At 41.6% G+C, this 288,358-nt stretch overlaps 5 protein-coding genes, 2 long non-coding RNA genes and 1 pseudogene across 7 annotated transcripts; 5 read left to right on the top strand and 3 right to left on the bottom strand.

Annotated features, from left to right (window-relative positions):
• Positions 1–15,864: 15,864 nt before the first annotated feature.
• Positions 15,865–16,683, top strand: LOC145714908 (uncharacterized). The gene is made up of 3 exons (XR_014137043.1): positions 15,865–16,268; positions 16,413–16,524; positions 16,617–16,683. It is a non-coding gene; the product is annotated as an uncharacterized LOC145714908 (long non-coding RNA).
• On the top strand, positions 16,684–17,644 carry LOC145714907 (uncharacterized). The gene is made up of 3 exons (XR_014137042.1): positions 16,684–16,762; positions 16,856–16,940; positions 17,476–17,644. It is a non-coding gene; the product is annotated as an uncharacterized LOC145714907 (long non-coding RNA).
• A 6,009-nt stretch (positions 17,645–23,653) lies between these two features.
• On the top strand, positions 23,654–27,380 carry LOC145715053 (testis-specific Y-encoded protein 1-like). Its single transcript, XM_081794635.1, has 6 exons — positions 23,654–24,488; positions 25,707–25,784; positions 25,941–26,052; positions 26,191–26,336; positions 26,442–26,533; positions 27,227–27,380. The coding sequence occupies exons 1-5, from the start codon at positions 23,805–23,807 to the stop codon at positions 26,511–26,513; spliced, it is 1,092 nt and encodes a 363-aa protein (XP_081650761.1). The 5' UTR covers positions 23,654–23,804; the 3' UTR covers positions 26,514–26,533; positions 27,227–27,380.
• Positions 27,381–39,141: 11,761 nt separating this feature from the next.
• LOC145715054 (uncharacterized) lies at positions 39,142–42,410 on the top strand. Its single transcript, XM_081794636.1, is given in 7 exon segments — positions 39,142–39,973; positions 39,976–40,280; positions 40,974–41,051; positions 41,196–41,307; positions 41,400–41,545; positions 41,639–41,723; positions 42,241–42,410. Coding segments are annotated over 7 exon segments (1,587 nt in total). The 3' UTR covers positions 42,270–42,410.
• A 1,165-nt stretch (positions 42,411–43,575) lies between these two features.
• Positions 43,576–46,953, bottom strand: LOC145715052 (uncharacterized). The gene is made up of 5 exons (XM_081794634.1): positions 45,170–46,953; positions 44,400–44,477; positions 44,144–44,255; positions 43,906–44,051; positions 43,576–43,812 (listed from the first exon to the last, which is right to left on the bottom strand). The coding sequence occupies exons 1-5, from the start codon at positions 46,391–46,393 to the stop codon at positions 43,576–43,578; spliced, it is 1,797 nt and encodes a 598-aa protein (XP_081650760.1). The 5' UTR covers positions 46,394–46,953.
• A 58,101-nt stretch (positions 46,954–105,054) lies between these two features.
• On the bottom strand, positions 105,055–243,167 carry LOC145715074 (cullin-4B-like). The gene is given in 20 exon segments (XM_081794658.1): positions 105,055–105,570; positions 107,094–107,246; positions 139,632–139,804; positions 139,877–139,982; positions 160,782–160,895; positions 162,010–162,117; positions 162,696–162,781; positions 192,169–192,279; positions 192,750–192,854; positions 193,653–193,845; positions 218,717–218,835; positions 229,189–229,256; positions 230,015–230,120; positions 231,310–231,400; positions 231,501–231,663; positions 232,306–232,379; positions 235,001–235,070; positions 235,330–235,433; positions 239,172–239,287; positions 242,950–243,167. Coding segments are annotated over 20 exon segments (2,364 nt in total). The 5' UTR covers positions 243,158–243,167; the 3' UTR covers positions 105,055–105,474.
• LOC145714984 (cyclin-A2 pseudogene) lies at positions 224,143–225,395 on the bottom strand (annotated as a pseudogene).
• A 41,159-nt stretch (positions 243,168–284,326) lies between the features above and the next one.
• On the top strand, positions 284,327–288,205 carry LOC145714883 (uncharacterized). Its single transcript, XM_081794414.1, has 6 exons — positions 284,327–286,110; positions 286,803–286,880; positions 287,025–287,136; positions 287,229–287,374; positions 287,468–287,552; positions 288,080–288,205. The coding sequence occupies exons 1-6, from the start codon at positions 284,887–284,889 to the stop codon at positions 288,106–288,108; spliced, it is 1,674 nt and encodes a 557-aa protein (XP_081650540.1). The 5' UTR covers positions 284,327–284,886; the 3' UTR covers positions 288,109–288,205.
• The last annotated feature ends 153 nt before the right edge of the window (positions 288,206–288,358 follow it).

Genomic DNA, 288,358 nt, shown 5'->3' with positions numbered 1-288,358 from the left:
CAAGCAGTCTCTGCACTGCCAGCACAGAGCTCCACGTGGGGCTTGAACTCACAAACTGTGAGATCATGTATGACCTGAGATGAATCCAGAGTCAGACGCTTAAGGGATTGAGCTGTCTAGGCACCTGTATTTTTTATTCTCTTTGGATGTGAATAAATGCCATCTGGTATCAGGAGAGCCATGAATAACTCTGTCAACACCAAGAGCTCTAGAGTCTGGCTTTGCCATTTATGTCTGTGTGACCTAGAGTAAGTTACTCAACCTCTCGGAGCTCAAGCCCCTCGTTTCAAAAATGGGGGTCATAACTCTATATCTATCATTGGGCTGCTATGAGAATTGAAATGTGTTAATGTGAATTATCTGCAATAGGCAATGACCTTTACAAAATGCAAGCTATGTATAATAAACATTTGGTAAGAGGCAGGGTATGTTGGGCTTTCTTCGGAGCCCCAAACTCTACATTAATTGTGGCTTTTTTTTTTTTTACTATAGGTTGTTCGTCTCTCCTTGTGGATCTTTGAAGGTTGGCTTGACATTTTCCCCTTCCAGTTTAAAATTTCCTGCTGCTACGAAGAATATTTACCATTCTTTAAGCTTCTGCACACTGGAGTCCTTCTACATGGCATATGGGTAATATGTTAACATAAGATACAGGGAGTGTTTAAAATTTGATCATCAGGAAAAACATGTTCTCATTCCACTGGTTCCACACACAGATGCACCCAAACTTCCTTGAACTGGCATACTTTTCTGCATTTGTAACATGCTTCGTCCTGATTCTTCATGCTGTCAAAACTCCTTGGTCTTATGGACCATTCGCTCAGACCTCTATGGGCAAGGAAATATCATTCCTGGAGAGTGAGGTCATCAAACTGGCCGTCAGCTCCAAACTCATCTTTCTAATTTTACTAAAACTGCTGCTTTCATGCAATGAGGAAGTGCATTCCCCAGAAGATTATGGAACAGAGAGGATACAGTGTTGGGGATATCAGGCTTCATAGCAAGGAGATGTAGTTTGGAGGGTCCTAAAACTCTTCTACGTGGGTGGTTGTTTATGTTTCCCACTCAGCATTCCACTCTGAGCATTCCTCTCTGTCTCATTCTTTCTGCTAATCAGCAGAGGGAGAAGCCCTAGGAGTATCATTTTCTGATTATCCTTGCCACGAACTCCAAGGATTAAAACTGAAACAGATGCAAACAGGTTGGGCCACAATCTAGATTTTGCTTTGTAAGAGATATTTGCTTCATGCAAAACACACCAAGCTATTTTTAAGTTGTACCCTTAAAAGAAGCCAACGTCTAAAGGGAGAGTTTTAAGCAAGGGATGGATTAAGAAAAAGTAAATAGGCATGAATTTTTTTAAGTAGGCTCTGTGCCCAGTGGAGGAGCCATGCGGGGCTTCATCTCATGACCCTGAGATCAAGACCTAAGCTGGGATCACAAGTCCGACAACTGACTCTGCCACTCAGGCACCCTTAGCATGATTTGTTGTGTGCAACATGTTACAGATCATCAAGGTTATGTTTATTCTGTTTTCCATTTAAAACTATGCACCATACAGATTATAGAAAATATGAAAATAAGAAGGAAATTCTCTACTTCTGTCAGTTGATCAGGGTTCCTCTTTTTGTGTGCATCCTTCTAAACTTTCAAAAACGTATGCACATATCTATACTTGCAGATATATAAAGAAAGTTGTGTGTTTTCTTTTGACGCAGATTGTCATACCATATGGATTATTTTTCATTTTGCTTTCCCATGGAGGTTTCTTCAGGTCATTTACACGGATTCACTCCTTCTTAGTAATGGTCGTGTAATATTTCACTATAATCCTTGATGTACTATAATTTAGTTAATGATTCCTCTATTTGTAGACATTCACTTAATTCCAATTTTTCTCCCTGATAAACAGTGCTGGGAAAAAAAACCACATCTCTCTATGTATATTTTTGCAAACTCTTAGCAATAACTTGGCAAAAGTCCTGGAATTGGAGTTGCTAGACAAGAGATATTGAACAGTTTGGTGGTTGAGAGATATGTCACACTGTGTTCCCAGAATGGCATGTAAATTTATACCGTCACCGGGGTCATTTTATCCTTACATAAACATTTAGAACACTAATTGAAAGCGAATACGTATATGAGACTATTAAATATGACGCGTAGACCAGAAGGGCAAGACATAAATATTGAGCACTTTCGGAACTGTGACTCATTCATTCTGATTCTTTTTTCTCTTTGGTGTGTTCCTGCTTTGATTTCATGATGCCTCTACCCTGTCATCCATCAACTGGAATTGAAGCACCTGTACCTCAAACTGATGGGCCTGTTTTTCAGTTATCTGGCCTGGGCTTTTGGCATCAGTCTAGCCAACAGCAGATCCTGGCGCGTGTGGGAGTTTAACAGCAACATTGTTTCCATTGTGTACATTGGACTTTGGGAAGCTTTCTACTTTCAAAAATGTAGCATCTCTGGTGCAATTCTTGAGTGGCCTATGTATGGCAGGATCAATGGAAGCTGGGTCATTTCAGATGAAATCTGGCATGGGCAGGGCCTGATATTGTTGGCAAATTCTTTGAATTCCGTAGTCCTGACTTTTGGTTCAGTGGCACTTGTGGTCCGCTGGATCCATGCCCCATACCCAGATTTCCTTCGATTGTGTTACAACGTCTCTGCCTTCTTTCTCATCTGTAGCTGTAGTTGTACTGCAATTACAGCGAGCTGGAATTTTGCTGTGGATTTTTATGGCCAAACCACCCTTGATTTCCCACTTAGTTTTCCCATTGGAAAAGAAATGCTGATAAGGAAACGCTTCTCCTATGTATTCCCACTAGGAATCACAACTGCCACCCTCTCGCTAATAAGTGCTGCCATGTCTTCTGTGGAACATTTTCCACGAAACAGAGGAGTAAAGTGAAACCCATGACTGTACGCAAACATCCCCCAATGAAAGGTGTGAATGAAGGTCCTACTGTTTGCAATGGCTGCCAAAAAATTTCTTGAAGAAATGTCCTACATACATATAATATTGTTGTGATCATCTAAAATAAAACCTATTTGTTTTCAGGGTGTGTCTGACGTTTTATTCTCCTCTTCTACATTTTTCTGCAAACAACTTCCTTTCTTTGAAGCCTTTCAGTTTCTGAAATGTGTAGGCAAACATGTTGCGTGCATACACTTTCAAAAAATAAAGTTAGGAATAAAAAATATTTGAATGCTGCAAACACTCGGGTGCAAGCAACAATGCATGCAACAAACTCTAAGTTGAAACTTAGATTTTAAATAAGCCCACGTATACACACAGAAAAATAATCATGTCAAGAGCTTAGAGATCTTTAAGGCATTATAATTGGTTGGGATAGAACGGGATTTCTCAAAATCAGCGCCAATGACATTCTGGGCGAGATTTGTTGGGGGTGGGGGAGTATGTTGTGCCTTGTAAGAGGTGTATACCCATCTGTTGCCTCTACCCACTTGGTGCAAGGGGTGCTTCCTCTCCCCTTGTGTTGAGATAATAAATCTTCAGACATTTCCCAATATCCTTGGGGTAAAATTCCTCCCCATTGAGAACCTCGGGGTTTCAGGTTGCCAAAGGCCCTGGGTAATGAATGCTATGGCATGTTGGGAGGATTTTGAGGAAAATATTAAATAAAATTGCATTGGATCAGTATATGATAACATCCTGGGCCTTTCATTACCTTAAACTCAGGGGTCTACTGGGAGGGATTTTGTTCCCTCCACCATGGAACATTTGGCAATATCAAGAAATATGATTTTTGAAGTATAAAACTGTATAGTAGTGTTAGGTGGCTAGCTAGATAGGGGGTAAATATGAAGAAGTTTCCTGAAACAGAGCCTGGAAGATAAAGATAATTTGAAACATGGAAGCACTTACAAGGCCTTGAAAATAGAATGAGAAGGCTCTGTGTGTGTCTCCAGGCATTTCAGTGGAATACAGACTGTGAAAATCTTGACATTTGAAGTGACGTTGAAATTTTTCCAGGGTTGATGAAATAAGTGCGACCTCAGAATGAGAAAGTACACTGAGTCTTGAGTAGATTCACACCTACCCTAGTGAAAATGCAGCAACTTCAGACCCATGGAGAGATCCTTAAACGGCACTAGAAGAGAAAACAGAAATTAAATGATAAAACATCTACAATTAGACCAACAAATGCCATACTTCTCAACAAAGATCAAAAACAGTAAAATGTTCTCTTCAAGGTGCTGATAGACTATAATGGTCAATTGGTAACTCTGTGTCTACTAACCCACCACTTGACAATAAGGACAGAACAAAGACATTTTCAGATAAAGAACATAGAAAAGGAGCCCTTTGGGAAGACAGTAATTGCGTCCAGAATGAAGGAGTTGAATCAAAAGCAATCATAAACAAAGAAATTGGTGAACAGATGGGAATATCTAACCAGCACTGATTATAATTTTAACATACCAATGCCATGGAGGTCACATATGGCACGTTAGACAAGAGAGGAATAATTAGGACTAATGCTTTTTTAATTGCTCGTTTATTTTCAGTCATTGAGTAACTTGATATTTAATACAATTGAGTATATATGCTCAATGCTAAGGATAACCACTAGACAACTAGGAAGAGGATGAAAAGAAATTGAAGGCATAGGGACTGGAAAGATGGAAACAAAAGTGTAAGTTTTCCAAGACAGCATGATTATGTAGGAAATCCAAGAAAAGACTGCATAGTCATGATTTCATTCATGTGAACTCCCTAGGATGAGTTAAGTTGGCAGAGGGGCAGAGGGGCAGGGGGACCCTAAGCTCGTATGGTCCTTCAGCAGAGCTAGATAAATATCAAATCATTACGAACACCCAGGAAATCAACCTGGGAGCTAAGAGAACAAAACTGCAAGTCAACAAGTCGAAAAATGTCCACCTCATGGAAGATAGGAGCTGTGTAGAGCTGATTTGGAGCAGAGAAGAACTGTCGATGCTGTGGATGGAGCCCTGCTTATAAAGATTTCCACAAGTTCCTTTACGCAGCAAAGCACAAAATCTGAAAGTTTACAAGTCTGCCATCACCAGGGTTATGCCTGCCTGACTTTTTCACTGTGGGGAAGGAAGGCAGTGACCCAGGTGCAGACAGCGTGGCTTCACGGTCCCCTTTGTCGCACAGGTAGAAAAGGTTCCCCTTCTTTCAGTGCATTGGGGCATGGCAGCAAGGCCTCCCTCATGAGAAAAACTCATGGCTCCAACATGCCACACTGTTCCCAGATGTAGAAGCAGAGACAGTGGCTGAGGCCATCAAGCTTTGTTGTTGGCCTTCTGCTGCAATTTGCCACGAATTCCAAACTGTGTGGCCATCAATCACTTTCCTGGGATGAACTGGAAAATGGGAAAAGGGTGGTGAGATTAAGCAGTGTTCTTTGATGCGGGAGTCCCTACTATTTGGAGTTTAGGCATCCAGCGTGTCCCTGAGATAAAGCATGGGGATACTATGCTGCCTGGCAGGCAGAAGGACTCAGGCACAGAGTGAGGGAAAGGATCTTATGAAAGCCAGGTACACAGGAGTGGTGATTGTTTGCTTTACCGAGATAGCTTCCCAGAAAATGGCAAGGACAAACTCTCCATTCCAGGGATGACGAACCAGGGAGATGCCATTTCCTGCCCCACCGATCATCAGTGACTGACCTCGGTGAGCTAAACAGTGCCAATAAGTGGCTACTAAAGCCACCTACACCAGGACTCACCCCTGTGCACCTCACAGGTGCATCTCTACTAAGGCATGAGATTAAGCTCAACATAACCACCGTCCCCCAGAACACCAGCACAAAACCCTCACTCAAAACAAGTGTACTGATTAAGAAGCGGAATCCTGCAAGAAGCCTGAAAGAAAGAACAGAAAGAAGAAGTAATGTCCAGGGATTTAATCAATGCAGGTATAAGATGTCTTCACCAGAATTGGAAACAACAATCAGGGTGCCTGGGTAGCTCAGTTAGTTGAATGTCTGACCCTTGATTTTGGATCAGATAATGATCCTAGGGTCATAGAATCAAGCCCTATGTTGAACTCCACACTAAGTATTGAGGCTGCTAAAGATTCATTCCCTCTATCTCTGCCCCTTCACCCAATTGTTCATGCTCTCTCTCAAATCATTGTTATCGTCGTCACCCTCCTCCTCCTCCTCCTCCTCCTCCTCCTCCTCCTCCTCCTCATCGTCATCATCATCCATCATCATCCAAGATTTTTAAAAATAAAACAAACAATCATAATGATACTTGCTATCCTAAAAAAGCATAAAACACACCAGAGAATCCTTGCTGCAGATGTACAAGAACTAAAGTCGAGGCAGGCTGAAATTTTAAAAGCTATAACTGAGATGCAAGCATGAATGGATGCCATGACAATGGGGATGGATGAAGCAGGGGAAGGAATCAGTGATATAAAAGATAAAAAGTATGGAAAATAATGAATCTTAAAAGAAGAGGGAAGGAAATAATTGAATCACAAATGTAGACTTAAGGAACTCAGTGACTCATTAAAGTAATATAATTTATTTCATTGGAGTCTGAGAAGTTGAGCAGAGAGAAAAAAGTGCAGAACACTTATTTCAGCAAATTATAGCCCAACACACCCCTGATCTGGGGAAAGTCATAGACATTGAAAGGCAAGAAGCTCACAGATCTCCCATTAAATTAAACCAAAGCGAGCCATCACCAAGATATATCGGAGTCAGATTTATAAACTATAGAGAAAAGGAAGGAATCCTGAAAGTAGGAAGAAAAAAAAAACACACAAAAAAACCAAGAAACAGACAAAGAAACAAACAAACAAGAAAACAAACAAAAAAAACACCTAAACCTACAAAGGAAGACAAATCAAATTCACAGCAAATCTGTCCACAGAAAGTTAGTAGGCCATACATGAGCTGCAGGATATATTCAACTGCTAAATGGGAAAACTATTCAACCAAAAATACTCTATTCATAATGGAAGCACTGATAAGAGATAAGGAGTCCCCCTAATAAAAACTAAATGAAGGTGTGACCGCTAAACCAGACCTGCAGGAAATATTAAAGGAAACTCTTTGAGTGAGGAAGCAAAGAACACAAACAACAAAGTCTAGAAAGGAACAGAGAAAACCTCCAGAAATGACAAGTTTACAGGTAATTACAATGGCAGTAAAGTCATATCTACTGATAATCTGACTATAAATGCACTACTAAATGCTCCAAACAAAAGAACCAAAGTAACAGAATGGATTAAACAATAAGAACTATCCATATTCCGGTTACCAGAGACTCATTTTATATGTAAAGCCACATGCAGGTTGAAAGTGATGAGATAGAGAACAATCTATCAAGTTAATGCACCTCAAAAGAAATCTAGGGTAGACATACTTATATTGGACAAACTAGACTTTAAACCAAAGACTATAAGAAGAGGTGAAGTTGGGAAGCATATCATAATTAAAGGGTCTAACTGTCAAGAATATCTAACGATTGCTGTGTCTCTGACATCTTTCTTCCTTCTTTAGGAAAGCCTGGCTTGCTAGATAGTTTCCTCTTCTGACCGGCTTTGCTGCATCCCAGAGGTTTTGAGTTGTGGTGCTATCATTTTCATTGACTTCCGTATACGTTTCAATTTCCTCTTTAAACCGTTGGTTAGCCCACTCATTCTTTATGAGGATGTTCTTCATTCTCCAAGTATTTGTTCCCTTTCAGAATTGTTTCTTGTGGTGGATTTCGAGTTTCGTAGTGTTGTGGTCTGAAAATATGCACGGTATGATCTCGACCTTTTTGTACGTACTTAGGGCTGATTTGTGTCCCAGTATATGATCTATTCTGGAGAACGTTCCATGTGCACTGGAGAAGAAAGTATATTCTGCTGCTTTGGGTTGAAATATTCTGAATATATCTGTTAAGCACATCTGGTCCAATGTGTCATTCAAAGACATCGTTTCCTTGTTGATTTTTTCATTAGATGATCTACCTGTCCATTACTGTGAATGGGGTGTTGAAGTCTCCTCCTATTATGGTATCACTACCGATGAGTTAAAATGTTTGAGATTAATTGATTTATATATTTGGGTGCTCTCACATTTGGCACATAAATGTTTACAAGTGCGAGGTCTTCTTGGAGGGTAGACCCCTTGATTATGATATAAGCCTCTTCTGCATCTCTTGATGCAGTCTTTATTTTAATGTCTAGATTGTCTGACAGAAGTATGGCTACACTGGCTTTCTTTTGTTGACCGTTAGTATGTCGGATGGATCTCCATCCCCTTATTTTCACTCTGAAGGTGTCTTTACATGTAAACTGGGTCTCTTGTAAACAGCATATTGATGGATCTTGTTCTCTTATCCATTCTGTTAACCTATGTCTTTTGATTGGAGCATTGAGTCCATTGACATTTAGAGCGAGAACTGAAAGATATGAGTTTACTGCCATTATGTTGTTTGTAGAGTCGGAGTTTCTGGTGGTTATATGATTATGAATATATTGAATATATATTCATATTCATCATGTCTCCCCTCAGAGTGTCCCCCTAAAAATTGCATGCAGGACTGTTTTAGTGGCCACAAACTCCTTTAATTTTTGTTTGTCTGGGGACTTTTTCTCTCTCCTTCTATTTTGAATGACAGCCTTGCTAGATAAAGAATTCTTGGCTGCGTATTTCTCCTATTCAGCACTTTCAGTATGTCCTACCACTCCTTTGATGCCTGCCAAGTATCTGTGCATAGGTTTCCTGCAAACGTGGTCTGTCTTCCCTTGTAGTTTAGGGACTTGTTTCCCTTGCTGCCTTCATGATTCTCTTCTTGCCTGAGTATTTTGTGAATTTGACTGTGATATACCTTGCTGAGGGTTGTTTTTGTTGAATCCCATGGGGGGTCCTCTGTGATTCCTGGTTTTTGATGTCCGTGTCTTTCCCCAGGTTACCAAAGTTTTCTGCTACGATTTGCTCACATAACCCTTCTACCCCTATTTGTCTCCCTTCCTCTTCTGGTACCCCTAGGATTCAGATCTGGTTCCTTTGGCATGAGTCACTGATTTCTCTAATTCTTCAGTCGTGCTCTTTTCCTTAAGCTCCCTCGATTTTCCTGCTTCCATATTCTCCATAAGTTTGGCCTCTATATTGCTGATTCTCTGTTCTGTCTCATCCATCCTTGACGCCGCGGCATCCAGCCGTCACTGCAGCTCAGTTATATCATTTTTCATTTCATTCTGGCCAGTTTTTACTTCATTTTTTCTCTGCACAAAGGGACTCTAAACTCCTTTGGACTCCAGCTAGTATTCTTACAATCGTGATTCTAAATTCTGCGTCAGACACCTTGCTTGCATCTGTGTCGGTTAAATCTCTGGCTGTCGTTTCTTCATGCCCTTTCTTTTCAGCTGAATTCCTTCCTTTTGTCATTTTGAGGGGAGAAGAGGAATTCATGAGGTAGAAAAACTTAAATGAAAAAAATTCAAATTAAATATTAATATTAAAAAATTAAGCACGTGAATAGAAAAAGTAGAAAAATGATGCTAGAGTCTAGGCATGTTTTGTCTGGGTGTTGAAAATGGTTTGATACAGTTGAGGAAAAAAACAGGGGGAGGAAAAATAAGAAAAAAATAATAAAAATTTTAAGATGAGAAATCGTTTGAGAATTTGAAAAAAAAAATACACTGAAGTAGACTAAAATGAGATGATGGGAGTAAAACAGATTTTGTGAAATATACACAAAAATATACACAAAATATACACAAAAAATACAGAATAAAGTAGAAAAAGTTAAAGAAAATTAGTAAAAATTAAAAAATATGTATCTTTTGTCTTTCTGTATTCAAGAAAAAGAAAAGAAACGAATTAGAGAAAAAAGATTTAAACTAAGGAAAAAAAGGAAATAGTTTGAAAATCTGAAAAAGGGAATACACTGTAGTACACTAAAATACATTATGGAAGTAAATAGAATTTGGAAAAAATTACATAAAGCAAAACATATAGCAAAAAGTGAAAAAATTATTTTAAAGGAAAGTGAAAGTGAAAATGAAAATTTTCACCTTCTGCAATCAAGAACAAGAAAAGAAACGAAAAAGAGAAAAAAGAAAACAAAGAAAAATGGAAAACGTTTGAAACATTGAAAAGGTGAATAAACTGAAGTACACTAAAATACAATATTGGGAGTAAAATAGAATTTGAAAAAAAGTACGCAAAAGTACAAAACAGTAATATAAATTAAAGAAAACATATTTAATGAGAATTGAAAATAAAAATGAGTTTTCTCTCTTGCTGTATTCAAAAAACAGCGTAAAAGAGAAAAGGAAAAAAGGAATGAAAGAAAGAGAGGAAATTGAATCGATGGACCTGCTAACAGATTGAAGTAGGACTGAAATTATTTCTCTTTCTCCTAGAAGTCAGTCTATGTACCGCTTTATAGTCCATAAACTAAGCCGGGTGTGAGACTTGTGCTGCTGAGAGCGAAGGTGGCCCAGCTAGGCGGGGCTCCGTGTAACCGCTCTGTTGTCCACTAGATGGCGCTGCCAGCCCACTGGGGTGGATTGTTGCCACTCTCCTTGGTGCATATGCACATGCCCAAGAGCGGTGAAAATGGCGCCGTCCAGCTACCCAGTCTGTTCTCCTGGATCAGCAATCACACACCCGTCCTCTGTCTTCAGCTTCTGTCCACTGCGCGCTTTTGCATTCTCCGTGACCAGGCCCCAGGGAGTACCTCTCTCCTGAGTTGCGTCTCAGATGCGCTGGTTTTCCGGGCCCCTTACTTCTGAAGGACTGCGGCTTTGACCCGTCCCGTCCCTCTGCAGAAGGGTCTCACCGAGCAATGGCCGAATGAGCAATGGCTGAACGTAGGCTGCACCTAGGAACGCTTGCTGGGCCCTGCTGCTGCCAGTGCTCCGACACTATGGACCAATGCCAGCCCGCCCCACAAAAAGTTTGCAAGTCAGTGTAACCGCAGCATTTCAGGGATTATGGAAAACCACAACACACATCTGGCACCAGACTTCACGACACTTAACGACCTTGTTCCAGCACCAGCAAATGGGGTGTGCATGGACCAGGTGGCTTCAACAGTCCCTACCAAATGTCTTTCCAGCAGTGGAACCACCTTTTTCTGAGTGGCCTGAGAACCTCCTACACGACCCTGTTCCTGAGAATTAGCCCTTCCCACCACAGCACTGCCAGGCATAGAACTGCGGATTTGCAGACTTTGCGCACCCCGTTTACAGTCTGAATGGAATTTAAACCCTCCTATTTCTCCTTTCTCCCATTTCAGTTTAGTCCGTGCGGCCACGTCCAATTTTCCACATTCTCTCCACCTGCTTTGGGGATGGGTGGGTTCCCTGTATGCTCTGCCCCCGCTTCCACCTGCCCAGTCTCCTTCGCCTCTCCGCGCACAAAAGCACCTCCCTTCCCATGCCTCCTCGCTCTCCAAGTTCACTTCTGCATGCCACGTACCTGCTGAATTCGGTGGTTCAGGATATGCAGATTGCTGTGCTAATCCTCCAGTCAGTTTCCTGGGTGGGTAGGATGGTTTAGTGTTGGTCTGGCTGTATTTCATGCACGCGAGACACTTAAGAAGCTTCCATGCTGTCTGCCATCATCTTGGCTCCTCCCCAAAGGGGTGAGATCTGTAGTACCCGTTCTCCAACATCAGCTATCCCACAGGACAGACCTGGTCGGTGACAAACCTGAAAAGGACATGTAGCAAAAAGGGAGGCCACCCTGGAGGGGGAGGCAGAGAAGTGGCTCCGGACCTGGGAGGGGAGGCAGGGGCTCAATTGCCGGAGCCACGCCCACTGCCCTCCTGCTGATTGCTCCTGAACAGCAGCCCACTGCTCACCTAGGCAGAGCTCCTTCACCCCAAGGACACATGGTCACAAAGTTCACTGCCTCTGCCTCTGCCTCTGCCCCACCTGCACATCAGCCAGGGCCACTGCAGTGTCCGAAGGGCCACAGGGCCGTGGGCATGCTTCCCAAATGCTAGTGGGCTCCGGAAGGAGGCAGCAGGCATGTAAAAGCCTTGGGCCTGGACACTCCACCTGAGGGCCTAGTCTAGAGCCTCATGCCTCAAGTTCCCTTTCCTTGTGCTCTGTGTCCCTAGCCTGAGATTGGGCTAGGGCCCCAAACCGCATGAGTCATGGTCCGCAAAACACTGACATTCCTGACAATACCAGGCCTCCATTCTGCTGGAAGAGGGCGTTCAAGGGTCCAGGAATCACAGCAACACCCCTTCTCTCAGTCCCAGATACTGACGCTCATTCATAAATGAACACACACACACACACACACACACACACACACACACACACACACGTACAAACACGTACAAACACACTTCCTCCCTGTGGCTATCTCCAGTTGTGACTTACTCTCCTTCCTCTGCCTCCTTCGGTATCCCTCTGGTCTCTGTCTGTCTCTTTGTCTCTGTGATAGTTTTCTTTTCAGAACGCTTCCTCCCACCCCACCTCCGTCTCTCTTTCTCTTTCTCTGTCCAGTCCTTGTACCGTATGAGTTCATCTGGGCTCCCGTGTGCCGTGCATGTCCATATGGACATAGTAGGCTGCTGACGGCACAGGGCTTCGGGGGAACACGCAAAGAAACACACAAGTAACAGGGGTGAGAGCACATCCAGACCTCCCAAGCCGTGACTGCCTCCAGGCAGCCCACACAAGCTGGGTATACATGTGAACCGTGAAAGGTCAGTCCCTTGGCCCTTGCCCTGTAGGTTGCAGCCAGCTGGGAGGTACTGAAACCCAAGACACTCCCCAGGGTTGAGAGGGGCTGAGGTGAGCGCAGGGGTCGATAGGCTGGGAACCTAGTCGTGGCTGGTGTTTCTCCACCTGCCACATTCCAGTTTTGTCGGTACTGGAAGGTTGGTATCAGTTGTGGCTGTCTTTCCTTGGCGTCTCAGTGCAAGCTTCCTTGACCCAATGGAGATACTGAATCTGCCCTAGTTTTCAGCCAGCTTTGGCCGCCAGCACAAATGCATGTGTTGTGTGAGGGGGGAAAGCAAGTGTGAGTCGTGGGAAGGAGCTAGCCTCGCGAGCGGGATGTGACAGAGGGCACGTGTGAGTGCAGAGGTCCACTAGAGTGTCTGTGAGTGTATCGTGGCTGGCGCCTTTGAGTACTTTTGCGTGAGACCCGGCGTTTGCGCTGGCAGCGTGTGCGTGTCTGTGTCCACGTGCCGCGTGGCCGTGCATCTTTGTGCCTGAGTGAGTGTGCGTAGGCCGTTGGGGAGCAAAGGAAAGAGACTGGGGGCTTTCCTGATTTGGTGCGTACCGGGGTGGTTCAAGTGCCAAAGTTCAGAGAGTGCCATCCCTTTGCTCCTGGGATCGCGCATGATAGGCAGCCTCCCCTAGGGTGGTGTCCTCTCCATGTCACACACCTCTTGTCACCGAGTGACAAGAGTTTTCCCTAGCGGGAACAGTGTGCCCTAGCGGGTGCACTGCTAGCCTGCTGTCATGACATACATGTCTTCTTGGAGTAGGGATGGACGTAGGGCGTATGCAAAGGAGGCAGACCAGATGCAAACCAGGGTGCAGACAGCGGGCGCACAGCTGAAATGCGTTTCACGGACAGCTACGCTGACCCGCTCAGTGGATTTGCCAGACTATGGGCACGATGACCAAAGGTGGGGGTGTAAACGTGAAAAGCGTGGAGGTCCCCCTTTTCCCGTGTGTGTAGATAGCCTCGTGCCCAGGCCGTACGGGACGCCGAGGGGGGGGGGGGGGGGAATGTGAAAGTCCCCTTTTCATTGACAGAGGCCAAACAGGGCACGCAGAGGGCTAAGTTGGAGGCCCCTGGAGGCGCCGCACTACCGAAGCCCGGGGCTCACTGTGTGCCGTTACACGCTCGCAGCAGATTCCCACCGCCCTGAAAGGTGGGGCCGCCGACGCCACGCCCACTGCCGTCCTCATGATTGGTCCTGGAGCCAGGCTGGGAGTCTGGGCGTGGTTTGCAACGCCCTCAGCTTCAGAGCCGCATGCGCACTTCTCTCACCACAAAGGCCTCTGCGGCAGCATCACCACAGCGACAGCCACCGCCGTGGCTTCCTGGGTACAGCGCCTGTGCGCATGCGCCCCCTGGGCCCTTGGTCCACGGCAGAAGGCGGGAGGGCGTTGTCAGCCATTGTCGTCAGGGCTCCACTGACTGGGTCTGGTGAGGGAGGCCCGTGCTTTCACCTCCTGCCGCTTCGTTTGAATCTGCCCCACCTGCGGTCCTGGGCCAGCTCCACATGGCGAAGGATGTAGTGTCTGGAAAATGTGGCAGTGCCCCGTAAACTGCGGTCGCGTTCGTCATGGAAGGCGGTAGTCAAGAGACCCGGGCTCGAGGGCATACAGTATTCCTGGACGCGACTGAGGCGCCACACGACGATGGTGTCGGGGCCAGAATGCCCCGAAGTGCACAAGAATATCCGGTCCGACGTGAGACAGAGGTGTCCGGCCGAAGGGAGGATTTGAAGCTGCTGGTGGACAACATAATATCGGTGGCGGAGCTGTTGGGCCTGGTGGAGGAGGGAGTTGAGGCGGCGGCCACAGAAATACACGTTCTTGCAGATGAGAAGGATGACCAGAGGAAGCATGAGGAAGACGAGGGACAGGCGGGGGAGCAGGATAATTATGTAGAGGAGGGACAGGAGGAGGAAGAGGAGGTGGAGGATAAGGACCAAGAAGAGGGGGAGGAGGAGGAGCGGGAGGAGGACGAGGAGGAATGGGAGGAGGAGGAGGAGGAATGGGAGGAGGACGACGACGAGGATGAGGACGAGGATGAGGAAGATGATTTTCAAGAGGAGGAGGAGTGGGAGGAGGATGACGATGAGGATGAGGATGAGGATGTGGAAGATGATTTTCATGAGGAGGAGGAGGACGAGGAGGAGCAGGATCATAAGAGAAGTAGGAGGAGGAGAAGTAGGAGGAGGAACAGGAACAGAAGGATTAGGAGTAAGAGGAGAAGGAGGGGGAAGAAGGTCAAAAGCCGACGATCAGGGGGAGGAGGAGCAGGGGCAGGAGCAGCAGCAGGAGGAGCAGGAGGCCTTACAAAAGGAGCAGAAAGAGAAGGGGGAGGATCAGGAGCAGAGAGATTAGGAGGAGGATGGGGAAGAGTTAAGGGAAGTTGCGGAGCAGGAAGCGGGGGAGCAGGGGCAACAGGATTTACAAGAAGAGCTGCAGGAGGAAGAGGCAAAGCTGGGAAAGGAGGAGAAGGAAGAGATGGAGCTGGGGCACGAAGAGCAGGAGCTGAGGAGCAGGAGAAGGAGGAACCAAAGTGGAAGGAGCAAGGTGGCTGGTGCCTGGGGAACGCACAGGAGCTGCACGTGAAGCAGGAGGAAGAGACGCAGATGAGTGCAAGCCTACATCCTTTCCTGTCCTTGCTCGAGGCTCTTCAGACGGAGGTGCAGCCCTTGAATACACATGCCAGCCGGGAGGACTCTCAACTCAAACCCAGCATATGGCAGAGGCGGCAGCGTCATCTGCAGCAGAGAGGTGCCCTTATTCAGGGCATCCGTGGTTTCTGGGCCAAGGCTGTATCCTTCCTGCTGCTGGTGGAGGGTCCAGAGGGGGCTGGGCTTGCGCAAGAGGAAGGAAAGGGCGGTGACATTTAGAGGAACCCAGGACAGGGACTGGAGCTAAGCCGCGCTCCAGTGGCCGGGAACGTGCAAACGTGATCCCATCCGGTGGTCCTGGCTCTGCAATGAGTGTGGGAGGAGGGCAGTGCCGGGGTGGGGGAGGCATGTGTGCTTTACGTCGCACCTGGCACGGAAACAGAGCTGGGAGAGTGGGGCGTGGCGGTGGAGGTCCAGGCCAGGTCCGGGAAATGACCGAGGGCTTCCTCCCACACAAAGCCGCGTGGGGGCACGTTTCTGGGTCCCGCTAGGCATCTTGCTGCGGGGAAGGCGATGTGAATGCCCACTGGTCGGCGCGAGACCGGATGTGTGCTGTCTGGCTGTGTGGAAGTAAGCGTCCTCAGTGTCCTCACGAGCACACAAAGCTAGGCGTGGTTGCGGGCGTCTGGGCATGCACAGCCTCCTGTGCGTGTCTAGCAGAGCCCTGCGCGATCCTGAGACCCCGTGGGCCTGGACGCAGCCTGTGGGGAGGGCTTGAGACCCTGGGGGAGGACGCCAGTCCCGGGGGGAGGACGCCTGGATGCTGTCCACACTGGTTCTCTGGTTCGAGCTCTCTCACGCCCAGCACCTGAAGGCTCTTTGACCTGCGGCAGTTTGTGAACCACCCTCAGATGTCAGCCCTGAGTAGTAAGCCCGATGAAAGCATGCTTCGCCACATGACCAATTTGAAGGTCGGCCTGGGAGTGGGAGGTGGTGTGGGTGGCTGGCTGTGTGGGGAGGGGAGGTGGTGGGGAGAAGTGATGTGTTCCTTCCTCAGGGGAGGGCGGGTCTCCTGGAACAAGATTTCACATTTCTGCCCCACTGTACCACGGCAGGTGGAGGAACACAAGTTTCCCAGGGAATGCCGGAAGATCCTGCTGTTTTTTGGCAAGAACTCCTACTTCCAGAATGAAGTCGTTACGAAGGAGTATGTCCTAGGCCTTGATGGTAAGTGTCCACTGACTGCATGGGCGGCCGTGGGTGGAGGGTTGAATGTGATAAGTTCTCTGGCGCCTTCTCACATACGCGTCTTCCTGCAGGGTATAGGGCGTCTCATTCCAGTCCCATCCAGTGGCACCCAAGGTACAGACAGGAGGCCTACAGACACAGGCATGACAACAGCAGCCTCAACTTCTTCAACTGGTTCTCTGACCACAGCTTTGCCGGCTCTAGCAGGATTGCTGAGGTGGGGCCCTGTAACAAGGAAGGGAGGTGATTTTCATGGGTTCCCCCACTGCGTGGGATAGCTACCTGAGGCCTGGCCTGTCTCCCCTACCAGATAATCATAGAGGATCTTTGGCCCAACCCCCTGCCGTATTTCAAGATGAAGGAGGCCCCAGGAGAGAGAACTGAGAGGGAAAGAGGTGAGCAGCCAAGGGTGTGGGCACGGAAATGTGTGCCGTGGGGTCCAGGGCACAATTCTCTTCTGCATGGAGGCACCGAGAATGACAGCGGCCCAGGAGGTGACCCCAAGTCAAAAGGGCATCAGCCTGAGACAGGGAGTCTTAAGAAGTAACGTGTCCAAGAGGCTTTGCCCCTTTGGGGAGCCTGAAGGTGGGAAGGGGGCTAGACAAAAAGAATGAGCAAAGCGGGACAACCAAAGCTGGCTCATCACATAGCACGGTGACAACTGTCATTCCCGGACCTTGAACCCCACCCTCAGGCCTCCTACCACCATCCCACATGTTGTCTGGCTTCTGGATCCCCTTGTCAGCTTTGGCACAGCTTATCACACCCTCCCATCCTACTTTCCGTTTGGAAACATTCAAGCAACCTTACTCAGGGCCAAGATAAGACTCTCACCTGTCCTGTGTGTGTGTGTGTGTGTGTGTGTGTGTGTGTGTGTGTGTGTGTTTCTGTCTGTCTGTCTGTCTGTCTGTGTGTACCCATATATCCCAGGGATATGCACGATCTTGAGAAGAGTATGAAGGAGCGTCGCACTTCATCGACCCCAGTGGAAACCCTTCCGATGCTCACCGATGGTCCACAAGATTCTCCTGGCCATGAAATAAGGACAAGGGTGGTGGTGACACGTGGCGCAGGGCGGGGGTCCAATACATTTGAAGAAATATAGACTGGGAGATAAACAGCATGAAGTGTTTGTGTGTGTCTTCCTCTCAGGTTCGCTCTGGGGCGTGTCCATGTATACATGCGGCTGTCCAGAGGTGTAAGTGTTCTGTGCCTGCACACTGGAGTTCCAAGGAAGGGCGGGACGTAGGACATTGTCTGTAGGGATGGGTCACACATTGGGATTGCATGTGAGGTCAGTAAGATTGAAGCAATGGGGACTTGAGTGAGGGAGGCCAGGGCACAAACCTGAGAGAAAGGCCAGTGCCCAGGTTCATAGCTTTCCTGTGAAAATGAGGAAATTCAAGGAAACGGAGAGGCCAGCACAGGCCAGGGATGTCCAATATTCAGGGTTTGGGCATGTCCATGATGGTGCCCCCAGAATCGCGCATGGGGACACCCTCAGTCATGTTGACTGAACCGCCACACAGAGAGGAATTCCCAGGGTTGATTACCCTCTGGTTTTCAGACGTCTACCAATGCAGACTGTCTTGTGGACAAGGTCAGGATCTCAGGACCAGCCACACATATTTGAGGGATTGTGAGCAGGTTGTAAGATTGGTGTCCAGGGGAAGGAACCGAGGGACCAGAGGCAGAGTGGGTGGGTAAGACCGATGAAGTTCTGCTTCAGGCAGAGTTGACAGGGACAACATACACACTGCAGAGAAAACAGCCCACTACAGTCTCACGCAACTCCAAAATCACAGCCAACTTTTCTGGTTCCACTTCCTGAAGCTGAGCCTCCCAAACACCGCTTCACTTATTCTCACACACACACACACACACACACACAAGACTCCTGAAGGAGTCCTAGTGCTGATGCCCTTGTGTGAACTTTGCTGTTTCTGAAAAGACCTCTGGTTACGAATGGGTGGCCCAGATTGCAAGCCAACAGAGGGGAGGGTCGCGGGGAGGTGGGGCTCTTCAAGGGCACGAACACGCCAACCTCTCCCGTGTGCCCTCTGCCCTCTCATCATCAGCCGTGATGAGTCGGGAGATGCTCTTCCTCTGTGTCCACAGGCTTAAGCCGTGTGTCCAACACGCCATGTGAGACTTGTGAGAAGACTCCCAAGTGCAAACACCAGCAGGCGCTCAGGGAGGTCGCCTCGTCCCAGGCAGCCTGTGTTCCTTTGCCTGAGTGCCAGGACAAAGGCTGCCTCAGCCACATAGGGAACGATGGACTTGTGAGGCCTTAGCATTCTGTGCAGAGGTCCCCGGCAGGCCTGGAGCTTAGAAAGGACTGGGACGAGCCTCACCTGCGAAGACGTGAGTGCTGGGATACTCCTTACACAGCAGATGGCTGCTTGCCAGAGATGTCTGTGCTAGGGATGGGGCAAAAGCTCCACCGTGCGAGCAGTGCAGTAGACAGAGTTCAGCCTTGTCCATCGCAGGCTCTTCTGTATCCCCAAGTAACACGGCCCCCAGCACAGCGTGCCTGAGACTGACATCCCGACACTAATATTCCTGTCTCCCAAGCTGCCCAAGCTCCCCAGGATCCCCACTGCACAGCTCTGCAGTACAAGAGGCTTCTCTGCAGTGGCTCTATTCCAGAGAAGGCGTGGGCAGTCCCAGTGCATGGAGGCCTCTTGCCCCTATCATATGCAGACAACATGGTCAGCGGGGTGTCAGCACGCTGTGGAGTTGAGGATCTGTGCGACCAAGCCTTACCTCTTCCAGGGCAGAGGCTGTCGCACTCTCTAGAAGGGAAGGCAGGCCTTTCTCTCGCTGCTGTCTGCACACTGGCTGGAGAAGCACGTCTTCTCAGCTGCTTGATGGGTAAATGTCAGGGTACCCTGGAAAAGCTCCCAGTGCTGACCCGAGTCTTTGGGTGTGAACATCCAAAGAAAGTATGGCCAGTGATTGTGCAGTGGGAATACGGCCTCAGTGGTCATGAGGCTGGGCCCTTTGGGGCATCTTCCTGCACAAGCAGGCCGTTACTTGATAGGTCTTGCCGAGCAGGAACACTTTAGGGGACAGGTGAACACAGGGTCCCCCACATGTTAATATCTCCAGCCAATACCTCCTTAGGGGCCAGGGTGACGTTTCCGCCCGGCCTGTCCCAAAGACAAGGTACGGACAAGGTGTGGGTGTGGAATGCACTCACGGCACCCAGAGCCAAACCCTCGAGTGTGGACACTTGAGGTCCGTGGGCAGAGGCCTCGGTGCTCTGTGTCCGAGGGATTACAGCCCTCATGCTGCACACCCGGCATCCCCGGGTGTCCTCCCGTATCCGCAGCTCTCCCCGGGGAGCCCTAGGGTCCAGGAGCTGCTAAACCCCCTGCACAACTGTATCTGCTGCCCAGCGGCCTCTTCCACCCCAACATCAGCGTGTGTGGGCTCCAGAGTGCTGTCCCTCGAGAGAGGACACCCTCAGCAATTCAGGAGCCTTCTGACTTCCATGTCTCTGAACCACACGTGTCTCATTGGCCTGTCGGGATCGTCACATTGTTCTCTGTTCACAGGAAATGTCTCGCATTGCCTGTGCTCCTCTGTCTCCCTGAGTGAGCCCTGGCGTGTTTGTGTCTTTTCCTGGCTTTGCCTGTGCCGACACCTCTCTGGTGATGCCTCCTTGCCTGGCCTAAGTGGGCACAGCTGTACCCGTGTAACCGCCTTCGTCTCTGCACACCTGTGTGTTGGGTCAGCTGTGGCTCTGGTGGCCTGTCTTGTCTTTGGTGTATGCTTCTGCGCTTGAGTGTGCTTCCCTCTGCATTCAACCCCTTTCTTCCACTGACAGATCCAGTTGCTGTCCTGCTGTCAGGTGGAGGGGCTTCTGCGTGTTCTGTTCTATGTTCCAGGAGCCAGAAATCCTTCCGTGCCTGTAGGACCTTCGTCAGAGGATTGGCCATGCACTCACTGCCAGCCAGTGAATGTCCCCAAATGCAGCTGGCTTGCTGTGAGCATTCCGTCACACCTCTATTTTCTGTCCTTCTGTTTTCAAACCCTCTGCGCCCGAGGGGCTCAAACGTCACTGGCCTGCACGTTGCAGATGCAGGCGTAAATTGTGAAAAGCGGACCGGCAACGTTTTCCCACTTACTCTTTTGCCACGTGGCATGTTCCTGGCTGGGAGAGACTTCCCCCTGCCAGTGTGTGTCTCGTTTCCGTGTGCCTCCTGTGTGTTCTGGTCCCTAATTTGTCCATTACGTCCTACCTGGGAGTCTGATTCATGTTTGCAGGAACGAGGCTGACACCTTTGACTGCTGGGTTCTGAGCTCAGCTTAGTCCACCAGGACTAGTGCGTGCCTGAGGGACACAACGGGCAGTGACGGATGTGCCCGTATCCTTCACGTGCAAGCGCTCCGTCCAGCCACCTTCACCGGGACATTTCTCAGCGACCCCTCTTTGTTTGTGGTGAGAGCACTTGCCTCTGAGAAATCTGACGAGGCGGTGAAGCATTGCTTACGGCTGCCCTGTGCAAGTTAGATCTCCAGAACTCATGCACATGGCATGACTGCATCTTCACACCCGAGGCCCGACACCTCCTCATCGCACCCTCCCCTGATTAGCACCACTCTACTCTCTGGTGGACTGCATGCCTTTAACTCCTTTAGTCTCCTCAGGAATCCATCAGGCAGGGCTCACCACCACTGTGCTTCTGTCAGGGGCTGGCTTCTTTCAGTGAGCCCAGTGCTTTCTGCACTGATGCTCAATGCACCCGCAGAAGGGTGAGCCACACTAAGCCCGGCGGCAAACCCTTTGGCCCTACGTTTCCCACATGTGTGCCTGGTGGCAGAGGTGCACAAGGAGCCCGCCTGCATGCGTCTCCCAGGTCCTCCACAGGGTACAAAGTACCGCCTCAGGAGGCTGATCCGCATCACATGGGCATAGCTCTGCTTGCACGTGTTAGCCTTTCGTATCATACAGGCAGCCCAGACTTAGAAATCCTGCTACCTGCTTACAACTATCCAGCCCTCGTGCTTCTGCAGACGCTCTGTGTCTGTACAGACATTTGAGTCACGGTCTCGTGACCTTCCAATACAGCTTGATGGTCTGTCCTTAGCTTACAGCCTGGGATGCGGTTCTCACTCATTGTCCTCCCCTCGGGTGCGAGTTTCCTCCATCACTGTGGTGGAAGGTAACCTTTATCACCATACGTTGGCTTGAAATTACTGGGCGGATCACCTGTCTGCGTCCGGGGATCCGAAGGAGACCTTGGCTCTTTTGCTCACGGTCCACCCTTTCTCTGTGATGAGTCGCTTTGGATGAGAAGCTTGCCAGAGGCGAGGGGGCCTCAGAGTTGAGCACATTTCCTGGGCATCTGTGAGAACTTCGTTGGTTCCACTCGGAAAGCGTTCACATTCATGGATGTGCAGCCTCTGCTTTTGCTTGAATTTGCCGAGCTTTGGGACGTGATTTCTTCCCGCACGTGCTCTGCCTAAATCTCTGCTGTGTCTTTCCGGCAGTCCCGTTTCCTGTCTCCTGCTGGTAAGTACAGGGCTTCCAGCAGCCCTGTGGGGAACGGGTCCTTGTTTTCTTCCCTGCGGTGCCCTCTTCCTCACCCCGAATGACCTCATTGCAGCTTCCTTCTAGTTCAGCGATCGTTTCAGACTGCCCTTAAGGTCCAGGTGGGAGCGGTGCCTTTTGTGCTGAGGGCTGACCACTGTACAGCATTCGTCTCTGTGCAAATTGCACAGGTGAATTTCACCAGGTGAAAGTGCACACTGCAGTTGCCCTGTCTTCAGAGTCAGCCCACCTGTCTCCGCCTCGGCTGCCCCTGCTCTCCTTCCTCCTACCCTCTCCTTACCTCCCCCTCCCTTGTCTTCTTCCTGTCCCTCCCTCCCACTTTCCTTCCAGCTCTCTTTGTCTTCGTCTCCCTCCTCTCCATCACTAATGCCTCCCCCTGTCTCCGCCTGTCTTCCTTGTAATAGGTGCCCCTCTGTCTCTTCTTGTCTTGCTCCTCCTCCCTGTCTCTCCCGCCAATCTCCCCGGACTCTCCCTCTCCAGGCCGGTCTTCCCCTCCACTCGTCCTTCCTTCATCTGCTTGCATGTGTCTCTCTTTCTCTCCCTCTATAGCTCTGTCTCTCTGTGTGTCTCTTTCTCACTGTCTCTCTCAGTGGACCTTCTGTGTCTGGGTGCATGCTTCTTCAGAATTCTTGTTGGTGCCTGGGAAATGGGAAGGGAACTCGTCTGCTTTCGTGTGTACTAGTGAAAGCAGGCACGGGGCTTTCTCAGAGACAGACACAGACAAGTTTGCAATTCTCGGTGAAGGGCCCCTAAGTGCCCTGCTTGGTTGGGGTTGTCCTCCTTTTCGTGGAAGGTTAGATTTCCGGACCAGAGCAAACTACTAAATCCTACTACCCATCTCCCTGGCGCTCTGTACGGAGATCAGTAGGGCACCAGGGGCAGATGGTGCTCTGGGGGTTGTTCTTTGCTCTGAATTGCAGTGCAGTGAGTTCTACTGAGCTGCTTTCTTGCAAGGACACGGTGGTGGGGTGGGTCTAGGGTGGGTGTCACTGGTTCTGGGTGGGCACCCACCTTACCTCCGCCCTCAGCCTGACGGCCGAGGAGGAGAAACCGTGCAGACGGCCATGTGGCTCTGGTAGGCGCGACACCAAGGACTTCTCCAGGCCTTGCCCAGCTTCATGAAAAAGGGGCAAGGGACGGAGCATGCCGTGGCTCACGGCGTGGACATTCCTGTGCTGAATGCTCTGGTGCCCGCAGTGAGGCCTCTGGGGAAAGGGTGTACAAGCGACCACAGACTGTGTGATACCCGGGACCTCGCAAGTCAGGCCTGGAAGGTGACAGCGCTGAAGAGGACATGCAGCAAAACGGGGGTCACGCTGGCGGCTGGGCACTTGCTCCAGAGCCGGGACCGGCCGCTGGCGCGCGCTTGCTGGCGACCAGCACCCTGTCTTGCTGTCTTGCAACTGATTGCTCCCCGAACCTGGCTAGCGGGCCTGACCTGCCCTGGAACCACTTCTCTCCCAGGCCGCATGCGCACACTCTTCACTGCCTCTGTCTCGGCCCCTCCTCCACAGCAGCCACAGCCAATGCGGAGTCCTCAAATCCCAGAGGCTGTGCGCCTGCGCCCAACTTGGGCGGGCTGCAGCGAGAGGCAGCAGGGAGCTAACAGCCTTGAGGCCCAGGCTCCCTCCACCTGCTTCCACTTCCTTGTCCTTGTCCTGAGGCTGCCCTAGCTACACTGGGGCCGGGGCCGAGCGTCATGGCCAGCGTGTCGCGGTCCGGACAAAGCGGAGATTCCCGCCGACCCTGGGCCCTGATCGTCCCGGATGCGAAAGGTGGAGAGTCCCGGCCCCGCGGGAATGCAGGGGCGCTGGAGGGCGTGGGCTGGCCGCAGTCCCCAGGTTCAGGGGCGGCAAACGCCCATCCTGTGCAGGAAGCCCAGGCCGGGTGTGAGATACAGGTGGCAAGCCCAGCGGAGGAATTGGTGCTGATATTGGATGACGGAATGGTGGCGGCTGAGGTGGTGATCGGGGAGGAGGAAGAGGACGGCGAGGCGACCAAGGATGAGGTGGCTGGAGAGGAGAATTCTGAGGAAGCCAAGCCAGAAGCAGAGGACATGCACGAGGAGGAGGAGGTGGAAGTTGAGAGACAGCAGCAGGAGGAGTTTCAGGAGCAAGAGGAGAAGCGCGAGGCAGATGCAGAGGCGGAGGAGGGGCCCCAGCTCTCCCAGCCGCTGCAGCAGCAAGAGCCAGCGCTGCGTCCTGCCTCAGCCCAGGACCCGCTGGCAGCACTGGAGCGTCTTCAGCTGGAGATCAGCGCTGGGAATGCCCAGGATTCCAGGGCCTTATGGCGGCTGAAGCGCAGGATTCTTCGGAGGCAGATTTCTTACCTGGATCACAGAAGGGCCATCATCAAGCACATCCCTGGCTTCTGGGCCCAGGCGGTATCCTTCCTTGTGCTGGTGGGTGATGGCGGGGGCTGTTGTGCAGGAGGGCTGGGCACTGAGAGCAGGGTGCCTCAGGGCGATGGCCCCCAGAGAGGAGAGCTGGGGAATGGTCCCTGGCCCTGGGTTGGTGTGGTCTGGGATCCAGTGTAAGGCCTTGGACAGGGGCGGTTGTTGGGGATGGGGGGACTTGGTGACTGGGTCTGTTTCCTCTAGGTCTCCGCCAACGTTGGCCTGCAGGCTGGTCTCAAATATTACTTGCAGACACGAGCCATGTGTCCCCATGCTACCAGAGCTAGGGTAGCACAAAGCAGCCTTCACTCAGAGCAGATAAGGCAAGGAAATATTTCGCTGCAAAATGGGAGAGTTACACAGGCCGCACACCCACCTTCACATTCACAGGCTGTGCACGTTTCCTAGCAGTTCCTTCAAAAGAGAGCATTTCAGACACACACTCATGACCTTTAGTGGAACCACGCCACGCCCCTTTGCCTGACAGTAGGACGACTGAGACCCACTCCGAATGGGGTACAAGCTGCCTCCTCAGACCCTGACACACACACACACACACACACACACACACACACACACACACACAGAGGATTCTCTCCTGGTATCTCCACCCCTGCTTCCCTCTCTGTCCTCAGGCTCCGGCTCGGTCCCACCCATGTCTTTCTCTCCGGACTGGCCGTGTCACTGTGTCTAATCCTTTTCCCTCCTCGGCCCTCCTCGTCCGTGCTTCTCGATCTCTTTCTCCCTCCCACACCCTCTGCTTGCAGCGTAAGTGTGCAGTCGGGTTCCTGTAAGCCATGTTATTCCATCTGGACTCAGGAGGCTGGTGACAACATAGGTCTTCACGGGAATATGCCAAGAAACCCAGCCGTGAGGAGGGGTCAGAGCACATGCCGACATCACAAGCTATGATGGGCTGCTGGCAGCCCACACAGGTCAGATATAGGAAGGAACTGTGAGGCGTGCAGGCAGTGGAGTCTCTCCCTGCTGTGTGCAGACAGCGTGGGAGGTACAGGAAGCCAACGGACTGCCCAGTGTCGATGGGGTCTGATGCATCTGCAGAGGCTGAGGAGTGTGGGGACTAGTGTTTCCTGGTCTTTCTGCACATGCCGTGATCTAGTCCCTTGCTCTTAGCCTGGGAGGGTTGGAGGGGGGCTGTGTCTGTTTCCACAGCATCTGAAGGCACAGCTCCTTGACACAGCACAGATTCTGAATCACCCCCAGTTGTCGGCCATGATCGGTGCCCAGGACAAAGACGTGCTCAGCTACGTGGTCGACTTGGAGGTGAGACCGGGGAGGCTGTGGCTGGGGGCCATCCCGTCGGGGGTGGGATTTGGGCAGGAGAGGGTGGGGCAAAGGTGCTCACCCTCACAGCCAGGCAAGTAGCTCAGGACCCCGAGGGAGGACACTTGCCCCCTCCTGTCCCATTGCTCACGGCAGGTGGAAGAAGTGGGCCATCCCAAGTACCGCTGCAGAGTGATGTTTTTCTTTGGGGACAACCCGTACTTCTGGAACCCAGTGATCATTAAGGAGTATCAGCTTAGCTTTGCTGGTAGGGTGTGGGTCCCATGATGGTGCGGGGCAGGGGGATGAGGAGCATGAATCAGGGGCAGGAGGGAGGGGGAGGGGGAGGGGCAGGTGGGTGGGGAGGAGGCCATCAGCTTGCTCCTCAAATCCTCTCTTCCTGCAGGCTACAAGGCATCGCGTTCCACTCCAGTCCAGTGGTTCTGGGATTATGAACGTGGAGCTCCCAGTCGCAGGCATGACCCCACCAGGCTTAACTTGTTGAACTGGATGTGTGAGCACAGCTGCCCAGGGACAAACAGGATTGCCGAGGTGGGGCCCTTGAGGCCTTCGTCAGCAGTGGGGATGTGGGTGGCCCTGGGCCAGAGAGGTGAGGGGGCTATGCCCAATATGGCACCGGCCTGTGTCCCCTACCAGATCATCATCGAGGACCTGTGGCCCAATCCCCTGCAGTACTTCCTGATGGAGGAAGGGACCAGAAGACAGTGATCTGACATGCGCATGTGTCGGTGAGAACCCCAGTATACGGTGTGTTGACCTGTGTGTTGTATGGGCAAGGGAACGTGGGCCACACATTGGCTTGGAAATGGAAGGTCCGCCAAGACAGGGACACAGGTAGCATGGGGAGAGGGTGGGAGGATGACAGGGAACCTGCAGAGACTCAGCTGCAAACACACAGAGGGTCGAAGCCTGCAAACCAAATGCAGTTGTGCTGTGGGCTGGGGCTTTGGAGAGCAACTCGGGAGGAGCAGTGCTTCACCACAAATGCTCCCCGTGGATGTCCGCCCTGTCCCGGGCTTCCCCCTGCTCCTTCAGTCTGGATTTGCCTCCCAGTCTTTGGGTCAGGAGCTGCCGTGTCCCCAGGCGCCACTGTGGTGAGAATCTCTCACTTCCTTCCATGTGCCCCACCACGCCATGTCCTCCCGCAACCTGACAGCCATTCTTAGATCTGTTCCAAAGCCATTGGGGGCTGGAAACGACTCCCTGGGTGAGAAAGCAAGGGGGATCGCAAAAGGGTGAGGCACAAGAGTGACACCATCTGGGATGTATTTGCAAATATCCCATATCACTCTTGGTTTCTGTTGCATGGGGGTGTGTGTGTGTGCGTGTACGCAAATGTGTCTCTGTGTGCCCACATGTGTCAGGGGCTCTGCATCTGTGTGGGCATGAATGGCGCAGAGCTCCTATGTTTGCCCATGCAGAAACAATGGAGGACGTGACCAGCACTAGAAGAGATGGGTGGATGAGTCTCCTGTCTTCTATGAGCCCGGGAGAGAACTAAGGAAGAAATCACGTTTGGCAGTCTTGAAGAGTTTCCACGATGTTTATGTGGACACATACAGGAAGCTAAAAACCCTTCTGTTTTTGTGTATGTGTTTGTGTGTGTTTATGGGGGACGCAAGGAGGCTCGACGAGAACGGGACCTGAGTGTGACTGTCCTAGCCGCTGCCCGGGTGATTCTGTGTGTGCAGGAGAGGTGCAGTACTGGCGTGGGGCCGGTGTTGCCATGTGCACAGAGGCCTGCCTTCTTGGGCAGGAAGAGCCTGGAAGGAGGAGGAGGAAGAGACAGACCTGTTATTTGGAGATTTATTGTATAGGCCAGAGCCGAAAGGCAGGGAAGGGGATTGCACAGTGGGACCAAATTGGTCCATTGGGTCCTGGTACAGTGTGGCCAGGACTCGGGGGGTTTCAGCCAGGACCCTTGATCCCAGAGGGGTGCTGTGTCCTTGGTGAGATAGAATCCAGTCAGCAAAGCCTCCAGTCAGGATCAGAGCTAAGACCACATGTCCCCGGACAACTCAGGAGCAGGCAGGCTTCTCATAGTCGATGCCAGTATACCTTGCTGCTGCCTCCCACACCCGGGGCTCCTTTGATCCCGAGCCCTGTCCTCAGACAGTGGCTCAGGATGGGAGATGTGTGAGGGGGAGGGGCAGGTGTGGGTTGTGGGCAGCAGCGAGGCTTATGAGTGGGAATTCATGGAGAGAGTACGCCCGAGGGCAGAGATCCAGCGTGAGTTCGTGCGAGTGTGTGTGGGCGTCTGTGGCAAACTGGGCCTGAGATCCGTGGTGGTGCCGGCAGTGTGAGCGTGCATATGTTTGTGCGATTGCGTAGCGGTGTGTCTCTGTCTGTGCAGGAGTGGGTGGTTAGGCCACTGGAGAGACAAGGAGAGACACAGCGGTCTGTGTGAATGAGGTGCTTATGTGGGACGGTCAGGTGCCAGAATACAAGAGTGCAGTCCCTTCCCTCCTGAGTCCTGATGGTAATCGCTGGGATGGGTGCAATCGTTGCTGTGCCAGGGGGCTCAAGTCAGGATGCAAAAGGGAGATTGGTGCAAGGTCAAGAGGGGGGCCGAGGGGAGGAAAGCCTGTGTCCAGTGGCCAGTGGACCACTTGTGAGTAAGTGTGCTTGTGTGTGTGTTAGTGTGTGTCTATGTGGGAGTGAGTGTGTGTGTGTGTGTGTGTGTGTGTGTGTGTGTGTGTGTGTTGAGTGGCCCTGGTGGGCCGACAGTAGCAAATACGTAGGGGCTACATGGTGTGCCCAGGCTTTGTGCACAGGGTAGCTAGGGAACCCAACCTGTCAGGCTACGTGGTGTGCAGAGGGCGTAGGTATTTCCCTGGAGGGAGCCGTCCAGCAAGAATCTCTGCTCTTGGCAGATGAGCCATGTTTTGTCACCAGTCAGCTCTTCCTCGGGGCTCTCCTCTCTGCTTCCTGTGCACCAGGCCCAGGGAAAGGGAGGAGCTTGGACCCTAGACCTCAGGTGACTTGAGTCCCCCAGGGGTGCCATAGCAGGGTGGTGTGGGTGATCCATGTGTGGACGGGCAGGTGAGCAGCCTGCCAGCTGCTCTCTGAGGGGACAGTTCCTTGCCAGCAACACCTCTCCCCGCAGCACAAGATCACCACTGTCGCTGCAGCTGGGCTGGGGACATGTCAAGGTGTGTCCCAGAACTGTGTTCCCCTTGCATGTAAGTGGTGCCAGAATGCGCCTCTCAGTCCCTGTGCGGGTGACCCTGATTAGCCTCAGGCTTTGTCGACTCCTGGCCTCATGTAAATGGGGAACTGGGTTCCTTTCTCAGTGTCTCAGCGGTTGCATGTCGACAGAGGATGCTGTGGACATTGTGGTCAGGATTCTGACCGGGCTCCCCCCGCCCTGCCCCAAACCACAGTGGGCAGCACATGGCCCACTGTGTGTGCGCTTTGGGGAGTCTAAAGCCGTACAGCCCCTCCAGTATTCTTCTCAGGTGGTGGAGGGTCAAAGGGGCCTAGGGAGGAACACTGGTCCCAGTCTGCTGCCGGCTGTGCCCACAGGTGTGTGTGCCCAGCTCCTTGACGCTGAAGCTGCAAGGCTTCCGCACTGCCCCCAAAGCCCCATCCCTAGAATTTGCATGTGGGCCAGATGGAAGTGAAGTCCCAGTGACCCTGCGGGAGCACAGCGGGTGGTCTCGTCTGTGCTTGGCCACCCACCTACCTGCCTTCCCCGCAGCCCGTTGCCCCCATATAGGGCTTTCGGTAAACACGCGGCCACCGTCCAGCATGAGAGGAAAGGCTTGACGGTGTCCCAGTACCGCTGGTCATGTGTTGGCTGCTGCCAGCTGACAGCATGGAGACCCCATGGCCCAGTGGAGGATGTCCGACCTGTCCTACAAGGAACTGGGGACGACTGTACGGATGCATCAGGTCCCATGCAGTAACCTAGGCCTGACTTTATCCGCCTAGGGGGTGATCGAAGAGCCTTGGGGTCCCAGGCCTGGCATATGTGTCGGTGAGCTTCCTCCTGGATGGCGCTGCCGACACAAGGCTGGCTGGTCAGGGGTCGCGTGTGAGGCCCGTTGGGTCCCGGCCTCTAGGTCCGATACTGCTGTAGGTGTTGTTGAAAAGACAGAGCACGATATGACCATCCCTTGGGTGTCGCTGCACCGGGGATCCCGTCGCTGCTCCCAGGGTCCCACTACCGAGTCTCCCCGGGAGGCCTGGGAGGTTGCCAGGCTCCTTTTGCAGGGACACAAAGGCTTGTGAGAGCCCATCCGCAGGGTCCGGTGCTCATTGCGGATGACTTGGGGGCAGTGCGAGATCTATTGCTCCCGTCCTTAGAGGAGATTGTGGTAGTCTTAAGGGACAAAGATGTGCGTGGAGAATAGAAGGATGTCCAGAGGAAGCATTGGAGGAGGAAGAGGACGAGGAGGAGTAGGAGGATGAGGAGGAGTTGGAGGAAGAGGATTGGGAGGAGTTAGAGCTGGAAGAGAAGGGTGAATGATTGGGTGCAGGAGAGGGAACAAGTGGAGGAGGAGGATGTCCAGGATGAGGAGGAGCACGAGCCAAAGGAGCAGGAGCAGCTGGGGGAGGATGTTGAGGAGGACGAGAGCAGAGGGAAGAGGGTGGGGAGAAAAGATAGAGCCAGGGTTCCAGAGCATGAGTAGAAGTGTAGGAGCAGAAGGAGGAAGAGCCCGAGGAGGAAGAGGTGGAGGGAGAGGAGGAGCAGGAGGAGTTGGAGGAAGAGGATTGGGTGGGGTTAGAAGAAGAGGAGGAGGAGAAGGAGCAGTGAATGACTGGGTGCAGGAGAAGGACAAATGGAAGAGGATGATGTCCAGCACCAGGAAGAGGCGGATTACGGGCCAGAGGAGCAGGAGCAGCTGGAGGACGGAGTCGACTAGGACGAGAGCAGAGGGAAGAAGAGGTGAAAGGTCAGAGGTAGGGCAGGAAGGGCGGTAGCAGGAGAGGACCTGGAGAAGGAGGAAGAGTCCTAGGAGGAAGAGTTGGAGGAGGAGGAAGAGGTGAAGGACGAGGAGGATCAGATGGAGGAAGAGGACTGGGAGGAGTTACAGGAGGAGGAAGACGAGTGAATGATCGGGTGCAGGCGAGGGAAGAAGTGGAGGAGGAGGAAGTCCAGGACGAGCAAGAGGAGGAGCACGAGTCGAAGAGCAGTAGTAGCTGGGGAGGAAATTGAGGAGGACGTGAGCAGAGGGAAGAAGAGGAGGAGGAGGAAAGGTAGAGCCAGGGCTGGAAGAGCAGTAGCTGCAGAGGGGGAGCAGAAGGATGAAGAGGCCCGAGGCTAAGACTTCCAATACTGTGTTGAATAACAGTGGAGGCGGTGGACATTCCTGTCTCGTTCGTGACTTGAGCTGAGAGCTTTTGCTCCTTGAGATGATATTCACGTTGGGTCGTTCATACATGGCTTTATGATCTCGATGTGTGCTCCTTCTATCCCTACTTTCTTGAGGGGTTTTACCAGGAAAGGATGCTGTATTTTGTCCATCACTCTGTCTGCATCGATTGAGAGGATCCTGTGGTTCTCGTCCTTTCTTTTATTGATGTGAGGAATCCCGTTAATTGTTTTGCAGATGTTGAACCAGCCCTGCGTCCCAGATACAAATCCCACTGGGTCGTGGTGAATAACATTTTCATGTATTGTTGGATCCGAGGGTCTAATATCTTGTTGAGGAGTTTTGCATCCATGTGCATCAGGGAAATTGGCCTATAGTTCTCCTTTTCAGTGGGGTCTCTTTCCGGTTTTGGAATCAAGGTAACGCTGGCTTCATAGAAAGAGCTTGGAAGTTTTCCTTCCATTTCTATTGTGAGAACAGCTTCAAGAGAATAAGTGTTAACTCTTCCTTAAATGTTTGCTGGCACTCCCCTGGAAAGCCATCTGGCCCTGCAGTCTTCTTCCTTCGGCAGGTTTTGGATTACTAATTTGATTTCTTTACTGGTGATGGGTCTGTTCAAATTTTCCTTTTCTTCCTCTTTCAGCTTTGGTAGTGTATATGTTTCTAGGAATTTGTCCATTTCTTCCAGATTGCCCATTGTATTGGCAAATAATTGCTCCTAATATTCTCTTCTTATTGTTTGCCTTTCTGCTGTGTTGGTTGTGATGTCTCCTCTTTCATTCTTGCGTTTCTTTATTTGGGCCCTTTCCTTTTTCTTTTTCATCAAACTGATGACTGGCTTATCAATTTTGTTAATTCCTTCAAAGAAGCAGCTTCTGGGCTCATTGATCTGTTCTCCTATTTTGGTTTGTTTCTTTGTTTGTTTGTTTGTTTGAGGTTGTTTTTGTTTTTGTTTTGTTTGGTTTTTGGTTTCAATAGCATTAATTTCCGTTAATCATTGTTATTTTCTGTCTCCTGAATGTTTTGGGTTTCGTATGGTGTTCTTTTTACAGCCTCTTAAGGCGTAAGGTGAGGTTGTGTCTCTGAGATCTTTCTTTCTTCTTTAGGAAGACCTGACTTGCTAGATAGGTCCTCTTATAACCGACCCTGGTGCGTCCCAGAGGTTTTGGGTTGTGGTGTTATCACTGACTTCCATATACATTTTCATTGACTTCCGTATACTTTTTATATTCTCTTTCAACCCTTGCTTAGCCCATTCAATCTTTAGTAGGATGTTCTTCAGTCTCCCAGTATTTGTTACCTTTCCAAATTGTTTCTTGTAGTTGATTTCGAGTCTCTTAGTGTTGTGGTCTGAAAATATGCACGGTGTGACCTCGATCTCTTTGAACTTCCTTAGGGATGACTGTTTTCCCCAGCATATGATCTATAGAGGAGAATATTCCATGAGCACCGGAGAAGAATGTATATTCTGCTGCTTTATTATGAAATGTTCTGAACATATCTGTGAAGCCCATCTTGTCCAGTGTGTCATTCAAAGCCCCCGTTTGCTTGTTGATTTTTCGTTTACATGATCTGTCTATTGCAGTGAGTGAGTGCATAGAAGTCTCCTCCTATGATGGCATTACTAAGAATGAGGTTCCTTATGTTTGCGTTTAATTGGTTTGTATATTTGGTTGCTCTCAAATACGCCACATAAATGTATCCATTTGCTAGGTCTTCTTGGTGGATAGACCCCTGAATTATGACATCATGCCCTTGTGTATCACTTGACACAGTCTTAAATTAAAGTCTAGATTGTCTGATAGAAGTATGGCTACTTTGGCTTTGTTTTGTTGACGGGTAGCATGACAGATGATTCTCCATCCCCTTCTTTTCACTCTGAAGTTGTTTTCACATCTAAAGTGGGTCTCTGGTAAACAGCATATCGATGGAACTTGTTTTCTCATCCATTCTGTTCCCCTATGTTTTTTGATTGGAGCATTCAGTCCACTGACGTTTAAAGTAGTACTGAAAGACACGATTTTATGGCCATTATCTTGTTTGAAGAGTTGGAGGAAAACATATCTATATATCTTTATATCTATATCTACGTCTCCATCTCCATCTATATGTGTATGTGTATGTGTATGTGTATGTATATGTATATGTATATGTATATGTATATGTATATGTATATGTATTGTATTAACTGTATCTATATATCTATATCTATATCGATATGTATATGTCTATATACATCTATATATATAATTCTATATCTATTTGTATATATAAATATAATTATAAAGATAGATAGATAGATAGATAGATAGATAGATAGATAGATATCAATTTCCCTCTGAGTGTCCCCCCTTAAAATTGCGTGCAGGTGTGATTTAGCGGTCACAAACTCCTTTAAATTTTGTGTATCTGGGAACCTTTTTCCTCTGTTTCTATTTTGAATGACAGCCTTGCTGGATAAAGAATTCTTCACTGTGGATGTTTCTAATTCAGCACTTTGAACGTATCCTACCACTCCTTTCAGGCCTGCCAAGTTTCTCTGGATAGGTCTGCTGCAAACCTGATCTGTCTTCTCTTGTAGTTTAGGGACTTGTTTCCCTTGCTGCCTTCATGATTCTCTTTGCCTGAGTACTTTGTGAGTTTGAATATGATATGCCTTGCTGAGGGTCAGTTTTTGTTGAATCTGATGGGGTCCTCGGTGCTTCCCGGATTTTGATGGTGTGTCTTTCCCCAGGTTAGCAAAATTTCCCACTATGATTTGCTCACATAACCTTTCTACCCCTTTTTCTCTCTCTTCCTCTTCGGGACCCCTATGATTCTGATGTTGTTTTTCGTTCTGCATGAGTCACTGATTTCTCCAATTCTTCAATCGTGCTCTTTTCCTTAATCTCCCTCGATTTTGCTGCTTCCATAGTCTCCATAAGTTGGTCCTCTGAATCGCTGATTCTCTGTTCTGTCTCATCCATCCTTGACACCGCTGCATCCATCCGTCATTGCAGCTCAGTTATATCATTTTTAATTTCATTCTGGCCAGTTTTTACTGCATTTTGTCTCTGCACAAAGGGACTCTAATCTACATTGGACTGCAGCTAGTATTCTCATAATCGTGCTTCTAAATGCTGCTTCAGACATCTTGCTTGTGTCTGTGTTGGTTGAATCCCTGGCTCTCGTTTCTTCAGGCTCTTTCTTTCTGGGTGAATTCCTTCCCTTTGTCATTTTGAATGGAGAAAAGGAACTCATGAGGTAGAAAATTCAATGAAATATTCAAATTATAAAATGTTAAAAGTAAAAACTTAAAAACACACATGTGAATAATGGAATGAATGATGCTAGATTCTAGGCATGTTTCACGTGGGTGTTGAAAGTGGTTTTGACACAGGAGAGAAAAAAACGTGGGAGTGGAGAAAAATTTAGAAAATACTAATAAAAAATATTAAAAAGGGAAATGTTGTGAGAATTTGAAAAATCAATACACTGAAGTAGACTAAAAGGAGAAGATGGGAGTAAAATAGAATCTGTGAATATAGACACAAAAGGAAAGAATAATGTAGAAGAGTATTAAAGAAAGTTAGTAAAATTTCCACCTGCCCAGTCTCCTTCGCCTCTCCGCGCACAAAAGCACCTCCCTTCCCATGCCTCCTCGCTCTCCAAGTTCACTTCTGCATGCCACGTACCTGCTGAATTCGGTGGTTCAGGATATGCAGATTGCTGTGCTAATCCTCCAGTCAGCTTCCTGGGTGGGTAGGATGGTTTAGTGTTGGTCTGGCTGTATCTCATGCACGCGAGACACTTAAGAAGCTTCCATGCTGTCTGCCATCCGGGCTCCTCCCCAAAGAGGTGAGATCTGTAGCACCAGTTCTCCGATATGAGACATCCCACAGGAAAGTTGCGGTCAGTGACAAAGCGGAAAAGGGCATGTACCAAACAGGGAGGTCACCCTGGAGGGGGAGGCAGAGAACCTGCTCCAGACCTGGGAGGGGAGGCAGGGGCTCAAATGCTGGAGCCACGCCCACTGCCCTCCAGCTGATTGTTCCTGAACAGCAGCCAACTGTCTGGGTCTGGCCTGGAGCGCCTTCACCCCAAGGACCCATGGTCAAAAAGTTCACTGCCTCTGCCTCTGCCTCTCCCCCACCTCCACCGCAGCCACAGCCACAGCCACAGCCACAGCCACTTCAGTGTCCGAAGGGCCACGGGGCCGTGGGCGTGCTTCCCAAATGCTGGTGGGCTCCAGAAGGAGGCGGCAGGCATTTAAAAACCTTGGGCCTTGACACTCCACCTGCTGGGCCTAGTCTGGAGCCTCATGCCTCAAGTTCCCACTCCTTCTGCTCTATGGCCCTAGCCTGAGGATGGGCTAGGGCCCCAAAGCAAGGGAGTCCTGTTCCGGAAAACGCTGAGATTCCTGACAATACCGGGCCTCCATTCTGCTGGAAGAGGGCGTTCGAGAGTCCAGGAATCGTGGCAACACCCCTGTCTCAGTCCCAGACAATTTCACTCGTTCATACGCACTCACACGCACACGCACGGGCACACACACACACTCCCCCTCTGTGGCTGTCTCTAGTGGTGACTTACTCTCCTTCTTCGGCCTCCTTCCATGTCCCTCTGGCCTCTGTCTGTCTCTGAGTCCCTGTGATCATTTTCTTGAGGGAACGCTTCCTCCCTCCCGCACCTCCATCTCTCTTTCTCTGTCTCTGTGCTGTCCTTGCACAGTATCAGTGCATCTGGGTTTCCGTGAGCTGTGCGTGTCCATAGGGACGTAGTAGGCTGCTGATGGCACAGGGCTGCAGGGGAACACACAAAGGAACGCACAAGTACCAGGGGTCAGAGCACATCCAGACCTCCTAAGCCGTGACTGCCTCCAGGCAGCCCACACAAGCTGGGTATACATGTGAACTGAGAAAGGTCAGTCCCTTGGCCCTTGCCCTGTAGGTTGCAGCCAGCTGGGAGGTACTGAAACCCAAGGGACTGCCCAGTGTTGAGAGGGTCTGAAGAAAGGGCAGGAGCCGAGGAGGCAGGGAACCTAGTCATAGCTGGTGTTTCTCCACATGCCATGTTCCGGTGCCATTGGTACTGGAAGGTTGGTATCATTTGTGGCTCTCTTTCCTTGGCATCTCAATGCAAGCTTCCGTGACCCAATGGAGGTCCTGAATCTGCCCTAGTTTTCAGCCAGGTTGGGCCCCAGGACAAATGCACGTGCTGTGTGAGGGGGGAAAGCAAGTGTGAGTCGTGAGGAGGAGCTAGCCTCGTGAGTGGGATGTGGCAGAGGGCATGAGTGAGTGCACAGGTCCACTAGAGTGTGTCTGTGAATGTATTGTGGCTGGCGCCTGTGAGTACTTTTGCCTGAGACCTAGCGTTTGTGCTGGCAGCGTGCACGTGTCTGTGTCCACGTGCCGCGTGGCCGTGCATCTTTGTGCCCGAGTGAGTGTGTGTAGGCCGTTGGCAAGCGAAGGAAAGAGACTGGGGGCTTTCCTGACTTGGTGAGTAAGGGGGGGCTCCAGTGCCAAAGTGCAGCGAGTGCAATCCCTTCGCGCCTGGGATCGACACGGAGCTAGCTGATCACCTTTCATGACGGGAGGAAAGCCCGGACTTTGCCTGGGTCCGCTCGTTCTGTGTTGCCTTGGCCAGGGGCAAGTTGGGGTTGGGCCACCCATGGCGCAGTGGAGGAGGACCAAAGTTCCCTGCAAGGAAGTGGGCGTTAGTGGAGGGAGGCAGCAGAGAGCATGAGTAAGTCTGGCCCTGCTCCTGGAGCGGCCTAGGGGATCATCGCAAGGCCTTGTGGTCCCAGCCAGGGTATGTGTCTCGGTGAACATCCTCCTGGATGACCCTGCAGAGACAGGCCTGGCTGGTCTAGAGTCCCTTGCGAAGTTGGGGCCCGGCCCCTGGACCCCAATACTGTGGTAGGTGTTGTTCAAACTGAAAGGCATTGCCTGCTTGTCCCAGACAGTCCCTGCACCTGGGACCCAGATTTGTTCCCACGTTCCTGCCACGGGGTCTCCCGGCGATGCGTGGGAGTTTGACAGGCCCCATTTCTCTGGAGGGAGTGAGTTGCATAGGTCAGGTGCACCAGGGTCTGGGCCTGCTTTCCTGTCTTGCCCACCCGCTACGTCCTCTGCTGAGGGCAGCTTGAGGGCTCACCACTGGACCTGTTCCTCTCCCTTTCTGGGTAAGAGTTTGCCTCTCTGTCGGTCACACTGGCCACCCCCTCTCAGCCCCCTGCCACCTGTTCAGCCTCCCCCCATCCACCTGCGTTTCTATGCATTGCTGTCACCTGAAGCGGTGGTGTGCTGCCTCATATATCACAGCCACCCTGGAGCATTGCTGTACCCCGTTCGTATCCTGACATAGCCCAGCGAGTCTGGAGGAACCTCTTCTGTGTCACGGAAGCAACATGTTGGCCAGAGGGCCCGGCACACGAATTTGGAAATCCTAGAATCCCCCGCCTGCCTGGCAGCCTCCTGGTCCCATAAAGAGGTAGGGGAACACTGCATTCCACCAAAGGGAAAAGGCAATGCATGAGTGTGGTGCCTGGCCAGGCAATGCATCTCGAGCCTCCAATCCTGCAGTGGCTCTGTGTGGTGTGTGTGTGTGTAGCTTATGCTGTCTGACATAGACCGGCAGGGAGTCCACATCACCACTGCCCTGACAGGGAGGGAGACCACATCATCGCCCTCACTGCACACCGTCTGCAGCTTATTGCTTCCCCAAAGTGGTCATGTGGCTTCATGTAGACCCTGGGGCGTGTCCCTCACTTGGGTCCCAACACTGCATCCCCCAACCCCCCGATACCTCTCGGAGACCCTTGAAATCATGCTGCCTGTGGCACAGGGGGACAGTGTTTTGAGCCAGCGCCCACGCTCATGGCAGCCTGCCGCCTAAGTGAGTGGTAAAGGAAATGGGACCAGGATGAACAGACATACGGCCAACGAAGGCCTGGGGAGGGTCCCTGTGAGAAGATGGCCAAGCATTGTGGGAGGAAGGGGACCGCTGTCTGTGGGACAGACACAAGCTCCAGGAATCCCAGGGCCCACGGTCACGGGTCTTTCCTGTGCACTGCCACACACGGGAGCAATGGGCAGCCCATCACGAGAGGGGGGTGTGTGCTTGCCAGTGTCACTTTCCAGGCAACGGGGACAAACGGCAAGAGCGGCGCGCATGATACGCAGCCTCCCCTAGTGTGGCGTCCTCTCCACGTCACACACCTCTGGTCACCGACCTTCCCTAGCCGGTGCACTGCTAGACTGCTGTCATGACATACATGTCTTCTGGGAGCAAGGATGGACGTAGAGAGTATGCAAAGGAGGCTGAGCAGATGGAAAACCGGGGTGCACAGACAGCAGGCGCACAGCTGACATGCGTCTGCCGGACAGCCAAGGTGATCCGCTGAGTGGATTTGTCGGACTAGGGGCACAATGAACAAAGGTGGCGGTGTAAATGGGCAAAGCGGGGAGGTCCCCCTTTACCCGTGTGTGTAGATAGCCGCGTGCCCAGCGCAGCGTGGAATGCAAAGGTCGCTTTCGCATGGCCAGAAGCCAAACAGGGCACCCAGAGCGCACAGAGGGCCGGCTGCAAGCCCCCCGGAGGAGTTGCACTGCACGGGGCCCAGAGCCTTCCTGCCTATGCAACAGACGCGCCCCAGTTTCCGGGTGACCTAGGGGCGGGACCGCCGAAGCCACGCACGCCACCGTCCCTATGATTGGTCCTGAAGGCAGTGAAGCGGCCTGGGCGTGGCTTGGAGCTCCCTCAGCCTCAAAGCCGCAGGCGCACACCTCTCCCCACAAAGGCCTCCGAGGCAGCATCGGCATAGCGATAGCCACCGCCGAGGCATCCTGGGTACAGCACCATGCGCATGCGCATGCGCATGCGCCCCCTCGACCTTTGGGCTCTGGGAGGAAGGGGGAGCGAGTTGCCAGCCATTGCCCTCAGGGCTCCGCTCACTGGGTCTGGGGAGGGGCGCCGTGCTTTCACCTCCCGCTTCGTCGTCGGTAGGAGCCACAGTTGGTGTCTCGGGCCGGGGCCGCATGTTGCGCGACTCGTGTTTCCGAAACACTGGGGATGCCCGGAGGCCCCATGCCGCCTTCGACCGGGAACGGGGCGGTCGAGAGACGAGGGCCCGTGGGGACACTCGGTCTCCGGCAGGGCCAGAGGTGCCGCAGGCCGAAGGCTTGCAGGCCACAAGCGAACAGCCTGTGCAGGAAGGCCAGGCCCGACCCGAGAGGCAGGTGGGCGGCCCCAGCGAGATATCGGTGCCGCTGGTGCATGACATAGTGGCGGTGGAGGCGCTGTGGGGCCTGGCGGAGGAGGAGGTTGAGGTGGCGGCCGCGGAAGAGGACGCGCCTGGGGAAGAGGGGCATGAGCAGAGGAAGAAGGGGGAGGAGGACGAGGAGCAGGAGCCGGGGAAGGAGAAGGCCCAAGTTCACGAGGAGGAGGACCTGAAGGGCGAGGGGGAGCAGCAGGACCAGAAGAGCAGAAGGAGGAGGAGGAGGAGGAGGAAGAGGGGGAGAGGCAGCAGGAGTAAAAGATTAGAAGGAGGAGGAGCAGCAGAAGCCCAAGCAGAAGGAGGAAGAGCGGAAGGAGGAGGAGTTGGCGGAAATGAAAGGGGAGGAGCAGGAGCAGCAGGGTATACAAGCAGGCGCGGCGGCGGCCAAGGCGCCGGCCGCGGCGGTGGCGGTGGAGGCATTGGCGGCGGCAGTGGCAGGGGAAGGGGACCAGGAGGAGGAGCAGGAGGAGGAAGGGAAGGCGTGCGAGCCATTAAAGGGAGAGCAGAATTGCAAGCCGAGGAGGAAGAGGAGCAGGAGAAGGAAGCGCTGGAGGAGCAGCAGCAGGGCGAGGAGGAGGTGGAGGGCAAGAAGGACAGGAGAAGCGGGAGGAGGAGGAACAGAAGCCGAGTGAGCAGGAAGGCCGATGGGTGGAAGAAGCCCAGGAGCTGCAGGTGAAGTAGGATAAGAAGGAGCAGGTAGAGTCAGGCCTCCGTCCTTGCCCTTCCCCACTGGAGGCTCTGGAGGCTCTGGAGGCCCTTCAGATAGAGCTACAGCCGGTGAATAAACAAGCCAGCCGGGAGCACGCTCGACTCAAACTCAGGATGTGGCAGAGGCGGCAGCGACATCTGCAGCAGAGAGGTGCCCTTATCCAGGGCATCCGTGGTTTCTGGGCCAAGGCTGTATCCTTCCTGCTGCTGGTGGAGGGTCCAGAGGGGGCTGGGCTTGCGCAAGAGGAAGGAAAGGGAGGTGACATTTAGAGGAACCCAGGACAGGGACTGGAGCTACGCCACGCTCCAGTGGCCGGGAACGTGCAAACGTGATCCCATCCGGTGGTCCTGGCTCTGCAATGAGTGTGGGAGGAGGGCAGTGCCGGGGTGGGGGAGGCATGTGTGCTTTAAGTCGCACCTGGCACGGAAACAGCGCTGGGAGAGTGGGGAGTGGCGGTGGAGGTCAGGCCAGGTCGGGGAAATGACAGAGGGCTTCTTCCCACACAAAGCCGCGTGGGGGCACGTTTCTGGGTCCCGCTAAGCATCTTGCTGCGGGGAAGGCGATGTGAATGCCCACTGGTCGGCGCGAGACCGGATGTGTGCTGTCTGGCTGTGTGGAAGTAAGCGTCCTCAGTGTCCTCACGAGCACACAAAGCTAGGCGTGGTTGCGGGCGTCTGGGCATGCACAGCCTCCTGTGCGTGTCTAGCAGAGCCCTGCGCGATCCTGAGACCCCGTGGGCCTGGACGCAGCCTGTGGGGAGGGCTTGAGACCCTGGGGGAGGACGCCAGTCCCGGGGGGGGAGGACGCCTGGATGCTGTCCACACTGGTTCTCTGGTTCGAGCTCTCTCACGCCCAGCACCTGAAGGCTCTTTGACCTGCGGCAGTTTGTGAACCACCCTCAGATGTCAGCCCTGAGTAGTAAGCCCGATGAAAGCATGCTTCGCCACATGACCAATTTGAAGGTCGGCCTGGGAGTGGGAGGTGGTGTGGGTGGCTGGCTGTGTGGGGAGGGGAGGTGGTGGGGAGAAGTGATGTGTTCCTTCCTCAGGGGAGGGCAGGTCTCCTGGAACAAGATTTCACATTTCTGCCCCACTGTACCACGGCAGGTGGAGGAACACAAGTTTCCCAGGGAATGCCGGAAGATCCTGCTGTTTTTTGGCAAGAACTCCTACTTCCAGAATGAAGTCGTTACGAAGGAGTATGTCCTAGGCCTTGATGGTAAGTGTCCACTGACTGCATGGACGGCAGTGGGTGGAGGGTTGAATGTGATAAGTTCTCTGGCGCCTTCTCACATACGCGTCTTCCTGCAGGGTATAGGGCGTCTCATTCCAGTCCCATCCAGTGGTACCCAAGGTACAGACAGGAGGCCTACAGACGCAGGCATGACAACAGCAGCCTCAACTTCTTCAACTGGTTCTCTGACCACAGCTTTGCCGGCTCTAGCAGGATTGCTGAGGTGGGGCCCTGTAACAAGGAAGGGAGGTGATTTTCATGGATTCCCCCACTGCGTGGGATAGCTACCTGAGGCCTGGCCTGTCTCCCCTACCAGATAATCATAGAGGATCTTTGGCCCAACCCCCTGCCGTATTTCAAGATGAAGGAGGCCCCAGGAGAGAGAACTGAGAGGGAAAGAGGTGAGCAGCCAAGGGTGTGGGCACGGAAATGTGTGCCGTGGGGTCCAGGGCACAATTCTCTTCTGCATGGAGGCACCGAGAATCACAGCGGCACAGGAGGTGACCCCAGGTCAAAAGGGCATCAGCCTGAGACAGGGAGTCTTAAGAAGTAACGTGTCCCAGAGGCTTTGCCCCTTTGGGGAGCCTGAAGGTGGGAAGGGGGCTAGACAAAAAGAATGAGCAAAGCGGGACAACCAAAGCTGGCTCATCAGATAGCATGGTGACAACTGTCATTCCCGGACCTTGAACCCCACCCTCAGGCCTCCTACCACCATTCCACATGTTGTCTGGCTTCTGGATCCCCTTGTCAGCTTTGGCACAGCTTATCACACCTTCCCATCCTACTTTCCGTTTGGAAACATTCAAGCAACCTTACTCAGGGCCAAGATAAGACTCTCACCTGTCCTGTGTGTATGTGTGTGTGTGTGTGTGTTTCTGTCTGTCTGTCTGTCTGTCTGTGTGTACCCATATATCCCAGGGATATGCACGATCTTGAGAAGAGTATGAAGGAGCGTCGCACTTCATCGACCCCAGTGGAAACCCTTCCGATGCTCACGATGGTCCACAAGATTCTCCTGGCCACGAAATAAGGACAAGGGTGGTGGTGACACGTGGCACAGGGCGGGGGTCCAATACATTTGAAGAAATATAGAATGGGAGATAAACAGCATGAAGTGTTTGTGTGTGTCTTCCTCTCAGGTACGCTCTGGGGCGTGTCCATGTACACATGCTGAAGACGCTCCAGCGCTGCCAGCGGGTCCTGGGCTGAGGCAGGACGCAGCGCTGGCTCTTGCTGCTGCAGCGGCTGGGAGAGCTGGGGCCCCTCCTCCGCCTCTGCATCTGCCTGGCGCTTCTCCTCTTGCTCCTGAATCTCCTCCTGCTGCTGTCTCTCAACTTCCACCTCCTCCTCCTCGTGCATGTCCTCTGCTTCTGGCTTGGCTTCCTCAGAATTCTCCTCTCCAGCCACCTCATCCTTGGTCGCCTCGCCGTCCTCTTCCTCCTCCCCGATCACCACCTCAGCCGCCACCATTCCGTCATCCAATATCAGCACCAATTCCTCCGCTGGGCTTGCCACCTGTATCTCACACCCGGCCTGGGGTTCCTGCACAGGATGGGTGCTTGCCGCCCCTGAACCTGGGGACTGCGGCCAGCCCACGCCCTCCAGCGCCCCTGCATTCCCGCGGGGCCAGGACTCTCCACCTTTCGCATCCGGGACGATCAGGGCCCAGGGTCGGCGGGAATCTCCGCTTTGTCCGGACCGCGACACGCTGGCCATGACGCTCGGCCCCGGCCCAGTGTAGCTAGGGCAGCCTCAGGACAAGGACAGGAAACGGCAGCAGGTGGGGGGAGCCTTGGCCGCAAGACCATGAGCTCCCTGAAGCCTCCCGCCGCAGCCCGCCAAAGTTGAGCGCAGGCGCACAGGCTCTGGGATTTGAGGACTCCGCATTGGCTGTGGCTGCTGTGGAGGAGGGGCCGAGACAGAGGCAGTGAAGAGTGTGCGCATGCGGCCTGGGGGCGAAGTGGTTCCAGGGCAGGTCAGGCCAGCTGGCCAGGTTCGGGGAGCAGTCAGTTGCAAGACAGCAAGACAGGGTGCTGTGCCAAAGCTGTGCCAAAGCTGACAAGGGGATCCAGAAGCCAGACAACATGTGGGATGGTGGTAGGAGGCCTGAGGGTGGGGTTCAAGGTCCGGGAATGACAGTTGTCACCGTGCTATGTGATGAGCCAGCTTTGGTTGTCCCGCTTTGCTCATTCTTTTTGTCTAGCCCCCTTCCCACCTTCAGGCTCCCCAAAGGGGCAAAGCCTCTTGGACACGTTACTTCTTAAGACTCCCTGTCTCAGGCTGATGCCCTTTTGACCTGGGGTCACCTCCTGTGCCGCTGTGATTCTCGGTGCCTCCATGCAGAAGAGAATTGTGCCCTGGACCCCACGGCACACATTTCCGTGCCCACACCCTTGGCTGCTCACCTCTTTCCCTCTCAGTTCTCTCTCCTGGGGCCTCCTTCATCTTGAAATACGGCAGGGGGTTGGGCCAAAGATCCTCTATGATTATCTGGTAGGGGAGACAGGCCAGGCCTCAGGTAGCTATCCCACGCAGTGGGGGAACCCATGAAAATCACCTCCCTTCCTTGTTACAGGGCCCCACCTCAGCAATCCTGCTAGAGCCGGCAAAGCTGTGGTCAGAGAACCAGTTGAAGAAGTTGAGGCTGCTGTTGTCATGCCTGCGTCTGTAGGCCTCCTGTCTGTACCTTGGGTGCCACTGGATGGGACTGGAATGAGACGCCCTATACCCTGCAGGAAGATGCGTATGTGAGAAGGCGCCAGAGAACTTATCACATTCAACCCTCCACCCACGGCCGCCCATGCAGTCAGTGGACACTTACCATCAAGGCCTAGGACATACTCCTTCGTAACGACTTCATTCTGGAAGTAGGAGTTCTTGCCAAAAAACAGCAGGATCTTCCGGCATTCCCTGGGAAACTTGTGTTCCTCCACCTGCCGTGGTACAGTGGGGCAGAAATGTGAAATCTTGTTCCAGGAGACCCGCCCTCCCCTGAGGAAGGAACACATCACTTCTCCCCACCACCTCCCCTCCCCACACAGCCAGCCACCCACACCACCTCCCACTCCCAGGCCGACCTTCAAATTGGTCATGTGGCGAAGCATGCTTTCATCGGGCTTACTACTCAGGGCTGACATCTGAGGGTGGTTCACAAACTGCCGCAGGTCAAAGAGCCTTCAGGTGCTGGGCGTGAGAGAGCTCGAACCAGAGAACCAGTGTGGACAGCATCCAGGCGTCCTCCCCCCGGGACTGGCGTCCTCCCCCAGGGTCTCAAGCCCTCCCCACAGGCTGCGTCCAGGCCCACGGGGTCTCAGGATCGCGCAGGGCTCTGCTAGACACGCACAGGAGGCTGTGCATGCCCAGACGCCCGCAACCACGCCTAGCTTTGTGTGCTCGTGAGGACACTGAGGACGCTTACTTCCACACAGCCAGACAGCACACATCCGGTCTCGCGCCGACCAGTGGGCATTCACATCGCCTTCCCCGCAGCAAGATGCCTAGCGGGACCCAGAAACGTGCCCCCACGCGGCTTTGTGTGGGAGGAAGCCCTCGGTCATTTCCCCGACCTGGCCTGGACCTCCACCGCCACGCCCCACTCTCCCAGCGCTGTTTCCGTGCCAGGTGCGACGTAAAGCACACATGCCTCCCCCACCCCGGCACTGCCCTCCTCCCACACTCATTGCAGAGCCAGGACCACCGGATGGGATCACGTTTGCACGTTCCCGGCCACTGGAGCGCGGCTTAGCTCCAGTCCCTGTCCTGGGTTCCTCTAAATGTCACCGCCCTTTCCTTCCTCTTGCGCAAGCCCAGCCCCCTCTGGACCCTCCACCAGCAGCAGGAAGGATACAGCCTTGGCCCAGAAACCACGGATGCCCTGGATAAGGGCACCTCTCTGCTGTAGATGACGCTGCCGCCTCTCCCATATGCTGGGTTTGAGTTGAGAGTCCTCCCGGCTGGCATGTGTATTCAAGGGCTGCACCTCCGTCTGAAGAGCCTCGAGCAAGGACAGGAAAGGATGTAGGCTTGCACTCATCTGCGTCTCTTCCTCCTGCTTCACGTGTAGCTCCTGTGCGTTCCCCAGGCACCAGCCACCTTGCTCCTTCCACTTTGGTTCCTCCTTCTCCTGCTCCTCAGCTCCTGCTCTTCGTGCCCCAGCTCCATCTCTTCCTTCTCCTCCTTTCCCAGCTTTGCCTCTTCCTCCTGCAGCTCTTCTTGTAAATCCTGTTGCCCCTGCTCCCCCGCTTCCTGCTCCGCAACTTCCCTTAACTCTTCCCCATCCTCCTCCTAATCTCTCTGCTCCTGATCCTCCCCCTTCTCTTTCTGCTCCTTTTGTAAGGCCTCCTGCTCCTCCTGCTGCTGCTCCTGCCCCTGCTCCTCCTCCCCCTGATCGTCGGCTTTTGACCTTCTTCCCCCTCCTTCTCCTCTTACTCCTAATCCTTCTGTTCCTGTTCCTCCTCCTACTTCTCCTCCTCCTACTTCTCTTATGATCCTGCTCCTCCTCGTCCTCCTCCTCCTCATGAAAATCATCTTCCACATCCTCATCCTCATCCTCATCGTCATCCTCCTCCCACTCCTCCTCCTCTTGAAAATCATCTTCCTCATCCTCATCCTCATCCTCGTCGTCGTCCTCCTCCCATTCCTCCTCCTCCTCCTCCCATTCCTCCTCGTCCTCCTCCCGCTCCTCCTCCTCCCCCTCTTCTTGGTCCTTATCCTCCACCTCCTCTTCCTCCTCCTGTCCCTCCTCTACATAATTATCCTGCTCCCCCGCCTGTCCCTCGTCTTCCTCATGCTTCCTCTGGTCATCCTTCTCATCTGCAAGAACGTGTATTTCTGTGGCCGCCGCCTCAACTCCCTCCTCCACCAGGCCCAACAGCTCCGCCACCGATATTATGTTGTCCACCAGCAGCTTCAAATCCTCCCTTCGGCCGGACACCTCTGTCTCACGTCGGACCGGATATTCTTGTGCACTTCGGGGCATTCTGGCCCCGACACCATCGTCGTGTGGCGCCTCAGTCGCGTCCAGGAATACTGTATGCCCTCGAGCCCGGGTCTCTTGACTACCGCCTTCCATGACGAACGCGACCGCAGTTTACGGGGCACTGCCACATTTTCCAGACACTACATCCTTCGCCATGTGGAGCTGGCCCAGGACCGCAGGTGGGGCAGATTCAAACGAAGCGGCAGGAGGTGAAAGCACGGGCCTCCCTCACCAGACCCAGTCAGTGGAGCCCTGACGACAATGGCTGACAACGCCCTCCCGCCTTCTGCCGTGGACCAAGGGCCCAGGGGGCGCATGCGCACAGGCGCTGTACCCAGGAAGCCACGGCGGTGGCTGTCGCTGTGGTGATGCTGCCGCAGAGGCCTTTGTGGTGAGAGAAGTGCGCATGCGGCTCTGAAGCTGAGGGCGTTGCAAACCACGCCCAGACTCCCAGCCTGGCTCCAGGACCAATCATGAGGACGGCAGTGGGCGTGGCGTCGGCGGCCCCACCTTTCAGGGCGGTGGGAATCTGCTGCGAGCGTGTAACGGCACACAGTGAGCCCCGGGCTTCGGTAGTGCGGCGCCTCCAGGGGCCTCCAACTTAGCCCTCTGCGTGCCCTGTTTGGCCTCTGTCAATGAAAAGGGGACTTTCACATTCCCCCCCCCCCCCTCGGCGTCCCGTACGGCCTGGGCACGAGGCTATCTACACACACGGGAAAAGGGGGACCTCCACGCTTTTCACGTTTACACCCCCACCTTTGGTCATCGTGCCCATAGTCTGGCAAATCCACTGAGCGGGTCAGCGTAGCTGTCCGTGAAACGCATTTCAGCTGTGCGCCCGCTGTCTGCACCCTGGTTTGCATCTGGTCTGCCTCCTTTGCATACGCCCTACGTCCATCCCTACTCCAAGAAGACATGTATGTCATGACAGCAGGCTAGCAGTGCACCCGCTAGGGCACACTGTTCCCGCTAGGGAAAACTCTTGTCACTCGGTGACAAGAGGTGTGTGACATGGAGAGGACACCACCCTAGGGGAGGCTGCCTATCATGCGCGATCCCAGGAGCAAAGGGATGGCACTCTCTGAACTTTGGCACTTGAACCACCCCGGTACGCACCAAATCAGGAAAGCCCCCAGTCTCTTTCCTTTGCTCCCCAACGGCCTACGCACACTCACTCAGGCACAAAGATGCACGGCCACGCGGCACGTGGACACAGACACGCACACGCTGCCAGCGCAAACGCCGGGTCTCACGCAAAAGTACTCAAAGGCGCCAGCCACGATACACTCACAGACACTCTAGTGGACCTCTGCACTCACACGTGCCCTCTGTCACATCCCGCTCGCGAGGCTAGCTCCTTCCCACGACTCACACTTGCTTTCCCCCCTCACACAACACATGCATTTGTGCTGGCGGCCAAAGCTGGCTGAAAACTAGGGCAGATTCAGTATCTCCATTGGGTCAAGGAAGCTTGCACTGAGACGCCAAGGAAAGACAGCCACAACTGATACCAACCTTCCAGTACCGACAAAACTGGAATGTGGCAGGTGGAGAAACACCAGCCACGACTAGGTTCCCAGCCTATCGACCCCTGCGCTCACCTCAGCCCCTCTCAACCCTGGGGAGTGTCTTGGGTTTCAGTACCTCCCAGCTGGCTGCAACCTACAGGGCAAGGGCCAAGGGACTGACCTTTCACGGTTCACATGTATACCCAGCTTGTGTGGGCTGCCTGGAGGCAGTCACGGCTTGGGAGGTCTGGATGTGCTCTCACCCCTGTTACTTGTGTGTTTCTTTGCGTGTTCCCCCGAAGCCCTGTGCCGTCAGCAGCCTACTATGTCCATATGGACATGCACGGCACACGGGAGCCCAGATGAACTCATACGGTACAAGGACTGGACAGAGAAAGAGAAAGAGAGACGGAGGTGGGGTGGGAGGAAGCGTTCTGAAAAGAAAACTATCACAGAGACAAAGAGACAGACAGAGACCAGAGGGATACCGAAGGAGGCAGAGGAAGGAGAGTAAGTCACAACTGGAGATAGCCACAGGGAGGAAGTGTGTTTGTACGTGTTTGTACGTGTGTGTGTGTGTGTGTGTGTGTGTGTGTGTGTGTGTTCATTTATGAATGAGCGTCAGTATCTGGGACTGAGAGAAGGGGTGTTGCTGTGATTCCTGGACCCTTGAACGCCCTCTTCCAGCAGAATGGAGGCCTGGTATTGTCAGGAATGTCAGTGTTTTGCGGACCATGACTCATGCGGTTTGGGGCCCTAGCCCAATCTCAGGCTAGGGACACAGAGCACAAGGAAAGGGAACTTGAGGCATGAGGCTCCAGACTAGGCCCTCAGGTGGAGTGTCCAGGCCCAAGGCTTTTACATGCCTGCTGCCTCCTTCCGGAGCCCACTAGCATTTGGGAAGCATGCCCACGGCCCTGTGGCCCTTCGGACACTGCAGTGGCCCTGGCTGACGTGCAGGTGGGGCAGAGGCAGAGGCAGAGGCAGTGAACTTTGTGACCATGTGTCCTTGGGGTGAAGGAGCTCTGCCTAGGTGAGCAGTGGGCTGCTGTTCAGGAGCAATCAGCAGGAGGGCAGTGGGCGTGGCTCCGGCAATTGAGCCCCTGCCTCCCCTCCCAGGTCCGGAGCCACTTCTCTGCCTCCCCCTCCAGGGTGGCCTCCCTTTTTGCTACATGTCCTTTTCAGGTTTGTCACCGACCAGGTCTGTCCTGTGGGATAGCTGATGTTGGAGAACGGGTACTACAGATCTCACCCCTTTGGGGAGGAGCCAAGATGATGGCAGACAGCATGGAAGCTTCTTAAGTGTCTCGCGTGCATGAAATACAGCCAGACCAACACTAAACCATCCTACCCACCCAGGAAACTGACTGGAGGATTAGCACAGCAATCTGCATATCCTGAACCACCGAATTCAGCAGGTACGTGGCATGCAGAAGTGAACTTGGAGAGCGAGGAGGCATGGGAAGGGAGGTGCTTTTGTGCGCGGAGAGGCGAAGGAGACTGGGCAGGTGGAAGCGGGGGCAGAGCATACAGGGAACCCACCCATCCCCAAAGCAGGTGGAGAGAATGTGGAAAATTGGACGTGGCCGCACGGACTAAACTGAAATGGGAGAAAGGAGAAATAGGAGGGTTTAAATTCCATTCAGACTGTAAACGGGGTGCGCAAAGTCTGCAAATCCGCAGTTCTATGCCTGGCAGTGCTGTGGTGGGAAGGGCTAATTCTCAGGAACAGGGTCGTGTAGGAGGTTCTCAGGCCACTCAGAAAAAGGTGGTTCCACTGCTGGAAAGACATTTGGTAGGGACTGTTGAAGCCACCTGGTCCATGCACACCCCATTTGCTGGTGCTGGAACAAGGTCGTTAAGTGTCGTGAAGTCTGGTGCCAGATGTGTGTTGTGGTTTTCCATAATCCCTGAAATGCTGCGGTTACACTGACTTGCAAACTTTTTGTGGGGCGGGCTGGCATTGGTCCATAGTGTCGGAGCACTGGCAGCAGCAGGGCCCAGCAAGCGTTCCTAGGTGCAGCCTACGTTCAGCCATTGCTCATTCGGCCATTGCTCGGTGAGACCCTTCTGCAGAGGGACGGGACGGGTCAAAGCCGCAGTCCTTCAGAAGTAAGGGGCCCGGAAAACCAGCGCATCTGAGACGCAACTCAGGAGAGAGGTACTCCCTGGGGCCTGGTCACGGAGAATGCAAAAGCGCGCAGTGGACAGAAGCTGAAGACAGAGGACGGGTGTGTGATTGCTGATCCAGGAGAACAGACTGGGTAGCTGGACGGCGCCATTTTCACCGCTCTTGGGCATGTGCATATGCACCAAGGAGAGTGGCAACAATCCACCCCAGTGGGCTGGCAGCGCCATCTAGTGGACAACAGAGCGGTTACACGGAGCCCCGCCTAGCTGGGCCACCTTCGCTCTCAGCAGCACAAGTCTCACACCCGGCTTAGTTTATGGACTATAAAGCGGTACATAGACTGACTTCTAGGAGAAAGAGAAATAATTTCAGTCCTACTTCAATCTGTTAGCAGGTCCATCGACTCAATTTCCTCTCTTTCTTTCATTCCTTTTTTCCTTTTCTCTTTTACGCTGTTTTTTGAATACAGCAAGAGAGAAAACTCATTTTTATTTTCAATTCTCATTAAATATGTTTTCTTTAATTTATATTACTGTTTTGTACTTTTGCGTACTTTTTTTCAAATTCTATTTTACTCCCAATATTGTATTTTAGTGTACTTCAGTTTATTCACCTTTTCAATGTTTCAAACGTTTTCCATTTTTCTTTGTTTTCTTTTTTCTCTTTTTCGTTTCTTTTCTTGTTCTTGATTGCAGAAGGTGAAAATTTTCATTTTCACTTTCACTTTCCTTTAAAATAATTTTTTCACTTTTTGCTATATGTTTTGCTTTATGTAATTTTTTCCAAATTCTATTTACTTCCATAATGTATTTTAGTGTACTACAGTGTATTCCCTTTTTCAGATTTTCAAACTATTTCCTTTTTTTCCTTAGTTTAAATCTTTTTTCTCTAATTCGTTTCTTTTCTTTTTCTTGAATACAGAAAGACAAAAGATACATATTTTTTAATTTTTACTAATTTTCTTTAACTTTTTCTACTTTATTCTGTATTTTTTGTGTATATTTTGTGTATATTTTTGTGTATATTTCACAAAATCTGTTTTACTCCCATCATCTCATTTTAGTCTACTTCAGTGTATTTTTTTTTTCAAATTCTCAAATGATTTCTCATCTTAAAATTTTTATTATTTTTTTCTTATTTTTCCTCCCCCTGTTTTTTTCCTCAACTGTATCAAACCATTTTCAACACCCAGACAAAACATGCCTAGACTCTAGCATCATTTTTCTACTTTTTCTATTCACGTGCTTAATTTTTTAATATTAATATTTAATTTGAATTTTTTTCATTTAAGTTTTTCTACCTCATGAATTCCTCTTCTCCCCTCAAAATGACAAAAGGAAGGAATTCAGCTGAAAAGAAAGGGCATGAAGAAACGACAGCCAGAGATTTAACCGACACAGATGCAAGCAAGGTGTCTGACGCAGAATTTAGAATCACGATTGTAAGAATACTAGCTGGAGTCCAAAGGAGTTTAGAGTCCCTTTGTGCAGAGAAAAAATGAAGTAAAAACTGGCCAGAATGAAATGAAAAATGATATAACTGAGCTGCAGTGACGGCTGGATGCCGCGGCGTCAAGGATGGATGAGACAGAACAGAGAATCAGCAATATAGAGGCCAAACTTATGGAGAATATGGAAGCAGGAAAATCGAGGGAGCTTAAGGAAAAGAGCACGACTGAAGAATTAGAGAAATCAGTGACTCATGCCAAAGGAACCAGATCTGAATCCTAGGGGTACCAGAAGAGGAAGGGAGACAAATAGGGGTAGAAGGGTTATGTGAGCAAATCGTAGCAGAAAACTTTGGTAACCTGGGGAAAGACACGGACATCAAAAACCAGGAATCACAGAGGACCCCCCATGGGATTCAACAAAAACAACCCTCAGCAAGGTATATCACAGTCAAATTCACAAAATACTCAGGCAAGAAGAGAATCATGAAGGCAGCAAGGGAAACAAGTCCCTAAACTACAAGGGAAGACAGACCACGTTTGCAGGAAACCTATGCACAGATACTTGGCAGGCATCAAAGGAGTGGTAGGACATACTGAAAGTGCTGAATAGGAGAAATACGCAGCCAAGAATTCTTTATCTAGCAAGGCTGTCATTCAAAATAGAAGGAGAGAGAAAAAGTCCCCAGACAAACAAAAATTAAAGGAGTTTGTGGCCACTAAAACAGTCCTGCATGCAATTTTTAGGGGGACACTCTGAGGGGAGACATGATGAATATGAATATATATTCAATATATTCATAATCATATAACCACCAGAAACTCCGACTCTACAAACAACATAATGGCAGTAAACTCATATCTTTCAGTTCTCGCTCTAAATGTCAATGGACTCAATGCTCCAATCAAAAGACATAGGTTAACAGAATGGATAAGAGAACAAGATCCATCAATATGCTGTTTACAAGAGACCCAGTTTACATGTAAAGACACCTTCAGAGTGAAAATAAGGGGATGGAGATCCATCCGACATACTAACGGTCAACAAAAGAAAGCCAGTGTAGCCATACTTCTGTCAGACAATCTAGACATTAAAATAAAGACTGCATCAAGAGATGCAGAAGAGGCTTATATCATAATCAAGGGGTCTACCCTCCAAGAAGACCTCGCACTTGTAAACATTTATGTGCCAAATGTGAGAGCACCCAAATATATAAATCAATTAATCTCAAACATTTTAACTCATCGGTAGTGATACCATAATAGGAGGAGACTTCAACACCCCATTCACAGTAATGGACAGGTAGATCATCTAATGAAAAAATCAACAAGGAAACGATGTCTTTGAATGACACATTGGACCAGATGTGCTTAACAGATATATTCAGAATATTTCAACCCAAAGCAGCAGAATATACTTTCTTCTCCAGTGCACATGGAACGTTCTCCAGGATAGATCATATACTGGGACACAAATCAGCCCTAAGTACGTACAAAAAGGTCGAGATCATACCGTGCATATTTTCAGACCACAACACTACGAAACTCGAAATCCACCACAAGAAACAATTCTGAAAGGGAACAAATACTTGGAGAATGAAGAACATCCTCATAAAGAATGAGTGGGCTAACCAACGGTTTAAAGAGGAAATTGAAACGTATACGGAAGTCAATGAAAATGATAGCACCACAACTCAAAACCTCTGGGATGCAGCAAAGCCGGTCAGAAGAGGAAACTATCTAGCAAGCCAGGCTTTCCTAAAGAAGGAAGAAAGATGTCAGAGACACAGCAATCGTTAGATATTCTTGACAGTTAGACCCTTTAATTATGATATGCTTCCCAACTTCACCTCTTCTTATAGTCTTTGGTTTAAAGTCTAGTTTGTCCAATATAAGTATGTCTACCCTAGATTTCTTTTGAGGTGCATTAACTTGATAGATTGTTCTCTATCTCATCACTTTCAACCTGCATGTGGCTTTACATATAAAATGAGTCTCTGGTAACCGGAATATGGATAGTTCTTATTGTTTAATCCATTCTGTTACTTTGGTTCTTTTGTTTGGAGCATTTAGTAGTGCATTTATAGTCAGATTATCAGTAGATATGACTTTACTGCCATTGTAATTACCTGTAAACTTGTCATTTCTGGAGGTTTTCTCTGTTCCTTTCTAGACTTTGTTGTTTGTGTTCTTTGCTTCCTCACTCAAAGAGTTTCCTTTAATATTTCCTGCAGGTCTGGTTTAGCGGTCACACCTTCATTTAGTTTTTATTAGGGGGACTCCTTATCTCTTATCAGTGCTTCCATTATGAATAGAGTATTTTTGGTTGAATAGTTTTCCCATTTAGCAGTTGAATATATCCTGCAGCTCATGTATGGCCTACTAACTTTCTGTGGACAGATTTGCTGTGAATTTGATTTGTCTTCCTTTGTAGGTTTAGGTGTTTTTTTTGTTTGTTTTCTTGTTTGTTTGTTTCTTTGTCTGTTTCTTGGTTTTTTTGTGTGTTTTTTTTTTCTTCCTACTTTCAGGATTCCTTCCTTTTCTCTATAGTTTATAAATCTGACTCCGATATATCTTGGTGATGGCTCGCTTTGGTTTAATTTAATGGGAGATCTGTGAGCTTCTTGCCTTTCAATGTCTATGACTTTCCCCAGATCAGGGGTGTGTTGGGCTATAATTTGCTGAAATAAGTGTTCTGCACTTTTTTCTCTCTGCTCAACTTCTCAGACTCCAATGAAATAAATTATATTACTTTAATGAGTCACTGAGTTCCTTAAGTCTACATTTGTGATTCAATTATTTCCTTCCCTCTTCTTTTAAGATTCATTATTTTCCATACTTTTTATCTTTTATATCACTGATTCCTTCCCCTGCTTCATCCATCCCCATTGTCATGGCATCCATTCATGCTTGCATCTCAGTTATAGCTTTTAAAATTTCAGCCTGCCTCGACTTTAGTTCTTGTACATCTGCAGCAAGGATTCTCTGGTGTGTTTTATGCTTTTTTAGGATAGCAAGTATCATTATGATTGTTTGTTTTATTTTTAAAAATCTTGGATGATGATGGATGATGATGACGATGAGGAGGAGGAGGAGGAGGAGGAGGAGGAGGAGGAGGAGGAGGAGGGTGACGACGATAACAATGATTTGAGAGAGAGCATGAACAATTGGGTGAAGGGGCAGAGATAGAGGGAATGAATCTTTAGCAGCCTCAATACTTAGTGTGGAGTTCAACATAGGGCTTGATTCTATGACCCTAGGATCATTATCTGATCCAAAATCAAGGGTCAGACATTCAACTAACTGAGCTACCCAGGCACCCTGATTGTTGTTTCCAATTCTGGTGAAGACATCTTATACCTGCATTGATTAAATCCCTGGACATTACTTCTTCTTTCTGTTCTTTCTTTCAGGCTTCTTGCAGGATTCCGCTTCTTAATCAGTACACTTGTTTTGAGTGAGGGTTTTGTGCTGGTGTTCTGGGGGACGGTGGTTATGTTGAGCTTAATCTCATGCCTTAGTAGAGATGCACCTGTGAGGTGCACAGGGGTGAGTCCTGGTGTAGGTGGCTTTAGTAGCCACTTATTGGCACTGTTTAGCTCACCGAGGTCAGTCACTGATGATCGGTGGGGCAGGAAATGGCATCTCCCTGGTTCGTCATCCCTGGAATGGAGAGTTTGTCCTTGCCATTTTCTGGGAAGCTATCTCGGTAAAGCAAACAATCACCACTCCTGTGTACCTGGCTTTCATAAGATCCTTTCCCTCACTCTGTGCCTGAGTCCTTCTGCCTGCCAGGCAGCATAGTATCCCCATGCTTTATCTCAGGGACACGCTGGATGCCTAAACTCCAAATAGTAGGGACTCCCGCATCAAAGAACACTGCTTAATCTCACCACCCTTTTCCCATTTTCCAGTTCATCCCAGGAAAGTGATTGATGGCCACACAGTTTGGAATTCGTGGCAAATTGCAGCAGAAGGCCAACAACAAAGCTTGATGGCCTCAGCCACTGTCTCTGCTTCTACATCTGGGAACAGTGTGGCATGTTGGAGCCATGAGTTTTTCTCATGAGGGAGGCCTTGCTGCCATGCCCCAATGCACTGAAAGAAGGGGAACCTTTTCTACCTGTGCGACAAAGGGGACCGTGAAGCCACGCTGTCTGCACCTGGGTCACTGCCTTCCTTCCCCACAGTGAAAAAGTCAGGCAGGCATAACCCTGGTGATGGCAGACTTGTAAACTTTCAGATTTTGTGCTTTGCTGCGTAAAGGAACTTGTGGAAATCTTTATAAGCAGGGCTCCATCCACAGCATCGACAGTTCTTCTCTGCTCCAAATCAGCTCTACACAGCTCCTATCTTCCATGAGGTGGACATTTTTCGACTTGTTGACTTGCAGTTTTGTTCTCTTAGCTCCCAGGTTGATTTCCTGGGTGTTCGTAATGATTTGATATTTATCTAGCTCTGCTGAAGGACCATACGAGCTTAGGGTCCCCCTGCCCCTCTGCCCCTCTGCCAACTTAACTCATCCTAGGGAGTTCACATGAATGAAATCATGACTATGCAGTCTTTTCTTGGATTTCCTACATAATCATGCTGTCTTGGAAAACTTACACTTTTGTTTCCATCTTTCCAGTCCCTATGCCTTCAATTTCTTTTCATCCTCTTCCTAGTTGTCTAGTGGTTATCCTTAGCATTGAGCATATATACTCAATTGTATTAAATATCAAGTTACTCAATGACTGAAAATAAACGAGCAATTAAAAAAGCATTAGTCCTAATTATTCCTCTCTTGTCTAACGTGCCATATGTGACCTCCATGGCATTGGTATGTTAAAATTATAATCAGTGCTGGTTAGATATTCCCATCTGTTCACCAATTTCTTTGTTTATGATTGCTTTTGATTCAACTCCTTCATTCTGGACGCAATTACTGTCTTCCCAAAGGGCTCCTTTTCTATGTTCTTTATCTGAAAATGTCTTTGTTCTGTCCTTATTGTCAAGTGGTGGGTTAGTAGACACAGAGTTACCAATTGACCATTATAGTCTATCAGCACCTTGAAGAGAACATTTTACTGTTTTTGATCTTTGTTGAGAAGTATGGCATTTGTTGGTCTAATTGTAGATGTTTTATCATTTAATTTCTGTTTTCTCTTCTAGTGCCGTTTAAGGATCTCTCCATGGGTCTGAAGTTGCTGCATTTTCACTAGGGTAGGTGTGAATCTACTCAAGACTCAGTGTACTTTCGCATTCTGAGGTCGCACTTATTTCATCAACCCTGGAAAAATTTCAACGTCACTTCAAATGTCAAGATTTTCACAGTCTGTATTCCACTGAAATGCCTGGAGACACACACAGAGCCTTCTCATTCTATTTTCAAGGCCTTGTAAGTGCTTCCATGTTTCAAATTATCTTTATCTTCCAGGCTCTGTTTCAGGAAACTTCTTCATATTTACCCCCTATCTAGCTAGCCACCTAACACTACTATACAGTTTTATACTTCAAAAATCATATTTCTTGATATTGCCAAATGTTCCATGGTGGAGGGAACAAAATCCCTCCCAGTAGACCCCTGAGTTTAAGGTAATGAAAGGCCCAGGATGTTATCATATACTGATCCAATGCAATTTTATTTAATATTTTCCTCAAAATCCTCCCAACATGCCATAGCATTCATTACCCAGGGCCTTTGGCAACCTGAAACCCCGAGGTTCTCAATGGGGAGGAATTTTACCCCAAGGATATTGGGAAATGTCTGAAGATTTATTATCTCAACACAAGGGGAGAGGAAGCACCCCTTGCACCAAGTGGGTAGAGGCAACAGATGGGTATACACCTCTTACAAGGCACAACATACTCCCCCACCCCCAACAAATCTCGCCCAGAATGTCATTGGCGCTGATTTTGAGAAATCCCGTTCTATCCCAACCAATTATAATGCCTTAAAGATCTCTAAGCTCTTGACATGATTATTTTTCTGTGTGTATACGTGGGCTTATTTAAAATCTAAGTTTCAACTTAGAGTTTGTTGCATGCATTGTTGCTTGCACCCGAGTGTTTGCAGCATTCAAATATTTTTTATTCCTAACTTTATTTTTTGAAAGTGTATGCACGCAACATGTTTGCCTACACATTTCAGAAACTGAAAGGCTTCAAAGAAAGGAAGTTGTTTGCAGAAAAATGTAGAAGAGGAGAATAAAACGTCAGACACACCCTGAAAACAAATAGGTTTTATTTTAGATGATCACAACAATATTATATGTATGTAGGACATTTCTTCAAGAAATTTTTTGGCAGCCATTGCAAACAGTAGGACCTTCATTCACACCTTTCATTGGGGGATGTTTGCGTACAGTCATGGGTTTCACTTTACTCCTCTGTTTCGTGGAAAATGTTCCACAGAAGACATGGCAGCACTTATTAGCGAGAGGGTGGCAGTTGTGATTCCTAGTGGGAATACATAGGAGAAGCGTTTCCTTATCAGCATTTCTTTTCCAATGGGAAAACTAAGTGGGAAATCAAGGGTGGTTTGGCCATAAAAATCCACAGCAAAATTCCAGCTCGCTGTAATTGCAGTACAACTACAGCTACAGATGAGAAAGAAGGCAGAGACGTTGTAACACAATCGAAGGAAATCTGGGTATGGGGCATGGATCCAGCGGACCACAAGTGCCACTGAACCAAAAGTCAGGACTACGGAATTCAAAGAATTTGCCAACAATATCAGGCCCTGCCCATGCCAGATTTCATCTGAAATGACCCAGCTTCCATTGATCCTGCCATACATAGGCCACTCAAGAATTGCACCAGAGATGCTACATTTTTGAAAGTAGAAAGCTTCCCAAAGTCCAATGTACACAATGGAAACAATGTTGCTGTTAAACTCCCACACGCGCCAGGATCTGCTGTTGGCTAGACTGATGCCAAAAGCCCAGGCCAGATAACTGAAAAACAGGCCCATCAGTTTGAGGTACAGGTGCTTCAATTCCAGTTGATGGATGACAGGGTAGAGGCATCATGAAATCAAAGCAGGAACACACCAAAGAGAAAAAAGAATCAGAATGAATGAGTCACAGTTCCGAAAGTGCTCAATATTTATGTCTTGCCCTTCTGGTCTACGCGTCATATTTAATAGTCTCATATATGTATTCGCTTTCAATTAGTGTTCTAAATGTTTATGTAAGGATAAAATGACCCCGGTGACGGTATAAATTTACATGCCATTCTGGGAACACAGTGTGACATATCTCTCAACCACCAAACTGTTCAATATCTCTTGTCTAGCAACTCCAATTCCAGGACTTTTGCCAAGTTATTGCTAAGAGTTTGCAAAAATATACATAGAGAGATGTGGTTTTTTTTTCCCAGCACTGTTTATCAGGGAGAAAAATTGGAATTAAGTGAATGTCTACAAATAGAGGAATCATTAACTAAATTATAGTACATCAAGGATTATAGTGAAATATTACACGACCATTACTAAGAAGGAGTGAATCCGTGTAAATGACCTGAAGAAACCTCCATGGGAAAGCAAAATGAAAAATAATCCATATGGTATGACAATCTGCGTCAAAAGAAAACACACAACTTTCTTTATATATCTGCAAGTATAGATATGTGCATACGTTTTTGAAAGTTTAGAAGGATGCACACAAAAAGAGGAACCCTGATCAACTGACAGAAGTAGAGAATTTCCTTCTTATTTTCATATTTTCTATAATCTGTATGGTGCATAGTTTTAAATGGAAAACAGAATAAACATAACCTTGATGATCTGTAACATGTTGCACACAACAAATCATGCTAAGGGTGCCTGAGTGGCAGAGTCAGTTGTCGGACTTGTGATCCCAGCTTAGGTCTTGATCTCAGGGTCATGAGATGAAGCCCCGCATGGCTCCTCCACTGGGCACAGAGCCTACTTAAAAAAATTCATGCCTATTTACTTTTTCTTAATCCATCCCTTGCTTAAAACTCTCCCTTTAGACGTTGGCTTCTTTTAAGGGTACAACTTAAAAATAGCTTGGTGTGTTTTGCATGAAGCAAATATCTCTTACAAAGCAAAATCTAGATTGTGGCCCAACCTGTTTGCATCTGTTTCAGTTTTAATCCTTGGAGTTCGTGGCAAGGATAATCAGAAAATGATACTCCTAGGGCTTCTCCCTCTGCTGATTAGCAGAAAGAATGAGACAGAGAGGAATGCTCAGAGTGGAATGCTGAGTGGGAAACATAAACAACCACCCACGTAGAAGAGTTTTAGGACCCTCCAAACTACATCTCCTTGCTATGAAGCCTGATATCCCCAACACTGTATCCTCTCTGTTCCATAATCTTCTGGGGAATGCACTTCCTCATTGCATGAAAGCAGCAGTTTTAGTAAAATTAGAAAGATGAGTTTGGAGCTGACGGCCAGTTTGATGACCTCACTCTCCAGGAATGATATTTCCTTGCCCATAGAGGTCTGAGCGAATGGTCCATAAGACCAAGGAGTTTTGACAGCATGAAGAATCAGGACGAAGCATGTTACCAATGCAGAAAAGTATGCCAGTTCAAGGAAGTTTGGGTGCATCTGTGTGTGGAACCAGTGGAATGAGAACATGTTTTTCCTGATGATCAAATTTTAAACACTCCCTGTATCTTATGTTAACATATTACCCATATGCCATGTAGAAGGACTCCAGTGTGCAGAAGCTTAAAGAATGGTAAATATTCTTCGTAGCAGCAGGAAATTTTAAACTGGAAGGGGAAAATGTCAAGCCAACCTTCAAAGATCCACAAGGAGAGACGAACAACCTATAGTAAAAAAAAAAAAAGCCACAATTAATGTAGAGTTTGGGGCTCCGAAGAAAGCCCAACATACCCTGCCTCTTACCAAATGTTTATTATACATAGCTTGCATTTTGTAAAGGTCATTGCCTATTGCAGATAATTCACATTAACACATTTCAATTCTCATAGCAGCCCAATGATAGATATAGAGTTATGACCCCCATTTTTGAAACGAGGGGCTTGAGCTCCGAGAGGTTGAGTAACTTACTCTAGGTCACACAGACATAAATGGCAAAGCCAGACTCTAGAGCTCTTGGTGTTGACAGAGTTATTCATGGCTCTCCTGATACCAGATGGCATTTATTCACATCCAAAGAGAATAAAAAATACAGGTGCCTAGACAGCTCAATCCCTTAAGCGTCTGACTCTGGATTCATCTCAGGTCATACATGATCTCACAGTTTGTGAGTTCAAGCCCCACGTGGAGCTCTGTGCTGGCAGTGCAGAGACTGCTTGTGATTCCCTCTCTCTCCCTGTCTCTGCCTCTCCTCTGTTTTTTCTGTCTCAAAACAAATAAGTAAACTTAAAAAACATAGACAATTTCTATGTCAATTATAATAGTGGCCCATATTTTATGTCCCATAAAAAATGAAGCTGAATCTTGAAGGACAGCAACATATCGGAAAATAAATTACAAGCTTAGTCAACAATGTGCATTGCTGGTGGGAATGTTAAATAGCACAGCCACTGGGGAAAACAGTACAGAGATTCCTCAAAAATTGAAACTTAGGATTGCCATGTGGTGCAGCCCTTCCACTTCTGGATATGTATAACCAAAAGAAGAGAAAGCAGGAACTCAAATAGATATTTGCCCACTCATGTCCGTAGCAACATTATTCACAAGAGCTTGCGTGGAAACAACACAGATTCCCGTCAGTGGATGAACGGATAAGCTAATGTGGTCTATCCATATCCGGAATGATATTCAGGCTTCTACAAGAAGGACATTCTGACACCTGCTACAACACGGGTGAACCTCAAGGGCATTATAACGAGGGAAGTAAGTCAGACAAAAAGAACAAATACTCTATGGTTCTACTTCTATGAGTAACCTAATCAAACTCATAAAGACAGAAAGTTCAATAGTGGATGGCAAGGGGACTTAGTGTTCAATGGGTACCGAGTTTGTTTTGGAACATGAAAAAATTCTGGAGATGGATGGTTGTGAGGGTTGCACAACAACGTGAATGTCGCCAATGCTGCAGAACGCTTCAAAATGGTTAAATGAAAAATTCTTTGTGATAGATATTTTATTACCATAAAAAGTGACACAAAAAGCAGGTATTTTATAAAAAAACAAAGCAAAGTTGTGTTCAATCTATCGAAGAAATGACACCCCGTGGTTTGGCAACACCGTCCCTGCATTTCTAAGTTACAAGCAGTTAACGTTTACAAGTTTGCTTTCCCACAAACACACAGCCATATCACTGTGGCATGGAAAGACAGGTATGATGTCGGGGATGCCATTACCCCATATTGTGAGTTTTCATTCATAATCAAAGTGATACTGAAATAAACTCAGTTTTAAAAGCCGACGGCATAGACACTAGTAGGCCGTGGTAAAAATGTGAAGATGCTGGGTTATGTCAGAACAACAGGGGCCTGGACTTAACTTTCTTTGTTGGACCATCCAGTGAATGACATGTAAGCTCTTCACAGATGAGATGAAATGATTAAACTAAAATGACCCCCAAGATGTCTCAAGGCTCTCCTTGACCAGGGAAAAAGATAAAGCACGTTAGTTTCCCTACTGTGGCAAAAAAAAAAAAAAAAAAAAAAAAAAAGCCTTTCTAAGGACACACAGAGTAGTAGTAGCTGCCAAACTGTAAGGGAAATAAGTCAAATTATTCTTGGGGTGCCTGGGTTGCTCAGCTGTCAGAGCCTGTGACTCTTGATCTAGGCTTGTGAGTTCCAGCCCCACATTGGGCCTACAGGTGATTTACCAAACAAACAAATGTCCTTCTTTTTCCATGACTACAAGTGCGGATCTGTGAATTATGAGTGCCAGGTACATTCCAAGAGATGCTATAGAGCACCAGAGCAGTGAAACACCACTTGGAGAGGTGTTTCTAGAAGAGAAATTTATTTTTGGAGGACCTACATCAAAATAATCACTGTACTTCATGAGAGTCTTAAGTCGGAAAACTATAAGAAGGTTCATATTGAATTGGAAGAAAGATGTGTCATGACAGGAGCCAAAGTTAGGGCCAACAGGAATGCACCTTCCTTAAGCTTCCGGGGACAGGGATGCATGGATAGATATTGACGTAGGTCTCATATGTGGCCTCTTTCTGTTTTGTTTCAGTTGGAAAGATCGGTTCTATTCTCCCCCCTTTTGTTGCCAGCTATGCTTATAGTTGTAAACTTATATAATTTTAATCTAAGGCTATGATCAAAATTATCAAAACTCACACAGTAAGCATGATATTAAAGTGAACCAGAGCCAGAACTGTGCAGAGAAGAGACACAAGGGTAGAAAGATTTATAGCAAATAGGGAGAGTACAGAGAAACTTACACTATCATTTTTTTATTTCTTTTTGTTTCATACTTTACTTGCAGTGTAATTTACAAAGAGTAAAAAATACTCCCCTTCAATGTACAGCTCAGGGAAGATTTACCTATTTCCCACAGTAACTTCCATTTAAAGGAAAAGAATATTCCAGTCCCCCAAACCTCTTTCTTGACTCTTGCTAGTCAATAGTCAAGTCAATAGTAGGCCTGCCCCCCCCACCACCCATGTGTAAACAACTAATCTAGTTTCCTCTACCATAAATGTGTTTGCATATTATTTTTAAATTTTTAACGTATATTTATTTTCGAGAGAGAGACACACAGAGCGTGAGCAGGGGAGTGTCAGAGAGAGAGGGAGACACAGAATCCAAAGCAGGTTCCAGGCTCTGAGTCGTCAGCACAGACCCCAGTGTGGGCCTCCAAACCACCAACCATGATATCATGAGCTGAGCTGAAGTTGAACGCTTAACGGACTGAGCCACCCAAGTGCCCCTGTTTGCGTATTCTTAAACTTCACATATATGGAAACACACGGAATGTAACGTATCTTCGCTGTCAGCTTTCTTTTGTTTGGCATACCGTTTGTGAGATTCACCTGTGCTGTCGAATGCATCATCACTTTGTTCATTTTTATTGTTGCATAGTATTCCGTTGTTTGGCCACACCCAATTTGTGTACCCATTCTTCTGTAGATGAATATCTGGGTTGTCTCCAGTTTGGGGCTATTAGGGGGATGAGTTTATTAATATTTTAAAAATAAAGCATATATTTCCTTTATAAGTCAACTCATTTGCTCAAGCAGCAGTTAGGAAATCTGTGTTTTGTAGAATTAGATTTTTTTTTTGAGAGGGAGAGAGAGAGGGAGAGAGAGGGAGCTAGTGTGAGCTGTGGACGTGTAGAGAGTGAGTGGTAGAGGATCCAAAGCAGGGTCTGTGCTGACAGCAACAGGCCTGATGCAGGACTCAAACTCACGAACCTTGAGATCCGATCCTGAACTGAGACAAAGTCAGATGCTCAACCAACTGAATCAGCTAGCTAGCTGCCCCTGCCTGTAGAGTTAGTTTTCTAAAGAAATGTGGCAAGTCAGGAATCTAGACGGACTTTTAACACTTCACAGACAACCCACACACTATTTGCTGCTCCCCTGTTTGGGGGGAGGCTTTTAGAAGAGGAGAAAGCCAGGAAAGACAGGTGGATGGAAACTTGTATTCTCCACAAGACTTGTGTCATTCTTGCAGAGAAAAAGCATATATCCTAGAGAAATATGCAGAGGGCATTGAGTTGGGGTGTGGAGTCTCTGATAGCACCCTGAGTCATGTGAATAATAGCTTTTGGAGCATAAAAATAACTACCCCGCAGATAATTCTATTATTGTGTTGACTACTATGTTGGAGGACCGTCAAAAGACCTCAGATTTCATCCCAGCTCATCCTCTGACCAGTGACAAGCCACTTAGAATCTCTATATTTTGATCCCTCATGTGGAGGATGGGAGCCACCTGCCCCACATCCTTTCTGTGCCACAGGAACTCTGTGCTTCCCGGTGCTTAGGCAATCAAGCACATTCTCCAGGGCTACCAGACAGAGAAAGGTAAAAGTAATTCATGAACCATGAAACATCAAGTCACTGGGCATTATGATAACTGTCACCTCCTGGTGTTTCCTCGGAACCTGAGCTGGGACTACTGGAGAGGATGAGGAGTTGCCAGCACTAGCCTGTGCTACCTTCCCTGCCTTGGTCAGGGAGTGCTGTCACTCTTATGTGGCTCCCTATTTCCCAGTCTCAACAACAAATATTCTGGCACTTTCGATTTCGTCTCCAGCCCAAATGCCATATGGAATCCCTCTTGCTCCTGATTACCTTGGAAGGATATCCATGAGGGAGAAAGAATGTAAGAAATGCCCCCAGCCCTCATAGCATCCTCTGGTACCTAAGTCAGTGCTAGATACATTCCCATGTCTAATACACAGGATATATTCTTTTTGCTTATTCCTGTAAAAAATAATCGTTCCAAGAGGTAATTTGGGAGGTCTTGAAACTCATTTTTCTCCTTTTCTTCTTTTACCCATCTCCCCCAAGGCAAACCCAGCCATGGCGATCCCCTTGCTTTATGTATCTAAAGTCCTTATGATCCACTGGGTTGTTCTCTCTTGAGACTGCAGGCAAAAGAGCTTCAAACACCCACCAAACACCCACCAAAGGCAATTCAGCCACTCCCCTGTGACCAACAGGTGGCAGGTGTGTCACTCTGTTGGTGGTCACCGTCTCCTGTGAGAGAAGTGGGTTGAGGCAGCCTTTTCTCATAAGCATGTCTTCTACAACCTTATGTTTTCCAAGTAACCTGCGGCATGGATCCTCTTAATTTACACAACTCCGCTTTAGAAGCCCCTATCTGTGAAGTTGGCCTTAATTAGACTTATTACGGTGGAAGGTTTCGTTGGGGGAAACGTGATGTTTACCCGGAAGCCGCTGTACAAGCCATTACAGTTTCCTGGAGAATATGTGGGACTCAGGCCTAGGCCACCCTGAAAGTCTGAATGGGCCTCAGACTTGCCATCATGTCTTTTCAAAGACGTGGGAAGGGAGCCAGGAACTCTTTAACTAAAGGAAAAGGATGGGATTTTCTCCCATTGCCCACTACTTGAGAGCTAAGGGTGTCATGTAAGTAACGGTCAGCAGAAAAATATGAGAATGCTATTAGAATTTTACAAAATCTCAGGGGTGACTGCGTGGCTCAGTTGGTTAAGCATAAGTAAGTCTTTTGCTCAGGTCATGACCTTGTGGTTTGTGAGCTTGAGCCCCATGCCAGGCTCTGTGACATCTCAGGGCCTGGAGCCTACTTCAGATTCTGTGTCTTTCTCTCTCTCTCTCTGCCCCTCCTCAGCTTGAACTCTGTTTCTCTCTCTCTCTCTCTCTCTCTCTCTCTCTCTGTGTGTGTGTGTGTGTGTGTGTGTCTCTCTCTCTCTCTGTCTCTCTCTCTCTCTCTCCGTCTCTGCTAAACATTAAAAAAATGTTTTTGTTTTTTTTCCAAAATCTGCATCAAGAGGAAGAATTTGTTGCCCAGAAACCGTAATACAAAGCCTAAAGGCAAAGTGCCTGTTTAACATTCTACCAGAGCACTCAGCCCGCTTGGGTCTACAGGCAGTGTTTTTGGAAAATATATTTAAACAGCTGATAGACTTATGTTGCCACGGGGAAAAAAGTTCAAACACTATGCCGTCAAAGACTTAAATATTCTTTGGAAAGAAGGACATTCGATGTTAGCCCTCTGATTTCTCTTCTGTGAATTTTGCGTGGGCCATAGACTGTCGCTTTAGACTAAAGTGAGTATGTCACCTTCATTTTAATGTTTAACCTATTAAAACCTTGTTTTTTCAGTCATTCATTTAGTTTAATTGAGGTCATTTAAACATCTGAAGAGTGTGAATCCTATTAGCAACCAAGCAGCACAAGTAGAAGGTAGAAGTCTTATATACTCGGTATCATCAAGGCTCTTGGTTAAATGTTTTGGTGGCACTTTGCATGTGAAAGATACCCAATGAATTTTTGGTGAAAGAATTCATCAGTGGGTGAAGGACTGTCTTAAGCATGATTCTGGAATGCAATCCAATAGAAGGGATTAGAAGTTACCCTGGGAGCCGAAGCTGACTAGGCCACCTATAGAGTTTGGGAGAAGAAGTCCACAAAGGTCATACCTATTGGGGAGGGTTCTGGAAGAATATATTTAAATTTGTATAAACAAGACCTATACTCCTAATACAACTTAAAAATAATTACATTAACAGTTGTATTGATATCACCAAAAGAGAAGAGATATTTCCCGCCCCCCAAACCACACACACACACACACACACACACACACACACACACACACACACACAAATATAAGTGTTGAATAGAAAAAGTAAATATGAACTGAACTTCTAGGAATGAGTGAGACTTAGCATATGTCCCTTCTCCAAGTCCTACTCCAAGATATCTACTAAGAGAAATAAAAGTGCATTCGTTCATAAATCCAAATGCAAGTGTGTATAGTACCTTTCTCCGTAATTGCCTCATTCTGGAAACAACTCAGTGGGGGAGAAAAACTATCTTAAACAATCCTCAAGAAACAAAGTAGATGGATGTCTGGGTGGCTCAGTCAGTTGAGCACCCAACTCTTGATCCTGGATCAAGATCCCAGCATCCTGGAATCAAGCTATGCATCAGAGCTCTGCACTGGGTGTGAAGCCTGCTTGAGATTCTCCCTACCTTTGTCCCTCTCCTTCGTTCATGCTCTCTCTCGTGAAACTAAAAAAGTAAGTAAATATGGGTTCTGTGTGACTCAGTTGTTTAAAAATCCAGCCCTTGTTTTCAAATCATGGCTCATGAGTACAAGCCCCACGTCGGGTTCCACACTGACAGTGCAGAGCCTGTTTGGGACTATTTCTCTCCTCTTCTCTCTGCCCTCCACTGCTCATGCTCTCTTAAAATAAATACGACTTTCAAACAAAAATAACCTGAAAGAGAGGAAAAGACATACCATGTTCCTGAGTTTCAGTGCGGTGAGTTCTATTAAGCTGTTTTCTGGTAAGGACATGGCGGAGGAGAAACATGGCATGTGGAGAAACACCAGCTATGACTAGGTTCCCAGCCTCCTCAGTTCCTACCCTTTCTTCAGACCCTCTCAACACTGGGCAGTCCCTTGGGTTTCAGTACCTCCCAGCTGGCTGCAACCTACAGGGCAAAGGGAAAGGGACTGACCTTTCACAGTTCACATGTATACCGAGCCTATGTGGGCTGCCTGGAGGCGTTCACAGCTTGGGAGGTCTGGATGCGCTCTGACCCCTGTTACTTGTGTGTTTCTTTGGGTGTTCCCTTGCAGCCCTGTGCCATCAGCAACCTACTATGTCCATATGGAAACCCAGATGCACCGATACTGTCCAAGGACAAGACAGAGAAAGAGAAAGAGAGAGAGAGGTGGGGGAGGGAGGAGCGTTCCCTAAAGAAAATGACCCCAGGGACTCAGAGACAGAGAACAGAGGAATATTGAAGGAGGCAGAGGAAGGAGAGGAAGTCACAACTAGAGATAGCCACAGAGGGGAGTGTGTGTTGCTCTGTGTGTGTGTGTGTGTATGTGTGTGTGTGTGCGTGCGTGCGTGCGTGCGTGCGTGTGTGTGTGTGTGTGTATGGATGAGTGAAGGGTCTGAGAGAAGGGGTGTTGCCACGATTCCTGGACTCTCGAACGCCCTCTTCCAGCAAAATGGAGGCCTAGGATTCTCAGAAGTCTCAGCGTTTTCTGGAACATGACTCATTCGCTTTGGGGCCCTAGCCCATCCTCAGGCTAGGGCCATACAGCACAAGGAGTGGGAACGTGAGGCATGAGGCTCCAGACTAGGCCCAGCAGGTGGAGTGTCGAGGCCCAAGGCTTTTACATGCCTGCTGTCTCCTCTGAGCCCACCGGCATTTGGGTAGCATGCCCACAGCCCTGTGGCCCTTAGGACACTGCTGTGGCTGTGGCTGTGGCTGTGGCTGTGGTGGAGGTGGGGGAGAGGCAGAGGCAGAGGCAGTGAGCTTTTTGACCATGTGTCCTTGGGGCGAAGGAGCTCCGGGCCACACCCAGACAGTTGGCTACTGTTTAGGAACAATCAGCTGGAGGGCAGTGGTTGTAGCTCCCGCAATTGAGCCCCTGCCTCCCCTCCCAGGTCTGGAGCAGGTTCTCTGCCTCCCCCTCCAGGGTGGCCTCCCTTTTTGCTACATGTCCTTTTCAGCCTTGTCACTGACCAAGTCTGTCCTGTGGGATATCTCATATCGGAGAACCCGTGCTACAGATCTCACCTCTTTGGGGAGGAGCCAAGATGGCAGACAGCGTGGAAGCGTCTTAAGTGTGTCGTGTGCATGAAACACAGCCAGACCAACACTAAACCATCCTACATACTTAGGGAAGTGACTGGAGGATTAACACAGCAATCTGCATATCTTGAGCCACAGAATTCAGCAGGTATGTGGCATGGAGAAGTGAACTTGGAGAGTGAGGAGGGGCAGGAAGGGAGGTGCTTCTGTGTGTGGAGAGGCCAAGGAGACTGGGCAGGTGGAAGGGGGGCAGAGAATACGGGATACCACCCGTCCCAAAAGCAGGTGGAGAGAACGTGGAAAATGGAAATGGCAGCAGGGACTAAACTAAAAAGGGAGAAAGGAGAAAGGAGAGGGTTTGAATTCCATTAAGACTGTCAACATGGGGAGCGCAATATCCGCAAATCTGCAGTTCAAAACCTGGCGGTGTTGTGGTGGGAAGGGCACATTCTCAGGAGAGGGTTCGGTGCAGGAGGCTCTCAGTCCACACGGGGAAAAGTGGTTCCACTGCTGGAAGGACATCTGGTAGAGACGGTTGAAGCCACCTGCACCCAGCAGACCCCAGAACATGGCCACATTCGTTGGTGCTGGAAGAAGGTCATTAAGAGCGAAGCCTGTGTGTTGTGGTTTGCCATAATCCCTGAAATGCTGCTGCTACACTACCTCGTAAACTTTTCTGGGGTGGGCTGGCCTTGGGCCTTAGTCTCTGGGCACCAGCAGCAGCAGGGTCCAACTAGCATTCCTAGGGGCAGCCAATGTTCAGCCATTGCTCATTCGGCCATTGCTCAGTGAGACCCTCCCGCGGAGGGGCGGAGCAGGTCAAAGCCGCAGGCCTTCAGAAGAAAGGGGCCACGGAAAACAACCACATCTGAGACAAAACTCAGGAGAGAGGTACTCCCTGGGGCCTGGTCACGGAGAGTGCAAAAGCGGGCAGTGGACGGAAGCTGGAGACAGAGGACAGTGCACGATTGCTGACCCAGGAGAACAGACTAGGTACCTGGGTGACACCATTTTCACCACTCTCGTGCATGTGCATACACGGCAAGGAGAGCCTCAACCATCCACCCCAGTGGGCTGGCAGTGCCATCTAGTGGAGAACAGAGCGGTTACACTGAGTCCCTCCCAACTGGGCCACGTTTGCTCTCAAGACCACAAGTCTCACTGCCGCACTGGGGAGTCCTTAGGTGTTGCTACAACAGCGGCCACACCGCTGTCTACAGGGTTTCTCCTCTTTGCCTTCACGGTGGGGACCAGGATGCTGTGGGCGCCACCAGGATCCAGGGTCACTCGCCGCAGCCCCACCCCACCTCCATGGCCTTACATGAAAGGAGCTAATAGAAAATTTTGCGCTGACATGAGCAAAGAGCACAGCCCGGACAAGTTCCGGCACCTGGTGCCTGACTGGACTCCTTACGGAGCCCCAGTGAGGTTGGGAGGTAGTGTTTGGGGATACCAATGTTCTCTGGTCCAACACTCTAGCTTTCAACAAAAATGAGGATGCCCGCAAAGAGGAACTCTCGTGGAGAGACCAGAGCCTCCTATGGACAACGCAGAAGTATGTCTACTTCTCTGCTTGCACAATAGGGCTTTTGCCTCTCCCTAGGCAGAGGCATGTGTGGCAAGCTGCCTTCCGCTGTGGAAGGAGCACCCCAGCGCTCACCTTTTCCAGGGTGAGGTTTTCCCTGGTGCACTGTGAGTTCCTGGATTTCCCAGGACCTCTGCACAGAAGACGAAGGCCGCAGAAGTTTCTTGGTGTCTACATGAGGAACCAGCCTGTGTCTAGTCAAGTAAGCCGCGGGGACACAGGTTGCCTGGGACAATGCTAGATCAATGAGTTCCTCTTGTTGGTGTTTGCGCTTGGGAGTCTTCCCTCACATGGCGTGTTGGGCAAAGGGCTTAAGCCTGTATAACATAGAGGAACAGCAGCATCCAACTCATCATGAGAGCAGAGCCCCCCGTCCCCACGACCCTGCCCTGTGTCCACTTGCACTCTGGGCCACCAGTTCCTAACCTGAGACCATTGCAGACACAGCGGACCTCTCTCAAGGGCATCAGCACTACCACTCCTTCAAGAGTCCTCCTTGTGAGTGTGAGTGTGAGACGGAGTGACTGTTTGTCTCTGTGGTGTGGTTGTGTGTATGTGGGTAAGTACCTGACAGTCAGTGAAGCAGTGTGTGGGGGGCCCGAGTTGAGGAAGGGGGACTAGACATTTTGGGTGTGTTTTTGGAGGTGCGTGAGGCTCTAGTGGCTGTTTCCTCAGCAGCGTGTACTCTCTCCCTGTCACCTCTGCCTGAACCAGAACATCATCTGTCTTACCCACCCACTGTCCCTCTGGTCCCACGGTTCGTTCCCCGGGACACCAATCCGACAGCCTGCTCAGGCTCCCTCAAATATGGCTGGTCCTGAGATGCTGACCTTCTCTCCAAGACACTCTGCATTCACAGCTGCCTGAAGACCACAGTGGAATCAACCCTGGGAACTCCTCCCTCTGTGGCGGTTCAGCCAACGTGCCTGAGGACGTCACCACGCGGGATTCTGGGGGCACTCCCATCGTCCTCTCGAAACCCTCAGTCTTGGACATCCCTGGCCTGTGCTGGCTTCTCCCTTCCCTTGAAAAGGCGCACTTTCCCAGGAAAGATTTGAATCTGAAAACTGGCCTTTCTCTCAGGTTTTTGCCGTGTCCTCCCTCACTCAACTCCCTCTTGGTTAGATCTTGATGTCCTCACATGCGGTAGCAAAGTGCGACCCATGCCTATGGACAATGTCCTAGTCCTGCCATTCCTTGCAATTCCAATGTGCAGGCACAGAACTCATACACCTACAGACAGCTGCATGTATACGCCGACACACCCCAAACGCTACACAAGCAGGAAACCCACACAAACCCTTCATGCTGTTTATCTCCCATTCCATGTTTGTTCAAATGTATTGGAACCCCTCCCTGCCCCACGTTTCACTGCCACACTTGTCCTTATTTCATGAGCAGGAGAATCTTGCTGACCATCTGCGTGCATCGGAAGGGTTTCCACCGGGGGTGGGGAAGTGTGATGCTCCTTCATAGTCTTCGCAAGATCTGGCAGATCCCTGGAATATATCACACACACACACACACACACACACACACACACACACACACACACACACACTCACACACACACACACACACACACACACACACTCAACAGGTGAGTGTCCAATATTGGCTATATTGAACGCTGCTGGAGTGTGTCACACCAACAACGTGATGAGATGGGGTGGTAAACTGTGCCCACGGTGACAGGTGGCACCACAGGTCAGCCAGCATGTAAGACGGCGTTAGGAGTCCTGAGGGTGGGGTTCATGGTCCTGGAATCACAATTGTCACAGGGGTATGTGATGACCCAATTTTGATGTCCAACCTGCTCCTTCATGTTGCTTAGCCACTGCCCACCTTCAGCCTCCCCAGTGACACGAAACTTCGATGTCACTTCATGTCTGAAGACTCCGTGTCCCAGGCAGACGCTCTTTAACCTAGGGTCAATCCCATTCGTCCTGCGAGGCTCACATTCCCCATGTGGAACACAACCGTGCCATGGAACTTGCGGGACACATTTCAGTGCCCATTCGCTCCTCTGCTCACATGTCTCCCTCTCAGTTCCCAATCCTGGGGCCTTTGTCCTCTTGAATACTGCAGGGGTTTGGGCCAATGTTCCTCTATCGTGATCTGGCAGGGGAGACAGGCCAGGGCTCAGATCTGTATCCCAAGCAGCTGGAGAACCCATCAAAATCACCTCCCTTGTCACAAGGCCCCACCTCAGCACTCCTGCTAGGGCCGGCAATGCTGTGGGTCCTGAACCTGTTGAAGGAGGGGAGGCGGCTGTTGTCGTGCCTGTGTCCTTATTTGGGTAGCACTGGATGAGACGGAATGAGACGCCGAAAGCCCTGCAGGAAGACGCGTAGGTGAGGAGGCGCTGGAGGCCTCTTGCTAGAAAGGGTAAGGGCATCCTGCATAGCAACGACTTCATTGTGGAAGTAGGAGTTCCTGCCAAAGAAGAGTGGGATCCTGCAGCAATCCCAGGAAGCTTGAGTTCCTCCAACTGCTGGCATACAGTTCGGGCACAAGGTGAGATCTTGTTCCAGGAGACTTGCCCCCACCTGAATTCAGAAATACATCTCATGCCCTACCACCTTCAGTCCGCAGCCACCCATTCCCCAACACAGCTTCCAGCTCTCCAGCCAGCCTTTCAGGTTCCACAAGGAGCGAAGGACGTCCTCAGCTGTTTCCTGTTCCGTGCTGACATCTAGGGGGGTTCCCAGCCTGGCACTGCTCTCACCCGTCCTCCCCCAGGGACTCACGTCCTCCCCACAGGCTGCCCCTAGGCCCACGGGGTCTCAGATTTCTGCAGGGCTCTGCTACACACCCACGGGAGGCTGTGCATGCCCAGACACCCCCATCCACGCCTATCCTTGTGTGCTCATGAGTACACTGAGCACGCTTACTCACACACAGCCAGACAGCACACACCTGGGCTCACGCTGACCACTGGGCATTCACACCGCCTTCCCCGCAGCAAGATGCTTAGGGGACCCAGAAGCGTGCCCCCACGCTGTTTTGTGTGGGAAGAAGCCCTGGGTCTAGGCCCCAGTCTGGCCTGGACCTCCACACCCAGTCCCCACGGCCCCAGTGGTGCTTCAGTGCCAGGTGGGACCTAAAGCACACATGCTTACACCGCCCCTGCACTCCCCTCCCCCCACACTCATTCCAGAGCCAGCACCATTGGATGGGATCCCCTTGGCACGTTCCTGCCCACTGGAGCGGAGGTTTTCACCACTCGCTGTACTACATTCCTGTAAATGTCACCTACCTTTCCTTGCTCTTGCACAAGCCCAGTCCCATCTGGACCGTCCACCAGAAGCAAGAAGGACACAGGCTTGGCCCAGGAGCCATGGAAGCCTGGGTAAGGGCACTCATCTGTTCCCTATTTCGCTCATGCCTCTCCTCTCCCTACTCCTCCCCCTCCTCCTACTCCCCCTCCGCCCCTTCCGCCTTCTCCTCCACCTCTTCTGCTACTGCTCTTCCAGCCCTGGCTCTATTTATCTCCTCCTCTTCTCTCTGCTCTCCTCCTCCTCAACCTCTTCCCCCAGCTGCTCCTGCTCCTTTGCCTCAGGCTCTTCCTCCTCCTTGTCTTGGACTCCCTCCTCCTCCACTTGTTCCCTCTCCTGCACCCAATCAGTCATCTTCCTCCTCCTCCTGTAACTCCTTTCAATCCTCTTCCTCCATCTCATCCTCCTCATCCTTCTCCTTCACGTCTTCCTCCACCTCCTCCAAATCTTCCTCCTCGGCCTCTTCATCCTTCTGCTCCTCCTCTTCTGCTACTGCTCTTCCAGGCCTGGCTCTATTTATCTCCTCCTCTTCCCTCTTCTCTCGTCCTCCTCAACTTCTTCCCCCAGCTTCTCCTGCTACTTTGGCTCATGCTCTTCCTCCCCCTTGTCCTGGATTCCCTCCTCCTCCACTTGTTCCCTCTCCTGCACCCAGATATTCTCTCCCCCTCCTCCTCCTCCTCCTCCTCCTCCTCGTCCTTCTCCTTCTCTCCCCCCTCCTCCTCGTCCCCCTCCTCCTCCTGCTCCTCCTGTAACTCTTCCCTAACTCTTCCTCCAACTCCTCCACTGCCTCGTCATTCTGCTGCTCCTCTTCTGCTACTGCTCTTCCAGCCCTGCCTCTATATGTTCTCCTCCTCCTCTTCCCTCTGTTCTCATCCTCCTCAACATCCTCCCCCGATGCTCCTGCTCCTTTGGCTCCTGGCCTCTTGCTACTTGTCCTGGACTTCCTCCTCCTCCACTGTTCCTTCTCCTACACCTAGTCATTCACTCCTTCGTCTACTTTCTCCCCTCCTCCTCCTCCCCACACCACCTACTCTGTCCTCCTCCCCTCCTCCTCTCCTGTCATCCTCCTCTACCTCCTCCCCCTCCTCCTCCTGGTGCTCCTCCTCTAATTCCTCCCACCCCTCTTCCTTCAACGCCACCTCCTCGTCCTCCTCCTCACCTCTTCCTCCTCCCCCCTCCACCTCTTCCTCCTCGGCCTCTTCATCCTTCTGCTCATCCCCTTCTACTACTGCTCTTCCAGCCCTGGCTCTATCTTTTCTCCTCCTCGTCTTCCTTCTGCTCTCATCCTCCTCAACATCCTCCCCCAATGCTCCTGCTCCTTTGGTTCCAGACCTCTTCCCCCTTGTCCTGGACTTCCTCCTCCTCCACATTCCTTCTCCTACACCCAGTCATTCACTCCTTCTTCTCCTCTTCTCCCCTCCTCCTCCTCTCCTTTCTACCTCCTCTCTCCTCCTCCTCCTCTCCTCTCCTCCTCCTCTCCCTCCTCCCCCTCCTCCTCCTGATGCTCCTACTCTAATTCCTCCCACCCGTCTTCCTTCAACGCCACCTCCTCGTCCTCCTCCTCACCTCTTCCCCCTCCCCCTCCACCTCTTCCTCCTTGGCCTCTTCATCCTTCTGCTCCTCCTCTTCTGCTACTGCTCTTCCAGCCCTGGTTCTCTCTTTTCTCCTCCTCCTCCTCTTCCCTCTGCTCTCATCCTCCTCAACATCCTCCCCCAGTGCTCCTGATGCTCCTTCAGCTAGAACTAAGGGCCTGAAGAGTTCTCTCTGGTCAGGACATGGCATGGGCGGGACTTTGTGCTGGTCTTCTGGGGAAGGGGCATGCACATTCTGTGACTGAGGCTAGCATGACTTAAAAGGGCAGTTCCACCACAACGCAAGGTGTGGGACCTGTTGTATCATTCATTTAGCAGCTAGTTCAACTCTGCGCTTCTTCCCTCATACAGCTGTGTGTTTATGCTGCAGGGATAGGGAGGGAAATGATTCCAGCCAGTTACCTTGTTTCCAGAGAGGAATCTGCATGAATATTACCTCACAGTGATTCTATCCAAGAAGAGTGAATAATCCCCACTGTGTGCCCTAGGCATGCCTTAGATCACACTAACTGCCTACTCTAGTAGTAGGGCAGTGCCCTCAGGGCTCTATCCCAGCCCAGTATTCTGACCTATGAAACCCCAAGCTCCAAGCCCCACTGGTTGTAAGAACTCTTGAAAATCAGCCTTTCTTTTTTTTCCTACCAATGGCTTTGAGGAACCATCCTGCTTTTGAAATCCCCGATGTGCTCCTCTCCCCCTCTCCCTTCCTCCCTCCCTCGCTCCCTCCCTCCCTCCCTCTCTCCCTCCCTCCCTCTCTCTCTTTCTCTCCCTCCATCTCTCTCTTCCTCTCCTTCCATCTCTCTCTCTCTCTCTCTCTCTCTCTCTCTCTCTCTCTCTCTCTCTCTCTCTCATTCTTCTCTGTGACCAGGGATCCTTCCCCTCTGTAGCATCCACAATTCATTTCGCCCAAACCACATCTCTACACTTCCTACCTTCCTCGATGTGGCTTCTTCTGTCTCTAGGGGTGGAGTTTGTTTTGTCAGTCATCCAGCTGTTTTCTGGGGGTATTTAGGATGATATGATAATTATACAGTTGTGTTTGTGGGACAAAACTAGCCTAGGGTTTTCCTACACTGATGCCATCTTCTAACATTTTTGTGTTTTTAAAAGAAGTTTATTTATTTTGAGAGAGAGAGGCAGAGACAGTGGGGACGGGGAGAGAGAGAGAGAGAGAGAGAGAGAGAGAGAGAGAGAGAGAGAGAGAGAGAGAGAGAATCCCAAGCAGGCTCCGCACTGTCAGCCTGGAGCCCCATATGCGGCTCGATCTCATGAACCCAAGAGTCAGATGCTTAACGAACTGACCACCCAGGTGTCCCTGATATTTTTGTCTTTTAATCTTTACACTAGAATTGTGTTAGTAACCGTCGTGTTATATGCCACAGTTTTTGCACTTCAGTATAAACTTGCTTTTAGCTGTGTTTTTATATTACTTTTAGTCCCCTTAGTGAATAATGAATGTCCTTATATCTCTGCTTAAAGAACTCTTTTTAACATTTCTCCTAAGGCAAATCTAGTGGTGAATTCTCTCACATTTGTGTTACTAGGAAAGTTCTTATCTTTCCATTTCTGAAGAGTATATGTTCTAGATAGAATATTCTTGATTCTGCTGTTTATGCTCTTTATTGGATATTTATTTTATTCATTGAACTATTTAGTTCCAGAATTTGTTTGGTTCTTTTTTATGACACCTATCTCTTCACTCAATTTTCATTTTTGTTATGAGGTTTTTGATTTGTTGCCTTGTCCTTGTGGGGTTTTGGTAGCCTATTGACTTTCTTAACAAAGTGATTTTTGAATTCTTCTCGGTTAAAACCACGTGTCTCTTCTATGCCTTTAAGTTGGTTACAACAGTTTATTGTGCTCTTCTGGTTTGTCATGGGTCCTTATTTTTCATGTTCCTAGAAGTTTTGCATTGTTTTATTGCCATTGGAAATAGCAGCCACCCCTTCTACTGTTTACTAACTGTATTCAGTAGGGAGACACCGTCTTTGAGCCCTGCTAGAATTTCTGAAGTTTCCTTAGACCTTATGGATACACCTTCTCCGTTCTTGTTGCTCTCTCCTAAGGCAGACTTCTTTTTTTTTTTTTTAATATGAAATTTATTGTCATATTGGTTTCCATAAAACACCCTGTGCTCATCCCAACAGGTGCCCTCCTCAATACCCATCACCCACCCTCCCATCCCTCCCAGCCCCCATCAACCCTCAGTTTCATCTCAGTTTTTAAGTGTCTCTTATGGCTTGGCTCCCTCCCTCTCTAAACTTTTTTTTTTTTTCGTTCCCCTCCCCCATGGTTTTTTGTTAAGGTTCTCAGGATCCACATAAGAGTGAAAACCTATGGTATCTGTCTTTCTCTGTATGGCTTATTTCACTTAGCATAACACCCTCCAGTTGCATCCACGTTGCTACAAAAGACCATATTTCATTCTTTCTCATTGCCACGTAGTATTGCATTGTGTATGTAAACCACAATTTCTTTATCCATTCGTCAGTTGATGGACATTTGTGCTCTTTCCATAGTTTGGCTATTGTTGAAAGTGTTGCTGTAAACTTTGGGGTACAAGTGCCCCTATGCATCAGCACTCCTGTATCCCTTGGGTAATTTGCTAGCAGTGCTATTGCTGGCTCATAGGGTAGATCTATTTTTAGCTTTGTGAGGAACCTCCACACTGTTTTCCAGTGGCTGCACCACTTTGCATTCCCATCAACAGGGCAAGAGGGTTCCCGTTTCTCCACATCTTCTCCAGCATCTCTAGTCTCCTGGTTTGTTCATTTTAGCCACTCTGACTGGCGTGAGTTTGTATCTCAGTGTGGTTTTGATTTGTATTTCCCTGATGAGGAGCGATGTTGAGTGTCTTTTCATGTGCCTGTTGGCCATCTGGATGTCTTCTTTAGAGAAGTGTCTATTCACGTTTTCTGCCCATTTCTTCACTGGATTATTTGCTTTTCGCGTGTGGAGTTTGGTGAGTTCTTTACAGATTTTGGATACTAGCCCTTTGTCCGATATATCATTTGCAAATATCTTTTCCCGTTCTGTTGGTTGCCTTTTAGTTTTGTTTATTATTTCCTTTGCAGTGCAGAAGGAACTGTTTGTTTGTTTGTTTGTTTGTTTTTGTTTGTTTTTGTTTTGTTTTGTTGTTGTTGTTTTTAAAACTCATGAGGTCCCAACTGTTTATTTTTTATTTTAATTACCTGCCCTTTGGCGATGTGTCAAGTAAGAAATTGCTGCGGCTGAGGTCAGAGAGGTTTTTTCCCTCTTTCTCCTCTAGGGTTTTGATGGTTTCCTGTCTCACATTCAGGTCCTTTATCCATTTTGAGTTTATTTTTGTGAATGGTGTGAGAAAGTGGTCAAGTTTCATCCTTCTGTGTGATGCTGTCCAGTTCTCCCAGCACCATTTGTTAAGGAGACTGTCTTTTTTCCATTGGATGTTCTTTCCTGCTTTGTCAAAGATTAGTTGGTCATACATTTTAGGGTCCGATTCTGGAGTCTCTATTTTATTCCATTGGTCTATGTATCTGTTTTTGTGCCGATACCGTATGCTCTTGATGATTACAGCTTTGTAATAGAGGCTGAAGCCTGATATTGGGATGCCTCCCACTTTGGTTATTTTCTTTAATATTACTGTAATATTAGGGGTCATTTGTGGTGCCATACACATTTTAGGATTGCTTGTTCTAGCTTAGGGAAGAATGCTGGTGCAATTTTGATCGGGATTGCAGTGAATGTGTGGATAGCTTTGGGTAAGTGTTGACATTTTAACAATATTTGTTCTTCCAATCCATGACCACGGAATGTTTTTCCATCTCTTTGTATCTTCTTCATTTCCCTTCATAAGCTTTCTATAGTTTTCAGCATACAGATCTTTTACATCTTTGGTTACGTTTATTCCTAGGTATTTTATGACTCTTGGTGCAGTTGTGAATGGGATCAATTTCTTTATTTGCCTTTCTGTTGCTTCATTATTAGTGTATAAGAATGCAACTGATTTCTGTACGTTGATTTTCTATCCTGCAACTTTGCTGAATTCATGTACCAGTTCTAGCAGACTTTTGGTGGAGTGTACTGGCTCTTTTATGTAGAATATCATGCCATCTGCAAAAAGTGAAAGCTTGACTTCATCTTTGCAAATTCTGATTTGTGCCTTTGATTTCCTTTTTTGTCTGATTGCTGATGCTAGAACTTCTTACTATGTTAAACAACAACAGTGAGGGTGGACATCTCTGTCGTGTTCCTGATGTCAGGTGGAAAGCTCTCAGTTTTTCCCCACTGAGGATGATATTAGCTGTGGGATTTTAATAAATGGCTTTTATGATGTTTAAGTATGTTCCTTCTATGCCGACTTTTCTGAGGGTTTTTATTAAAAGGATGCTGTATTTTGTCAAATGCTTTTTTCTGCATCGATTGACAGGATCATATGGTTCTTATCTTTTCTTTTATTAATGTGATGTATCACATTGATTGATTTGCGAATGTTGAGCCAGCTCTGCAGCCCAGGAATGAATCCCACGTGATCACGGTGAATAATTCTTTTTAGATGCTGTCAAATTTGAGTTGCTAGTATCTTGTTGACAATTTTTGCATCCCTATTCATCGGGGATATTGGCCTGTAGTTCTCTTTTTTTGCTTGGTCTCTGTCTGGTTTAGGAATCAAAGTAATGCTGGCTTCATAGAATGAGTCTGGAATGTTTCCTTCCCTTTCTATTTTTTGGAAAAGCTTGAGAAGGATAGGTATTATCCCTGCTTTCAAAGTCTGGTAGAATCCCCCAGGGAAGCCATCTGGTCCTGGACTCTTATTTGTTGGGAGACATTTGATCACTGATTCCACTTCTTTGCTGGTTATGGGTCTTTTCAATTTCTTCCTGTTTGAGTTTTGCAAGTGTGTGGGTGCTTAGGAATACGTCCATTTCTTCCAGGTTGTCCAGTTTGTTGGCATATAATTTTTCATAGTATTCCCTGATAATGGCTTGTATTTCTGAGGGATTGGTTGTAATAATTCCATTTTCATTCATGATTGTATCTATTTGAGTCATCTCCCTTTTCTTTTTGAGAAGCCTGGCTAGAGCCTTATCAATTTGTTTATTTTTTTCAAAAACCAACTCTTGGTTGCATTGATCTGCCCTACCGTTTTTTGAGATTCTATATTGTTTATTTCTGCTCTGGTCTTTATTATTTCTCTTCTCCTGCTGGGTTTGGGGTGTCTTTGCTGTGCTGCTTCTAGTTCCTTTAGGTGTGCTGTTAGCTTTTTGTATTCGGGATTTTGTCTTGTTTCTTCAGATAGGCCTCGATAGCCATGTTTTTTTTTTCTTCTCAGGACTGCCTTTGTTTGCTGCATCCAAAGGGTTTGGATTGTTGTATTTTCATTTTCATTTATTTCCATATATTTTTTAATTCCTTCTCTAATTGCCTGGTTGACCGATTCATTCTTTAGTTGGGTGTTCTTTAACCTCCATGCTTTTGGAGGTTTTCCAGACCTTTTCCTGTGGTTGATGTCAAGTTTCACAGCCTTGTGGTCTGAAAGTGTGCATGGTATGATCCCATTTCTTTCATACTTAGTAAGAGCTGTTTTGTGACCCAGTATGGGATCTATCTGGGAGAATGTTCCATGTGCACTTGAGAAGAAAGTATATTCTGTTGCTTTGGGATGTAGAGTTCTAAATATATCTGTCAAGTATATCTGATCCAATGTATCATTCAGGGCTCTTGTTTCTTTATTCATCCTGTGTAGATGATCTGCCCATTGTTGTAAGTGGAATATTAAACTCTCCTGCAATTACCACATTCTTATCCTTAAGGTTGCTTATGTTTGTGATTCATTATTATATATACTTGCGGGCTCCTGTTTTGGGCACATAGACATGTGCAATTGTTAGCTCTTCCTGATGGATAGACCCTGTAATTACTATATAACGCCCTTCTTCATCTCTTGTTACAGCCTGTAATTTAAAGTCCAGTTTTTCTGACACAAATATGGGTACTCCAGCTTTCTTTTGTCTTCCTGTAGCATGATACATAGTTCTTCATCGCCTCACTTTCAATCTGAAGGTGTCCTCAGGCCTAAATGGGTCTCTTGTAGACAGCAAGTAGATGGGTCCTTTTTTTTTTTTTTTTAAATCCATTCTGGTACCCTATGACATTTGGTTGGAGCATTTAGTCCATTTAAATTCAGTGTTATTATTGAAAGATATGGGTTTAGACACATTGTGAAGTCTGTAGGCTTCATGCTTGTAGTGATGTCTCTGGTACTTTGTGGTCCTTGCAACATTTCACTCACAGAATCCCCCTTATGATCTCTTGTCGGGCTGGTTTAGTGGTGATAAATTCCTTCAGTTTTTGTTTGTTTGGGAAGACTTTTATCTTCCCTTCTATTCTGAAGGACAGACTTGCTGGATAAAGGATTCTCAGGAACATATTTTTTCTCTTCATCACATTGAAGACTTCCTGTCATTCCTTTCTGGCCGGCCAAGTTTCAGTAGCTAAGTCTGCCACTAGTATTATGGGTCTCTGATTATACGTTAAAGCATGTTTATCCCTAGCTGCTCTCAGAATTTCCTCTTTATCCTTGTGTTTTGCCAGTTTCACTATGATATGTCATGCAGAAGATCGATTCGTCATGTCTGAAGGGAGTTCTCTTGTGCCTCTTGGGTTTCAATGCATTTTTCTTTCCCCAGATCAGGGAAGTTCTCAGTTATGATTTGTTCAAGTATACCTTCAGCCCCTTTCTCTCTGTCTTCTTCTGAAATTCCTATGAAAGGGATATTGTTCCATTTGATTGCATCACTTGGTTCTCTAATTCTCCCCTCATATCCCTGGATTTTTTTATCTCTTTTTCTCAGCTTCCACTTTTTCCATAATCTTATCTTCTAACTCACCTATTCTCTCCTCTGTCTCTTGAATCCATTCTATGGCCGCCTTCAATTTATTTTGCACCTCAGTTGTAACAGTTTTTAGTTCCACATGACTATTTCTTAGTCCCTTTATCTCTGTAGCAGTAGATTCTCTGCTTCCCTCTATACTTTTTTCTAGCCCAGTGATTCATTTTATGACTATTATTCTAAATTCTTGTTCAGTTATTTGTTTAGTGAATTCTTGTTTAGTTAATTCTAAATCAGTTTTGATCAATTTTTATCTGTAGCTACTTCCTGGAGTTTCTTTTGAAGAGAGTTCTTCCATTTTGTCCTTTTGTGTAGTTCCTGCGGTAGCTCAAAACTTCATGAAACTTACCCTGTGCTGTCTGGAGTAACTTTTGGTGGGCGGGGCCACAGTCAGACCTGAAGTCTGCCCCCAGCCTACCGCTTGGGCCATGGTCAGACTGCTGTGTTCCTTATCTTCCCCTGTGCCAGGGATAATACTCACTGTGCAGTGGTGTGGCCTCTGTATGGCCTACTTGCACACTGCCAGGCTTGTGGTGCTGGTTCCATGGGATCTGGCCAAGGGCGTATTAATGGGGGTGGATCAACAAGATGCACAGGGGTGGGAGGGGTAGGCTTAGATCACTTTGCCATTGGTGGTGCCCTGAGGGAGGGGCCCTGAAGCACTGGGAGGGAGGCAGGCCTGTTGGAGGGATGGATCCACAGAAGCACAGTGTTGGGCTTTCTGCACGGTGCAAGCAAGTTCAGTGACGGGAACTGGTTTCCTTTGGAATTTCGGCTGGGGAATAGGAGAGGGAAAGGGCGCTGGCCAGCGCCTTTGTTTCCATGTTGAGCTGAGCTCTGTCTTCTGGAGCTCAACAACTCTCCCTCCCAGTGTCCCCGCTCTCCAAGAGCAGAGCTGTTGCCTTTTAACATTCCAGATGTAAGTCCCGCTGGCCGTCAGAACTCACAGAGTCCACCCCCTCTGCTTTTGCAAGCCAGACTCGGGGGGCTCTGCCTTGCTAGGTGGGCTGCCCTTCCACCGCACTGGCTCCCTCCCGCCAGTCCGTGTAGCGTGCAACACCTCTCCGCCCTTCATACCTTCTTGTCTATGCTCAGCTCTGGAGAGTCCATTCTGCTAGTCTTCTAGCAGTTTTCTGGGTTATTTAGGCAGATGTGGGTGGAATCTAAGCGATCAGCAGGATGAGGTGAGCTCAGTATCTTCCTATGTCGCCATCTTCCCCTCTGACCTTTTCAATTTATTTAATAAGCTTTCTATAATGTTCAGCATACAGATATTTTACAAGACTCTTTGGTAGGTTTATTTCTAGGTATCTTATGGTTTTTTTGGTGTAACTCTAAATGGGTTCCATTCCTTGATTTTTCTTCCCGCTTCTTCATTATTGGTATATAGAAATGCAGCCAAATTCTGTATGTTGATTTTATATCCTGAAACGTTGCTGAATGTATGAATTCTAACCAGTTTTTTTGGTTGAGTCCTTTGGGTTTCCATTCAGAGTATCTTTTCATCTCTGTAGACTGAAACCTGTACTTCTTCCTTGCCAGTTTGGATGCCTTTTATTTCTTTTTGATTTCTGACTGCTGAGGCCAGGATTCCAGCACTATGTTGAATACCAGTGGTGAGAGTGGACATTCCTTTCATGTTCCTGATTTTAGGAGGAAATCTCTCAGTTTTCCTCCATTGAGGATGATATTAGCTGTGTTTTTTTTCATATATGGTCTTTATAATTTGAGATACATACTATCTATACTCTCTTTAGGGTTTTTGTCAAGAAAGGATGTTGTATTTTGTCAAATGCTTTTTCTGCATTTATTGATAGGAACATGTGTTTCTTATCCTTTCTTTTATTAATGTGGTGCATTATGTTGATTGATTTACAGATGTTGGACCACGCTGCAGGCCGTGAATAAATCCCACTTGATCTTGGTAAATAACTTTTTAATGTATTGTTTCATTTGACTTGCTAGTACCTTGTTGGGAATTTTTGCATCCAGGTTCATGAGGGAAATTGGACTTAATTGTACTTTGTGGTTGGGACTTTGATTTTGAATTCAAGGTAAGTAATGCTGGTATCATGGAATGAATTTGGAAGGTGTACTTCCATTTTTATTTTTGTAGAACATCTTGAAAAGAATAGGCATTAAGTCTTCTTTAGATGTTTGGTAGAATTTTTCTGGGAAGCCATCTGGCTCTGGACTTTTTTGTGGGGGACATTTTTTAATGTTTATTTTTCAGAGAGTTAGAGAGAGAGAGAGAGAGAGAGAGAGAGAGAGAGAGAGAGAGAGAGAGAGGGAGAGAGGGAGGGAGGGAGACGGAGGGAGGGAAGGGAGAGGGAGAGGGCTATAGAGGAGGCACAAAGAGAGAGAGAGAGAGAGAGAGGCACAGAACCTGAAACAGACTACAGGCTCTTAACTTTCAGCACAGAGCCCAACGTGGGACATGAATCCATGAGCTATGAGCTCATAACCTGATTTGAAGTCAGACAGGCAACTGACTGAGTCACCCAGGGGCCCCTTGTTGGGAAATTTTTGGTTACTGATTCAATTTCTTTACTGGTATAGGTAGGTTCAAAATTTCTGTTTCTTCCTATTTTCTTTTTGGTAGTTTATATGTATCTAGGAATTATTTCTTCAAAATTGCCCATTTTGTTGGCACATAATTGCTCATAATATTCTATTATCATTTATCTTTCTGGGATGTTGGTTGTGATCTCTCCTCTTTCCATCGTTATGTTATAATTTGGGTTCTTTCCTTTTTCTTTTTGATAAATCTGGCTAGTTATCTGGCTGGTTATCAATTTTGTGAATCTAAGAACCACTTTGTTTCATTGATGTATTCTACTGATTTTTAAATTAAATTTCAAAATTTTTAATCGTTGCTCTAGTCTTTATTATTTCTTTTCTTCTGCTGATTTAGGGCTTTATTGTTCCTTTTCTAGTTCCTTTAGATTAAGTTATATATATTTGGGAACTTTCTTGCTTCTTGGGAAGCTTGCATTGCAACATATTTTCCTCTTAAGACTTCCTTTGCTGTAGCACAAAAGGTTTGGACTGGTGTGTTTTCATATTCATTGTCATCTTTTTTTTTGTTTAATTTCTTTTCAACTCCTTGGTTAACCCATTCATTCTTTAGTGCAATGTTCTGTATTCTCCAATTATTTGTGCTATTTCTAATTTTTGCTATGGCCAGTTATTGGACAGTATGAATTTAGTGTCATTGAGTTGTGTGTAGACTTGATTTTTTTTTGTTTTTGTTTTTTTTTTTTGTTTTTTAATGTTCTCTGGTCTTTTCTAGTCTTTGTTGCTTTTGTACATTTTGTTTTGCTTTGTTTCTCTAAATAATCCCCCTTCATATTTCTTGCTGGATTGGTTTAATGATCATGGATCTCTTTAGTTTCTGTCTGGGTATTTATCTTTTCATGTATTCCTTTTAAGAAAATTTTTAACGTTTATTTATTTTTGAGACAGAGAGAGACAGAACATGAACAGGGTGGGTCAGAGAGAGAGGGAGACACATAATCCGAAACAGGCTTTAGTCTCCAACCTGTCAGCACAGAGCCCGATGCAGGACATGAGATCATGCCCTGAGGCAATCTCAGATGCTTAACTAACTGAGCCACCCAAGCGCTCCATCTCTTCTTGTATTCCTAAGGAGAGCCTTGTTGGACAAAAAATCCTTGGTTGCAGAGTTTCTCCATTCAGCACATTGAATATTTACTGATACTCTTTTTTGGCTTGCCACATTTCTGTGGATAGATCTGCTGGTAACCTGATCTGATTTCCCTTGTAGGTTAAAGACACATCTCACCCTTGCTTTCATAATTCATTCCCCATCTGTGTATTTTGTGACTTTGACTATAACATGCCTTGGAGATGGTTGGTTTTTGTTAAATTTAACGGGAGTTTTCTGTGCTTCTTGCATTTTGATGTGTGTTTCTTCCCCCAGATTACCGAAGTATTTGCTATTATTTTCTCACACAAACCATCTGACCCTTGTCTCTCCATCGTCTAGACCTCTTTGATACAAATGTTATTCCTCTCTAATATGTCACTGAATGCTCTAAGTCTTGCATATATTTTGCCTTTTTTTCTCCTTTTTTTTTTTTTTTTTTTTGCTTCAGTGTTTCCCATGATTTTATCTTCTTATCACTGATTCACTGCCTTGCTTCATCTATCCTCGCTGTCATAGCATATATTCCAGATTGTATTTTCGTATTATTTTTAATTTTGGCCTGACTAGATTTTACTTTTTATCCCTAGGGATCCTCTAGTGTTCTAGGTTTTTTTTTTTCAACCCAAGCTAGTTATTTTTTAATCGTGGTTTTAAATTCCAGTTCAGACATCTTACTTACATCTGTGTTGATTAAATCCCTACCTGTCATTTCTTCCTCTTATTTCATTTGGGATGAATTCTTCCATGTTATCATTTTGGAGGAAGAAATAAACTCTACACATTAAAAGCAAACAAACAAACAAACAAACAAACAAACAAACACACAAGCAAATAAATATTAAAAATCAAACAAAGGATACTGGATTCTCAATTTGTTTTGGTCTCCTTACTTTGTTGAGAGAAGCTTGACAGAAAAGAGCGAAAAGAGAGAAAAGAGAAATTTAAAAAATAAAAATTAAAAAATTAAAACAATGGACTCTAAAATGAAGAAAATAAAATATAATAAAAATATTTGTTCTTTCAGTATCCCAGGAATAAAAAAAAAGTAATATACAGAAAAACAGAAGTAAATAAAATGAACAAATGGATAAGCAACAAAATTAAATCCATAGGAAGCTAGATCCAGTAATGAGAACTAAAACTTTGCAGCACACTCTCTATGGTCCATATACTAAGTAAGTGAAAGAGAAATGTGCTTGTCTTCTGGGGGATGTGCATGGAGGGCGCTGGTGGGTGTAAAAGTTCCATTCTTCACTTGGTGGTGACGCTTAGCTCCCTGGGGTAAATCAGTGTGGGTGTGCTAGATGTGAAGATGGCTTCGTCCTGCTCTCTATAGTTTCTGGTACAGGAAGTTTGTTCCCTCACAGATATGTGCTCAATCACCCTTTCTTTGTCTTAGGCTTCCATCTGCCTAAGTTGGCGGTAATTTAAACTAAATTCATTCTTTATTCCTGCATTCCTTACATTTTAGATACATGTTACGTTTTGCATGTTTTATTTTGTGAGTTCCTTGAGGGCTTTTTAAGAGAAATATTCAGTTTTTCTAATTCTGTGTTTCCTACATTGAGACTGTCACTTCTGGTCATTCCTGTTCTCCTCAGAGTCCCCTTTAATATTTCCGGAAGGTCTGGCTTAGTGGTCATAAATTCCTTTACTTTTGTCTGTGAAACTCTCTCTCACCTATTCTAAAAGTTAGCCTTGTGGATGGAATACTGTTGGCTGTAGATTTTTTTCCATTGAGCATTTAGAATATAACATGCCACTCCCTTATGTTTTGCCATATTTCTACTGAAAAACCCCAATAGCCTTGCTGGAATTGACTTCTACTTCTTTGGATTTTCTGATTTAAAATTTTTCTTTATCAATATATTTTGCCAACTTAATTGCACTATTCCTTGATGCAGGTCTGCTTTGCTGAATTTTGTTGGGCATTCTTGTGCCTGTTGGATATGGATATATTTCCTTACCCAGAATAAGGAAGTCTTAAGCTTTTGATTCCTTCAAATAAATTTTGTTCCACCTTGTCTATCTCTTCTTCTGGGACTCCTATAATGTGAATATTAATGAATATTATAATATTTTGTGGAGTCACTGAGTTCCCCAAGTCTATTCTAATTCTGCATAATTTTCTTTTCTCTTTTGTTCATATTGATGAAAGTTAGTAAGCTATGTCTCTATTTCCGGAGGGTTTTAACCTAATGAAGAACAGATCTTATAGTGCATTGTTGTGTAGTTCTCCCTATTCGCTAGGGCCTAGCACATTCAGAAGGTTCTCCAATGTGTGCTATATGTGTTGTATTGTTCTCTAGCCAGTCCATCCTTTATATAAGTCATATTTAGAGGCTGTCTTTGCTTCAACATCTGGTCCACGGCCTGAATGTGACACATTCTAAATAGTTCTGCTCTGGTCCACTTATACAATGATACCTGATAAATGATAAAATGAGGGCTTACAAGACTCTTGTGCCATGAGTCAGTTGTTGGCAGGGGTTTGAGACATCAGTCACAATGAGGTTTAATCAGGCTCAACCCACTAGGATTCAATGAAGAATGATTGGGAAGGTGTTGTTCCCTTGGAGTATGGGCGGGGGGGGGGGGCTAGTGTAAGGAAGTTAGCTAGCATATATTGATGCTGCACTAGTTACTGCAAGTGGCCCTTTGCTTATGCTGAAAGGTAGTGAAGGGAAATGATACCTGTTAGTCCTTTTGTTTGCAGGGGGGCCACTCTGTGAGCACCCCTTTTCTGGGGCACTCTCTAATACAAGCACCTAATCTCCCCACTGTGTGCTTCATGTGCTCTTCAGATCACTGCTTCCCTGCTGTATATTCCCAGGCTATTACCTTGCCTTTTTCCAAGAGCATCCCAATTTCCTTGGGGGCTCTACCACAGCCAAGCAAACTGGATTTTAAAACCCCAGTCTTTAGTTAGGGGGTTAGACGATGGCACCCTAGGCCCACCTCGTTCTATGAACACAGCTAGATAATTGAATTCATCTTAAGTATTTCAGAAATCGTCCTGAAGAACGACAGAAAAAATTCCCGGTGTAAGCGAGAGCAGAAGTCAAACTTCAGAAAGCAGGGCTTGTGGAGACATGGTGTAGGGAAGAAACAGGGCCCAGGTTCTGTGGAAGGGAGGAAGTTGTGGTCACTGAGAAGAGAGAGAAAGGGTAGGACACACAGGGAGAGCATTTCCCCAAAGTTTTTTTGATTCTATGTTTGTTTGCTTGTTTCTGTTCCCTTTCCTTTTCTGTTTTTATGGAATCAGGCTTCCCCACCCTTTGTTTTCAGGGTTATTTTCACTTCAATGAACACATGAAAGCACACCTAGTTGAATGTCGAAATACTACCCACTGCAACCAAGGAGCTCTGCAGAGCACGGACAAGTGGCAAAGAGCAGACAACACACTACAGCACAGTGCACACAGCAAACACCAGAAACACTTCCTGAAGTGCCAGGATCTGGACAGTGTATGTCACCTTCCAACATAGCAGTACTCTTAGATGAAGGAAACATAACAAGCTTTCAAAACATGCAAAAGACAGAAATTTAGTCAAAATGGCAACATGGAAAAATTCTCTCCAAAAGAAATGCCAGGAAGAAATCACAGAAGAGACTTGTTGCAAACATATGTAAACAATATATCTGAACAAGAATTTAGAACAACAATCATAAGACTACTAGCTGGACTTGAAAAAGCATAGAAGACACCAGAGAAACCCTTGCTGCAGAGAGCAAAGATCTAAAAACTAGTCAGGATGAATGAAAAAATAGTAGGATGGAGATGAAAAAACAACTGCATCAGTCACAATGAGAATTGAAGAAGCAGAGAATAGGTGAACTAGAAGATAAAATTATGGAAAGTAATGAAGCTAAAAAAAAAATCCATTAGATGTAAGGGAAGACTTAGGTAACTTAGTGATTCCATGACAAAAAACAATTTCCATACCATACTAATCCCAGAAGCAGCAGCAGCAGCAGCAGCAGCAGCAGCAGCAGCAGCAGCAAGAAATGGGGGCAGAAGGCTTATTTGAGGAAATCGCAGCTGAGATCTTCACTAATCTGTGAAGGAAAAGGGATTGAAGTCAAAGAGGCACAGTGACACAGACAATCCCCTTCACAATCAATAAAAACAGGTCAACACAATGACATATAGCGAGGTTTACAAAATACAAAAATAGAAAAATTTGAAAGCAGCTAGGGACAAAAGAAGGTTAACAGAAGACCTGTCCACTGAAGCTTGGCAGGCCAGAAGGGAGTGGCAGGAAGTATTCAATGTGCTGAATAGGAACAAAAAATATGAAACCAAGAATCCTTTATCCAGCAAAGCTGTCATTCAGAATAGGAGAGGTAAGGACTTTCCCAGACAAACGAAAACGAAAGAAGTTAATGACCACTAAAGCAGCCCTGCAAGAAATTTTAAGGGGGGCTCTCTGCATGAAGAAAAAAGACCAAAGGAACAAAGGCTACGAAGGACAGAAAACATCACCAGATACACCACAGCTACAGGTAATGCAACGGCACTGAATTCTACCTTTCGAAATCACTCAATGTAAATGGACTAAATGCTCCAATCAAAAGACACAATATATCAGAATGCATTAAAAAATATTCATCTATATGCTACCTATAGAAGACTCTATTTAGATCTTAAAACGTTCAGATTCAAAGTGAGAGGATGGAGAACCATCTTTCATGCCAATGGAGATCAAGAGAAAGCCAGAGTAGCCATACTTATATTAGACATGCTAGATTTTAAAACAAAGACTCTAATAAGAGATGAAGAAGGGTATTACATCATAATAAAGGAATCAATCCATCAAGAAGAGTTAAGCATTGTAACTATACTCCCAAAGTGGAAGCAGAAAAATATATAAATCAATTAATAACAGATATAAATGACAAACTGGACTGGATGGGCTTGACTGACACATTCAGAATATTTTATCCTAAAGTAGCAGAATACACATTCTTCTCAAGTGCACATAGAACATTTTCCAGAATAGACCACACGCTGGGTCATAAATCATCCCTCAACAAGTATAAAAAGATCTATATCATACCATGCACATTTATAAAAACTATGCTATGAAACTTGAAATCAACCACAAGAAAAATTATACATTTATCAAAATTCTAGAGGAGAAATCAGCAAGTGACCTCTTTTACCTTGGCCACAGCAAATTTTTATTAGATGTGTTTTCAAAGGAAAAGCAAATAGAAGCAAAAATGTACTAGTGAGATCTCATCAGGTAAAAATGCTTTGGCACAGCAAAGGAAACAATCAACAAAACTAAAAGGCAACTGATGGAATGGGAGACGATATTTGCAAATGAGATATCGGAAAATGGGTTAGTATCCAAAATCTGTAAGGAACTTATCAAACTCAACATTCAAAGAACAAAAACCCAATGAATAAATGGGCAGAAAACATGAATAGGTATTTATCCAAAGAAGACATCCAGATGGTTAACAGACACATGCAATGATGCTCAATATCACTCATCATCAAGGAAATACAAATCAAAACCACACTGAGATACAATGTCCCACCAGTCAGAATGGCTAAAATAACAACTGACGACACAACAAATGCTGGTGAAGATGTGAAATTGGTATGAACATACACTGGTGCATCCACTGTGAAGAACAAAGTAGGTAGGTTACTCAAAAATTTTTAAACAGGGGCACCTGGGTGGCTCAGTCGTTTGAGCTTCTCTTTTGATTCAGATCATGTTCTCGCTCACAATTTGTAAGTTTGAACCCTATGTCGGGCTCTGTGCTGGCAGCTCAGACCCTGAAACCTGCTTTATAATCTATGCCTTCCTCTCCTTCTGCCCCTCCCCTGCTTGTGCTCTGTGTCTGTCTCTCAAAAATGAATAAAACGTTAAAAATTTTGAAAATATAACCACCCTACAATACAGCCATTGCACTTCTAGGTATTTATCTGAGGGATCAAAACTGTTTATTTGAATCGATACATTGTGCCCCAATGTTTACAGCAACACTGTCCATAATGTCCAAAATATAGACAGAGCCCAAATGTCTATCAACTGCTGAATGGATCAAGAAGATGTTGAAAAAAAAAAAAATATATATATATATATAGTGTATGTGTTTACATATATATATACACATATATGTATGTGTGTGTGTGTATATAGTATGTGTGTGTATATACACACACACATACACAATGGTATATATATGGAAGGTGTGGAATATATACTGTCTCTCTATATATAGCATACACACAGTACACACACACACATGCATACATACACACACACACACACACACACACACACACACACACACACTCTACTCAGTGATGAAAAATAATGAAATCATGCCTCTTGCAACAACATTGATGGTTCTAGGTTGTATTATGCTAAGGGAAGTAAGAGACTGACAAATAGAATATGATATGATTTCACTCACATGTGGAATTTAAGAAAGAAAACAGATGAACATAGGGGAAGGGAAGGAAAAATAAGATAAAAACAGATAGGAAGGCAAATCATAAAAGACCCTTAAATGCAGAGAACAAAATGAGGATTGTGAATGGGAAGTGGGTGAGCGATGGTCTAGATGGGTGATGGTCATTAAAGAGAGCCTTTGTTGGTATGAGTACTGGGTGTCATATGCAAGAGATGAATTTCTGCTCCTGATATTCTGCTGCTGAAACCAATACTACACTGTATGTTAACTAACTTGAACTTAAATAAATTAAAAGAAAATAGAAAAAAAATGTCTACTCTTCCCAAAGCAATCTATACATTTCATGTAATTCCTCTCAAGTCAGCAAAAGAATTTTCACAGAGCTAGAACAATCAATCATAAAATTTGTATAGAACTATAAAAGACCCCGAATAGCCAAAGCAGGCTGGAAGCATCACAATTCCAGACTTCAAGTTATGTTAGAAAGCTGTCTTGATCAAGACAGAATGATGCTGGTGCAAAAACAGACACACAGATTAGTAGAAGAGAACCAAAATCCCAGAAATGAATCTACAACTATGTCGTTGTCAATTAATCTTCCACAAAGAATATCCAATAGGAAAAAGTCTCTTCAACAAATGGTGTTGGAAAACTACACAGCAACATGCAGGAGAATGAGACTGGACCAGTTTCTTATATCACACATAAAAATAAACTCAAATGGGTTAAAAGGCCGATATGTGAGGCTTGAAACCATAAGAAGCCTATAGGAGAACACAGGCAAATTTTGGAAATCCCTCAAAAACATGTAGATTAAAGAACATTCTACTAAAAATGAATGGGTTTACCAGGAAATTAAAGAAGCAATTAAACAGACACACACACACACACACACACACACACACACACACACACACACACACACACAAAAGCAAATGAAAATGAAAACACAACAGTCCAAACTCTTTGGATCTGGCGACATCACTCCTAAGAGAGAAGTATCTTGCAATTTAGTCCTATATCAAGATCAAGAAAGGTACTAAACACATAACCTTACACCCAAAGTAAATGAGGACCAAGACCAGCAGAAAAAGGAAAATAATAAAGGTTAGAGCAGAAATTGTAGGGGGAAAGCTTAGGAATCCCCTGGACTTACACCAATGGGTCAACAAGGCATAAGGAAGTACAAAGCCATAGGATGCTCACACTGGAGTTTGGGTAAACAAAGCTAGGACCCCAGAATAGGGAGGTGCAAAGGCAGAAAGAATAGAGAGGTGGAAAGGCACCCAGTGCATAGGTATATGAAATAAACAAGATTGGGTTTTCAGGGTGGAAGGGCCCCCCAATTAATACTATTGCATAAAGATGATTTCGCAGGAGGGAAGGACCAAGTTAGGTAAACAGGTAAATGGGGGTACAGACTGCTGCACTGTGGGTTAAGCTGACCAGAGTGGAGCTGACTAGCAAAAGAAAAGGTGGCTTGTTAACCCTGAGGTTGTGTCCTCTATCTTACCCCCTAAGCTAGCTAAGATAAACAGACATTGTGCTTCCTGTCTGCCGTTAACATCCATCTGCCCATCTGCCTGGTGCCAGGATTTTGTTTCTTATTGACCCAAACCACAAACACCATTTTGCCCTCAAGCCCATGAGTTCATGTTCACAGATTCATTGTCTTTCTGTGCACTCCCATCATGTTTGTAAGCATTTTGATCTTAATAAATATGGGCAAGGACCCTTATTTGGGGCAACTGTCTTTTCCTGGACATTAGCCATCTCTCATTTTTCATCCTGCATCCATTTCTTTTGCTGGTCAAAAGAGGACTTTAGACCCACAATCTATGACAAGAAATAAGTGATACAGATACAACACACAAAGAGTCAGCAGAACAGATCATTGACATTTAAAGCTGGTTTTTTGAAAGAATAAACAAAAGTTATAACTCCTTTGACAGACTTCTCAAAAAGAAAAAAGGGAGGACCCAACATGATAAAATCACAAATGAAAGACACATCACAAAAAACACTACAGAAATACAAGAAATTATAAAAGAATACTATGAAAAATTATATGCTACCAAACGGGACAATCTGGAAGAAATGTAGAAATTACTAGAAACTCACACTCTACCAAAATTGAAACCGGAAAAAATGGAAAATTTGAACAGGCCCATAAAACCAGCAAAGAAATGAATCAGTTATCAAAAATCTCCCAACAAAGAGTAGCCCTGCGTCAGATGGCTTCCAAGTGGAATTCTACTAGACATTTAAAGAATAATAAGTATTCTTCTTAAAGCGTTCCAAAAAATAGAAGTGGAAGGAAAGCTTCCAAACTCATTCTAGAACTTGATTCCTAAACCAAAGGCCTCATTAAAAAAGAGATATTACAGACCAATGTCCCTGATGAAACTGGATGCAAAAATGCTCAACAAGATACTTGCAAATAAAGTTCAACAATACATTAAAATAATAATTCATCATGATCAAGTGGGATTTATTCCTGGGCAGCAGGGCTCTTTCAATATTTGCAAATCAATCAATGCGATACACCCCATTAATAAGAGAAAGGACAAGAAACATATGACCCTGTCAATAGATGTAGAAAAAGCATTTTGTAAAATAAAGCATTGTTTTATATATATATAATATATATATATATATATATAATATTATATATATATTATATATATTAATATATATAATATATATTAATATATATATAACATATATAATATAAATTTGTATAGAATTTGTATATATATAAAACATATATAACATAAAATTTGTATAGAACTATAAAAGACCCTGAATAGCCAAAGCAGGCTGGAAGCATCATAATTCCAGACTTGAAGTTATGTTAGAAGTATCTTGATCAAGACAGAATCATGCTGGCACAAAAATAGACACATAGATCAGTGGAAGAGGACAAAAATCCCAGAAATGAACCTAGAACTATATTGCCAATTAATCTTACACAAACCAGTGAAGAATATACAATAGGAAAAAGTCTCTTCAACAAATGGTGTTTGGAAAACTGGACAGCAACATCAGAAGAATGAAACTGGACCACTTTATTATGCCGCACACAAAATAAATTCAAAATGGATTAAAAGGCCCAAATGTGAAGCCTAAAAACATAAAAATCCTACAGAGAACACAAGCAATAATCACTTAATGCAGGTTACAGCAACTTTTTTCTAAGTATGTCTCTTGGGGGAACGGAAACAAAGTAAAAATAAATTTTAGGATTACATCGAAGTAAAAACTCCAGAGCATATTAAATAATCAACTAAACTAAAAGGCAACCTACACAATAGGAGAAAATACTTGTAAATGACAAATCCAGTAAGGGATTTATATCCAAAATGTATAAAAACTTCTAAAACTCAACATCTAAAAACCTATTATCCATTTAAAAAGGGACATAAGTTTGGGCACACATTTCTCCCAGAAAGACATCCAGATGGTCAGACAAATGAAAAGATGCTCAACATCACTCATCATCAGGGAAATGTAAATCAAAAGTACAATGGTATACAACCTTACACCTGTCAGAATGGCTAAAATTAACAACACAGAAACAACAGGTTTTGGAAAGAATGTGGGGAGAGAGGAACACTCCTATACTGTTGGTGAAAATGCAACTGGGGTAGTCACTCTGGAAAATAGTATGAAGATTTCTCAAGTTAAAAAAATAGAACTGTCTTATGATTCAGCAATGTCACTAACTTACTACGCATTTACTACGTCCTACTTACTATGTATTTACCTGAAGAATACAGAAATACTAATTTAAGGGACACATACATTCTGGATGTTTACAGCAGCATTATCAACATAGCTAAATTATAGAAAAATTATAGAAAGAGACCAAGCATCCACTGACTGAAGTGGATATATGCGCACACACACACACACACACACACACACACACACACACCACACACTGATGCACAAACACATATAGAGACAATGGAATACTACTTGGGCATGAAAAAGAAATGTTGTCATTTGCAATGACACAGGTGGAGCTAGACACAATTCTAAGTGAAATAAGTCAGTCAGCGAATGACAAATACCACATGATTTCACTCATTCGTGTAATTTAAGAAAGAAACCAATTAGGAAAAGGAAAAAAAAAGATTGAGGCAAACCAAGAAAGTGACTCTTAACTATAGAGAACACACTGATGGTTAGAGGGGAGGTGGGTAGGGGGTGGGTAAATAGGTGATGGGGATTAAGGAGTGCACTTGTAATGAGCACCAGGTGTATGGAAGTGTTGAATCACTATATTGTACACCTGAAACTAATATTATAGTGTATGTTACCTAACTGGTATTTAAACAAAAACTTTAAGAATTGTCTGTATCCCTCCAACATGGGAAAAAATTGTGATATCAATATCAAAAATTATGCATTATTCACAATAGTCAAGAAATTGATACAACCTAAACACTGCCAATTCATTAATTAAAATATTTATTTTTAGAAAGTTTATTAATTATATAATGTATTAATTATATAGATATTGGGTACATATATGGGAATATTATTCATCCATGAGAAGGAAGGAAATCTGATATTTACAAAAATGTGGATAAAACATAAGTGTGTGCTGGTAAGTGAATAACTTAAAGACTGTATGATATCACTTATATATAGCTTCTAAGAACTCACAGAAACAGAGTAGAAACCATTTTGCTACTTATTGGGTGCTCAAGAATTGAGGAATTGAGAGTGTTGGTAAATGTTTGCAAAATTCCTGTTTATATGATGACTAAGATATGGGTGATACAAGAAGAGTACTGTGATTATAGCTGACACTAATGTATGATAATAATATTATATTATATGTATTATAATGTATATATTATATTATATTGTATTATATTATATATTATATTATTATATGTCAAGGTTGCTAAGTGTAGATACATTTTCACCAGAAAAAAAAAAAAGAAAAAAAAAGAATTATGTGATGAGTCGCAGCTTTAGCAAATGCTATACTGTTAATAATTTTGCAATATAGAAGTGAAACAAACACATTGTATATACCTTAAAGAGTGTTATATGTCAACTTTATTCACAAAAATCCCCAGGATATTAAAACATCATAAACATGATCAAGAAGAATTTATGTCTGGGATCTTTGCCAAATAAGGCACGAACTTTCACTTAAGGAGACACATGGGTTGGGTGTGAACAGATGAAAAAATATTAAAAAAAAATAAGCCAAAGAGGGCACAAGCAGCTATGTTTATATAGACAAAAAGACATCAGATAATTTTTTTGAGAGACAAAGGACACGGTTAAATAATTGAAAGAGCAATTCACCAGGAAATGCCAATTACAATATGTGTTACTCCAACACCCTCCCCACAGACAGGCTTGAGAAACCTGCCATGGCTGGCATCACTGGGCTGGTTTTTAAAGAAAAGAAAAACCCTAAAATTCATATGTCAGCACAAAAAACATATCACAAAGCTATAATAATCTAAACAATATGGAATAGAATAGAGTTGAGAACACAATTGAGAATCCAGACACACACCAAAACAATGGGTTCTACAAAGGAGGTAAGAATACACATTGGTGAAAGGACAGTCTCTTCAACACATGGTGTTGAGAAGTGGATGTGAGCCTACAAAATAATAAATTTGGCCCCATGCCATACATCAAACATAAAAATAAACTGCAAGTATATTAAATTGTGAAGTAACACTTACAACTGTGGAATTCATAAGAGGAAAATTGGGAAAGCCTCTGACAAATTATTGTTGGCAATGATTTCTTGGATTTGACACCAAATGCAGATTTGACACAAAACCAGATATAGACTGGTAGAACTACACTAATAGCATATGACGTAATGCCTTATTTTCATCAAGACATAAACCATTCTGACAGGAAATCAATAAAAAGAAAATATAAAATAAAATAAAAAATTAAACAACACATTAAACAAAATGGACTTAACAGATATATACGGAACACTATACCCAAAAGCATTCTACATATTATGCATTCTTCTCAAGTCCAACAGATCATTTCCCAGGATGAAGTGAAGTAAGGCCACTAAAGAATTCTTACAAATTTAATAATATTGACACTACATCAAGCATATACCCTGACAATAGTGGTATGCAATTAGAAATCAATTACAAAAAGAAAGTTCAAAAATTCTGAAATGTGATGACTGAGCACTATGCAACTGAGTATCTAGTGGGTCAAAGAAGGAAAAAAATAACTTGTTCAGGCAAATGGAAGTGTAAATACAAAATACCACAAATTATGGGATGAAGCAAAAGCAGTTCTAAGAGGAAAGTGATAAAGGCCTACATTAAGGCACAAGAAAAATCTCAAATAACCAGTCTAACTCAACCTAAAGCTCAAATAGTTAGAAAAAGAACAAAATAAGTCCCAAGTTATTAGAAGTCCGGAAATAGAGACCAGAATAGAAATGAAAGCTATAAATACTCACATACAATAGGCAGGAAACTAGGCATGAGTGGCAGAAGGATGGACCTTAGATGTTTTGGTAACAGGACCAAGCAAGGACAGCCCAGAAGTCACGCGTTCCACCCATCTGGCAGTGGGCCTTTGGATCCAACATCCCCACAGAGGAAGAGTTAAATTTGTTATGTTTGTTGTACTTGTGCACAAAAGCAGTCCACTTGTTCTTATTTGACTTGTTCTTGTATCACTTTTTCTAAATTAGAGAAAATTTGCGGTTTCCTACCCATGCAGGCATTTCAAATACAGCCCCCTAAAGGACATGCTTACCTGGCTAATTATTATATAACCCAGGCCTGTCAGTCATAAATGTTACAAACCTATGACCACCCCGCCCCCACGTCAAAATTGACATAAGCCCAAACCCTGGAGTTCTCTGGGCCAGTCTCTTTTGACTAGTGTGCTCCTACCCTGAAGTGTATTATAATAAAACTTTGCTCTGCTTTACTTGCATTTTGGTGTCCTGTAATTCCCGACTGTGGCAGCAATTAAGAACCAATGCTTCTTGGGGCGCCTGGGTGGCTCGGTCAGTTGAGCGTCCAACTTCGGCTGAGGTCATGATCTCACCGTTTGTGAGTTTCATCCCTGTGTCACGGCTGGAGCCTGGAGCCTGTTTCAGATTCTGTGTCTCCCTCTCTTTCAGACCCTCCCCCCGTTCATACTCTGTCTCCCTCTGTCTCCAAAATAAATAAAGGTTTAAAAAAAGATTAAAAAAAAAGAACCAATGCTTCCTTCCTTTCTCATCCCACTCTTAGCAACAGAAAGAATCAATATAATAAACTGAGCTCTGCTATTTTAAAGCCAAATCTTAAGTTTGATTCACAAAATCAAACAAATAAAAAACACAAAATAAATCGTAAATGAAAAAGGAGACACTATAACTGACATCACACAAAGAATCATAAAAGTCTATTCTGAACAATTACACATAACAATTTTGTGGACAGAAAAGAAATGATAAATACCTAAATTATACAATATACGAACAGTATCATGATAAAGCATAAAATATGAACACCGATGAGTAATCAAAAACTCCCTGAAAAGAAAAATCCAGAGCCAAACAGTATCACTGCTCAAGTCTACCAAACATTGAAAGAATTAACATGACTGCTTCTCAAACTTTTCCAAAAAATACAAAGGAAGAGAGTATTTTTAAAACATTTTATAAGGTCACCATTGCCCTAAAACCAGAACTATACATGGTTTCCACAAGATAAGAAAACTGAAGGACAACATCCCTAATGAATATAGATGCAAATATCCTGAACAAAACATTCACAAAATAAATTCAACAGCAATGAAAAAGATCATAATGTGGGATTTATTTTAGTGATACAAAAACTGTTCAACATCTGTGAATCACATAACATGACACACAACTTAAGAAAATGAACCATACAAGTTACATAATGTTGTCTAGTTCCAGAAAAAAATGATTTAAAAAAATTCAGTGATGATTCATGATAAACACTCTCAAAAAATGGCACAGAAGAAAGAGCCATAATAATGCCAAAGCCAACAGCTAAGATCATATTCACTGATGAAATACCGAAAATATTTCCTTAAAAACAGGAACAAGACAAGAATGCCCACTTTCACCATCTTTATTCTTGGAAATTCTAGCTACAGCAAAGATACAAAAGAAAGAAATAACCATGTCCAGATTGAAGTGAACTATCACCACTTTCAGATGACATGATACTATGTGTAGAAAGCCCTGAAGAGTCACACAAAAAAACTAACAGACAAAAAATGAATTCAGTTAAGTTGCAAAAATTAATATGCAGAAACCTCTTTGTTTCTATACACTAAAAACAAACTATCAGGAAGGAAAATTAAGAAAATAACCCCATTTACAACTGCATCCAGAAAAATACCTACAAATAAACTTATCTGACGTCAAAGACCTATATACTCTTAAAACTGTAAGACACTAATGAGTAAAACTGAAGCCACTACAAGCAGAATGGTATACCATCTCATAGCCTGGAGGAATAAGTATTGTAAAGTTGTTTACACTACCCAAAGAAATCTATGAATTCAGCTCAATTCCTATTAAAATGTCAGTGTCATTTTTCACTGAGCTAGAAATATTGTAAAATATATAAAATACACATTTCTGAGTTGCCAAAGCAATACTGAGGAAAACAAAGTTGGAGGCATCACCCTTTCCGATTTCAAATAATATGACAAAGTTACAGTAATCAAGTTAAGTATGATAGAATAGAAAGTCTGCAAAAATACCCACACACATTATCATCAACTGATTTACAACAAGGAATCAATAATGTGCAATGGGAACAAAATAATCTCTTCAATAAATGGTACTAAAAGAATGAAACAGTCACTTGCAAAATGATGAAACTGGACCACTGCCTAAACATCACACATAAATATCAATTCAAAATGGATTAGGACTTGAGCATAAGACCTGAAACCATAACATCTAGAAAAAAACAGGCAGTACGCACCTTGATGTCACTCTTGGTAATGAATATTTAGATGTGAACCAAAGCAGAGGCAAAAAAAAAAAAAAAAAAAAAAAAAAAGATAATTCTAAACAAGTGGTACTAAAGTAACAGGAAACAAAACCATCAACTATAAAAGGCAAATTAGTGAATGGCAGAAAATATTTGCAAGTCAGGTATCAGATGAGGGGTTAATATCTCCCCCAAATAATATACATATAATTTACATATGTATTTTAGGATATATTATACATATCATATGCATGCAGGTCCATACTGAAAACAAAAACTATTAACAAATGAGCATAGGATCTTAGTGGACATTTTTTCCAAGAAGACACATAGATGGCCAAGAGGTTCATGAAAAGATGTTCAACGTTACTCATCATGAGGGAAATGCAAATTAAAGCCACGAGGAGATAACACCTCAAGCCTATTAGATAAACTACTACCAAAAGTCAAAAGTAACATGTGTTGGTTAGAATGTGGAGAAAAGTAAACGCTGTGAGTGGTCATTGTGAATGTGGACTCTACAGTCTTTGGGAATCAATATAGAATTTCCCAGAATCAAAAATCTAACTCCCCCAACATGCAGCAATTCCCCTTCTGGCTCTGTATCTGAGGAAATAAAAGCTATATTTTATTTTATTTTCTATCTGCACCATATATTCACTGCAGCATGGTTTATACTAGGCAAACTATGGAAACAACCTAGAACCCATCGACAGAGAAAGAGACAGGGAAATTTGATATAAGTACAAACATAAACACATGCATGTATAAAAATAAATGTGCATATAAATGTACATTATATTTTACTGAGCCATAAAAAAGGAAGGAAATCCTGCTTTCTGTGACAGAATGGATCAGTAGACATAACCATGTTAAGTGAAAACAAAATGCCAATTTTTTTTATATTTTTGTTGTATTTTATATCTAAACTCTTAAAAAGATGAAGAAAGGGAAGAAAAAAACCCACAAACTCATACAGAAGACATTAGTGGTTGCCAAATAAAGTATTTGGGGTGGGGGACGAAATAGGTGGAGGTGGTGAAAAGGTGAAAACTTCCAGTTATAACATAAATAAGTCCTGTGGATATAATGCACACTATGGTGACTACAGTTAATTATAACATATTGTATATTTGAAAGTTGCTAATGGAATAAATATTAACAGTTCTTACCATAAGATAAAAAGTGCTCAACATGTGATGGTGAATGTCACCTACATACTGTGGTGATTTCTAACACATACATATACTGAGAAACAAAAATAAGCTCAAAGTAAAAACTTTTCTAATAACTTAGGCAGAGATACAAAAAAGAAAAAAGGAATGAAGAAAAGTGAGGGCACCTAGGTGGCTCAGACGGTTAAGCGTCTTATCATGATCTTGCAATTTGTGAGTTTGAGCCCTGCGCTGGGATCTGTGCTGAGAGTGCAGAGGCTGCTTGAGACTTTCTCTCCCCTCTGGGCTCTCTCTGCTCCCCCTCTATCAAAATAAATGAACAAACTTAAAAAAAAAAGAAAGAAAAGGGAAGTATATCCAAAGGACTAATGGGACACAATCAAGCAGAACAAAATATGTATTATGAAAGTCACAAAGAAGAATGTGGGTGTTGGAAGGTTTGAAGAAATGCCAAGAAATCCTCAAACATTAGAAAAATTAACGTAAAATTAAAAATTTCACTGAACTCCAACCAGGATAAATCCCTAACACCTATCTATACAAATATTTATCACAAGTCAACTGTCAAAAGACACAAGAAAAAAGAAAGATCGTATCTCCAAGGCTGAAGAGAAAGGCAACTTGTCATATACAAGTGTACTCTTTTTTTTTTTTTTTTTTTAATGTGTACAGAGAAGAGAGACAGAGCATGAGCAGGGAAGGGGCAGAGAGAGGGAAACACAGAATCTGAAGCACATCCAGACTCCAAACTGTCATCACAGAGCCCAATGTGAGGCTCGCATTCAAGAATCAGGAAATCATGACCTGAGCTGAATTTGGATTCTCAATGAACTGAGTCACCCAGGCGCCCCACAGGTGTACTACTGTTAAAGTATTCAGGGGCGCCTGGGTGGCGCAGTCGGTTAAGCGTCCGACTTCAGCCAGGTCATGATCTCGCGGTCCGTGAGTTCGAGCCCCGCGTCAGGCTCAGGGCTGATGGCTCGGAGCCTGGAGCCTGTTTCCGATTCTGTGTCTCCCTCTCTCTCTGCCCCTTCCCCCGTTCATGCTCTGTCTCTCTCTGTCCCAAAAATAAAAAATTAAAAAAAAAAAAAAAAAGTATTCATAGAATGTTCAACAGAGACCATGTAGTTTAGAGGGTGTGGGATGATATATTATGGTGTTGAAAGAAAAATGCTAACAACTAAGAACTTTATATCTGGCAAAATAATTCTCTGAAATTCAGGAGAAGTTAATACATTTCCAGATAAAAAGCTGACATCATTCACCGCCTGACATGAACTACAAAATGGTGATGGTAGTTCTTCAAATTTCTTCCAGGTTAAGTTAAACTTACAGAAAACACAGAACTCTGGAATATTACAATGTAAGGGTAAACCACGTTAGTGTAACACAGAACTTTAAAAAAACAAAAGCATAATGCAATTAAAAATTTAGATTAATGGATCTGTATTTATAATTTTTTTATTTATTTTTGAGAGAGACAGAGAAAGTAAGTGGGGGAAGTGCAGACAGAGAGAGGGAAAGAGACAGAATCCCAAGCAGGCTCCATACTGTCAGCATAGCGCCAGATGTGGGACTCAAAATCATGAACCATGAGGTTATGACTTGAGCCAAAATCAACAGTTGGATGCTTAACTGATGGAGCCACCCAGGTGACTCTAATGGATCCATGTAAAATACATAGTGAATACAGAAGTAATAAAAAGTATATAAGTCAGAAATGTGAAAGAGTATATTTTACATGTGTTTGAAAGGTAAACTTATATCAGTTAAAATAAACTAATTTTAAGATTTTTCATATAATTGCAACATTAACCAAAAAGGAAACCTCTAAAGAATATGAAAAAGAAATGAGAAGGGAATGAAATCACGTAACTACAAAAATATACGTGAAACATGAGGGAAGGCAAAAAAGGTGCGAAAGGACAACAAGCTGCAAGACAGAAAATAATTAAGAAAATAGCAATAGCAATTTTACACCTGTAATTAATTAAATGTATATTACTTAAATTTCCCTAAATAAAAGTCTCCAACTATATATTATCCATAAGAAACTCATGTTTCACCTTAGGACACACACAAGCTAAAATAAAAGGATACAACACATAGTACATGCAAACATGTACTAAAAACTGGCAGGGACACCAACCACTGTCAGACAAAACAGACTACAAGCCAAAAACTGTAAATGAAAGACAATGTCATTAAAATGACAAATTTAATATTAGATTTTAGTACAAATACACACACATGTATATATATGTAAAAATATATATACACACACACATATACCTACATATATATATATATATATATATATATATATATATATATATACGTTTATATATATGTTTATATGTATATGTTTATATATATATATTTAGTACATATATATGTACATTTATGTAAAAAAATATATATATATATTTAGTACAAATATAATTTAGTACAAGTTTAAATACATAGCTGACATTGGGGCATCTCAGTGGCTCAGGTGGTTAAGTGTCAGGCTTCACCTCAGGTCATGAACTCAGGGTTCATGGGTTTAAGCCCCTCATCATGGTTGTGCTGATAGCTCAGAGCCTGAAGCTTGCTTCTGATTCTGTGTCTCCCTCTCTCTCTGCTCATCCCCACTCACGCTCTGTTTCGGTCTCTCTCTCTCTCTCTCTCTCTCTCAAAAATAAACACGACAAAAATTTATATATTTTATATATATATATACACATACATATATAAATATATAAATATAAGCTGAACTAAATGTTTTAGAGATGTCTAAAATGATTGTTCTATTATAGGTTAAATTTTAACATGGTTTACATATGTTAATAGTAAATTGTTATATGATTAATTTCACACCGAAAAACCAACATAAGGACAAATACACAGAAAAACCAATATAAGGACAAATAAATGGCTTTAATACTTAATTTGAAATAGAGTTTAAATCATCCAGATGTATAATTCACAGTGCGATTTTACACTTAAATATTTATGGATATATGTTGCTTTTTATGAAACTTATTCTTTATTAAACTAATGCATACTACATGTAATCAATATATACTGAAATGAAGGACAGACAGTAAACATTACGAAATTTTCCAGGGAGTTTTAGATCATTATGTATAGTTTAATAGCAACATTAAAAATACATGTCATTCAGAAAACTGTATACTTTAACTGAGAATGTTGATGAAAATTTAATTCTGCATTTGTATTTTAATGCACCGCTTTTATTCATGTGTCAGTGGAATATTTTAATCAATTAACAGGACTATGAGTCAACTACTATAAGTAGAAATAGTAAGGCCAGAAGTTCATGCAATATACTTGTACTCATTTGGATTTTCTTTATCTCTTTCCATGTAGTCTCTGTCAATTAAAGATTCTATTCTCGTCTTCAGATCAGAAGGCTACAAAATAAATTATTAATGTTAATAAAAATGAAATCACAGCATTTTATTTTCTACTCTCATCCTAAATATATCACATTTTGTATCTCATATTTTTATTATTCATAATTTTCAGGAAACAATAAATTTCTTAACTAAAAAATTACTATAATCAAATCCGAAATACATTAGAAAGGTGCTAACTAGGAATAAAGTACAACTAATACATAAAGAATAGAATAAAATGCATCTGGGATGCATTTTGGTAAAAAATCATACTTTCAATTTCTTTAATAAAAAAGAAGTTATACTCATTAACTATTCCCCATAAGGAGGGCTCTAAAATATAGAAGACAGCCAATACCCTAGGCACTGATGTTTCTATTAGGCACATGGTTAGTTTTGGTGTACGGATTGCACTCACCAGAAATCACATTAAAGAAAGTAATTCTATAATTTACTAAATAATAAGCACCCCAGTTGAGCCATGTGTAGAGCACTGCAGAGAACTCGAAGAGTTTTTTTTTTTTTTTTTCCTCAAAGGAAAAAACGGCTTTTAAATTTTAAAAATCACAACATTGATAAAGTAGCAGCTACAGCTAATAATTCCTTAGCACTTACTATATGCTTCAGGAAACTCTTTTGTCTTAGTAACATTTGAGTGAGTTGTTAATATTATCACCCTCCGTGAGGAAGTGGAGGTACACGCGTTATGTAAAGAGTTTGGCAAGAGTCAGAAAATGAGAAAGATATGAGACGAAGCAGGATTGAAAAAAATCATAGCTGACAGGCTTTGTGAACCAAGCCATAAACACTAGACTAGAAATCGAAGTGTTTGTAGCAATTCTATTTTGATTACTTAGGATACACAAAACTACAATTTTCATTTTATTTTATGACGACATACGAACCAATAGCTTGACATTTTTAATAATTATGGCAGAAAAAAGTTATTAAAATGTCTAACCTATAAGAATCAGACAAATTAGCTACATATTGTGTTTAAAAAGACTTTTTGAAAATGGCTAAGTAAGCGGTAATTTGCCAAATATTGTTAACAATTTGTTAGGTTGTAGTATTTAATAATGTCACAAAGATCAACCGTTATAAGATGTAAAAATAGACAAAGGACTATCATAGTAAGACCAAAGGCCACTCTGCTAGGAACTGTGAAGTATTTGCTCATAAGCAGTGCAAATAAAGGCAACTTCTAACTGTACTTCATCAAGAAGATACATCAAGGAAGTGAATCTAAACCATGGAGGTACAGTGAAAATACTTAAAATAGATCATGAGACTAATTTCTTTTTCTATTTTTTTGTGTTACCTTTCAAAATGTTACAACTTTTTATTTATAAAACTGATAAAATTTAATAACCTAATCCAGTAAACCATAACACAAAAAGGGACCTAAGTCCTGTGATAATCACACTCACAAGTTTTACTCCATATCATAGATAAATTTTTACTTGAAATTACCGTATAAACCTATGGTTTTATTCAAAAGTACTCAATGCCACTGGATTTTTGGTAGATTTGTTTACCTGTAGTGTAAATTTTAGCTGGTTATACAATTCTGAGAGAAGTACACTGTGGGTAAGTGTTTTCCTTATCTTCATAATGCGAACAATTGCAGCATCAATCTGATATCGTCGATCTTGGAAAACTCTCTGTGTGGTGATGGTACGTTCCTCTATCTAATGAAAATAATTAAAAGTTAAAATGACAATACGTAAAATTTCAATAATAATTAAACTGTTATGAAAATTAAAGGTTTCAAAAGATCACTTTTTGTAAAACCAGTAACAGAAACGATATATAATTCACTTTTGCTTCTATCGCAAACCTTTTATATACTACACTTTTTGGATTTAAGTTTGTATTAAGTCATCCTCAATTTTAGACTCCTTTTAACCAGAAAAGCTATTAATAGGAAAGCATCGTGCTATGATTTGAGCAGTTCTTTTAAACAAGTTAGTTGTATGACTTCGGTGGTAATAAACACGCTCTTGCAATTCTATGTTATAGGTTTCAAGATACGATATTTAAATGTCATGTCATAGATACAAAGTAAAACTTATCTTGTACATATAAAATTACTCCATTAACAATTCTATTTATTCAAGCTAAAGCTTTATTTTCTATTTTACTTTACATTAAATCATATATTTCAGAGACTTTTCTTATTTTAACTTCTGGCAATTGGAAAAGGATATGTGTAACGAAGTTTGGTTTTTTTTTTTAATTTTCATATGTATATTATTTTTTTGAATTTTTTAAAATGCTTATTTATTTTTGAGACAATGCGAGAGACAGAGTGCAAGCGGTGGAGGGGCGGACAGAGGGAGACACACAGAATCTTAAGCAGGCTCCAGGCTCTGAGCTGTCAGCACAGAGCCCTACGGGGAGTTTGAACTCAGGAACCATGAGCTCATGACCTGAGCTGAAGTCAGACACTTAACGGACAGAGCCACTCAGGCACCCTATACGTATATTCTAAAAAAAAAAAAAATTTTTTTTGAACTTCTAACTGCAAATATTTTTTCATTCATATCCTAAACCTTCAACAGTGATCCTCCAAATCATCTGAGTTTCCAGGAATATAGAATCTTTTGAATTGCCTTCTGGGTTCCAAATTCCAAATAAAGCCTTCCAAATTCTCAAAGCAAGAGTTGCTTATTTTTAATTTGTCAGTATTTTCTTCATTTTTACTACTTCATTTTCTGTGTGTGCTTTCATCATTAGATTTTCTTAAATGCTCATTTTATACTTCTCATTTTTAAGATGATCTCAACTCCTGTTTTACCAGTAAAGCTTTAAATACACTATGTCTAATAAAACTATCTTACTTTATCTTCTACCATTCAGACATACATTTTTTATTGAAGTGGAATCACAAAATACAAAATTAACAATTTTAAAATGGTTTAAAAATTTTAAATATACAGTTGGAAGCATTTAAGCATACTCAAAATGTTGTGCAACCACTCTCTCTCTCTAGTTTCAAAACATTTTTGCCACTCAAGAAAACACCCTGTGCACATTAAGTAACCCTTCATCATTTCCCATTCACTCATGATGTGGTTACCACTACTCTTCTTAAATATGGATTTTATGACTTTTCAAATATAATGGAAAGAACTATACTATAACTGGCCTGTTATGTCTGCCTTCTGTCACTTAGCATAAGGTTTTATACACAAAATACTTCTATACACATAAATAATGCTTTTTATACATAATGAAGGGTAATTCTTACTGAAGGATGTATTGGTACTTTGTTTCTTTTGTATATATGAGTAATATTTCATTGTATGTGTACAATACAATTTACTTATCCATTTATCCAATGATGGACATCTGGGTTATTTCCATTTTGGCTACTATAGGTAATTCTGCAAGAAATTCTTGTGACAAGCTTCAGTGGACATATATTTTTTTCTCTTTAATGGTTAATGAGAATAGCTGAGTCAAATGGTCACTCTGAGTTTAACTGAGAAATCTCAAACTATTTTGCACAGATGCTGCAATACTACATATTCACACCAGAAATGCACAGGATTCATATTTCTTTTAAAAACCTCTTTGTATCTGATTTGTCGATTCAAGCCATCTGGGAGTAATGTGGAATCTCACTGTAATTTTGACTTAGGTATATGTGAAGACCAATGATGATGAGCATTCTCTCATGTGTCTGTGTACCATTTGAATAACTTCTCTCAAGAAATATCTACACAAGTTCTTTTTTTTAACGTTTATTTATTTTTGAGACAGAGAGAGACAGAGCATGAACAGGGGAGGGGCAGAGAGAGAGGGAGACACAGAATGTGAAACAGGCTCCAGGCTATGAGCTGTCAGCACAGAGCCCGATGCGGGGCTTGAACTCATGGACCATGAGATCATGACCTGAGCCGAAGTCGGATGCTTAACCGACTGAGCCACCCAGGCGCCCCATCAAGTTCTTTATTTGTTATCTAGATTACTCTTTATTTTTTATATTTTTTATGTTTTTATATTGTTAAGAGTCTGTGAACTGGAATATATATACAGTTATATACATACACATACATATGCATATATAATGTCTAGATATATATAAATACATAGATACACAAATATAAGTACATACACACATATATATGCATACACACATATATATTCAATTGTAAGTAAAAAACTTACAAGAGACCAAAGGATATTTACATTGATGAAATGCTCAATTCATCAGGAAAATAAAATAATCCTAAACATATATATACCAAAGGGCCACAAAATAAAATGAAACAAATGCTGAGAGAATTATGTGAGAAAATATTTGAAAATAATTATTCGAGACTTAATACCACACTTTCAATAATACACAGAACATCTAGATAAAAGATTAATATAGATATAGGAGATGTAAACAACACTATAAGCAAATAGATTTAACAGGCATATATAAAACACCCTAAGCAACAAAATAACCCAAATGTCCGTCAGTGGATTGCTGTAAAATTACTCATGTATAAAAAAGGGAACAAAGTTGAGGCCACCTAGGTGGCTCAGTTGGTTAGCCACTTGACACTTGATTTCAGTTCAGGTCATGATCTTGCCTTTCACCCCGAGACTGACATTTGCTTTTGGTTCCATGCTGGATGTGGAACCTGCTTAAAATTCTCTCTCTCTCTTTCTGTCTACCTTGCCCCTTCCTGCTGCTTGTGCTCTCTCTTTAAAAAAAAAAAAAAAAAAGAGGGGCGCCTGGGTGGCTCAGTCGGTTAAGTGGCGGGCTCTGGCTCAGGTCATGATCTCGCGGTCTGTGAGTTCGAGCCCTGCGTTGGGCTCTCTGCTGACAGCCCAGAGCCTGGAGCCTGTTTCAGATTCTGTGTCTCCCTCTCTCTGACCCTCCCACGTTCATGCTCTGTCTCTCTCGGTCTCAAAAATAAATAAACGTTAAAAAAATTTAGAAAAAAAAAGGAAAGAAGTACACCAGGTAACAAAGCAGTAATACAGTTTTGTGAGGTCACTTGGGATGTTTCCCAGAACAAACCATATGTTAGGACAAAAAATGTCACTTAAAATAAGTTTTAGGAGAGCAAAATCATTAAAAATATTTTCTACAATCAATCAATCAATCAAGAAAATGACAAGGATATAAATAGCAGACGCTTAAATATCCAATAGACTAAAAACTAAATCATCAGGGGAAACAGAAGATATTTAGAAAAGAATCAGAAAGAATAGGAAGTCAAAAATAAAACCATGGAATGCTGCATAGCAGTGCTCAGAGGGAAATTTAAGGCTATAAATGCACACCTAACAGAGAGAGGGGGATCTCAAATTGATAACGTAAGAAACCAGAAAAAGAAAAGTAAACTCAAGCCAGTGGAAGGAAAGAAATAATAAGATCAGACACAAACACAACAAAGAATAAAACAGACAATCAGTGAAACAAGCTGGTTATTTGAAAATACTTGCAAAATAGGTAAAACTTACTTTTACTAGGAAAAAAGATGGATTTCTTTACCAAAGTCTTGCACAACTAGGGAAGCTGGGCACCGTCTCATCTGGCTTCCTTTCTACCATGGTAGAGCTTTTCAGCTTTTTCTGCTTCTCATCTTGAGTGAAGAGGTGATGTTACCTGTCTTAGCCATTTCACTGCATCCGAACTTACTTTATCTTTGTTTTGCTCTACCATAGAGGTGGAATTAATGTCTCCTGTTAATCCTTGACTTCTACCAAGACTCTTCCATTCCTGGGTATCTCTCTCAATTCTTTTGTTTTCCCCCCAGCAGTTTGTTCTACCCCCAGCAGTAACACTGTCATTTGTCTTACTCTTTACTTGCTAAAGCACAGCGATGGAGAAGGAAGGGATCATTCTGTTTTTCTGACTCACCGTCAAACTTAAGTTAGCCTTTTGTGCCTGTGTCTTGAAGGTAGCCCCTTTTATTCCATTTTATCCCACTGCAATTGCTAAATGTCTTCAAAAGGCTTAAGTGTACAATACTTTTCTACTTCTTTATAGTTAAGAGAAGTTTTCTCTTACATTTTCCCTTTACTATGTCAAAAGTTAAATGTTTACTGTTTCCCCCTGGTGGTTTAGGATTTTATTTGTAAAAGAAGAGTCCAGGCATTTCTTGCAGTGAAACTTGCGTGGGGAGAGCTCTCTCTGGTTTCTGTGTAACCTTTCCTCTGAGTTCTCACTTACTGAGATCTGTAGGATAAATGTGAACTCCTACTGTGTCTTCATTTCCATGTATTTTATATCTCATAGTAATTTTATCAAGCCTTTAGCAGTATGTTAAAATATCATACCCACAGGTATAGAGGTTACTTCCTTTTAGGCTAACGTGAGTCTGTACTTGTGTTTTGCCTCTCTTTAGATTTAGCTCAACTCAATAAAAGTTGTATTTTGAAGACTATCCACTTGTTTTTTGCTGTAAAGTTAGAGGGATTATAGGCCAATATTCCTGATGAATACAGATATAAAAATCCTCAACAATATATTATCATATCAAATGCAACAATACATTAAAAGAATCGTAGAAAAAGATCAAGTGCGATTTATTTAAGAGATTCAGGATGGGTGGTTCAACATCTGCATATCAATCACTGTAACAAAACACACTGAAAATGCATGATGGGGCATGTGGGTGTCTCAGTTGGTTGAGGTTAAGATTCTCTCTCTCTTCTTATATCTTCTCCCCACTCTCTCTCTCTCTCTCTCTCTCTAAAATAAAGGCGAGGAAAAATATTTTTAAAATGGATGACAAAGAAAACAAGGAGTGGCAAAAATCATGATCATATCAACAGAGGCTGGAAAAGCATCTGATAAAATCCAAAACTTATTTGTGCCCAAAACTCTCAACAAGGTGGATAGAGAGAAATGTACCTCAACGTAATAAAGACCATGAATGACAAACACACAGCTAACATCACATTGAATGGTGAAACTTATTCCTGTAAGATCAGGAATAAGACAAGAATGGCTTCTCACTGCTTTTACTTAACACAGTACTGGAAATCCTAGCCATAGCAATAAGATAAGAAAAAGAAACACAGGCAATCAAATTATAAGAGAAGTAAACTATCACTATTTACATAAACCAACATGATACTATATGGAGAAAACCCTAAGGACTCCAGCAAAATATGATTAAAACTAAGTTATGAGTTCAGTCAATTTACAAGCCAGTTATGTGTTATGTTCTATACAATATTAGTTAACTATAAAAAATAGAAAACAATCCACTGACAATTGCACACAAAACACAAATAAAATAAATGTAAGCATTAAAAAAAAAGCAATCCAACTAAAAAGGGAGCAGAGGAAAGGAACTGTAAGATTGGTAAATGAAACTGATGATGACACAAATACATTGAAAGATACACCATGCACCTGGACCGAAAAAAAAATATTATTAAAATATCCTGGCCACCCAAAGCAGTCTAAAGATTCAATACAATCTCTATTGAAAACAATGGTATCTTCTAGAAAACTAGGGGGAAAAATCCTAAAATGTATATGGAACCACAAAGGACCTTGAATGATCAAAGAAATCTTGAGAAAGAAGTACAAGCTGGAGATATCAGGCTTTCTTATTTCCAACTATACTATAAGGATATGTTATCAAAGTAGGGTGGTACTAGCACAAAAACAGATACATGGAATACACAGTCCAGGGATAAACCCATGTTAACACAGGTAAATTAGTCTTTGGCAAAGGAGGCAAGAATAAACACTGGGGAAAGACCGGCTCTTCAACAAATGTTGTTGGGAAAACTCAACAGCTACTTGCAAATAAAGTTGAAACTGGACTCCTTGCTTACATCATATACAAGATAAACTAAAAGGGGATTAATGAGTTAAGTATAAGACTGGAAACTACTAGAAGAAAACCACTAGAAGAAATCCCTGACATCGGTCTTAGCAATGTGTGTGTATATACATATATTTGATCTGCCTCCTCAGAAAAGTGAACAAAAGCAAAAATAAACAAATGAAACTAAATCAAACTAAAACTCTTTTCCATGGCAAAAAAAAAAAAAAAGACAAAAAAAACTAAAAACACAAACAACAACCAAAACCCCACCAACAAAATAAAAAGACACTACTGACTCAGGGAATTTATATATTTGCAAGTGATACAACTGTAAGGGATTAATAGCTAAAATACATAAAGAACTCACACAACTCAGTATCCACAAACATGCAAACAATCAATCCAACTAAAAACAGGGTAGAGGGCATGAACAGATATCTCTTCAAAGAAGAAATTCAGATGGTTAAGAGACACAGGAAAAAAGGCTCAACATCAATCATCATCAGGGAAATGAAAATCAGAACCACAATGACGTATCTCCTCACACCTGTCAGAATTGCTATTATCAAAACCACCAGAAATGAAACTAGAAAAGTCCCCAGATAGCCAAAGCAATCCTGAAAAAGGAAAACAAAACTGGAGGTATCACAATTCCAGATTTCAAGATTACAAAGTTTTTGTCATCAAGAGAGTATGGTACTGGCGCAAAATACAGACATGTGTATCAACAAAATCGAACAGAAATCCCAGAAAGAGACCCACAATTATATGATTAACTCGTCTTTGACAAAACAGGAAAGAATATCCAATGGAAAAAAGACAGTCCCTTCAACAAATGGGGTTGGGAGAAGGGAAGGGAAGGGGGAAGGGAAGGGGGAAGGGAAGAGGGAAGGGAAGGGGGAAGGGAAGGGGGAAGGGAAGGGGGAAGGGAAGGGGGAAGGGAAGGGGGAAGGGAAGGGGGAAGGGAAGGGGGAAGGGAAGGGGGAAGGGAAGGGAAGGAAAAAGGGAAGGGAAGGGAAGGGAAGGGAAGGAAAAAGGGAAGGGAAGGGAAGGGAAGGAAAAAGGGAAGGGAAGGGAAGGGAAGGGAAGGAAAAAGGGAAGGGAAGGGAAGGGAAGGAAAAAGGGAAGGGAAGGGAAGGGAAGGAAAAAGGGAAGGGAAGGGAAGGAAAAAGGGAAGGGAAAAGGGAAGGGAGAAGGGAAGGGAAAAGGGGAGGGAAGGGAAGGGAAAAGGGAAGGGAAGGGAAAAGGGAAGGGAAGGGAAGGGAAAAGGGAAGGGAAGGGAAAAGGGAAGGGAAGGGAAAAGGGAAGGGAAGGGAAAAGGGAAGGGAAGGAAAAAGGGAAGGGAAGGGAAGGGAAGGGAAGGGAAGGGAAGGGAAGGAAAGGAAAGGAAAGGAAAGGAAAGGAAAGGAAAGGAAAGGAAAAAGGAAAGGAAAAAGGAAAGGAAAAAGGAAAGGAAAAAGGAAAGGAAAAAGGAAAGGAAAAAGGAAAGGAAAGGAAAGGGGAAAGGAAAGGAAAGGAAAGGGGAAAGGAAAGGAAAGGGGAAAGGAAAGGAAAGGGGAAAGGAAAGGGGAAAGGAAAGGGGAAAGGAAAGGGGAAAGGAAAGGAAAAAGGAAGGGAAACAGGAAGGGAAACAGGAAGGGAAACAGGAAGGGAAACAGGAAGGGAAAAAGGAAGGGAAGGGAAGGGAAGGGAAAGGGAAAGGGAAAGGGAAAGGGAAAGGGAAAGGGAAAGGGAAAGGGAAAGGGAAAGGGAAAGGGAAAGGGAAAGGGAAAGGGAAAGGGAAAGGAAGGGAAGGGAAGGGAAGGGAAGGGAAGGGAAGGGAAAACAAAAGCAAACCGGAACTAATTAATGGGAGTTCAACAAGATAAAAAGGTTGTGCAGAGCAAAAGGGAACAATCAACAAAACTAAAAGGAAGCTTATGGAACCTGGGGAATAAGCTCAGGATTTCCCTGGGCTTGCACTGATGGATTAACAAGGCATAAAGGACTATAAAGCTACAGGATGCTGACACCCAAGTCTGGGTAAATAAGATTAGGTAATTAGCATAAGGAGGGTGGGGCTAAGCCCCCTGTACAGAGAGGGTGAGGCAAAGGCCAAATATAGAACAAAGGTATATGAGGTAAACAAGATTAGGTATACAGGGCAGAAACGCCCCCCAATTTAGTACTATAGCACAAAGTTGTTTTCTCAGGAAGGAAGGACCACATTAGGTAAACTAGGTAAACAGGTAAATAGGGAGATAAATCACTGTGAGGTGAAGCTGCCCAGACCAGAGCTAAAGAGCAAAACAAAGGTGCCTTGTTGACCCTGACGTAGCATGCTCTTTCTTGTCCCCTCAACCAGTTTAGGTAAACAGAGGCCATGTCTCATGTTTGCTGTAAACAACCTTCTGCCTGGCCACTGGGCGCCAGGGTTTTGTTTTGTATTAGCCCAAACCCCTAACCCCACAGATCTTCAAAACCCTCTTTTCCTCATGTCCATGAGTTAATGTTAACAGTCTCATTGTCTCTTTGTGTATGTCCATTACAATGTTTGTAAGCCTTCAGATCCTAAAAAAATGGAGCAAGGACTCTTAATCAGGGCTCTTGTCTTCTCCCTGACATTAGCCATCTCTCATAGTTTAATCCTGCATCCCGCTTTCTTGCTAGACGAGAAAGAGCTCCAGACCCAGAGTCTACAACAATGGAATAGGAGAGGATATTTGCAAACAATGTATCTGATGAGGGTTAGTATCCAAACTCTGTAAGGAAATCATCAAACTCAACACCCAAAAAACAAACAACTCAATTAAGAAAAGGGAAGAAGACATCAATACAAACTATTCAAAGATCACATCCAGAAGGTGAACAGACTCATGCAAAGGTGTTCTACATCCCTCATCACCAGGGAAGTACAAATCAAAACCACAATGAGATACCACCTCACACCTGTCAGAGTGGCTACAATTAACACAAGAAACAACAGGGGTTGGTGAAGATGCAGAGAAAGGACTACCCTCCTGCACTTGGTAGGAGAGCAAACTTGTGTAGCCATTCTGGAGAACAGTATGGAAACTCCTCAGAAACCTAAAAATAGAACTACCCAAAGGATACAAAGGATACAAAAATAAAAATTCAAAGGGGTCCATGAAACCTTATGTTTATAGCCAAGCTTATTATAAAGCCAAACTAGGGAGAAAGCCCAAGTCAGTTTCACTGACTGATGAAAGAAAGGATAAAGAAAATGTGGTACAGATGTGCCTGGATGGCTCAGTTGGTTTAGCGTCAGACTTTGGCTCAGGTCATGATCTCACAACTCGTGAGTTCAAGCCCCATGTCAGGCTCTGTGCTGACAGCTTGCAGCCTGAAGATTCTGTGTCTCGTTCTGTCTCTGGCCTTCACCTGCTTGTGCGCGCTCTCTCTCTCTCTCTCTGAAAAATAAACATTTAAATTAAAAAAGAAAACAGATGTAGTATGTATGTACAATGGAACATTACTTAGAAGGTATTATGCTAAGTGAAATAATTCTGAGAAAGACAGACCATATGATTTCACTCATATGTAGATTTTAAGATAGAAAAGAAGACCAGATAGGAAGGTGGGGAGAAAGAGAAGAGAGGGAAACAAATCACGAGAAATGTAATCATAGAGAACAAACTGAGGGTTGATGGAGGGATGTGGGTGGGAGATGGGCTAGATGGGTGATGGGTATTAAAATGGAAGTTGTGATGAGCACTGGGTGTTGTTTATAAATCACTGAATTTTACTCCTGAAACCAATATTGCACTGCAAGTTAACTAAAATTTAAATTAAAAAAATAACTTCAGTGACTGTAATTTTGTAATAATTACCAATCAAATGAGTAATCTGTGACAGACGATGACAGTAAAGTAAGACAGATTAAACAGGTAGTGTTTTATGCTAATTTAAGTTACTGTCAATAGAATTATTTACTGTTACATCTACAAGACATTTTATATTAGCCCATTAACTACTAATCAAAAACCCACACTAGTTTCACAAAGAGAGAAAATCAGACAATGTAACTGTAAAAAATCACCCATTCTCAAAGGTAAGACAGTAATAGATGAAAAACGGACCAATGGTACTATAGCACTACCAGAAACAATTAGCAAGATGGCATTAGTTAGTATGTATCAATAAACAGCATATAGATGGATTGAATTTTCGAATCTACAAAGTGGAAGAGATTGAAAATAAGACCCAATTATTTTCTGCCTTCAAGAGATTCCATTCAATTTAAAGACTTAGATACAATATTAAGTGGAGTTATTCCATACACAGGAATCCAAAAGAAAGACAAAGTAGCTATATTAATATCAAGCAACACACACAGAATAAGCCAATATGGTAACAAGAAACCAATCAGTGTCAGATAATGATAAAGTAGACAAGTCATTAAGAAGATACAACATTGACAAATATATACACATTCAAGATTGATCAGATCATTTACATATATTAGGTAAATAGAGATCTGAAGGAAAAAATAGATACTAAAGGAAAACAGAGAATAAGATATAATAAATAATAATAGTGTGCACTTCAAAACCACTTCCAGCAGTGAATAAATCATACAAACAGAACACTGAGAGGAAAACACTGACCTTGAAAAATACATTCCATCCATAGTAGTATATTACACATTTCTTTCAAATACATATAGAATATTTTTCAGGACGATATGATAGACCACAAACACATTTTAGCAAATTTAGTAAGACTGACATATCAAGTACTTATTTGATCACAATGATTATTAACAATATATCAACAACTGTAAAGCTTGCAAACTTACAAATAGATGGGAATTAGCTACACATTCCTTAAGGAAAAAAAAACAAACTATGGACTAAAGAAGAAATCAAGGGGAATTTTTTTTTTAATGTTATCTGTAATTCTTTAAAATTCCAGTATAACTAACACAGTGTTAAATTAGTCTCAGGTGTATTGCATAATGATTCAACAATTCTATACACTATTCAGTGCTGATCACATTAAGTGTACTCCTTTATCCCCTTCACCAATTTCACCCATTCTTCCACTGAACTGTTCACTGGTGACCATCAGAATATTCTCTCTGATGAAGAATCTCTTTTTTTCTTTGTTCATTTGCTTTGTATCCTAAATTCCTCATATAACTTGTGGAAATCATATGGTATTTGTCTTTCTCTTATTTCACGTTTCTCTTATTTCACGTTAACATTTTACACTCTAGCTCCGTTTATATGGTTGCAATGGCAAGATTTCGTTCTTTTTTATGGCAGAATAACATTCACGTGTAGGTGTTTATGTGTGTCACATCATTACCCATTCATCTATTGATGGACCCTCCAGTTGCTTCTGTATCTTGACTGTTGTAAATAATGCAGAAATAAACATAAATAAACACAGAGGTGCATAAATCTTTCCAAATTTGTAGGGTAAAGACAACACTGGAATTCCTAGTTCATATAGTAATTTTATTTTATTTTGTTATTTTTAACATGAAATGTATTGTCAAATTGATTTCCATACAACACCCAGTGTTCATCCCAACAGGTGCCCTCCCCAATGCCCATCACCCACATTCCTCTCCCTTCCACCCTGATCAACCCTCAGTTTATTCTCAGTTTTTAAGAGTGTCTTATGGTTTGGCTCCCTCCCTCTCTAACTTTATTTTTCCTTCCCCTCCCCCATGGTCTTCTGTTAACTTTCTCTGGATCCACATAAGAGTGAAAACATATAGTATCTGTCTTTCCTGTATGACTTATTTCACTTAGCATAACACTTTCCAGTTCTATCTATGCTGCTACAAAAGGCCGTATTTTCATTCCTTCTCATTGCCATGTAGTATTCCATTGTATATATAAGCCACATATTCTTTAGCCATTCATCAGTTGATGGACATTTAGGCTCTTTCAAAAATCTGGCTATTGTTGAAAGTGCTGTTATATACATTGGGGTGCCAAGTGCCCCTATGCACCAGCACTCCTATATCCCTTCGGTAAATTCCTAGCAGTGCTATTGCTGGATCATAGCGTAGATCTATGTTTGATTTTATGAGGAACCTCCACACTGTTTCCAGAGTGGCTGCACCAGTTTGCATTCCCACCCACAGTGCAAGTGGGTTCCCGTTTCTCCACATCCTCTCCAGCATCTATAGTCTCTTGATTTGTTCATTTTAGCCACTCTGGTGTGAGGTGATATCTCAGTGTGGTTTGGATTTGTATTTCCCTGATGAGGAGTGATGTTAAGCATCTTTTCATGTGCCTGTTGGCCATCTGGATTTCTTCATTGGAAAAGTGTCTATTCACATTTTCTGCCCATTTCTTCACTGGATTATTTGTTTTTTTGGGTGTGGAGTTTGGTAAGTTCTTTACAGACTTAGATACTAACCCTTTATCCAATACACCATTTGCAAATATTTTCCCCATTCTCTCGGTTGCCTTTTAGTTTTGTTGATTGTTTTCTTTGCATTGCAGAACCTTGTTACTTTGATGAAGTCCCAATAGTTCATTGTTGCTTTTAATTCCCTTGTCTTTAGAGACATGTAGAGTAAGAAATTGCTGCAGCTGAGGTCAAAGAAGTTGTTTCCTGCTTTTTCCCCCAGGGTTATGATGGTGTCCTCTCTCACATTCAGGTCCTTCCTCCAATTTGAGTTTATTTTTGTGAATGGTGTAAGAAACTGTCCTAGTTTCATACTTCCGCATGCTGCTGTCGAGTTCTCCCAGCAACATTTGTTAAAAAAAACTGTCTTTTTTCCATTGGATATTCTTTCCTGCTTTGTCAAAGATTAGCTGGCCATACTTTTTTGGGTCTAATTCTGGAGTTTCTATTGTATTCCATTGGTCTATGCATGTTTTTGTGCCAATACCCTACTCTCTTGATGATTACAGCTCTGTAATAGAGGCTAAAGTCTGGGATTGTGATGGCTCCCACTTTGGTTACTTTCTTTAATATTACTATAATATTTGGGGTAATTTGCGGTTCCATACATTTTTAGGGTCCTTTGTTCTAGCTTTGAGAAGAATGCTGGTGCAATTTTGACTGGGATTGCATTGAATGTGTAGATCGCTTTGGGTAGTATTGACATTTTAATAATATTTATTATTCCAATCCATGAGCATGGAATGTTTTTCCATTTCTTTGTATCATCTTCAATTTCCTTCATAAGCTTTCTAAAGTTTTCAGCATACACATCTTTTACATCTTTGGTTAGGTTTATTCGTAGATATTTTATGCTTCTTGCTGCAATCATGAATGGGATAGTTTCTTTATTTGTCTTTCTGTTGCTTCATTATTACTGTATAAGAATGCAACTTATTTCTGTACATTAATTTTGTTTCCTGCGACTTTGCTGAATTCATTTATCAGTTCTAGGAGACTTTTGGTGGAGTCTATCAGGTTTTCCACATATAATATGTCATCTGTGGAAAGTGAAAGCTTGACTTCATCTTTGCCAATTTTGATGCCTTTCATTTCCTTTTGTTGTCTGATTGCTGATGCTAGCATTTCCAACACTATGTTAAACAACAGCGGTGAGACTGAACATCCGTGTTGTGTTCCTGATCTCAGGGGGAAAAGCTCTCAGTGTTTCCCCACTGAGGATGACAGTAGCTTAGGGCTTTTCATAAATGGCTTTTATGAAGTTTAAGTACGTTCCTTCTATCCCGACATTCTTGAGGGTTTGTATTAAGAAAGGATGCTGAATTTTGTCAAATGCTGCTTCTGCATCGATTGACAGGATCCTATGGTTCTTTTCTTTTCTTTTGTTAATGTGATGTATCACACTGACTTGCAAATGTTGAACCAGCCCTGAGGCCCAGTAATGAATCCCACTTGATCATGGTAAATAATTCTTTTCATATGCTGTTGAGTTCAACCTGCTGGTATCTTATTGAGAATTTTTGCATCCATATTCATCAGGGATACTGGTTTGTTGTTCTCTTTTTTTGCTGGGTCTCTGGTTTGGGAATCAACGTATTGGTGGCTTTATAGGATGAGTCTGGAAGTTTTCCTTCCTTAGTTTTTGGAAAAGCTTGAGAAGGGTAGGTATATTCTCTGCTTTAAATGTCTGGTTTAATTCCCCAGGGAAGCCATCTGCTCCTGGATTCTTCTTTGTTGGGAGATTTTTGATAACTGATTGAATTTCTTCACTGGTTATGGGTCTGTTCAAGTCTATTTCTTCCTGTTTGAGTTTTGGAATTGTGTGGGTGCTTAGGAGTTTGTCTGTTTCTTCCAGGTTATCCAGTTTGTTGTCATATAATTTTTCATAGTATTCCCAGATAACTGCTTGTATTTGAAGGATTGGTTGTAATGATTCCATTTTCATTCATGATTGTATCTATTTGGGTCATCTCCCTTTTCTTTTTGAGAAGCCTGGCTAGAGAATTAATAATTTTGTTTATTTTTTCAAAAACCAACTCTTGTTTGCATTGATCTGCTCTACAGTTTTTTGAGATTCTATATTGCTTATATCGACTCTGATCTTTATACTTTCTCTTCTGCTTCTGGGTTTGGGGTGTCTTTGTGCTATTCTGCTTCTATTTCCTTTAGGCGTGCTATTAGACATTGTATTGCGGATTTTTCTTGTTTCTTGAGATAGGCCTGGACTGCAATGTATTTTCCTCTCAGGACTGCCTTCACTGCATCCCAAAGCATTGGCCTGTTGTATTTTTATTTCATTTGTTTCCATATATTCTTCAATTCCTTCTCCAATTGCCTAGTTGACACATTCATTCTTTAGTAGGGTGTTCTTTAACCTCCATGCCTTTGGCAGTTTTCCAGACTTTTAACTGTGGTTGATGTCAGGTTGCATAGCCTTGTGGTCTGACAGTATGCATGGTATGATCTCAATTCTTTTATACTTATGAAGGGCTATTTTGTGACCCAGTTAAGTGATCTAACTTGGAGAATGTTCCATGTGCACTCGAGAAGAACGTATATTCTGTTGGTTTGGAATGCAGAGATCTAAATATTTCTGTCAAGTGTATCTGATCCAATGTATCATTCAGGACCCTTGTTTCTTTATCGATCCTGTGTCTAGATGATCTATCCATTGTTGTAAGTGGGTATTAAGGTCCCCTGAAATTACCACTTTCTTATCAATAAGTTTGCTTATGTTTGTGATTCACTGTTTTATGTATTTGGGGGCTTCCACATTCAGTCCGTAGACACTTCTAATTGTTAGCTCTTCCTGATGAATAGACCCTGTAATTATTATATAATGGCCTTCTTCATCTCTTGTTACAGCCTTTAATTTAAAGTCTCGTTTGTCTGATATACGTATGGCTATTCCAGCTTTATTTTGTCTTCCAGTAGCATGATAGATAGTTCTGCATCCCTCACTTTCAATCTGGAGGTGTCCTCAGGTCTAAAATGAGTCTCTTGTAGACAGCAAATAGATGAGTCTTGTTTCTTTATCCATTCTGATACTCTATGTCTTTTTGTCGGAGCATTTAGTCCATTTACATTCAGTGTTAATCTTGAAAGATACGGGTGTAGGGTCACTGTTATGTCTGTAGGTTTCATGCTTGTAGTGATGTCTCTGGAACTTTGTGGTCCTTGCAACATTTCACTCACAGAGTCCCGCTTAGGATCTCTTGCAGGGCTGGTTTAGTGAAGATGAGTTCCTTCAGTTTTTGTTTGTTTGGGAAAGCCTTTCTCTCTCCTTCTATTCTGAATGACAGACTTGCTGGATAACGGATTCTTGAGGGCATATTTTTTCTGTTCACCACATTGAAGATTTCCTGTCATTGCTTTCTGGCTGGCCAAGTTTCAGTAGACAGGTCTACTACTACTCTTATGTGTCTATCTTTGTATGTTTAAGGCCCGTTTATCCCTAGGTGCTCTCAGAATTTTCTCTTTATCCTTGTTTTTTGCCAGTTTCACTATATGTCATGCAGAAGATCAATTCAAGTTACATCTGAAGGGAGTTCTCTGTGCCTCTTGGATTTCAGTGCCTTTTTCCTTCCTCAGATCAGGGAAGTTCTCAGCTATGATTTGTTCAAGTACACCTTCAGCCCCTCTCTCTCTCTCTCTCTCTCTCTCTTCTTCTGGAATTCCTACGAAGGGATATTGTTCCATTTGACTGCATCACTTAGTTCTCTAATTCTCCCCTCATACTCCTGGATTTTTTTTTTTTCTCAGCTTCCTCTTTTTCCATATTTTTATCTTCTAATTCACCTATTGTCTCCTCTCCGGCTTGAATCCATGCTATGGCCGCCTCCATTTTATTTTGCACCTCATTTATAGCATTTTTTAGTTCCTCACAACTATTTCTTAGTCCCTTGATCTCTGTAGCCATAGATTCTCTGATGTACTCTATGCTTTTTTCAAGCCCAGTGATTAATTTTATGACTATTATTCTAAGTTCTTGTTCAGTTATATTGCTTAAATCAGTTTCTGATCAACTTGTTAGCTGTCGCTACTTCCTGAGTTTCTTTTGAAGAGAGTACTTCCGTTTTGTCATTTTGGGTAGTTCCCCTGGTAGTTCAAAATTTCATGGAACTTACCCTGTGCTGTCCGGAGTAACTTTTGGTGGGTGGGGCCACAGTCAGACCTGAAGTCGGCCCCCAGCCCACCACTTGGGCCACGGTCAGACTGGTGTGTTCTTTATCTTCCTCTGCCCCAGGGGTAGTATTCAGTGTGCAGTGGTGTGTCTTGCTGTTGTCTGGGCTACTTGTCCAGTGAGCTGTCCAGCTCCTGTCTGAGCTACTTGCACACTGCCAGGCTTGTGGTGCTGGTTCCATGGAATCTGGCCAAGGATGCATTAGCGGGGGTGGATCTGCAACGTTCACAACAGCAGGAGGGACAGGCTAAGCTAGTTTTGCCACTGGTGGTCCCAGGAGGGAGGGGCCCTGCAGCACTGGAATGGAGGCAGGCCCACCGGAGGGATGGATCCACAGAAGCACAGCGTTGGGCTTTCTGCGCGGTGCAATCAAGTTCAGTGACGCGAGCTGGTTTCCTCTGGAATTTCATCTGGGGGATGGGAATAGGGAAATGGTGCTGGCCACCACCTCTGTTCTCAGGCCGAGCTCAGCTCTGTCTTCTGGGCCTCAACAACTCTCCCTCCCAGCGTCCTCTCGTCCTCCCCGCTCTCCGAGAGCAGAGCTGTTGCGTTTTAACACTCCAGATGTTAAGTTCCACTGGCTGTCAGAAATCACAGATTCTGACCTTTCTGCTTTTGCATGGCAGACTTCGGGGGCTCTACCCCTCTGGGCGAGCTGCCCCTCTACCACCTCAGCTCCTTCCCGCCAGGCCCTGTGACGCGCACTGCCTCTCTGCCCTTCCTACCCTCTTCTGTGGGCCTCTTGTCTATGCTTGGCTCTGGCGAGTCCATTCTGATGGTCTTCTGGTGGTTTTCTGGGTTATTTAGGCAGAAATGGGTGGAATCTAAATGATCAGCAAGACGAGGTGAGCCCACCATCCTCCTACACCATCTTCCATGCCTCCTTGAGTAATTTTACTTTTAATTTTTTGAGGAAATTCCATAATGGATGTATGTTTGCATTTCTATCAACACTGCCTGAGCATTCTCTTTTTCCCACCTCGTTGTCAATATTTGTTGTTTCTTGTGTGTTTGATTTTACCCATTCTGACAGGTAAGAGGTGATCTCTAATTGATTTTTGGTTTTGATTTGCACTTCCCTGATGATGACTGATGTTCAGACTTTTTTCATGTGTTTGTTAATCATCTGTACGTCTCCTTTGGAAAAATGTTCTTCTGCTCATATTTTATTTGTATTCTTTGCTTTTTTGGTGTTGAGTTGTAGAGTTTGAGTTGTATAATTCCTTACATACTTTTATTTTACATACTTGAGATATTAACCCCTTACTGTACATATCATTAACAAACATATGAAGGTTTATAAATTACTTCTCCCACTCAGTAGCTTTGCAAAATCTTGTTAATTTGATGACGTCCCAATAGTTTATTTTTGCTTTTGTTCCCCCTGCCTCAAAAGACACATCTAGAAAAATGTTTCCAAGAAACGTAGATATAAAATTCTACCCCAAATTCACCATAAAAGAGAAGTTGACTTGTGAACTCAGTTCTCACTTTTCCATGCTGTGGCCATTACAAATAAGGCTTGTTCTCCTGAATACTAGGCTTTGATATTGTTTTTTGGCCTTGTAACACCAAACAGAGAAAGGACTCTCAAAGAGAGGCATGGGGTTTCTTCCCCATCATCCCTTGTTGGGGAAAGAAAAATTAAACAGAACCTCTTTGGGCACAGAACACAGCTGCAGTTTTAAACAACAACTAGTTTATAACAGAGACAGCCCTAGAACCCTGCCAAATGGCAGAGGACTTGCTAAAACTCCTTCTGGGTCAGAGAAACTGGACAGAAACATGGTTTACATCCCACTTTGAAAGTGCAAACCAGAGATGAGTAGGGATGCCATAACAAGCTTACTGCTTTAGCAAACTCCAGGTCTAAACTAGTCTATTTCCAGACATAGTCACACTTGGGTATATTAAAACACAAAAACAAAAACAAAATTAAAATCCAGTGGTTTAAAAGAGCAACTAGCACTAGAGAACCACCCTTAGAACTCCTCCAAATAGCAAGTGGACCTACTAGAATTTTCTCCGGGGAGGAGAGGTTGACAGATATGTCTATACTCCCCCTCCATCTTGAGAGCACATAACAGTGCTGCCAGGGTACCCTAACTAGTCTGTTGCCTGAGTGAGCCCCAGGGAAACAACCCATACCAGTCCCAGCCATCCTACAAAAGGAATATTGGAATATTCCTGGTTAATTCTTACTACACTTCTAGACTTCGTGAAAAGGTGAAACTGTAGCAAAGCACCACTGAATACTCCAGGACATGCACCACTTACACTTCAAGTGGATTTCAAGGGAATTACTGGTGGCGGGGGCACTCTGGGACCTCTCAGCTAATGTCTGCTACAGGTCCAGCTGTCCCATTAAGCACAAAGTGCCCCAGAACCTCAGCCTGTGCCAGCATCAGTTCCAGTCACCATAAGAGTACACCGTCTGTGTGGAAAAGTCCTGGCATACTCAAGTCTACATCCACTTCAGTGATCCTGCCAAAGTACTTTCTGTGTGTAGAAAATCCCCCACCCCAATTTACTTTCAGCAATCTAACTAGGGCACCCTCTGTGCTGAGAGCTCAAGAACATCATGGCCTGCCTGTACAATGCTTTAGCTACAGCAGAACTGCAAAGGCATCCCCTGCACAGAGTTCCCGAGGACGAATCTCAAATTCAGCTGTCTTGTGAGGGTGTATTTAATACAGAGGGTCCTGCTACATTCCAAATAACACCTACTTCATATTCAGCTATCATGCTAAGGAGCCCTCTGGTTGTAGAGCCATAGGACACCTGGCTTTGACCCACTTTAGTTTTTGCTGTTCTGTGAGGACACCCAGTGTGTGGAGAGCCTAGAGGCCACACGGATCTGTGACCAAATCAGCTATGGTAGTTCTTTTGGGGTGCCACTACAAATCATGCAAATTATAGCTCTAGCCAGCCAGCAAAAGTCAACAACTACACAGTCTACATGAGGGACAACTATACAGAAGACCATTTCTTCAAGATTAGAAGGAACTATTCAAAAGAAAAAAAATAAAAGAAGTGGTTGTTCCACCAAATACAAAAAACAAACACAGAAAGTCAAGCAGAATGCGAAGACAGAGAAACGTTATCCAACAGAATGAACAACAAAATTTCAGAAGAACAACCAAATGAAGCGGAGAAAAGCAATATGCCTGATAAAGAATTTAAAGTAATGATCATAAAGATTCTCATGGTGCTGCAAAAGAACAGTGAAAGATTTCAGTGAGACTCGGTAAGGAGACAGAAAATATTAAAGAGAGGCAATCAAAAATGAAGAATACAATAAATGAAACTAAAAAACAAAAACATGACAGGGAATCAACAGTAGATCAGAGGAGTTAGGAGAATGTACCAGTGATCTAAGAAAGTAATGGAAAACATTCAGGCTGAACAGCAAAAAGACAGAAGATTTTAAAAATGAGTATAGATTAAGATATATCTTGGATGGGCAATATCAAGGGAACAAACATTTACATTATTGGGGTTTCAGAGAAGAATGTGAGAGAGAGGTGTGTTAATCTTACTTGAACAAAATAATACCAGAAACATTTTCTCACATAAGGAATTAAACAGGTTCCAAATCCAAAAAGCTCACACAAAGATGAGCCAAAGAAGCTCTATACCACACACATAATAATTGACATATCAAAAAATAAAGATAAAGCGAAAATGTCAAAAGCAGCAATATAGAAATGAAAAGTTACCTGTAATATAGGGAAAACTAACAAGGCTAACCAGCAGATTTTTCAACAGGTTTTTCAGGCCATAAAGTAGTGGCATGATATATTCAAAGTGCTGAAGGGAAATCAAAACAAAACAACTACGATCAAGAATACTTTCCCCAGCAAGATTATAATTTGGATTTGAAGGAGAGACAGAATTTGCCAAACAAATGAGTTTATCACCACAAAGCCAGCCATAAGAGAAACGTTAAGCAGGCTTCTTTCAGTGAAAAAAAAAAAAAAACGGCTATAAGTAGACACTGAATTAAAACACATAACATATGACAATGTTGGAGAATGAATGGACAATGGTAAGAGACAGGTAAAAATAAAAAAAAATTAATGTGTTTCAACTTAAATGACTATAAAATTAATACAGACTTCTACTTACATAGGACCTTATAGTACACCTCTTTGTAACCACAAACTACAAACCTATGAGAGATACAAAAAAAATAAAGAGAAAAGAAAGGCAAATATATCACTACAAAAATTCGCCAATCACAAAGAGCACAAGACAAGAAAACAGAAACAGAGAAAAACTAAAAAAAAAAAAAAATCAAGAAACTAATAAAAATAGCAACAGATACAAAGGTATCAATAAACTTAGTTAGCTAGTAAGTAAAATAGGCTTCATGCCAAGCTCAGAGACCAATGCAGGGCTTGCACTCATGACTATGTCCAAAACCTGAGAGGAGATCAAGAATCAGATATTTAAATGATTAAGCCACCCAGGTATCTCTGTCAATAATTACTTTAAATGTAAACAGTGTAAGCACTCCAATCAAAAGACAAAGGGTTGCAAAATGAATTTAAAAAGGTTAGTCCATATGCTGCCTAGAAAAGAGTCATTTCAATCCTAAAGATACATACAGACTGTAAGTGAAGTGCTGGGAAAAAATAATTATACAAATAGAAGCAAAAATAAGCCTGGGTAGAAATACTAATATCAGATGAAATAGACTTTATTTTTTTTTATCGTTTTTACAGTTTTTTAATGTTTATTTATTTTTAAGAGACAAAGAGAGACAGAGCACAAGTCGGGGAGGGGCAGAGACAGAGAGGGCGGGGGGGGAGGGGAACACAGAATCCAAAGCCAGCTGCAGGCTCTGAGCTGTCAATACAGAGCCCAACGCGGGTCTCGAACCCCTGAACAGTGAGATCATGAACTGAGCCTAGGTTGAAAGATTAACTGACTGAGCCATCTGGGGTGCCCTAGACCAAACAGACTTTAAACAAAGACTACAGCAAAAGAAAAAAAGTGCATCGCATAATGATAAAGGGATCAACCTAATAAGAGCACGTAACAATTGAAAATATCTATGCACGCAACAATGAAGCACTTGAATACAAAAAGCAAATATTAACAGACATAAAGACAAACTGATGGCAATTCAATATAGTAGGTGACTTCAACACCCACTTACATCAATAGAAAGATCATCCAAGAAGAAAATCAGTAAGAAAACAATGTCAGACTGAATCAGATGGACTTTAAAAGATATATTAAGCACATTCCACCCCCAAATAACAGAGCACACCTTATTTCCAAGGGCACATTGAACATTCTCCAGAATACACAGATGTTAGAACACAAAACACATCTCAATAAATTTAAAATGACTGAAATTACATCATGCCACTTTTCCAACCACAAGATAAAACCAGAAAGCAATCACAAGAAAAAAAAACTGGCACAAGCACAAACACACAAAAGTTAAACAAGAGGATACTAAATGTGTCAACAGAGTAATCAAAGAAGATATACAAAAATATGTGACAACAAATGAAAATGAAACCAAAATGATCCAAAATCTTTTGAACACAGCAAAAGCTGTATTAAGAGGGAAATATATAGCAACACAAGACTACCTCAATAAATAAGAAAAAGCTCAAATAAACAAATAAAGCAGACCAGAATCAGTAAAATAAAGACTATGAAAACAGCAGAAAGTTTAAATAAGTAAATCCACGCCTGGATCCTTGAAAATATAAACAAAATTGATAAACCCTTACCCAGGCTCACCAAAAAGGGAAAGAGAGCATAGGAGAGAGAAAATGGACCCAATATATAACATGAGAAACAAAACAGAACTTATACGACACAAATATAAAGAATTATAAGAGAATGTTATGAAAAAATCCCAACAAAATGAACAACCTAGAGCAAATGGATACATTCCTAAAAACATCTTCCAAGACTGAATCAGGAAGAAACAGAAAATTTAACAGCCCAAGTAGTAGTAATGAAATTGAACTGTTAATTAAAAGTTACCAAAAATTAAAATCCCAGGATCAGATGGATTCACAGGGTAATTCTACCAGACATTTAAATAATAGTTAATATCTACTCTCAAACTATGCCCCCCCCCCCAAAAAAAAAAACCACGTACGATGAAGAAATGCTTCCAAATTCATCCTATGAGGCCAGGTTTACCCTGATGCAAACCAAAGACACTCCAAAAAAAGAAAACTACAGGCCAATATACCTGATAAACAGAGGCAAAAACCCTCAACAAAACATTAGCAAACTACCTTCAATAAAACATTAAAAACATCATTTACTACAATTAGGAAGGATTAACTCCAGAGATGCAAGTATAGTTCAATATTTGCAATCAGTCAATGTCATACCCAACACATCAAAAATTGATCGAAAAAAATCGTATGATTGCCTCAATAGATGCATAAAATTCTGACAAAATTCAATATGTATTTATGAAAAAAACTCCCAAGAAAGTCAGTTTAAAGAGAACATACTTCAATATAAAACATCATCTATGAGAAAACACAGCTATCAACACACTGAATAGGGAAAAACAAAGCTTTTCTTCTAGGCAGCTAGGAGCTCAACACTTTTAGTTAGCCTAACATAAGAAATTCTAGCTGCAGGGGCGCTTGGGTGGCTCAGTTGGTTAAGCATCCGACTTCAGCTCAGGTCATGATCTCAAGATTCATGAGTTCGAGCCCCGCATCGGGCTCTCTGCTGACAGCTCAGAGCCTGGAGCCTGTTTCGGATTCTGTGTCTCCCTCTTTCTCTGACCCTCCCCTGTTCATGCTCTCTCTCTCTCTGTCTCAAAAATAAATAAACGTTAAAAAAAATTAAAAAAAAAAAGAAGACATTCTAGCTGCAGCAATCACAAAAGAAAAGAAAATAAGAGGCATCCAAATTGGTAATGAAGAAAGAAAATCCTAAAGCCTCCACCAAAAATGATTAGAAGTAATTAGTGAATTAGGTAAGTGCCAAGACACAAAATCAATACCCATAAAATTGCACTGTTTGTAACTAATAACAAAGTAGAATATAAATTATGAAAATAATTCAATTTACAATTGCAACCCAAACCTATACAACACCTAAGAATAAACTTAGCCTGAAAGTCCTGAATTCTGAAAAACACAGAACAAAAAACACTAAACAGAGAACCCTAAAAAAGTTGAAGAGGAGACAAAGAAATGGAAAAACATTCCATACTCATAGGACTGGAAGAATAAATATGGTTAAAATACCTTCACTACCCAAAGCAATCTACAGATTTAAAGAAATATAATGAAATCAAAATATATTTTCACAGAGGTAGAACAAAATATCCTAAAATGTCTTCAAACCACAAAAGACCTCATATAGCTAAAGCAATCTTTAGAAAAAAAGGAAACAAAACAAAGCTATCACAATCCCAGGTTTTAAGATATGTAACAAATATGTAGTAATCAAAAGAGTACCATACTGGGTCAAAAACAGAAATACAGATCAAGAGAACAGAATAAATCCCAAAAATAAACCTATAATTATTTGGCCAATTAACATATGCCTCTAAAAGAGGCACGAACATGCGAATAGGGAAAAGACAAGTCTCTCCAATAAAACGTGCTCAAAAAACTGGGTAACTGCATGTAAAATAAAGAAACTGGACCGCTTTCTTACACTATACACAAAAATACACTCAAAATGAATTAAAGAGCTAAACATGAGACCTGAAAGCATAAACATCCTAGGATAGATAGAGCATAGGTGGTAACTTCCCTTGACATTGGCCAAAGCAACATTTTGCTAGATTTATCTCCTCTAGCAAGAGTAATATTATTATAAAGCCAAAACAAACTATTGGGACTACATGAAAAATTAAAATTTTTGCACACTGAAGGAAACCATCAACACAATGCAAAGGCAATGTACTGAACAGGAAAAGAGTCATGATATATCTGATAAGGTTTTAGTATCCAAAATATATGATGAAAACAGTAAAAAAGAAACGCAATTAAAAAATGGTCAAAGGAAATGAATAGGTATTTTTCCAAAGAAGACCTACAGAAGGCCAAGACTCATGAAAACATGCCCAAATCACCGATCATCTGGGAAATGCAAGCCAAAACCACCATAAAATATATTACACCTATCAGAAAAGACAGAAACAAAGACCAAAAATAAGTTATCAGTGAGATTATGTAGAAAAAGGAAATTTTGTACACTGTTGGTTGGAATATGATTTGGTACAGCCACTGTAAAAAAAAAAGCATGGACGTGCCTTTACAGGTTAAAATATTAATTCCGTATGATTTAGTATTTCTACTATAGGGTATTTATCCAAAGGAGGAAAAAAAAAAAAACCACTAATTCAAAAAGATACGTGCATTCCTATGTTTACTGCAGCATGATTTACAATAGCAAGATATGGAGGTAACTTAAGTGTCCACTGATAGATGAATGAATAAGAAATATGTGGTGTGTGTATGTATATAAACATGTATTCAGCCATATAAAAGGATGAGTTCTTGCCATTATCAACAGGGATGGAACTAGAGGATATTATGCTAAGTATCATAAGTCACACTGAGAAAGGCAAATGTCACATGATTTTACTCACAGGTGAAATCTAAAAATCAAATGCATTAAAAAGCAAAAAGCCAGAATCAAACCTATAAATTCCACAGAGAATTCAAGGTTGCAAGAGGGTGGAGAATGGGTAGGATGGGCAAACTGGGTGAAAGGGAGCAGGACACACAGGTGTCCAGTTGTGGAATGAATAATTCATAAGAATGAAAGACACAGCAGAAGTAACACAGTCAAAGCCACTGTAATGGCATTGTATGATGTCAAATAATACCTATACTTGTGGTGAACACAGCATAATATACGGAGTTGCAGAATTACTGAGTTGTAATTCTGAAACTAAAGTAATACTGTGTCAATTATATTCAAATTTAAAAGTAATTAAAGAATTAAATACTTACGATTAAATGGGAGATGAAAGACTTGTATACTAAGCACTAGAAAAACTCACAAAAGACATTTATAATAAATAGACATCCTGTGTCTCTGAAAAGTTAGACTTATTATTAAGATGTCCACACTACCCACAGCAACCTTCAGATTCAAAGCAATCTCTAGCAAAATCAAAATGTCACGTCTTACAGAAAGAGAAAAAAAGCCTATTAAAAGGTATTTGAAACCACAAAGACCCAGAATATTTAAGAAATATTAAGAACACCTAGGGGCTCCCGGGTGGCTCAGTTGGTTGGATGCTGGACTTCAGCTGAGGTCATGATCTTGCAGTTTGTGGGTTCTAGCCCTGTACTGGCCTCTGTGCTGACAGCTCAGAGCCAGAAGCCTGCTTCAGATTCTGTGTCCCCCTCTCTCTCTGCCCTACCCCTGCTCTGTCTCTCTCTGTCTTTCAAAAATGAATAAACATAAAAATTTTTAAAAATAAAAAGAACACCGAGATAACACTATGATTCTCCCTGATCAAAACATACTAAAAACTACTCTAATCAAAATAGTAGGATACTGGAATTTGAGGATTAAACTTAGGAACTCCCTGGGCTTGCACCATGGGTTAACAAGGCATAAAGAATTACAAAGCCATAACATGATCACACCCAACCTTGGGTAAACAAGATTAGGACCTGAGGATAGAGCAGGGGTGGGTAAAGGCCCCCAGAACAGAGAGGGGGCAAAGGCTCCCAATACAAAGTTATATGAGTTAAACAAGATTAAGCATTCAGGGTAAAAGTGTCCCCCAATTTAGTACTACAGCAGAGAGCTGCTTTCATAGGAAAGAAGGACCAAATTGGGTAAACAGGTATACGGGGCTACAGATTCCTGCTATGCTGGTTAAGCTGCCCAAAGTGGAGCTGGTTAGCAAAAGAAAAGGTGCCTTGTTAACCCTGAGGTTGCATGCTCTATCTGTCTTATCCCCTAGGCTAGCTAAGATAAACAGACATGGTACCTCCTGTCTGCCATTAACATCCATCTGCCTGGCGCCATGATTTTGTTTTATACTGACCCAAACCCAAACACCGATATCTTCAAAAACCCCTTCTCCTCATGCCATGAGTTTATGTTCACAGATTCACTCTCTCTTTCTGCGTGTCCATCACTTTTGTAAGCTTTCTGATAATAATAAATACGGGGCAAGGACCCTTATTCGGGGATCTTGTCATTTCCTGGACATTAGCCATCTCTACTTTTCATCCTGAATCTGCTCTACTGCTGGCCAAGAGAGAACTTCAGACTTACGAGTCTACAACACTGGAATAAAAAGAGATATATGCCAACAGAATAAAACTGACAGACCATTAAATACCCTAAAACACAAGACTATGCCAGGAGGCCAAGAAAACACAGTGGGGAAAAGGGATCTCTTCCATAACTGTTGGGAATACGGGACATCCATCTATAACAGAATAAAACTGGACCCTTAGCTCAAGTCATACACAAAATGAATTAAAATTAAAGATGTGACACACAAAACAATAAAATGTTGATAAGGACAGATGGGGTGGGGGATACCTGGGTAGTACAGGTGGTTGAAAGTCTGACTCGACTTCAGCTCAGGTCATGTTCCCATGAAATAAAAAAATAGTTTTAGTTATGCAAGATGAATGAGTCCTACATATTAAATATAGAGCAATGTTAAATATACTTAACAACTGTTGTATGACATGCTTGAGATTTACTGAGAGTGTAATTTAATATTCTTACCACTAAAATCACACACACAAAAAAGTTAACATATGAGAGAGATTTAAGGATATGTCAAATTAGCCTTATTATGGCAATTATTCCACAATGTCTATTTATGTCAAAACATCAAGTGTACAGCACGAATCATACAAGTTTTAACTGTCAACTGTACCTTAGTAAAAATGGAGAAACAAGAAATAAAGAAATGTACCACTTTCATAAGCATCAAAAGTAAAAACAACAGTTATGAGTTAAACTAGTGGAGTATTGGTAAAAGACACCCACTGAACTACAAAATATTGCTAAAAGAAATACATATGACAGACATAAATGGAAATCCATCCCATATTCATCAACTAGGTGAATATTGTTAAGGTATCAATAATACCTAATCCATCTCCAGATACTTTGTAATGCCTATCAAAATTCTAAATCAAATTTTTGCAGATGCAGAAATAAGAAACGATTTTAAAATCATGTGATTTTAAAAGTAAAATGAATAATGAAAAAAGAACAAAGAAGAAAAGAACAAGGAAGAAAACAATGGATGACCCCCATTGTGATTTTACACAATATTACAAAAGCTATAGTAATACAAATAGTATGGTAAAAGGGCAGAGAAATATAGACAATGAAATAGAAACAGAAGATGAAAGAAAACATACTTGCATATATGGTCAAATGATCTTGAACAATACTGAACACCCCTCAATGTATAAAGGATACAAGTGTGTTCAACAAGAAAAAAAAACAAACCGTTCAGTGAAACCAGGATCTTATTCTCTGAGAAGATAAACAAAATGGATCAATATCTAACCAGACCCATAAAAAAAAGCACTCAAATTAACAAAACCACAAACAACAAAGGAGAAATAATAACCAACACCACAGAAACAACTGGAAGACCATATTATGAAAAATCATATGCCAACAAATTAGACACTGTAGAAATAACTGATAAATTATGAGAAACGTAAAATGCCAAAACTGAAAATAGGATGAAATAGAAAATTTGATCAAACTGATTACTATCAATGAAATTACTCAATAATCTAAAAACTCTCAACAAACAAAATTCCAGAACAAGATGGTTTCATAAGTGAATTCTATCAAAACAGAAGGATAATACCACTTCTTCTCAAACTATTCCATAAAATAGAAATGGAAGGAAACTTTCCCAATTCACTCTATTAAGGCCAGCATTACCCTGAATCCAAAACCAAAGAAAGACAACACAAAGAGAACTACAGGCCAATATCCCTGGTGGACATGGATGCAACAATTCTCAACCAAATAACAGCAAACAAAATTCAATAATACATAAAAAATCATTCACTATGATCAAGTTAAATACATTCCCAGGATGAAGGATAGTTTGATATTCCCGTATCAATCAAGGGAATATGTTACACTAACAAGAGAAAATATAAAACCATACGATCATTTCAACAGATGAAGAAAAAGCATTCTCAAAGTACAACATTCATTCATGATAGAAACCCTCAACAACATAGCTTTAGAGAGAACATATAAAGGTCACCTATGAAACCTGTAACAAACTTCATACTCAATGGGGAAAAACTGAGAGTTGAGGAACAAGACAGGGATAACCCACTCTTACCACTTTTATTCAAATTAGTACTTAGAAGTCCTAGCCACATCAATCAGACAACAACAACAACAAAAACAAAAGGCATACAAATTGGTAAAGAAGGAAAACTTTCACTATTTGCATATGACATGAGGTACTGTATACAGAAAACCCTAAAATCTCCATGAAAAAAACTACTAAAACCGATAAATGAATTCAGTAAAGTTGCAGGATACAAAATCAACCTACAGAAAAGGCTGCATTTAAATACATTAAAAACGAAGTCACAGAAAGAGAAATTTAAGAAAATACTCCCACTTACAATTGCAGGAAAAATAATTAAGTCCCTAGGAATGAACCTGACCAAAGAGGTGAAGGACCTGTACTCTGAAAACACAAAACACTTATGAAAGAAACTGAAGAGGACACAAAGAAACGGAAAAACATCCCATACTCATAGATTGCAAGAAGAAATATTGTTAAAATCCTAAACAACCAAAACCAAAACCTAAACAATGTAAATGCATTACATTTAATGCAACCCTTATCAAAATACCAAGAGCATTTTTCATAGGACTGAAACCAATGATCCTAAAATCTATATGGAGCACAAAAGACCCCAAATACGTGAAGCAATCTCGAAAAAGAAGAACGAAGTTGGAGGTATCACAATTCCAGATTTTAAGTTATATTATAAAAGTGTAATAATCAATACAGCAAGGAAATTACATAAAAGTAGAAAGAACAGAACAAAAAGAAACAGAGCAAAAAGAACAGAAAACCCAGAAATAAAACCATACATACATTAATATTCAACAAAGGAAGCAAGAATATGTAAAGTCTCTTCAATACATACTGATGGAAAAACTGGTCAGGGACATGAAAAAGAATTAAAATGAACCACTTTCTTACCCAAGACACAAAAATACATTCAAAATGAATTAAAGACCTAAAAATGAGACTTGAAACCATAAAAATCATAGAGAGAGCATGGGCTTTCCAGAGAGGTTTCCTATGTCAAGGGAAAACAAACAACAAACAAACAAACAAACAAACAAACTATAGGGACTACATCAAAATAAAAACCTTCTGCATACCAAAGAAAACAATTAACAAATTACAAGACAATGTACTCAATGGCACAATAACATCACTGCAGATGACATAACTGATAATGGGTTAGTATTCACAACATGTAAAGAACTGATACAACTCAGCATCCAGAAAATAATCCAATTTAAAAATAGGCAGAAACCTTGGACAGATATTTCTCCTAAGAGGACATCCATATGGCCAACAGACACGTGAAAAGATGCTCAGTATCATAGATCATCAAGAGAAATACAAATCGAAACTACAATGATATATCACCTCAAAACAGTCAATGGCTAAAATAAAAAAAAAAAAAACAACAACAGAAGAAAAAGCAGGTGCTGATAAAGATGCAGAGAAAGGGGAATTCTCTTACACTGGTGTAGCTACTTTGGAACACAGTAAGGAGATACCTCAGAAAGTCAAAAGTAGAACTACCCTATAATGCACCAATTTGGTACTTACCCCAAAATGCCAAAACACTAGCTCAAAGGGATACGTGCAGCCCTGTTTTTTGAAGCATTATTTGCAAAAGCCAAATTAAGGAAGTCACCCAAGTGTCCAGGGAAGCATAAAGAAGATGTGATACACGCACACAACCAGAAATCCTAAAAAAGAATAAAATCTTGCCATTTGCAACATGGATGGAGCTAGACAAATCCTGTATGATTTCACTCATTTGTGAAATTTGAGAAATAAAACAAACAAGTTAAAGAAAAAAAGCAAGAAACAGACTCTTAACTCTAGAGAACACACTGATGGTTTCCAGAGGACGGGTGGGTGCCTGTGGGAATCGGATATATAGGTGTTGGGAATTAAGGAGGGCATCTGGAAGAGCACTGGGTGTTGTGTGGAAGGGCTGACTTACTATACCGTCTACGTGAAACTAATATTCTAACGTATGTCAGCTACAACGGGATTAAAAGTTAAAATTTAATAAAAAATGGTTCAATAGATATTCACATGCAAAAGAATGAAAGTGGACATTTAACTCACACAAAAATTAAATTTAATTAAAACCAGAAAACAAAACAAAACAAAGAAGACAAATACACAAACAGAAACTCCTCAAAGGAAACAGGAAAAAAGCTTCAAGAGACTGGATTTGACAAAAAGCACGGGTAAAAGCAAAACAGACAAATGTTACTACATTAAACTTTTTTGTGCATCACGGGATAAAATCAAGAGTTGAAAAGCATGCTACAGAATGAGAAAATATTTGTAAATCATATACATATAAGTCATTAATATCTCAGAGGTATAAATAATTCCCAAAATTAAACAACAAAAATATTAAATAACTCAAATTAAAAAAAAAGGCAAAGTGCTTGAATACACATTTTTTCCAATATTGATATACGAACGGCCATAATGCACATAAATAGTTGTTCAAACTTATAAATTCTCATAGAATGCAAATCAAAATGATAATATCACTTTTTTGTCCTAGCAGAATATCTACTATAAAAATATAAATACTAATACTAATACTAAGACGACGACTGCTACTACTACTAACAATAATAATAATATCAAGAGAGAAAATAACTTTTGCCAAATATGTGGAGAAACTGGTATTCTTCTGCACTGGTGGTGGACTGTAAAACTTAGAAAATTCTATGGAATACAGTATACTGGTTCCCCAAAAGAAAATTAAAATAAAATGACTCTATGATCCAGCACACCCACTTCTGGCCAAATGTCCAAACAATTAAGAGCGGAGCCTCAGAGATACTTGTATCTCTGTACAGGCATGTACACTCATATTCACAGCATCATTATTCACAACAGCCAAGAGGTGGAAGCAACCCAATGATCATCAGTGAATGAATGGATAAACAAAATGTGACATATTCATGTAATGGAATATTCAGCTGTAAATGAAAAAAAATCCTTTTACTTGCTCTGTAGCTACGTATTTTAATGAAATTTGAGGACATTATGCTAAGTGAATTACGCCAGTCACAAAAAGACACATACTTGAAATACTTATGGCTCTTCTTATATAAAGTACCAAAATTAGTCATATTCAACTAAAATAAAATAAAAATGTTATTTACCAAGGCTGGGGTATGAAGAAAACAGAGTCTTGTTAAAACAAATTTTCTATTTTTTGAAATGAAAAAGTTCTGCATATCTGTTGCACACAGTGTAGATATATTTAACATTACTGAACCATACACTTCAAAATGCTCATGATGGTAAAATTTTATGTTTTTTACCAAAACACAAAAAACATATTATTCTAACTACTGAACCAAAAAAAAAAAAAAAAAAAAAAAAAAAAAGACTTCTTAAAAGGCATCAGAAAATTAAAGTGACATTAAAGTGAGAAAAAAAGTACCGTTTCTTTCATCTGGATTTCACTGATCTTTATCTTGAAGAGTTTGTGTTTGAATTCCTCATTACAAAAAAATACATCACCATCTTCCACATCTCTGCCCTTGGGACTTTTGATAAGAACTCTAGCTCTGCCACAAGCTAATGATTGTAGAGTTCTTCTAAGTTCTCTATCCTCTGAATGAGAAAAAAAAAATGTTTAGCATTTTTATTACAGCACAGAGTTAAACAATTACAATCAATACTTACCTACTCCAGTAGCCACCTTAATTTCTTCTAAGCTGAACCGATTTCCTTCATTAAACATCAACAGCACCAATGTTTGGAAAAGGGTTACCTGGAGTTCTTTTTTGCCCTGTTAAAAGCAACATTCTATTAATTTCTTATAGAAAAATACCAATTTAATGATGATGTAGGTATGATTTTAGCTACCTAAAATCCTCGCTATTTATTATATTAAAATATTAATAGTAATTGAAACTTGAGTCCTGTTGAGGTCAAAATAGAGCTAAAAGTGGCAGACATTAACAGAAAAAAACAGCATTGGCTGTTTCCACAATAAATAAACATACTTTCCACTTTAGAACTAACAATACATTAGATATTTAAAACCCAGAAAAAATATTTGTGTTATCACCACTCATAATCAAGGTACTAAAAGTGGGTAAACAATTTCCCAGATGCTTCTTTCAGTCACTATTCACTGACAGTAACAATAAAGATTACAAAATTGTTCTCCTATTTGAGACCATTCCAAATATTAACTTTAAATTAATTAAATGTTAAAGGTGAAATCTGAAGTTTCAAGCATAAGGGGAAAACTCCATGACACTGGTCTTGACAACAACTTTTTGGATATGATACCAAAATATATGATTTGGCGTTTACGAACCCAAAGGATGAACACAGAGGAAGGGAAGGAAAAATAAGATCAAAACAGACAGGGAGACAAACCGTAAATACAGTTCTCTTAAATACACAGAACAAACTGAGGGTTTGTTTGTTGGGGGCAGTAGGGTGGGGGCATGGGCTAACTAGATGATGGATGGGCATTAAAGGTGGCAACTGTCAGGGTGAGCTATGGGTGTTATACGTAAGTGATCATTCACTGAATTCTACTCCTGAAACCAATACTATGCTATTTTAACTAACTTGAATTAAAATAAATTTCAGAAATAAATAAACAAAAAACAAACATATCATAGACCAGATCATAATGGAAGTTTTTGTGCAGGAAAGTAAATAAATTCATTCATTCTTCATTTCAAGAAAATAAAAGGTAACCTATAGAATGGCAGGAAATACTTGCAAACCCATCTATCTAATAAGGAGTAATATACAAATACATACAGTACTCATAACTACTCAACAGGAAAAAAAAATCCAAAATAAATCCAAATGAAAATAGGCATAGGGCCTGGATAGTCATTCTTCCAAAGAAGCTATGTGAATGACCAACTACATGAAAACTGTATAAAACATCATTAGTTAGGGAAATAGAAAATCCAAAAGGGAAGTTCCTCATAAAATTAAAAATGGAACTAACATGCAATTCAGCAATTTTACTTCTAAGGATATAGTTGAAAGAAAAAAATAAAATCACTACCTCAGAGAAATATGTGCACCTGCTGTTTTGCAGGACTGTTTACAGTAGCCATGACATGGAAACAACTTAAGTGTCAATGAACAGAAAAATGTATAGAGAAAATGTGATAGATTAGCTTACACAGACAGGTAAGATAGGTATGACAGACACACAGGTTAAGATCAGTATAGAGATATATAAATAGAGTTTAAAAAAATAATAATACAGAAACAATGGAATATTATTTATCAATAAAAAAGAGAGAATTACGCCATTTCTGACAACAAAGATGGATCTTGACAGCGTAACTGTAAGTGAAATAAGATACAGAAAAACAAACACCATCCCATGGAAAGGGAGAACTACAGACCAATTTCCCTGGTAAATATAAATGCAAAAATTCCCAAGATACTAGAAAACCAAATCCAACAACAGATTTAAAAAATTATTCACCACTAGCAAGTGAATTTATTCCTGGGCTGCAGGATTGGTTCCATACTCACAAATCAAGCAACGTGATAAAACATACTAATAAAAGGAATGACAGGAACAACATGATCCTTTAAGTAGGTGCAGAAAAAGCATCTGACAAAATACAGCACCCTTTTTTGACAAAAAAAAAAAAAACTCTTAAGAAAGTAAAAATAAAAGGAACACATATCAACATCATAAAAGACTAATATCCTCAATGGGGAAAACGAGACCTTTTCCCCTACAGTCAAGACCATGACAAGAATGTCCAGTCTCACTACTGCTGTTCAACACTGGGTTGGAAGTCCTAGCCTCATCAATCAGACAACAGAAAGAAATAAAAAGCATCAAAATCAGCAAGGAAGAACTCAAACCTTCACTCGTCTACTCTACATGGAAAAATCCAAAAGACTCCACCAAAAAACTGTTAGAAATGATACATGAATTCAGCAAAGCTGTAAGATATAAAATCAATGGACAGAAATCAATGGCATTACCACACACCGATAATGAAGCAGCAGAAAGAAAAATAAAGGAATGCCATTTATAATTGCACTAAAAACCATAAAATACCTAGGAATAAAATTAACTGAAGAGGTACAAGATCTGAATCTTTAAAACTATAGAAACTTTATGAAAGAAATTAAAGAAGACACAAAGAAATGGAAAAGGGTTCCATGCTCATGGATTGGAAGAAAAAATGCTATTAAAACATCAATTCTATCCAAAGCAATCTACATATTCATAGAAGTCCCTATTGAAGTAGTATCAGCACACTTCACAGAGCTATAACAAACAATTCTAAAATTTGTCTGGAACCAGGAAAGACTTCAAACAGCCAAAGTAATGTAAAAAAAATAAAGCTAAAGCTGGAGGCATCACAATTCTGGACATCAAGCTTTATTACAAAGTTGTAATTGTCAAGATAGTATGGTCCTGGCACAAAACCAGACACACAGATCAATGGAACAAAACAGAGAGCCCAGATGGAAGAACTGGAAGATGGTGATGTAGGAGGACACTGGGCTTACCTCGACCTGCTGATCACTTAGACTCCACCCACATCTGCTAAAATAACCCAGAAAACCACCAGAAGTCTAGCAGAATGGACTCTCTAGAGCCAAGTGTAGACAAGAGGCCCACGGAAAAGGGTAGGAAGGGCAGAGAGGAGGTGCGCGCTACACGGACTGGTGGGAAGGAGCCAGGGCAGTGGAGGGCAGCCCGCCTGGCAAGGTGAATCCACGAGTCTGGATTACAAAAGCGGAGGGGCTGGACTACGTGAGTTCTGACAGCCAGTGGCACTTAACATCTGGAATGTTAAAAGTCAACAGCTCTGCTCTCGGAGAGCAGGGAGGGTGAGAGGACACTGGGAGGGAGAGTTGTTGAGCCCCGGAAGACAGAGCTCAGCTCGGCCTGGGAACAAAGGGTGCTGGCAAGCGCCATCTGCCTCTCCCCCCCCCCCCCCGAGCTGAAATCCCAAAGGGAACCCAGTTCCTGTCACCGAACTTGCTTGCACCTGGCAAATGCCCAACACTGTGCTTTGGTGGATCCATCCCTCCAACGGGTCTGCCTGCCTGCCTCCCTCCCAGTGCTGCAAGGCCCCTCCCGCAGGAGACCACTGACAGCAAAGCGAGCTAAGCCTGCCCCTCCTGCCCCATGCACCTTGCGGATCCACCCCGGCTAATACACCAGATCCCACTGAAGCAGCACCACAAACCTGGCGTGTGCAAGTAGCCCCGACAGGGGCCACTCCACTCCACAGTGAGTCCTGCCCCTGGGAGAGGGGAAGATAAGGTACACACCAGTCTGACTGTGGCCCCTGGCGGTGGGCTGAGGTCAGACATCCGGTCTGACTGCGGCCCCGCCCACCAACACAAGTTACTCCACACAGCACACAGGGGAAGTGCCCTGCAGTTCTGTGCCAGTCCCGGGACTATCCAAAATGACAAAACGGAAGAACTCTCTTCAAAGGACTCCAGGAAGTAACGACAGCTAACGAATTTATCAAAACCAATTTAAGCTATATAAGTGAACAAGAATTTAGAGTAATAGTCATAAAATTAATCACTGGGCTTGAAAACAGCATAGACGACAGCAGAGAATCTATTGCTACAGAGATCAAGGGACTAAGAAATAGTCAGGAGGAGCTAAAAAATGCTCTAAATGAGGTGCAAAATACAATGGAGGCGACCACAGCTCGGATTGAAGAGGCAGAGGGGAGAATAGGTGCATTAGAAGATAAAATTATGGAAAAAGAGGAAGCTGAGAAAAAGAGAGAGAAAAAAACCCAGGAGTATGAGGGGAGACTTAGAGAACTAAGTGATGCTATCAAACGTACCAATATCCATATAATAGGAATTCCAGAAGAGGAAGAGAGAGGAAAGAGGCTGAAGATGTACTTGCACAAATCACAGCTGAGAACTTCCCTTATCTGGGGAAAGAAAAAGGCACTGAAATCCAAGAGGCACAGAGAACTCTCTCCAGATGTAGCTTGAATCGATCTTTTGCACAACCTACCATAGCGAAACTGGCAAATGCAAGGGTAAACAGAAAATTCTGAGTGCAGCTAGGGATAAACTCTCTCTAACATATAAAGGGAGACCCATAAGACTAGTAGCAGACTTAGCTACTGAAACTTGGAAGGTCAGAAAGGAATGACAGGAAATCTGCAATGTGATGCAGAGACAAAATATGCCCTCGAGAATCCGTTATCAAGCAAGTCTGTCATTCAGAATAGAAGGAGAGAGAAAGGCTTTCCCAAACAAACAAAAACTGAACGAATTCATCACCACTAAACCAGCCCTACAAGAGAGCCTAAGGGGGATTCTGTAAGTGAAATGTTGCAACGACCACAAAGTACCAGAGACATCACTACAAGCATGAGACTACAGACATCACAATGACTCTAAACCCCTATCTTTCTATAGTAACACTGAATGTAAATGGACTAAATGCTCCACACAAAAGTCATAGGGTATCAGAATGGATAAAAAAAAAAAAGACCCATCTATTTGCTGTCTACAAGAGACTCATTTTAGGCCTGAGGACACCTTCAGATTGAAATGAGACTGAAAGATGGAGAACTAGCCTAGTACCAGAAGTCAAAAGAAAGGTGGAGTAGCCACACTTATATCAGACAAACTAGACTTTAAATGAAAGGTTGTAACGAGAGATGAAGAAGGGCATTATATAATAATTATAGGGTCTATCCATCAGGAAGAGCTAACAATTATAAATGTCTATGCACCAAATTCTGGAGCCCCCAAACATGTAAAACAACGAATCACAAACATAAGCAACCTTATTGATAAGAATGCGGTAATGGCAGGGGGCTTTAATACTCCACTTACAACAATGGATAGATCATCTAGACACAGGATCAATAAAGAAAGAAGGGTCCTTGACAGATATAGTTAGAACTCTGCATTCCAAACCAACAGAATATACTTTCTTCTCGAGTGCACATGGAACATTCTCCAAGATAGAGCACATACTGGGTCACAAAACAGCCCTTCATAAGTATAAAAGAATTGAGATCATACCAAGCACACTTTCAGACCACAGGCTATGAAACTTGACATCAACCACAGGAAAAAGTCTGGAAAACCACCAAAAGCATGGAGGTTAAGGAACACCCTAGTAAAGAATGAATGGGTCAACCAGGCAATTAGAGAAGGAACTGAAAAATATATGGAAACAAATGAAAATGAAAATACAACAATCCAAGCGCTTTGGGACGCAGCAAAGGCAGTCCTGAGAGGAAAATACATTGCAATCCAGGCCTATGTCAAGAAACAAGAAAATCCCAAATACATAATCTAACAGCACACCTAAAGGAACTAGAAGCAGAACAGCAAAGTCACCCCAAACCCAGCAGGAGAAGAGAAATAATAAAGACCAGAGCAGAAATAAATAATATAGAATCTCAAAACACTGTAGAGCCGATCAAGGCAACCAAGAGTTGGTTTTTGAAAAAATAAAATTGATAAACCTCTAGCCAGGCTTCTCAAAAAGAAAAGGGAGATGACCCAAATAGATAAAATCATGCATGACAATGGAATTATTACAACCAATCCCTCAGAAATACAAGCAATTATCAGGGAATACTATGACAAATTATATGCCAACAAACTGAACAACCTGGAAGAAATGGACAAATTCCTAAGCACCCATACGCTTCCAAAACTCAAACAGGAAGAAACAGAAACAGACCAATAAACAGTGAAGAAATTGAATCAGTCATCAAAAATCTCCCAACACGTAAGAGTTCTGGACCAGATGGCTTCCCTGGGGAACTCTACCAGACATTTAAGGCAGAGAAAATACCTATCCTTCTCAAGCTTTTCCAAAAAATAGAAAGGGAAGGAAAACTTCCAGACTTATTCTAGGAAGCCAGCATTACTTTGTTTCCTAAACCAGACAGAGACCAAGCAAAAAAAGAGAACACTAGGCCAATATCCCTGATGACTATGGATACCAGCAATTCGAATTCAACAGCATTTAAAGGGATTATTCAACAAGATACCAGCACATTGAATTCAACAGCATTTAAAAGGATTATTCACCATGATCAAGTGGGATTCATTCCTGGGCTGCAGGGCTGGTTCAACGTTCTCAAGTCAATCAATGTGATACATGGGAGGGGGAGGGGGAGCGGGAGAGGGAGAGGGGGAGAGGGAGAGAGGAAGAGGGAGAGAGGGAGAGGGAGAGGGGGGAGAGGGAGAGGGAGAAGGAGAGGGAGAGGGAGAGGGAGAGAGGGAGAGGGAGAGGGAGAGGGAGAGAGGGAGAGGGAGAGAGGGAGAGGGAGAGAGGGAGAGGGACAGGGAGAGGGAGAGGCAGAGGGAGAGGGGGAGAGGGAGAGGGAGAGGGAAAAAGGGAGAGGGAGAGGGAAAAAGGGAGAGGGAGAGGGAGAGGGAAAAAGGGAGAGGGAGAGGCAGAGGGAGAGGGAGAGGGAGAGGGAGAGGGAGAGGGAAAAAGGGAGAGGGAGAGGGAGAGGGAGAGAGGGAGAGGGAGAGACGGAGAGGGAAAAAGGGAGACGGAGAGGGAAAAAGGGAGAGGGAGAGGGAAAAAGGGAGAGGGAGAGGGAAAAAGGGAGAGGGAGAGGGAAAAAGGGAGAGGGAGAGGGAAAAAGGGAGAGGGAGAGGGAGAGGGGAAAAAGGGAGAGGGAGAGGGAAAAAGGGAGAGGGAAAAAGGGAGAGGGAGAGGGAGAGGGAAAAAGGGAGAGGGAGAGGGAAAAAGGGAGAGGGAGAGGGAAAAAGGGAGAGGGAGAGGGAAAAAGGGAGAGGGAGAGGGAGAGGGAAAGGGAAAGGGAAAAAGGGAAAGGGAAAAAAGGGAAAGGGGGAAAGGGAAAGGGAAAAAGGGAAAGGGAAAGGAAAGGGAAAGGGAAAAGGGAAAGAGAGAAAGGGAAAGGGAGAAAGGGAAAGGGAGAGGGGAAAGGGAGAAAGGGAAAGGGAAAGGGAGAAAGGGAAAGGGAAAAGGAAAGGGAAAAGGGAAAGGGAGAAAGGGAAAGGGAGAAAGGGAAAGGGAAAGGGAGAAAGGGAAAGGGAAAAGGAAAGGGAAAGGGAAAGGGAAAGGGAAGAAAAAAGAAAAGAAAAGAGGGGAGGGGAGGGGAGGGGAGGGGAGGGGAGGGGAGAACCATATGATCCTGTCAATCGATGCAGAAAAAGCATTTGACAAAATTCAGCATCCTTTCTTAATACAAACCATCGGAAAAGTTGGGATAGAAGGAACATACTTAAACTTCATAAAAACCATTTATGAAAAGCCCTCAGCTAATATCATTCTCAGTGGGGAAACACTGAGAGCTCTCCCCCCTGGGAACAGGAACACAGATGTTCACTCTCACCGCTGTTGTTCAACATAGTGTTGGAAGCTGTAGCATCAGCAATCCGACAACAAAAGGAAATCAAAGGCATCAAAATTGGCAAAGATGAAGTCAAGCTTTCACTTTTTGCAGATGGCATGATATTCTACATGGAAAACCCGAGAGACTCCATCAAAAGTCTATTATAACTGATACATGAATTCAGCAAAGCTGCAGGATACATAATTAACGTGCAGAAATCAGTTGCATTCTAATACACTAGTAATGAAGCAACAGAACGACAAATAAAGAAACTGATCCCATTCACAATTGCACGAAGAAGCATAAAATACCTAGGAATAAACCTAACCAAAGATGTAAAAGATCTGTATGCTGAAAACTACAGAAAGCTTATGAAGGAAATTGAAGAAGATACAAAGAAATGGAAAAACATTCCGTGCTCATGGATTGGAATAATAAATACTGTCAAAATGTCAATACTACCCAAAGCAATCTACACATTCAATGCAATCCCAATCAAAATTGCCCCAGCATTCTTCTCAAAGCTAGAACAAAGGATCCTAAAAATGTATGGAACCACAGATGACCCCAAATAGCCAAAGTAATACTGAATAAGAAGACCAAAGTGGGAGGCATCACAATCCCAGACTTTAGCCTCTGCTACAAGGCTATAATCATCAAGACAGTATGGTAGTGGCACAAAAGCAGACACATGGACTAATGGAATAGGATGTAGATTTCAGAATTGGACTCACAAAAGTATGGCCAACTAATCTTTGACGAAGCAGGAAAGAAGATCCAATGGAAAAAAAGACAGTCTCTTTAACAAATGCTGCTGGGAGAACTGGACAGCAACACGCAGGAGAATGAAACTAGACCTGTTTCTTACTCCACTCACCAAAATAAACTCAAAATGGATAAAGGACCTGAATGTGAGACAGGAAACCATCAAAATCCTGGAGAAGAAAGCAGGAAAAAAAAAAAAAAAACAACCTCTCTGACCTCAGCCCCAGCAATTTCTTACTTGACACACCCCCAAAGGCAAGGGAATTAAAAGCAAAAATGAACTACTGGGACCTCATGAAGATAAAAAGCTTCTGCACAGCAAAGGAAACAATCAACAAAACTAAAAGGCAACCAACGGAATGGGAAAAGATTATTGGCAAATGATATATCGGACAAAGGGTCAGTATCCAAAATCTATAAAGAACTCCCCAAACTCCACACCCAAAAAGCAAATAATACAGCGAAGAAATGGGAAGAAAACATCAGTAAGACACCTCTCTAAAGAAGACATCCAGATGGCCAACAGGCACATGAAAAGATGCTCAACGTTGCTCCTCATCAAGGAAATACAAATCAAAACTACACTGAGATACCACCTCATGCCAGTCAGACTGGCCAAAATGAACACATCAGGATACTATAGATGCTGGAGAGGATGTGGAAAAACGGGAACCCCCTTGCGCTGTTGGCTACAAACTGGTGGCAGCCACTCTGGAAAACAGTGTGGAGGTTCCTCACAAAATGAAAAAATAGATCTACCCCATGACCCAGCAATAGCACTGCTAGGAATTTACCCAAGGGATACAGGAGTGCTGATGCATAGGGGCAATTGTACCCCAATGTTTATAGTAGCACTTTCAACAATAGTCAAATTATGGAAAGAGCCTAAACGTCCATCAACTTATGAATGGATAAAGAAGATGTGGTTTATATACACAATGGAATACTACATGGCAATGAGAAAGAATGAAATACGGCCTTTTGTAGCAACATGGATGGAACTGAAGAGTGTCATGGTAAGTGAAATAAGCCATACGGAGAAAGACAGATACCATATGTTTCCACTCTTATGTGGATCCTGAGAAACTTACAGAAGACCATGGGGGAGGGAAGGAAAAAAAAAGTAGAGAGAGAGAGGGAGCCAAACCATAAGAGACTCTTAACAACTGCGAACAAACTGATGGTTGATGGGGGATGGGAGGGAGGGAAGGGTAGGTGATGGGTATTGAGGAGTACACCTGTTGGGATGAACACCGGGTGTTGTATGGAAACCAATCTGACAATACATTTCATACTTAAAAAAAATAGAGAACCCATAAATCAACCTACAAATGTTATGGCCAACTGATCTTTGGAACAGCAGGAGAGAATATCCGAAGTAAAAAGACAGTGCCTTAAGCAAATGGTGACTGGAAAACTGGACAGTGACATGTAGAACAATGAGCCTACACCATGTTCTCATACCACACACAAAAATGAATTCAAACTGGATGAAACACCTAAATGTAAGACAGGAGACCCTCAAAATCCTAGAGGAGAAAATAGGAAACAACCCCTTTTTGTTTGGCTGCAGAAACTTCTTACTGGTCATCGCCAGAGGCAAGGGAAATAAAAGCAAAAATGAACTACTGGGACCTCATCAAGATAAAAGCCTTCTGCGCAGCAAAGTAAACAATCAACAAAATTAAAAGGCAACTAATGGCAGGGTGAACACCTGGGTGGCTCAGATGGTTAAGCATCCTCCTCCTGGTTTCAGCACAGGTCATGATCTTGCAATTGGTTTGTGAGATCAAGCCCCAAATTGGGCTCTGTGCTGACAGCATGGAGCCGGCTTGGGACCCTCTCCTCTCTTTCTCTGCCCCTTCTCTGCTCTTTCTCTCTCCGCCCTCTCTCAAGATACATAAATAATCAGTTTTAAAAGAGGCAACCAACAGAATTGGGGGATAGGTGCAGATGACGTATCAGATAAAGAGACAGTATCCAAAATCCATAAAGAAATTATCAAACTCAACCCCCAAAAAACACATAATCCAATAAAGAAATGGACAAAAGACATGAATGGACACTTTTTTAAAGAAAACACCCAGATGGATAACACACACATGAAAAAACATTCCACAATATGCATCATCAGGGAAATACAAATCAAAACCACACTGAGATACCATCTCACCTATCAGAATGGCTAAAATGAACAACTCAGGAAACAACAGATGTAGGTGAGGATGCAGAGAAAGGGGAACCTTTTTGCACTGATGGTGGGAATACAAACTGATGTAGCCACTGTGTAAAACAGTATGGAGGTTCCTCAAATAAATAAAAATAGAATTACCCTACAACCCAGCAACTTCACTACTGGGTATTTATCCAAAGGATACAAAAATGCTGATCTCAAGGAGCATGTGAGCCACAATGTTTATGACAAGTGCTATCAACAATAGCCAAATTATGGAAGGAGCCCAAATGTCCATCAAGTGACATTAACATTAAAACAGACGTTGTATATATGTATACATATGTATACACACACACACACGCGCGCGCGCGTGCGCGCGCGCACACACACACACACACAATGGAACACTCCTTTGTGATGCAGAAAAAAGAATGAAGTCTTGCCATTTGCCACAACTGGGATGCAACTGGTGTGTATTATGTTAAGCTAAATAAGTCAGTCAGAGAAAGATAAATACTGTATGATTTCACTTACATGTGAAACAAAACAAGGAAACATAGAGAAGGAAAAAGAAAAATAAGATAAAAACACGGAGGAAAACCGTAAGAGACTCTCAGATACAGAGAACAAAACTGAGGGTTGCTGCAGGGGTGTTGTTTGGGGGAATTATCTAAGTGGGTGATGGGAAATGAGGAGCACACTTGTTGGGATGGGCATTTACATTAATATTAATTGATGGATCACTAAATTCTACTCCTGAAATCATTATTACATTATAGGTTAACCTACTTAGATTTAAATAAAATTTAAAAATTAAAAAAAAATAATTAAAAAAATTTTAATTAAAAAAAGAAAAAATACTCTATGATCTCGTAATGTTTTCCATGGTACACACCATTCTCAGAGCACGGTCCGTGTCCTACTAATTTCCCAACACTGAGCCTTTTTGCCCATATATGCTAACAGCTGAAGTTTTCAGTACACCTAGCTGAGCTGCCTGGTGAGGGTCTCCCCATGCCAAAACAAACCAGTGGAGTCTGTAAGAGGAAACTGCTTAGTCTAATGTGTAGGTAGTAATTCAAGGAATCAAGAATTGTGACTAATACAGTGAACATTACACCATGAAAAGCTACTAAACAAAGCTCCAATAACTGATGTGAAAGAAATGAACTCTAAGACAAAGAATTCAGAATAATCCTGAACTATTAGAGAAGTTCACTGAACTACAAAAACATCCTGAAAGACAACAAAAGAAAATTAAGAAAACAATACATGAAACACGTATGTTCAACAAAAATACAGAAACCATTAAAGAGAAAAAACAAATTCTCCAGTGGCATAACACAATGACTGATTGAATTATTCAGATTAGAGCTTCAACAGCCATCTCATCACACAGAATAGAGAATCAATGATCTAGGATTATAGGAATCCCAGAAAGAGAGGAGAGAGACACTGGGACAGAAAGTATATTTAAGGAATACGAGCTGAAAACTTCCTACACTGTGCAAGAGATATGTACATCCAGACCCAAAGAATCCCAAATAGGTTGAACCTTTTCAGGACTATAGTAAGATTCATTGTAGTTACATTATCAAATTTCAAAAATAAAGAGAGTTTTGAAACCAACAAGAGAAAAATAACTCATAATATCTAAATGAGCCCAAAAAAGAATACGAGAATTCTCACCAAGATTTTGAAAGCCAGGAGAGAGTGGCATGATATACACAAAGTAGTGAAATAAACTTTCAACCAAAATGCTATTAGTAGCAAAGTTATTCCTTTTAATAAGGAGGACATAAAGATCTTCCTGAACAAAAGCAGAAGTGGTTCATCACCACTGGATCTACGTTATATGAAATTCTAAATGGTGTTCTTCAATCCCAAATAAAACATGCCAATTAATATCATGAAAACATAAGAATTTACGATATGTCCTGGTAATTGAAAATACTTTACCAAAGAAAATCCTCTAATATTGTAATGACAGTGCTTAATTCAGCATTCTAAAATAAAGTTCACAAACATGAATATTAAAAATAATCAAGATGTATTAATTTGTTATTGAATACACATGTAAATTGTAACTATTAATAATCCAAATGTGAGGGGAGAGAGCTAAAAGTATAAAATTACTATCAATATGTTATTGGGGCGCCTGGGTGGCGCAGTCGGTTAAGCGTCCGACTTCAGCCAGGTCACGATCTCGCGGTCCGTGAGTTCGAGCCCCGCGTCAGGCTCTGGGTTGATGGCTCGGAGCCTGGAGCCTGTTTCCGATTCTGTGTCTCCCTCTCTCTCTGACCCTCCCCTGTTCATGCTCTGTCTCTCTCTGTCCCAAAAATAAATAAAAAACGTTGAAAAAAAATAAAAAAAACAAAAAAAATTACTATCAATATGTTATCAATATGTTATCAGTTTAATACACAATGGTAAACACCACATGGTGACCACCAAGGAAAAACATGTAGCAGATAGATAAGGCATTAGGATAAGGAATGAAAGCACCACTAAAAGAATTTGTCAAACACAAAGGGCATGCAAGAAGGAAAGATCTGTAAAACATTTGGAAAACAATGAAATGGCAATACTAAGTCCTTATCAATCACTAATTACTTTACACTTACTTAAAAAACTAAGTCTCCAAACAAGCGATAATTATAATCAATATATAAACAATATAATCAATATAATGTATAATCAATAATAACAGAGAGGCGAAAAAATAAGATCCAATGATATGCTGGATACCAAAATACATTTTAGCTTTCACAGCATATACAGAATGAGAGATAAAAGACATAAAAAGATATTTCAAGCAAATGGTGACCAAAAGAAAGCAGGGTAGCTCTATTTATTTTAGACAAAATACACGTTAGGCCAAAAATGGACAGAGAGACAAAATGTTATACAACGATGGGCCAATCAATCAAGAATGTAACAGTTTAAAATATATATATGCAGTCAACATTGGAGCATCTAAGTCTATTAAGCAAACAGTGACAGAACTAAAAGGAGAAATAAGTACAACACAGTAATAGTTAAGAACTTTCTTTTCATACACTGTTTTCAAAACAGAGAGTTCATCCAGACAGAAAATCAATTAGGAGACAGATTTGAAAAACAAAACAAAACAAAACAAAAAACAAAACAAACGAAACTACTGAGTTAAGCATACAAAGAATCTTTTCTAGGACAGATCATGCATGCCATAAAAATAATTCTAAAACTGCAAAAAGACACAAATTACACCAAGTCTCTTTTCTGACCACAATGGTATCAAATTAGAAATCAGTGGCAAAAGAAAAATTCACAAATACATGGGAATTGAATGACACAACCCTGACTAACTAATGGATTAAAAACTAAAAAGGAGAGAGACATTTTTAAATTACTCGAGACAAATGATAGTGGAAACAAATGTAACAAAACTAAAAGGGCTGTACCTAAAACAGAAGTTAGAGGGAACTTAATGGCAATAAATGTCTACATTAAGTAGTATCTCAAGTTAACCTAATATTACACTGGAAGAAAGCAGAAAAACCAAAACTAAGACCAAGTTAGCAGGATATAATGGATATCAGAGCAGAAATACGTGAAAGAGAATGAAAAAAAAAATTAAGTAACATTAGCAAAACAAAAAGTTGGTCCTTTGAAAAAATAAAACTGACAAACCTCTTATACACTAACAAAGAAAGAGAGAGAACACAAAATTATAGAGAAGACATTGCAACAGATACCACAGAAATACAAAGAATCACAGAGACATCTACGAACAATCATACACCAAGACATTGGACGACCTGTAAGAATTAACTGAATTTCTAGAAATATACAGCTTACCACCAAAGAAACATAAAGCAACAAAAACTTGAACAGACCGAACTAGTGGTAAGGACATTGAATAGCTAACCAAAAACCTATCTACCAAGAAAATCCAAAACCTAACGACTTCACAAGAGGAAAACTATCCAAAGAATTAGTGCCAATTATTCTCAAACTTCTCAAACTCAAACTCTCATCTTCTCAAAAGAACTGAAGGTGAGGAAACATTACCAAACTCATTTCACTAGGCCAACGTTCTTACCTTTATAATAACAAGAAAGTTACAGGCCAATAGCCCTTGAATATGTGTGCAAAATTTCTCAGCTAAATACCAGGTAACTGAATTTTTAACAGCTTCTTAAAAAGATTTCCCATGATAAAATGGGATTCATCCCTGGATTGCAAAGAGGAGTCAACATATGGAAATCGATCAGTGTCACACATCACATTAACAGAATCAAAGATGCAAATCACATGATCACCTCTAACAGTTGGGAAAAAAAAAAGCACTTGAAAATAGTTAACATCCATTCCTGATAGAACTTTTAACAAAGTGGGCTGAGGGGGAACATACCTCAACATAATAAAAGCCACAAAGGAGAAGCCCATAGTCAACATTTAACTCTACAGTTAGATGTCAGACTATAAACTTTAACTGGTTTCAACGGCCAGCTTATTTATTATATCTTGATTCCCTCCAGTTTCCCCCACCAATTTTCTTTTCTTCCTGCTTCAAATTCAGATATTTCCATTCCTCCAACTTTAAGCCCTCTATGTTAAACAATTTTTTATGTTTTATAATTTTTGAGAGACAGCAAGTGCATGCGCAAGAGGGGGAGGGGCACAGACAGAGACAGAGAATCTGAAGCAGGCTCCAGGCTCTGTCTGAGCTGTCACCACAGAGCCCAACGTGGGGTTTGAACTCACAAACTGTGAGATCAGGACCTGAGCCAAAGTCAGGCGTTTAACCAACTGAGCCGCCCAGAAGCCCCAAAGGCCTTTACTTTTTGTTACCCCAGTCTTCTCCATTCCCTTTTATCCCCCATTCTCCAGTTATGTCTTTCTCTCTAATGTTTTTCCATGCTCTTCAGACTTTGGTCCAAAACAGGAATAGATCCAGCTTTTGTGGCATGTGAATCTTACACAATTTAGAAACCACTCTCAAAGAAAATGATGAAATTTCAAAGTTATACAGCTAAGTAAATATATATTGAAACAGGTAAATTATATTTATGGCTGAAAAAATAACATATGGTGATTATGTATCAGGATCATGATTGTAGCTGATTATAACTATAATTTGCATTTACTGCTAAATACTTTTTTATATTGTTTTTCTTTTCCATATATCAATACATCATCAAGCTTTCAAGAAAGGTACTATTTCCTTTCAAATGTATTCAAACAAACCAGAATGTAGAAACAATTTTTAACACCTACATTCATATTATTATATATTAATAATATCATGTATTATTCAGGTTATACTGAATGCAGATTTCCATAGATATGGATATACTAATTATGAGTTCCATCAAAAACTGCACTAGTTCCCTTTCCTCCCAACCCTTGCTTATCTTGGGATGAAACTTTGAAGAAGGTAATGTGACGACTTATATATGCAACAACCTCTGCCCTACACCAAGACAGGGAGAGAAGCAAATACTTTCCAATGAAAATTATTACTCCTTGATAACAGTCTCCAGGAGAACAGTAAGAGTCAGAAATCTTAAAATTCTGGAACATCTCCATAATCACAGTCTAAATCCTTGCTTCTGAAATATAAAAGGTAACTAATTCCACACAGGTAATACTCTAGGTATACAGACATCATTTAAGTCTTAAGACAGACTTATTCTTTGATCTAGTCTAAGCAAAATGTGTTTAAAAAGCTCTAACCATGCAGAAGGTTATTTACATTTTATCTACAGTGCCATAACTGAGTTTATTCAATCTTTTAGAAGGCAATCTTTCCAACACCCTCTGAACACACCGGCTCCCTATGGATTCCCTTTGTGTTTCCACAGATGGATGTCCATTCCCGTATTATGACATCTGTCTTATAATCGGTCATTTTGATGCAGTGCATTTCCTAAAGTTCCCAGAGACAGAATAGATGGAAATTATATTTTTATGACTTTGTGTGCCTGATATAGGACAATTTCATGTATATATCCGAATAATTATTTTCTTAAGCACATAAATTGCACCTGGACATCATTTTCCTTAGAGAACTGAAGACAATGTAATCATATTCAAGTTCCTGCTACTGAGCAATCAGATGCCTTGTAGCCTCCAGTCATACATTCTATGAGTTTTAGTTTCTCACTCTCTCAAGGCTTTACAAATTTTTCTGTGTCTCTTATCTAAGATTTCATGACAATATACTTTGATGGGGTCTAGTTTATCTTTTTTTTAAATTAAAATACCAGAGTAAATCTTTTGCAATGTATAAATCATATTCAATTCTCAACATTTTTATTCAACTGTTTCTTTGATTAATCTTTATTTCAAATACTTCATTTTCTCTATTCTTCTTTTCTCCTATCAAATATGGCTTCCTATTGAGAGCTTCTAATTTCTCATTGTTTTAAAAGAAAAAAAAAAGCTCAATCATAACTTGATTTAATCTTAGGAACCCAAATCAAAATGTTAGAGAAAGGCATCCTCAGAAATTTTTGGAAAAAAAAAAAAAAGGTACTTGGAGTCAACAGTGATATGGTGCAATGAATATTTCTATAGGAAATTTCTAGAAAAAATGAATATTATTTACTATATTCCAAGGGGCATCATTTATATCATGGTAATGAAAAATAGGCTCTAGAACTACTTTCCCTATTGCTCTTAGAATTTCGCTGTTTACTACTCATACATATTCTTTCAGATGAACTTAAAAAAAATGTTAAGGTTTTATTGATACCAATATAGTTCACAAATTTGGTTAAGATTACATGAACTTCCAAAGTAATTAAGAAGAGCTGATTCTTTTACATCATTAGAATATTGTGTCAAATGCTCTACAATGATGAACGGTATTTTCCTAGTAAAGAGTCAAATGTGTGTAATTTTCTATATAAGACAAAAACAAACACAGAACAAAACCATCATTTACATTTTTTTACTGGGAAAATGTAACTCTTCTGAAAAAAATAATGTATTCACAAAATTATAAAGTAAAAATACATGTGGAATTCAAGTGGAACACTGAGGAATTTTAGGGACTTGAAACTAGTCTACATAATACATGTCATAATACCTTGTCCAAACCCATAAAATGCCAACCTTGAACACTAAAATAATCTATGGGATTTCAGAAATAATTATGCATCAATGGAATACTAACAACTGTAATAAATGTACTGCTCTGGTTGGAGTTGTTCATAATGAGGGACCCTGTACCTTCTGTTCAATTTTGCTATGATTCTAACCCTGTTCAATTAAAGAGAATGTATGTGCTGTCTACGCTAGAATCTTTTTTAATAGGGGGTGAGGTGCACCTGGGTAGCTTAGTCAATTAGGAATCCGACTATTGATTTTGGGTCAGGTCATGATCACAAGGTTGGTTAGGAGATGAATCTCCACATAAGGCTCTTTGCTGGGCATGGAGCCTGCTTAAGATTCTTTCCCTCCTTCTCTGTCTGCCCTTCTCCTTCTTGCTCTTTCTCTTTCTCTTTCTCTGTCTCTGTCTTTGTCTCTCTCTCTCTCTCTCTCTCTCTCTCTCTCTCTCTCTCCCTCCCTCCCTCCCTCCCTCCCTCCCTCCCTCTCTGTCCTCTCTCTAAAAAAGAATCTTTCTTATGAAACGAGGAGCTGTTTTGAAAATATGCTTTCTCAGGATGGCCCGGGTAGCTCAGTTAGGCATCGGGTTTATGCTGAAGTCATCACCGTGGCACATCAGTGTGAGCCCAGCACTGGGCTCTCTGCTGTCACCACAGAACCCACTTTCGATCCTCTTCCCCCCTCTCCCTCTCCCTCACCCTCTCCCTCTGCCCCTCCCCTGCTTGTTCTCTCCTCCATCTCTCTCAAAATAAGTCAACTTAAAAACAGATAGAAAATATGCACTCTCAAAAATCAAAGCCAAAACATACGTGCCTAATCACAAGAAAACTGTTTCTGTGTGGTATTATCAGCATTTAACTACTCAGGAAAATATAGTCTTTCATGATTCCCTTTTCAATTGTATTACAAACAATGCTTACTGTTCTCTAATTGGGGATTTTTGCCCCTGAAGATCATTTGAAATATTAAGAAGAATTATAACAGAGAACAATTAAAAACGGTATCTTCATAGTTTAATTAGCATAGATGCTCATGATGAATCCATTAGAGGGATAAAAAGAAGTAGCAGTGTGACATGTACACTAGTAATCTCAGTAAATAATCAGTAAAATGAGACAAAACTAAGTGTTACATGTTTGCATCATCACATAAAACAACATGGTTGTATATAAACTTGTTTATTCATTTCAGGATTCTGAAGTGAAAGGACTGAGATTATTTTTTTTTTAATTTTTAACTACAGCTCTGTACTATTTCACTTGTTCTACTGGCATATACTGAGTTTTCCACGTGTGTTAAGGGCCAAAAGTAATAAAGAATTCACACATATACATGAAAAATTAGTTATGATTAGTTATTATCTTGCTTCAATTCCTCCAGTAACATTAAATACTCAGGTGTAGCCTGAGGATTTAAATCATTTCGGCCCAACTTTACCTTGGGGGAATCAAGTGAATCTCATGTTATTGTAGAGAACCATAAGCATCTAATTGTCATTACATAAACATAAACATGTGTTTCTTTCCCTCTGCTTGTATCAAACTTTAGTTATTACCTTTCAGCAAGGCCACCCCCAAACCGGCAGAGGCAGGATTAAAAACAAAACCTCTTTTCTCATCCATTAATACTTTGATCACGGAGGCGCCATACTGAAGTTCGACACTAAGGAACAGGTTCAGTCTCTTCTTTGAATGCTGACTAAAACATGTTGGACATACTTATGTATAGATTGTCAGTGCCTGGGCCATCTATGAAAAAACTAAGTCACACAGTAAAGTGCATATGAGGATGTATAACTTCTTGTGGCTGCTGTAACAACTTACCACACACATCGTGGTTTAAAAAGACACAAATAATGTATTTTCTCCAAGCCTGAAGGCCAGAAATTCACATCAGCATCCTTGGGTAAGAATCAAGGTGTAGCAGGACTTTAGTCTCTTCAGAGGGTTCAGAATATCTTCTAGCCTCAGGTTCTATCTTTACATCACCCTTCTCTTTCTGTTTCTTTTCTCTGTCTCTCTGTCTCGGGGGTGGGGGGGGGGCAAAGGGGCGGGCACCCTGTATGTGGATTTCTGTGTATAAGCTTGCCAAGCCTCTCTCTCATAAGGAAAGTTGATATGGATTTTAGGGCCCATCATATAGTCCAGGATGAGTTCCTCAGCTCAAGGTCTTTCACCACATCTGCAAAAACCTTCTTCAAAATATAGAAACGTTAGTTCCAAAGCATAGTAAGTTTACGGACTTATCTTTGGGGCCCAATTTTCAACCTACAACACAGGGTAAGAGTCAAAGCCGCTGGATACGAGGAGACATCCAGCCAATTCCTGTGTCATTATTTCAGAAGTTCCAACAATGGATGCCACTAGACACAAAGGGAGTTCATCGCCTATTATATCCCAACAGCTCCTTACACACTAGACATCAAGAAATGATCTCTGGGATATCAGTCTACATTTTTCTTCTGTGCTTCATTTATGCCATCGCATCAGAATGTTACTGTGTTTCTCTATTCCACACAATCCAGGAGCTTTTGTACTGGTCTTTTTTCTTTTTCAATCTTGAGAAATAGTTTTAATAAAACAGTTCACTCAACTATGTCATAACAACATCACACCATTGCCTCAAACTCAGTGCATGCGTCCATTAGCTATGTGAGTCCCGGGTGGTTAACATCCCAGGGCTCTAATGATGACTGATTGGGATTCTGAGACATCAGAGATCAAACAATGTGCACTGGTATCACAGAGATAAAAATGGCAAGTACTATGTTTTAAAAATTCACTTATACACAAATGATTGATCTGTCAGCATACTCATAATGCATAAACACACCATTATTCAACAAATGAGCTTTCTCCATAAAGTATGTATTAAAAATATATTTTATCAGGGACCATGGGTGGTTCTGTTGGTTAAGTGTCATCTGACTCCTGATCCCACTGTTTTTAGGACAGAGACCCACATCTAGCTCTGCATTGAAAGCAAAGAGCCTGCTTGGGATTCCCTCTCCTCCTCTTATCCTCTGCCCCTCTTCCCATTCGTGCTCTCTGTCTCTCTGTCTCTCTGTCTCTGTCTCTGTCTCTCTCTCTCTCTCTGTGTGTCTCTCTCTCTCTCTCAAAATAAATAAAATTTAAAGTAAATATTCTTTATCAAGGTAAAATTGTTATAACTTAGAAGTCTAAGTAAAATGCTATCTTAAAGATCATTTGCTTGCCTTTTTAAATTCAGCTCTAAGAACACAACGTCCAAGAGTTGACTGCCACTGAAGTTTCCGGCCACTGTGTCTGCTTAAGTAGAAATTCTTGAAATTTTTCTGAAGTCTTTCCATCTGGAGGAAAGAAATAAAGAAAAATTGATATACTGTATACCAATCAAAGTCCTACTTGCAGCCCTAGAATATTATATTTAAAAACATATGTCATGACCATGCATGGTTTCCCCAAGGGTATGTAACACATTTCTGTGGAGAAAAGACTGGGTGGGGGCCAAAAAGACTTCTGAAACAAGGAAACAACCTCTGTTGATTCTTCTAGTTCAACTGTAGTGCATTCAGTAACTTACAGGAAATCCACCAATATGGCAATACAATTATACAAATTAAATAAATCCATGGAGAAAGAAAGTAAAGATAATTGCAACTGAGGTGCCACCAGGTCCCGGTAAGAGGAACAACCAACAGGATGGGTAATTGATTTATGGAGAAGAGAAAGCTAAAACCAAAGCTGTATGGTAAGAAAGCTAAAAACCGGTAGCAGTTGGAGAGGGGTTTCCATGATTACTAAGTGGAGCAATCAATAGATACTGAGTGATTTGTTGATGACTTTTTCTATCATATGTTTATGTGGTACATGAGTAAATATTTTTACTGATACACAGTAAGAGAAATAGAAGTCAATACCAGTAAATGCAAAGCATAAAAGCAAAAGGAAGCCAGGCTGGTCGATTCAAAATCTACAACTGACTACATGAAAAAGACAGACTATTTAAACTATGAACTACTGAATTATTTAACACTGAACTATTTTACCTGTGTGCCCCCCTAAAAACTGTATGACTACATTTCAAAACAGAGAACATTAAGGAGACATTTATATGAACGTAAAGTATGGCCTAAAGACTTATTAAAGAGTAAAGGCTGGGGTGCCTGGGTGTCTGGGTGTCTGAGTCAGTGAAGTGTTGACTTTGGCCAGGGTCCTGATCTCATGGTTCGTGAGGTCGAGCCAAGCATTGGGCTCTGTGAGGACAGCTCAGCGCCTGGAGCCTGCTTCAGATTCTGTGTCTCTCTTTCTGCCCCTCCCCTACTCATGCTCTGTCTGTGTCTCTGTCTCTGTCTCAAAAATAATAAACATTAAAAACTTTTACAAAAAAATTAAAAAAGATTAAAAGGTACTTGAAAATTAATCTACTATATAATATAATAATGTAAACAGTGAATTTCTTACATCTGGGGGTAACTGGATCTCCTTAGGGATATAGGTTGGCCAAAAACTCATCGTCAGAATATTCACAGTTAAATCAATGTTTCCTGGTATATTTTGGTTCTTCGTATACTGCAAAAACGTAGTGATGTAATGAATGTAAGAATTTTGAAACTCTTACATAGCTATAACTCTATATTAGAAATGCATTACTAAAATTAATCTGAGTAATAAATTACTCATTGAAAATACAACCTGCATTTAAATGAAACAGACATTTTCATTTTAATAAAATGCTTGAAAAGAACCAAGAACGTGCAGTCTGGTTGCCTCAATTAATTAAACATAGAATTAAGCTTCCACTGTATTTTCTAAAAAATCCATCTTACCTCAAATGATCTGAAGAAAATTATGAAAAAGATACACACAGAGTCAAAAATACTGAAACTAAAATGTACATAGCAAAGCAATGGAAAGCCAAGTAAGAGTAAAAAAAAAATAAAAATGGTTACTCAAAATATGTTGTAATCAGTTCTTTAAATATGCGGTGGGAAGGTTATAAAAGTATGAACTTTCTTTCAAAAAACACAAAAAGTGGAGTCTTATTTAAACTTCCTTTAATATGTCTCTAATGTAAGTATAAATCTTAAGGGAACCAAACCATTCAAGAACTTTATACTACATTAAAAAATCTCTTAGGCTAGGAATACCTGTTTTAACTGAATCATGATATCTTTGGAAAGCTCCATATCTTTAAACATTCCTTGAAGTTTATTAGTGAAAGCAGTTCCACATTCTGTAAAATATTTAAAACAACCAATTATAGGTGGCATTGGAGAACACCACCAAGCAGGGAACTACAAGAGTCCTTTTCCCTGAAATAAACACTGATAAATCTTGGGAAAGTGTCAAGAATATGCCTCATCAAAGTTCTAAGAGATAGCCAAAGGTTCTTATCAACCAAGTGAATATTTAACCAGAATATAGTACATATGGTATTTTACCTCAGTCAAATTCTACCCATTTTCCTGTTCAAAAAAAATCCTGTACATGACTGTTTGTGCTTCTACTGTGAGTTCCTGGTTCCCAACGAATCATGTTTGGACTGGATTTAGGTAACCTAGAGTAACTGACTCAACTCTTATCTGTGTGAGCATCCATACAAAGCAAGCTTGCCAAAAACATTCACAGACAAATAAGTACACTTTTCCTCTCTGAAACACAAATAACCATTGGGGAAAAAATTATACATGCCGACAGACTAGGAGGTAAAGCCAGAAAGTGGAATATTCAGGAATAATAAATATGAAAAGCACAGGCAAGTTAAGGAAATCTAGTAGGCTCACTTGTATGGCCTAGTAAGGCCACTCATAAGCCCAAGTCAGAAGGCACGTTAAGAAAAAATTGTGTCAAATTATTACCTCTTTAAATTCATTATTTTACCTCTTTAAATTCAGGCTCGGTGAAAGCAGAACAGAAAAGCTACTAAGAAAACATTATCATAACTGAGAGTAAAAAAAAAAAATTACCTAACACAGAACCAATTTTAAAAGACCAATATAAGCTTTTCTTTTTCCTTCTTTTTTCTTTTCCCTTATCCTATCTGTGTCTGTCTGTGTGTGTTTTTTTCTCTTTTCAAGGGTTTCAGAAAATCTGTCCGTTACCAGTACCTACTGAGATAATTCAAAGGAGCCTTCATTACCACACACCAGAGAAAATATACTCTGAAAAAATGGTAGGAAAATCACAAAACAAGTGGACAACTTCAGCTCACAAGAGGCAACAACAAAGGCTGGACAGGGAGAATATCTTCTTTCTAGAGTTACCATTTATTAGTAAAACATAAAATAACTAGCACTGGTCTAAACTACAGTAATAGATACTTCAGAGATATCCCAAAAAAGGAATACTATTTTTATTTAGATGGAAAATTGCCATTTTTAACAAAAGCTGTAAGACATACAGAAAGTACGGAAATATGGCAATTTATAAGAAAAAGAAATTAACAGAAACTCTTTGGGAGGGAGTGTAGACATTAGACTTACAAAAATGACTATAAATCCACTATCTTATACATAATCATGAAAACCAATCAAATAAAAGCATCCAATGTGACAGTCACAAAGAAAAACAATGAAGAAAAATAAGCAGAAACTATAATACCTCCGGACATGGGTTAAGTGTGCCAATGTATAATTAGCGAAGCTCAGAGATAAAATAGTGACAAATGGGAAGAAATAATACTTGCTACATTAAATGGCAGACAATAACCTACACATGCAAGAAGCTGAATTAACTCCAAATAGGTTAAATTCAAGCAGTTCTACACTGCACCACATTATAATAAAAATGTCTAAAGACAATTTTCAAAACACCTAGATAAACATGATTTGTTCATAAAAGAACACTCAATAATATGACTGATATCTCCAAAAAACAGGGACAGTGGGACAATATAACTAATAAAAGGGAAAAACCTCAAATACAAAATCTATATTCCTAAAAAGTAATTCAAAAATGAAAGAGACAGTAAGACCAAAAATGGTGAGGGGCTGGATTCAGTTAGCTCTGTCCTACAAGAAATGATAAAGGAAGACTTTTCAAGCTTAACAGATGGTATATCAAAGGTCTAAGAAGAAATAAGGAACGCTGATAAAGGAGGCTACATAGGTAAATATAAACCCAGCAGTATTATATTTTTGGCTTGGAACTCCTCTATTTCCTACATGATTCATTGAAGAAAGCAATATTTATCATAATATACATTACAAGTATATCCACAACTGTACATAATGTACTATATATAGCATAAACACATGCATAACATACACACAGAGTTACATTTATTACACATACACATATTTCACATACATTACATATACATTTCTATATTATTATATATTACATGGTACATTATATATGCTTTTTGCAATAATTTTCATACTATATATTTATTAAATTTACATAGAGTCTTATAAATATATCATGAAATATATAAATATATCATAAAAGTACATATTACAAATACTACATTTATATTTATATATTATGTATATACATACATATTCTATATATGATATTGGCCACGCAATATATGAAGATAACTTTTGTAATAACATAAATACAGGACTAAAATACAGGACTAAAATTTTGGGGTAATATCAGATCTCAGTTCCTGTTAATTTGAACTACTGCACTTTGTAAGTTTAAGATACTAATTTCTTATAAAGTTTATTTATTTATTTTAAGACAGGGACCATGCAAGAGAGGGGACAGACAGAAAGAAAGGGAGAGACAGAATCTCTGGCAGGCTCTACAGACAGCCACACAGGACTCAATGTGTGAACTGTTGAGAGTGCATGACTTTAGGCGCAAAAAAGACTTGTACACTTAACTGACCGAGCCACCCAGGTGCCCCTAAGATACTCATTTCTATTTCCAAAGGAACACTTAGGAAAATAAAAGATGTAGATAAAACGTTGTGTGAGAAAGAATTCAAAGCACAAAATGAATTCAGTTAAACACAAAATGAAACAATAAGGGAGAAACTGTGAAACAGAAGACACAAAATGCACAGAAAGTAAACATCAAATTGGCAAGATTCCTTAACAAGCAATAATTAAATTTCTCTGTGTGGTCAATTTTATTTATTTTTTTCTTTTCTCCTGCCCCTGTCACTTCTCTCTTTGTATGGGATAAGGCCTACGCCATCAACACTGCCCATTTAGTTTAGCTAGTGTTATTTCGTTGTAGCTAGTGTTTATAGTTTTTTGATTTTGTTTATGTTTTGTTTTCATGCTTTTGCTTTGTTTCTTTTTTGTTTTTCTTTGTTTGTTATTGCTTTATGTTTCTTTTTGTTTGTTTTCCTTTCCAGGGCTACTTCAAGGAACAAATCAAAGAAAACCTGGTGGAAGGTCCAAAACATCACTATGAGAAGGGAGACAAAGCAACTAAAGTCACCACAACAGACAGCAAGTAACACTCTCCAAAAAACATGTCATGTAGGGCCAGGCTCTCGACACGGTATAATCCTTCTATAATATCGTAGCGCTCACAAGTGCAGAGCACGTAACAAGTTTTTCAACCACATAAGAGACAGAAAACTAGCCGAATGATGAAACGGAAGAATTCTCCTCAAAAGAAATTCCAAGAAGAAGTGATAGCTAAACACTTTATCAAAACAGATAGAAACAATGTAACTGAACAAGAATTTACAGTAACAATTGTAAGGTTAATCGCCGGGCTTCAAAAACGCGCAGAAGACATTAGACATCCACTGCTGCAGAGATGAAGGCACTAAAAAATGGACATAATGAATTAAAAATGCTGTAAATAAGGTGCAAAATAATCTAGAGGTAGTGACTAAGAGACAAAGGGAGAATAAGTGAAATGGAAGAGAAAATTATGGAAAAAGATGAAACTGAGAAATACAGAGATAAAAAAAATTCTCAACCACCAGGGAAGAATTAAGAGAACTAAGTGATTCAATGAAACATAATGATATCCGCATCACAGGAGTTCCAGAAGAAGAGAGAGAGAAAGGGGCCGAAGAAGGTGTGCTTGCACAAATCATTACTGAGAAACTCCCCAATACAGGGAAGGAGACACACACTGGAATGCAGGAGGCGCAGAAAACTCCCCTCGGATAGAGTAAGAATCAATTTTCTGTATGACATATTATAGTGAAACTGTCAAAATTCAATACAAAGAGAGAAAACTGAAAGCAGCTAGGAACAAATGGGCCCTAACCTACAAGGATAAACACAAGGTAGCAACAGACCTACCTATTAAAACTTTCTAGCCCAGAAGGGAGTGGCACGAAACAGTCAATGTGATGAACAAGAAAACTATGCAGCCAAAAATCCTTTATCCAGCAAACCTGTCATTCAGAATAGAGGGAGATATAAAGGTTTTCCCAGACAAACAAAAACTGAAGGAGTTCATCACCAACTAACCAGCCCTGCAAAAGGACTGTGAGTGCAAAGGTGCAAAGACCACAAAGGAATAGAGACATCACTACAAGCATGAAACCTACAAATTACAGTGATTTTAAATCCATATCTTTCAAAAACAACACTTAATGTAAATGGACTAAATGCTCCAAACAGAAGACATAAAGTATCAGAATGGATAAAAAAAGAAGACCCATCTATTTGCGGTCTACAAGACCCATCTATTTGCGGTCTACAAGAGACCCATTTTAAACCTGAGGACACCTTCAGATTGAAAGTGGGGGATGGAGAACCATCTGTCATGCTACTGGAAGTCAAAAGAAAGCTGGAGTAACCATACTTATATCAGAAAAACTAGATTTTAACTAAAGATTGTAACAAGAAATGAGGAAACACATTATATTACAATTAAGGGGTCAAGAACTGACAATTATAAATGTTTAAGCACTGAATTCAGAAGCACACGAATACATAAAACAACTAATCACAAACTTAAGCAATCGTATTGGTAACAGTGTGGTAACTGCAGGGGATTTTAACACTCCACTTACAACAAGGGACAGATCATCTAGGCAGACAATCCATAAAGAAACAGTGGCCCTGAAGGATACACTGGACCAGATGTACTTCACAGATATAGTCAGAACTTTTCATCCCAAAGCAGCAGAATATACGTTCTTCTCAAGTGCACAGGGAACATTCTCCAAGATAGTTCACATAATGCGTCACAAACAGCCCACAATAAATATAAGAGAATTGATATCATACCAGCACATTTCAGGTCACAATGCTATGAAACTTGGAATCAACCACAGGATGAAGTTTGGAAAACCCCCCAAGTGCATGGAGATGAAAGAACATCCTACTAAAGAATGAATGGGTCAAATGGACATTGAAAGAAGAAATATTTTTAAATATGGAAACAAATGAAAATGAAAAGTAACGGTTCAAATGCTTTGGGATGTAGCAGTGCAGTCCTAAGAGGAAAATACACTGCAATCCAGACCTATTTCAAGAAATAATAAAAACCCAAATACAAAATCTAACAGCACACATACGGGAACTAGAAGCAGAACAACAAAGAAACCCTAAATCCAACAGAAGAAGAGAAATAATAAAGATCAGAGCAGAAGTAAACAATATAGAACTCAAAAACAAAAACAAAAATCCAGATCATCTTAATTTCTTAATCAAATTAAGAGCAGATTAAAAACAAAATAAAACAAAACAAAACAAAATTGATAAACCGCTAGCCAGACCTCTCAAAAAGAGAGAGGATCCAAATAGATAAAATCATGAAAGCAAATGGATTTATCCCAACCAACCCGTCAGAAATACAAGCAATTATCAGAGAATACTATAAAAAATTATATGCCAAAAAAACTGGACACTCTGGAAGAAATGGACAAGTTCCTAGACACCCACATACTACAAAAACTCAAATGGGAAGAAGTAGAAAATGTGAACAGTGAAGAAATTGAATCAGTTATCAAAAATCTCCCAACAAATACAAAGCCTGGACCAGATGGTTTCCCTGGAGAAATCTAGCAGATATTTAAAGCACATTTAATACCTATTCTTCTCAAGCTATCCAAAAAACAGAAACAGGAGGAAAATTTCTGGACTCATTCTCTGAAGCCAGCATTACCTTATTCCCCAACCCAACAGAGACCCTACAAAAAAAGGAAAACTACAGGCTAATATCCCTGATGAACACAGATGCAAAAATTCTCAACAAGATACCAGCAAATCAAATTCAACAGCATATAAAAAGAATCATTTGCCATGATCAAGTGGAATTCATTCCTGGGCTACACGACTCATTCAACATTTGACAATCTATCAATGTGACACATGACATTAATAAAAGAAACGATAATAACCGTATGATCTTATCAATAGATGCAAAAAAGCATTTGACCAAATGCAGCATACTTTCTTAACAAAAACCCCCAAGAACGTCGGGATAGAAAGAACATACCTTAACATCATAAAAGCCATATATGAAACCCCATAACTAGTATCATCCTCACAGTGGGGAAAAACTGACAGCTTCCCCCCTGAGCTCAGGAGTACATGGATGTACACTCTCACTACTGTTGTTTAACATAGTTTTGGAAGTCCTAGCATCAGCAATCAGACAACAAAATGAAATAAAAGGCATCAAAATTGGAGAAAAAGGAGTCAAAGTTTCACTTTTGCAGATGACATGATTACTCGACATGGAAAACCTGGAAGACTCTACCAAAAAGCTGCTAGAACTGATACATGAATTCAGAAAAATCGCAGGGTATAAAAATGTACAGAAATCATTTGCACTTCTATACAATGCCAGTAAGGAAGCGACAGAATAAATTAAAAAAAAAAATGATCCCATTTACAATTGTACCAAGATCCGTAAGACACATAAAAATAAGTCTAACCAAAGATGTAAAAAATATGTATGCTGAAAACTATTGAAAACCTATAAAGGAAACTGAAAAAGACACAAAGAGATGGAAAAATATTCCATGCTCGTGGATTGGAAGAAAACAATATTGTTAAAATTTTAATACTGCCCATAGCAATCTACACATTCAATGAAATCTCAATCAAAATTGCACTGGCATTCTTATCAAAGCTAGGACAAACAATCCTGAAACTTTTACGGAACCACAAAAACTCCAAATACCCAAAGTAATGTTAAAAAAGAAAACCAAAGGGGGAGGCACAAAAATCCCAAACTTTAGCCTCTACTACAAAGCTGTAATCATCAACATAGTACAGTACTGGCACAAAAACAGACACATCGATCGATGGAGTAGAATAGAGACTCCAGAATTGGACCTACAAATGTAGGACCAACTATCCTTTGACAAAGCAGGGAAGAGTATCCAATGGAAAAAAGACAGTTCTTTAGCAAACGGTGCTCGGAGAACTAGACACCAATATGCAGAAGAATGAAACTGGACCACTTTCTTACATCATACACAAAAATAAACTCAAAATGGTTGAAAGACCCAAATATGAGAAATAAAACCATCAAAACCTTAGAGAGTTTGCCTTAGAGACAACAAGCTCTTTGACCTCAGCCACAGACGGCAATTTTTTGCTCCATACATTTCCAAAGGCAAGGGAATTAAAAGCAAAAAGGACTACCGGGATATCATCAAGATAAAAAGTTTCTGCACCGAAAAGGAAACAATTAACAAAACCAAAAGGCAACTAACGGAATGGGAAAAGATACTTGCAAATGATGTACAGGATAAAAGATTAGTATCCAAAATCTATGAAGAACTTTACCAAACTCAACACATGAAAAACAAATAATCCAGTGCAGAAGCTGGCAGTAGACATGAACAGACACTTTTTCAAAGAAGACACCAAGATGGCCAACAGAAGCATGAAAAGATGCTTAGTGTCCCCCCATCATCAGGGAAATGCAAATCAAACCCACACAGAGATACCACCTCACGCTGGTCAGAGTGGCTAAAATGAACAAATTAGGAAACTATAAATGCTGGTGAGGATGTGGAGAAACAGGAACCCTCTTGCACTGTTGGTGGTAATGCAAATTGGTGCAGCTGCTCTGGAAAACAGTGTGGAGGTTCCTCAAATAATTAAAAATAGAACTAACACGACCCAACAATAGCACTACTAGGAATTAATCCAGAGGATACAGACGTGTTGATTCATAGGGGCACATGTACTCCAATGTTTACAGCAGTTCTTTCAACAATAGCCAAATTATGGAAAGGGCCTAAATGTCCACCGACTGATGAATGGATAAAGAAGATTTGGTTTATATATACAATGGCACACTACTTGGCAATGACAAAGAATGAAATCCTGCCTTTTGCAGCAACAAGGATGGAACTGAAGGGTATCATGCTAAGTGTAATGTGTCAGTCAGAGAAAGACAGATATCAGATGTTTTCACTCATATGTGGAACTTGAAAGGGGGAAGGCGGGCAAGGGGGGAAGGGAAGAGCAAAAATAGTTATAAACAGAAAGGGAGGGAGGCAAACCATAAGAAACTCTTAAATACAGAGAAGAAACTAAGAGTTACTGGGCAGGGGGGAATGGGTGATGGGCACTGAGGAGGGCACTTGTTGCGATGAGTACTGGGTGTTATATGTAAGTGATGAACCAAGGGAATCTATCCCCCAAAACCAAGACCACACTCTACACACTGTATGTTAGCCAACTTGACAACAATATATATTTTCAAAACCATGCTATAAATAATGTATATGTAAGTATAATAAACTCTTCAACAGACAGCAGAGACTGACAGATGCATTTAAGAAATCATCCATCCATGATGTATATAAAACACCCTTTTTAAAGAAGTGTAGGTTGAAGGAAATAATGGAAAAATGTATTTCATGCTGATAATATAGGCAAACTTGGGTGACTAACTACACTACATCCTACAGAACGGCGTTTACATAAAAAATTATAACTAGCAACAGAGAACATTATATATTAATAACAGGCAAAGCCATTAAAACTATATAAAAATGAAAATACACACATAACCAAGAGCCACAAAGTACATAATCCTAAAATTACAAAGGAAGCCATCAATATTCTGCTTTCAATAATACATAGAACAATTAGATAAAGGACTACTAAAGAAGTAGAACACACACACATACACAACAACAACAAAAAAAGAATGCAATATATCAACAAACCCAAAAGATGCAGAGATGAGTCATCAAGGAGTAGATGACAGATTCTTTCCAATGGCACTGGAATATTTTCCAGCACAGAGCACACAGTAGGTCAAAAATTAAATCTAAATACAACTTGAAATATTAAAGATGCATCAGAAAGATGACAGACTAGGGATATTCAGACCACCAATTAGACACATGGACATAACAACATTCAAAACAAGATACCTTTGTAAGAACTATACAGTACAGAAGATACAACACATGAGTTAGTGGAGAATAAACAGACCAGAAAAACGGGTAGGAAAACTCATGACATTTTGCAAATTCCTCTGCTACTAGCCAGCATACCATGATGCAACTTCTGTGGGAACAGAGCTCCTTCTGTGGGATAAAAACAAAAGTGTAAGCCATACATCTAGTATTGTGGCTGTCTGGAGGGTACATGAGGGAGTGGTGAAGTTTCATCTGAATTAGAGTACCAAAAAGACCGTCAGTGTGGAAGTACAGTTTGGAAGGTACTAAAAAGAGGCAAACACCACAGCTTATGTATTAGTATGCTGCAGGCATACTCTGGGGGTAACAGGAAATCACAGTCTTGCAAGCAGAAAATCAACTAGGAAACAACAGCGCTGAATGACACACTGGACCAAATGGACTTAACAAATATATTCAGAACATTTCTCCCTAAAGCATCAAAACGCCCATTTTTTAAGGCACATACGAACATTCTCCTGAATGGATCACATGTTGGGTCACAAATCAGCCCCCAACAAGTACCAAAACATTAAGATCTTAGATGCAGTATCATATTTTCAAACCACAACATTATAAAACTCAAAATCAACCAAAATAAAAACTTTGGAAAAGTCCTCAACTATCTGGACCTTAAGTTATCATCCTACTAAGGAATGACTCGGCTAACCAGGAAATTAAAGAGGAAATCAAAAAGGAAACAGAAGTGAAAATGAAAAAACAAACAAACAAAAAAAAACAATCCAAAATTTGGGATGCAGCCAAGGCAGTCGTAACAGGGAAGCACACTGCAATTCATTCAGGTCTATCTCAAGAAGCAAGAAAGGTCCCATGTATACAACCTAACCTTTTCTAAAGTTGCTAGAAAAGGAGCAGCAAATAAAGCCTAAAGCCAACAGAAGGTGGGAAATAATAAATATCTGAGCAGACATAAACAATATAGAAACGAACAAAAAGAATCACAGAACAGATGAAGGACACTAAGAGCTGGTTTTCTGAAAGAATTAACGGAATCCATAAGTCCCTAGCCACTTAAATAGAAAAGACATAGGACCCAAATAAATAAAATCATGAATGGAAAGAGAGAAATCGCAACCAACACCACAAAACTACAATTACAAGAGAATATTATGAAACATTATATGCCATTGCACTGGGCAATCTGGAACACATGGAAAAATTCCTAGAAACATATAAACTATCAAAACCGAAACAGGAAGAGATAGAAACTTTTAACAGACCCAAAATCAACAAATAAAGTGAATTAGTGATCAAAAATCTCTCAATAAACAAGAGTCCTGGGCCAAATGCCGTCCCAGGGAAACTCTACCAGACATTTAAAGAAGAGTTAATACCAACTCTTGTCAAACTGTTCCAGAAAACCAAAAACAAAAAACAAAAACAAAAATGGAAGGGAAACTTTTAAACTCATTCTCTGAAGCCAGCATTACCTTGGTTCCAAAAATGACAAAGACCCCACCATCAAGGAGAATTACAGGCCAGTACCCCTGATGAACATGGATGCAACAATTCTCAACAGGATGTTAGCAAATAAAATCCAACAGCACATTAGAAGAGTTATTTAACACGAATTATGGGGCTGGTTCAATATCTGCAAATCAATGAACGTGATACACCACATTAACAGAAGAAAGGAGAAGAACCCTATTATCCTGTCAACAGAGGCAGAAAAACCATTAGACAAAATACAGCATTCTTTTGTGACAAAAACCCTCAACAAAGTAGTGACAGGTGGAACATACTTCAACATCATAAAGGCTGTATACAAAGGACCCACAGTTAATATCATCCTCAATGGGGAAAAACTGCCAACTTTTGCTGTACAGTTAGGAAAAAGACAACGATATCCCTCCCATCATTACTATTTCACATAGTACAGAAATCTTAGCTTCAGCAACAAGACAACAGAAAGCAATAAAAGGCATCCAAATTGGCAAGGAAGAATTCAAATTTTCACTATATGAAGACAACATGATATTTTATGTTGAAAACCCAAAGGTCTCCACCAAATGGCAGAGCTAATATATGATTCAGCAAAGTCACAGGATATAAAATAAACATGCAGAAGTCTGTTGCATTCCTCCATACCATCAATGAAGGAGCTGAAAAAGAAATCCAAGAATTGATCCCATTTCAATGCACCAAAACCATACATAACACACCTAAGAATAATTGTACCTAAGGAGGTAAAAGACCAGTACTCTGAAAACTATACAGCTCTGGTGAAAAAAATTGAGGATGACACAAAGAATTTGAAAAACATTCCATGCTCATGAACTGGAGAACAAACATGGTTAAAATTTCAAAGCAATCTATACAGTTAATGTAACCCCTACTAAAATATAACCAGGAATGGGGACAGCATGGAAGTTTTTTGTGTATCTCGAGTCCATGAAATACAATCAGACCAACACTAAACCATTCTGCACACCTAGAAAACGGATTGGAGGATTAACACATCAATCTGAAAAACCTGAACCACAGAATTCAGCAGGAATTCACCCCAAAAGAAAGAGCACGAAGAAACAACAGCCAGGGATTTAACCAACAGATACAAGCAAGATGTCTGAACCAGAATTTAGAATCACGGTAATAAGAATACTGGCTGGAGTCAAAAATAGATTAGAAATCCTTTCTGCAGAGATAAAAGCAGCAAAAAATAGAATGAAATTAAAAATGCTATAACGGAGCTGCAATCACAGATGGATGCTGTGGCGTCAAGGATGGACAACGCAAAACACAGAATCACGGATATAGATGACAAACTTATGGAGAATAATGAAGCAGAAAAAAAGGGAGATCAGGGCAAAAGAGCACGACTGAAGAATTAGAGAAATTGGTGACTCATTAAAAAGGAACAACATCAGAACCATAGGCGTCCCAGAAGAGGAAGAGAGAGAAATAGGTGTAGAAGGGTTAGGTGAGCAAATCATAGCAGAAAACTTTCCTAACCTGGGGAAAGACACAGACATCAAAATCCAGAAAGCACAGAGGACCCCCATTAGATTCAACAAAAAATGACCCTCAACAAGGCATATCATAGTCAAATTCACAAGGAGAGACAAAGGAGGACATTCTCTCTCAGGCAAGGAGAGACTCATGAAAGCACCAAGGGAAAAAAAAGTCCCTAAACTACAAGGGAAGACAGATCAGGTTTGCAGCAAACCTATCCACAGAAACTTGGCAGGCCAGAAAGGAGTGGCAGGATATATTCAATGTGCTGAATCAGAAAAATATGCAGCCAAGAATTCTTTATCCAGCAAGGCTGTCCTTCAAAATAGAAGGAGAGAGAAAAAGTTTCCCAGGCAAACAAAAATTACAGTTTCTGACCACTAAAACATCCCTGCAATAAATTTTAAGGGGGACTCTCTGAGGGGAGAAAAGATGAAAAAAAAAAAAAAAAAGACCAAAACCAACAAAGACTAGAATGGACCAGAGAACACCACCAGAAACTCCAACTCTACAAGAAACACAATGACAATAATTTCGTATCTTTCAGTAGTCACTCTAAACATCAACGCACTCAATGCTCCAATCAAAAGACACGGGGTAAAAGAATGGATAAGAAAAAAAGATCCATCTATGTGCTGTTTACAAGAGACCCACTTTAGACCTAAAGACACCTTCAGAATGAAAATAAGGGGATGGAGAACCATCTATCATGCTAATGTTCAACAAAAGAAAGCCGGAGTAGCCACACTTCTCAGACAATCTAGACTTTAAAATAAATCCTGTATCAAGAGATGCAGAAGGGCATTATAGCATAATCAAGGGGCCTATCCACCAAGAAGGCCTAGCAATTCTAAACATTTATGCACCAAATGTGGCAACACACAAATACATAAATTAATTGATCACAAGCATAAAGACACTCATCATAATAATACCAAAACAGGAGGAGACTTCAATACTGCAATCAGAGGAATGGACAAATCATCTAATCAAAAAATCAATGAGGAAACAATGGCTTTGAATGACACACTGGACCAGATGGACTTCAGAACATTTCATCCTAAAGAACAGAATATACATTCTTCTCCAGTGCACTTGGAACGTTCTCCAGGATAGAGCATATATTGGGACAAAAATCAACCCTAAGTAAGTACAAAAAGATCGAGATCATGCCATGCATATTTTCAGACCACAATGCTATGAAACTCTAAATCAGCCACAAGAAAAAAATTTGGAAAGGTAACAAATACTTGGAGACTGAAGAACATCCTACTAAAGAATGAATGGGCTAACCCAGCGGTTAAAGAGGCAATTAAAAAGTATATGGAAGTCAATGAAAATGATAATACCACAACCCAAAACCTCTGGGATGCAGCAAAGGCTGTCATCAGGAGAAAGTATACAGCAATCCAGGCCTCCCTAAAGAAAGAAGAGAGATCTCAGAGACACAACCTAACCTTACGCCTTAAGGAGCTGGAAAAAGAACAGCAAATAAAACCCAAAACCAGCAGAAGACAGGAAATAATAAAGATCAGAGCAGAAATCAATGCTATCGAAACCAAAAAAAACCAAACAAAAAAAAAAGAAACAAAACAAAACAGAAAAAAAAAAAAAACACCCAGTAGAACAGATCAATGAAACCAGAAGCTATTTCTATGACATAATTAACAAAATTGATAAACAACTAGAGTGATTGATCAAGAAGAAAAAGAAAAGGACCCAAATAAATAAAATCAAGAATGAAAGAAGAGTGATCACAACAAACACAGCAGAAATAAAAACCATAATAAGCGAACATTACGAGCAATTACATGCCAATAAAAGGGGCAATCTGGAAGAAGTGGACATATTCCTAGAAACATATACACTGCCAAAACTGAAACAGGAAGAAATAGAAAATTTGAACACACCCATTACCAGTAAGGAAATTGAATCAGTAATAAAAAACCTGTCAAAACCAAGAGTCCAGGGCCAGAGGGCTTTCCGGGGGAATTCAACCAAACATTTAACGAAGAGTGAACACCTATTCTCTTGAAGCTGTTCCAAAACACAGAAATGGAAGGAAAACTTCCAAACTCTTCCTATGAAGTCAGCATTACCTTGATTCCAACACCAGAGACCCCACTAAAAAGGAGAACTATAGACCAATTTCCCTGATGAACATGGACGCAAAATTCCTCACCGAGATATTAGCCAACCATACATTAAAAATACATTAAATACATTAAAAGAATACATTTAAAAGTATGAACATGGATGCAAAAATCCTCAACAAGCTAGTAGGCAACTGGATTCAACAATACATTTAAAAAAAGTATTCACCACAACCAAGTGGGATTTATACCTGGGATGCAGAGCTGGTTCAATATCCACAAAACAAATAATGTGAATCATCACATCAATAAAAGAAAGGACAAGAACCACACGATCCTCTCAAGAGACTAAGAAAAAAACATCTGACAAAATACAGCATCCTTTCTTGATAAAAACCCTCAAGAAAGTAGGGATAGAAGGAGCATACCTCGAGATCGAAAAAATCCATGGATAAATGACCCAGCGCTAATATCATCCTCAATGGGGAAAAACTGAGAGCTTTCCCCCTAAGGTCAGGAACAAGACAGGGATGCCCACTCTCACCACTGTTCCTCAACATAGTAGTGGAAGTCTTAGCCTCTGCCATCAGACAACACAAAGAAATAAAAGGCTTCCAAATCAGCCAGGAGGAGGTCAAAAATTCACTCTTCACAGACGACATGATACTCTATATGGAAAACCCAAAAGATTCCACCAAAAACCTGCTAGAATTGATTCATAAATTCAGCAAAGTTGCAGGATATAAAGTCAATGTACAGAAATCGGTTCCATTCCTATCCACCAAGCATGAAGCGACAGGAAGAGGCATGACGGAATCGATCCCATTGACAGTTGCGCAAAAACCCATAAAATACCTACGAATAAATCTAACCAAAGAGGTAGAAAATCTATACACTGAAAACAATAGAAAGCTTATGGAAGAAATTGAAAAGACACACACACACACACACACACACACACACACACACACACACACACACACACAAATGGAAAAGATTCCATGCTCCATAGGAAGAACAAATATTGTTAAAATGTCAATACTACCCAAAGCAATCTATATAATCAATGCAATCTTTATCAAAATAACACCAGCATTCTTCACAGAGCTAGAACAAACAATCCTAAAATTTGTATGGAACCAGAAAATACCCCAAATGGCCAAAGCAATCTTGAAAAAGAAAACCAAAGCGGGAGGCCTCACAATCCCAGACTTCAGGCTACACTACAAAGCTCTAATCATCAAGACAGTATGGTACTGGCACAAGAACAGACACTCAGATCAATGGCACAGAAAAGAGAACCCAGAAATGGACCCACAAATGAACGGCCAACTAATCTTTGACAAAGCAGCAAAGAATATCCAATGGAATAAAGAGCGTCTCTTCAGCAAGTGGTGCTGGGAAGACGGGACAGCGACACGCAGCAGAATGAACCTGGACCATTTTGTTACCCCATACACAAAAATAAACTCAAAATGGATGAAAGACCTCAATGGAAGAAAGGAAGCCATCAAAATCCTCGAGGAGAAAGCAGGAAAAAACCTCTTTGATCTTGCCCGCAGCAACTTCTAACTCAATGCATCTCCAGAGGCAAGGGAAACAAAAGCAAAAATGAACCACGGGCACCTCATCAAAATTAAAAGCTTCTGCAAAGCGAAGGATACCATCAGCAAAACTAAAAGGCAACCCACAGAATGTGAGAAGATATCTGCAAATGACATATCAGATAAAGGGTTAGTATCCAAAATCTACAAAGACCTTATCAAACTCAACACCCAAAAATCAAATAATCCACTGAAGAAATGGGCAAAAGACATGAGTAGACACTTCTCCAAAGAAGACATCCAGACGGCCAACCAACACATGAAAAAATGCTCAACATCACTCATCATCAGGGAAATACAAATCAAAACCACAATGAGATACCACCTTACACCTGTCAGTATAGTCACGTTACCAACTCAGGCAAAAACCGATGTTGGTGAGGTAGCAGAGAAAGAGAATCACTTTTGCATTGTTGGTAGGAATGCAAGCTGGTGCAGCCACTCTGGAAAACAGTATGGAGGCTCCTCAAAAGACTAAAAATAGAACTACTGTATGACCCAGCAATTGCACTGCTAAGCATTTATCCAAGGGATACGGTGTGCTGTTTCGAAGGGACACATGCACCCCCATGTTTATAGCCGCACTGTAAGCAACAGCCAAAGTATGGAAAGAGCCCAAATGCCCATCGATGGATGGATGGATAAAGAAGATGTGGTATATACATACAACGGGGTATGACTCGGCCATCAGAAAGAATGAAATCTTGCCATTTGCAACTATGTGGCTAGAACTGGAGGGTATTATGCTAAGTGAAATTAGTCAGAGAAAGACAAAAATCATATGCCTTCACTCGTATGAGGGCTGTTAAGACATAAAACAGATGAACATAAGGAAAGGGGAACAAAAATAATATAAAAACAAGGAGCGGGAGTAAACATAAGGGATTCATAAATAAGGAGAACAAACTGAGGGTTATGGGAGGGGCTTGGGGAGGGGGGATGGGCTAAATAGGTAAGGGGAACTAAGGAATCTACTCCTGAAATCATTGTTGCACTATACACTAACGAATTTGGATGAAAATTTAAAAAATGAAAAGGAAAGAGAACCAAAAATACTGTTAAGATGTTAAATATAGATATATTTAAAATATATATACATATATTTATAATATATATTTATTTATATATATTGTAAATATATGTATGTATATATTTGTATATATGTAACATATATGTGTGTGTGTGTGTGTGTGTGTGTGTATATACACACATACATACATATATATATATATATATATATATAAATAACCAGGACTTTTCACAGAGCTAGAGCAAATATTCCTAAAATGTGTACAGTACCAGAGAAGACCCCAAACAGTCATAGATCCGGAATAAGAAAAGAAAAGAAAAGAAAAGAAAAGAAAAGAAAAGAAAAAAGAAAAGAAAAGAAAAGAAAAGAAAAGAAAAGAAAAGAAAAGAAAAGAAAAGAAAAGAAAAGAAAAGAAAAGAAAAGAAAAGAAAAGAAAAGAAAAGAAAAGAAAAGGTGGAGGCATCACAACTAGACTTCAACTTGTATTACAAACCTTTCGTCATCAAAACAGTTAAGGTCCGGGCACAAACACACACACAGATAAATGAAACACAATAGAAAACCGAGAAACAGACCCACAACCATAGTATGGTTAACTAATTTTTGACAAAGCAGGAAAGATATCCAAAGGAAAAAGTCCCTTTATCACATGGTGTTGGCAAATGGGAAAGCAAGATGCAGAAGAATGAGAGTGTACCACTTTCTTACACTGTACACAAATATAATTTCAAATGGATAAAAGAGCTAAATGTGAAACATGAAACCATAAAAATTCTAGAGGAGAACATAGGCAGCCACCTCTTTGACCTCAGCTGTAGCAACTTGTTTCTAGGCACATTTCTGGAGGCAAGGGAGACAAAAGCAATACGGAACCACCGGGACTTCATCAAGATAGAAAACTGCATAGTGTAGGAAACAATCAACAAAACTAAAACGCAGCCTACAGAATGGGAGGATATTTGCAAATGACATATCAGATAAAGGGTTATCTATAAAGAACTTATCGAGCTCAACATCCAAAAAGAATATAACCTATTAAGAAATGGGTAGAGGACAAGAAGACTAAGTGTCTTCTTTGGAAGAAGATATCTGGTTATCTTTTTTGGATAAAGATGGCTAACCGACACATGAAAAGATGCTCAATGGCACTCATCACAAGGGAAATACAAATCAAACCCCAAAATGAGACACCTTCTAACACCTGTCAGAATGGCTAAGATGAACAATTCGGGAAACGGATACTGTTGATGATGTGGACAAAGGGGAACCCTCTTGCACTGAAGGTGGATATGCAACCTGGTGCAGCCACTCTGGAAGCAATATGGAAGCTCTTCAAAAAATTAAAATTAGGGACACCTGTGTAGCTCAGCTGGTACATCTGGCTTCAGCTCAGGCCATGATCTCACTGCTCATGGGTTCAATCCCCACACTGGGTTCTGTGATGACAGCTCAGAGCTTGGAGCCTGCCTGGGATTCTGTGTCTCCCTCTTTCCCTGCCCCTCCCCCACTCACTTTCTGTCTTTCTCTCAAAAATAAACAAACACTAAAAAAATTAAAAATAGAACTATACCACCATCTAACAATGCAAAGGATACAAAAATTCTGATTCAAAGGGGTACATGCACCACAATTTTATAGCAGTAGCATCACCAGTACCCAAACAATGGAAATAGCTCTCGAGCTATGTCCATGAATGAAGAATATAGAAGATGTGGGATATATATACAATGAAATACTACTCAGTGATAAAAAATAATTAAGTCTTGTCATTTGCAAGTGACATGGATGGAGGTAGATCATACTATGTTAAATGAAAGACAGAAATATTAAAACCACATAATTGCATTCATATATGAAATTTAAGAAAGAAAACAGATGACCCTACCGAAGTGGAAGAAAGAAAACAAAAGGAGGGGAAAAACAATGAAAGACTCTTAAAAATAGTACAGACTGCAATTTGATGGAGGGAGGTGGTGGGGGGAATGGGTTAGATGGGTGATGGGTATTGAGAAGGACACTTGTGTGATGAGCACCATGTTGATGAGCTCATGGTGTGATGAGCACCATGTTGTGGTGAATCACTGAATTCTATTCCTGAAACCAATAATGCACTGTATGTTAACTACCTGGAATTTAAATAATAATTTGGGGAAAAAAAGAAGTAATAATCTGAAAAAAAAAAAGAATAACTAAAAAAAGAGCAATCCCCCAAAACAAAACTGAAAGGAATAAAACCTACTTAGCAAAGAATTTAAAATAAGTGCGATGAGCATTGTCAATGAGTTAAAAATGTAAAAACTAAACAAAAACAAAAAAAAAAGGAATGCATGAAGAAAAGAAGACAATCACCGCAGAGATAGAAAAGCTAAAAATGAACTAAGAATAAACTCCCATTTCAAACATTCAGTAACTGAATTGAAAAATTCCTGGGTGGCTCATTGGTTAAGCATCTGACTGTGCTCACGTCAGGATCTCGCAGTCTGTTAAGTTCAAGCCCTGCATCAGTCTCTGTGCTGACAGCTCACAGCCTGGACCTTACAAATTGAACAGCATTAAGAGAAACAATCTGCTCATCAATGCAATGGAGTTCCAGAAGAAGAAGAGACGCAGAGAGGGTGCAAAGCATAAAGAAGCAATGGCCGAGGACTTCCCAAACTTTCGGAGACATCTGAATATCCAGTTAATGAAGCTGATATGCAACCCCATAATTTTAATCCAAAATGATGTCAACCAATTAATTATATAGTATACTAATATAAATAACATCAACAGTTTTATGTATGTGATAATGGAATCTAAAGTCAAAGAAAGGAAATAATTTTAAATAAAAGAAAAATATAAAAATATACATCTACATGTATACTTACATATATATAATAAATAACTGTAAGTAAAATAAAAATATAAAAATATAAAAATACGTATTTACATGTATACCAACATGTATATAATAATTAAAGTTTAAGCCAATTTCCATATATTGCAAAATTTGTCAACAAAATCCTGGCAAATTGAATTCACCAACACATTTAAGGGATCAGTCACCATGACCAGTGAGATTTATCCTTGGAATGTGAAGACAGTTCCAAATAAGGAAACAATAAATGTGACAGACAAATAGAATGACAAATTAAAATCATGTGTGATCATTTCAGCAGATGCGGAGAAAGCATCTGACGTATTAAGTACAGTTTATCGTGGTAAGAACCCTCAACAAATTGAGTGTAGAAAGAATATGCCTCAATCTCATTAAGGCCATCTAGAAGAAATCAGAGCTCACATTCAACTTTAAAATTCCTCCAAGTTTCTTTCTCTGTGCTCAGGAGCAAGAAAATGGTGCCCACACTCAGCACTCTTTCAATACAGTACTGGAAGACCTAGCCAGAGCAATTACTTAAGAGACATTTTAGAAAGGCATCAAAATAGGAAGAAGGAAGCAAAACTGTCATTTTAAGTATATGATGTGATCTTACATACAGAAAATCCCAAACACTTCAGCAAAAAACTGTTCTAGGGAGGAGCATTAAAGATGGCAGAGTAGGAGGACCCTATAGGAGGACTCATAACTCACTTCATCCCACATTTACAACTAGATGCCATCCACATCCAAGTCGATAAAGCAGACAGTGACCTGAAGACTGGACAACAAACTCCACAGCTAACTACAGACACAAAACTGCATCTGAAAGCACAGGAAGGTCAGAAAGATGGAAGGAGGCTGCCTGCAGGTAGGATGGTGCTGCATGTGCAGAGGGTAGAGAAATAGGCCTTCACACCAGGGAGCTGACATGGGGAGGACTTACCCCATAACATTTGGCTTTAAACACCAGACAGGCTGAATTCTGTCAACTTATACAAGTGGGACTTAGAGCCTGGACCTATAGAGGTCAGATGACTCAGCAGCACTGGGTGAACTGAGAGGATGAGTGATAGCTGGTCAATGCCCTTAAGGACAATGCCCTTGGAGAGATAACATAAAATGGCAGTTTATACAATACTAGGGAAGCAGAAAGATCTGTTGATAGTGATTTTGGAACATGCTGGGGAATACTGAAGACAAAGGACCTGGTAGGTCCCATTTTTCTTCCATGCTCTCCAGCACAGGCACAGAGACAGGAGGCAGGGATCCACAGATACTTGTCACCTAATCCGCTAGCATTGTCATTCCAGGAGTTTACTAAAGCCAAGTTGCGAGAACCCAAATGTTAAAAAATAATAACATAACTGAATACACTGATAACAAGACAACAATAGTAAGAGACTTTAGCAGCCCACATCAATGGACAGATCATCTAAGCAGATAATTAACAAAGAAACAATGGCTTTGAATGACACGCTGGACCAGATGGACTTAACATGTATATTTTTAGAACATTTCAATCTAAAACAGCACAATGCACATTCTTTTCAAGTGCCCGTGAAACACTCCCCAGAATAAATTGCATATTAGGACACAAATCAAGTCTCAATAAACACAAAAAGGTTAAATGATTCTATGCAACTTTTCATGAAACTTAAAGTCAACCACAAAACAAAAATCCAGGAAGACCACAAATACATGGAGATTAAAGGGCCCTCTACTAAACAATGAATTAGTCAGCCATGAAATCAAAGGAGACATTTTAAAAAATACATGGGAACAAATGAAAATGAAAACATGACAGTTCAAAACCTCTGGGATGTAGAAAAGGCAGTCCCAAGAGGGAATTATATTATACAACAGATCTACCTCAAGAAGAAATAAAAAGCTCAAATACACAAATTAACCTTACAACTAAAGGGACGAGGGGGGGAAATGTAAAGCCTGAAGCCAGCTAAAATAATAAACATGAGACAATTAAAGTATTCAGAAATGAAAAAAAAAACGTACATCAGATCAATTAAATGAGTTGTTGGTTCTCTGAAAAAACTAGCAAGTCTTTAGCCAGACTTTACCAAACAGAGAAAGCAAGAACTCCCACAAAGAAAATAAAAAAAATTACAAACGAGAAACAAGAAACACCACCACAGAAATCACACGCAATTATGAAAGAACTATTATGAAAAACTAAAGGCCAACAAATTGTACAACCTAGATAATATGGATAAATTCCTACAGACATAAACTACCCACACTTCTATAGTAAGAAAAGTTGAACAGTAAGACATAGAAAACTTGCAAGGAAACTGAATCAGCAATAAAAGATCTCCCAACAAATAAAAGTGCAGGACCAAATGGCTTCACTGGCAAATTCTAGCAAAAACTGAGTGAAGAGTACAAACCTATTCCCAAACTATGCCAAAAAACATAGAAGAAAGGAAAACTTCCAAATCCATTCTATGAAGCCAGTATTTTCCTGAAAACATAACCAGATAAAGACGCCACTGAAAAAGAGAACTATAGACCAATATCCCTTACGGACACAGATGCAAAAATCTTCATTAAAATACTAGGTAACCAAATACAACAACACATTTAAAAAAATCATTTACCACAGTCAAGGGGGATTTATTCCTGGCACTGCAAGGGTGATTCAATATTTGCAAAACAATGTGCTACATCACATCAATAAGAGAATGGATAAGAACCATATGACTGACTCCTTTCAAAAACTACAGCATTCACTAGTGATAAAAACCCTCAACAAAGTAGATTTAGAGGAGACATACCCCAACATAATAAAGACCAATATGAAAAACCCACAGCTGCTATCTATCTCAACTGGGAAAATATCACAGCTTTTCCCATAACTTCAGGAACAGGACAAGGATATCTACTCTATCCATTTTTATTCAGCATAGTACTGAAAGTTCTAGTGAGACCAATCAAATAAAAAAAAAAGAAATAAAGTTATTCCATAAGTAAGTAATAAGTAAAACTTTCACCATTTACAGATAACGTGATACACTATATGAAAAAAAAAAAAAAAAACCCAAAATGCTCCAGACCTGATTTACAAATACAGTAACGCTGCAGGATACAAAATCAACACACAGAAATCAGTTGCTTTTCAAAACACCAATAATGAAAGCAACACAGAGGGAAATTAAGAAATAACTCCCATTACAATTACATCCAAAGTCGTAAGATACCCAGGAATAAACCGAACCAAGGGGGTGAAAGACCTGTACCCTGAAAAAACTGTAAAACACTGTTGAAAGAAACTAAAACTGACACAAAGAAATGACACATTACATGCCCACGGACCGGAAAACTAATACTGTTAAAATGTCTATACCACCACAGTAATCTATACTTAATGCAATTCTTATCAAAATACCAACAGCATTATTCACAGGGCTACACTAAACAATCCCAAAATATGTATGGAACCACATAAGACCACAAACAGTAAAAGCAGTCTTGAAAAAGAAAAGCAAAGCTGGAAGAACTGAAATTCCTGATTTACAGTCATATTACCAAGGTGTGGCAATAAAGACTGTATGGTGATGGCACAAAAACATACACTAAGATCAAGGGAACAGAAAACTCATAGATGAAGCCACAACTATAAGGTCAACTAATCTTTGACAAGGCAGGAAATACTACCCAATGGGGAAAAAATACCTGTCTCTTCAATAACTAGTGTTGTCAAAAATGAAATTAGACCACTTTCTTACACCATCCATAAAAATAAATTCAAAATGGATGAAAGGTCTGAACATGAGACTGGAAGCCATGGAAATCCAAGAAGATAACACAGACTGTAGCCTCTCTGACCTTCGCCATAGCAACTTCTAACTAAATATATCTCTGAGACAAGAGAAACAAAAGGAAAAAGAAACTATCTGGACTTCATGAAGACAAAAGGCTCTGCACAGCAAAGGGAATAATCAACAAAATGAAAAGGCAATTTATGGATTAGAAGAAGATACTTGCAAATGACATATCTGCTCAAGGGTTAATTTTCAAAATCTGTGAAGAATTTATAAAACTCAAAACCAAAATTAACAAACCAATTAAAAAATCAGAAAACATGAAAAGACATTTTCCCAAAGCAGACATATAAATGGCCAACAGACAGAAGTAAAGATGCTCAACATCACTCATCATCAGAGCAATAAAAATCAAAACCACAATGAGATACCACCTCACATCTGTCACAATGGCTAAAATCAACAATACAAGATACAGCAGGTATTGGCAAGGATGTGGAGAAAGGGAAACCCTCTCCCATTGTTGGTGGTAATACAAACTTGGGCAGCCACTACAGAGACCAAAATAGAGGTTCCCCGAAAAAATTAAAAACAGAACTACCCTATGATCCAACAATCGCAGTACTGGGTATTGACCCAAAGGAAGCAAAAGTACTGATAGAAGGGATACATGCACTCCTATCTTTGCAGCAGCACTGTCAACAGTAGTCAAGTTATACAGAGAGCCCAAATGTCCATTCACTGATGAATCAATAAAGGCACAATGGTATATAAATACAATGGTATAATACTCGCTCATGAAAAAGAATCACTCATTTCAGACATAAAGACACCTGCAGACTGAAAATGAAGGAATGGAGGAAAGTTTCTCATGGAAATGGATATCAAAAGAAAGTTGGAGCAGCAATACTTATGTCAGAAAAACTAGGTATTTTTTTAAATGTTTTCATGTTTATTTGTTTTTGAGAGAGAGAGAGAGAGAGAGAGAGAGAGAGAGAGAGAGAGAGAACAAGCAAGGGAGGGGCAGAGAGAGGGAGACAGAAGATCCAAAACAGGTTCTGCATGAGATCATGACCTGAGCTGAAATCAAGAGTTGGACGCACAACCAACTGAGCCACCCAGGTGCCCCTGAAAAACTAGATTTTAAACCACAGATTGTTAACAAGCAATGAAAACACAGTATCATATAGACGGGCCTATTCAACAATACGATCTAACAACTGTCAATGTTTATGCCCTAAACTGGCTCCCCCAAATATATACTCCACCTAACAGCAAACATACAGGAACTCACTGACAAAAATACAATAGTACCAAGGGACTTTAACATCCCACTTTTACAGCAATGGAAAGATCATCTATCCAGAAAATCAACAGGGAAACAATGGTTTTAAATGACACACTGAACCAGAGGAACTTAACAGATATATTCACAACATTTCATCCTAAAACAGCAGAACACACGTTCCTTTTGAGTGCATATGGAACATTCTCCAGAAAAGATTCCATACTGGGTCACAAGTCAGGTCTCAACACATACAAAAAGAATGACATCATATAATGCATATTTTCTGACCATAATGCTATGACACATGAAGCCAAACATAAGAAAATATTTGGAGAGACAACAAATACATGGAGGCTAAAGAACATCCTACTAAAGAATGAATGGATTAAATAGGCAAAGTAAGGAATAAAAAAATACATGGAAGCAAATGAAAATGAAACTAGGGCAGTTTAGAACGTTAAAAGGAGCAAAAGCAGTCCTAACAGAACAATACTGCAATGCAGGCCTATGTCAAACAGCAAAAAAAGTCTCAAATATAAAACCTAAGTTTACACCTAAAGGAGCAAGAAAAGGAACAGCAAATAAAGGTTGAAGAATGAAGGAAATAACAAAGATTAAAGCAGAAATAACTTATATGCAAATGAAAAAAAAAAAAAACAATAAAAACAGTAGAACAAACCGATCAATGAAACCAGGATCTGGTTCTTCTAAAAAACAATATTGATAAACCCCTAGCCAGACTTATCAAAAAGAAAAGAGAGGGGCGCCTGGGTGGCTCAGTCGGTTAAGTGTCCGACTTCAGCTCAGGTCACGATCTCGCGGTCCGTGAGTTCGAGCCCCGCGTCGGGCTCTGGGCTGATGGCTCGGAGCCTGGAGCCTGCTTCCGATTCTGTGTCTCCCTCTCTCTCTGCCCCTTCCCCGTTCATGCTCTGTCTCTCTCTGTCTCAAAAATAAATAAACGTTAAAAAAAAAAAAGTTAAAAAAAAAAGAAAAGAGAAAGGACACAAATAAATGAAATAATCAGTGAGAGAGGAGAGATCACAAATAACACAGAAATGAAATTATAAAAAAGAGTATTATGAAAAATTAAATTCCAACCAGTTGGACAATCTGGAAGAAATGGATACAGTCCTAGAAACATAAAAACTATCAAAACTGAAACATAAATGAAAAAAAAAAACAAAAAAACTGAAGAGACCAATAGCCAGTGAAGAAACTGAGTAATAAAAAATCTTCCAAAACATAAAAGTCCAGAGGCACATGGCTTTGTAAGGGAATTTTACCAAACACAGAAAGAGGAGTTAGTAACTATTTTGCTCAAACTATTAAAAAAAATAGAAATGGAAGAAAACTCCTAAACTCATTGTATGAAGCCAGTGTTACCTTACTCAAAAACCAGATAAAAACTCCACTAAAAAGAGACCTATAGGCCAGTGTCCTGATGAATATAATGCAAAAAATCTCAATAAAATACTAGCAAATGGAGTATCACAATATATTTAAAAATCCATTCAACTTGATCAAGGAGGATTTATTCGTGGGCTGCAACGGTAAGCTCATTATTCACAAATCAATCAATGTGATACACCACATTAATAAAAGAAAGTAAGAGAAGTATATGAGCTTCCCAGAAATGCATAAAAAGCATTTGACAAAATACAATACCCATTCATGTTAAAAACCCTCAACAAAGTAGGGATACATGGAACATGCCTCAATATAATAAAGGTCATACCAGAAAGACCCACAGCTAGTATCATCTCAATGGGGAAAAACTGAGAGCTTTTCCTCTATAATCAGGAACGAGGCATGTCCACTGTCACCATATTTATTTAACATAGTACTGGAAGCCCTAGCGTCAGCAGTCAGACAATTCACAGAAACAAAATGAATCCAAATTGGCAAGGAAGAAGTCAAACACTCACTATTTGCACATGACATGATTCCCTACGTAGGAAAACGCAAAGACTCTATCTACCAAAACAATTGTTAGAACTGATAAATGAATTCAGTAGTGTCATAGGACACAAAATCAAAGTACAGAAATCTGTTGCGTTTCTATACACGAATAACGAAGCTGCAAAAAGAGAGACAAAGGAATTGATCCCATTTATAACTGCACCACATACCTAGGAGTAAAGGTAACCAAAAACATAAAAGATCTGTACTCTGAAAACTATACAGCTCTGATATAAGAAATTGAAAAAGACACAAACGTACGGAAAGGCATACCATGCTCATGGATTAGAAGAACAAACATTGTTATAATGTGTATACTACCCAAAGCAATATACATATTTAATGCAATCCCAATCAAAATACCACCAGCATTTTTCAGAGCCTAAACAAACAATACCAAAATTTATATGTAATCACAAAGATCCCCAAAGCCAAAGAAATCCTGACAAAGAAAAGCAAAGCTGTAGGCATCACAATTCTGGCTTCAAACTGTATTGCAAAGCCTGTAGTAATCAAGACAGCATGGTGCTGGCAACAAAACAAAACAAAACAACACAACAACAACAAAAAAACCCCGACACATGTATTAATGAAACACCACAGAAAACCCAGAAATATACCCCACAAGTACATGGTCAACTGTCTTTGACACAGCAGGAAATACTATCCAATGGGGAAAAAACAATCTCTTCCACAAGTAGTGTTGTTAAAACTGGACAGCATCAAGTAAATGAGTGAGACTGGACTACTTTATTACACCATGCACAAAAATAAGTTCAAAATGGATGAAAGATCTACATGAGACATGAAACCATCAAAATCCTAGAGAAAAAAAAAAACACAAGCAGCAAACCCTTTGACCTCAGCCATAGCAACTTCTTACTAGATATGTCTCCAGAAATAAAGGAAACAAAAGCAAAATAAATTATTGGACCTTCATACAGAAAAAAAACATTCTGAACAGTGAAGGGAATAATCAGCATTTCCAATGGGAAATCAGAATTTCCCATTTCCATTCTATGGAACGGGAAAAATGTTAGCAAAAATACATGCATGCTAAACAGTGAGTATTCAAAATACATAAAGAACTTATACAACCCAACACCAGAAAAACAGCTCAGTTAAAAAACAGGTAAAAGACAGGAATCTACATTTTTCCAAAGATGACATCCTTATGTCTAACATACACAGGAAAAGATGCTCAACATCACTCATCATCAGGTAAATACAAAGCAAGACCACAATGAGATACCACCTCACACCAGTCATAATAGCTAAAACTAACAACTAAAAAAAAAAAACAAAACCCAGCAGGTATCGGTGAGGATGCAGAGAAAAGGGAACCCTCTCGCACTGCTCATGGGAATGCAAACTTGTGCAGTCTATCTGGAGACTAGTGTGGAAGTTCTCAAAAACTTCAAAACTGAACTGCCTTGATCCAGCAAGTGTACTAATAGGTTTTACCCAAAGGATACAAAACTACTGATTTGAATGGATACCTGAACCCCTATATTTATAGCATCACTATCAACAATAGCCAAATTATGGAAAGCATCCAAATGTCCACTGACAGATAAATGGATAAAGATCTCTCTCTCTCTCTCTCTCTCTCTCTCTCTCTCTCTCTCTCCCCCCCCCCCCACCCCCTTCACGTGTGTGTGTGGGGGGGGTGGTCTGCAATCAAAATGAATGAAATTTTGCCATTTGCAGCAACATGTATGGAGCTAGAGTGGATTATGAAGTCAGAGAATGACAAATACTGTATAATTTCACTAGTGTGTGGAATTTAAGAAACACAACAGATAAACATAGAAGACGAAAAAAAAGACGGATGGCAAATCAGACTCTTCACTATAGAGAACACAATGATGGTTACCGGAAGGGGAGGTGGGTGCGAGATGGCTTAAATGGGTAATGGGGATTAAAAAGGACACTTATTTTGATGAGCCGTGGGTGTTGTATGGAAATTATGACTCACTAAATTGTACACCTGAAACTATTATTACACTGTATTTGAACTAACTGAAATTTAAATAAAAACCTGAAAAAAAATACAAAGAAAAAAACAAAGAAATTAGTACTTCTACAACTTATTTCAAATTGTTTAAATAATCCTGCTTCCAGGGTACAAAACAGTTATCACAGACAAGGTCTCCAAGGTCACGCAAAATCTTACACCTATTAACTTTTCAGTTTAGCCTTTATGACAGCTCTTGTGTGTTCTTCTCTGATTATTCTGATTCCCCAGCGTTTCAAATTGCTAAACTCTTTCTAGCACGGACTAACTTCTGCTATCATCGTCAACATTTCTGTATCTCCACATTGTATTTCAATCATGCTTCCTTAAAGAAACTGTCCTCAATTTTCTGACTAGGTTAAATTGCCTTTTTATACATCTTCATGCTTCTCTTACTTTTTACTTATGTTTGTGAGATGATCCCACCTTATCCAGAGTTTAGCCAATATCCTAAATTTATAAATACAAATCTTAAAATAACCTGCCTGTGGGAACACATAAGGATGATGACAGAGCTGCCAAATGAGTGCATACACTTTTGGATAACCACATTAAATTAGTAGTTTGTAAAATGATGTGTAGAACAAGCTCTTACCAAATGAGAGGTAAACACTGAAATGAAATCATAGTTCTCCACCCAGATTCATGAAGCACAAAAGCCCCCCCCCTCAAAAAATATGACTGAAACAAACAATATACCTGTCAAGACACACACCTTGTTTAAGTTTGCACAGCATTGACTTTTCTGCATCAACTGAAGCACTCTTATCAAGTAAGAGACGTTTTGCTAAATCTTTTTTGTAGAAGGCTTCAGAAACATCTTTCTCTGTGACATTTAAGGAAAAACACCTTAATGCCAAAGATGGAAAATGCAAAATGGCAGAAAATTAAATGAGACACTATATTCAATACATCTGAAAACAGCAAGTGAAACAGATGGTTACGTATTATCTGAATGCACTTATATAAAGTATCTCGGAACACTTAAGTTCATATAGAGAGCAGTCAAATTTTTGGTTTCCAGAAGCTGAAGGCAAGAAGGAAATGACAAATGACTGCTTAATGTGTATGGAGTTTATACTGAAATTTTTGAGATTAAGTAATTGTGATGGCTGCACAATCATGTGAACGTACTTATTGCCACTGAATTGTTAGCTTTTTAAAGTTATCAGTTTTACCACCAGAAAACATTATTTGAATTCAATTTAGGTTGGGATTTGCACTTAGTGCTTTATACTTCCCCAATGTTACCATTTTTTAAAACTTTTAAATAGACATTTAAACCAAATTACTCACCATGAATAAACCTAAATAAAATTACCACTTTAGCTAATAATTCTTCAAGTTCTTCATCCGTAGCTTCTTTGTTACCTGTACGGAGCTTTGAATCCACATACTTTGCTAAAATGTAAAAAAATAATTTTCTAAGTAATGCTATATTTTCAAATATGTATATGAACAAAAACCATTTATTCAAGCAAATACTTTCCCCCAGAGTGAGGTGCATTAATTTTCATGAAACAAAAAATGAATAAATGAGTTAACGGACAGATGAGTGGCAGAAAAAGATAAATTACTTCCTGTAAGTTCTACACTGATATTTTTATATTTCTATAACCTCAATGATCAAATATTACAATATAGTCATTTCCTCACTACCATGCCCCTAATCTATTTTTAAAAACAAAATATTGCGAGATATTGCATGAAACTGAGATTATATTAACCCCAAAGTCTTAAGGACTTATTAAATGTTGATTGTACTCATCTAAATAATTTATTGTTCTTGAAAAATCAAATTGATAATGTGTTTCAGGTTTCTTGAACAATCAAATTGATACTGTGTTTCAAGTTTTTATGTCAGCAAAAAGATATCCCTTATAATATAAAATCATTAGGTTTCATGAGAGTAAGGAAAGCTTTCATTTATTTTAAAATGAGTCTTATCTACTGATAAGAGAAACTGATAATTTTATAGGACGCTAAAGACACATGAGCTTCCAAAGGGCTGGGTTACTATTAAACAAAGGAACAAAGTCTTGTGAACGCTAAAGTTGAGAGAAATAGTTTATTACAAACATTGGTAGTCAATCTGGCAACATTATGACCAATCAGGAGGTCAAACTGAACTCTTGTTACATAATTTAAAACAACAAAATAAAAAATAAAATACATATTGCGTAAAATTGAAAACCATACCTAGAAGCTCAGCTGGTTTGTTAGGTCTTTTATTAATAAACGTTTCAAAAGCACCTTTCATAGCAACAATAATTTTCTCATTTTTCAGAAAAGACGCTTCAATAATAAAATCTATCTTATCTTTAAAATCCAGAAGCTCTTGCACCATTGTCTTATCTTTCGTAGGGTTAATAACTATGCTGCTACCAAATTTCTGGAAAATAAAAGTAAGTCAGGTTATTGTATTTACACAGCAAGTAAAACACCTTTAATAGAAAATTTTACATCATTTACAAGGAAATCTCAGAAATGCAAATATTCAGTAAATCTCAAAAGAAAAATTCATTTCTAGATAAAGACAAGATAATCTGGAAACGAAGCCAACATAAATACATGTAAATCAAAAGTTCATCTGAGTGGAGAATTATTTAGAAACATATCAGAAATGCAAGTCTATGGTGCCTAATAAATCAAAAAGGAGGGTGAGTGTATAGAGTAACAGGGACATATAGCAGAAGAAAAGTATCTGAAAATACACAAAACAAAAACCAAAAAAAAAAAAAAAAAAAAAGAGGTAGAAAGGGAAGTGAAAGGGATCACCAAAAATGGATTGCATTAAAAGAATCATAAAGCTATCAAAACTTGTCAGTATCAAATTTTCCAAATTCTGGAATAAAATCAGGAACTTAAAACTAGGGAAAACACTTAATGAAGAAAGAAACTATGAAATAACACAACTTCTTGACATCTCACCTTCAACATCTAAATGTTCTTAGAGGCAGTTAAGAGAAGCAATTCAATGGATCCTCAATAGTAATAAACCCCATTATATGTGTGAAAGTCAAGAGGCAACAGGATAACCTCTTTAAAGTGCTGGGCGGAAAAACTGTCACCAAAAATTCTATATCTAGAAAAAACATTCTTTAATAGTGAAGAAAAATTAGGAAATAAGAAGATAAACAAATGCTGAGATAGTTCTTTGCTAGTAGACCTGCCCTCTAAGAAAAACTAATGGGATTTCTTAGTGTTGAAATAAAAGAACAACAGGTAATAGTTTGAAGACATATTAAAAATGAACAAAAACATTTGTAAATGTATTAGCACACATAAATATAAAGGCCAGTTTCTTCTAAGTATAGATTATAATTCCTTGTTACTATATATGATTTAGGAGACAAATGTATTAAGCAACGAACGTAAACCTATTTTCATAAACATGGATGTGTAGAGATTCAATGTGAGACAAAAGCATAAACATGAAGGAATGGAACTGTATACAGCAGAGTTTTTGCATACTACTGCACCTAAGTCATTATTATTTCAAACTATATATTTTTTTAGAGATTTTGATTATTTTTAATTTTTTTAACGTTTATTTATTTTTGAGACAGAGAGAGACAGAGCATGAACAGGGGAGGGGCAGAGAGAGAGGGAGACACAGAATCTGAAACAGGCTCCAGGCTCTGAGCTGTCAGCACAGAGCCCGATGCGGGGCTCGAACTCACGGACCGCGAGATCGTGACCTGAGCCGAAGTCGGCCGCTTAACCACGACTGAGCCACCCAGGCGCCCCAATTTCAAACTATATTTAATAAAAAAGATTCTCCTTACAATCCCCAAATCAATCAATAACAAAAGAATTTTAAAATACACAGACAATTAAATCAGAGATGAATCTAAGGAGTGCACTAGAAAAAGTCAGCAGTAAAGTCAGGCTGTAATTTTATACAGCCTTTATAAAAGCCTATAAAAAGGCCTTTATAAAAGAACTTTTATATACACATAAGACACATAAAAAGCAAACATTATAATGGCAGAAGGCCTTTCTTGTCAATAATTAAGTGTACATGGAATAAACTCCCCAGTTGAAAGGTAGATACTGGCGAAACAAATTTTGAAAACCTAATCTACTACTTGGACTCCCTTTTGATCCAAAGACACAAATAATATTCAAAGAAAAAGGAAGGAACAAGTCGTAATATCACACAAGTCGTAATAAAAGAGAGCTGCAGTGGCTATACCCCTATTAGACAAACTTGCCTTTGTTACAGTAGAAAAAGAAAAATATTATATTTTAAAAAGGGTCAGTTTAGAGGTGCCTGGCTGGCTTAGTCTGTAGAATACCTGACTCTTGACCTCAGGCTTTTAGTTCAAGCCCCACAATGAGTATAGAGATTACTTTTAAAAAAGAGTCAATTTGTCAAGAAATAGAACAATTTCTAAGATAGAGCTTTAAACCTTCTGAAGCAAAAATTCACACAAACGGGGGAGGAAGTTGTACAATAGTGGGATACTTTACTGGCCCGCTTTAATAAACTGATATAACAAGTGGACAAACATAAAGAAAAAATAGACAACAAAACAACATTTAAACTAGACCTAACAGATATATTAATAATCCACAGAACATCAGAATGTACATTTTTCTTAAATTCACCCAGAACACTCTCAGGATTTTAGGCCACACAACTATCTGCAATAAAATGTAAAAGATTAAAATCACACAAAGTATATTATCTCACCACAATGGGACAAAACCAGAAATGATTTTCAGAAAGAAAAAGTGGAAAATTGCAATTATGTGCAAATTAAACACATTCTTTAACAGCCAAACAAGTCACGTAGGAAATCAGAAAACAGACACAAATGAAAATTACAACACCATATACCAAAATTTATAAAACGATGCAAGAGAGAGAAATTTACATCCATATATGCTTACATGAGAAAGACCTCAAATCAAATCGCTAGCTTTACGGTTCAAGGAACCAGAAAAAGGAGAGAAAACTAAACAAAACTAGCATGGGAAGTACAGAAGAAACAAATCAAAAGATAAAATCAAGAAAATGAAAGGAAATGAAAACTGAAATGAAAAGTCAGGATCATAAAACCGAATGCTTCACAGCAAATATAAACAAAACTGATAAATGATAATGAAATCAGCAACACTCTGGAATAGGTGGTCCTGGACCCCGGTCTCTCCACATAAAAACATGGATTAACAAGCAACAGTCTAGTCTATTCTATAGAAAATTTTGAGAAGAAAACTTGGCAACACAAGAACACACTTTTGAAAACCCTAGAACCTCCTGGGTGAGTCTGAAGTGCTCCTTTCTAGAAGCACAAAAACTGGGAAAAGCTGCATCAAACAGTAATGTCAGCAATTTCACACTGACTATACATACATACTGTCCTCCCCCAGGCCGGAATAGTACCACACTGAGAGATGTACTCTGGACCTAGTTTTTCCAGTGGTAAAAAGATAGTTTAAGGCTGACACTTAGCTTTGCCAGTATTCATGGGTGGCCCCAGGAAGAAAACTACTGTGTAGGGAACACTGACAGACCACCTATGGTAAAGGCTGGACCATGTGTAAGCTAGTCACAAAGAAGGACACAGAGCTCACAATAATCAAAGGTCAGATTATGGCAGAGGCATTGCATCCCAGACAGCACCCACACAAGCAAATGCAACTGAGTAAGGAGTACAGCTGAGGTCACCAACCAGTGATTTGGTTTGGCTTGGAGCTGGGTCTGTGACCCTTCTGGGCAGAAAACCAGGCAAGCTGCCCACTGACCCACAGACTATAACTTGAAGCCCCAGTCATCCCGGAAACTTGACCATGTGGCACAGACTTTGACTCCGCCCAATCACAAAGCTAGCCACCAACCTAAATCTAACTATCTTATCTGGGAGACTGGTCAGCCACTCTGCTGAAAAACAACACACAGTGGCTCTGGTCTAATACTCCTCTCACCTAATGCAGTGCACAATCTGAAACACCACTTCAGCCAGGTAAAAGAGCTGGTGGTCCCACTCAACCAGTGGCAAAGGTAGAGAGCCCAGCGAATGGTCTTGCCTGACAATGGATTCCCACTTGGTGGCCTCTCCTGATCATGAAGCCCAGCATACAACGCTACGTAGCCGCACAGTAAATCCAATCCTGGCAAAGGAGCACATCCTGTCTTTCGCCTAACCACAGAGGCATCTCAGCAGCCCTCGGAATAGTCAATGGATGTGCCCTGATGCAAGTCCAGCCTGTCCTCAGTGTTGGTGGTAACCCTGCCTGAGCAGACACACCAGAAGTAGCCCTAATCACCCATCGATGTTCTACGCTGGCCTGTTCAGAAACCTCATATAGATGGACTGGTAAAAATCTTCCCACCAAAGTACACTTGTTAACCTTGTATGAGCTCATCACTTTCAAATACGCAGGTCTCACACACGACAATAAAAGAACAAGGAACAAGGGGCATGTGACAACACCACAGGAAGTTTTTAATGAAGTTGAATGAAAACAGGAAAAATTACATAAATGGGAGAATCAACACAAATAGAGAAATGATTTTAAAACCAAACTAGAACACCTAGAGCTAAGGAATGCAATTACTGCTTTGAAAAATTCAGCAGAGAGTTTAAACAACACATTCAATCAAGCATAAGAAACAATCTGTGAGAGTCCTGGGAAGATGGTGGAGTAGGAGGATCCCCAGCTCACCTCACCCCAAAGACACACCAAGAAAACAGCCACATCAGTGGAACTAATCTGAAAATTACACAAAGACTGGCATAAATATTTTCCAGTTTATCACAGATGAGGCCAAAGCAGAAAACATAGGAGAACGAAGACTTTATTAGGACCAAACCTCTGGTGAGACTAACCAAAAAATGGAAGAACACCATAAGCATGGAGAAGGAAGAAGAGCAGGCACATACTAGGCACCCACAGCACAGGAGACCTGCACTAGAAGATAACTCACTATAACTTGTAGCTTTGAAAGCCACTGGATCTCAACTTTTAGCTACTATGTACATGGGCTTAACTCCAGGTATTTTTAAAAATCAGTCGTCTCAGTTACAGGAGAGCCAGAAAGTAGCAATAAATTGAGTCTGCTGTGCCTTTGTGACTCAGCTGGTTGGGCATCTGACTCTTGATTTTGGCTTAGGCCATGATCTCTGAGGTCATGAGACTGAGTCCTGTGTCAGGCTCAGCACTAACTGTGGAGCCTGCTTAAATTCTCTCTCTTCCTCTGCTTCTCACCTCACTCATGCTCTCTTTTTCTCTAAGAAAGAAAGAAACTGAGTCTCTATCTTGAAGAGCAAGTATAAACAATAACCTGGATAAGATATAGCACAGAAGCAGGACTTCTGAAAGAGCCTGAGGTATATGTGAAGGAGATTTATTTACTAACCTCAGAATACGTCCTGGGAGTGGAGCAGAAATTTTAGGATGCTATGCCAGGAACGTAAGTGTTAACAGATGCCATTTCTTTCCCATTCCCCGGTCGAGATACACAGACATTTATAGGAACTAGTGTGAACACTCTGCACCTATCTTTCTATCAGAAAGAGTTCCCCTGCCTCCGAGGGAAAGAGTTCCCCTGCCATCTGGTTCCCCTGCTTCCAAGTTCCACTGTAGATCCACTCCATCCAACCTTCCTCACGTAGCAGGCATTCCTCCAAAGCAGCTCCTACACCAACACACCCTGTCTCATCCATGCAATGCAGCTAGATGAGCATCAAAGATGAGCATCAAACCATTTTGAACACCTACGGCATTGATCTGAGGATTAATGCAATAGTCTGCATAATTTGAGACAGAGGACTTAGCAGGTACATTGTATGGAGAGATTAACCAGCGGAGAGATGCCACAGAGTCTCCTATGTGGAAGGAAGGGAGAAAAGAGAAAAGGGGACAGCGTAGCATATCAGGATCATGCAAGAAAACCACCCCCACCCCCCCGCCCGAAAGTAGCTGAAGAGAAAAAAATGAGTGAAAAAACTCAGAGAGGACTGGACCAATATTCTGTTTCCCAAAACCACTGATGGAGAGAAATGAGAGGGTTTCAATACCACAGGATTCTATAAACAGTGGAGCACAGTGTCTGAGGTTTGAAGCTTAATACCTGGCAGTGCTCTGGTGAGAAAGTACCTGGCAGTGCTCTGGTGAGAACGTCCACGAGTAGACAGAGGGGTCTGATGGGTCCACGTGCCACACGGGGAAAAGTGGCACCCCTGCTTGGAGGACATTTGGTAGAAGCCATACAGCCTCCCCATAAGCAAAAGTCCCAGCAGACCCTGGAGAGCAGCCACATTTGCTGGTATTGGAACAAAGATACCAGAGTGCGGTGAAAACGGGCACCAGCTGTATGTTGTGAATATGCCATTAACTCTAAATATCCACTGCTGCACAATCACATGAGTGTCTTGTCATTGAGCCAGGGTACTGGCCATTGCTCAAAGGGAACTGCCCCAGAGAATCAGTACAAACAGACCCCAGAGCCACCAGGGTCTCTGAACTGTGGGGTTTTCAACACAGCCCCATCTGAGATAGAAGTCTGGAAGGAGACACCACCTGGCAGGCAGGTATCTTGGACCCAGAGTAGAGGTGGGGAGTGGACAAAAGCACCAGACAGAGGAAGGATGCTTGACTGTGGGATGTGAGAGCGTGAAGTTTGCCTTCCAGAGACTAGGCAACTGAATAAAGCCATTTTTCTCCTCTAGAGCATGTGAAAACTCACACACAGATCAAGCCCAGTAGGCTAAGCAGTGCCATCAAGTGGAGAACAGAGCTGTTATACCAAGCCCTGCTAACTGCTCTCCATATACATCCTCAAGAAGACCAGCACAAATTCCTTCTACCTTCTTATTAGACTACGGACTATAGTGTTCTGCACCAGGGAAACTAGATGTAACTTCATTCAGGTTTCTTGCTGTTTGCTGTTTCATTTATTTGTTGATTTTCTTTCCTTCTGTTTTTGTTTGTGTTATTTTTCTATTTCTATATCAGAAACAAGTTATTTTTTATTTTTAAAATTTTTATTCTACTCTATTATTTAATTTTTTTTTTAGTTTTTAATTTTTTAACTTTTTCCCTTTCTTTTTTTACTCTATCCTATTAAGCTTTCCTCAACAAGAAGACCAAAACACACCTAGGATCTAGATTCCTTTATTTATTTCGTGTTTAAATTTTTAATTTAAATTTTTTATTTTATTAAATTTTTTCTTCCTCTAAAATGACAAGACGCAGGAATTCACCCCCAAAAAAGAACAGGAAAAAAATGGTGGCAGGGATTTAATCAATACACGTATAAGTAAAATGTCTGAACTAGATTTTAAAATCATGATAATATGAATACGAGCTGAGTCGAAAAAAAAAACAAAAACAAACGCATAGAACACAGGACAATCCCTTAATGCAGAAATAAAAGAACTAAAACCTAGGCAGCCCAAAACTAAAAATTCGCTAACCAAGATGCAATCTCAAATGAATGCCGTGACAGCCGAGAATGGATGAAGCAAAACAGCATACAAAAGATAAAATTATGGAAAATAATTAAGCAGGGAAAAAAGGTAAACAAAACCAAAAGATCGCTACAAAGACTTGGAGAAACCAATAACTTATTAAGAAAGGAATGACATCTGAATCATAGGAGTCCCAGAAGATGAAGAGACAGGAAAATGGGCAGAAGGTTTATAGGAGCAAATTGTATCTGAACACTTCCCTAATCTGGAGGACAGACATAAAAATCCAAGAAGCACCAAGAACTCCCATTACATTCAAGGAAAACTGACCATTACAAATGCATATCATAGTCAAAATCACAAAATATAAGACAACAATTTGAAAGCAGCAAGGGGAAAAGTGTTTAACCTACATGGGAAGACATATCAGGTTCCCAGCAGGTATGTCACAGAAACATGGAAGACGAGAAACGAGTAAAAGGATACATTAAATGTGCTGAATACCAGATATTCTTTATACAGCAAAACTGTCATTCAGAATAGGAGAGATACAGAGTTTCCCATAAAAACAAAAACTTAAATGAGTTTGTGAACCACTAAATCAGCCCTGCAAGAAATTTTAAGGGGGACTCTGAATGGAGAAAAAACAAATCAAAACAAAATAAAAAGACCAAATCAACAAAGACTACAAAGGAACAGAGATCATCACAAAAATAACACTTCTATGAGTAACACAATGACACTAAATTGATACCTTTCAATAATTATTCTAGATGTAAATGGACCAAAATGCTCCAATAAAAACACGTATGCTATCAGAATGGATAAAAAAACAAGACCCATCTGTATACTGCCTACAAGAGACTCATTTTGCTCCTGAAGACACCTACACACTGAAAGAAGGGGACTGGAGAACCACGTATCAAGCTAATGGTCATTAAAAGAAAGCTGGAGTAGGCGTACTTATGTCAAACTAGATCTTAAAACAAAAACTATAAAAAGAGATGAAGTGAATTATAATTAAGGTACCATTCATCAAGAAGACCTAACAATTGTAAATATTTATGCCACCAGTGTGACAGCACCCAAATATGTAAATTTTAATTACAAATATAAGAAACTCGTTGAGAAAAGCACCGTAATTGGAGGGGATTTTAACACTCAACCTACATCAATGGACAGATGATCCAAGCAGAAAATGAAGGAAACAATGGCTTTGAATAACACACTGGGCTAGATGGACTTAACAGATACATTCAGAATATTTCATCCTAAAGGAGCAAAGTACACATTCTTTTCAAGTGCACATGGAACATTCTGTAGAACAGATTACATAATGGGTTACAAATCAGCCTTCATGAGATACAAAAAAAAAAAAAATACCGAGTTAAGACCATGCATATTTTTCAGATCCCAACAGTATGAAACACAAAATCCACCACAAGGAAAATTTGGTGCAACCACAAAACTTGGAGATTAAAGAACATCCTAAAGAATCAATGGCTTAGGGGAGGAGGGGACAACATGGTGGAGAAGTAGGCAGATCCATACTTCCTGCGACTCTCAAACAAAGAAGTGCACAAGCCGAGGGACTTTGAACACCAAAGCCTGGAGGAAAAGAGGCTGAATCTACCAGGAAGAAAATTTGAAAGTTGGAGAAAAACATGTGGGTGACTGTGAACTGAGGGAGATAAAAAAAAAAGCCCACGTGGGCATGGAGGGGAGGGACCCCCTTCTGCGGAGAGACAAAGGGAAAGGAAAGAGCAGCTAGGGAAGTGTAGGACCATATCCAGACAGGAGAAAGACCTCAGACTGAGATGGAGAGGGATCTGATCTCTAAATGTGGGGTTTTCTTCGGACTGGGTCTGGCTCCCTGTTCCCGGACAGGGGGAGGAGGGCAGCCAAGGCCTGGGTGTGGTGGTTAATCAGGGGCTCAGTCCCCAGCTGGGACCAAGTGGTTCCCTCCCTGGAGGGCTGAGCGATAGTACAAAGCCTGCCTGCAGCTGCCACCCCCAGGCTCAGTGGCTAGGCTGAGGACACAGTCTGCAGTAGGAAAAGGCGGCTGTCTCCCTGGAGTGCTGTGGTAAAGACAAAGCCTGCCTGTGTCTGCCTGAGTCTGCAAGGGCGGTGGCTCAGTCCGCAGTAGGAAAAAGCAGTCCTCCCTGAAGCGTGGCGGCACAAACCCAGCTGGAGCCACATATTGGAGCACACTGAGAGGCGCTTCCCCAGTGCCAGAGCGCAGGGAAGCAGGACTTTGAATCCTAGCCAAGCACAGGGTCGGGGGAGTTAGTGGAGCAAGAAGGACTGCCCCATCTATGCCAGCGGCACAGTAAGGAGGACTCAAACAAAGTCCACTGAGTCTGGTCCCTGGAGAAGAGACTGGGGGATTGCCATTCCCCACCCCCCCCCCCCGCCCCGCCACCACCACCATCAAGGCAGGGCCTCAAGGATCACCCCTGGGGCCCACAGTGGAGGGAGCTGGGTCCCGATTATACCAAACCACACTCCTCAGCACTGGGTAACCACCAGAGCGGCACAGACCCGGTGGAAAACTCCCCCCGACAAGCACTTCAACACTGCCTGGATTAACTCTAGATCAATTCTGGGTATTTAAGATATATTCTCCCCCCACCTCCATTTCTCCTCCTTATCTCTTCCCTCCCCTAGGCTGGTTACTCTGTTTATTGGTTTGTCTAAACAGACATATTTAATCCATTGTCTTGATACATGTTCTACACCTCCTTCTTTACATTTCTTTCTCTCTCTCTGGAATAATCAAGCCATATAGTTTCTCTGTCTGGGTAACTATCTTCGTTTCGTTTCCCTGCCTCCTCCTTTATTTTCCTTTCTCTCTATGGATTAAGCCTTTTAGTCTCTCTGCCTAGTCAACGTTTAGTTTTTCTTCTTCCCACACTCCTATCATTTCTCTTCTTGTATGTGCTCTTCCATCATCAACGCCTCCACTCTCTAATTTAATTCTAGTGGGTCATTTTCAGTTTGTTTTTTCAGTCTTTAGTTTTTTGTTCTTATTTGTTTCTTTGTGCTGTTTGTTTGTTTCTTCTGTGCTTGAGTGGTTTTGTCTCCTGTTTGTCTGTTTTCCTTTATAGGTTACTCAAAGGAACAAATCAAAGCACGCCTGGTGTAGGGTTTAAAATATCACTATCAGTAGGGTAATAAAATAACCAAAGTCACAACAACACAGAGCGAGTAACAATCTCCAGAAAACACCTCCTGAAGGGCCAGACCCTGGACAGTGTATGACCCTCCTTTAACATAGCAGTGCTCGCAGGTGCAGAGCACACAACAAGCTTTTAAAATGCATAAGGGACAGTAAAATACCCCAAATGAGGAAACAGAAGAATTCTCCTAAAAAGATATTCCTGGAGGTAGAGACGGCTAATGAATTGATCAAAACCGACTTAAGCAACATAACTGAACAAGAATTTAGAATAACAGTCATAAATATTGCTAGCTTGAAAAGAGCAGAGAAGACAGCAGAGAATCTATTGTTACAGAGATCAAGGGACTAAAATATAGTCATGAGGAATTAAAAATGCTCTAAATGAAGTGTAAAACACAAGGGAGGCAGCCACAGAGCAGACTGAAGACAGAGGGGAGAAAAGGGGAAGTAGAAGATAAAATTATGGAAAAGGAGAAAGTTGAGAAAAAGAGAGAGAGAGAAAAAATCCAGGATTATGAGGGGAGAATTAGAGAACTAAGTGATGCAATCAAATGGAACAATAGCCATATCATAGGAATTCCAGAAGAAGAAGAAGAGAGAGAAAGGGGCTGAAGGTGTCCTTGAACAAATCATAGCTGAGGCTTCCTTGATCGGGGGAAGGAAACAGGCATTGAAATCCAACAGGCACAGAGAACCCACTTCAGACATAACTTAAATTGATCTTCTGCGCAACATATCACAGTAAAACTGGCAAAATACAAGGATAAAGAGAAAATTCTGAAAGCAGCTAGGAATAAACATGCTCTAACATATAAAGAGAGACCGATAAAACTCGTGACTGATCTGTCTACCGAAACTTGGCAGGCCAGAAAGGAATGGCAGGAAATCTTCAATGTGATGAACAGAAAAAAATATGCAGCCAAGAATCTTTATCCAGAAAGTCTGTCACTCAGAATAGAAGGAGATATAAAGGTTTTCCCAAACAAACAAACAAAAAATGAAGGAATGCATCACCACTAAACCAGCCCTACAAGAGATCCTAAGGGGGAGTCGGTAAGTGAAATGTGGCAAGGACCACAAAGGACCAGAGACTCCACCACAAGCATGAAACCTACCAGTAACACAATGACTCTAAACCCGTATCTTTCAAAAATAACACTGAATGTATGGAAAAACACAGGGTATCAGAATGGATAAAAAAAAAACAAAAACCAACAAGACCCATCTATTTGCTATCTACAAGAGACTCATTTTAGGCCTGAGGACACCTTCAGATTGAAGTGACATTGAAAGATGGAGAACTATCATGCTACTGGAAGTCAAAAGAAAGCATGAGTAGCCATACTTATATCAGAAAAACTAGACATTAAATTGAAACCTGCAAGAAGAGATGAAGAAGGGCATTATATAATAATTACAGGGTCTATACATAAGGAAGACCTAACAATTGTAAATGTCTATGCACCAAATTCTGGAGCCCCCAAGTATCTAAAACAATGAATCACAAACATAAGCAAGCTTATTGATAAGAATGTGATAATGGCAGGGGGATTTTAATACCCCACATACAACAATGGATTGATCATCTACACAGGATCAGAAAGAAAAAAGGGCCCTGAATGATACATTGAATCAGATGGACTTGACAGATATATTTAGAACTCTGCATTCCAAAGCAACAGAATATACTTTTTTCTCGAGTGCACATGGAACTTTCTCCAAGATACATCACATACTGGGTCACAACACAGTCCTTAGTAAGTATAAAGATCATACCATGCACACTTTCAGATCATAATGCTAGGAAACTTGAAATCAACCATAAGAAAAAGTCTGGAAAACCTGCAAAAGCATGGAGGTTAAAGAACACCCTACTAAAGAATGAATGGGTCAACCAGGCAATTAGAGAAGGAACTGAAAAATATACGGAAACAAATGAAAATGAAAATACAACAATCAAAATGCTTTGGGATGCAGTGAAGGCAGTCCTGAGAGGAAAATACATTGCAATCCAGGCCTCTCGCAAGAAACAGGAAAAATCCCAAATACAAAATCTAACAGCATACCTCAAGAAACAAGAAGCAGAACAGCAAAGGCACTCCAAACCCCGCAGAAGAGGAGACATAATAAATATCAGAGCAGAAATAAACAATATAGAATCTAAAAAAACTGTAGAGCAGATCAATGCAAACAAGAGTTGGTTTTTTTTGGAAAAATAAACAAAATTGATAAACCTCTAGCCAGGCTTCTCAAAAAGAAAAGGGAGACGACCCAAATAGATAAAAATTTCATTCATTCCATGAAAGAAAATGGAATTATTACAAGCAGTCCCTCAGAAACACATGAAGTTATCAGGGAATACTATGAAAAATGTTATGCCAACAAACTGGATACCCTGGAAGAAATGGACATATTCCTAAGCACCCACACACTTCCAAAACTGAAACAGGAAGAAATAGAAAACTTGAACAGACCCGTAACCAGCAAAGAAATTGAATCAGTTATCAAAAATCTCCCAACAAATAAGAGTCCAGGACCAGATGGCTTCCCAGGGGAATTCTACAAGACATTTAAAGAGAGATAATACATACCCTTCTCAAGCTGTTCAAAAAAAATAGAAAGGGAAGGAAAACTTCCAGACTCATTCCATGAAGCCAGCATTACTTTGATTCCCAAATGAGACAGAGATCCAGCAAAAACAAAACAAAACAAAACAAAACAAAACAAAACAAAACAAAACTACAGGCTAATACCCCTGATGAATACGGATGCACAAATTCTCAACAAGATACTAGCAAATCAAATTCTACCGTATATAAAAATAATTATTCACCATGATCAAGTGGAATTCATTTCTGGGCTGCAGGGCTGGTTGACATTCGCATATCAATCAATGGGATACATCACATTAACAAAAGAAAAGAAAAGAACCATATGATCCTGCCAATCGATGCAGAAAAAGCATTTGACAAAATTCAGCATCCTTTCTAAATAAAAACCCTCGGAAATGTCAGGATAGAAGGAACATACTTAAACATCATAAAAGCCATTTATGAAAAGCCAACAGCTAATATCATCCTCAATGGGGAAACACTGAGAGGTTTCCCCCTGAGATCAGTAACAGGACAGGGGTGTTCACTCTCACCGCTGTTATTTAACGTAATGTTGGAAGTTGTAGCATCAGCAATCACACAACAAAAGGAAGCCAAAGGCAACAAAAGTGGCAAAGTTAAAGTCAAGCTTTCACTTTTGCAGATGACATAATACTCTACAAGGAAAACCCAAGAGACTCCACCAAAGGCTGCTAGAATGGATACATGAATTCAGCAAAGTCGCAGGATACAAAATCGATGTACAGACATCACGTGCATTTTTATACACCAATAATTAACCAACATAAAGAGAAATAAAGAAACTGAACCCATTCACAATTGCACCCAGAATCATAAAATACCTAGGAATAAACCCAACCAAAGATGTAAAAGACGTGTATGCTGAAAACTATTGAAAGCTGATGAAGGAAACTGAAGAAGATACAAAGAAATGGAAACCATTCCGAGCTCATGGATTCGCAGAATAAATATTGTTGGAATGTCGATACTACCCAAAGCAATACTACCCAAAGCAATCTACGCATTCAATGCAATCCCAATCCCAATCTAAATTCTTCTCAAAGCTAGAATAAGGAATCCTAAAATCTGTATGGAACCATAAAAGACCCCGAACAGCCAAAGTAATATTGAAGAAGAAGACTGAAGTGGGAGGCATCACAATCCCAGACTTTAGCCTCTACAAAGCTGTCATCAACAAGACAGTATGGTATTGGCACAAAAACAGACACATAGACCAAGGAAATAGAATAGAAATCCCAGAACTGGACCTACAAATGCATGCTCAACTAATCTTTGACAAAGCAGGAAAGAATATCCAATGAAAAACAGACGGTCTCTTTAACAAATCGTGCTGGGAGAACTGGACAGAAACATGCAGAAGAATTAAACTAGACCATTTTCTTACACCATTCACAAAAATAAACTCAAAATGGGTGGAGGACCTGACTGTGAGACAGAAAACCATCAAAACCTTAGAGGAGAAAGCAGGAAAAAAACCTCTCTGACCTCAGCTGCAACAATTTCTTGCTCAATGCATCTCAAAAGGAAGGGAATTAAAAGCAAAAATGAACTATTGGGACCTCGTGTAGACAAAGAGCTTCTGCACTTCAAAGGAAACAATCAACAAAAATAGAAGGCAACCAACGGAATGGGAAAAGATATTTATAATGACGTATGGGACAAAGGGCTAGTACCCAAAATCTATAATGAACTCACCAGACTCCATACCTGGAAAACAAATAATCCAGTGAAGAAATGAGCAGAAGACATGAATAGACACTTTTCTAAAGAAGACATCCATATGGCCAACAGGCACATGAAAAGATGCTCTATGTCACTCCTCATCAGGGAAATACAAATCAAAACCAGGCTCAGATACCACCTCTCTCCAGTCAGAGTGGCTAAAATGAGCAAATCAGGAGACTACAGATGCTGGAGAGGATGTGGAGAAATGGGAATCTCTTGCACTGTCGGTGGGAATGCAAACTGGTGTAGCTGCTGTGGAAAACAGTGTGGAGGTTCCTCAAAAAATGAAAACTAGAACTACCCTATGACCCAACAAAAGCACTGCTAGGAATTTACCCAAGCGTTACAGGAGTAATGATGCATAAGGGCACTTGGACCCCAATGTTTATAGCAGCACCTTCAACAACAGCCGCATTATGGAAAGAGCCTAAGTGTCCGTCAACTGACAAATGGATAAAGAAGATGTGGTTTACATATACAATGGGATACTACTTGGCAATGAGAAAAAATGAAATCTGGCCATTTGTGGCAAGGTGGATGGAGCTGGAGAGTATTATGCTAAGTGAAATAAAGTCAGGCAGAGAAAGACAAATACCATTATGTTTCACTCATATGTGGATCCTGAGAAACTTAACAGAAGACCATGGGTGATGAGAAGGGGCAAAAAAAGTTACAGGGACGGAAGTAGGTAAACCATGAGACTCTTAAATACTGAGAACAATCTGAGGGTTGATTGGGGGTGGGGGAGAGGGGAAAGTGGGTCATGGGCATTGATGAGGGCACCTGTTGGGATGAGCACTGGTATTGTACAGATATCAATTTAAAAATACATTGTATACATATATGTATAAATAATGTACGTACATATATATGTATGTATATGTATATAAATACAATTATATACGTATGTATAAATAAATATAAATGTGTAAAAATATATATTTATTTTTTATATAAACATATAAATACAAATACATAAGATATAAAGAGAATTCATAAATTATATTTTTATAAAAAGAATTCAAGTTATATATATAACTTGAGAGAGAGGGAGAGAATCAAAGGGTTAACCTAGAAATTAACGACCAAATTAAAAAGCAAATTAAAAAGTATATGGAAGCCTAAGTATATGAAAACACAACAGTTCAAAATTCTGGGATGCAGGAAGCACATAGCAATTCAAAGATTCCTAAAGAAGGAAGAAACATCTCAAAAACACCTTACACCTAAAGGAGTTGGGTAAAAGAAATAATGCTCAAAATCCAGCAGAGGAAGAGACATAATAAAGATTAGAGCAGAAATCCATGGTACTGAAATAACAAAAAAAGTACAACAGATCAACAAAACCAGGATCTGGTTCTTTGAAAGAATTAACACAATTGATAAAGCCCAGAAAGAAAACAGAAAGGACCCAAATACATAAAGTCACAAATAAAAGAGGAGAGATCAAAACCACAAATGAAAGAGGAGGTATCACAACCAACACCACAGACACACAAATAATAATTAGTGACTATTATAAGAAATTATATGCCAACAAACTGGGCAATGTGGAAAAAAATGGACAAATTCCAATAAAGACACAAACTAACAACACTGAAAGAGCAATAGAAAATTTGAACAAAATCACAGCCAGTAAAGACACTGAGTAAGTAATAAAATATTTCCCAAAAAACCAAAAGTCCAAAGACAGATGGCTTCTCAAGGGCATTCTACCAACATTTCAAGAAGAGTTAATAAGGAAAACGTCCATATTCATTCTATGAATCCAGCATCACCTAGATTTTAAAACCCTAAAAAACAAAAAACACTAAAAAGGAAAACTACAGACCAATTTCCCTGACGAACACGGATGCAAAAACTCTCAACGAGACACTAGAAAAACAAATGCAATAATATATTAAAAGAATTATTCACCATGATCAAGTGGAATTTATTCCTGGACTGCAAGACTGGCTCACTATCTGCAATTATCTCAATGTGATACACTCCATCAAAAAGAGAAAGGATAAGAACTATATGATCCTCTCAACAGATGCAGAAAAAGCGTTTGACAAAATACAACATCTTTTCTTAATGAAAACTCAAAAGCAGAGATAGAATTAACATTCCTCAACAATATAAAGGCCATAAACAAAATATCCACACCTATTATCATCCTCAATGGGGAAGAACTTAGGGTATTCCCCCTATAGTCAGGAACATGACAGGGATGTCCGCTCTCACCACTGTTGTTCAATATAGTGTTGGAAGTGCATGCCTCAGCAATCAGACAACAAAAAAGAATAGACGGCATACAAACTGGCAAGAACGAAGTCAAAATTCACTTTCACAGATTACATGATACCCTATGTGGAACTCTTGAAAATCTCCACCAAAAACTGTTAAAACTGACTGGAATAAGCATAGATGCCAGATATAAGTCAATGCAAAGAAACTGGCTGTATTTCTATACACCAATAATAAAGCAGAAGAGAAATCAAGGAATCAGTCCCGTATACAATTGCTCCAAAAACCATAAAATACCTAGGAATAAACCAAACCAAATAGGTAAAATATCCAATATGATGAAACGTATAGGAAGTTTATGAAAAGAAATACAAAACACAAAGAAATGGAAAAATATTCCATGCTCCTGAACTGAGAAAACAAATATTGTTAAAATGTCGATTCTACCCAAAGCAATCCACACAGTCAATTCAATCCCTATCAAACTAACCCCAGAAACATTCAGAGAGCTAGAACAGACAATTCTAAAATGTTTACAGGACCAGAAAAGACCCCAAATAATCAAAGTAATGTTAAAATAAAAAAGAAAACCAAAACTAGAGGTATCACAACTCTGGACTTCAAGGTATACTGCCAAGCTGTAATCATCAATACAGTATGGTACTGCACAAACACAGACACATGGATCAATGGATTAGGAAAGAAAACCCATAAGCGGACCCATAAATGTATGGCTAACTAGTCTTTTACAAACATGAAATTGTATCCAGTGGAAAAAAGACAGTCTTTTCAGCAAATGGTGTTGGGAAAACTGGACAGCAGCAACATTCAGAAGCATGAACCTGGACCTCTCTCTTACAACATACATGAAAATGAACTCAAGTGGATGAAAGACCCAAATGTAAGACAGGAAGCCATCAAATCCTAGAAGGAAACACAGGCAACAACCATTTTGACCTTGGCTGCACCAACTTCTTAGATATTGTTCCAGAGGCAAGGGAAACAAAAACAAAACTGAACTACTGGACCTCACGAAGATAAAAATCTTCTCCACAGCAAAGGAAACAATCAACAAAACTGTAAGGAACACAGTGGAATGGAAGAAGGTATTTGCAAAGGACATAAAGGGTAATATCTAAAATGTATAAACAACATCAAACTCAACACCAAAAAAACAAATAATCCAGTGAAGAAATGGGCAAAAGACATGACAAAAGACACTTTCCCAAAGAGGTCATCCAGATGGCCCCTCTGTTTGGGAGGGGTTTGTTCTGGGAGTTTTCTGGTCAATGTCTGGGATATTTAGGATTATTTGATAATTATTTAGTTGTGTTCCTGTGTTGATGGGAGCCTGAAATAAGTAAGTAAGTAAGTAAGTAAGTAAATAAATAAATAAATAAATAAATAAATAAATAAATAAATATTTAAATATATATTAATATAAATATAAATATAAATATAAATATAAATATAAATAATAAATTAAATAAATAACTTAAAAATGAATAAGTAACTTAAACAAAAGAAGAAAATCCTGCCATTTGCAAAAAACGGATGAACCTGGAAGATATATGCTAAGTTAAATAAGCCAGAGACATAAAGAAAAATACTTTACGGTATCATGTATATGTGGAACCTAACTAAAAAATAGAGCTCAAAGAAATACAGAGTAGAACGGTGATTTCCAGAAGTTGGGAGTTGGAGGAAATGTAGAGATGTTGGTCAAAGAGTAAACAATTTCACAACAACAAATTAGATAACCTAGATGGACAGGGAACCATTTTGAGAAGCACAAAATCTACCAATGTGGAAAAAAGAAATAAGCTAAATAGACCTAAAGTAAGAGATTAGTCAAGTTAAAAAAAAAAAAAACTGTAATCAAAGGAAAGCACAGGATGCAGATGCCTTTTTCCTCCAAATACAACAAAGACATAAAAAAAAAATGAATTCCAGTACATCTTCAACCTTTTCAACAAATGGAAGAAAATGGAAAACAGCACCATGGCAATAAAATATGTTACACCTCCGTGGAAAACAGTCTAATGATTATTCAATTACAATGTAACATAGCAATTCCACTTTTTAGAATATGACAGAACAATTCCATTTCCAGGTATGCACTGAAAACACCATTTATTCAAACAATATCAAGGGATATTTGTATATCTCATGTAAATACAAAAGTTCCTAAGAACCTATTCCCAATCTTGGAGGGAGACAGAAGCAGAGCAGGAGGACCTCAGGCTCCCATCAACACAGGAACACAACTAGATAGTTATCAAGTAATCCTAAATATCCCAGACATTGACCTGAAAACTCACAGAACAAACTCCACAACTAGAGGGAGAGAAGAGGCCACACTGAGTAAGGAGGAAAGTGCAGAGATGTGGTTTAGGGTAGAAATGGAAAGAGGGTGCTACAGAGGTCCTGGTCCCAGAGAAGAATGAGAGAATGGAGCTACAGAGGAAGACTCCCAAAACCACTGTGTGGGAAAATGAGGGTCTGAATTTTCTGAGTTCTTGCAACCAATGGGGCTCAAATATTAAAGGTCGGAGCAGCTGGCTGAGATGGGGCCCAGGGGTACTGCACTGCTCCTGGAGAAAATACAGGCAAACAACTTGCAGGTAGATGGCATGGAAACAATGATTAGAAGGTCACCTGAGGCATGGGGAGGGAGGGGCGCGGGCATTATTCAGTCACTCTTATTGGAGTTTATCCCTGAGAGGCAGCATTCAGCATTCACACAGATACCTCTCTAGGAACAAAGGATCTGGCTAGCCTCATTTCCTTTCCCCAGTCCTCACCATAAACCCAGAACCAACTGGAACCTACAATGACTGCCTAACTTGCTACACCAAGTTGCACACCCCTACACTATGACAAGACCACCTTTCTCAGTCAAGCATGCCTCAGTCCCAGTGTGGCATGCCAGGTCCTCCCACAGAAAATCAGCATAAACCCCTGCCCACACCACATCTCCCAACCAGAGAGTCCTGCAAGGCTTCAGCTCTGGTAAAAGTGGCGTCGGCCCTCACGTCACAAGCATACCAGAGCACACACCACATTCTTTCCAAAGACCAAAAGCAGCCTCTGGAGATATGTCAGAAAGACAGAGGAGTACTACACAATGGCAAAGTACTCACAGCACAGTGGAGACCCTCCCTAAAGTGGCAGGCCCTGGGTACTACATGACCTCTTCTTCATAAAGCCACGACTCTCAGGATAGGGAGCCATAAGTGTGTTTTATAACACAGAGAAGGAGGCAGAAATGAAGACAAAATGTGAACATGGAAGAATTTATTCCAAATGAAAGAACAAGATAAGGCAAGTAGAGATCTAAGTGAAACAGATATAAATGACATACTTGATGGAGAATTTAGAACATCTGTAAGGAAACAAGCTGGGATTCAAAACAACAGAAGACCTCAGGGACATCCTTACCACAGAGATAAAAGTGTTAAAAATGAATCCATCAAAAATGAAAGATGCAACAGATGAGATTAAAAACCCACTTCATATAATGAACAGTGCACTGGAATGAGGAAATAAATAACTTAGTGACCTAGAGAAGAAAAATGGAAAATAATAAAGCTGAACAAAAGAAAGAATAATTACGGAACATGAGAATAGATTTCAAGAACTCAGTGACTCCATCAAATGTAGTAACACCCATATTATAGGAGTTCCAGAAAAAGGAGAGAGAGAAAAGGGGGAAGAAAATTTATTTGAGGAATAATAGCTCAAAACTTCCCTAATGTGGGGAAGGAAACAGACATGCAAATCCAGGATTCAGGAAACACAGAGAATCCCCATCAAAACCAACAAGATCAGGACAACGCCAAGGTATGTTGCAATTAAACTTGCAAAATATAGCATTAAAAAATCCTGAAAGCAGCAAGACAACAAAGTCCCTACTATACAAGGAAAGACCCAGAAGGCTAGCTGCAGATCTCTCAACAGAAAGTTAGCAAGCCAGAAGGCCATGGAATGATGATATATACAATATACTGAATGGGAAAAACCTACAGGCAAGAATAGTCTATCCAGGAAGGTATCATTCAGAAGAGAGGGGCAGATAAAGAGTTTCCCAAATAAAACTAAAGGAATTTGACAAATTAGTTTCCCAGACAAATAAAACTAAACCAGCCCTAAAAGAAATATTAAAGGGGACTCCTTGAGAGCAAAGGAGATATCAAAAGTGACAGAGACACAATGTCCAGAAACAAAAAAAGCAACAAAATGTTACTAAGTACATATTTATCAATAATTACTTTGGATGTAAGTTGACTAAATTCTCCAATAAAAGGAAATTAAGGAAGAAATAAAAAAAAAATACATGGAAACAAATGAAAATGAAAACACAACAGTACAAAACCTTTGGGATACTACGAAAGCAGTTTTAAAGCCAACAGAAGGAAGCAAATAATAAAGACCAGAGCAGAAATAAATGATATAGAAAAAAATCAGACAACTCCATGAAACCAGGCGCTAGTTCTTCGAAAAAAAAAGAAGATACACCGCTAGCCAAGCTTATCAAAATGAAAAAAGAATGGACCCAAATAAATAAAATCACAAATAAAAGTAGAGAAATAACAACCAACGCCACAAAATTATTTAAAAAAAAAAGAATATTAGAAAAACTATAGGCCAAAAAATTGGAAAACTAGAAGAAATAGATAAATTCTTTGAAACATAAGCTGCGAAAATGAAAAACAAACACAAAAAAGTGAAAACCTGAGCAGGTCAATAACCAAAAAGAAACTGAATCCGTCATCAAAAACTTTCCAAATAAACTAAGTCTAGGGACAGACGGTTTCACAGATGAATTATACTAAACATTTAAAACAGTTAATACCAAGGGATACAGGAGTGCTGGATGCATAGGGGCACTTTTACCCCAATGTTTATACTAGCACTTTCAACAATAGCCAAATTATGGAAAGAGCACAAATGTCTATCAACTGACGAATGGATAAAGAAGTTGTGTTTGTATACACAATGGAATACTACGTGGCAATGAGAAAGAAAGAAATATGGCCTTTTGTAGCATTGTGGATGGAAGTGGAGAGTGTTATGCTAAGTGAAATAAGTCATACAGAGAAAGACAGATACCATATGTTTTCACTCTTATGTGGATCCTGAGAAAGTTAACAAAAGACCACGGGGGAGGGGACGAAATAAAAAAGAGGTTAGAGAGGGAGGGAGCCAAAATATGAGAGGCTCTTAAAAACTGCGAACAAACTGAGGGTTGATGGGGGATGGGAGGGAGGGGTGGTGGGAGGGAGGGAAGGGTGGGTGATGGGTACTGAGTATGAGTCCTGGGTGTTGTATGGAAACCAATTTGACAACAAATTTCATATTAAAAACATAAAAAAATAAAAGAGTTAATACCTATTCTTCTCAAACTATTCCAAAACAAAGAAAAGGAAGGATATCTTCCAAACTCATACTATGAGACCAGCTTTATCTTGATTCCAAATAAGAGGAAGACTACACTGAGAAAGAGAACTACAGGCCACATCCCTGATGGACATGGATGCAAAACTTCGCAATAAAATACTAGCAAATATAATCCAACAATTTATTAAAATAATCATTCACCAGATTATTCCTGGGTTTCAAGGTTGGCTCAATATTCACAAATCTACATGACACTCCACATTAATAAAGAAAAGGATAAGAACCATATAATCATCTCAACAGATACAGAAAAGCATTTGCCAAAAAAAAAAAAACAAACCATCCACTCATGATAAAAATCCTTAATAAAGAATATTTACAGGGAATATACTTCAACATAAAAAAAGGACAATTATGAAAAACACATAGCTAGAATCATCCTCAATGAAGAAAAACTGATAGTTTTCCCTTTACAAGAAAGGGATGTCCACTCTCCACTAATGTCATTCAGCACGGTAGTAAAAGTCATACCCTCAGCAATCAAAACGAAAGAAAAAGCAGAAAAGAAAGAGAAAGGAAAAGAAGGAAAGAAATAAAGAAAAGGAAGGAAGGAAGGGAGGGAGGGAGGGAGGGAAAGAAAGAGAGAGAGAGAGACAGAGAGAAAGAGAGAAAAAGAGAGAAAGAAAGAGAGAAAGAGAAAAAACTGGTGAAGGCACTCTAGGAAACAGTATGCAGATTCTCAAAAAGGTAAAAATAGACTATATAATCCGGCAACTGCACTGCTGGGTACTTACCCAAACAATACAAAAACACTAATTCAAAGTGATGCATGCACCCCAATGTTTACAGCATTTATTATTACTATTATTATTATTATTATCATTATTATTATTATTATTATTATTATTTATAACAGGCAAAATATGGAAACTGTCCATATGTTCACCAACTTTGAGTAAAAAAGTAGTTATATATGTAGGGAAGCATGGGTGGCTCAGTCGGTTACACATCTGACTTTGTCTCAGGTCATGATTTCGCAATTTGTGAGTTCAAGCCCTGCATCAGGCTCTGTGCTGACAGCTCAGAGGCTGGAGCCTGCTTCAGATTCTGTCTCCCCCTCTCTCTGCCCCTCCCCAACTTGTGTTCTGTCTCTCAAAAATAAACATTAAAAAATTAAAAGAATTTAATTTAATTTAATTTTTTAAAAAATTTAAATTTAAATTTAAAATTTTAAATTTAAAAAGAACTTAAAAAATTAAAAGAATGTAGTGATCTACATACAAAATGGAATATAAGCCATAAAAAAGAATAAAATCTTGCCATTTGTAATGACATGTTTGGAGCTAGAAGCAACATAAGTTAGTCAGAGAAAGGGAAATACCATATGATTTCAACCACGTGTAGAACTTAACAAACTAAACAAATGAGCAAAGGCAGAAATGAAAGAGAAACAGACTGGAAATAGATTTCTAACTCTAGAGAATAGAAGAGAGGTGGTAAGGGAGGTAGTTATGGCTTAAATAGGTGATGGGCATTAGATAGGTACTTGTGATGAGCACATGTATTGTACAGAAGGACTGAATCTCTATACTGTACACCTGACACTAATATTATAGTGTATGCTAACTAACTGGAAGTTATATAAAACTTTAAATTAAGAACAATTCCCAATACCTGTCCCCCCCCCCCATAGTAAAGGTGGGAATCAAAAGGTGGAAACAATCCAAGTGTGCATCCAGTTACAAACTGATGAACGAAATGCAGTACAGATATACAGTGGAATATTATTTTGACACCAAAAATGATAAAAGACTCCTATAACATTGATGACAGATCATCCTGTGTAAAGGAATGCAGAAACAAAAACCCACGTATCATACGATTTAATTGCTAGGCAATAACCAAAACAGAAAAATCAGTATTCACAGAAAGTTGATTAGTAATTGCCAAAGCCTCCAGGGAGAAGGTAAGTAAAGTGACTGCTCAATGCGTACTAGGATTCTGTAAAAAGTCATGAACATATTCCAGAATTAAATAGGGAGGATGCTTGTGGAAACCAGCAACACTTACGCAGCTGCTCCTTTCATTTCCCCTCTTAGCCTCTGGCATCTATTAAGCTACTTTCTGTCCGTCTCTACGTCTATTGTTTGTATCTAAGAATTAACTAAATTTCACCCAATTTCCTATCTCTAAATGGTTAAAATAATAAATTTCATGTTAGTCTACCACTTACAAAACATTAGTTAATTACTCACTGAAAAACATTGAACTTACGAGGACACTCGGCTGGTGAGGACTCTCTCCCCGCTGTTTCTCTGAGACAATTTATGCTTACAGACTTTTTCAATAACAAATTCTTGTTATTAAACAGAAGAGTAGAAATTTAAGGTGGTAAAAGAAATGTGAGGCACTAAAAGAAAATGTTACACCAGTAAATAATGTCCCCACTCTTCCCCTTCAAAATGCAAGTATTATTTGGGGGAGCAAGACTTTACATATACAGAGAAATAAGAGTTTCAAGAAGGCTTAGAGCATAGATTCTTCATCAATTTCAAGTTAAACATTTCTTAAAGATAGAAAGTTCTAAATTAAAAACAATACATTATTAAAGGGGGAAAAATTAGCCGTAAATAATCTAAATTACTTAATGCAGCATCTTCTTTAAATAAATACCTTGATATACTCAATCCAATGCTGGAGAAGAACTTGAAAGCCACATTCTATCTTACTGAATACTTGGTAGACTAAAGACAAATCCTCAATTCTATTTTCATCAAGAAGAAAGCTTAAGCCTGAATATTAGAAACATGAAAGCAAAATTAGCAATACAAATACCCACCTCAGATATACGTTAAATGATACATTAATTTGAGATTGTTACATTCAAGACATTTACTCTGGATTAAAAATGCTACAGTCCTAAACTTTGCAAGTAAGTGTCGTATCAGTAAGTGTTTATTAAGAAATAATTAGATGGATGGCAGAAAAAAGAGTGTAATCTATTCCTCTGGACTATTTGTTTTTCCACTGTCATAAATGCTGTCTTGTAAACCACTGTGTATTTCGTATTATTGCCGCAAAACATACATCACATAAATTTATAGTAAATAAGTTTGTAATATAGATATTACTGTGCATGAATTAGAAAATTACAGATTTTAAATAGAACTTTAACTAGACACATTAAATATCTGATTAAGTGCCAGATACTGATTTTTACATAAGAACAGGAAGGTATACAATATACCCAAATACATGGACAAATATAATCATTCTATAAATAAATAAACAAGCATAAAAACCCCAGAATGCAAAAGACATATAGCAATATATTTGCTTCTAAAAAGCCACGTGTTCAGCATCAGAATACATCACTATCGACACGTTGCTTTTCTCTATTCGACATTACCTGAAGAACCCTCACCGTCCAAAGAAACTTTCTGCCAACTCTATCCTAGAAATATATATACCATACTGAACATATAAAATAAAGAAACTAAGGTTAATAAAATATCATAATTTGCTAGTATCTGCCAATTTATAAATTAATAACTTTTCAGCATTCGTCAACTTTGGAGATCTAAAAACTATGCTATTTTAGTTCACCTCTCACTTCCCAGTAACTGTGTTGATAAATTCCTACCTTTTTAATCAATCCATACTACCAGTTTACCATTTATTATTATGGTTTATGTGAAGTATAAATCGTTTTCTGTTCAAATTTAAATTCGTTATAAAAACAGAAAATGAAAAAAGCTATAACAGATGACATATTCGGTTGTAGATTTTTTACTGGCATTTCTAAGCATTAAAACTGTCACGGTAAACTGAAAACTGTCAATCATTAAAAAGTTGTTCTAAACTGCACAGGGGCAATGACTGCACATTGTCATTAATATACTAAAAACCAATCAAATATGTGTGTTAAAACAGACTGATTTTATGACATGTAAATTATATATCAATGTTTTAAAGACAAGTAGGACTTTGGTAGTGAAACATTTCTTAAATCCAAAGATAGGACTTGAATAGAAAAATATCTTAGTTTTCCACATTTGGGGCCTCATTATTTACAAATCTCTATTTTCAATTTACATTATAAAATATTATTGTTGAGATGAACACTGAACCATCCTACACACCTACAAAACTGATTGGAGGATTAACACAACACTCTGCACAACCTGAACCACAGAATTCATCAGGAATTCACCCCAAAAGAAAGAGCACGAAGAAACGACAGCCAGGGATTTAACCAACACAGATACAAGCAAGACGTCTGAACCAGAATTTAGAATCACGATAATATGAATACTGGCTGGAGTCCAAAATAGACTACAGTCCCTTTGTGCAGAGATAAAAGAAGTAAAAAAATACCCAGAGTTAAATTAAAAATGCTATAACTGAGCTGTGATCACGGATGGATGCACGGGCAGCAAGCATGGATGAGGCAGAAAAGAGAATCAGCGATATAGACGACAAATTTACAGAGAATAAAAAAGCAGAGAAAAAGAGGGAGATTAAGGCAAAAAAGCACGATTTAAGAATTCGAGAAATCAGTGACTCATTAAAAAGTAACGACATCAGAATCATAGGGGTCCCAGAGGAGGAAGAGAGAGAAATAGGGGTAGAAGGGTTAAGTGAGCAAATCACAGCAGAAAACTTTGCTAACCTGGGGAAAGACCCAGACATCAAAATCCAGGAAGCACAGAGGACCCTCATTAGATTCAATAAAAACTGACCCTCAACAAGGCATATCATAGTCAAATTCACAAAACAGTCAGGCAAGGAGAGACTCATCAAAGCAGCAAGGGAAAAAAGTCCCTAAACTGTAAGGGAAGACAGAACAGGTTTGCAGCAGACCTATCCACAGAAACTTGGCAGGCCAGAAAGGAGTGGCAGGATATTTTAATGTGCTGAATCAGAAAAATAGACAGCCAAGAATTCTTTATCCAGCAAGATGGTCATTCAAAATAAAAGGAAAGATACAGATTCCCAGACAAACAAAAATTAAAGGAGTTTGTGTCCACTAAACCAGCCCTGCAAAAAATTTTAAGGGGGACTCTCCGAGGGGAGAAAAGATGAAAAAAAAAATGTATGTATAACACACACATACATATATACATACACACACACGTATATGTATACATATATACAAATATATATACACACGCACACACACATATATATGCACACACACACACATGCATACGTACATATGTACGTACATACATACATACCAAAATCAAGAAAGAAAGAACCAGAGAAGATCATCAGAAACTCCAATTCTACAAGCTTTATAATGGCAATAAATTAGTATCTGTCAGTACTCACTCTAAATGTCAATGTACTCAATGCTCCCATCAAAAGACATACGGTAACAGAATGGGTAAGAAAACAATTACCATATATATGCTGTTTACAAGAGACACACTTGAGACCTAAAGACACCTTTAGATTGAAAAGGGGATGGGGAACCATCTATCGTGCTAATGGTCAAGAAAAGAAAGCCAGAATAGCCACACTTCTATCAGGCAATCTAGACTTTAAAATAAATAATGTATCGAGAGATGCAGAAAAGGCATTATGTCATAACCAAGGGGTCTACCCACCAGGAAGACCTAACAATTGTAAACACTGATGCGCCAAATGAGGCAGCACCCAAATATTTAATTCAATTAATCACAAACATAAAGAAACTCATTGATAGTAATACCGTTATAGTAGGAGACTTCAACACCCCAATCACAGCAATGGACAGATCGTCTAATCAAAATATCAAGGAGGACACAATGGCTTTGAATGACACACTGGACCAGATGGACTTCACAGATATATTCAGAACATTTCATCCTACAGCAATAGAATATACATTCTTCACAGGTGCACATGGAACGTTCTCCAGAATTGACCATATACTGGGACACAAATCAGCCCTAAGTAAGTACAAAAGTATAGAGATCACACCGTGCATATTTTCAGACCACAACACTATGAAACTCAAAATCAACCACAAGAAAAAAAACATTGGAAAGGTAACAAACACTTGGAGACTGAAGAACATCCTACTAAAGAATGAATGCGCTAACCCAGCAGTTAAGAAGGAAATTAAAAAGCATATCGAAGTCAATGAAAATGATAATACCACATCCCAAAACCTCTGAGATGCAACAAAGGAGGTCATAAGAGGAAAGTACACAGCAATCCAGGCCTTCCTAAAGAAGGAAGAAAGATCGCAGAGACACAACCTAACCTTACGCCTTATGGAGCTGGAAAAAGAACAGCAAATAAAACCTAAAACCAGCAGAAGACAGGAAATAATAAAGATTAGAGCAGAAATTAATGTTATCGAAAACAACCAACCAACCAACCAACCAACCAACCAACCAAACAGTAGAACAGAACAATGAAACCAGAAGCTTCTTCTTTGAAAGAATTAACAAAATTGATAAACTAGAGTGATTGATCAAGAAGAAAAAGAAAAGGACCCAAATAAATAAAATCAAGAATGAAAGAAGAGTGATCACAACAAACACAGCAGAAATAAAAACCATAATAAGCGAACATTACGAGCAATTATATGCCAATAAAAGGGGCAATCTGGAAGAAGTGGGCATATTCCTAGAAACATGTACACTACCAAAACTGAAACAGGAAGAAATAGAAAATTTGAACACACCCATTACCAGTAAGGAAATCGAATTAGTAATCAAAAATCTGCCAAAACACAAGAGTCCAGAGCCAGATGGCTTTCCAGGGGAATTCTACCAAACATTTAAGGAAGACTGAACACCTATTCTCTTGAAGCTGTTCCAAAACATAGAAATGGAAGGAAAACTTCCAAACTCTTTCTATGAAGTCAGCATTACCTTGATTCCAAAACCAGAGACCCTACTAAAAAGGAGAACTATAGACCAATTTCCCTGATGAACATGGATGTCAAAATCCTCAACAAGGTATTAACCAACAATACATGAAAAAATACATTAAATACACTAAAACAATACATTAAAAAAATTATGAACATGGATGCAAAATCCTCAACAAGATAGTAGGCAACTGGATTCAACAATACATTAAGAAAGTTATTTACCATGACCAAGTGGGATTTATACCGGGGATTGCAGGGCTGGTTCAATATCCACAACACAACATGATTCACCATATCAATAAAAGAAAGGACAAGAATAATACGATCCTCTCAATAAATGCAGAGAAAGCATTTGACAAAATACAGCATCCTTTCTTGATAAAAACCCTCAAGAAAGTAGGGATAGAAGGAGCATACCTCGAAATCATAAAAGCCATATATGAACGACCCAATGGGGAAAAATTGAGAGAATGGGGAAAAAATTCCTGACCCTAAGGTCAGGAACAAGACAGGGATGTCCTTTCTCACCACTGTTACTCGACATAGTATTGGAAGTCTTAGCCTCTGCCATCAGACAACACAAAGAAATAAAAGGCTTCCAAATCAGCCAGGAGGAGGTCAAACATTCACTCTTCACAGATGACATGATACTCTACATGGAACACCCAAAAGATTCCACCAAAAACTACAAAAATTAATTCATGAATTCAACAAAGTTGCAGGATATAAACTCAACGCACAGAAATCAACTGCATTCCTATACACCAACAGTGAAGCGACAGAAATACAAATCAAGGAATTGATCCCCTCTTCAGTTGCACCAAAAACCCATAAAATACCTAGAAATACATCTAACCAAAGAGGTAGAAAATCTATACACTGAAAACAATAGAAAGCTTATGAGACAAATTGCAGAAGACACAAAAAAAAAAAAAAATGGAAAAAGATTCCATGCTCCATAGGAAGAACAAATATTGTTAAAATGTCAATACTACCTAAAGCAATCTACATACATATTCAATGCAATCTCTATCAAAATAACACCAGCGTTCTTCACGGAGCTAGAACAAACAATCCTAAAATTTGTATGGAACCAGAAAATACCCTGAATGGCCAAAGCAATCTTGAAAAAGAAAACCAAAGCAGGAGGCCTCACAATCCCAGACTTCAGGCTATACTAAAAGCTCTAATCATCAAGACAGTATGGCACTGGCACAAGAACAGACACTCAGATCAACAGAACAGAAGAGAGAACCCAGACATGGACCCACAGACGTATCACCAACTCCAGGATATTAGTTCCAGTCTTTTGAACTCATTATCTAGGGCAGCTTTGTCCTGTGGCTGTGTGCAGTGTGAAATGAAAGGCTGCTCTAGTAATGGCAAATACTTTAGGTATGGTATCTATCAAACTTAATTCTCACAGAAACATTGCTAAACTTTCAACTTTGCAGTTTGCAGACTGCTGGTGGACAAGTTATGGTGGAGAACTGATTTACTGTTGGTGCAAGTAGGTATATTTCTTCTAACTTTGAGGCTAACAGCATAGAAGTGTGCCCAGAAGGTGAAGATTTCCTGCACAAAGACACTGATGAAAGAAATCTATCAATGTAGTTCACAGCCAAATGCAGGGTCTCATTCTGTGCTTTGTACTATTCTCCTATTTAAACCAGTCCACAAGCACAGAAAACTGTTTATTAGGTCTTACAGATTTCTCCATGTAACCCACTTGAGGCCTGCATTTAAAAAAAAAAATGTTAACACTGAATTCATTTTTGAGATACAGAGAGACCGAGCACAGGTGCAGGAGGGGCAGAGAGAGAGGGAGACACAGAATCCGAAGTAGGCTCCAGGCTCTGCTCTGTCAGGACAGAGACCTAAGCGGGTCTCGAACTAATGAACTGCAAGATTATGACCTGAGCCCAAAGTGGACACTTAACGCTTCACTGACAGAGCCACCCAGGTGCCCCTTTAGGTTTACATTTAATCTCCATTTCCCTAAGGTATGTGTCAATATCCTCATGATAATCCAGGACTTCTTTAACATTCATTGGGTTTCCATCTTCTAGTACAATTGATATGTCCGTAATGCGTGGTGACTCAAAACTATTATCCATTGGATAATCAAGAGATACCAGTGGTTCTCTTGGTCTAGGTAAAGTAAAAGCTAAATTGAAAGCCAGCACATTTTCATGATTTTTTTTTTTTTTTAGATTCATCTGGCCTTTTTCAGTCTATTCTTGTGTTTTATCCGCCTGGTAAATGGAGGATGCTTACTGTTTGCTTCCCAGGGAGGTACAGCAGCATGTTCATCATGCATAGGAAGATCCTTAAGAGGCGCAATCTGTTGTGTCTTGGGCCTTTGCTGTGACACCGCAAAGCATGGTTCCTGGCCTTCAGTACAGCCACGCCTTCCCAAGTTTATTGAGCAGGCACCACCTTCTCTTGGTTGATGTTCTTCTGGTCCTCTTGGATTGCCATGTGCTACAGTTATCAGCAGCCCCTCTGGTTCTAGGCCTGGGCATGGAGCTGCCCAACATCACAGCTTCTGGGATCTTGGTGGGATAAGTCTGTGGCGCAAAGCAGTGTGTACTCCTTCCCAGGCCAAGAAACACTCCAGCCACATCCAGCTGCCCCATCTCTAGGCAGCTTGCCCGCTAAGGATAACGCAGTACCAAGGAGGTTGCAAAAGGCATATGCAAGCAGTGTGCAGGGATAAAGATGCTTCCAAGACGCAGCAAGCAGCCCACTGGAGTGGCAGCTGGCTGTTCCTGCAGTTCAGGTAGTTAATACACCAAATAACTCAATAAGGCATTTTCAGAGACACTTGCCATATCTTCTGCACTGTAACTACATCTATACTGAAAATAGTTAACAAGTTAAAATGCAAGCATCAAAATATTTAGAGTGCACTGTTTAGCTCATACAGGATTCCTATTCCTAAAAGGTTCCGCAGGTGGATGGTACTGATGGCTCCAAATATTGTGAATGAAATTACTGCCACTGAAATGTATGCTTAAAAGTAGTTAAAACGGTGAAGTTTAAGTTATGTATATTTATCAAAAGAGGAAACTTACAATCGGAAGTAATGGTATTTCACTGTTGGCTTATAAATGTATACTTCCTATATCTCTCAGACATAATTTTAGATTAATAAAACAAGGCTGCATCTTGTAGACTTTCTGGTTTGGAAAACAATTTTCTTCAGAATGTTGAAAGATTGTGCTCATTTCAGCAGCACATATCCTAGAATCTTGAAAGACTTTTATCTTTTAATTTTTGCCATTATTGTGGCCTCTGTGTAGATGAACTCATGGGATGGGTGTTTTGTTTTGTTGTTTTGTTTTGTTTTGTTTTCTCTGGATCCAACCATTTCTCTGAACCTTCACTTTGCAGTAAATTGTACCCTAAATATCTTCAGTCAGTATTTAGTGAATACTGAAGGTAGGGGAAGATATGGGACTTCATTTTAGCTAGAAAAAGTTACTAAAAATGCATTTATTTAATATAAATGTGAGGATCTACATAAGACTGCACATAATTACAAATGCTTCAACTGAAAGCCTGAGATACAATGGACCTATAACATTTCTAAGGAGAAATTTAATTTTAAATAAGGAAATCCTATAAATAAGCCAAGATTTGTAAGAATATTTGTATTAAGATGATCCAGAAATCACCCCTAGTTCGTAACTTCTCGGGGATACCTAATGTTCTAATGGGTGATTTGTCTTCTGAAATGTCTGCCTAACATCCATGTTAGAATCAGTCTTCGTTCCCTGACCATCGGCTTAATTATTGCGAGGACTGCAAGCCCAGAAGAGATGTAGGTATGAAAGGATACAGATAATGTACACGATGGTTAACCCATAAATAGGCATCCGTGAAGTTTACTACTATCTGGAATCCTAATAAACAAGAATTTTTCTTTCCACTAATAAGCAAGAGTTCACAAATTTTCTCCAATCCAATATATGTCCATCTGTCCATTCAGCAGTGAAAAAACTAAAACATTTCCTCATTCTTACTGAGAATCCTCTCCTTAATTCAGGTGTTTCACAAACTATGTGGAAAGCCTTGTAGATATGCACATTTTTCTGTTACCACAGAAACAATAATCTATTTAGTAAGTCAAACAAACAAACAAACAAACAAACAAACAAAACCCACTGGTTTTCAAGGACAAACACCTGTTGTACCTGTAGAAACCCATTCCAAAGATGTTTCCTAGAAGAGTGAAAATGTCCGTAAGTCATATGGGGGGCTTACAGTATCACTCTATTCTAAGACCAAGATTAGAAACACAATTATTTTAATTTTATCTAATTCCATTCTATTATTGTGCAGTAAAGGATATCTCTTGCTTAAAGAAAAGTCTGGCCTTTATACAGCTTCTGGAAGGTAATCAGTAAACTCTCTGAATACCACGCAGGATAAAATTTTATTTACTGGGGGGCAATGGGCCATGCTACACAGTTCATGGTAAAATGTGACTCATGGTGGGGGGTTTGGGCCAGGAAATACCAGCCTGATCTCTGAAGGGACTGGACACTAAGATCAGTCATGCTGAAAGTCATCCATGTGATGTGAGTTTCCCTACTTGGCAACACTATATGCATGCTTTCAATCACAATTTCTAGGAGAGTTAAGCTCTGTCCGTACAACCCTAGTGGGAGAAGACCACTGAAAGTTCATGCCTGGACTTTGTTCTATGATCCTCTTCTCTTTGATGATTTCAACTTACATGGTTCATCATTATCTTTTCTGAATTCTTGGGAGTACTTTTTAGCAAATTGCTGAACTTGAGGGTGGTCCTGGACACCTCACCCAGCTGCATTCATATTCCAAAAATAAAAAAAAAAATAAGATGATAGAAAAATTTTAAATTATGAGTTCTTCTGACTCTATTTCATTTTAATTTCAAATATCTGAAATACCTTTCTGATGATATGAATTTCCTTCTAATAGAAAAATTCACAGTACTGGTGCTCTCCCCACTCTATATTTCTGTTGTCAAATAAATAGTTAGGGGTGCCTGGTTGGGTCAGTCAGCTGAACATCCAACTCTGGGTTTCACTGGCTCAGGTCATGATCCCAGGTTCATGAGACTGAGCCTGTGTCAGGTTCAACAACAAGTGTAGAGCCTTCTTAGGATTCTCTCTCTCTCCCTTTGGCCCTCTCATCAGGGTCACTCTCTCTTCAAGTGAAATGAAATGAGATTAAATGATATGGAATGAAATGAGATGGAAAGAGATGAAATAAGATAAATTAAAATATAGTTAAATTTTATGTATTTAATTTATTTACAAGGCACTTCAAGTGATAAGGAAAAATAATAACCAAATGTATACTGTGGACAGGAATAAAACTTAAAATTATAGAATACTCTGGATTAACATACGAAAAAGTCCTTTCCCAAGAATAAAATTACCTTAATTAATATGACATTCTCCCTTCTTCAACCATAAAATCAAGGCTCCATCTGTCTAAAAAGTTACTACAATATTCTCCTACATGCTCTTTGTGCTCAAGAAGATTTTAATCATATCTAGAATATAATCCAATTTTTCAAAAGGCCAATGTGATCAACTACACTTACTCTCTCCAGTTTAAACTAACATTCACTATTCCCTAAAGCCTTGTTAAGTATACTTCAGCAACACCAGGATTCCCTGTTTATGATCATGCCTAAATCTTTTCCTCGTGGGAGGTCACTAGACACAGACTCTCCTTTCAATAATGTACTTCTTTTCAACGTTAGGTTTTAGTTTACATGCACTCATTTAATAAGGTTTTCTAAAAAATTATGTCCTGTATTGAATCCATTTATTTTGCACCAAGAAGCAAAAGCTCATCACAAATTTGTTGAACAAATGTTGCCTTTACGTGAAGAAAAGGGAAAATACCAGAAGCAAAACATGTGCTCAACAGCCCTAACCTACAATCTAAAATTTTAAAACACCAGAAAAAAAGGTAACAATACAGACTATTTTTAAAACATCAGCCAAAAATAAAGCTTGAGCACATTACTATCTCAAGGTATATGTGTAACTCTCATTTAGTATTCTTATAAAAAAACCCTGAATATACTACATGACACAAACTGCTTTGGCAAATGAGAGAATGAGAAAAAAATTGTATCTGGTTTTATCAATCATTTTAAAGGAAGACTTACACACAGAATGCATTAATAATTAAAATCATTTAAAAATGTAAAAAAATAAAATTATTTTCTTTAATAATGCCTTCTCAAAACATACATATTCTCATTTACCTTTCTGAAGAACTGCTGATAAGTGTTCACCTAGAAGCTGCTTTTCTAGCATAGTGACCAGTTGTTTCCTGTTTAAAAAAACGAGTTTAGAATCACTGCAAGATTCTCCTAATGGAGAGTTAAAACGGTTTTCCAAAACCCTGCTGCATATATTATTGTCATCTGTCCTGATTTCTGTTTTACATTGTTATGCATGTATGAGTGCCATAAGATTTGTAGTCTGGTCTTCAGGAGACTGAATTTCATTGCATGAACTTCTGATTTCAGAGTTATAATTATCATTACATAACTACAGAAAATTATGTGATAATAATAAACATCTAGTTTACATAAAAATTACTATTTTACCTCTAATTAAACAAGACCAACAACAAATTTTCTAAAGTTTCCCACTCATCCAAAAAACTAAAAAATAAACTTACGAAGAAATTTTTATTTGTCAGGCTTTCCCATCTTTTTGATACAAATGAAGAAAGGAGAAAGGCAGGAACTAAGCAAAAAAGGTGAAGAACTATATTATTTAATCCTATCATACGACAACTTAAAAGTTTTTTAACATTTATTTTTGAGATACAGTGAGAGAGAGAAAGCATGCACACGATCAGGGTAGGGGCAGAGAAAGAGGGAGACACAGAATCCAAAGCAGGCTCCATGCTCTGAGCTATCAGCACAGACATGAACTGAGGCAAGGTGAAGTCAGATGCTTAACTGACTAAGCCGCCCAGGTGTCCCTGATAATTTCTGATCTAAGTAAAGCAAAATCAAAGTGTATATAAATATGGTATATAGAAATTACATATACAAATACAAAATATGTAATTCTTACTGTGTGTTAAGGCATAGGTAGGTTCTAACTCTGTCTACTTCTCCTTCTAGGAGCTTCTTGATGTGGTAAAGACACCCAGGAATCTGAAAATAAAATTTTTACCTTCCTATTTTAAGAATCATGGGACTTAAAGAACGAAAGTTACAAAGTTTTTGTAGCAAGCAAACAAAAACATTCCTCTTTTAAATCAATTTAGTGTCATAACCTTGAAAGGCACAGCTATATGGTCATTTTGTTTCTATCAAGTCAGAATGTCAAGAATTATTAAACTGGTTACAGCTTGTAACTGGAATCCATGGTTTGAAAATTTAATATAACCAAACAAAAATATAAAATACATGAAGCAAAGGGCTGTTATAAATGAAGAGAAACACTGAAAATTCAACAAAAGCTGATGACTTGACTACATACAGATCTATGATGCACAGTACATACAGAATGTACATGATATATAAAAGGACATATATTATATCCAAAATAATGGATAGAGTACTCAGACAGAAACCAGCAAGTTAACACAATACTTTAACAACACTAAACACGAAAAAGTATTTATAGAACACTCCACTCAACAACAGAATACACTTCTGCTCAAAGTGCACACAGAATATTCTGCAAGACAGACCTCATCAATTCACAAAACAAGCAAATAAATTTTAAATGAATGAAATTATAAAAACTGTGCTCATTCATCAAAATGGAGTGAAACATGGGAAAATAAGAAAATTTGAGAAAGTCACAAATATGTGGAAATTAGACAACACATTTCTCAATAATCAAGGTGTCAATGAAGAAATCAAAGAGAAACTACAAAGTACCTTAAAATAGGTGAAAACGGGGCTAGAACATACCTAAACTTAATATGGCAGCTAACACATTATTTAGAAGAAAATTTATGGTTATAAATAATTACATCAGAAAAACAAAGACCTCAAAACAAAATAAACTTTAAAAAAAAACCTACTTCCTATCTAAAGACACTGGAAAAAGACAAAGTAAAACGAAAGCAAATGAAGAAACAATATTTAGCATAGAATTTAATGAGAGAGAAATGAAAAAAAAAAACAATAGAAAAAAAATTAACCATACCAAGAGTTGCTTCTTTGAAAAGATCAACAAAGTAGACAAATCTTTAGCATAACTGACCAAAAAAGAAAAAAAAGAATAAAAAATTGTCAGGAAGAAAGGTTTGTCAAAATTTATAGGAATTATAAAGAAACATGGTTCTTTACATTTTAATAATCTTTTCTATGGATATTGAAAGAATTTATAATTATCATCTTGATCTCAAATACCTCTTTTTTTTTGCACTAGCTTCCTTTCCTCTGCTGCATAGAACCTGCTTGTTTCTTCTAAGAATTTACTCTCAAAAGATTCTTGGTAAATCTAATAATGGAATATATAAAAGAAACTTAGTTAAAAGTTATCTTTAAGATATGACATTAGAAATCAGTTTCAATTTAATGAAAGTTAAGGAATTACTTACCCGCAAATCAGAAAGCATAGTTACAAGCCTTTGAATAAGACATCGATCAACCGTTTCGCCATTTCTTTCTTTCGCAATCAACACAAGAATTCCATCTATGGTCCTGCTACGAACATTCTGATCACAAATTATATATGATTTAAATAATTCAAGGCCCATATCCCTAAAACAAACAAAAAATCTGCCTAAATTTTGGCTTATATTTTCCCCATCAGTTACACTTCTGTGTATATAATGCATTTCCCAGTCGAAACAAAATATAACTTGATGTTAAATTCACTGTATCTACAGTTGGATAAATATTTCTATTTTGTTTTTTGATGGTCTGAAATCACTAAATAAGATTTCAGTGTAAATAAGGCACAGTGGATGACATGTATAATTCAGTAATTTCTTAAAAATTAAGCAAAATTTAGGACGCTAAAGCTTCTAAACTGGCCCTAGATTTTTAGCCTTCATAATAAGCACAATGGTATGAATAATATCGACATTAATATCAACTTAGTGACCTTCTAGTGTTTTATAACGAAGTATTTCAAATGGGATTCAGTGTCCTAGATTAGATTCTAGAACTAGTATGTTTCCTAATTAAGACATGTTTTTAAATTGAGGTAAATTATAAAGTAACACTTAAAACTGTGTTACCATGTACTCAAATATCATTTTAAAAAAGTCAAAGTTTTAGGATACAAAGAAATACACATTTTGAAAATGATTTTTCTCTTATTGTGTTGTCTCTCAGAAGATAAAGGAGGTGATTATAAATCACATGTAACAGTGTTTTAAGTAATTATTTGTATCTTACCAAATTGAAGACAACATCAAAATTTGAAACGCATAAGTTCTATCTAGGAACAGAAAAATGTTCCTAATCATGCTCTGTTAGAAATAAAAAAATAAAGGTAAAACACTACGTCTCAAAGATTTTTTGGTTAAATTATCATCCCATCAAATAAAAACTTAACTCTTAAGAAAAGCACATAATTTATAACATTCTTATCAATCAAACATGGGCAATAATGTATTTATTTCTCTGGTAAAGATAACCTTTCAAATTTTTCACTCTTTTCTACGCTGCTAGTTCTTAAATAATAAAGATTAATAGAAATATATAAAGAAAATTTATTAATGGGTTATTTTATGTAAAAACTGCCGATATATGAATATTAGTGGTAAGTATAGTCTGCTCAACACATCTTTGAAAAACACCTACATATACATTTTCAGCAGACTGAAAATATAAGACAGAGCTGTACCATAAAAGAAGAGGAAATATGGAAAATTAACAGCAATACTTATGAAGACCAAGGCCGGGTACAAATATAACATTTCACCGCTTTTATTTAAAAACACACACAGCAGGAAGAGAATTCTTTATAATGAATATACTGGTTATGTACAAACTTCTTTATTATGAATATACTGGCTATGTACAAATTAACTGCGATGTGAGCATATATAAGAAGAGCAGTTCTCACACATTATTGTCTCAAGTCCCCTTCATATTTTTAAAAAGTACTGATGAAAGCAAAGAATTATCACCAGTGTAAGTATCTGCTAATACTTACCGTACTAAAAAATTAAACTGACAAAACTTTAGGTATTAAATTCAAGTTATACTAATATATTAATGAAAATGTAATTAATTTGTAAAGAAATAAGGTTTTAATCATTTAAATTTTAAAATAAATTACCAAAGGGCATGAACTTTCACTTGTAATATGAATAAATTTTGGAGATCCAATGTAAGCATGGTGATGAAGTTAATCACCATATGTGCTGGAAAGATACTTGGCAGTTGCTAATAGAACAGATACTTAACTGTTATCACCACAAAAAGTTAATGGTAATGATGAAAAGTGGTAATTGAGGTATTAGCTAATTCTACCGTAGTAATCATTTTGCAGTATACAGACGTTACCAAATCATCACACTGTACATCTTAAACTTGCACAATGTGATGACTCTATTATACCAAAAAACTTGGTAAAGAATTCATAATCTACAAAAGGAAATAGAGCATTAATGCTTTAAACACACCTTTTAAGTGCTATATTACAAACATGCTTTTAAGTGCTATAATACAAAGAGATGGGAGAAAGCAAATGAGAAGCAAAAGAAAACTAGGGTGGAATAAAAGCCAGAGTGGAATAGCCTAGAAAGCATGAAAGAAATGATAACCTTTGAACTACATCTTAAAAGAGTAAGAATTTTCCAGGAAATATTTTTCAGAATGATTTTTACATATTGCATGGAATAATCAACATGCATGGCATATTATTTCACACACACTTAATTTTGTGGCAAGTTCACCATCATTATAAATGGTGTAATCAACTGTGTAGGATTTAAAATATGCTTGTACAATTAACATCAGCAACAACTGTAGCCATAAATACACTGTTTTTAGAAAATGTCTACTTTTTTTGCTTCTAACTTAAAACATTTATGGCACCTCTTTTGCTGATTCCTCTTTTAACACTACAGAGGACATCTGGAAATGTTGTGGGAAGGGGTTATTATGCTGTTGAGAGAATTTTGCCATGTTAACACTTTTGGGGAGGTTAAAAGAAATTGGTATTTGTATGGATTACAGCCCTCATTTTTAACCAAGACCCACAATTACTTTTTTAAACAAAGAAAACTAGAAAGATGGGATGTGGGAGCCATCAATGACTTAGGACACATCTTATGGTCCGAATGAGTGAGAATAACAACTCCAAATACAAAGAACTAAATCAGCCAATATGCTTGGCAATTCATTAAAACCAATTAGATAAATACTTTCATGTCATGATTCATGTGGGGACCTCCTTTTATATTTTAAAAATATAAACTCTTCAGTATCACCATTTTATTGAACTGTTTAGTCTATTCTAGTTTTTATTCTTTACATATGAAACTGAGAGAAATGTTTTCCATTAGTGAAGATTTAAACTCACTGCAGTTTTGTTTTTATACCTTAAATAAACTTTTAAATCTAATAATAGTATCAACATATCATATTACCTTATGCTTTATTCTGCCAAATAGAAAAGCAAACACAATTTACATATTTTCATTTTCAAAATATAGACATATTTTGTGTTGAAGTATTTACAGGTTTATCTATCTTATTTAGTATAGCTTTGTTATAGCTCTACTACACATTCCTCCATATATTCAAAACTCAGATGATAAATTACTAATTTCACACACTATTTAGTAAGACTAAATCTGACATACACTTTGTGCCTCTTGTTTAAGCTCCTATTAATGTTAAACTCAATTACATCTAAAGTATAATTATCTGTTTGGAAAAAAACACCTAATTGTAAGCGAATAAATAAATTAAAATTAAAACGTTAAAGAACTGAAAATTTTGGTCTACCATAAAAGTACTTCCAGAAGCTTTTAAATAAAGTATGGGCTAACTACAGTTTGAAGTTTTTCATTTACAGAACCATTTAACACATTCCATGATAATTCTCTGAACTAAAAATATAATTTCTATACTCTACTATTTGTCTGCTATGATTTTGCCAGCATTTATCCATTTTCTTTAGAAAAGGGCCATTATCCACAGAATCCATGAGGTAATGTTAAGAAAAACTTTATATTCTAACATTAACACACATTCTGCAAACGGAAGATATGACTTCTAAAAGACAGTATTTAAAACTGCTTAATGATAACCTCAGGTCCAAGGATGTCTGTCTTAAACAGAACACAAAGAGAACAAAAATAACATTAATCCCATATACCAAGTAAATTATTCCACTTGATAGATACTGACATGGAAAATTTGACAAAAGACAGGAAACAACTCAAAGAGGAAAAAAAAGGATACTCTCTGAATTGATGAATTTGTGCTTTGAGGTGGTGTTCACAAAGCTGCTTCAACTGTTTATACAAGTTTGCAGATAAATTGTAGGAGCAAAGGTTTTCAACACTCTGAAAAAATGAAATTTTTGTGCTTAAGTTGAAAAAATGCAAAATAAAGTTACTTTGTCTACAACTGTTGATTATATACGGACCACTGATTGTGAACTTATTTTATATGAATTAATAAGTGAATAGGAATGTCATGAATATATTCATGACTATTAAATGATGAAAAGCTATTTCAAAATTTGCAGTATCTGAACCCTAAGAAAATGAATTTAAAGTCTTCCATCTCAATCAGTATGTACAAACCCATTCTTTATGAGTAATTCTAAGCACCAAGACATTCATAGTAATCAGCTTTCTTTAATTTAAAAATAATTCTCTGAAATTAGCTGTTCAAACCATACGTTAAACCACGTCTTAATTTTCAGAATTTTTAAAAGATTACAATCTTTCTTTAAAATTTTAAAATTAGAAAATACATTTTAAAAATGTGTACAATACAATGAAACACAATCTTATTAAGTGTGACTTTCAATTCCTATAACAAACAATAAAACAAACCATTTGTTTATATTAAAATACACCCTACTGACCACTGCAGTGAAGTCACCAATAGTGCAAAGCTCTCACTCCTCATAAAACAAAGAATTCATCTGGCAAGAATGTTCAGAATCAACATTATAAGAGTTCTAGAGTCTAACCAAAACTTTATGACCAAAGGCACATTTAATAAAGAAAAAGTATGCTACATTTCAGTAATAGAGCCTTTTGGAGGCTTAATTGTCAGAGCTACATAAGCATGCCTAGGTTCTTTTTAAACTAAGAAAAAACATGTACAGGACCAGGCTAAATTACATTTAACTAAAATAACTTGAACAATGGAACATCATAAAAGCCATATAAGAAAACCTCACAGCCAGTACCATCCTCAGTGGGGAAAAACATAGCTTTCCCCCTGAGATCAGGAACATGACAGGGATGTCCACTCTCACCACTGTTGTTTAACATTGTGCTGAAAGTGCTAGCATCAGCAATCAGACAACAAAATGAAATGAAAGGCATAAAAATTGTCAAAGAGTCAGTCAAACTCACTTTTCACAGATGGCATAATACTCTAACATGGAAAACCTGAAAGTCTCCACCAAAAAGTTGCTTGAACTGATACATTAATCCAGCAAAGTCACAGGACACAAAATCAATGTACAGAAATCAGTTGCATTTCTATACACCAATCGTGAAGCAAAAGAAAGAGAAATCAAGAAATCAATCCCATTTACAATTGCACCAAGAATCATAAAATAGCCAGGAATAAACCTAACCAAAGACGTAGTCTACTCAAAGATAGTCTATACAAAGATGTAGTCTACAAAGATGTGTATGCTGAAAACTATAGAAGACTTGTGAAGGAAAGTGAAGAAGACACAAAGAAATGGAAAAACATTTCACGCTTATGGACTGGAAGAATAAATATTGTCAAAATGTCAATACTACCCTAATCAATCTACATGTTTAATGTAACCTCATCCAAAATTGCACTGGCATTCTTCTCAAAGCTAGCACAGCCAATCCCAACATGTGTATGGAACCACAAAAGACCCCAAACAGCCAGAGTAATGTTGAAAAAGAAAACCAAAGCAGGAGGCATCACAATCCTAGACTTCAGCATTTACTACATCAAGACAGTATGGTACTGGCACAAAAACACACACACAGACCACTGGAATAGAACAGAGAACCTAGAATTGGACCCAGAAATGTATAGCCAACTAATTTCTGACAAAACAGGAAAGGGTATCCCCTGGAAAAAAGACAGTCTCTTTAGCAAATGGCGGTGGAAGAACTGGCCAGCAACATGCAGAAGAATGAAACTGGACCACTTTCTTACACCATACATTAAAAAAAACAACAACAACAACTCAGAATGGATGAAAAACCCAACTGTGAGACAGGAAACCATCAAAATCCTAGAGGAGAAAACAGGCAACAACCTCGTTGACCTCAGATGCTCAACAGGTCTCCAAAGCCAAGGGAGGAACAACAAGCCAAGAGGAGCAACACTCTCCAGTTGCATCCACGTTGCTACAAAAGGCCATATTCCATTCTTTCTCATTGCCATGTAGTATTGCATTGTGTATATAAACCAAAATTTCTTTATCCAGTCATCAATTGATGGACATTTAGGCTCTTTCCATAATTTGGCTATTGTTGAAAGTCCTGCTATAAACATTGGGGTACAAGTGCCCCTATGTCTCAGCACTCCTGTATCTCTTGGCAAGGGAATTAAAAGCAAAACTGAACTATCAAGACCTCATGAAGATAAAAAGTTTCTGCACTGCAAAGGAAACAACAAAACTAAAAGGCAACCAACAGAAAGGGAAAAGATATTTGCAAACGACATACTGGATAAAGCGTTAGTAACCAAAACCTATAAAGAACTTAGCAAACTCAACATGTGAAAAACAAGTAATCTGGAGAATTGAGTAGAATGAATGAATAGACGCTTTTCCAAAGAAGACATCCAGGTGGCCAACAGACACATGAAAAGATGCTCAACATCGCTCATCATCAGCTAGATACAAATCAAAACCACAGTGAGATACCACCTCATACCAGTCACAGAGGCTAAAATCAGCAACTCAGGAAACTACAGATGCTGGCGAGGATGTGGAGAAACAAGAACCCTCTTGCACTGTTGGTGGGAATGCAAACTGGTGCAGCTGCTCTGGAAAACAACGTGGTGGTTTCTCAAAGAATTAAAAATACAACTACACTATGACCCACCAATAGCACGATTAGGAGTTTATTCAAAGGATACAGGAGTGCTGATTCACAGGGGCACATGTACCCCAATGTTTGTAGCACCAATTTCAACAATAGCCAAACTATGGAAAGGGCCTAAACGTCCATCAACTGATAAATGGATAATATAATATAATACAAATTATATATAAAAGGTTATATTATATAGTAATATAATAATATGTAATATAATAATAAAATTAGTATTATTAATATATTAATAACATATATAATATACATAACACATGCACGTGTGCGCGCGTGTGCGCACGCGCGCACACACACACACACACACACACACGTATATTTGTTGGCAATGAGAAAGAATGAAATCCTTCCATTTGCAGCAATGTGGATGGGGCTGGAGGGTACTATGCAAAGTGCAGCAAGTCAAACTGGAGGGTATTATGCCAAATGAAGCAAGTCAATAAGAGAAAGAGACATATATATATGTTTTCACTCATGTGTGGATCTTGAGAAACTAAACAGAAGACCATGGGGTAAGGGTAGGGGAAAAAATAGTTACACACTCTCTTAAATACAGAGAACAAACCTAGGGTTTATTGGGGCACTAGGGGAGAGGGGAAAATGGGTTATTGGGCACTGAGGAGGGCACTTTTTGGGATGAGCACTGGGTGCTGTACGTAAGCAATGAATCACAGGAACCTACCCCCAAAACCAAGAGCACACTGCATCCACTGTGGGTTAGCCAACTTAATCATAAATTATATTTAAAATTTAAAAATTAATAAAATAAAATAAAATACCCTGAACAATAAGAATATATGCATAAAAGTACAAAATTATACACAACATAATTGTAACTAAGTAAATCAATCAAACATAAATACACAAAGTGTACTGCATGATTGTAATCTTGGTAGATCCCATGATTACGATGCATGATGATAAAAATTATCCAAGGAATTATAATTCAATTATTACTATAAACCCTGATTCCATTATGATTAGTGAATACCTGTATCCAAAAGTAACACACACCTGATAGAGTTCCTCCAAGCTGTACTTAACAGAGATACTATTCTGGATAGCCTGTACAGCTTCTTTTAACTTTTGCCATGTTTCTTCAGTGTAGTTTTCCAGTGGCAGGGGTTTATCTAATAAATAAATGAAAGTTTATAGCATTAACTGTTTGGGAGACAATGTCAAAATACTAGAACATGTAACATATCCTCACACATTTATAATATAATGAATTTATTTTAAACAAAGCTTGTTGAGGCCATTCAGTGGGTTAAGAATAGTCACTTCAGCAAATGGTACTACGACAAGATACCCACATATGAAAGAACGAAGTCAGTGTCATAATCAAAACACAATTCAAAATGGATCAAAGACATAAATGTAAATACGAAAGCAAAATCTATAAAACTTTTAGTAAGAAACAAAGGGATAAATCTTCGTGACCTTGGACCTTGCAGTAAATTCACACATGACACCAAAACATAAGTGACAGAAGATAATGTATTGGGGTTCATTAAGTTAAAATGTGAAATTTTTGTGGATCAAAGGTAAGGAATAAAGAAAGCAAAACACAACCATCAGGATACAATAAAATATTTCCTAATAACTGGTAAACATGAAGCATCCAGAATAAAAAAAAAAAAAACTGTTGCAATTCATCCACAAAAAAGAATATCAACCAATTAATAACTAGGCAGCAGATTTGAACAGATACTTTCAAGAACATATACAAACGGCCAAGTAACCCATGAAAGGCTGCCCAACATAGTAATAGATTAATACAAGTCAAAATCATGACATACGACTTTATACTTAATAGGAAGGATATAACAAGTTTTTTAGAGGATGTGGAAAAACTAGAACGCTTATACTTCTCTGGTAGGAACATAAAATTGTATGGAGAATGTGGAAAATTTAGCAGTTCTTCCATTAACCATAAAATTACCATATGACCCCACAATTCCCTTCCTAGTGTATATCCAAAAGAATTAAAAACAGGTATTCATACAAAATAGTGTATATAAATGTTCATGGCACTATGTACATCCATATGATAGGATTTTATTTAAGCCATAAAAATGAAGCATTCACACATACTACAACCTGAATGAACTTCAAAAACACTATGCTAACTGAACTCAGCCAGGCACAAAAAAGATTATAGAATGAAACATCCAGAAGAGGCAAATCTATAAAGACAGAAATCAGAGAGCTGACTGCCTCGTAGAGAGAGGACAGAAATGAAAGGAAAAGGAATGGGGCAGAGAGATCATAATGCTTGTGAACATAGGTTTTCATTTTCTACCTATTAAAATATTTCACAATTAAACTGAGGCAGTAGTTACATAATACCGTCAAGTGCTAAGTGTACAACTGTATACTTTAAAAGTTAACGTCCAATTTATTCTTTGTGAATTTCTCCTCAGTAAAAATATCAGCACAAAATTTGTAAAAGAAAGTCTCAACAAAAAACAAGAAACTTTTATGTTTAAATTACTAAACAAAAATAATCTTGCAAATAAATGATAAGGTTATACTTAAGAAGCTGGCAAAGATAAAGTGAATCTAAAATAAGAAGAAAAATAATACAAAATTAAGCACAAATTAACTGAGGTAGAAAACAATCAAAACCAAGATGTGGGCCCTTCGGAAGGGAAACTATATAGGCCAATATATAATATATATAAAATTACATTATATATAATATATATTATATATTAGTTATTAATATCCATTAATAATTATATATAACTAAATTTACACTATGTTTAATATAATATAATTAATATAATTAATATGATTATATTAGTCATTATATATAATATATATTAACATATATATTAGGGTTTATATATAAAATACACAAAGTTATGTTATATATAATATATATTATATAATTATAATTACATATATATATATGTGTATATATATATAATATTAAGTTTATTTTTCTTTGTACCACATTCACTCTCTCTCTCTCAAAAAAATTTACTATTATCCAAGATGGTAACCATTCCTTCTTCTATGCAGAATTTAATACAAACTTTACCCTGAAATAAATGAGTTATTTTAAAAATCTGAAAAGCATTATTAATTATGTCACGGAAAAAGGAATATGAGTGTTGCTTCAAATCTAGTTTATATAAAAAAGTTAGCAAAAACACCTGAAAGTCAGATATCGGATGATGATGATCTACAGAACTATTTCAATATTCCATCCCACTAAAACAGAATATTTTCTAAGTTTATTTGTAGTATTTTAATACATGAGACAGAACCGCAAATGTTGTATATCCTTTACGTAGGAGTATTAAATTTGTAGAGGCAACTGGGTGGGTCACTTGGTTACGCTTCCAACTCTTGATTTTGGCCCAGGTCATGATTTCATGCTTCATGAATTCGAGTCCTGTGTCAGGTTCTGTGCTGATAGTGGGAAGTCTGCTTGGGATTCTCCCTCTCCCTCTCTTTCTGCCCCTTCCCTGCTTGTGCTCTCTGTCTTAAAACAAATAAACTTAAAAAACAGTCAAAATTATTTAAATAACTTTAAGAGATACTTGATATAGCTCTGCCCTGAGTATGAGAACCCAGATCAAATTAGTAATATTGACTAAAACAATGAAAAACATATGCACAGACCAAAGCATTTCAGTTCCTTAAATTCACCCTAATGCTGAAATATACCAAAAAAGATTGGAAAAAGTAAATTTTTCAATCTATGCAACAATGCATGAGTATAACATGAATTCAAATAATTCATGCTATTTGAAATCTTACTTGGCCACTAAAGTAAGATTGCTTTTTGAAACTTCAACAATCTAAAGTCAAACTTCTGCATAATAAATCTAGCATGCACTAGGTTCTGGATAAGGCGAAAAGGTAAAAAGCAAAACACCAAGGGGCAAAATGTTACAAACATTTACTTTTGAAAAGTTCTAGAAAATCTGAGGTCTTATTCATAAATTTTGGATTGTTTGATATTTACTTACAAAACTATTTTTTGAGCAGAAAATAACTGAATTCAAAAGTTTTTAAATAATATTAATTAAAATTTTAAAAAGTTAATTTTTTTCTTGACAACTAAAGATGGCAACGGGGTTGGAATATGCCCTTTAAAACCTGTAAACTAAAAAATGAGAATCTTGACAAGATACCAAAAACATTGGTTTATAAAATGCCAAAATACCATGTAAGGATTCTGTTTTATGAATTCGATATGAAAATATTATATGAAAAATTACGCTAATTCTATAAAAATTGTATGAAAAACCAATGATTATCATGAGTTTTAATTTTTATATTAATATCTCTTCAAAATTTAAAATCTACTCCTAATAAAGGATCTTATTATGGTTTCACTGTTTATGTCCAAATGCACAATTTTTTACCACCTGTTCTGTAACTTATTAAAAATTTAAATTGTTGCCTTTGGACTCCCCATGTAAGAACTTTTCTCAGTAATATTACAGATCCACTCACTAAAAAGATGGAAGAGAATGTATTCTACAACGGTGTGGCAACCTAGAGTATTTCAAACAGTAAGGGAGGGCATAAATGTACTTTAGAGAGAAACAAAGTACTGAAGAGTGGAGTAATTTTCCAAAGGTCTCGAGTCACTCCATGGTTAAACTGGGGCCAGGATTCAGGTCTTCAGAGTGTAAAATCAATGTTCCTAATCTTGTAAAAATTAACTACCTCGAAAAATATTAACTGTATCTCTCTGAATTTAAAGTAAAAAAGCAGCAACAGGGTATGAAAAGCTAAAACTGAAATCTTAAAAAAATTATCATTAAGTTACCTTTAAAGTTTTTGATTACCAACTTCTTGACAGAGCCAGTGCCAAGCATGTTACTGGCAAAACTAGACAGAGTTGTTGGGGCTTTAGTGAAGTCATTGTTGTGATGGTCTGCAGCCACAGAGAAAACTATCAACTTTCCGTTTTTAAGTTGTTCTTGTTTCTGAGAGGCAGCAGCAGCTGCAGATGATGATGAGTCTTCCTGAGGCATTTTCACATTAAGTCCTATGAAATCCAAGAAAATTCAAGTTTATAATTTTATCTAGTAGAAGACTTAAGAAGTTTTGGTGACAGGAAAAAGAAGCAAAAGGAGACAAACACGAAGAGCATTTAGTAATATTCCTGACCCTTGTTCCTATATTTTACTCATTTTTTTTCTTAACACTACATGGAAGCAGATGCAGGGAGACCATCAGCAGGTAGTCATAATCTCTTGAGAAATAGTCAAAACACTAATGACCAGATGAGGAGATGAAATATTGTGAAAATGAAGAGAATGAAAAAATGAATAATCGTCAAAAGAAAAAGAGGAAAGTAACCAAGCACAAAGGGAAAAAGTGAGACTGCTGAAGTAAGAAGTGAGTTTCAGTACAGCATAGTGGCAAATGACAAAATGGTTGTAAAAGTGTTTTGGAATATGCAAGGGCAAACATGGGAAGGAAACACAAGAGATTAGAAAACAAGAGAAAACTGGGAAACAGAGGGGAAAAAATGAAAAAGAGGGAGACAGAAAGAGAACACAATGTAAATACAAACTGCAAAAGAAAAAAAAAAAACGTACAAGGCACCTATATCAGAATATTTCACAACCTCCTGCAACACAGAGCTTACCTGAGGGGGGAAAAGAAACACAAACACAAACACAAACCACAGAAACAGCTAAGAGACAGAAATCAATGAGACAAGAAGTGAAGTACAGAAAGCCAGAAAAGCCAGAATATAATACATTTGTTTACTCTGTACCACTTTACATCACGGTTAGCTATACAGACGTTTGTAATATACAGCAAATAAGAGACAAAGCTCTGCACTCTCATGGAACATTCACTATAAAGGTCCAGAAAATCTAGCAAGTAGGATACCCAAGGTGCTAAATGATAAAATAAATAAAAACACACACATGGGTGGAAAGAGTTAAGTTTAATGAAGGATTAAAGGTAAGAACAAAGTCAAAAAGAGGTATGTAAGAAAATGAAGGGGAAAGCCTGTAAAAGAAAATAAAAAGCAAGGCAAATTACGCTACATAATGAGTTAGGCACAAATAAACAGGGACTTTAAAAAATCATGGATATTTTGGATATCCCTCCGAAATCACGGAAAAACATGAGAGAAGTTTAGGGAGACAGAGAGAGACGCAATGGTAGAAATAGGCAACATACATTCACACAGAATTCCGGTTACAAAATCGACGCTAGAAGCCTCCTGACTGCTAGAACTAAAACAGCAACACGGCACCCTTACGATCAAGGCATAAGAAACCAGTAATAATTTACACATTTTCTGGTTGTTTGGTGCAAAGTACTTGCCTCTCTGAAACCGGAGAAAGTACTCAGAAACGACGCTTGACGTCCCCCACAGCCTCGCCGTCTCGCGATGCGACACCTCAAGATGTCTCCACCGGAAATGACGGAGTCCAAAATTCTGATTATGACGTTCGCTTGCATAGCACAACTACCCTCTGCGCTGCCAGGCAAAAGAGAAAAGGAGCTAGAGCCATGTCCGGAGAAAGATATTGTAGAGAAATACAAGATCAATTAACCCTGCGTGGAAAAAAAACATTTTTCTTAGCAGATTGCAGTAGATCGCTTAGCCCTCAAATGTATGCAGTTATTTAAGTAATCTGAATGTGGAGCATAAATGTATCAATCTTGTATATCCTTTCCTTGGGAGGCCAACTCGTCAAGCCGTTCCATCCACGGCCTTTAAAGCAATGTATAAAAGCTGTCAGAAGCTGTCAATGACGATGTAGGGAAAAATAACCGTTAACCAGCTTTATTAAAGCTATAAAGTTCCTACGGAAGGAATTATTTTTTTCTGATTAGTTTTTTGTTTGTTTGTTTGTTTGTTTGTTTTTTTATGCTGTAAGTCCTGGTACTTTTATTTAAATTAACCTCTATGTAGAATGCATAAAGTGAACATTATTAATTTTGGTGTAGATGCATAGATGAAAATGAATTTCTCTTCTTAATTCTATTTTGCTGTAAGGCTTAGCTCATATTCTGAGTTATTCCATTCCCCCTTGCACATCTGTGAATGGCTTTTGGTAACTGGTACTTTCACCTTTTATATTGCTACATTGTGTTGCTAAATCCTCTAAATTAATGAAAGTTAATACATTTAAACAAACCTTAACTAGACATATGCCCACTACCGACATTTACTTATCAAACATATTTCAATTACTATGAGGTACACCAGACTAATATTATACATTATATTAACTAACTGGAATCTAAATAAATTTGTAAAAAAAATATTTTTGACTACCTTTTTTCACCTAACTCATTTGTGTGTGTGTGTGTGTGTGTGTGTGTGTGTGTGTGTGTGTGTGTGTTTTACTAACCTTAACAATTCTATCAATTATTTAAATGCCTTCAGGCCCACTCTCCTTTGTAGCTACAGAGGACTTAGTATAATAAACAATAACACAGTGCCAAGTACTACATTAAGTGCTTCCTTGAAGTTAGTTCGTTTAATGTTGTTGCCAATCCTATGAGGTGTAGAAACACTAATTATTTCAGTTCTTCACTAGAACTTGAGAGAAGTGCAAGAAAGATAAATAGGTTACTTTTGTTTATAGTCTGATGGAAGAAAATTTACCTGTTCTTACAATACTGTAGAAAAACTTTGATTTTTTTACATGTAGTGATGAAAAATTATGACAGCAAAGGCAGTACGAAATATGAGATTCATAAGCACTTTTGTGTCTTCTATTACCATGTACATACTCATTCCATAGAATACTACTTACTACAATCAACATTTGCTAAATGAAGTGAATCATTAAGCCTTAAGAAAGACGGATTGAAATACTGATCCCGATGATTCACAAAGAGTAAAAAAGGGGCAGATTGTAAAACAACTGATTTTGCTTTAAATCTACTAGAAATGTTTGGCTACTATCTTAAACCATTAGTATTAATGTCCCTTAACAATGACCTATTGATCTTCTTTATGTTTAGATGATAGAGGTAGATATTAGAGAGTTCCGTAAATGAGTGTTCTCCAGAAGGATGAATTTGCAAGATTTAAATAAAGGTTACAGTGAGTCAACAGTATTCTCCAGTCAGGGATAGACATGTTTCTATCCTTGGACAATTATTTTCATATTTTCAACAATTTACCTTAACTTACTTTCAGTAAAGCAATGTATTGCTCTAAATAGTGAGCTTCATTTCTTCTCTGACCAGGTCAAAGGGAGAATAAAATGCCACTTAAACTGTCTCTTTCCTCAGAATCCAAACAAAAGAAAGACACCACCATTTCCTCTTCTTTGTATAATTAATAAATGGTAAAACTCTCGCTTCCTCTTAACAAAATCTAAAATATGTATATTTTCCGCTTCCAATTTTAACAGATGTTGGTAAGCTGCAACATGATTTTGAGCAAGAAACAACTATACTACCTTGTACTAATTATATAGTTAGGTAGAAACTTGATTTTTCTTTCTATGTATCGTATATATGCCCATACTCTCCAGAAATCCTACAACCAAGTTTTTAATCCTTTGGGAATCTTATCAGGTTCTTTTATCTGTTATATACTGCCACAATTACATAACCTCTTTGGCTTGCTGATATTATCAGAATATCTTACCTCCATGCTCTGTCAGATTTACTATAATCGAATTATCTGCCACCTAAGTAATAGGATATTTTGATCCAACCTTTTTTAGTAGACCAACACAAACACCCATTCATTAATCTTTCCACCGCACTCTAGTCTTACACTCTTTGGCCACAAAAGAATCTGACAAAACAGTACTAATACTGGTTCTCAGTTTGACTTATCCAAGGTGGGAAAAGACATAGTTTGGACTATCAGCCACTTACCTCGTGTAAAAGATTCCAGAATAAGTGAACTTCACAGTCTTTATAAATGTTCCCTTGTGAATGGTCATTGGGTATCTGTATCAAGGGTAACTTCTGTATATATATATATTTATAATTTTTTTTTTTTTACTTTTTATCAGTTTGTAGAATTATTTTGAATGGGTACGTAGGCTTTGTTTGGAATGATGAAATAACTCTGTGAATGCATAGTGGTTACTGTTGTTCAACATTTTAAATGTACTTAATGCTACAGAATTGTACATTTAAAAGTGGTTAGGACTGACATCAATATCATGGCTGAATAAGTCATCTTTTGGTTTTGTTCTCTTCCCTCATTCACAAAAAAACTGGCATCTATCCATACACAAAAGTGCTTCTGTAAGAGACATTGGATCCCCCACCATATATCAAGGGACCCAGGAGGGTCTTGATTAACCAAGTGTCAGGCAATATGCAGACAGACCTCAGACCTGGCTGTAGTCTGTGTCCTGTGAACTGCTTTAGCTGAAGTTCAGGACCCTGAAAAACACTGTCTTAGATAAGTGATCACTGGAAAGAAACATTTATGGAAGGCCAGAGAAAAAGTTCTACCACATACTTAAACAAATGAAACACAAGTTTGGATATATTAGAGAGGGTAAGAGGAACAGATTATATCTCTTCTCCCCCAACGAACTCAGTGTAAGACCAAGAAAAGAATGAAACCATGGGAGTATATACTCAGTTTCCCCAACTTTGTGGGATACTGCCAAAGAGCCTCATTTCTCTTTCATCTGATCCAGCGTACTGATTCACGAGCTGTTTGGTGAGCTGTTTGGAAAAACGTTGGCAGGATGACAGAACACTGAAGGTATTAAAGTGATGTGGATTCTATTGACCACACCGTAGACTCTATCAAGAAACAATGCTCATGGGTGATGATTCACCCACAAATCCTCAACTGGCCCAAAGGAACCACCAAGCCTCTGCATACCTCACCCACACCCACCCACCACCTAGTGGCCGGCTTCCTGTGTATGCTCCCGATAAGAGCACCATACGTTGCAGACAACAATTGAGTATGTGCAGAACGGAGCTCTGACTCTACAGACTGCAATGAACCAAACCACTAAGTGGAATTTAGCATCATGCCTTTCGGAAAACAAAAAAGAAGTTTTTTTAGCCCAACGTCTGGTTGGTGGTAGGATCAAGAAAAGGCATACAATCTTAAGAAGCCAGCCTTAGGAGGAATAGGGAAGATGGCAGCGTAGGAGGACACTCGGCTCACCTCATCCTGCTGATCACTTACATTCCACCCACATCGGCCTAAATAACCCACAAAACCGCCAGAAGACTAGCAGAATGGACTCTCTGGATCCAAGCATGGACAAGAGGCCCAAGGAAGAAGGTAGGAAGGGTGGAGAGGCGGTGTGTGCTACACGGACTGGTGGGAGGGAGCCCGGGCAGTGGAGGGCAGCCTGCCTGGCAAGGCAGAGCCCCTGAGTCTGGTTTGCAAAAGTGGAGGGGCTGGACTGTGTGCATTCTGACAGCCAGGAGGACTTAACATCTGGAATGTTAAAAGTCAACAGCTCTGCTCTCAGAGAGCGGGGAGGGCGAGAGGCCACCAGGAAGGAGAGTTGCTGAGTCCAGGAAGACAGGGCTCAGCTCAGTGGGGAACAAAGGCACTGGCAAGCACCATGTCCCTCTCCCATCCCCCAGCCGAAATTCCAAAGGGAACCAGTTTCCATCACCGAACTTGCTTGCACCCACAAATGCCCAACGTTGTGCTTCTGTGGATCCATCTCTCTGATTGGCCTGCCTCTCTTCTGGTGCTGCAGGGCCCGTCCCACAGGGAACCCCTGACAGCAAAGTGCGCTAAGCCTGCCCCGCCTGCCCCTGTGCACCTCGTGGATCCACCCCAGTTAATACGCCAGATCCCACTGAAGCCTGGCAATGTGCAAGTAGCCCAGACAGGGGCACCCCACTCCACAGTGAGTCCTGCCCCTGGGAGAGGGGAAGAAAAGGTACACACCAGTCTGACTGTGTCCCCAGAAGTGAGCTGGGGATAGACAGCGGGTCTGACTGTGGCCCCGCCCACCAACACAAGTTACTCCCGACAGCACAGGGGAAGTGCACTGCAGTTGGGAGCCACCACAGGGACTGCCCAAAATGACAAAATGGAAGAACTCTCCTCAAAAGAAATTCCAGGAAGTAGTGACAGCTAACGAATTGATCAAAAACGATTTAAGCAATATATCGGACAGTGAATTTAGAATAATAGTCATACAATTAATCACGGGGCTTGAAAAAAGCATAGAGGATAGCAGAGAATCTACTGCTACAGAGGCCAAGGGACTAAGAAATAGTCATGAGGAGCTAAAAATGCAATAAATGAGGTGTAAAATAAAATGGAGGCGGCCATAGCATGGATTGAAGGGGCAGAGGAGAGAATAGGTGAAGTAGAAGATAAAATTACAGAAAAAGAGGAAACTGTGAAAAAGAGAGAGAAAAAAATCCAGGAGTATGAGGGGAGAATTAGAGAACTAAGTGATGCAATCAAACAGAACAATATCCGTATAATAGGAATTCCAGAAGACGAAGAGAGAGAAAGGGGGCTGAAGGTGTACTTGAGCAAATCATAGCTGAGAACTTCCCTGATCTGGGGAAGAAAAAAGACATTGAAATCCAAGAGGCACAGAGAACTCCCTTCAGACGTAACTTGAATCAATCTTCTGCATGACATATCATAATGAAACTGGCAAAATACGAGTATAAAGAGAAAATTCTGAAATCAGCTAGGGTTACACAGGCTGTGACTTACAAAGGGAGACCCATAAAACTGGTGGCAGACTTAGGTACTGAAACTTGGCAGGCCAGGAAGGAATGACAGGAAATCTTCAATGTAATGAACAGAAAAAAAAATTTGCCCCTGAGAATCCTTTATCCAGCAAGCCTGTCATTCAGAATAGAAGGAGAGATAAAAGACTTCCCAAACAAACAAAAGCTGAAGGAGTTCATCACCACTAAACCAGCCCTACAAGAGAGCCTAAGGGGGATTCTGTGAGAGAAATGTCGCAAGGACCACAAAGTACCAGACACAGCACTACAGGCATGAAACCTACAGACATCACAATGACTCCAAACCCATATCTTTCTATAATAAACACTGAATGTAATAGGACTAAATCCTCTGACAAAAAGACATAGAGTATCAGAATGGATTAAAAACAAACAAACAAACAAACAAACAAACAAACAAACATCTATTTGCTGTCTACAAAAGACTCATTTGAGGCCTAAGGACACCCTCAGACTGAAAGTGAGGGTATGGAGAACTGTCTATCATGCTACTGGAAGTCAAAAGAAAGCTGGAGTAGCCATACTTATATCAGACAAACTAGACTTTAAATTAATGGCTGTACCAAGAGATGAAGAAGAGCATTATATAATAATTACAGCGTGTATCCATCAGGAAGAGCTAACAATTATAAATGTCTATGTGCCGCATACTGGAGCCATCAAAGATATAAAACAATGAATCACAAACATAAGCAATCTTAGTGATAAGAATGTGGTAATTGCAGGGGACTTTAATACTCCACTGACAACAATGGATAGATCATCTAGACACAGGATCAATAAAGAAACAAGGGCCCTGAATGATACATTGGATCAGATGGACTTGACAGATATATTTAGAACTCTGCCTTCCAAAGCAACAGAATATAGTCTCTTCTCGAGTACACATGGAACATTCTGCAAGTTAGATCACATACTGGGTCACAAAACAGCCCTTAATAAGTATAGAAGACTTGAGATCATACCAAGCACACGTTCAGACCACAAGGCTGTGAAACTTGACACCAACCACAGGAAAAAGTCTGCAAAACCGCCAAAAGCATGGAGGTTAAAGAACACCCAACTAAAGAATGAATCGGTCAACCAGGCAATTAGAGAAGGAATTAAAAAATATATGGAAATAAATGAAAATGAAAATACAACAATCCAAACCCTTTGGATGCAGCAAACAAAGGCAGTCCTGAGAAGAAAAAAAACATGGCTATCGAGGCCTATCTGAAGAAACAAGACAAAATCCCGAATACAAAAAGCTAACAGCACACCTAAAGGAACTAGAAGCAGCACAGCAAAGACACCCCAAACCCAGCAGGAGAAGAGAAATAATAAAGACCAGAGCAGAAATAAACAATATAGAATCTCAAAAAACGGTAGGGCAGATCAATGCAACCAAGAGTTGGTTTTTGAAAAAAATAAACAAATTGATAAGGCTCTAGCCAGGCTTCTCAAAAAGAAAAGGGAGATGACTCAAATAGATACAATCATGAATGAAAATGGAATTATTACAACCAATCCCTCAGAAATACAAGCCATTATCAGGGAATACTATGAAAAATTATATGCCAACAAACTGGACAACCTGGAAGAAATGGACGTATTCCTAAGCACCCACACACTTGCAAAACTCAAACAGGAAGAAATTGAAAAGACCCATAACCAGCAAAGAAGTGGAATCAGTGATCAAACGTCTCCCAACAAATAAGAGTCCAGGACCAGATGGCTTCCCTGGGGGATTCTACCAGACTTTGAAAGCAGGGATAATACCTATCCTTCTCAAGCTTTTCCAAAAAATAGAAAGGGAAGGAAACATTCCAGACTCATTCTATGAAGCCAGCATTACTTTGATTCCTAAACCAGACAGAGACCAAGCAAAAAAAGAGAACTACAGGCCAATATCCCCGATGAATAGGGATGCAAAAATTGTCAACAAGATACTAGCAACTCAAATTTGACAGCATCTAAAAAGAATTATTCACCGTGATCACGTGGGATTCATTCCTGGGCTGCAGAGCTGGCTCAACATTCGCAAATCAATCAATGTGATACATCACATTAATAAAAGAAAAGATAAGAACCATATGATCCTGTCAATCGATGCAGAAAAAAGCATTTGACAAAATACAGCATCCTTTTAATAAAAACCCTCAGAAAAGTCGGCATAGAAGGAACATACTTAAACATCATAAAAGCCATTTATTAAAATCCCACAGCTAATATCATCCTCAGTGGGGAAAAACTGAGAGCTTTCCACCTGACATCAGGAACACGACAGAGATGTCCACCCTCACTGTTGTTGTTTAACATAGTAAGAAGTTCTAGCATCAGCAATCAGACAAAAAAGGAAATCAAAGGCACAAATCAGAATTTGCAAAGATGAAGTCAAGCTTTCACTTTTTGCAGATGGCATGATATTCTACATAAAAGAGCCAGTACACTCCACCAAAAGTCTGCTAGAACTGGTACATGAATTCAGCAAAGTTGCAGGATAGAAAATCAACGTACAGAAATCAGTTGCATTCTTATACACTAATAATGAAGCAACAGAAAGGCAAATAAAGAAATTGATCCCATTCACAACTGCACCAAGAGTCATAAAATACCTAGGAATAAACGTAACCAAAGATGTAAAAGATCTGTATGCTGAAAACTATAGAAAGCTTATGAAGGGAAATGAAGAAGATACAAAGAGATGGAAAAACATTCCGTGGTCATGGATTGGAAGAACAAATATTGTTAAAATGTCAACACTTACCCAAAGCTATCCACACATTCACTGCAATCCCGATCAAAATTGCACCAGCATTCTTCCCTAAGCTAGAACAAGCAATCCTAAAATGTGTATGGCACCACAAATGACCCCTAATATTACAGTAATATTAAAGAAAATAACCAAAGTGGGAGGCATCCCAATATCAGGCTTCAGCCTCTATTACAAAGCTGTAATCATCAAGAGCATACGGTATCGGCACAAAAACAGATACATAGACCAATGGAATAAAATAGAGACTCCAGAATCGGACCCTAAAATGTATGACCAACTAATCTTTGACAAAGCAGGAAAGAACATCCAATGGAAAAAAGACAGTCTCCTTAACAAATGGTGCTGGGAGAACTGGACAGCATCACACAGAAGGATGAAACTTGACCACTTTCTCACACCATTCACAAAAATAAACTCAAAATGGATAAAGGACCTGAATGTGAGACAGGAAACCATCAAAACCCTAGAGGAGAAAGAGGGAAAAAACCTCTCTGACCTCAGCCGCAGCAATTTCTTACTTGACACATCGCCAAAGGGCAGGTAATTAAAATAAAAAATAAACAGTTGGGACCTCATGAGTTTTAAAAACAACAACAACAAAACAAAACAAAAACAAACAAAAACAAACAAACAAACAAACAAACAGTTCCTTCTGCACTGCAAAGGAAATAATAAACAAAACTAAAAGGCAACCAACAGAACGGGAAAAGATATTTGCAAATGACATATCGGACAAAGGGCTAGTATCCAAAATCTGTAAAGAACTCACCAAACTCCACACGCGAAAAGCAAATAATCCAGTGAAGAAATGGGCAGAAAACGTGAATAGACACTTCTCTAAAGAAGACATCCAGATGGCCAACAGGCACATGAAAAGACACTCAACATCGCTCCTCATCAGGGAAATACAAATCAAAACCACACTGAGATACAAACTCACGCCAGTCAGAGTGGCTAAAATGAACAAACCAGGAGACTAGAGATGCTGGAGAAGATGTGGAGAAACGGGAACCCTCTTGCCCTGTTGATGGGAATGCAAAGTGGTGCAGCCACTGGAAAACAGTGTGGAGGTTCCTCACAAAGCTAAAAATAGATCTACCCTATGAGCCAGCAATAGCACTGCTAGCAAATTACCCAAGGGATACAGGAGTGCTGATGCATAGGGGCACTTGTACCCCAACGTTTACAGCAACACTTTCAACAATAGCCAAACTATGGAAAGAGCACAAATGTCCATCAACTGACGAATGGATAAAGAAATTGTGGTTTACATACACAATGCAATACTACGTGGCAATGAGAAAGAATGAAATATGGTCTTTTGTAGCAACGTGGATGCAACTGGAGGGTGTTATGCTAAGTGAAATAAGCCATACAGAGAAAGACAGATACCATAGGTTTTCACTCTTATGTGGATCCTGAGAACCTTAACAAAAAACCATGGGGGAGGGGAACGAAAAAAAAAAAAAGTTTAGAGAGGGAGGGAGCCAAGCCATAAGAGACACTTAAAAACTGAGATGAAACTGAGGGTTGATGGGGGCTGGGAGGGATGGGAGGGTGGGTGATGGGTATTGAGGAGGGCACCTGTTGGGATGAGCACAGGGTGTTTTATGGAAACCAATATGACAATAAATTTCATATTAAAAAAAAAAAAAGAAGTCTGCCTTAGGAGAGAGCAACAAGAACGGAGAAGGTGTATCCATAAGGTCTAAGGAAACTTCAGAAATTCTAGCAGGGCTCAAAGACGGTGTCTCCCTACTGAATACAGTTAGTAAACAGTAGAAGGGGTGGCTGCTATTTCCAATGGCAATAAAACAATGCAAAACTTCTAGGAACATGAAAAATAAGGACCCATGACAAACCAGAAGAGCACAATAAACTGTTGTAACCAACTTAAAGGCATAGAAGAGACACGTGGTTTTAACCGAGAAGAATTCAAAAATCACTTTGTTAAGAAAGTCAATAGGCTACCAAAACCCCACAAGGACAAGGCAACAAATCAAAAACCTCATAACAAAAATGAAAATTGAGTGAAGAGATAGGTGTCATAAAAAAGAACCAAACAAATTCTGGAACTAAATAGTTCAATGAATAAAATAAATATCCAATAAAGAGCATAAACAGCAGAATCAAGAATATTCTATCTAGAACATATACTCTTCAGAAATGGAAAGATAAGAACTTTCCTAGTAACACAAATGTGAGAGAATTCACCACTAGATTTGCCTTAGGAGAAATGTTAAAAAGAGTTCTTTAAGCAGAGATATAAGGACATTCATTATTCACTAAGGGGACTAAAAGTAATATAAAAACACAGCTAAAAGCAAGTTTATACTGAAGTGCAAAAACTGTGGCATATAACACGACGGTTACTAACACAATTCTAGTGTAAAGATTAAAAGACAAAAATATCAGGGACACCTGGGTGGTCAGTTCGTTAAGCATCTGACTCTTGGGTTCATGAGATCGAGCCGCATATGGGGCTCCAGGCTGACAGTGCGGAGCCTGCTTGGGATTCTCTCTCTCTCTCTCTCTCTCTCTCTCTCTCTCTCTCCCCCATCCCCACTGTCTCTGCCTCTCTCTCTCAAAATAAATAAACTTCTTTTAAAAACACAAAAATGTTAGAAGATGGCATCAGTGTAGGAAAACCCTAGGCTAGTTTTGTCCCACAAACACAACTGTATAATTATCATATCATCCTAAATACCCCCAGAAAACAGCTGGATGACTGACAAAACAAACTCCACCCCTAGAGACAGAAGAAGCCACATCGAGGAAGGTAGGAAGTGTAGAGATGTGGTTTGGGCGAAATGAATTGTGGATGCTACAGAGGGGAAGGATCCCTGGTCACAGAGAAGAATGAGAGAGAGAGAGAGAGAGAGAGAGAGAGAGAGAGAGAGAGAGAGAGAGATGGAAGGAGAGGAAGAGAGAGATGGAGGGAGAGAAAGAGAGAGAGGGAGGGAGGGAGGGAGGGAGGGAGCGAGGGAGGGAGGAAGGGAGAGGGGGAGAGGAGCACATCGGGGATTTCAAAAGCAGGATGGTTCCTCAAAGCCATTGGTAGGAAAAAAAAGAAAGGCTGATTTTCAAGAGTTCTTACAACCAGTGGGGCTTGGAGCTTGGGGTTTCATAGGTCAGAATACTGGGCTGGGATAGAGCCCTGAGGGCACTGCCCTACTACTAGAGTAGGCAGTTAGTGTGATCTAAGGCATGCCTAGGGCACACAGTGGGGATTATTCACTCTTCTTGGATAGAATCACTGTGAGGTAACATTCATGCAGATTCCTCTCTGGAAACAAGGTAACTGGCTGGAATCATTTCCCTCCCTATCCCTGCAGCATAAACACACAGCTGTATGAGGGAAGAAGCGCAGAGTTGAACTAGCTGCTAAATGAATGATACAACAGGTCCCACACCTTGCGTTGTGGTGGAACTGCCCTTTTAAGTCATGCTAGCCTCAGTCACAGAATGTGCATGCCCCTTCCCCAGAAGACCAGCACAAAGTCCCGCCCATGCCATGTCCTGACCAGAGAGAACTCTTCAGGCCCTTAGTTCTAGCTGAAGGAGCATCAGGAGCACTGGGGGAGGATGTTGAGGAGGATGAGAGCAGAGGGAAGAGGAGGAGGAGGAGAAAAGAGAGAACCAGGGCTGGAAGAGCAGTAGCAGAAGAGGAGGAGCAGAAGGATGAAGAGGCCAAGGAGGAAGAGGTGGAGGGGGAGGGGGAAGAGGTGAGGAGGAGGACGAGGAGGTGGCGTTGAAGGAAGACGGGTGGGAGGAATTAGAGTAGGAGCATCAGGAGGAGGAGGGGGAGGAGGGAGAGGAGGAGGAGAGGAGAGGAGGAGGAGGAGAGAGGAGGTAGAAAGGAGAGGAGGAGGAGGGGAGAAGAGGAGAAGAAGGAGTGAATGACTGGGTGTAGGAGAAGGAATGTGGAGGAGGAGGAAGTCCAGGACAAGGGGGAAGAGGTCTGGAACCAAAGGAGCAGGAGCATTGGGGGAGGATGTTGAGGAGGATGAGAGCAGAAGGAAGACGAGGAGGAGAAAAGATAGAGCCAGGGCTGGAAGAGCAGTAGTAGAAGGGGATGAGCAGAAGGATGAAGAGGCCGAGGAGGAAGAGGTGGAGGGGGGAGGAGGAAGAGGTGAGGAGGAGGACGAGGAGGTGGCGTTGAAGGAAGAGGGGTGGGAGGAATTAGAGGAGGAGCACCAGGAGGAGGAGGGGGAGGAGGTAGAGGAGGATGACAGGAGAGGAGGAGGGGAGGAGGACAGAGTAGGTGGTGTGGGGAGGAGGAGGAGGGGAGAAAGTAGACGAAGGAGTGAATGACTAGGTGTAGGAGAAGGAACAGTGGAGGAGGAGGAAGTCCAGGACAAGTAGCAAGAGGCCAGGAGCCAAAGGAGCAGGAGCATCGGGGGAGGATGTTGAGGAGGATGAGAACAGAGGGAAGAGGAGGAGGAGAACATATAGAGGCAGGGCTGGAAGAGCAGTAGCAGAAGAGGAGCAGCAGAATGACGAGGCAGTGGAGGAGTTGGAGGAAGAGTTAGGGAAGAGTTACAGGAGGAGCAGGAGGAGGAGGGGGACGAGGAGGAGGGGGGAGAGAAGGAGAAGGACGAGGAGGAGGAGGAGGGGGAGAGAATATCTGGGTGCAGGAGAGGGAACAAGTGGAGGAGGAGGGAATCCAGGACAAGGGGGAGGAAGAGCATGAGCCAAAGTAGCAGGAGAAGCTGGGGGAAGAAGTTGAGGAGGACGAGAGAAGAGGGAAGAGGAGGAGATAAATAGAGCCAGGCCTGGAAGAGCAGTAGCAGAAGAGGAGGAGCAGAAGGATGAAGAGGCCGAGGAGGAAGATTTGGAGGAGGTGGAGGAAGACGTGAAGGAGAAGGATGAGGAGGATGAGATGGAGGAAGAGGATTGAAAGGAGTTACAGGAGGAGGAGGAAGATGACTGATTGGGTGCAGGAGAGGGAACAAGTGGAGGAGGAGGGAGTCCAAGACAAGGAGGAGGAAGAGCCTGAGGCAAAGGAGCAGGAGCAGCTGGGGGAAGAGGTTGAGGAGGAGGAGAGCAGAGAGAAGAGGAGGAGATAAATAGAGCCAGGGCTGGAAGAGCAGTAGCAGAAGAGGTGGAGGAGAAGGCGGAAGGGGCGGAGGGGGAGTAGGAGGAGGGGGAGGAGTAGGGAGAGGAGAGGCATGAGCGAAATAGGGAACAGATGAGTGCCCTTACCCAGGCTTCCATGGCTCCTGGGCCAAGCCTGTGTCCTTCTTGCTTCTGGTGGACGGTCCAGATGGGACTGGGCTTGTGCAAGAGCAAGGAAAGGTAGGTGACATTTACAGGAATGTAGTACAGCGAGTGGTGAAAACCTCCGCTCCAGTGGGCAGGAACGTGCCAAGGGGATCCCATCCAATGGTGCTGGCTCTGGAATGAGTGTGGGGGGAGGGGAGTGCAGGGGCGGTGTAAGCATGTGTGCTTTAGGTCCCACCTGGCACTGAAGCACCACTGGGGCCGTGGGGACTGGGTGTGGAGGTCCAGGCCAGACTGGGGCCTAGACCCAGGGCTTCTTCCCACACAAAACAGCGTGGGGGCACGCTTCTGGGTCCCCTAAGCATCTTGCTGCGGGGAAGGCGGTGTGAATGCCCAGTGGTCAGCGTGAGCCCAGGTGTGTGCTGTCTGGCTGTGTGTGAGTAAGCGTGCTCAGTGTACTCATGAGCACACAAGGATAGGCGTGGATGGGGGTGTCTGGGCATGCACAGCCTCCCGTGGGTGTGTAGCAGAGCCCTGCAGAAATCTGAGACCCCGTGGGCCTAGGGGCAGCCTGTGGGGAGGACGTGAGTCCCTGGGGGAGGACGGGTGAGAGCAGTGCCAGGCTGGGAACCCCCCTAGATGTCAGCACGGAACAGGAAACAGCTGAGGACGTCCTTCGCTCCTTGTGGAACCTGAAAGGCTGGCTGGAGAGCTGGAAGCTGTGTTGGGGAATGGGTGGCTGCGGACTGAAGGTGGTAGGGCATGAGATGTATTTCTGAATTCAGGTGGGGGCAAGTCTCCTGGAACAAGATCTCACCTTGTGCCCGAACTGTATGCCAGCAGTTGGAGGAACTCAAGCTTCCTGGGATTGCTGCAGGATCCCACTCTTCTTTGGCAGGAACTCCTACTTCCACAATGAAGTCGTTGCTATGCAGGATGCCCTTACCCTTTCTAGCAAGAGGCCTCCAGCGCCTCCTCACCTACGCGTCTTCCTGCAGGGCTTTCGGCGTCTCATTCCGTCTCATCCAGTGCTACCCAAATAAGGACACAGGCACGACAACAGCCGCCTCCCCTCCTTCAACAGGTTCAGGACCCACAGCATTGCCGGCCCTAGCAGGAGTGCTGAGGTGGGGCCTTGTGACAAGGGAGGTGATTTTGATGGGTTCTCCAGCTGCTTGGGATACAGATCTGAGCCCTGGCCTGTCTCCCCTGCCAGATCACGATAGAGGAACATTGGCCCAAACCCCTGCAGTATTCAAGAGGACAAAGGCCCCAGGATTGGGAACTGAGAGGGAGACATGTGAGCAGAGGAGCGAATGGGCACTGAAATGTGTCCCGCAAGTTCCATGGCACGGTTGTGTTCCACATGGGGAATGTGAGCCTCGCAGGACGAATGGGATTGACCCTAGGTTAAAGAGCGTCTGCCTGGGACACGGAGTCTTCAGACATGAAGTGACATCGAAGTTTCGTGTCACTGGGGAGGCTGAAGGTGGGCAGTGGCTAAGCAACATGAAGGAGCAGGTTGGACATCAAAATTGGGTCATCACATACCCCTGTGACAATTGTGATTCCAGGACCATGAACCCCACCCTCAGGACTCCTAACGCCGTCTTACATGCTGGCTGACCTGTGGTGCCACCTGTCACCGTGGGCACAGTTTACCACCCCATCTCATCACGTTGTTGGTGTGACACACTCCAGCAGCGTTCAATATAGCCAATATTGGACACTCACCTGTTGAGTGTGTGTGTGTGTGTGTGTGTGTGTGTGAGTGTGAGTGTGTGTGTGTGTGTGTGTGTGTGTGTGTGTGTGTGTGTGTGTGTGTGATATATTCCAGGGATCTGCCAGATCTTGCGAAGACTATGAAGGAGCATCACACTTCCCCACCCCCGGTGGAAACCCTTCCGATGCACGCAGATGGTCAGCAAGATTCTCCTGCTCATGAAATAAGGACAAGTGTGGCAGTGAAACGTGGGGCAGGGAGGGGTTCCAATACATTTGAACAAACATGGAATGGGAGATAAACAGCATGAAGGGTTTGTGTGGGTTTCCTGCTTGTGTAGCGTTTGGGGTGTGTCGGCGTATACATGCAGCTGTCTGTAGGTGTATGAGTTCTGTGCCTGCACATTGGAATTGCAAGGAATGGCAGGACTAGGACATTGTCCATAGGCATGGGTCGCACTTTGCTACCGCATGTGAGGACATCAAGATCTAACCAAGAGGGAGTTGAGTGAGGGAGGACACGGCAAAAACCTGAGAGAAAGGCCAGTTTTCAGATTCAAATCTTTCCTGGGAAAGTGCGCCTTTTCAAGGGAAGGGAGAAGCCAGCACAGGCCAGGGATGTCCAAGACTGAGGGTTTCGAGAGGACGATGGGAGTGCCCCCAGAATCCCGCGTGGTGACGTCCTCAGGCACGTTGGCTGAACCGCCACAGAGGGAGGAGTTCCCAGGGTTGATTCCACTGTGGTCTTCAGGCAGCTGTGAATGCAGAGTGTCTTGGAGAGAAGGTCAGCATCTCAGGACCAGCCATATTTGAGGGAGCCTGAGCAGGCTGTCGGATTGGTGTCCCGGGGAACGAACCGTGGGACCAGAGGGACAGTGGGTGGGTAAGACAGATGATGTTCTGGTTCAGGCAGAGGTGACAGGGAGAGAGTACACGCTGCTGAGGAAACAGCCACTAGAGCCTCACGCACCTCCAAAAACACACCCAAAATGTCTAGTCCCCCTTCCTCAACTCGGGCCCCCCACACACTGCTTCACTGACTGTCAGGTACTTACCCACATACACACAACCACACCATAGAGACAAACAGTCACTCCGTCTCACACTCACACTCACAAGGAGGACTCTTGAAGGAGTGGTAGTGCTGATGCCCTTGAGAGAGGTCCGCTGTGTCTGCAATGGTCTCAGGTTAGGAACTGGTGGCCCAGAGTGCAAGTGGACACAGGGCAGGGTCGTGGGGACGGGGGGCTCTGCTCTCATGATGAGTTGGATGCTGCTGTTCCTCTATGTTATACAGGCTTAAGCCCTTTGCCCAACACGCCATGTGAGGGAAGACTCCCAAGCGCAAACACCAACAAGAGGAACTCATTGATCTAGCATTGTCCCAGGCAACCTGTGTCCCCGCGGCTTACTTGACTAGACACAGGCTGGTTCCTCATGTAGACACCAAGAAACTTCTGCGGCCTTCGTCTTCTGTGCAGAGGTCCTGGGAAATCCAGGAACTCACAGTGCACCAGGGAAAACCTCACCCTGGAAAAGGTGAGCGCTGGGGTGCTCCTTCCACAGCGGAAGGCAGCTTGCCACACATGCCTCTGCCTAGGGAGAGGCAAAAGCCCTATTGTGCAAGCAGAGAAGTAGACATACTTCTGCGTTGTCCATAGGAGGCTCTGGTCTCTCCACGAGAGTTCCTCTTTGCGGGCATCCTCATTTTTGTTGAAAGCTAGAGTGTTGGACCAGAGAACATTGGTATCCCCAAACACTACCTCCCAACCTCACTGGGGCTCCGTAAGGAGTCCAGTCAGGCACCAGGTGCCGGAACTTGTCCGGGCTGTGCTCTTTGCTCATGTCAGCGCAAAATTTTCTATTAGCTCCTTTCATGTAAGGCCATGGAGGTGGGGTGGGGCTGCGGCGAGTGACCCTGGATCCTGGTGGCGCCCACAGCATCCTGGTCCCCACCGTGAAGGCAAAGAGGAGAAACCCTGTAGACAGCGGTGTGGCCGCTGTTGTAGCAACACCTAAGGACTCCCCAGTGCGGCAGTGAGACTTGTGGTCTTGAGAGCAAACGTGGCCCAGTTGGGAGGGACTCAGTGTAACCGCTCTGTTCTCCACTAGATGGCACTGCCAGCCCACTGGGGTGGATGGTTGAGGCTCTCCTTGCCGTGTATGCACATGCACGAGAGTGGTGAAAATGGTGTCACCCAGGTACCTAGTCTGTTCTCCTGGGTCAGCAATCGTGCACTGTCCTCTGTCTCCAGCTTCCGTCCACTGCCCGCTTTTGCACTCTCCGTGACCAGGCCCCAGGGAGTACCTCTCTCCTGAGTTTTGTCTCAGATGTGGTTGTTTTCCGTGGCCCCTTTCTTCTGAAGGCCTGCGGCTTTGACCTGCTCCGCCCCTCCGCGGGAGGGTCTCACTGAGCAATGGCCGAATGAGCAATGGCTGAACATTGGCTGCCCCTAGGAATGCTAGTTGGACCCTGCTGCTGCTGGTGCCCAGAGACTAAGGCCCAAGGCCAGCCCACCCCAGAAAAGTTTACGAGGTAGTGTAGCAGCAGCATTTCAGGGATTATGGCAAACCACAACACACAGGCTTCGCTCTTAATGACCTTCTTCCAGCACCAACGAATGTGGCCATGTTCTGGGGTCTGCTGGGTGCAGGTGGCTTCAACCGTCTCTACCAGATGTCCTTCCAGCAGTGGAACCACTTTTCCCCGTGTGGACTGAGAGCCTCCTGCACCGAACCCTCTCCTGAGAATGTGCCCTTCCCACCACAACACCGCCAGGTTTTGAACTGCAGATTTGCGGATATTGCGCTCCCCATGTTGACAGTCTTAATGGAATTCAAACCCTCTCCTTTCTCCTTTCTCCCTTTTTAGTTTAGTCCCTGCTGCCATTTCCATTTTCCACGTTCTCTCCACCTGCTTTTGGGACGGGTGGTATCCCGTATTCTCTGCCCCCCTTCCACCTGCCCAGTCTCCTTGGCCTCTCCACACACAGAAGCACCTCCCTTCCTGCCCCTCCTCACTCTCCAAGTTCACTTCTCCATGCCACATACCTGCTGAATTCTGTGGCTCAAGATATGCAGATTGCTGTGTTAATCCTCCAGTCACTTCCCTAAGTATGTAGGATGGTTTAGTGTTGGTCTGGCTGTGTTTCATGCACACGACACACTTAAGACGCTTCCACGCTGTCTGCCATCTTGGCTCCTCCCCAAAGAGGTGAGATCTGTAGCACGGGTTCTCCGATATGAGATATCCCACAGGACAGACTTGGTCAGTGACAAGGCTGAAAAGGACATGTAGCAAAAAGGGAGGCCACCCTGGAGGGGGAGGCAGAGAATCTGCTCCAGACCTGGGAGGGGAGGCAGGGGCTCAATTGCGGGAGCTACAACCACTGCCCTCCAGCTGATTGTTCCTAAACAGTAGCCAACTGTCTGGGTGTGGCCCGGAGCTCCTTCGCCCCAAGGACACATGGTCAAAAAGCTCACTGCCTCTGCCTCTGCCTCTCCCCCACCTCCACCACAGCCACAGCCACAGCCACAGCCACAGCAGTGTCCTAAGGGCCACAGGGCTGTGGGCATGCTACCCAAATGCCGGTGGGCTCAGAGGAGACAGCAGGCATGTAAAAGCCTTGGGCCTCGACACTCCACCTGCTGGGCCTAGTCTGGAGCCTCATGCCTCACGTTCCCACTCCTTGTGCTGTATGGCCCTAGCCTGAGGATGGGCTAGGGCCCCAAAGCGAATGAGTCATGTTCCAGAAAACGCTGAGACTTCTGAGAATCCTAGGCCTCCATTTTGCTGGAAGAGGGCGTTCGAGAGTCCAGGAATCGTGGCAACACCCCTTCTCTCAGACCCTTCACTCATCCATACACACACACACACACGCACGCACGCACGCACGCACACACACACACATACACACACACACACACAGAGCAACACACACTCCCCTCTGTGGCTATCTCTAGTTGTGACTTCCTCTCCTTCCTCTGCCTCCTTCAATATTCCTCTGTTCTCTGTCTCTGAGTCCCTGGGGTCATTTTCTTTAGGGAACGCTCCTCCCTCCCCCACCTCTCTCTCTCTTTCTCTTTCTCTGTCTTGTCCTTGGACAGTATCGGTGCATCTGGGTTTCCATATGGACATAGTAGGTTGCTGATGGCACAGGGCTGCAAGGGAACACCCAAAGAAACACACAAGTAACAGGGGTCAGAGCGCATCCAGACCTCCCAAGCTGTGAACGCCTCCAGGCAGCCCACATAGGCTCGGTATACATGTGAACTGTGAAAGGTCAGTCCCTTTCCCTTTGCCCTGTAGGTTGCAGCCAGCTGGGAGGTACTGAAACCCAAGGGACTGCCCAGTGTTGAGAGGGTCTGAAGAAAGGGTAGGAACTGAGGAGGCTGGGAACCTAGTCATAGCTGGTGTTTCTCCACATGCCATGTTTCTCCTCCGCCATGTCCTTACCAGAAAACAGCTTAATAGAACTCACCGCACTGAAACTCAGGAACATGGTATGTCTTTTCCTCTCTTTCAGGTTATTTTTGTTTGAAAGTCGTATTTATTTTAAGAGAGCATGAGCAGTGGAGGGCAGAGAGAAGAGGAGAGAAATAGTCCCAAACAGGCTCTGCACTGTCAGTGTGGAACCCGACGTGGGGCTTGTACTCATGAGCCATGATTTGAAAACAAGGGCTGGATTTTTAAACAACTGAGTCACACAGAACCCATATTTACTTACTTTTTTAGTTTCACGAGAGAGAGCATGAACGAAGGAGAGGGACAAAGGTAGGGAGAATCTCAAGCAGGCTTCACACCCAGTGCAGAGCTCTGATGCATAGCTTGATTCCAGGATGCTGGGATCTTGATCCAGGATCAAGAGTTGGGTGCTCAACTGACTGAGCCACCCAGACATCCATCTACTTTGTTTCTTGAGGATTGTTTAAGATAGTTTTTCTCCCCCACTGAGTTGTTTCCAGAATGAGGCAATTACGGAGAAAGGTACTATACACACTTGCATTTGGATTTATGAACGAATGCACTTTTATTTCTCTTAGTAGATATCTTGGAGTAGGACTTGGAGAAGGGACATATGCTAAGTCTCACTCATTCCTAGAAGTTCAGTTCATATTTACTTTTTCTATTCAACACTTATATTTGTGTGTGTGTGTGTGTGTGTGTGTGTGTGTGTGTGTGTGGTTTGGGGGGCGGGAAATATCTCTTCTCTTTTGGTGATATCAATACAACTGTTAATGTAATTATTTTTAAGTTGTATTAGGAGTATAGGTCTTGTTTATACAAATTTAAATATATTCTTCCAGAACCCTCCCCAATAGGTATGACCTTTGTGGACTTCTTCTCCCAAACTCTATAGGTGGCCTAGTCAGCTTCGGCTCCCAGGGTAACTTCTAATCCCTTCTATTGGATTGCATTCCAGAATCATGCTTAAGACAGTCCTTCACCCACTGATGAATTCTTTCACCAAAAATTCATTGGGTATCTTTCACATGCAAAGTGCCACCAAAACATTTAACCAAGAGCCTTGATGATACCGAGTATATAAGACTTCTACCTTCTACTTGTGCTGCTTGGTTGCTAATAGGATTCACACTCTTCAGATGTTTAAATGACCTCAATTAAACTAAATGAATGACTGAAAAAACAAGGTTTTAATAGGTTAAACATTAAAATGAAGGTGACATACTCACTTTAGTCTAAAGCGACAGTCTATGGCCCACGCAAAATTCACAGAAGAGAAATCAGAGGGCTAACATCGAATGTCCTTCTTTCCAAAGAATATTTAAGTCTTTGACGGCATAGTGTTTGAACTTTTTTCCCCGTGGCAACATAAGTCTATCAGCTGTTTAAATATATTTTCCAAAAACACTGCCTGTAGACCCAAGCGGGCTGAGTGCTCTGGTAGAATGTTAAACAGGCACTTTGCCTTTAGGCTTTGTATTATGGTTTCTGGGCAACAAATTCTTCCTCTTGATGCAGATTTTGGAAAAAAAACAAAAACATTTTTTTAATGTTTAGCAGAGACGGAGAGAGAGAGAGAGAGAGACAGAGAGAGAGAGACACACACACACACACAGAGAGAGAGAGAGAGAGAGAGAGAGAGAGAGAGAGAGAGAGAGAGAGAGAAACAGAGTTCAAGCTGAGGAGGGGCAGAGAGAGAGAGAGAAAGACACAGAATCTGAAGTAGGCTCCAGGCCCTGAGATGTCACAGAGCCTGGCATGGGGCTCAAGCTCACAAACCACAAGGTCATGACCTGAGCAAAAGACTTACTTATGCTTAACCAACTGAGCCACGCAGTCACCCCTGAGATTTTGTAAAATTCTAATAGCATTCTCATATTTTTCTGCTGACCGTTACTTACATGACACCCTTAGCTCTCAAGTAGTGGGCAATGGGAGAAAATCCCATCCTTTTCCTTTAGTTAAAGAGTTCCTGGCTCCCTTCCCACGTCTTTGAAAAGACATGATGGCAAGTCTGAGGCCCATTCAGACTTTCAGGGTGGCCTAGGCCTGAGTCCCACATATTCTCCAGGAAACTGTAATGGCTTGTACAGCGGCTTCCGGGTAAACATCACGTTTCCCCCAACGAAACCTTCCACCGTAATAAGTCTAATTAAGGCCAACTTCACAGATAGGGGCTTCTAAAGCGGAGTTGTGTAAATTAAGAGGATCCATGCCGCAGGTTACTTGGAAAACATAAGGTTGTAGAAGACATGCTTATGAGAAAAGGCTGCCTCAACCCACTTCTCTCACAGGAGACGGTGACCACCAACAGAGTGACACACCTGCCACCTGTTGGTCACAGGGGAGTGGCTGAATTGCCTTTGGTGGGTGTTTGGTGGGTGTTTGAAGCTCTTTTGCCTGCAGTCTCAAGAGAGAACAACCCAGTGGATCATAAGGACTTTAGATACATAAAGCAAGGGGATCGCCATGGCTGGGTTTGCCTTGGGGGAGATGGGTAAAAGAAGAAAAGGAGAAAAATGAGTTTCAAGACCTCCCAAATTACCTCTTGGAACGATTATTTTTTACAGGAATAAGCAAAAAGAATATATCCTGTGTATTAGACATGGGAATGTATCTAGCACTGACTTAGGTACCAGAGGATGCTATGAGGGCTGGGGGCATTTCTTACATTCTTTCTCCCTCATGGATATCCTTCCAAGGTAATCAGGAGCAAGAGGGATTCCATATGGCATTTGGGCTGGAGACGAAATCGAAAGTGCCAGAATATTTGTTGTTGAGACTGGGAAATAGGGAGCCACATAAGAGTGACAGCACTCCCTGACCAAGGCAGGGAAGGTAGCACAGGCTAGTGCTGGCAACTCCTCATCCTCTCCAGTAGTCCCAGCTCAGGTTCCGAGGAAACACCAGGAGGTGACAGTTATCATAATGCCCAGTGACTTGATGTTTCATGGTTCATGAATTACTTTTACCTTTCTCTGTCTGGTAGCCCTGGAGAATGTGCTTGATTGCCTAAGCACCGGGAAGCACAGAGTTCCTGTGGCACAGAAAGGATGTGGGGCAGGTGGCTCCCATCCTCCACATGAGGGATCAAAATATAGAGATTCTAAGTGGCTTGTCACTGGTCAGAGGATGAGCTGGGATGAAATCTGAGGTCTTTTGACGGTCCTCCAACATAGTAGTCGACACAATAATAGAATTATCTGCGGGGTAGTTATTTTTATGCTCCAAAAGCTATTATTCACATGACTCAGGGTGCTATCAGAGACTCCACACCCCAACTCAATGCCCTCTGCATATTTCTCTAGGATATATGCTTTTTCTCTGCAAGAATGACACAAGTCTTGTGGAGAATACAAGTTTCCATCCACCTGTCTTTCCTGGCTTTCTCCTCTTCTAAAAGCCTCCCCCCAAACAGGGGAGCAGCAAATAGTGTGTGGGTTGTCTGTGAAGTGTTAAAAGTCCGTCTAGATTCCTGACTTGCCACATTTCTTTAGAAAACTAACTCTACAGGCAGGGGCAGCTAGCTAGCTGATTCAGTTGGTTGAGCATCTGACTTTGTCTCAGTTCAGGATCGGATCTCAAGGTTCGTGAGTTTGAGTCCTGCATCAGGCCTGTTGCTGTCAGCACAGACCCTGCTTTGGATCCTCTACCACTCACTCTCTACACGTCCACAGCTCACACTAGCTCCCTCTCTCTCCCTCTCTCTCTCCCTCTCAAAAAAAAAATCTAATTCTACAAAACACAGATTTCCTAACTGCTGCTTGAGCAAATGAGTTGACTTATAAAGGAAATATATGCTTTATTTTTAAAATATTAATAAACTCATCCCCCTAATAGCCCCAAACTGGAGACAACCCAGATATTCATCTACAGAAGAATGGGTACACAAATTGGGTGTGGCCAAACAACGGAATACTATGCAACAATAAAAATGAACAAAGTGATGATGCATTCGACAGCACAGGTGAATCTCACAAACGGTATGCCAAACAAAAGAAAGCTGACAGCGAAGATACGTTACATTCCGTGTGTTTCCATATATGTGAAGTTTAAGAATACGCAAACAGGGGCACTTGGGTGGCTCAGTCCGTTAAGCGTTCAACTTCAGCTCAGCTCATGATATCATGGTTGGTGGTTTGGAGGCCCACACTGGGGTCTGTGCTGACGACTCAGAGCCTGGAACCTGCTTTGGATTCTGTGTCTCCCTCTCTCTCTGACACTCCCCTGCTCACGCTCTGTGTGTCTCTCTCTCGAAAATAAATATACGTTAAAAATTTAAAAATAATATGCAAACACATTTATGGTAGAGGAAACTAGATTAGTTGTTTACACATGGGTGGTGGGGGGGGCAGGCCTACTATTGACTTGACTATTGACTAGCAAGAGTCAAGAAAGAGGTTTGGGGGACTGGAATATTCTTTTCCTTTAAATGGAAGTTACTGTGGGAAATAGGTAAATCTTCCCTGAGCTGTACATTGAAGGGGAGTATTTTTTACTCTTTGTAAATTACACTGCAAGTAAAGTATGAAACAAAAAGAAATAAAAAAATGATAGTGTAAGTTTCTCTGTACTCTCCCTATTTGCTATAAATCTTTCTACCCTTGTGTCTCTTCTCTGCACAGTTCTGGCTCTGGTTCACTTTAATATCATGCTTACTGTGTGAGTTTTGATAATTTTGATCATAGCCTTAGATTAAAATTATATAAGTTTACAACTATAAGCATAGCTGGCAACAAAAGGGGGGAGAATAGAACCGATCTTTCCAACTGAAACAAAACAGAAAGAGGCCACATATGAGACCTACGTCAATATCTATCCATGCATCCCTGTCCCCGGAAGCTTAAGGAAGGTGCATTCCTGTTGGCCCTAACTTTGGCTCCTGTCATGACACATCTTTCTTCCAATTCAATATGAACCTTCTTATAGTTTTCCGACTTAAGACTCTCATGAAGTACAGTGATTATTTTGATGTAGGTCCTCCAAAAATAAATTTCTCTTCTAGAAACACCTCTCCAAGTGGTGTTTCACTGCTCTGGTGCTCTATAGCATCTCTTGGAATGTACCTGGCACTCATAATTCACAGATCCGCACTTGTAGTCATGGAAAAAGAAGGACATTTGTTTGTTTGGTAAATCACCTGTAGGCCCAATGTGGGGCTGGAACTCACAAGCCTAGATCAAGAGTCACAGGCTCTGACAGCTGAGCAACCCAGGCACCCCAAGAATAATTTGACTTATTTCCCTTACAGTTTGGCAGCTACTACTACTCTGTGTGTCCTTAGAAAGGCTTTTTTTTTTTTTTTTTTTTTTTTTTTGCCACAGTAGGGAAACTAACGTGCTTTATCTTTTTCCCTGGTCAAGGAGAGCCTTGAGACATCTTGGGGGTCATTTTAGTTTAATCATTTCATCTCATCTGTGAAGAGCTTACATGTCATTCACTGGATGGTCCAACAAAGAAAGTTAAGTCCAGGCCCCTGTTGTTCTGACATAACCCAGCATCTTCACATTTTTACCACGGCCTACTAGTGTCTATGCCGTCGGCTTTTAAAACTGAGTTTATTTCAGTATCACTTTGATTATGAATGAAAACTCACAATATGGGGTAATGGCATCCCCGACATCATACCTGTCTTTCCATGCCACAGTGATATGGCTGTGTGTTTGTGGGAAAGCAAACTTGTAAACGTTAACTGCTTGTAACTTAGAAATGCAGGGACGGTGTTGCCAAACCACGGGGTGTCATTTCTTCGATAGATTGAACACAACTTTGCTTTGTTTTTTTATAAAATACCTGCTTTTTGTGTCACTTTTTATGGTAATAAAATATCTATCACAAAGAATTTTTCATTTAACCATTTTGAAGCGTTCTGCAGCATTGGCGACATTCACGTTGTTGTGCAACCCTCACAACCATCCATCTCCAGAATTTTTTCATGTTCCAAAACAAACTCGGTACCCATTGAACACTAAGTCCCCTTGCCATCCACTATTGAACTTTCTGTCTTTATGAGTTTGATTAGGTTACTCATAGAAGTAGAACCATAGAGTATTTGTTCTTTTTGTCTGACTTACTTCCCTCGTTATAATGCCCTTGAGGTTCACCCGTGTTGTAGCAGGTGTCAGAATGTCCTTCTTGTAGAAGCCTGAATATCATTCCGGATATGGATAGACGACATTAGCTTATCCGTTCATCCACTGACGGGAATCTGTGTTGTTTCCACGCAAGCTCTTGTGAATAATGTTGCTACGGACATGAGTGGGCAAATATCTATTTGAGTTCCTGCTTTCTCTTCTTTTGGTTATACATATCCAGAAGTGGAAGGGCTGCACCACATGGCAATCCTAAGTTTCAATTTTTGAGGAATCTCTGTACTGTTTTCCCCAGTGGCTGTGCTATTTAACATTCCCACCAGCAATGCACATTGTTGACTAAGCTTGTAATTTATTTTCCGATATGTTGCTGTCCTTCAAGATTCAGCTTCATTTTTTATGGGACATAAAATATGGGCCACTATTATAATTGACATAGAAATTGTCTATGTTTTTTAAGTTTACTTATTTGTTTTGAGACAGAAAAAACAGAGGAGAGGCAGAGACAGGGAGAGAGAGGGAATCACAAGCAGTCTCTGCACTGCCAGCACAGAGCTCCACGTGGGGCTTGAACTCACAAACTGTGAGATCATGTATGACCTGAGATGAATCCAGAGTCAGACGCTTAAGGGATTGAGCTGTCTAGGCACCTGTATTTTTTATTCTCTTTGGATGTGAATAAATGCCATCTGGTATCAGGAGAGCCATGAATAACTCTGTCAACACCAAGAGCTCTAGAGTCTGGCTTTGCCATTTATGTCTGTGTGACCTAGAGTAAGTTACTCAACCTCTCGGAGCTCAAGCCCCTCGTTTCAAAAATGGGGGTCATAACTCTATATCTATCATTGGGCTGCTATGAGAATTGAAATGTGTTAATGTGAATTATCTGCAATAGGCAATGACCTTTACAAAATGCAAGCTATGTATAATAAACATTTGGTAAGAGGCAGGGTATGTTGGGCTTTCTTCGGAGCCCCAAACTCTACATTAATTGTAGCTTTTTTTTTTTTACTATAGGTTGTTCGTCTCTCCTTGTGGATCTTTGAAGGTTGGCTTGACATTTTCCCCTTCCAGTTTAAAATTTCCTGCTGCTACGAAGAATATTTACCATTCTTTAAGCTTCTGCACACTGGAGTCCTTCTACATGGCATATGGGTAATATGTTAACATAAGATACAGGGAGTGTTTAAAATTTGATCATCAGGAAAAACATGTTCTCATTCCACTGGTTCCACACACAGATGCACCCAAACTTCCTTGAACTGGCATACTTTTCTGCATTTGTAACATGCTTCGTCCTGATTCTTCATGCTGTCAAAACTCCTTGGTCTTATGGACCATTCGCTCAGACCTCTATGGGCAAGGAAATATCATTCCTGGAGAGTGAGGTCATCAAACTGGCCGTCAGCTCCAAACTCATCTTTCTAATTTTACTAAAACTGCTGCTTTCATGCAATGAGGAAGTGCATTCCCCAGAAGATTATGGAACAGAGAGGATACAGTGTTGGGGATATCAGGCTTCATAGCAAGGAGATGTAGTTTGGAGGGTCCTAAAACTCTTCTACGTGGGTGGTTGTTTATGTTTCCCACTCAGCATTCCACTCTGAGCATTCCTCTCTGTCTCATTCTTTCTGCTAATCAGCAGAGGGAGAAGCCCTAGGAGTATCATTTTCTGATTATCCTTGCCACGAACTCCAAGGATTAAAACTGAAACAGATGCAAACAGGTTGGGCCACAATCTAGATTTTGCTTTGTAAGAGATATTTGCTTCATGCAAAACACACCAAGCTATTTTTAAGTTGTACCCTTAAAAGAAGCCAACGTCTAAAGGGAGAGTTTTAAGCAAGGGATGGATTAAGAAAAAGTAAATAGGCATGAATTTTTTTAAGTAGGCTCTGTGCCCAGTGGAGGAGCCATGCGGGGCTTCATCTCATGACCCTGAGATCAAGACCTAAGCTGGGATCACAAGTCCGACAACTGACTCTGCCACTCAGGCACCCTTAGCATGATTTGTTGTGTGCAACATGTTACAGATCATCAAGGTTATGTTTATTCTGTTTTCCATTTAAAACTATGCACCATACAGATTATAGAAAATATGAAAATAAGAAGGAAATTCTCTACTTCTGTCAGTTGATCAGGGTTCCTCTTTTTGTGTGCATCCTTCTAAACTTTCAAAAACGTATGCACATATCTATACTTGCAGATATATAAAGAAAGTTGTGTGTTTTCTTTTGACGCAGATTGTCATACCATATGGATTATTTTTCATTTTGCTTTCCCATGGAGGTTTCTTCAGGTCATTTACACGGATTCACTCCTTCTTAGTAATGGTCGTGTAATATTTCACTATAATCCTTGATGTACTATAATTTAGTTAATGATTCCTCTATTTGTAGACATTCACTTAATTCCAATTTTTCTCCCTGATAAACAGTGCTGGGAAAAAAAACCACATCTCTCTATGTATATTTTTGCAAACTCTTAGCAATAACTTGGCAAAAGTCCTGGAATTGGAGTTGCTAGACAAGAGATATTGAACAGTTTGGTGGTTGAGAGATATGTCACACTGTGTTCCCAGAATGGCATGTAAATTTATACCGTCACCGGGGTCATTTTATCCTTACATAAACATTTAGAACACTAATTGAAAGCGAATACGTATATGAGACTATTAAATATGACGCGTAGACCAGAAGGGCAAGACATAAATATTGAGCACTTTCGGAACTGTGACTCATTCATTCTGATTCTTTTTTCTCTTTGGTGTGTTCCTGCTTTGATTTCATGATGCCTCTACCCTGTCATCCATCAACTGGAATTGAAGCACCTGTACCTCAAACTGATGGGCCTGTTTTTCAGTTATCTGGCCTGGGCTTTTGGCATCAGTCTAGCCAACAGCAGATCCTGGCGCGTGTGGGAGTTTAACAGCAACATTGTTTCCATTGTGTACATTGGACTTTGGGAAGCTTTCTACTTTCAAAAATGTAGCATCTCTGGTGCAATTCTTGAGTGGCCTATGTATGGCAGGATCAATGGAAGCTGGGTCATTTCAGATGAAATCTGGTATGGGCAGGGCCTGATATTGTTGGCAAATTCTTTGAATTCCGTAGTCCTGACTTTTGGTTCAGTGGCACTTGTGGTCCGCTGGATCCATGCCCCATACCCAGATTTCCTTCGATTGTGTTACAACGTCTCTGCCTTCTTTCTCATCTGTAGCTGTAGTTGTACTGCAATTACAGCGAGCTGGAATTTTGCTGTGGATTTTTATGGCCAAACCACCCTTGATTTCCCACTTAGTTTTCCCATTGGAAAAGAAATGCTGATAAGGAAACGCTTCTCCTATGTATTCCCACTAGGAATCACAACTGCCACCCTCTCGCTAATAAGTGCTGCCATGTCTTCTGTGGAACATTTTCCACGAAACAGAGGAGTAAAGTGAAACCCATGACTGTACGCAAACATCCCCCAATGAAAGGTGTGAATGAAGGTCCTACTGTTTGCAATGGCTGCCAAAAAATTTCTTGAAGAAATGTCCTACATACATATAATATTGTTGTGATCATCTAAAATAAAACCTATTTGTTTTCAGGGTGTGTCTGACGTTTTATTCTCCTCTTCTACATTTTTCTGCAAACAACTTCCTTTCTTTGAAGCCTTTCAGTTTCTGAAATGTGTAGGCAAACATGTTGCGTGCATACACTTTCAAAAAATAAAGTTAGGAATAAAAAATATTTGAATGCTGCAAACACTCGGGTGCAAGCAACAATGCATGCAACAAACTCTAAGTTGAAACTTAGATTTTAAATAAGCCCACGTTTACACACAGAAAAATAATCATGTCAAGAGCTTAGAGATCTTTAAGGCATTATAATTGGTTGGGATAGAACGGGATTTCTCAAAATCAGCGCCAATGACATTCTGGGCGAGATTTGTTGGGGGTGGGGGAGTATGTTGTGCCTTGTAAGAGGTGTATACCCATCTGTTGCCTCTACCCACTTGGTGCAAGGGGTGCTTCCTCTCCCCTTGTGTTGAGATAATAAATCTTCAGACATTTCCCAATATCCTTGGGGTAAAATTCCTCCCCATTGAGAACCTCGGGGTTTCAGGTTGCCAAAGGCCCTGGGTAATGAATGCTATGGCATGTTGGGAGGATTTTGAGGAAAATATTAAATAAAATTGCATTGGATCAGTATATGATAACATCCTGGGCCTTTCATTACCTTAAACTCAGGGGTCTACTGGGAGGGATTTTGTTCCCTCCACCATGGAACATTTGGCAATATCAAGAAATATGATTTTTGAAGTATAAAACTGTATAGTAGTGTTAGGTGGCTAGCTAGATAGGGGGTAAATATGAAGAAGTTTCCTGAAACAGAGCCTGGAAGATAAAGATAATTTGAAACATGGAAGCACTTACAAGGCCTTGAAAATAGAATGAGAAGGCTCTGTGTGTGTCTCCAGGCATTTCAGTGGAATACAGACTGTGAAAATCTTGACATTTGAAGTGACGTTGAAATTTTTCCAGGGTTGATGAAATAAGTGCGACCTCAGAATGAGAAAGTACACTGAGTCTTGAGTAGATTCACACCTACCCTAGTGAAAATGCAGCAACTTCAGACCCATGGAGAGATCCTTAAACGACACTAGAAGAGAAAACAGAAATTAAATGATAAAACATCTACAATTAGACCAACAAATGCCATACTTCTCAACAAAGATCAAAAACAGTAAAATGTTCTCTTCAAGGTGCTGATAGACTATAATGGTCAATTGGTAACTCTGTGTCTACTAACCCACCACTTGACAATAAGGACAGAACAAAGACATTTTCAGATAAAGAACATAGAAAAGGAGCCCTTTGGGAAGACAGTAATTGCGTCCAGAATGAAGGAGTTGAATCAAAAGCAATCATAAACAAAGAAATTGGTGAACAGATGGGAATATCTAACCAGCACTGATTATAATTTTAACATACCAATGCCATGGAGGTCACATATGGCACGTTAGACAAGAGAGGAATAATTAGGACTAATGCTTTTTTAATTGCTCGTTTATTTTCAGTCATTGAGTAACTTGATATTTAATACAATTGAGTATATATGCTCAATGCTAAGGATAACCACTAGACAACTAGGAAGAGGATGAAAAGAAATTGAAGGCATAGGGACTGGAAAGATGGAAACAAAAGTGTAAGTTTTCCAAGACAGCATGATTATGTAGGAAATCCAAGAAAAGACTGCATAGTCATGATTTCATTCATGTGAACTCCCTAGGATGAGTTAAGTTGGCAGAGGGGCAGAGGGGCAGGGGGACCCTAAGCTCGTATGGTCCTTCAGCAGAGCTAGATAAATATCAAATCATTACGAACACCCAGGAAATCAACCTGGGAGCTAAGAGAACAAAACTGCAAGTCAACAAGTCGAAAAATGTCCACCTCATGGAAGATAGGAGCTGTGTAGAGCTGATTTGGAGCAGAGAAGAACTGTCGATGCTGTGGATGGAGCCCTGCTTATAAAGATTTCCACAAGTTCCTTTACGCAGCAAAGCACAAAATCTGAAAGTTTACAAGTCTGCCATCACCAGGGTTATGCCTGCCTGACTTTTTCACTGTGGGGAAGGAAGGCAGTGACCCAGGTGCAGACAGCGTGGCTTCACGGTCCCCTTTGTCGCACAGGTAGAAAAGGTTCCCCTTCTTTCAGTGCATTGGGGCATGGCAGCAAGGCCTCCCTCATGAGAAAAACTCATGGCTCCAACATGCCACACTGTTCCCAGATGTAGAAGCAGAGACAGTGGCTGAGGCCATCAAGCTTTGTTGTTGGCCTTCTGCTGCAATTTGCCACGAATTCCAAACTGTGTGGCCATCAATCACTTTCCTGGGATGAACTGGAAAATGGGAAAAGGGTGGTGAGATTAAGCAGTGTTCTTTGATGCGGGAGTCCCTACTATTTGGAGTTTAGGCATCCAGCGTGTCCCTGAGATAAAGCATGGGGATACTATGCTGCCTGGCAGGCAGAAGGACTCAGGCACAGAGTGAGGGAAAGGATCTTATGAAAGCCAGGTACACAGGAGTGGTGATTGTTTGCTTTACCGAGATAGCTTCCCAGAAAATGGCAAGGACAAACTCTCCATTCCAGGGATGACGAACCAGGGAGATGCCATTTCCTGCCCCACCGATCATCAGTGACTGACCTCGGTGAGCTAAACAGTGCCAATAAGTGGCTACTAAAGCCACCTACACCAGGACTCACCCCTGTGCACCTCACAGGTGCATCTCTACTAAGGCATGAGATTAAGCTCAACATAACCACCGTCCCCCAGAACACCAGCACAAAACCCTCACTCAAAACAAGTGTACTGATTAAGAGCGGAATCCTGCAAGAAGCCTGAAAGAAAGAACAGAAAGAAGAAGTAATGTCCAGGGATTTAATCAATGCAGGTATAAGATGTCTTCACCAGAATTGGAAACAACAATCAGGGTGCCTGGGTAGCTCAGTTAGTTGAATGTCTGACCCTTGATTTTGGATCAGATAATGATCCTAGGGTCATAGAATCAAGCCCTATGTTGAACTCCACACTAAGTATTGAGGCTGCTAAAGATTCATTCCCTCTATCTCTGCCCCTTCACCCAATTGTTCATGCTCTCTCTCAAATCATTGTTATCGTCGTCACCCTCCTCCTCCTCCTCCTCCTCCTCCTCCTCCTCCTCATCGTCATCATCATCCATCATCATCCAAGATTTTTAAAAATAAAACAAACAATCATAATGATACTTGCTATCCTAAAAAAGCATAAAACACACCAGAGAATCCTTGCTGCAGATGTACAAGAACTAAAGTCGAGGCAGGCTGAAATTTTAAAAGCTATAACTGAGATGCAAGCATGAATGGATGCCATGACAATGGGGATGGATGAAGCAGGGGAAGGAATCAGTGATATAAAAGATAAAAAGTATGGAAAATAATGAATCTTAAAAGAAGAGGGAAGGAAATAATTGAATCACAAATGTAGACTTAAGGAACTCAGTGACTCATTAAAGTAATATAATTTATTTCATTGGAGTCTGAGAAGTTGAGCAGAGAGAAAAAAGTGCAGAACACTTATTTCAGCAAATTATAGCCCAACACACCCCTGATCTGGGGAAAGTCATAGACATTGAAAGGCAAGAAGCTCACAGATCTCCCATTAAATTAAACCAAAGCGAGCCATCACCAAGATATATCGGAGTCAGATTTATAAACTATAGAGAAAAGGAAGGAATCCTGAAAGTAGGAAGAAAAAAAAAACACACAAAAAAACCAAGAAACAGACAAAGAAACAAACAAACAAGAAAACAAACAAAAAAAACACCTAAACCTACAAAGGAAGACAAATCAAATTCACAGCAAATCTGTCCACAGAAAGTTAGTAGGCCATACATGAGCTGCAGGATATATTCAACTGCTAAATGGGAAAACTATTCAACCAAAAATACTCTATTCATAATGGAAGCACTGATAAGAGATAAGGAGTCCCCCTAATAAAAACTAAATGAAGGTGTGACCGCTAAACCAGACCTGCAGGAAATATTAAAGGAAACTCTTTGAGTGAGGAAGCAAAGAACACAAACAACAAAGTCTAGAAAGGAACAGAGAAAACCTCCAGAAATGACAAGTTTACAGGTAATTACAATGGCAGTAAAGTCATATCTACTGATAATCTGACTATAAATGCACTACTAAATGCTCCAAACAAAAGAACCAAAGTAACAGAATGGATTAAACAATAAGAACTATCCATATTCCGGTTACCAGAGACTCATTTTATATGTAAAGCCACATGCAGGTTGAAAGTGATGAGATAGAGAACAATCTATCAAGTTAATGCACCTCAAAAGAAATCTAGGGTAGACATACTTATATTGGACAAACTAGACTTTAAACCAAAGACTATAAGAAGAGGTGAAGTTGGGAAGCATATCATAATTAAAGGGTCTAACTGTCAAGAATATCTAACGATTGCTGTGTCTCTGACATCTTTCTTCCTTCTTTAGGAAAGCCTGGCTTGCTAGATAGTTTCCTCTTCTGACCGGCTTTGCTGCATCCCAGAGGTTTTGAGTTGTGGTGCTATCATTTTCATTGACTTCCGTATACGTTTCAATTTCCTCTTTAAACCGTTGGTTAGCCCACTCATTCTTTATGAGGATGTTCTTCATTCTCCAAGTATTTGTTCCCTTTCAGAATTGTTTCTTGTGGTGGATTTCGAGTTTCGTAGTGTTGTGGTCTGAAAATATGCACGGTATGATCTCGACCTTTTTGTACGTACTTAGGGCTGATTTGTGTCCCAGTATATGATCTATCCTGGAGAACGTTCCATGTGCACTGGAGAAGAAAGTATATTCTGCTGCTTTGGGTTGAAATATTCTGAATATATCTGTTAAGCACATCTGGTCCAATGTGTCATTCAAAGACATCGTTTCCTTGTTGATTTTTTCATTAGATGATCTACCTGTCCATTACTGTGAATGGGGTGTTGAAGTCTCCTCCTATTATGGTATCACTACCGATGAGTTAAAATGTTTGAGATTAATTGATTTATATATTTGGGTGCTCTCACATTTGGCACATAAATGTTTACAAGTGCGAGGTCTTCTTGGAGGGTAGACCCCTTGATTATGATATAAGCCTCTTCTGCATCTCTTGATGCAGTCTTTATTTTAATGTCTAGATTGTCTGACAGAAGTATGGCTACACTGGCTTTCTTTTGTTGACCGTTAGTATGTCGGATGGATCTCCATCCCCTTATTTTCACTCTGAAGGTGTCTTTACATGTAAACTGGGTCTCTTGTAAACAGCATATTGATGGATCTTGTTCTCTTATCCATTCTGTTAACCTATGTCTTTTGATTGGAGCATTGAGTCCATTGACATTTAGAGCGAGAACTGAAAGATATGAGTTTACTGCCATTATGTTGTTTGTAGAGTCGGAGTTTCTGGTGGTTATATGATTATGAATATATTGAATATATATTCATATTCATCATGTCTCCCCTCAGAGTGTCCCCCTAAAAATTGCATGCAGGACTGTTTTAGTGGCCACAAACTCCTTTAATTTTTGTTTGTCTGGGGACTTTTTCTCTCTCCTTCTATTTTGAATGACAGCCTTGCTAGATAAAGAATTCTTGGCTGCGTATTTCTCCTATTCAGCACTTTCAGTATGTCCTACCACTCCTTTGATGCCTGCCAAGTATCTGTGCATAGGTTTCCTGCAAACGTGGTCTGTCTTCCCTTGTAGTTTAGGGACTTGTTTCCCTTGCTGCCTTCATGATTCTCTTCTTGCCTGAGTATTTTGTGAATTTGACTGTGATATACCTTGCTGAGGGTTGTTTTTGTTGAATCCCATGGGGGGTCCTCTGTGATTCCTGGTTTTTGATGTCCGTGTCTTTCCCCAGGTTACCAAAGTTTTCTGCTACGATTTGCTCACATAACCCTTCTACCCCTATTTGTCTCCCTTCCTCTTCTGGTACCCCTAGGATTCAGATCTGGTTCCTTTGGCATGAGTCACTGATTTCTCTAATTCTTCAGTCGTGCTCTTTTCCTTAAGCTCCCTCGATTTTCCTGCTTCCATATTCTCCATAAGTTTGGCCTCTATATTGCTGATTCTCTGTTCTGTCTCATCCATCCTTGACGCCGCGGCATCCAGCCGTCACTGCAGCTCAGTTATATCATTTTTCATTTCATTCTGGCCAGTTTTTACTTCATTTTTTCTCTGCACAAAGGGACTCTAAACTCCTTTGGACTCCAGCTAGTATTCTTACAATCGTGATTCTAAATTCTGCGTCAGACACCTTGCTTGCATCTGTGTCGGTTAAATCTCTGGCTGTCGTTTCTTCATGCCCTTTCTTTTCAGCTGAATTCCTTCCTTTTGTCATTTTGAGGGGAGAAGAGGAATTCATGAGGTAGAAAAACTTAAATGAAAAAAATTCAAATTAAATATTAATATTAAAAAATTAAGCACGTGAATAGAAAAAGTAGAAAAATGATGCTAGAGTCTAGGCATGTTTTGTCTGGGTGTTGAAAATGGTTTGATACAGTTGAGGAAAAAAACAGGGGGAGGAAAAATAAGAAAAAAATAATAAAAATTTTAAGATGAGAAATCGTTTGAGAATTTGAAAAAAAAATACACTGAAGTAGACTAAAATGAGATGATGGGAGTAAAACAGATTTTGTGAAATATACACAAAAATATACACAAAATATACACAAAAAATACAGAATAAAGTAGAAAAAGTTAAAGAAAATTAGTAAAAATTAAAAAATATGTATCTTTTGTCTTTCTGTATTCAAGAAAAAGAAAAGAAACGAATTAGAGAAAAAAGATTTAAACTAAGGAAAAAAAGGAAATAGTTTGAAAATCTGAAAAAGGGAATACACTGTAGTACACTAAAATACATTATGGAAGTAAATAGAATTTGGAAAAAATTACATAAAGCAAAACATATAGCAAAAAGTGAAAAAATTATTTTAAAGGAAAGTGAAAGTGAAAATGAAAATTTTCACCTTCTGCAATCAAGAACAAGAAAAGAAACGAAAAAGAGAAAAAAGAAAACAAAGAAAAATGGAAAACGTTTGAAACATTGAAAAGGTGAATAAACTGAAGTACACTAAAATACAATATTGGGAGTAAAATAGAATTTGAAAAAAAGTACGCAAAAGTACAAAACAGTAATATAAATTAAAGAAAACATATTTAATGAGAATTGAAAATAAAAATGAGTTTTCTCTCTTGCTGTATTCAAAAAACAGCGTAAAAGAGAAAAGGAAAAAAGGAATGAAAGAAAGAGAGGAAATTGAATCGATGGACCTGCTAACAGATTGAAGTAGGACTGAAATTATTTCTCTTTCTCCTAGAAGTCAGTCTATGTACCGCTTTATAGTCCATAAACTAAGCCGGGTGTGAGACTTGTGCTGCTGAGAGCGAAGGTGGCCCAGCTAGGCGGGGCTCCGTGTAACCGCTCTGTTGTCCACTAGATGGCGCTGCCAGCCCACTGGGGTGGATTGTTGCCACTCTCCTTGGTGCATATGCACATGCCCAAGAGCGGTGAAAATGGCGCCGTCCAGCTACCCAGTCTGTTCTCCTGGATCAGCAATCACACACCCGTCCTCTGTCTTCAGCTTCTGTCCACTGCGCGCTTTTGCATTCTCCGTGACCAGGCCCCAGGGAGTACCTCTCTCCTGAGTTGCGTCTCAGATGCGCTGGTTTTCCGGGCCCCTTACTTCTGAAGGACTGCGGCTTTGACCCGTCCCGTCCCTCTGCAGAAGGGTCTCACCGAGCAATGGCCGAATGAGCAATGGCTGAACGTAGGCTGCACCTAGGAACGCTTGCTGGGCCCTGCTGCTGCCAGTGCTCCGACACTATGGACCAATGCCAGCCCGCCCCACAAAAAGTTTGCAAGTCAGTGTAACCGCAGCATTTCAGGGATTATGGAAAACCACAACACACATCTGGCACCAGACTTCACGACACTTAACGACCTTGTTCCAGCACCAGCAAATGGGGTGTGCATGGACCAGGTGGCTTCAACAGTCCCTACCAAATGTCTTTCCAGCAGTGGAACCACCTTTTTCTGAGTGGCCTGAGAACCTCCTACACGACCCTGTTCCTGAGAATTAGCCCTTCCCACCACAGCACTGCCAGGCATAGAACTGCGGATTTGCAGACTTTGCGCACCCCGTTTACAGTCTGAATGGAATTTAAACCCTCCTATTTCTCCTTTCTCCCATTTCAGTTTAGTCCGTGCGGCCACGTCCAATTTTCCACATTCTCTCCACCTGCTTTGGGGATGGGTGGGTTCCCTGTATGCTCTGCCCCCGCTTCCACCTGCCCAGTCTCCTTCGCCTCTCCGCGCACAAAAGCACCTCCCTTCCCATGCCTCCTCGCTCTCCAAGTTCACTTCTGCATGCCACGTACCTGCTGAATTCGGTGGTTCAGGATATGCAGATTGCTGTGCTAATCCTCCAGTCAGTTTCCTGGGTGGGTAGGATGGTTTAGTGTTGGTCTGGCTGTATTTCATGCACGCGAGACACTTAAGAAGCTTCCATGCTGTCTGCCATCATCTTGGCTCCTCCCCAAAGGGGTGAGATCTGTAGTACCCGTTCTCCAACATCAGCTATCCCACAGGACAGACCTGGTCGGTGACAAACCTGAAAAGGACATGTAGCAAAAAGGGAGGCCACCCTGGAGGGGGAGGCAGAGAAGTGGCTCCGGACCTGGGAGGGGAGGCAGGGGCTCAATTGCCGGAGCCACGCCCACTGCCCTCCTGCTGATTGCTCCTGAACAGCAGCCCACTGCTCACCTAGGCAGAGCTCCTTCACCCCAAGGACACATGGTCACAAAGTTCACTGCCTCTGCCTCTGCCTCTGCCCCACCTGCACATCAGCCAGGGCCACTGCAGTGTCCGAAGGGCCACAGGGCCGTGGGCATGCTTCCCAAATGCTAGTGGGCTCCGGAAGGAGGCAGCAGGCATGTAAAAGCCTTGGGCCTGGACACTCCACCTGAGGGCCTAGTCTAGAGCCTCATGCCTCAAGTTCCCTTTCCTTGTGCTCTGTGTCCCTAGCCTGAGATTGGGCTAGGGCCCCAAACCGCATGAGTCATGGTCCGCAAAACACTGACATTCCTGACAATACCAGGCCTCCATTCTGCTGGAAGAGGGCGTTCAAGGGTCCAGGAATCACAGCAACACCCCTTCTCTCAGTCCCAGATACTGACGCTCATTCATAAATGAACACACACACACACACACACACACACACACACACACACACACACGTACAAACACGTACAAACACACTTCCTCCCTGTGGCTATCTCCAGTTGTGACTTACTCTCCTTCCTCTGCCTCCTTCGGTATCCCTCTGGTCTCTGTCTGTCTCTTTGTCTCTGTGATAGTTTTCTTTTCAGAACGCTTCCTCCCACCCCACCTCCGTCTCTCTTTCTCTTTCTCTGTCCAGTCCTTGTACCGTATGAGTTCATCTGGGCTCCCGTGTGCCGTGCATGTCCATATGGACATAGTAGGCTGCTGACGGCACAGGGCTTTGGGGGAACACGCAAAGAAACACACAAGTAACAGGGGTGAGAGCACATCCAGACCTCCCAAGCCGTGACTGCCTCCAGGCAGCCCACACAAGCTGGGTATACATGTGAACCGTGAAAGGTCAGTCCCTTGGCCCTTGCCCTGTAGGTTGCAGCCAGCTGGGAGGTACTGAAACCCAAGACACTCCCCAGGGTTGAGAGGGGCTGAGGTGAGCGCAGGGGTCGATAGGCTGGGAACCTAGTCGTGGCTGGTGTTTCTCCACCTGCCACATTCCAGTTTTGTCGGTACTGGAAGGTTGGTATCAGTTGTGGCTGTCTTTCCTTGGCGTCTCAGTGCAAGCTTCCTTGACCCAATGGAGATACTGAATCTGCCCTAGTTTTCAGCCAGCTTTGGCCGCCAGCACAAATGCATGTGTTGTGTGAGGGGGGAAAGCAAGTGTGAGTCGTGGGAAGGAGCTAGCCTCGCGAGCGGGATGTGACAGAGGGCACGTGTGAGTGCAGAGGTCCACTAGAGTGTCTGTGAGTGTATCGTGGCTGGCGCCTTTGAGTACTTTTGCGTGAGACCCGGCGTTTGCGCTGGCAGCGTGTGCGTGTCTGTGTCCACGTGCCGCGTGGCCGTGCATCTTTGTGCCTGAGTGAGTGTGCGTAGGCCGTTGGGGAGCAAAGGAAAGAGACTGGGGGCTTTCCTGATTTGGTGCGTACCGGGGTGGTTCAAGTGCCAAAGTTCAGAGAGTGCCATCCCTTTGCTCCTGGGATCGCGCATGATAGGCAGCCTCCCCTAGGGTGGTGTCCTCTCCATGTCACACACCTCTTGTCACCGAGTGACAAGAGTTTTCCCTAGCGGGAACAGTGTGCCCTAGCGGGTGCACTGCTAGCCTGCTGTCATGACATACATGTCTTCTTGGAGTAGGGATGGACGTAGGGCGTATGCAAAGGAGGCAGACCAGATGCAAACCAGGGTGCAGACAGCGGGCGCACAGCTGAAATGCGTTTCACGGACAGCTACGCTGACCCGCTCAGTGGATTTGCCAGACTATGGGCACGATGACCAAAGGTGGGGGTGTAAACGTGAAAAGCGTGGAGGTCCCCCTTTTCCCGTGTGTGTAGATAGCCTCGTGCCCAGGCCGTACGGGACGCCGAGGGGGGGGGGGGGGGAATGTGAAAGTCCCCTTTTCATTGACAGAGGCCAAACAGGGCACGCAGAGGGCTAAGTTGGAGGCCCCTGGAGGCGCCGCACTACCGAAGCCCGGGGCTCACTGTGTGCCGTTACACGCTCGCAGCAGATTCCCACCGCCCTGAAAGGTGGGGCCGCCGACGCCACGCCCACTGCCGTCCTCATGATTGGTCCTGGAGCCAGGCTGGGAGTCTGGGCGTGGTTTGCAACGCCCTCAGCTTCAGAGCCGCATGCGCACTTCTCTCACCACAAAGGCCTCTGCGGCAGCATCACCACAGCGACAGCCACCGCCGTGGCTTCCTGGGTACAGCGCCTGTGCGCATGCGCCCCCTGGGCCCTTGGTCCACGGCAGAAGGCGGGAGGGCGTTGTCAGCCATTGTCGTCAGGGCTCCACTGACTGGGTCTGGTGAGGGAGGCCCGTGCTTTCACCTCCTGCCGCTTCGTTTGAATCTGCCCCACCTGCGGTCCTGGGCCAGCTCCACATGGCGAAGGATGTAGTGTCTGGAAAATGTGGCAGTGCCCCGTAAACTGCGGTCGCGTTCGTCATGGAAGGCGGTAGTCAAGAGACCCGGGCTCGAGGGCATACAGTATTCCTGGACGCGACTGAGGCGCCACACGACGATGGTGTCGGGGCCAGAATGCCCCGAAGTGCACAAGAATATCCGGTCCGACGTGAGACAGAGGTGTCCGGCCGAAGGGAGGATTTGAAGCTGCTGGTGGACAACATAATATCGGTGGCGGAGCTGTTGGGCCTGGTGGAGGAGGGAGTTGAGGCGGCGGCCACAGAAATACACGTTCTTGCAGATGAGAAGGATGACCAGAGGAAGCATGAGGAAGACGAGGGACAGGCGGGGGAGCAGGATAATTATGTAGAGGAGGGACAGGAGGAGGAAGAGGAGGTGGAGGATAAGGACCAAGAAGAGGGGGAGGAGGAGGAGCGGGAGGAGGACGAGGAGGAATGGGAGGAGGAGGAGGAGGAATGGGAGGAGGACGACGACGAGGATGAGGACGAGGATGAGGAAGATGATTTTCAAGAGGAGGAGGAGTGGGAGGAGGATGACGATGAGGATGAGGATGAGGATGTGGAAGATGATTTTCATGAGGAGGAGGAGGACGAGGAGGAGCAGGATCATAAGAGAAGTAGGAGGAGGAGAAGTAGGAGGAGGAACAGGAACAGAAGGATTAGGAGTAAGAGGAGAAGGAGGGGGAAGAAGGTCAAAAGCCGACGATCAGGGGGAGGAGGAGCAGGGGCAGGAGCAGCAGCAGGAGGAGCAGGAGGCCTTACAAAAGGAGCAGAAAGAGAAGGGGGAGGATCAGGAGCAGAGAGATTAGGAGGAGGATGGGGAAGAGTTAAGGGAAGTTGCGGAGCAGGAAGCGGGGGAGCAGGGGCAACAGGATTTACAAGAAGAGCTGCAGGAGGAAGAGGCAAAGCTGGGAAAGGAGGAGAAGGAAGAGATGGAGCTGGGGCACGAAGAGCAGGAGCTGAGGAGCAGGAGAAGGAGGAACCAAAGTGGAAGGAGCAAGGTGGCTGGTGCCTGGGGAACGCACAGGAGCTGCACGTGAAGCAGGAGGAAGAGACGCAGATGAGTGCAAGCCTACATCCTTTCCTGTCCTTGCTCGAGGCTCTTCAGACGGAGGTGCAGCCCTTGAATACACATGCCAGCCGGGAGGACTCTCAACTCAAACCCAGCATATGGCAGAGGCGGCAGCGTCATCTGCAGCAGAGAGGTGCCCTTATCCAGGGCATCCGTGGTTTCTGGGCCAAGGCTGTATCCTTCCTGCTGCTGGTGGAGGGTCCAGAGGGGGCTGGGCTTGCGCAAGAGAAAGGAAAGGGCGGTGACATTTAGAGGAACCCAGGACAGGGACTGGAGCTAAGCCGCGCTCCAGTGGCCGGGAACGTGCAAACGTGATCCCATCCGGTGGTCCTGGCTCTGCAATGAGTGTGGGAGGAGGGCAGTGCCGGGGTGGGGGAGGCATGTGTGCTTTACGTCGCACCTGGCACGGAAACAGCGCTGGGAGAGTGGGGCGTGGCGGTGGAGGTCCAGGCCAGGTCGGGGAAATGACCGAGGGCTTCCTCCCACACAAAGCCGCGTGGGGGCACGTTTCTGGGTCCCGCTAAGCATCTTGCTGCGGGGAAGGCGATGTGAATGCCCACTGGTCGGCGCGAGACCGGATGTGTGCTGTCTGGCTGTGTGGAAGTAAGCGTCCTCAGTGTCCTCACGAGCACACAAAGCTAGGCGTGGTTGCGGGCGTCTGGGCATGCACAGCCTCCTGTGCGTGTCTAGCAGAGCCCTGCGCGATCCTGAGACCCCGTGGGCCTGGACGCAGCCTGTGGGGAGGGCTTGAGACCCTGGGGGAGGACGCCAGTCCCGGGGGGAGGACGCCTGGATGCTGTCCACACTGGTTCTCTGGTTCGAGCTCTCTCACGCCCAGCACCTGAAGGCTCTTTGACCTGCGGCAGTTTGTGAACCACCCTCAGATGTCAGCCCTGAGTAGTAAGCCCGATGAAAGCATGCTTCGCCACATGACCAATTTGAAGGTCGGCCTGGGAGTGGGAGGTGGTGTGGGTGGCTGGCTGTGTGGGGAGGGGAGGTGGTGGGGAGAAGTGATGTGTTCCTTCCTCAGGGGAGGGCGGGTCTCCTGGAACAAGATTTCACATTTCTGCCCCACTGTACCACGGCAGGTGGAGGAACACAAGTTTCCCAGGGAATGCCGGAAGATCCTGCTGTTTTTTGGCAAGAACTCCTACTTCCAGAATGAAGTCGTTACGAAGGAGTATGTCCTAGGCCTTGATGGTAAGTGTCCACTGACTGCATGGGCGGCCGTGGGTGGAGGGTTGAATGTGATAAGTTCTCTGGCGCCTTCTCACATACGCGTCTTCCTGCAGGGTATAGGGCGTCTCATTCCAGTCCCATCCAGTGGCACCCAAGGTACAGACAGGAGGCCTACAGACGCAGGCATGACAACAGCAGCCTCAACTTCTTCAACTGGTTCTCTGACCACAGCTTTGCCGGCTCTAGCAGGATTGCTGAGGTGGGGCCCTGTAACAAGGAAGGGAGGTGATTTTCATGGGTTCCCCCACTGCGTGGGATAGCTACCTGAGGCCTGGCCTGTCTCCCCTACCAGATAATCATAGAGGATCTTTGGCCCAACCCCCTGCCGTATTTCAAGATGAAGGAGGCCCCAGGAGAGAGAACTGAGAGGGAAAGAGGTGAGCAGCCAAGGGTGTGGGCACGGAAATGTGTGCCGTGGGGTCCAGGGCACAATTCTCTTCTGCATGGAGGCACCGAGAATGACAGCGGCCCAGGAGGTGACCCCAAGTCAAAAGGGCATCAGCCTGAGACAGGGAGTCTTAAGAAGTAACGTGTCCAAGAGGCTTTGCCCCTTTGGGGAGCCTGAAGGTGGGAAGGGGGCTAGACAAAAAGAATGAGCAAAGCGGGACAACCAAAGCTGGCTCATCACATAGCACGGTGACAACTGTCATTCCCGGACCTTGAACCCCACCCTCAGGCCTCCTACCACCATCCCACATGTTGTCTGGCTTCTGGATCCCCTTGTCAGCTTTGGCACAGCTTATCACACCCTCCCATCCTACTTTCCGTTTGGAAACATTCAAGCAACCTTACTCAGGGCCAAGATAAGACTCTCACCTGTCCTGTGTGTGTGTGTGTGTGTGTGTGTGTGTGTGTGTGTGTGTTTCTGTCTGTCTGTCTGTCTGTGTGTACCCATATATCCCAGGGATATGCACGATCTTGAGAAGAGTATGAAGGAGCGTCGCACTTCATCGACCCCAGTGGAAACCCTTCCGATGCTCACCGATGGTCCACAAGATTCTCCTGGCCATGAAATAAGGACAAGGGTGGTGGTGACAGGTGGCGCAGGGCGGGGGTCCAATACATTTGAAGAAATATAGACTGGGAGATAAACAGCATGAAGTGTTTGTGTGTGTCTTCCTCTCAGGTACGCTCTGGGGCGTGTCCATGTATACATGCGGCTGTCCAGAGGTGTAAGTGTTCT

Source organism: Panthera onca, chromosome Y (assembly GCF_046562875.1).
Source record: "Panthera onca isolate mPanOnc1 chromosome Y, mPanOnc1 haplotype 2, whole genome shotgun sequence".
In the NCBI taxonomy this organism is placed as follows: Eukaryota; Metazoa; Chordata; class Mammalia; order Carnivora; family Felidae; genus Panthera; species Panthera onca.
Note: the sequence above shows the minus strand (reverse complement) of the source record. Positions and strands in the feature narration are given on the sequence as shown.

Coding starts and splice junctions, on each gene's coding strand:
- LOC145715052 (XM_081794634.1), bottom strand. CDS start 46,393: ATGGAAGGCGGTAGTCAAGAGACCCGGGCTCGAGGGCATACAGTATTC. Junction 44,478..45,169: donor GTGGTTTCTGGGCCAAGGCT/GTATCCTTCCTG, acceptor GACCTGCGGCAG/TTTGTGAACCACCCTCAGAT. Junction 43,813..43,905: donor GCTCTAGCAGGATTGCTGAG/GTGGGGCCCTGT, acceptor CTCCCCTACCAG/ATAATCATAGAGGATCTTTG.
- LOC145714883 (XM_081794414.1), top strand. CDS start 284,887: ATGGAAGGCGGTAGTCAAGAGACCCGGGCTCGAGGGCATACAGTATTC. Junction 287,375..287,467: donor GCTCTAGCAGGATTGCTGAG/GTGGGGCCCTGT, acceptor CTCCCCTACCAG/ATAATCATAGAGGATCTTTG. Junction 287,553..288,079: donor GAGAACTGAGAGGGAAAGAG/GTGAGCAGCCAA, acceptor CATATATCCCAG/GGATATGCACGATCTTGAGA.
- LOC145715053 (XM_081794635.1), top strand. CDS start 23,805: ATGGCCAGCGTGTCGCGGTCCGGACAAAGCGGAGATTCCCGCCGACCC. Junction 24,489..25,706: donor CTGGCTTCTGGGCCCAGGCG/GTATCCTTCCTT, acceptor GACACAGCACAG/ATTCTGAATCACCCCCAGTT. Junction 26,337..26,441: donor GGACAAACAGGATTGCCGAG/GTGGGGCCCTTG, acceptor GTCCCCTACCAG/ATCATCATCGAGGACCTGTG.